Source organism: Pipra filicauda, unplaced genomic scaffold (assembly GCF_003945595.2).
Source record: "Pipra filicauda isolate LSUMZ 115617 unplaced genomic scaffold, ASM394559v2 scaffold212_size3012638_pilon, whole genome shotgun sequence".
Taxonomy (NCBI): Eukaryota; Metazoa; Chordata; class Aves; order Passeriformes; family Pipridae; genus Pipra; species Pipra filicauda.
This window is the reverse complement of record NW_024104324.1, coordinates 1,709,246-1,953,038: the sequence shown is the minus strand read 5'-3', so window position 1 is coordinate 1,953,038 and position 243,793 is coordinate 1,709,246. Positions and strand designations below refer to the sequence as shown.

At 38.5% G+C, this 243,793-nt stretch overlaps 1 protein-coding gene across 5 annotated transcripts; it reads right to left on the bottom strand.

The window, feature by feature from the left end:
* Window positions 1-1,189: 1,189 nt before the first annotated feature.
* Window positions 1,190-162,581, bottom strand: BEGAIN (brain enriched guanylate kinase associated). Of its 5 annotated transcripts, XM_039381100.1 has the most exons (11): window positions 162,438-162,581; window positions 159,332-159,461; window positions 116,100-116,128; window positions 75,743-75,832; window positions 75,356-75,391; window positions 61,787-61,948; window positions 60,153-60,209; window positions 55,712-55,778; window positions 10,145-10,252; window positions 6,485-6,568; window positions 1,190-3,298 (listed from the first exon to the last, which is right to left on the bottom strand). In XM_039381100.1, exons 2-11 carry the CDS (start codon window positions 159,380-159,382, stop codon window positions 1,925-1,927), a joined length of 2,058 nt encoding a protein of 685 aa, XP_039237034.1. In that variant the 5' UTR covers window positions 159,383-159,461; window positions 162,438-162,581; the 3' UTR covers window positions 1,190-1,924. The 5 variants fall into 5 exon arrangements, with proteins under 5 accessions (XP_039237034.1, XP_039237035.1, XP_027586633.1 ...); XM_039381101.1 differs by lacking the exon at window positions 60,153-60,209 and having other exon boundaries at window positions 162,438-162,580; XM_027730832.2 differs by lacking the exon at window positions 75,356-75,391 and having other exon boundaries at window positions 162,438-162,580.
* Between the last annotated feature and the right edge of the window lie 81,212 nt (window positions 162,582-243,793).

The following is a 243,793-nucleotide window of genomic DNA, read 5'->3' as shown; positions in this document are numbered from 1 at the left end:
TATTATTAGCTACCATTGTTCTCCATGGCGCTGCTACAGATCTCAGAGGAACTGTAGGGACTTGATGCGTGATCTTCCAAACAGCACAGCAAGTACTTGCACACATCAATAATGGTCAAATTTTTATATTACACAAGAAGAATACGGAGAGCAATGGGAGTTGCTCGTGCCAGATGCATTGAATCTGTGGCTCCATGATTAAAGATACTTATGTAGGAAATGAGCAGTTCTGTAGTCCTGGTTCATAGTTAATTGCCAGGTAAGTGCTTGCAGAGAATCAGCAGAAAATGTATATTTTCTTAATAGCTATTGAATGATAAATCATTATTTTAGCTTTATAAGGAACTAGTTTAGATTTCCACAGCAATCTTACTGATTACTACCACATACTTCACTGAGCAAGGACTTATCCCATACATAAGCTGTCAAGTCAGTATATTAAGTATACAATATGTGTTTCCTGAACGTGACTTAAAAGAATTACTAAATATTTATTGCCTTATTCTGCCTCTTACCAAACAGCAATACTGAAGCCAGGAAGAAAATCCACAGCATCTCCCTTTCTCTCCTTTTTGTTTTTCTCCTCTTCTCGTTTTGCTCTTTCCCTTCTCCAAGTTGTACACTCCATACTGATGAAACGGTGAGAAACAGAAAAATCGGTGGAGGAAATGCACAAAGTACAGGTAAAACCACAGCTTCTTAGACTTAGGGGTAAAATTCCCATAGGCTACAGAAGGCCAGACTTTCCTTAGGCTTTAGAACAATAGGTTAGAAATACCAAGCTACATATGAGGAAAAGGCAACTGTGAGATGTAACAGTCCTAAAGACCTAAAAGATTGTGTCAAGTATGTGAGTACTGGAGGAGGAGTTCACATCACTGGTTTTCCAGCAGTTTTCAGTTTTCTTTCAGTGCACAGAACCCTGTCTAGTGAATTCAAGCCTGTGGATAAACAATTTTTTTTCATTGCTTACTTTCAAGAGGCTGATGAGAAGTCATCCTTCCACGCCCAGAGGCCGTGGACTGTGAACCAGATTTTTAGAGCTTACAGAGAAAAAGAGACTTCTTTAGAAAGCAATCTAATTCAGGAGCTTTAGTCATTAACTTCTGCTGGACTGGTGCCACTCCAAGAAACTCCATGTTCTATTGTCCAGGGTCTATTTTAATGAAGGGAAAAAATAACCCCAAAATAGATCCACTGGTGTCTTTTATTAAGTTATGCAAAATACAGTATTAATTATGACACTGCATGCATTTTAGACAATATAAATGCAAGCCTACAGAAAATGTGACAAAGAAACCCTCAATTACTTTTGAGGTAGTATACAAGGAAAAATAGGAAAGCAGAAACACAGTGGATTAAAAGAACAAAATATTAGTATCACTTTGTGCATACATTAGTCACTCATAAATACATTTTTATGAAATAACTTAAGATACAATTCCGTTCTTGTTAAAAAATATACTTCTTCAAATTCACCATTCCTGTTTGTTTTGATTTCACATGACATTTTATGGTATTTTATCAGGTGGATTTATTTTTTTATCGCCGCCATCATGATTTTACCCTTTTTCTCCAAGAATTTAGGCACAGATGGCCTCATGCACAAAAATAAATAAGAAACCTGCTTGAAGGGAAAAGAATTCTGCTCAAATAGCTTAAGATAGTCTAATAAATACCATTTTGATTATAAAAATATTTCAGGTTTATAAAAGAGGGGAGGGGACGATCTCCCATGTGGAAAGGATGTTAAGTGAAAAGTGCTGTATAACGTTTTTGAAGAGATTTTGTTTTAAACATATAGTACCATTATGAATATATACTTTATAATAATCCTGTTTCTTAGAACCTTATTGTTCACTAGAAGTATCAAATGCTCTTTGCTTCCTTTTGTTTGTTGTCTTATTGCCGTTTTGGAAGATGCCTAGTTCAGAAGGGTTCCATATAATTGTGCTTTTGTAAGGCTGTCCTTCCGACTCAAACCAGTGCTCCCAGTCCGTTGAAACTGCTGCTGTTTGCTGTGAATACCCGAATGGCTTCCTTGATCCATGGAAGACTGGTGGATTTCTGAAGCCTCCACTGAACTCTGATTGAGCGACTCTGCCGAGCTGTTGGGGCTCACATCCACGTATTCTCTTTTCAATACTGGGCTGTTTTCGATGTTTTTGCTACTGCATAACTGGACAGTGATCCTTTCATTTTTTTGGTCTCTTGATTCTTTAGTTTTGTAAGTGGGCAATTTGTCCTGTTTACAGCTAGTGCTGATGTCAATATTCAGACCACCGTCTGTTCTCAGGAAGCAGGAATCCACAAGTCTGCTTTGGCAGATATCATCTCCCTCGGAGCAGCTATCTGCTTTGTAACTAGCATAGATGGGGCTTGTTCGGCTGTCCCCCTTCTTAATAGGGCTGCTATAGTACTGCTCTGAAAAACTGCAGGGCGACAGCCTGCCAGCGTTCCTGTAAGAGTATGCACCAATGTCCTCCACGCTCAACTGCCTCCATCGCCCAGGCAAGTCTTCTTCTGAAAGGTGGGTACTCCTGCACTCGTTCCTCATTTTCTGATTTGCTAACGCCTGCTGTGGTGTTATGGCTGAGAAATGAAAAGGCTCATTTGCATATGGAGGCAGAGTTCTGGTAAAAGTGGGTGAGTTCTCGTTGTCGTCCGCGAGCTCCATGTGCTGCGCAGGTTTGGGCTTGGCAAACCTGGGGCTTCCCTGGTGCTCATAACCTGCAGGGGACTTTCTTTCAAACAGTTCGTCTCGATTGCTCATGTAGATTGCTTGCTGAGAGGCTGTCAGAGTGTTGGCTTGGGCGTTCTCCTTCTCCTCGGAGGTGACGCTGAAGCTGGAATAGGAGCTGGAGGTTGGCAGAGAGGTAATGTACTCTGGGAAGGCTTCATGAGAGAAGCTGGAATGGAATCCATCTTCCTCGACAGTGCTGTCCGTGGAGTTCTGGGACCGCAGGAACCCCACGTCTTTCACTTGCGTGTCCACACTTGGCCTCCTCTCCCTCCTCCTCTCCTCGGGGCAGTAAAGGGCTGTGTCGCTGCAGTAGATATCGGACTTGTACTGTGGCCTTTGTCCGACTTTTCCGGCAGAGTCCTGAAAATTGAGATCCCTTGTAGAAGGGCTTGACAAGTGTGAAGACAAGCTGTTTGGGTCTGGTTTTTCCAGTACTTTGGCAATGACGCAAGTGGGTATGGTGTCTGCGTAAGAAGTGTGGCACAAGGGGACAGAAAGGCTGCACCCGTGTTTTTCCAGATGGATGCTGACTCTTTCCTGAAAGTCAGATGGCAACTATAACATAAAGAGATGGCAAAAGAGAAAGGAGAAAAGGGTACATATCAATACTGGTGTGAGTTGAGTGCTGTTTATGACATGGCATAACTCACTATACATGGTTCTTCTGCTAATGTGAGGGCCACAATCTTTGTACATTTTTGGAATCATATGTAATTGAATGACTTTCATTTATCTACCTGATATTTGGAAATATTCATTTGCTTTCCCTCATGGACAACACTGTGAAACTGAAAAGCTTCCTTCCAAGTTAATTCGGGTTGGATAGGAATGATCACAGAATCATAGAAAAGGCCTCTAAGCTCATTGAGTCCAACCATTAGCCCAGCACTGCCAGGTTTACTTTACTGATGTAAAGTACGTAGTAAACAACAATCTTAAAAAGGCAGGTAGGGAATTAAAACATAGAGCAATACTTCCAGACTGTCTGCCTGGGTGAGATTTGCGGTTGGAGTGTGGGTGTGCGAAGGTTTCTAGGGGGGTGAAGAAAGAGGAGGATGAGATCAGAATTTTCTGTTCTTCTTTTGCCTTTCCTCAAGCTCATCTTGCCTCCAATCCAGTGCCAAATTGGCTCCTGCTCTCTGGCTTCACATTTGATAAACAATGCTGTTTGAAGAGGTGGAAAAGCTGACTTCACTGACACTTAAAGTGGTACTGGCTGCTGTGACAGGAGTGTTCTTGTGCTGGGAAGAAGCAAATCAAACCAGCTTCCTTGCCCCATCAGTTGGACACTGCTTGTCAGATCAACCATCCACATAAGGCTCAACATGTTCTTACATGAATTTATGATTCCCATGACAGAATTAATCAATGTCTGTTATGCATCAGAAATCACATAGTTTTTTTGAGAAAGTCAGGATCAGCTCTGTGGGTGGTTCCACCTGCCATTCTGTCATGTGGACCAGAAGAGATAGAGACCACATTCCTTGATGCAATCCAAAAGTCTGGTAGGTAAGGCCTACTGAAGTATCACTACACATGCTTTCCAGTCAAGTTTTATCTTCCTTGCTCATTTCAGATCTCTATCAATGATCTGACAGCAATATGAGACAGAGAGCTGTGTGATGGTTGTGTCTCAGATTTCTTGCTGGAAATCAGAAAAACTCATGTTTGGAATAAGTTTTGAGTTTGTGATTATGATAGCTCCTTTGATATCTGTGCTGATTTATGCCACTTAGGAATTTATCCCGTGAGTGCTTAGCTGAACTCTGATTTACTCTGCACTTTCTTTTTATAACTAGAAATCAAGTTCCTCTTTACAAAATAAATAGTGGCTAACCTTATGACCTCATTCCCTCCTTAACTTTGTTTCTCTAGAGGAGAAAACCCTACAAATAACTGAAGTTGTCCCCTTTCACTTTACTTTTGGCAAAGGAAATTTACAGTGCCTGCTTCTTGTCCCGATCTCACATTGTATAAGAAATGGAGCTCCTCTTTTAGCTTCACTGGGAAGTTTTCAAAACTGGTTTAATCCTCCAAACTCAGTGTATTCCAAACATGGTATGTAGTGACATAGGGTGTTTTTTCAATGATCAGAACCTTCCAGGATATTTTGGATTAATCATTATGTTGCTAATTAGCTCATATGTCTTCCATTGGAAATAAAGAATATGATATTGCCAGTCTGCTGGCGGACAGCAGTATTAGTCACAGTAAGTACAGATGCAACAGAGATTGAATTAACAGGTTGTAAAATAGGCCTGGTGTAAATTGCCACAGAAATCAAGAAAAGAAATACAGTTAATTTAATGTGAAAATGCTGTATGGGGCAGCTACAGTATCCTGTAGCATGACTGTTTGATCTATTTTATATACATTATTAAGATTATGAAATGTGTTAAGAAGAAGAACATTGTTTTCTGGATATTCCACTGGAAACTAGAATTACTAAAATGATATTGTTGTCACATTACTATATTGTACTACAGTTTAGGTTTCTGGATAACATACAATACTTTATCAGGCAATATTTGCATTTGTAAGGAATTTATTGGCTGTGACAGTGCATTCACACTTGCTAAATTAAAAATAGTTGGACTTATGAGTGGAGATTGCCTATTTAATTGAATGTTTGACAGTCTGGGAAACTGTGGGGAGATCCCACATTTGCGATAGTTCTCTGCAAGTGAACCACTAAGAACTTTTAAGGTCCTAATTACTGCTAACAGATAGGATGCTTTCAGATGTTTGTTAGTAATGTTAATAATGTTAGTGATGATAATTCCTGCTAAGGAAAGTCAGATAATAGGAAAAAATAACCAAGATAATGGTTAATATGGAAGTTCTGTCTCCGTTCCAGAAAATCATTGCCCATTTAACAGAGGAAAGTTGCTCCATCTTTATTTACCAGGGATATTTAGTGCACTGAAGCCATCAACTGACTTAGAAATGGTTTATACATTCCACATTTAATTTTGCCTTATTCTATTGCAGAATTGCAAAAGAGAGACCATTTGGGGGAATGTTGACTTGATGGGACTGATGAAGAAAGGGCTATTCCCTGTGACCTTCACTGAAGCAATATATGTGAGGAAGATGCTTTTGCTTTGTGCAGGGCCTGTATCCCTAAAGACAGTCTTGTTCACTAAGATAATATTTACCTTCCCTTTAAGGAGCCTGTTTCTCAAGCCTAGTTTCCTTGGAAGCAAGGATTATTAATTAAAGTTTACACCTTGGAAATCAATAATTCGGTGCTCTGGTTTCTTTAGAAAAAGGTATTTGTTCTGTCAGTCCATTTTAAAATTCAGGTTTGGAAACTAGCTGGACTGGAAAATAGCTTCAGGAGGAAAATTGATTATATCAGAATCTCTGACGCCTGTAGCTTGTCATTTGCTCTCACCCCACTGCTTCTCCCCAGCATTTTGCATTCTAGAGTTTGCAGCTCTTTGGTTTTTCTAAAACCTTTGTTTTTCAGGCAATCAGTGCAGGCCCATTCTACTGGATAGGAGGGGTTCTGGGGAAGAGAGTGTCTTCAAGTACCATCACTGGCTGTGATTTTGTCAGCACCTCCCTAGGCTGCACAGAACAGTAGCAGGTGCTCAAGCCCTCCTGTGGTTTAAAGGCAGGGTGTGGGGAGATAAAAACTTTAAGGGCAAACAAGTTCTGGGATTGATACATGCAAAATAACCTGTTTCCCATACAATATTTATTTCTTTGAATATTGAAGAAGTTCAGTCACATTACCTCTGAGAGTTTATGTGCCCTGTCGTAATTCTTGCTGCACTGGAGCAACTGAGCAGCTAAATTGCAGTCCTTCCTATAGAGCTCCTAGAAAAAAACCCAAAAAATAGCCTCTTATTTAAAGTTCGCAAAGAGCTTGTGGCTTTCAGCCTTTCTCCCATGAAAAATCTTTTAAAAATTGACTTTGAGCAAATTTGGAGCATACTTTAACTTTTAAATACATTAAGATGTTGTGTTTCTTGCATGATCCAGAGATATTTGCCCCTTTGCTCTGTGAGGGCTGATAAAATTGGTAAGAATAAAATTTTTTGAGAACTGTTACAACAGAACAGCAATCTACATTTCAGAACATGGATACTTACCATTAGGAAGTGGACTTTTTACTGTTAACATGCATGGTACTGTGAAGGCTAAAAGAAACGTGATCTTTTAAACAAAAAAGAAAATTCAAGAACAGACAATTTCTGCTGAGTATTATCAAGATCAGCACTAAAATACTACTGTAGAAAGTGATAAAATAATTTTATGAGACTGTGGGAGAATTCATTACAGAAATATACACTATGTTGTTTTTTTAAGAAGGGAGCCTCTGTCTCCTTATGATATTTTCTTTCTGGTTCCTGACTCCTTTAATATCTTGCAGAATGCAGCTATAGAAATATATTAAATCTCACTGCAAATATTTGATGATCCAGAACAAAATACTTTCACTGGGCAAGAAATTACCATGAGAATTCCACACAGAGAAGGAGAGAATTTAAGAAAGCTGCTTATACAATCTCCTTATTGAATGGCTTCCACAGCATATTTAATGGGAAAATTCAGTACACAGATTTGCCCTTCACCCAATTTAATTTAGCACACATGAATGTGTAACTGTATCCTTCAACCAGTACCTTTGGGTCCCTGAAGGTAAGAGTTGTATGTTGTTTTTCCTTATGCAGTTGCATTAAAAACAGAGTTGGTTTCAGAAGCTGAATTTGTAGGTGGGCAGAGATATACAAAGTATAAAGGTATTATGGGCACTAGGCTGTGTTAATCTGTAAAAATTAGAACATACTTATAGAAAAAAGGTGTTGAATACTGAAATGATTTGGATTTTCTCTGGTCTTAATTTTACAATTTTATTGCCTGCCAATTTTTACTCCTCCATTTATTTTTTAAAAAGCTGATAAAGAAATATTCTATGAAAAGGAAATTCCCTCTGTTTAGAAATACTGTTTTAAGGTATTCTGTAATAACAGATGAAACAAGATGTTCCTGTGAACCCATGAGGGATGAGGATAGTTTTCCTACGATCATTAGTTCATTATATCTTCATATTCAAGGACCTTTAGATGCTCTTGGTTTGTGAATTCTTTCTGTGTCTGTGTGAGCTTTTATACATGCCACTTCTACCTGAAACAAACTGGGGAGACATATTAATTTATGCGGGTCTTAAATTTTATATTAGTACACACTATTTTCATTTCTGTAAGAACCCAATAATTCAATTTGGAAGCAAAGTCTGTTGCGTGTGCGTGTGATTTTGACGTTACATGCACATGAAACCCAAAATATACTGCTGTACAACGTGTAGGTACTGCTAGTCCTATATGGCATTACTAGGCACACAAAAATGGTATCACTCCAAAATCTAGTCCTTTCTTTAAAAGCTGTGTTCCTGTTTCTGTGAAGTGGTTGTCATGGAGAGTACAAAAAGCATTTCTGACACTTTATTTTTAGCAGCTTTAAAAATTACTACAGAAAAATTACATGTGAGTTACATGTGCCACGTGTACTTTGTTCTCAGCGTGCTGGGCCAAGCCATGTGACTGGAGTGACTTTCTCTTCTTTAATGTTTGCCTGAATGGAAACTAGCCATCTCTGTGGCAACTAGAACAATAAGCAGAAATTAATGCCAAAACTGTTTCCAATAATTTAAAACATGTTTTTGCATCAAAAGCATCATTTTACATTTCTGTCAGAAGAATGAGGGGAAATATAATTGAAGGAAGAAAGATTGCCAAGACAAAAACATGTTCTCTCCATGCTGGATTCTTCAGTTTACCACTGTCTCTACTTATTAGGTATAATACTAGTGGTTTGTTTCATAGTTCGTTTCTTTAAAATTTGGACTTTAACCTTTACTTTTATTAGTTTTATTATTACCCTGCGCAGAACTATCCCCAAGAGCCACACTGTGTGCCCGGGAGTGTTGTCCAAATGCTTCTTGAACTCTGTCGGGCTCAGTGCTGTGACCACTGCCCTGGGGAGCCTGTTCCAGTGCCTAACCACCCTCTGGGTGAAAAACCTTTTCCTGATATCCAACCTGACTCAGATTCATGCCATTTCCTTGAGTCCTGCAAGGGCAAAATTTTGTCTGCAAACTCACCTCAAGTCTGAAGAAGTGATACTGTTATTTGAGGCCTCTGGACCATACTGTAATGCTCAGAGTGAAACTATGAAAATTGAAAACACTTCAAATGTGGGTTCAAACCTGACTCCATGAAGAAGTGTAAATTCATGCATACTTACAGGGAGAGTCTGACAATTTTTTCCCACCTCTATTTTAACTTTGAAATATCTCCACTGATTGCAGCTGCGTTAGTCTGGATGTATACCTGTGCTTCTAAAACCTAAATGTAGCCCATTACATTTACCATGCTCCGTTGGTTACAGCTGTTAGAGCTATGTAATATCTGTTCTTTCAACTCAACTTTTGTAAAAGTAAAGGGTCAGATTATGAACTCTGTTTCCATTGGAAAGTTGTTAATTGCATAGGCACAATTCATATCAACAGGCATTTTAATGGGATCAAATGCTCCCTGCTGTGATTTAGAGTTCAGATGAAATATGGGAAGATTGAATATAAGATACTGAAAAAATAAGTGCTAAAAGAAACATGTCTTCTGTAGATGAATTTTTTATTAAGTGTTGAGGGAATGCCACAATAATGAACTAAATGCCTACAATCTTCCTTTCTTTGCTGTCTTTGTAGGTTTGTTCCTGGAAGGATTTAATGAGCTTTGTTGCCAGCTGCAGTACGCATGCCAGTTTTCAACAGTGTTTAATGAGATGCAGAGTGAAAATTGCTAGTTGTTCCCTGTTTTGTTCCACATAGAGATAGATAAATTGTTCCACGTTAATGACTGCTGGGGAAAACCTGCCTCCTCCTCCTCTGTGCAATGATCTGAGTGACCAAGTTGGGTCAATCCTACCTTCTGCTAATAGAGCTCACTTGTGCTGGGCATCCCATTTTGGTGAGCAAAGACCAAAAGATCAGAGGAACTGCAGGAAATGTAGGGCTTCACACTGTGCCTAAAAGCCTTATGAGGAGTCCTCACTCCATACATGTGCCCCTGCAACAGCTCTGAGCATGTACTTGCACCAGTTTGCTGTACTGATGGCAAAATCAATGTGGGAATATTCCCGTTTCTTAGAGTATTTTTTCATCAGTTTCAGGTTACATAAGGAAAAAATGTCAAAAGTCTCACCACAACTTCATAGCATAAGGAGAGTTGAATTACAAGATGATGGGAACAAACAAAGAAATTTTAACTGTTGAGGTGACACGTTACACTACATGAACAATAACAAATTATTCTATAATTTCATGGGAAGTGCAAGACCTAAATTATTTCTAAATATAGTCTCAAGATATATCCATAATTAAATACTTACATTGTCTTCTGACAACTTATCTATTGTCACCTTGGCTTCTATTAAGTGATTATTGAGTGCAATTATTTCATGGCTCAAAGCCCGTTTTTCCTCTTCGTAATGTTGACCCTGTGTAGAAAATGGAATAGTAAGTGTTTTTGATACTGTCAAACTACCGTCAGATAAAGACTCAAAGGTTGATGTCATTCTCCAATCCAGGGGAAAGCACAACGGACTGACATTTCTTTTTTTTTCCCCTTTTTTTTCCCCTTAGGTTTTTTGCTATTTTTACTTAGCAGATGAGGTAAAGTCCTTTGAAAATATGGAGGTCAAATTGGGCTTACATTAGGAGCCTTCACAAAAGGCTGTAGTTAGCCTCTGCAAAAGCATTCAATTGAGCATCAGCTATTCCTTCTTAGTTGCAAAACACAGTTTCTAACCTGGAAGGGACTGCAGGTGCTGGTGACATTTGGTACAAGGATGTTTCACTTATGCTATTATCTCCCATTCTCATAGGAGAGGAAGAACAATATTTGAAAGAAAAACAGTTGCATTTGAGCCAATTTCAATTTAGCTGTTGCCTGTTCTGACTGCTTTAAGAGCCCTGATTAAGGTTGTTCATTTCTCAAGGTGAATGTTTGCCTGATTACAGGGTTAACACTTATTAGCAGAACGCGACCCACAGTGGGATATCAGGAAAACAGTCTGATCCAAACTTCCTTCTGCCCACTAATTTAATCTTGTTACCAGTAGGCTGTAACTCTGTATCATAAATGCAAAGAAATCAGTGGGGAAAAAAAGTGCCGCTGGCCCTTCTCATATTTTGTCCCATTTTCATACTGCAGTGTTTATTGTATGGCCTCATGTATCAAAGATTGTTGTGTAACAATCATTTCTAACCCTGCCTCCAGCTGTATCTTAGTGTTAAAAAGTATGGTAGTTTCTGAATGCTCTGAGACAGAGGCATCTTCCATTTGCTCAGAGCTGTACAAGACCAGGATAACAAGAAGGTTTGAAGATTTTCTGGAGGATCTTCTAGAAAGCTTCACTGTTGTAAGAACAGAAAGTAGGGTAAACCCTAATGTACATCTCTTTTGTTTAATGAACTCAATCCAGTGACAAATTCATGAATCTCAGTGGTGCTGAGCAATCGGACAAGAGGCAAAGGGCAGAAACTGGTACATAGGAAGTTCACCTGAACATGAGGAGGAAATAGTAAAAATCTGCCTGGATACAATCCTGAATAAAGTGCTCCAGGGGACCCTCCTTGAGCGGGGAAGTTGGACTAATTGACCTCCAATGGTCCCTTAGAACCTCAACCATTCTGAGATTCTGTGAATGTCACTCACCATTCTAAAATTGTTAGAGTTAGTTGTGAAGAACTGAAATTTCCCAAATGCCATATTGCCAGGGTCACACAAAAATCTTCTATCAACACATACTCGACATTGTCAGCTAATTGACAGCAATGGGAATTGTGTGTTTTGAAGTCCAAATGAATATCAAGGTTAATTATCCAGCTGCAAAGCATGAGGCTGTATTAAAGAACGGTGATTAAATTGGAAGTGGCAGCTCTCATCCTAAGTTGCTATTTAAAGAAAAACACCTTCTCAAATGGTCTACACAAACCCACGGCTTGCTTTAAACAGTGCAGATACGATTGAAGTGTCTCTGTGAAGGTCTGGACTGGCCTACTTTAATGTCAGTTTTTTTATGGACTGTCTGTTCCCTGCTGTTGCCAGACCTCTGTTCTGACAGTCCAGCTCTGTCTGGAGGCTGGTTCAGGCTTGACACCTCTCCCCTCCTTGTTTCCAGTGATCAGGCACTGCTGCTGGCTGCCTGGGCACTACCTCATGGAAAGCCAAAGAGTAGCTTTGAGAGCTTGCAAGAGGTCCAACCTTACTGATTTTAACAAGACACACGATCTTAGGGGCTGTGTTTCTTAGGCAGGTTAACGTGGTTTTATATGAGACCCTTCACTCGCATCCACTTTACTGTGAACTAAACAACTAGGCACCTTGTAAACCTCCTGGCCATCTGTGCACCTCTAAAAATCTATCTCCTTTGAGAGTATGACTGAAGATTACATTTTGAAAGGTATTTAGCTGTGTAATGAGGTAGACAAGTGACTACATAAGTACCTGTGAAAAATGTGTCCCCTCAATTTTCTCAGTAATTTAATGCTTTTGAAGGATCCATGTCCACAGGGTAAGGATTTAATCTTCCAAATAACCGTTTGTACTGAAGATTTTATCAGCTCTTGTATGACAAGTTGTGAGTGCTAGGACAGCTGATTTGTAGAACCCTGTTGCTCTAAATCTCTCTGATTTCAGTAAATGTTGCTCTTGCTTAGCTAGATTGAACTTGACTTGATCTATTTTACAGTTCAGGAAAGAACATCTGATCAAGAATTTATAGTCTTCAGCAGAGAGAAATTCATAAAAGGGTAGCAGATTCAGGCTTTGGTAGCAGTACTTTCCCCTGCATTGAGTAATGTTGAATCTGGCTAAATTATGCTTTCGTTTTATTTCAGTTATGATAAATTTTGGACTGATGTTTTCCAGACGTTGCATCTGGCCAAGTGTGACTTTAAAAAACATTCTGTATTTGTTGAACTGTAAAATTCGGCTTAGTCCAAATTTATACTATTATAGGTCAGCAGGTGGACACCAAAGTAATAAACATTTTAGCAATGCTGTGGTGGAGGAGGAATGAGAAAGAAAGGCCAGTCCCAGTCTTCTCCACCAGTATATGTTCACATCTTTTTCTTGAAATTAGTGTTTTTGACATGAGCAAAGAGTCTGTTTCACTGTAACAAAAGGAGGTAGCCTAAGGGTGGACAGAACACTAAAAGCCTTTATCATATTGACCACACACTGTGTGTCCATCTTTGAAGGCTCAGGGCTTCAGCCAGATGTTATTGTGGTCCAGTGGTGCCAACAAGAGGACAGACGCTTGATCCTGACACACTTAGGGGAAAATAGTGCTTCTGGAAGAGACAGTATGGCAGTGCTAGATCACTGCATTAAAAGGATTGCTGGTTATGAGGACTGCAACTATGAACCCTCCAGTTGCAGTTGAACAATCATATTTTCAGCATCAGATATAGCTCTCAGAGAGGCATGAAAGGAGCATGAGAATCATAATATCAATGCTATGATTGTGAGTTACAAATAAAAATGCTTATTTTACTTGTAACCACTCTTGGCAGATCCCTCTATTTTTGGTAGCTTATAGATGCTCAGTCCTCCTGCTCTTCCATAAGGCTGATGACCCCTCCTCTCTCATTTTGGCACAGTTTTCTGCTCTGCAGGTGCTAACAACCTATATCTCAAAACTCAGTAGCGAATTAAGTCAATGGTGTTATTGATATGCCAACAGCTTGCAGCTGGGCTGAGGGTTTCTGAAGTCCACTCCAAAATGCCATATCTATAGACTGCATGGGCTGAGCTGCTGGTGGGTCCTTGTTCAGAAATCTTTGTTGAGTCAGCTCAGTGCATCTTGCCCCTGCCTCCTCCCTTGACACAAAGCCAGCAAACAAGAATACAGCTCTGTAGTGTCTGACTAACACAAGAGAACTGCAATCATGTGCCCACGTCTGAGTCAGATCAAATTTGTGCTGCTGGGTGACTACAGCAGTCACAGCACTGATACTGATGTTGGGGGGACCAAGGGCTCAGAGCCCTTTCTCCTAGCCTGGATTTAGTATGGGTGTCAGTACTTCTTTCTCAGATCTAAGGAAGGAATTGAATATCTGCTCTTCACAAAGCAACTGTGTGATAATAATCTCTGTCTAGAACCTTGGTTTTTTTTTTTATAATTTGTATCTATCACAGTGACAACATCCCTCGTATATTTACATGTCCATAAAAATATAAGGTGTCACTTTCAAAAGTGTTTGGTGCCATGTAGTCCCTATATCTGTAATCTGTAATATAAGTGGGGTAAAAAGAATTCTGGGAGGTTGATACAGCACGAAATAATTAATAGATAAGTGTATTTTGAAAAGTAACAAAAGCTGGATGAAAATATCTGCTTTTCTTGCAAGATCTTGTGGATCCACAAAGGTTCCTACTCTAGTCCTTCAGAAGAAATGGAGCAGCCTAGAAGTTGGCTGTCTCTCTGGTAAAGTTGCAGTTCCCTTCATTCCTTTCCAGCACCTGGAGGGTGTCTTTAGTGGGTTAACCCTGGCTGGATGCCAGGTACCCACTAAAGCCACTCTCTCACTCTCCCTCTGCAACTGGACAGAGGAGAGAAAAGAAAACAGCTAAGGATTCATGAGCTGAGATAACACCTGGGAGAGGTCACTTACTGATTACCTTCACAGGCAAAACAGACTCAAAGTGGGGACAGTACTTAAATTTATTACTAACAGGATAAGAGCCAAAGAGTGAGAAATAATCTTAAAAACACCTTCCCCCCACTCCTCCTTCCTTCCATGTTCCCAGTGGTGCAGGGGGACAGGGAATGGGGGTTATGGTCAGTTGTTGTTTCTGCTACTGCTCAGAGAGAGGAGTCCTTCCCCTGCTCCCGTGGGGTCCCTCCCACAGGAGACAGTCCTTGAAGGACCTCTCCAGCGTGAGTCCATCCCTCGGGCAGGAGTTCTTCCCAAACTGCTGTCCCGTGGGTCACTCCTCCATGGGGTGCAGTCCTTCATAAATGAGCTGTACTGATGTGGGTCCCCCACAGGGGCCACAAGTCCTACCCAGGAAAAACCTGCTGCAGTATAGGCTTCCCTCTCCATGGGCTGCAGGTCCCTGGCAGGACCCCGCTCCATCTTGGGCCTCCCACGGAGTCACAGCCTCCTTCATACATCCACCTGCTCCAGCATGGGCTCCTCCATGGGCTGCAGGGGCGTCTCTGCACCCCGATGGTCCTGCATGGGCTGCAGGGGCACAGCTGCTCCCCCATGGTCTGCACCACGGGCCGCAGGGGCCACAGCTCCAGTGCCTGGAGCACCTCCTGCCCCTCCTTCTGCACTGACCTTGGTGTCTGCTTTGTTGTTCCCATGTTCTCACTCTGCTCTTCCCTGGCTGGAATTCTTTCTGCACCACAACCTTCTGTCCTTAAATACGTTATCACAGAGGTGTTACTGTTACTCCTGACTGGCTTGGCCTTGAAGCCTGTCCTGGAGCCGGCTGGCATTGGCTCCACGGGACAGGGGAAGCTTCCAGCAGCTTCTAACAGAAGCCACCCCTGTACCCCCCCACTACCAAAACCCAGCTACAGAAACCCACTACAGTGTTCTACCATAAAGCAGTGTCAACCTATAGTCAAGACTTAGCTGGTTACTGTCATCTCTGCTGTGCTGTGGGAGCTCTGAGATAGACCTTTTGAAATCAGTCTCAAATTTGCAAATGAGAAGGGCGGGTCTGTGGAAATGTCAGCCTTTTCAAACGTGGCAAAGTAAATCTGTTCTTGATATTCCTGTAGGGAACATTTCAATTGGTAGAATTTCAATGCTACAGTGACAATAATGTAATGGTGGTAGTGACTATCAAGGCATTAGTGGCCAGCCCTACTCCTTTGGAAATCTCTCCTATTAATTAATGCCCAAATGACAGACAGAGAGAGAGAGACTTTTTCTGTTACAAATACCACCAAAGAGACACTGCTATCCCATCCTGAATGCCTGGAGAGAGGTTTACAGCAATGTTTTTGGATGAGGAATGGAGGTAGAACTTTTCTCCCTTTTTTCTTTACTACTCTGCTTGTCTAGGAGGAACACAACACTTCCGTAGGAGAAATTCCCCACTTCTTTGGAGCAGTGTAACGCTGTTAACTCAGTACTTTTCTCACAGACCAGCAGTCATGATCGTTTCATTGCACATGCTTTAAGGTAGTATCTGCTAAGCAACTGCAGTGGATTTACTGTTGTTCTGTGGATCGTAGTCAGCAAACAAGTGCTATGGGGATATACTTTCAAAACAAAGTCTGTGTATTTTATAATGGTATTTTATAACCTCATTGAAATCATCTTATGAAGGACAAAACAGAGCAGTTGCAGATGACATAAAATGGGGAGGAGTGGTTAGTACAGCAGAGGGTTGAGCTGTACTCCACAGGGACCTCGAAAGCCGGGAGAAATGGGCTGACAGGAACTTTATGAAGTGCAACAAGAAGTATCAAATCCTGCACTGCAGGAGGAACAACCCCATGCACCCATGTATACTGGGGGCCACCTGTCACACATTGCAGCTTTTCAGAAAAGGATCGGGAGGTGCTGGTGGAAACCAAGTTGAACATGAGCCATCAACGTGTCTCCTTGCTGCAAAGAAGGCCAAAGGTAACCCCGGGCTGCATTAGAAGAAGTGTTGCCAGCAAGTAAATGGAGGTGATCCTTCCTCTCTGCACTGCTGTAGTCATACCTGGAGAACTGTGTCCAGTTCAGAATCCTCAGTACAATATGGACACACTGGAGAGAGAGTCTAAGAAATGGCCAAGAAGATGATTAAGGGTTTGGAGCATCTCTGTTATAAGGAATGACTGAGAGAGCTGGGACTGTTTAGTCTGGAGATGACAAGGCTTGGGTGGGATCTCATGAAATGTGGATGAATATCTGAAGGGAGGTTACAAAGAGGACAGAACCAGGCTCTTTTCAGTGGTGCCCAGTGACAGGAAAAGAAGCAACCGGCACAATATAAGTGGCACAACACATGATACACAAGCAGTGTCATCTGAACATCAGGAAACTCTTTTACTATGACGGTGATTGAGCACTGAAAAAGGTTTCCCAGAGAGGTTGCAGAGCTTCCATCCTTGAAATATTTAAAAACTATCTGGACAGACTCCTGGACAACCTGCTCTAGGTGTTTGAGCAGGAGGTTTGAACTAAATGACATCCAGATGTCCCTTCAAACCTCAATCACTCCATACTTCTGTGAGTTCTGTAAAAATGTATGGCTACCATATCTCACTTGACTGCTGTGATAACTGGGGTTGTTATGATATATGGTAGTTTAAATTTCTGTTATTAGCAAATGCTGGCATTTGCCATATAAGTAAATGCTTCTACTGTTATGCAAAGATGATTTAATATATAATTAATACATCTCTAGGTTATAATAAAATAGAGAACCAGTATGCCTCGAATATGGTATAAGTTCACTTCTCAAGGTGTGTCATGGTCTTATCTGAGCAAGGCACGGTGTTTGAACTGAAGGACCTCTAAGCTTGAGTCTTTAATAGAAATGTATGTGGTGGTAGGTATGTCTAGGCGAGGGGCATATCCAACAATGTCGAGAAAACAAGAATAAGAAATGTTGTGGTGGAAATCAAACTTTTTTTTCTGCTGTAACTCTCAAAGTTAGCAGCTGCTCTATTTACAGTACTTCTCTCTACACCATATGCATAAATTATTTTATCAGTTGGCTCATAAAAAAGCAAAATATGGTTTAGATTTGCAGGTATTACTGGGTATTCTACACAGTACTTCCTGATTTTAAGCATGTTAGTTTTTGCTCTGCAGATCTTCATGGTATTATGGCAGATGACATATTTGTATTTGTGCCTGCTTATGGAGCTTCAGAGCTGTGTGAGTTTATCTGCCAGTTAAGAGCCAAGCTGTGGATATCCCCTACTCACACTCACACCCATGGGCAGAAACTGTCATAAAAACAGTGAACTGGCAAGATGAAAAGAACAAGTAAGAATAATGAAAGACTTTTCACTTAATAATAAAACTGTATCCTTGAATACCAGTTCATGACATAATCCTTGAAGTGTAGGATTTGGTACTGATCATTGCTTGAGAGCACCATCTAATACATATTACATTTTTAGTTTTGCTTCTTTGCATAGCTATTTTATTTTGGTTTAAGTGTAAAATGAGTATCCAAAGGAGCTATTCACTTAAAGACTCACTGAACTCACAAGTTTATTTACGAATGTGCATCTTTACAAGCAAATAGAGGAAAAGAGCCAAATGTTTAGCTAATTTATTAGGTAATTCTTTGTCAAATTACAAACAAAACTGCAGGAATGTGTAGGGGTGTATGCAGAGGCTGTGGCAGCATCCTGATTGCACTTCATAATGTACCACTGTCTCATCTTTGCTTCCCACTGCAGTGATCCCCAGGACACCCATCCTTGTCTCAATACCTCTTCAAAATGCTAATAGAGCCTGGCTTTCAGGAATGCTGCTACATTATGGTAAGGAGCAATGACTAATTCATTATATTTATTCTACAGTATATTAGATATTTATTTAAAGTGATTTTTTGTTACTGAGCTGCCAAGGTTGCAGGCAAGGCTGCATTCTTTAGAGACAAATGTATGGCACTAAGGAATTGAAAATGCTCACTTTTCTGGGCAGGTCAGAGAAAATATGTTATTCATGTGTCTTTTGCCTTAGGCCGAACCTACTGCAAAAATCTATGTCATGTTGGAGTTCTTCCACACAAAGAAGAAAGTGGCAAGAACATTATTCCAATGTGACAAGCCTTTCTTATGATGAACAAATGGGATAAAAGGAAGTGACAGATGTATGACCCTTGAGTTGGTTCAGAAGAGACTATATTGTCTGTCCTTGCCCATAGCTTAATTTTTTTTTATTCTGTAATTCTTCCTAGGAGTTCATAAAAATAATTTAGAAGAATTATGTGGTATAGTGAAAGGGAAGGAACAGAGACTTCAGCTGAGCTACTGGTAAGGAGCAAAATGTTTTGCAAAAAGAAAAAGGTTATCTCAATGGGTAGAAAGGAAGTACCACTGCTGCAGGCCGCACAAAATAGGCTCATCAGCCTTGCAGCTTGAAGCTGTCACTCTAATGACTGATTGCCTGATGCTCAAACTTTTGAGGCACACAGGTTCTTCTGTGGAAATGGAGAGATTACTGGAGACAGGATATTACTTAAATGGACTACTTAGATGGACTAGGAAGAGAAAGTGGCATTAATTTCTCTGAGTGAAAAAGTAAAATGGTCTAGGAAGGAAAATTTGGAATTCTGAACTTTGAAATATTAAATTAATTCATATTAATTGCAGATTAATTTAATATGCAAGTGAATTCTAATTAGAGTCAACTACCTAAGCAAAGATAATTTCCTAACCAAATAAAAAAAGTAAAGGCTAGATTATTTACAGTACTTTACTCTTTAATATTTTGCTCTGCTTTAGGAATTTTGAAATTCACATTTCCTGTCGCCTTTTGACATTTTCTTTTAATAATTAGTTGAGTAGAAGAAAATTTAAATTCCCCTCTCTTTCCCCCTGCAACTAAAATAACTATTCAGCTGAATGCTCTCTTGGGAGCTAAGATACTTCTCTCTCAGAAAAGTTTTCTCTGATGTATCACACTCCTGTGGCAAGGCTGGCTTTTCCTTGCTGGGTTTATCCTTGCACTTGAGAGCATAAAACCTGTTCTTTCAGACCTGCCCCAGCAGGTCTGCTCTTGCCACAGAGCTTGTCACGACGGCAAACCTGCCATTAGGATTATTGTTGCATTATTGTTCCACTGTGGGCTTCTGTCTCCTGACTACCCCAGTTCACATCTTGGGCTCTTCCTCTTGTTGAATTTGATCTTTGTAAAAGTGTCCACGTCCAATGTGTGTATGCCTTTATATTTTTTCTTCTAATCTCTTATATCTGTTTAATATACGTTGAAATGTCAATTGGGATATTGATTGGAAAGATTTGGTAAACTGGCTGAAAAATTGTAAGTATAGTACAGGGGAATAAACATAATGTACTTGTGTCTTTTCTATGTGAATTAGTCTCTCCTTTTTTATTAAAATATATCTCTGCTATTTACTTTGTAAAATCTCATGTTGGGTAAAGGTATTAAAGTTTGATGTTTTCCCCCACCCCAATCAACCCCAGATCCTTGAGAACATTTTGAGAAAATCCATATAAGCTCTTTTCAAGGCAAAGCAGGGGAAATTCATTAAAGTAAAATGCTCTGTTCAAATATCCAGCCCCTCAGACCCTGCTAAATGGTATCTTTTTGGCGGCATCCCAATTCAAACTGCCATAACCAAATATAATGACTACATTAAATAACTAGTGCAGAAAAAGTGTCAAAAAGTGAAGAGTCATTATGCAAATTGCTTGAACAAAGAGAGGATTTTGCTAGTATATTATTTAAGTCTTCTCTATCTCCTAATGCAGTTTGGGGGGGTTGTTGTTTTAGTTCTTTTTTCTATGAATTTAATTGTGGCTCTTTGGAATTGCTGAGAAACCCTGGGGGGAGGGACAGGCAGGAGTGTGCTAGAGAGCTGGAGTGACATTTGCTGCACGGTTGTGGTCACATGAAGCTTTGCTAGAGAGAAAGCCACATTTGATCCTTATAATAGGGCCACTGTTTCTGCTTGTGAGTGTTTGAGGAGTAAACTCTCCTGGTCCAATGGATCACTCAATGTACTGGTTAAGTTTTACTATAAGGGAAGTGCAACACTTCCTTCCCATCTGACTGCTGGGATCAGATCCAAAGAAAATAAAAGACAGACATGTTTTTATGAACAAGCAGATTGGAACCTCACTGCTGTATGTTCCTTGTGTTGTTATTCAGGGTGGTCACTCTAGCTGTTGCCTCCAGAGTTTGTGTAGGTGGGAGAGACTCTACCTTTTGGTGAAGAGAAATGTCACAAACTTTCTTCCATGTCATACAATCAACAGTCTTGAATCAGCACTTCTGTCCTCTATGCCATTTCAGAGCTATGCTGGAAGGTCATTTGCCTCCTTAACTATTCTGTGTTATATTATAACTCCATAATCCTTTTTCAATCCAGTTGTGAATCTGGTTGAAAAGGCCTTTGTTGCCACACAGAAGTTCATGGCCCCATCAGCTGTGCTGGCACAACTTTGTTGTTATCCTGAAAGCCAGGCTGAAGAAAAATAACACTTTAAAATGGGTTCCTTTGTTTGGGGAAGAGATGTTTCAATCTATTTTTGCCATTAAGGATACTGTGCATGGATCCAATACCCTCAGTATTTCTCCATGGCATTCAGAGATCTGGGTCACAGTCTAAATATTTTCCACTGCCACCTCAAGATTCAGTTTTCTTTCACCCTGGAGCCTTGCAAAAATTTGAACACTGTGATTTCTTGATTCCATTTATTATAACTATGTATTTCCTAATAATATTAAATCTCTAAGGTATTATTTTCACAGCAGCTTAAAAATGTTAATATCCTCTTGAGCAGAGGCTAAGGCAAACACTTCCTTATTTATATGTCTAGGGTGTCATAGTCCGAGTCTAAGCCTGTCACCTTCCCACCTTCCTTTAATCAGCATAGAGATTTCTTCAGAGTATGATATTTCTCACTGTCTGGTGATTTTTTTTTTTTTTTTTTTTAGAACCGTTGGAGGAACAACTCTCCAATGGTGCTGGCTTGTCTGCACTGACTGACAGAGATGCTGAGGATAAAAATGCTTCAGACAGATACATGCTAAACAGACATCTAGTCTTCAGATACCTAAAAGCAGGTACAATGAAGCTTACTTTAAGTAACTATCTCTATGACATACAAATCATGTTTGGCAGAGGCAAGGACTGAATCCATATCTCCCAAGACATAAATCTTGTAATTCATGGGAAGCTCACTTTTCTGGGTCTCTAACTGTCCCCAGGGAAGAGCAGCGTGAAGAGATTTTGCAACTAATGTGAATCTAGCTGAGACAGATTTTCAGTAAGTTGATTGGAAATGACCTGTTGACAGTTTTGATGGGAAAACCTCAACAAATGGAGAATACACTATTTCCCTGGGTAACAGGAGCTCTATGCCTCTGCATTTGCAAACATCTTTCCACATTTGAGCAGGTCTGGATCCTGAGCAAGTAGTTCTTGTTTTGCCTGATTAAAAAGACAAAATATTGTCTGATATTTAACATTTTCTCCCTGTGAAGGTGTTTATATGAGTTGGTTGTCTTTCTTCACTGCACTAAACCTGAGTCTCTTGCTGAGGCAACTTCTTTACTTCTCAGTCTTTTCAGTTTTCAGACAGCTTGAATGATTTTCCACACCCTTTCAAAAATTTTAAATATCAGAACTTCCACCACTGTCTTCAAACTGGATTTTCTCTTATCTGAAACTGTGGCAAAATCATCATTCTACTCTATTCACTTTTCCCATGGTTATACAAATACTACTTTTGTCGTCTTTGTCATGGCTTGCTGCTGGGAGCTCATGTGGAGTTGTTCAACCAGTCTGATTTTCAGAGCTAGTGACCTTTCCTGAGTTTCTGCTTTCCAGAGTACAACTCACTCCCTCTACATTCCCTTTCCCATTTTTGCAATATGGTCTGCAGAGCACCTTAATAGATTTTATGCTTTTAGATGTCTGGGGGAAAACATATTTTGACTGAGTAGGAACAGCTTATGAAAGTCACTGGTCATTCTGATTGATCTACTCATCAATATTTAACAACATTGCTAAACATTTTTTAATCTCATTTTATGAGCAATAATTTTATGTTTACTTTTAGGGCACTTTTGAAAACATTGGTTAATGCTCAGACCAGTACCAATCACTGAGCTGTCCTGATCCAGCCTCCTGAACAGACTCTTTTATAATATAAATATCCCAGTGCCTGCTACTTTTTGAGGTGACTTTTAGTAACCTCACAACCCATCTACTAACTGCTCTTGATACTGTATCATATTTGTTTTGTAATAACAATCCTGTGAAGTGGTACTTTTCAAGTCTTACTGTCCAAATATATCTACTCAATTGCTTTTGCAAAAGAAATTTATTTAACATTTTTTCATAAAAATGTGTTGGCTTCCATTATTTATAGCCCTGTGCTTTAGTTTTCCAGTAGCCGAACAACATAAACAATGACTTTGCATTTTGGACAACTTCTGTTTGTCCCATTCTATGCTTGACTTCTTGGATTTTGGTACAGATAAGCATTTTGTTTCAACCTTTCAGAATTATCCCTGCACTCAGAGTCTTATTTAAAATGAACATCAGCTTAACACATTAGGACGTATTTTTAATTAAGCTTGGAGTAGGAAGCTGGAAATCTGTTCAGCTGACTCTTTTAGGAATGTAAGGTGGAAATTTATGTAGGATGCTGTTTTTTATCAAAAGTATTTTTGCTATATCCCTAAGACATATTGCTCAACATTGTCTGTAGTTTCCATTGAATTTGGAAGTTGAATTGCAATCAGTAGTAAAAAAAAATATTCTAGCTTAAAGCAAAGTGTGGCACAAGAGTTCTGCCTCCTGCTAGGGACAGTCAGGCGAAAAGGGAAAGATGCTCATCTGTTTTCTGGCCCATGTGTCAAGACGAGTACTTGAAGTGCCATGAAACAGCCCAGCTGGGTCAGAAGGAGACATTTCCCAGCAAGGGCAGCCTATGATAGTGGCTTTGCAAAGCCGGTGCAAGAAACGCATTACAGTTATTGTATAGTCAGGAGGGAGCTGCTGCACATTTGGACAACACAGAGCCACAGGGTCAAGATAGGGGGACTTTGCCCAGCATGATTGTCTCTGAGATTTGAGGTAACTCAACAGCAGAAGCATTTAGTATATCTCTGCACAGAGATATACTAAAGATATACAGAGATAGTATATGCTGCACAGAGGGATTTTGAAAAATTCTTCTGCAAAGCATCAGAAATGGAAACTGTCTGTAATGAACTTTTTACTCTAACCTTGGCACCCTTGACTTCTTTTCTTAACTGCGCTGTCTGTCGAATGACATTGCACTGAAAGTTGTAAGTAATTTATTTACTTTCAAACACAGCTCTCTGGGAAACAGAAAAAACCAAAACTCAAACCCCCAAACCAAACCCAACCACAAAACTTCCCGCTAAACACACAATATTAAAATGAATTATTTGTAATTCACTCCTTTGCTAATTTGTTGTTGGTTTTTTTTTTCTTTTCTTTTTTTTCTCCTTTACTTTAAGGGATGGTCCTTCAGTCACAGACACTGAAATCATTTGACAGCTAATTCCCTCCTGCCAAGAGAATACAAAAAACCCTCAGTGTGGTAGGTAAACTGCTCTCTGCCATTAAGAAAATGGGATTTAAATGCCATAATCAAGTCCTCTCTCACTGTGAAAACTACAACTTTACAGGTTTATGGAAAACATGGGCAGGATGCTAGGTCCCCAAACCTGTCAGAAAAGGAAGGAAAAAGAATGGATTCATGCTTGAGAACATACTGGTTAATCCTCAGGGCTTTGATCTGAGGAAGGAGCTTCAGGGGGACTCTTTTTAATCATAGTTTGGGATGGAATGGGAACTATTTGACAGAGAATAGACTCCACAAAATTGAAGGTTGGAGGCCAGACCCAAAGGCACCACTCTAGAAAAGTCCATATCCTTCTCATCCTGTAAATTATCTTCTGATTCTTTGCATGTCACTGTTGTTCAAAAGTATTTCTATGAACATAGTTTTAAATTCAGTGAAACTTATAATCTAATTAGTCTGTCTTTATCCTCGGTATTTGGTTTACAACTTTTGTTTATGACTTGGATTATTTGCTTTTGTTTTCCTTGTATTTCCACATTGTTCTGTTTGAATTTATCCTCCACACAATGTAGTACATTGCATATACTAGTTGTCTTCAGAATTGCCATCTAATTTACTTGTCCTCTTCTAATGTTTACTGTCATAACATCATATGCTTGAAGAGCAGCAATATAATTTGTTTTTCAGCTACTGAGGTCTGTTTAGTGAGAGAAATGTGCTTATGTGGATGGACACTGAAGAGTTGTGTTGATTCTCATTAGTGATAAGAAACTTGTGTCAAGGCTTTGGACAAAATCTCTGATTGTTAAAAGGGTTTGCTTATCCTAATTTTTAGCTCTAACTTTGAATCTTGACAAACATCCTTTCTCTTCTACCCCTCCAAAATATGAGAATCAATACTGTCCCCATCCATGAATATATTTGAGACAAGGTAGATGCCAACCTTCAGGCAACCTGACAGCTAGAAAGGAATTGTTGGATGCCTCTGCACTAGTCTCAAGTTTCATCAGAAGTGATAGGAGTTGATTTTAGAGGTAAAGAAGACAGTACATTCTGAATTGAAACTTTTCAAAATCCCCTTCTATAACCTGCTGTGGTAGGGAAAAGTCTTGGTGTGCTCCAGAATCTAGCTCCAGTAAATGCTTGAAGACATCAGCAAAACTAAGGTTTGATTCTGTCTCAATTTGTCTTTTATATCTGTAGGTAAAACAACTTAGTATAGATATTTTAAAATATGTTAAAGCATAATTTAATACACATAGGTATTAAAAATACCCCTTTCATTGCAGGCAATGGAAGATTTAAACCTCATCACAGCCTGTGCTAGCTGCTTTTGGTGATAAAACTAGGCACTAATGGAAGCTACAGAAACACTTCCTACCACTGGCATGATTTCAAATTCCATGTTTTCGAACAGATTAGATACAGAAGGTTGATTCTAAGCAATGTCCTAATTGCTATTTGATAGCTAACAAGCGTGCAACTTAAGAGCTGGCATGAGATGCCATGGCATATTTTAGGTTCTCTGGATTTGTCTTGTGTGAAAATCCAGGCATTCATAAAAAATTTAGCCAACCCAGTCAAAACAACTTGTTTTTTTAATAGGTTTTCTCTGCCAGCAAGAAGACCAGTGTGATCACTCATCTGATCCATCTAGCTCATGCCATAAACATTTCAGTCAGCAATTCCTGTGTTTTGAAGAATACATATTATTTTCTATTTTGAGTAACTGCCTGAAGAACCTGCAGAAAGCTGGCTGACACTTCATGAGGTGATTATTGCCTAGCTGAAGAAGGCTGAGTCTGTACATATCCTCTGTGTGTCCTGGTACAGTAAGAACCATCCTAGAGGCATCTCACTGCTCCAGGGGGCTGTAGGAGATTATAAGAGCAGCTTGTCCTTGGGTTTGGCATCTTGTGAAATCTTTGAGCTGTGGTGGTCTACTCTGAATGGCCATATGAGTCTTTCCAGTCTTCCCTGGGGAATCCTTCTAAGGTTTCACCTCTTGTCAGCCTCAGAGAGAAGAAAGGCTGCCATCGAATGGGACCTACAGTCAGGTTATTGTCATGAGGGTGAATGGGAGCGTGAGAACTATAGAAGAAATGAAAATGAAAAATGAAAGTCAAACAGTGAGATCTTTAAACCGTACAACATGTTAATTGTCACTCTTTGTCACTGTCAAGTGACCATGGGCATGTTAGAAGTATGGAATTGAAAACTTTAATGTATTCTTTATAGGAATAAAAGCTCCTGAATTATGCACAGCCTAAAATGTTCCTACTACAGGTGACTCAGCTTCTATGTGCATTATTTAAAGAGTCCTCTGATATCAGTCTGCTGCTATGTGACTGCAATCTATACCACTCTTTCACTGGCATGTTTTTACAAATTCCTAATTCTAATTGCAATCATTGGAAACAGTCCTACTAAGAGACTTCTGCTGCATGCATTCATCTTCATCCACCTTTGCAGCTGTCTCTAGCAGTATTTTAAATATACAGTAGAACTGATGGTGACTTCTTTCTAATTTTGGAGAATGAAAACTGGAATCTTATTTGTGTTTCTAGTCTAAGAAAAGACCTTTCAAGAACATCTAAACTCTGTGCTAGAGGATTGTCTGGAAGATGTGGAGCAGCATCAGAACAGCAGGTTAAGGTGCTCAAGTGCTCTGTGAATAGGAAGGAAGAGATGGAAACAAAACCTTGCAAGTGTTTAAACTGTATGCCAAGACAGAGCACTATGTTATGTCTCAGATCAGTGTTTTAGTGATTATGTGATGCAGATGCATAAGTTATGGCTTAACTTCAAGCTCCAAGTATTAAATAACTGACCAGAAACTACACATCTCATACTACTTCAACAACTTCTACATTTCTGTAATATCATAGAAATACCTGGATTGGAAGGGACCTTAAAGATCAACTAGTATAGATGTGTATTTACTTTTTAATTATTGTAGTGTTGCTTAAATAAAGTGGCCTGAGCCTTTTGAAATGTTAAGGGATTGTCTCTAAGCTTCATTTTCCATTATTACTGTGTTGCTTCAAATTATCACTATAAAAGCTTTCATCTGTATTTTAAAATGCAATGGACAAATCAGAGTTTTAAAATAGAATTTGCATTCCAGGCTTAAAACTGAAAAGCAGTACTCTATGATTATAACATGAATGAGAGGCACCACATTTCTCTCAAAAGAGGATTAAAAACCAATAATCTCACAGGCCTATATTAAGGTGTCAGAACAGATGTGATGAGAGAACCATTTTATCATCATACTTGTTGTTTTGAGGATGAACAGGAATTTCCAAATTAAAGAGTAAAATGTGTGTGCGTGTGTGTGAGTAAAATCCCTCCAGCCCAAACCTTTTCATAACACTGATGTTAATTTCTCTCCTCTTCCAAATCACATTTTTAAAGGCAATTCTCCTTTAAAAGAGATTCTGTAAAATTCTCCTAAAAGTGGGGAAAAAATATGATTGGCTATTTCTATAATGATTTCAGAGGATGCCACCTCCTGACTTCTGGGAAGAGCTGCTGGATAAGAGTCAGAACTGTAAAGAGAATCAGAATAAAAAATGTGTTCATTTTTCAGCTCCCCAACTACATGCAACAGTGTTTCTTGATGATGTTTACTAACAGGCCCCATTCTCAAAGTTACTCTAAGTAACTCTGGTATTAATTTGTGGCAGGATCCTGAAAGTCATGTTGCTCTGTTATTTTTAACTATGGAAAAACCAAGGGTTAACGAGTACTGAATGTGCTTCTGCTCCCTCAGGTTGAGCTCAAAGCAACATTAGTGATTAAATTTGGAAAATGAATGGCCTGAGAGTGCAGAGGAGCTAATTAATGCTCCTACATTGAGATCAGGACAAAAAAAATGTATTTTGTCCTTTAAGAAAAAATTAAAAATAATGTCAATTATGACAGTAATACTGGAAGAAAAAAAGTAGGTACCATATGGTGTTATGGCATATACAAGCACTGCAAGGATGATCACTCATGAAAATGAATAGAAATTCACTGCTGTGATGTTATTGCATTCTCTAGTATTGCAGTAGTACCTGGGAAATTTATTTATGGATTGGGACCCTGGTAAAGAGCCAAATTTCATGCAGAAAAGAAAAATGAAGATATCCCAGTGTCAGCGGGGATCACTGCAAGCTTCAACCACCTAAGCATACCTGAGCCAGAACCTGTGTTCTAGTAGAAAGAAACCTGGGTTTGTTTGCTAGGAGAATCCTTTAGGATTCATACTGCTACATCTGCATCATTCTTTTGAATTCTTCTTTAAAAGATGACTCTTGCCAAAGACAGAGAATCCTCAGGCCTCTTCAGCTGCTGGAAAATCTGGTAGGTTTCTAATGTGTTAGCTAATGTATACACATTTTGAATGAACAATGCTCAAGACTGATGGGTAGGGACTGCTGCCTTGCACAGGAGGTGTTGTTTCAGAGATGCTGATGCTTACCTAGAAGTGTGGTTACATGGTGGTACTCAGAAGAGGAGAAATTAGTTTTTGTGTTCTATTTCTCCCCCCACTACCTCCTCTTTGCAAACAACCAGCCCCTGTCACTTTTGCCTTAGCCAGACTCTGCCTGCAGCCAGCTAACTCAGTCGACTCCCTGACTTCTGTGAAATATCGAGGAAAAAAAAGGCTGCTTTCCTCTAGCTTAGATTATTTTTTTGTAAGTCTTCAGCAGGCTTTTATTTTCACTTCTGGCACAGAATATGGTCCCCGAAAGAGTATATGATATGAAAGAAAAGTCATCATCTGCTGCCGAGTCAACACACCCAAGTCTGTGTATCCAAAGAGAGAAACCCTGTGTCTGCAGAACCAAAAATCTGGCCTTTGTCTATGTGAGGCACAAAGGTCTTTGAAAGTCTGGCACTACACATGTAAATGCATTGAGTACAAAACAATGCTGAGAAAATGCTCAGTTCACAAACAGAAATGCTTGAGGCCAAAGGTGCATTGGACTAGAGAGGAACCCATGAGTTAATGAGTTCCACTTCTTGCTTTGCAGGCAGCTGGGCTGTAAATCCTGACTGTAAACCGATCACACTTCAACAACTGAGCGGTGGAGCTCCCCCTAATAAAAGTTGTTCTAGTCCTCTGGGAATTTGCAACCTTTGTCTAATACTCAGGCTAAATTTATTAAAGGTTAATGTCTATCCATTTGTTATTGTAGCAGCAGTGTCTTTTAGTTTAAATAGCTTTTAGTCTCTGCTAAGTTTATATGAACTTAGACTGATGAGTTTATAGAAAGCAGTCAGAATCCCAACAACCTTTATTCTCTTAGGCTAAACAAGCCAGCATCTTTTAATCTCATTTCAGAAGATAAATTTTTCATTTCCTTGATTATTGTAGTTCTGTTACAGACTGAATCAATCTTTCTTGCATCTGGATGCCCTGGACTGCATATTGTATTCCAGATGGCCTCATCATGGTCTTGTTCTCTAAAAATGTCTCACAAGGGACATCTGAAACCTAATGACTTTTCCAGCTATGATTGACTAATGAAGCCAGTATTTTATTGCTTTCTGGCACCTCCAGTGGGTGATCCCCCATTTATAACATTTTTTTTCATGAGTTTGAGGGCATAGCTTTGCCCTGCCTATGGATGGGCACATATCTGAGCAAACTGTGGAAGCACAAGCAGAGTGCCTTTGCTGCTCATGTAGTCAGTGGAGTAACACAACCAGTTGCTCCAAAAGATTGATTCTATTCTATCTGATGCAGGTATTGCCAATTTTTTTCCTGTTGATTATAGAAGGAACATGGGAATTTCAAGTTCCTAAAGTTTGGTTACTTGGTTCGGAGGGTTCAGTGTGGCCAAAGATGTGCAGTACGTACCTTGTAGAGTGCACTGCAAAGTTTCATGTTTGTCCTATGAGCCAGGGGCATCCATTCTCTCCTATGCTTCCCATTTCCTGCCACAGCAGCACAATTGTTGGAATTGATGTAGGAGAAGTGATCACTGCTTGTAGGAAGGCCTTATACTTGCTTTCTCTGATCATAAAACTGCGTCTTTGGTTTCTAGAATGACAATGGTTCAACTGCCTTTTCTCTTAGCATGATTATATCCTGCTTCCATGTAGTAATTTTCTGGTTTGTATCTTCATTTGTATCAGTTATTCTTTTTGCTTTGTTCCAAATGAGTGTCTGCTTCACTTCTTTTTGGACTATCCTGAACATCTATTTCTTCACTCTCCTTAAAACAACTTCTTTTATTCTTGTCCTACTGTTTACACAGACAAAGTTCCTTTTGCTATATGTTTTGCTTTCCCTTGTGTAGTCTAGCTTACCTTGAGTTTTGGCAATTTTAAATTTATTTCTATGCTTTATGGCATACAAGAGTCTCCTTCCAAGCCTCTCAGATACCCTGTTTATTCAAAATATTACCTGTGAGGAATATTCACTCATTCAGTGAATCTCAGAACTGCTCTATACAATTTTTCCTTCTGATTTACAGTGCATAATCCTGTATCTTTGATTTCAAGAGCTTGTAGACCTTTTTCACGTTCCAGATTCCTGAATTCTTTAGTCCAGTTAAATAGTCCTCCTAATGTCTCTGAATTCTGTCAGTCCAGATAAATATCTTCTTAATTTCTCTGAATTCCACTGTAAAATCCAAAGTCAGATCTGCCCATAACAGATCTGACATTACTCTGTCTCTAAGGTATCTCTCAAAAGAGAGAGGAGTGTTTTTCCATACATTAATTCCTTAATGACAACCATTTGAGTGTTTCCTCAAGCTAATACTAGTTGAGATTCTCAAACTACCTTTTCTTAGTGTGGACCATATCCCACTTACAACTGCATGGACCTTCTCTGTGCCATTGTAGTGACTTAGCAACCTTCTTTAATTACACTCTGTGCTTTTTGTGGAAAGCATCTTCAATAGATATTCTGATAAAAATTAGTAGCAAATAAGGAAGAAAAATGGACTTGTGTTCTGTTATTCAACTGTGAGACTTTCAACTAGATTAAACTAATTGTATTGAAATTATGAGGTGTGTAACAGCAAAAGAAATTAGAAAATTTAAGGATTCACTTTTTAGGTCAACAGTGCTATCCACAGCAAGTGACTATCTCAGCTCTATTTTTTCTTGCAATTTCTTACCCTATTAGGCCCATTCCTCAGGCATCTGTGTCGGTCCTAATACACCAGAGACTGAGCAGAGGATCTTTAAAACTCAAGACTTGAGCTAAAAATCCTCCTGTACAGGTAAGGCCTGGAGCAGACTCGTGCTTCCTGGTGACATACAGCAGATGTATGTGCTCATTTAAAATAAACCATGGGCTATGGACCTTGGTTGACAGCTTATTTGGTTGACAGTTTAATTGTTCTGGTGTGTTTGCTTGCATGCTCTTTCTCTCTCTCCTTCTCTTCTCTCTCCCTCCCCTCCTCTTCTCCACTGACATTAAAACTGGCACCTTGGAGATTTGTATTTGATCACCCAGTCAAACTCCAGTGAGTTGTGTTTGATTTCTTTTGCAGTTTATGTCTCGGGATGTTTGGCTGAAGGTAATTTTATCTCCTTGAACCGTGTTAAAGCAGGGTTGGGATTTCAGCTATCCTTGTAGGAACTAATTAATAGGTCATAAACATGTCACTGGAAGCAAATGTTTACCCTTAATTTTGAAAATAAGGTAACTTTGGAGATTTTTTCATCCTCGCAGGAGGAAAAAATCTTCTACAACACTAGTTGTGTGTACCTTTTAATTAGGTTATTTAATCAAGATGCTTTTGATCTGGATATTATTGTTCTGTATTGGAGTCCAGAGGGACTGATCAGTCTGAGATTCAGCTTCCCATGGATAACCAGCAGCAGTTCATTGCAAAGCAGGATGGTCTTGTAAACTACCTGGAAAATTCTCTTAAGAGCTGAAACTGAACATGGGGATTAATCTCGATTGTGTATTTCAGCTCAACTTCAATTCTTTAACTGTTTATTCACTGGAAAAGAAAATAAACCTTTATTGCCATTTTGAAGAGCTTTTATGCAGGCATCCGTGCATTTCAAGCACATAGGAACTTATGTAGAATACAAGTTGGTGATTTAAATTGGATTGTGGGAATAGCACTGGGAAAGGCTGAACAAATAAAATGGAACTAGTTCATTCATCATTTTAATAGCATTTAGCTTGCCTCATAAAGAGAGTGGCAGCCTTTATTGCTCATACAAGGACTTACACCACTACTGAAGAATGATGCTTCAGCTACTTCTGCTTTAAACTGCAGTGTGACAAACCCCAGTGGACTGAATTCCATTTGCTACTTAATACCTAGATGCTAACTAATAATGTGGAAAGGCAGTGTTTGGAAACAACAATTGTAATATTTAGGACCTGATGGTAGGGAGAAGAATAATGCCTTAAACAAAAACTTTTGGCTGAGCATGTTGAGTTAGATGTTTCCAGATTAAAAACTGTTGACTTTTATGAATTCATGTTGCATTAAAACAAGATGTAATAGGATTAAAGCTTCATAGAAACATGACTTCTGCTCTAAAAAACTTCGGTGATATGACTCTTAGTCACCGTGGAGAAATCTTACTAGATACACTCCTAACTCTTTCTAAACCTGTCACTGACTTTCACCAACCTCTGCATCCAAGGTTTTAAAGAATAGCCTGCCAGCACTGACAAATCATTTAGGCTTCCAGAGATTCAGGACTTCTGCTGTAAAAATGAAGGATAAATGAGAGAGGTGAACTCCCTGTTTTTAGCCAAAAATGCCATTTCAGAAGTGTTTCCTCCAGAAAACTGCAGTGTAGACAGCTCCTGCATGTTTCTGCTTTGTGAAATGGGATCCCAGGGCTGCTGATGTATTCTGTAGACTATTTTTTGCTCTGAATCCCTGCTGTATCTCATGGGAACTGTTTTTCATTTGGGGCAGATGGTGCAGAGAAGTCAGCCAGACAAGGACCCAAATAGCAAATCCCTGAGACACTTTGGTGCTGTTTCTGACACAGAGTTCAGTTGAGTCTGCAGTTACAAATCAAACACCTTTCGATCACTTTCTACATGAAAAGCTGGTTTGTCCCTAAAAATCTGACACTTTTTAGGAAAAAAATCCAAACCCATAATTTTGGAGATCAGTCATCGAACTGGATAATTTTCCACTGTAAAGAAATTTAACCAAAACCTTTTTACCAGTCATAGAAAAGGCACTCTAGGCTTTTATTCTTTGTCTCCACCAAGTTAAAGTTATCCACTCCTCTAGAGAGCAAGGCGAATGTCTGTCTGTCTAGGATGTTTCTAAATCATATCCAAGCCCTGATGAACCTTTACTGACACCTTTACTTATGCGTTTCCACCTTGTGAATAGCTGTGGGTAGCTCCTGACTTATTGCTGAGCCCCTCAGTATGAATGGAACTGCAATTTGCTAATGGGCTATGTAGAAAAGGTTGGGCTCAGAAAAGCTGCAGGAGATGGATATAAAAATGTCCTGGTAAGCTATCTAGCCAGGAAGGAATGAAATACAAGCTGTTCCTCTCTCAGATTTGTTGTGTTTTCATGGTTTATCCTTCTGGCCTATAGGTTGCATCAGCTTACATTTTCCAAACTATTTTGCTATGGAAGGTCTGAACAATGAAAGAATTGTACTGCTCAAGGCAGGGGTACATCTAGCCTACTGCCTGACTGAGATCAGAGGTGCCCAGAATAGCGTACAAGAATAAACCAAGCACAGGGTCATAATTTCCCAGAATATCCCCCAGCCTCTCAGAATTTGCAATTCAAGGAATTCCTTACTTATGGGTGATATTATAACAAAGTAGTGTTTTCTTATCACTTTCTTAATACAGATTTGATTTTAACATCCATAGTATCCTGTGGCAGGAAGATCTTTGATTAGGTGCTGTGTGGGTAAGTGCCTCCCCTATTTTGTTTTGAATCTGTCAATTGCCCCTGCCATGTGATGATCTTTGGTTCTTTTATTGATTCTGATGAGAAATAATTTCTTTTTTCTTGTTCCTTGCTTTTCTAATCAATTTCGTGTGCATTCCCTGAGATCCTCCTCTCTGCCACTTCTTCAACAAGCTGAAGAGTCCTGTTTGTGTATTTGCACTTTGCATGGAACACGCTCCACAGTGTTCTCATCCTGTTGCTTTTCACTGTATTTTTTCTATTCTATATCTTTTTTGAGATGGAGAAACCTAAGTTGCATACAGTCATCATCTTACGGATACACCACTTGACTTTTACTATGGTGCAGTGATGCTTCTTTTCTGTTCTTCTTTGGAATACTGGTGGATGAAAAACTGGACATGACCTGGCAACGTGTGCTTGCAGCCCAGAAAGCCAACCACATCCTGGGCTGCATCAGAAACAGCTTGGATAGCAGGTTGGGACAAGTGAATCTACCCTTCTACTCTGCACTTGTGAGACCTCACCTGGAGTGCTGCATCCAGCTCTGAGGTCATCAAGAAGGCTGGAACACCTCTCCTGTAAGGAAAGGCTGAGAGTTGGTGTTATGCTGCCTGGATAAGAGAACGCCTGGGGAGACTTACTGCAGCCTTTCAGTACTTAAAAGAGGCTTAATAAGAAATATGCTGGACAGCCATTTTAGCAGGACCTGTTGCAATGGGATGAGGGGTAATGGTTTTAAACTAAAAGAGAGTAGATTCAGATTAGATATAAGGAAGAAATTTTTTATTATGAGGAAGGTGAAACACTGGCACAGGTTGCCCAGAGAGGTGATGGATACCCCATCCCTGGAAACATTCAAGGACAGGTTGAATGGAGCTCTGAGCAACCTGATCTAGCTGAAGGTGTCCCTGCTCATTGCAGGGTGGTTGGACCAGATGACCTTTAAAGGTCCCTTCCAGCCCAAACTATCCTGGGATTCTATGATAATATACAGAATAATTTTAAGCTGCTATTTTAATAGAAGTATCTGTTATAACTCAAAAGCATGAGTGGTAATAACTAGTTATGAATTTCTCAGGACATGTGGGAGGTTAGTGCTGGGTTTCTGACATGCTGTCAGTCATTGCTTGGAAATCCTTCTGTGGATTGTTGCCATCACCTTGTAGCCCCATGGCCCTGAGTATCTCACTGCTGTCAGGGAATGCTCTCATTTGTACTGATCTACTACTTTTTACAGTTCATCTCTAGATGCTCACAGGCCTGAGATCAAATCTCATTTTTCTTTGTTGACAAAATGGACCACTTATACTTACATTTTATTTCTGACCTTTCAACATCTCTTAACAAGAGAAAAATAATGATTTATAACCAGCATTATCAGTTATACAATAATTTAAATTTAACCACTCGTCTTCTCTACCTTTTCTACATGGAACTTTTGTTTAAGGTGCAGCAAGTTTATAACAATGACAACTTCAATGCCTTTGTTCTGGTTACCATAAGCACTACAAAGGAAATCATACGTTTCTGGTGCAGACAATTTAGAAATAATGAGTATGAAGATACGAATCTGGACTTAACCAGTTTGCCAAGATGTATAATTGTGTCATGTCTGTCCATGTGTCATATCGTGTCTCTCCCCTTCTTTTTTTATTTTAGAGAAGTTTTGTCTTTAGCTGTTGAAGACAACCTGAAAAACCAAGGCCATGACTTTGCTCTTGGATCCAGCAGTCGTCTGCCTGATATCCCGTTTTGGTTAAGTACGTGCACTGCCAACTTGAAGGCTTTAATTTTTATGTTTTCTTAGTCTCTGGTTGGAGAAGAAATAGGAATAATTGGGTGTAATAATGGACTGTTCATGCCTGTAAAGTAAAATGAACATATTCACGGGCTCACTTCCTTGTGTAGTTGGTGCAGACTGTTTTACTCCAGCTGACTTGCAGTAGAAGCTAATCTCTAGGTTCTGTCTGCAATGGGAAAAGTAAAGAAGCCTAAGCAATTAAAGTAATGTTCATGCAGGTGCAAAGAGCCTGCATAAAGCCCTATTTACTCTTGCCTTCAAACCCCTTTAATCATCATTGCAGAGCTTAAGTTGTACACGAGGCTTTTATGTGGTGTATTTCCCACACAGAGTATTTGAGTGCTTCTATTTCTCTATAGAAATCCTCAGCCCTTGAGACATATCTGGTACCAAAATAGCTCTGAACATCTTCCCAGTCCTTGATGGAATGAGCCACTTTAGTAATGAGTGGACAAGCTGTAGAGTCTCCAAGGTCATTCAAAAGTTTATTGTACTGCTTAGTAGCATTGTAAAAAATAATTCTGATCTGTGTAATTCTGCAAACAACAGATAATGTGGCAAATGTAAAATGATGGGAATCAAAGGCTTCTGAAAACAGTCCACAATACCTTGGTAATTATCTGCACATCTAATGAAGTGTAAACCCCTGTGGAAATCAGTATACCACTGGGATTTTCTTTTCTGTAATTTAATATTTCTTATAAAATTTTTTCCCTGGTAATGGAATTTCCTTTTGTTTGCTTGCCCTACTGGTACTTTAAAATTGAGCAGTTAAAATGGTGTTGCAAAGATTTCCCAAAAAAGCTTTATTCATGTTACTGAAATTCATAGTAACTACTTATTTCTTTCTCATGTGGTGCATCCTAAAAGTGAACAATTTATCTATTAGGTTTACATTAGTGGTGGCCTGGGGGGATAATTTCAGGAAAAAATTCTATAATATTTTCTGCAGCAAAGCTCTTCCTGTAAGGACAGAAAAATCACAAGGCTGTTGAACTGATGCTTCTATTCTCTGGTAAACTACAACAAAATAAAAGGGCAATTTTAGCCCATTTATTAAGAAAAGCTTTAGGTATAAGCAAATATTTGAACAATGTGAACAATATGTATTTTATTTTTGGATGAAGGATATGTAAAATTGACTGAGTCATAGATTTTAGTGTTTAAAGATCATGTTTAATCAGCTAATGTAATCTCATCTATAAATTAGTTCATTGAATTCCAGTCTTACACTAAGACCAAAAGATGTGTTCGCTGAGGAACATCTATAACTTATGCAAGTTTATGTTCTCATGTGTGCTTCTCTGCTCTTTTTTTTTCCCTGACACATGATGTGTCTCAGACATAGAACTTAAAGGTAGTTTAAAATTTTGGGCATTTATCATCATCCCTGGTCAGTCATCTAACTTTACCATCCTTTGCTACCACACGTCTCATCCATTTTATTCTCCTGTGAAAGTGTATCTGTTTTTCTATTGGTGTCTTCTCCTCCCAGGCTGAGAGGATAACACATTTTTTCTCCCAGCCAGAGTATTTACAGGGAGGATAGAAACAAATACTGTTGAAAAGGGAGCTGGGGAAATAAGAGAGAAGAGCCATCATCAAGCCAGTCTTTTCATTCCCCCTTTCCCTTTGGGAATTTAAGGCCAGCCTCATATCTGAGTGTCAAAACTGGACCAAGCATCTCACTGAGGTCGGTCATATTGGGATTTTGGAATAATTGTAGATGATGAGGTAGAAACAGACAAGGAGGTGCTCAGGGGGGATCTATACAAGAGTCTCAGGCTTCTACCCTCTTTCTCCCATTCCTCTGGAGTATGGGACTTCAATTCTCCTCACTACTGTGTAGCTGAAAATCCCTACCATTTCCCACAAGAACCCCATTGGTCTCCTTCCTGCCTTTCCAAACCCCTGGTACAGCATAAGGAAGATGGAGGAGGTGAAGGCCAGGGCCTCCTGAGAGGGAAAAGAGATGAAGGGCAGTGAGGGGAGGAGAAAGGAACCTGTGGAAGGAGTTGGTGTGTTGGCTTTCTGATCCTGGTACTACAAGTAGTAGTAGGGGCAAAAGGTTTCTTGAGAAATGTATTGACTACTGGCCCATGTCCTTCTAGGCCACGTGCTTGTCCTCCACATCATCTTCTCTTTCCTGTGTTTGTGCCTCGTTCCTGAGCCAGCAAACTTCAAACCTTTTCTAGACAGCAAGACTAATTTTGCTTTCAGTGTTGTTATTTCCCAGGAATGATGACTGAAAGCTATGAAAATGGTAATTTTGATGATTGGTTGTATGTCATGCAATAATTTTTTTTCCCCAATTACTTTTGTATCTACCCTTCCAAGTCTATCCAATTCCAAACATGGACTAATCTATATTGTTCCAAATCTCTCACCTCACTGGTCCATTCTGTCCTTCTTCATGAGAAAATGATATATTGCGTGCCTGAAAGCCATGTCTATCTCAGATACATTTCTGGTGTATAGCTGAATGCAACAGGATCCAGGTATGAGGTATAAGGAACATTGGTAAGAGCACCTCAGTGGTAGCTGGTTCTGCATTCAGGCCATGACTAATGTCTGAATCATTATACACTTGCTTGAAGAGAGGCAGAAGACAGCTGCTACAGGAAATGGAGGATGTTGTAACTACTGGCCTGAGTCATAAGCCTTCTTGGTAGCCTTTGTTGTTCTGTACTCAATGTATTTTCCCACTTACAAGTTCATGTTAACTTGACAAGTGAAATATAAGATTTACCGGGCTTTTATTTTGGTTTTTGTAAAAATATGTTCAAATTATCCTCTTTTTTTTTTTTTTTGATAGTGCAAATGTAAGATGTGTTTTCAATTATGATGAAGAAATTAACCTTGTAGAAGTTAACCTGATTGCTTACTCTTTTAGATTACTTGGCTTCTACACTTGCTCATTAAAAAATAATAAACAAATTTTTTTGAGGGGAGATGTAGTTGAAAAACAAATTTAAGAGTTGGGGGGTTGGCAAATATCCTTTTCTGTCTTGGACATTTTTCATTCTTCTTTATGGCAAAACAGGTGTCTGAGTTTCAGCTCTAAAACTATATCACTGCTGACAGTTACTCATGAGTAATCACTCAGTAAAAGGGAGATGGTTTTGTATGTAACACATTTAACAGAGCCCTAAGTACAGCCCTGTCTAGTTGAAAAGTACTGAGTAAGTTGCAGTTTTTCTCTGTGCACACACAGGAGCTGGAGAGGTCTGCTCTGGAAAGGAAATTTGATGGAGATGGGGGAAGGTGGAAGATGCCTGGGAGAAATAAGTCTGGAGTCCATGGAGGCAATATGACAACCACACTTAGGAACTGGTGAGTGAGGCTGTGGTTCTTCAGATCTAGTTAAGCACTTTGCTGTTCAACACCCACACTTTGAAATATCAGGAAATGCTTTGAAAACTACCATATCCATAAGATAGATCCCTTCTATGGAATCCATTCTTTAGCCCCTATTTATAGGAAAGTTGCTGGTGAAGTCGCACAGGATAGCAGAAGTCTTAGACTGGATTTAGGTGAGGTAGCACTAAAACCCTCATGAAGTGCAAATTAATGGGAAGGAGTTTAATTGGGATCACCAGTTTATTGGGATATCTCCCGGGGAACTGATTTAGTCTAATGAGAATGGATGGCAGTATCTACTGATTAACTGGGAGAGAGTTAGCATATGTTGAGCTTAATGGGGAGGGCTCTGGCAAGTTTCAAAGTGTGTTCAAGGTTTTTCCTAGCTCAGAAGGGTAAGGCCTGCTTTTAGTTACTATTGTCATAAGGGATTTTATTTAGGAATGGATCCCATTCACACTGCTTTGCATACAAATTCTTCCTTCCACCACCAGATTCTCCAACTGTGATATAATAAGGGAAATATATATTTTTGAAAAGTAAGACCATCTGTCTTCCTACAGTAAATATAATTAGAGATAGCTATAACGTACCTTAGCAGGGAGAGGAAAAGCAATTCTGCTGTCAATGGACACAGCAGACAAGACAGGATTGACAGATGTTTGTGATATTTTAACAGCTATGTTCCTAGACTTTCTACTCTGTCTGCATCCACTGGATGCTAGAAAATTATTGCGACTCTGATCACTTCAGGGACTTGTTATATGCTTAGCTTTATAGAATTGTCAAAACCACAACTAGATCATGTATAAAATTTTGCTTTTAAAGTTTCTTTAAGTGCCATGTCCAAGATACATCTTCCATCTTTGCTTGTACTGAGTTTTCATATCTTTTCCCAGAGAAAAAAATCTGCGTTCCTTCAAAATTCTTGGCATCCCAGTTTAATATAATCCAGAATTTCATATGCGGTGCATGATGCAATAAATTATACCTTAGTATCTATTGATATTGCCCATTGGTTATCCTTAATTGCTAGTATAAATGCACTTAGGTTTAGAGATTTTACTTTGCAGGTAAAAATTCTCTTCTGGTATGACAATGTCCTGCTGAGAAGGTTTTGATTTAAGATCTCCCTCTGTTTAACTTGGCTCATGCTTAAATATTTGTACTGCTGAATTTTAATTCTTTGTACTGTACCCAGGGATTCAAGGCAGAAAAGTTTCAGTGCAACAATAATATGAATGATTGATACAGCCTCTATCAAAGTTGCCAACTTCCTAATCTCTACATTTGCAATGTTAATGCTTTCTACAAAATTGTCAGTTTTCTTGTCTATTATGGTATTAAAGAACCCTGGCTGCCAGAGCCAAGCTGTGCAGTACTCAGCTACATAGTTATTAAACACATTAAAGTAGAAGATATCAAAAATGCCTTTTCCGTTCCTGCTGGCACCTTTCATTTGTTCCATGTGTTTGACTGTATTTCAGGGGTTCTAGTAGAAAATCCATGAAAACAGCTTACTCTCCAAGGTCCTGTTTTACTGTAAAGACTGTAGTTTATACCACCATTCTGCTCCTTCTTCATTTCTACTATCAAGTCCTGTTACTTCTCTTCACAACCCATTGCACTCTTCCAGTGTGAGACCAGATCTCCCACTGACAAACTGTGGGTATGGAGAAACCATTCCTCTTCTTTTTCTAGCTGCCATTTTTCATCCACCAGCCTGCTTCCATTAAGGCTGTCAATCATCTGAAGACTCCTTGGATTCAACCCCTCTGTCTGGACTCAAAATGTTCTTCTCTGCCTGTGATATCCTGCTCTCTCCTCAGTCCACTGTAAGCATGATTTCTTTATTTTTGTACCCACATCATCCTCTGCAGGACAAAAACTGGTCCTGTTTGTAACTGGGCACCTGCTTAGGCCATTTTTCTTGTGCACCTCATGCTCAACCTTCATCTTTCTTCCTCACAGGTGACTCTATGCTTTACTAGGACAAATACACAGCATACACTTCTAATCTAGGGGGAATGTGAAAAAAACCAGTGTTTCCTCTCCATAAGAAGTGGTGTAACTTTACAAGGGTCTTCAGGCTTTTCCAGGCTGTACAAACAAAACGTATGCCCAAAAAAAAGGGAAGAAAAGAAAAAGAAAAATCAGCAAGCCCCTGCCACGAACACCTCAACTATTATTTCCTTCAGCAGCTATATGCCAATAAAAGCATTTCATATTCCAGAAGGAGACGTGTGGGGTGGAGCTTTCTGATTTGAATAGAAAGTCGTGGATCTCATTAAAGGAAATATTCTAATCCAATTAATGAGTGATTTTCAACACGAAAAAGTTGCATCTGAAAGTTGATTTATGTTCCTATATCTGCCCCCTCAGAATTTTGCTATCGAATTCTATGGATGCAAGGTTATGTTTAAAAATAACTATTGAATTTATACATTGACACTATTAAACCTGATCTTGTCACTCTTCTTCTTCAGGAGAATAATTGCTTGGAACTCCTTGATAGTGTAATGGCACAGTAGAAAGGCCTAAGAAGTCAATCATTTAGAAGACAGTGTCAGGAATCTTGGTCTCTCTTAGTTGTGTTAGCAAATTTTGACATCATGAGCAAGAGCTTGCCATCCTGCAGTACTGGAAATCTCTGCATAATTACTTAGGGCATCTGTTGTTGATGCAGGAGGAGGGAAGACAGTCTGAGTGGGATGGGAAAAGATGTTTGGACACACTGCAAACTCATCACACAGCATAGGAATACAGCAACTCTCTTCAAAACCCAATATGCTGCTACAAAGCTGAGCTGGCTTTACTGTATTTGGTAGAAGGAGGATTGCAAGCCAAGATGAGAGCAGGTGCAGAGGCTTGGAAAATTTTTAAGGGGATCTTTGTAGAAATGACCTTCCTCTGATATTTTCTCCAACAGTTGAGGAGAGGATGATCTAAGCCCTTAGAACTCATTAGATTTTGATTTAAAAACCACAGGCTTTAAGACATGGAGACACCCTTCAGGTTGTGCAAAGCCTTTGTTTGCTTCAGGTTAAATCTGTAATCAAAGCTTTTATAACCATCGGGTCTTGGTAAAGGAATTGTTTTGTTTTAAAAAGCACTGTTGCAGCAACAGGAACAGCTAGGCCAGGAAAGAGCAAAATACCACACTTTGTACACTGTTAAACAGAGTATGTTTAGGGATGCTACTCATACTGACATCTGCATAAGACAATGTCCTCTCACCCCAGCATGTTACCAAGCACTTATTGACATTAAACTTAGAGAATCATGCCTGGAACATGACTGCAGTGTTTAGACAACGTATGTAGAAATAAAACCCTCTGAGACTCTCATTGTAAGTGCCCTAGCGCTGGGTAGCTATACACTTATTCTGCAGAGTAAATAGAGCACAGTAAACATGAAAGCTGTATTTAGAATAGGAAGTATCTTCACATCCTTGAGAAAAGCTCTGCATACTTAAGTAATGACTCTTGACTCGGTTTTAATAATTGTTTTGCTGTTCTTCCCAGTTTGATACATTTTTTTCAAGAAAATAAAATTTCATGGCACAACTTTTTAATGGATTGGACTTTCTGCTCTACTTAAATTTCTGAAATTTCTGTTCTTTTTTTTTTTTTTTTTTAAGAAGTGTATTTCTCTTGTAGGACAGAAAGAGGAAACATAGATATCCAGGGTGAACATAGAGATCTATACCTTTGAATGGCAGAGTATCATTGCAGTCACAGGAGCCTGGTGTTCATGTCTCATAACTTAAACTCATCTCACCATCTACAAGTAAGACACTGCTTCTCTACCCCCTAGTCAGTGGAAGAGATGTGTCCAAATGATGTTTATGCTCATATACTTAGACACCTGTTTTGAGATGACAGTCACACTGTAGAAGTGTTTCTATTATTGGAATAGAGAGGAGCCTAGGGACTAGCTGATTCCTTATACTTAATTAATAAGCTGGAAGTAGGAGACATGAAGCATAAGTTTTGTCTTAAGTTTTGACTACTGCTTCATTTTATTAACTTTGTTAAAAATCTATTAGATGGCCAAGAAGGAAGCATTTAGGAAAAAATAAAAGAGATAAGACCAGTAGTTCACTGCTCATTGCATTTTCATTTTTTATACAATGACATGGTAGTTTTCTCTCAATCTTCTGAAAATTTGCCATGGTTCTCGAATTTCTTAGTAATACATATTAAAACCTCAAATGCATGTTTGATAGGGTAATTTCCAAACCTGAAACTGTTTTTCTAAGGAGTTTCTAAGTAAAAGCCATCCATTTTTAGTAGTCTTTGTTTCCTACCATCCTTACTTAGTCAAAATATTTTAGAAAATATTTTATTATCTTGTGATATAGAACTATCTTATTTTCCTGAACCTAGCAGATAAAATATCAAAGTCATTGTTAAAATTTTTTCTAGTTATATGAACTACAGCTGCATTATTATACCTAATTCCTCCAAGTTATTTTCCTGTATATTTTTCCTTCCTTTACCTATTCTTTATATTTCAGATCTTATAACTGATATTGACTGCTATAATTTCTTCTTTCCACTTGCTACTTGTACAGCTTGTATTTTATGCAGCAATTTTTACCTCTTCTCCTAAAGTTTTTTAATAATAAGTTTCTAGTCTTTTATTCCTAAATGTGAGATATTTTTTGGCAAAGCAATGTGAACAGTGATTGATAAGGGTTTAAAATCTTTTCTCCCAGATAGTTTGGCTCAAAATAATTATCAGATTTGCAAGATTCCCTTGCAAGGTGGAAATTTATTCTGTGTACCAAATGTAATAAATTCATGATCTCTTTCCCTTAAACTAAAACTCAGTTGAAAGATGAGTCCCTGCATTTATCATAATGAAGGTGAGGAGAGGATTCCTTCATGTTTAATACAGCATTTTCTGATCAGGTAATTGTTACTACAATTTTTTAACCACTTCTAAAGAGCTCTATACTGGCTGTAAGTTACCATCAGCATAGGTTGCTAATGCCAAAGATAACAGAATTTTTCCTCCCATGTGCTACAAATAGTTGTTTATAGAGATATAAACACTGCACAAGTCATTGCAGTGTTACGTGGCCTGTTGCAGGCACAGACTGGCATGTGATCTGTCTCTGCTGTCTATTAATAATTGAGGAATATTCAAGACTACTATTTTAGAGTTGCCAGGCAAAATACAGTGCTGTTCCTAAGCTCTGCAATCCACTCGATCTATCCCAAACAAGCTCAGTCAACCATTCTAGTTGCAAAAGTCTTTTGCATGAGCTGAAGTCATTATCTGGCACCAGTGCACACAGACTGCTTTTAAATCTACTCGTTTATTACTAGATTCTTAGTGCTGGCATATAGGCAGCTAGAGAGTCTCCTTTCATACATCTTGGTGACTGTATTGGTTTCATCCTTGACACCTTGGTTATATGGCAAATAAGAATACTTTATTTTTGCCTTTGAACCCCCTTTTTGTTACCTAGGTTGATGCCTGGCTGGTGTAGCTCAGCAGTTCCACAGACAGGACTTTCCTCTTTGCTTTGCACGACTACAGCTAAACCAAACAGCTTCTCTTCCCCAGAGCAAATGGATGAGGATTCCATAGAGCCCAAATTCACCACCTAAAGCCACATGTCTAGTTATCAACTCTCTTCTCACTTTCTATTCTGTTTTCCTTGTCGAATAGGAAGGTTCTCTGACCAAGAATTGTATGAATGACTCCTATCTTTCAGCAGTCTATGGGGAAGTCTTTTAGAGACAATAAAGCTAGCTGGCATTAGCACCTGTGGGGGAATTACCATTCAAATTCCTCATTCTAATCTCTGAGCCTTTAGAATTGTGTTAAATCAGCTTAAGAAAGAGTATATGTAGTTAAAATGTTGGAAAAAGTAGGCAGACTCATGCTTCTTTAGCACTCTCTTCCAAAAGAGCTTCTGGCCTGTATTTCTTCTTCCTCATGGAATATATTCTCAATCTTTATTGTTCAAAGAAAAATTCCTGGAAGTTGGGCAGTGGAAAGCTGAGCAAGACCATGTAGTGAGGGTTTATGAAAAATCTCATTGCAGCAGATAAAGCCAATTACATGTGTCACCAAGGAGTAAAATAAGCCTTGCTCAAATGAAATTTCTTCCCTTGATGTTATATTTACTGAGCTCTTGCGTCACTGTAACTGGGAACGCTGAGATGAAGATACATTGATATAACGGTATGAAAATTCACAGAGGAGCAGAACTGGGGAAACATCTAATGGAGAGATAATTCTCCAGTTACCCTGGGAAGGGAAGAAGGCACAGCTGCTTTCCCTGGCGCAGATCATCGCACGGGATTGTTGGCATCTCTCCTACCTACAGTCTACTTCCCTCCCCAGTGCACTTTAGGAAGAATATGTAACTGGGGAAAAAAAAAAAGGACTGAGTAAGCAGAGACATTCAGCCTGAGGAGCAAAAGTTGTGCTTTCTCCAACATGCTGACGTGTGTCTCTCCTGGTTGCAGGGTGGGCTTGTCCCAGGATTCCAGACAAGGACAGAGGGGAATCGCTGCCCCTGGGGAATCTCTAGGGGAGAGTTTTGCTTGCTCAGCTTTCTCCTTATGTCAACCCCATAAAGTCAGATTGCTTGAGCTTTACATGTGGCAAATCTTAGCACAGCAGGTTGACATGGCCATATTTTAAATTCTTCACATCTTCTTACTAGGCTGTTTTTGGAGATCTAACAAAACTGAATTCCTCACTGAGACACCCCTCATTAGCATCCTGAGTTGAGTATTGAATGGCTGCACCCTGTGAGAAGAAATTAAATCTATTTTAATAAGATAGATTTAATAATTGGTAACAAACATTTCTGGTAGCCTTTAGTCTACTTTTCTGGCATCTTTTATAGAAATTAAAGTTTTACTTTATTAGGCATCCTTTGTCTGTATATTCACTGAATTCTTTGACATCTCTGTATTCGTACTAGAAATTTGAAATAAAAATAGCTAAAATATTTGAACAGGAAAGTACCAGAAGTTTTGATAGAAACCATAAAGTATCAGGTAATTTGAGACAGAAACATGCCAGTGCTGTATTGTGTCCTCTTCAATTAGTCCCGAAACACAGAAAACTGGACTTTGTGACAAAACAGAATGTTATCACCCAATATTGGAACAAACTTCATTGAAATTACTACAGTTGGTGTATAAAGATCCATTCAGTAAATTATGCTTTAAAAAATGCATTGAGAGACTTGGACTAATTTTATTAGAGGTTTTAATTCTGATTCTCTGTCTAGTAGTTGGGTAACTGTGAAAGAACTATTTATTAATTTAAAGCTCATATAACTGATTGATGCATGCTAATGCATTTTAAATTTAATAATCACATCTTCCTTAATTGAATTGTATTTACTCAGACAGAGCATATAATTAAATCAAGTCTTTTCTAATCCTTCCTATGCCAAATTATTCTATGGTACATTGGGGAAAAATAGTCAAAAGTGAGAATTTAGTTAATTTAAGACCACTGAAAAAATCTGTAGTCATGTGAAATAATTTTCCAAAATAAAGAGATGTATTTTTCCATACATTTGTTCTGCAATAATTAAGAGTTGTATAGAGGCAGCGAGACTTAAAATACGGCTAGGAAGGAAACAATTTTAAGACAATCCAGCAAATTTAGAGAAGATAGTGAAATCTTCATAACACACGACCAGCAAGTCACTTCAGACAATTGCTCTCAAATGCATTCATGGAGAATGAAGATGTCAGAGGGAAGACACAGAAAATAAAGAAGAGAGGAATAAGAAAATATTTTATTGGGTGCTTCAATGTGCTTGTATATACCTTGTCAACATATTTCCAAGATGCAAGTCCAGAAACAAGGAAGGGTATTCCAAGATATAAAGGATAAAAAACCTGGCTTGAATGCGGAAAAAATCAGTTAGAGTTGGGAATGGATTTCAAGAAGACACATCAAGGGAAAGACAAAGCAGTAAAGGTATTTTTTCAGGAAAGAGATTTATCTGTCAGCTGGAATTTTTATAAGCCACTTTGCCCCTTTACTAAAAGAGTTGTAAGAGGAAGAGGATAGAGTTTAGGTGTACAAAGGTTTACTTATTGAATGCATTTCTCTGATTGCTGTGGACCAGTTGATAAAATAAAACTACAGGAATATAATTAATAGTGTGATGTTCAAGCTTGGCATTTTCTTCTTTTTATGATAGATCAGAGGAAATGGATAAATGGGTGTGCTACCAATGCATCTTCTGTGCCTATAACACTTTAAAAGATCTATTCTGCAAAGCAGAGATATGGAAATAAGCAGCATCTTTTTCTCTGATAAATGATGTATTGCCTCAAGTCAGAATAACTGACCTGATCTAATTTGTCCATCAGTGTTAAATTATACAATTTATCCTTTTTAGTAAACAACACTTGTTTCTGATTAAAAAATGGCCTACAGCAGAATCTGACTTCTCTTCTTGATTTACAAAGAGTATAATTTTATTAAAGATAACATTGTGGGGCTATAGTGTTTTGTCTGAGGATTTTGATATTATGCTCTATGGCATTTCACTTGAAGAATGATTTGCTCTTATTATCATTCTCAACCTTGTACTAGCAAAGGTCTTATAAAGATTTGTTTCCTTGACTACCCCATGTCACAGGCTTGAAATGTAATTCCATAGCAGTAAAAGGAAAAAAAAAACTTTGACACTGGTGTATAATTAATAACATATCACAGAAAGAAATCTGTTTAGCAAAGTGCTGTCAAGGTGCTGCTTGTGAAGTAAATGCGTGCTTTACTTTGGAAGTGATTTGTAAAAGATATTCAGGATGATTACTTTTCTTCCTGGTACAAATGAGTACTAGTGTCAGTCTTTAATGTTTCTTCATGAGGGCAAACATACTGAGCAGGGTATGTCAGTTCATACAAATTAGCGCTGACAACTGTAGGGGTTTGCTCCCAATTTGAAATAATGCCAACCTACATGGCATACACCGTGTAAAAGGACATTACAATAAAAACTGCGTACACCTCCACCTCCTGCTGAAGGTCTTGTCATAGTGTCATCTGGAAATATTCCATCTGGAAATATTGAAATTTTCTGTTCAATGCATACTGTGTGTCTAACGTGAACTCAGGGTAAAGGCACCTGTCACCTCTTATTCAGCTTTTTTGGAATGGAAATATAAGCAGCCAATTTAAGTTATAAACAGGGATACTTTATCTAAATTCAGTGAATGCAAACAAAGCTGGCCATAGGCTGGTAAAGGGTCCTGCCATTCCTGGCCTGAGTTCTGCTGAGATGTACTCTTTGATATTTGAATGGAGTATCATTGGACAAGCTGATTGCTCCTGTAAGCAGGAATTAGCTGGCTGCTCATCTTTTTCAAGTGCTCAGGATTTTGCTCCAGGCACTGGATATGTTCTGTAGTACAGACTTTTTTCCCAGTTTACAAGTGTTTTATTTTGCTGACTTAGGACCAGTTCTTTAGGAAACCAGCAGCACTGAGGATCTGCTGTTTATAAATGAACTTAATCAGTTCATTACCTAACCCCATTGACAGCAGGACCAATTTGTTGGAAGACAGAGGGTAGTTTTACTTGCCATCAACTTCCTTGTTTCCTACAGCATTGCAATTATGCTTGAAAAAGGTATCTTCCCTACAAGCTTATTAAGTCTTTCTAAGCTGGCTAGTCACCTTCACAACCTGTGCCCTTTCTACTAGCAGTACAGATGAAGCTGACAAAAGGTGCTTATATTCTTTCCATGTACCTATCATCTCCCACATTTCACATCAGTAGCATGCTTTGCTAGGGTAGGTCCTGCTTGATAATAAAATGCTAAATAAATTATAGCTGGAGGGAATAGAGATGGTGTTGACCGATACTAATTCCCTGAAGTCAATGTAATGGTATCTTCTGAGGCTGTGTTAGTGACAGTAGGTTGAAAGAGGAAATGTTTGTTTCTGGAGGAAAAAAGAGAGAGAAAAAAGTCCATGATTACATACTACATCTATAGTGAGCAAAGAGGATTCTACTCGAGGTACATGCCACTTGTGATAATAAAAAAATCTTATGATGTTGAAGATCCTTCATACCTTTAGTGAGCACAAGGTATGCAATTAGAACATGACAATATACTAATCCATCTTTCTCCAGCCTTCTCTGGATTTTCACTTCAAAAAAGTGATTGTTTTATCTCAATAATTCTTTTTCTCTTTCTTTCTTTCTTTTTCTCTTTCCTTCTTTCTTTCTTTCTCTCTTTCTCTCTTTCTTTCTTTCTTTCTTTCTTTCTTTCTCTCTTTCTTTCTTTCTTTCTCTCTTTCTTTCTTTCTCTCTTTCTTTCTCTCTTTCTTTCTTTCTTTTTCTCTTTCCTTCTTTCTTTCTTTCTCTCTTTCTCTCTTTCTTTCTTTCTTTCTTTCTTTCTTTCTTTCTCTCTTTCTTTCTTTCTTTCTTTCTCTCTTTCTTTCTTTCTCTCTTTCTCTCTTTCTTTCTCTCTTTCTTTCTTTCTTTCTCTCTCTCTCTCTTTCCCTTTCTCTTTCTCTCTTTCTTTCTTTCTCTCTCTTTCTTTCTCCCTTTCTATTCTTTCTCTCTTTCCCTCTCTCCTTCTCTCTCTCTAGGAAGTCCTTTGATATTTGTTGTAGACCATGGATTTGGATAGAGAAGACCTAGGAGTTATTCAGAAATTTTCTCCTAGGCCAAGGCAAGTTGCTATTCTATGCCTTGTTTTCCATATTCACAGATGACACCAGTTTTCATGAAGGAGTTTGAGGTGTGAAATGCCTGCTACAGAAAACCTTTTCAGGCTTGTTCTTGCTTTCCTTTTCATTGTGGTGAGTTGGTAGATAATCACAAAGAACCAAGGCACTTACAAGGAAGGCACAGGTCAAAGATACCCACATCCCACACAGATTTCTGGTTTTTTTCAGCCATTTTGAAAACAGCTTTTTCTATTCCCATCTGGTCAAGATAGTATCCCCCGGGGTTGTCCTGAGAGACAGAGATCAAATCAAGAAGATCAGGATGAAGAAAATGATTGAAAATGTCAGGTATAACAAATGTGTATCAGTGGCCTAAAGGTAAGACACATGTTAAGAAAGAAAGTTCTGTCATCATGCAAGAGAGACAATTTTGGAAGTGAGAAGTGTCCCTTGTCGCTTTACAGCTTCCTTAGGTTGTTCATACTTGTGGAAGATGTCCTACTAAGAGGAAGAGACAGAGCAGAAGAACTGTCCTATGACTTCAGAAAAAAATGGAAACTAGTTTCCAGAAAAGTCTCTCATGATGTCACATTCCTGTAGAGCAATTAGGAAGTGGCTGGTCTGTCTTATGTGTCTCTTGGGAAGAGGATTAGCCTACCAACCATGTAACAATGGGATAACAAAGGGACATGAATCTCTGTTGAGAGAGAGTGAAAGGACTGAGAATGTCTGAAAGCCTGTGTGCTCGTGCTCATGTCCCCAATTATCCAGGAGATTTCATTTATTTGTCTGCAAAACTAATGAAACTACTCAGTCTGAGCCTGTGTAGTTGCTACAAGTAGTAATGTGTGTAGGTCCTATTGCCTATTTGGCAATATTTTTTAACCTGGAAAATGAGTATGAGAAGAGTTAGTGAGAGATGGAGATCTTTAGCACAAAATGCTGGTAAGCATAAAACGTGTAACCTGAAATCCTCCTAGAAATACATTTTTTCAACAGCTATTTTTATAAATTACTTGTTTCTGTGGCATTTACGGTCATTTCCTTCCTTAGAAATGTTGTTTCACAGTTGTTTGGTCCACAAAGCACAGACCTTCTCTGGCTTCTGCCTTAACTAACCAACCAGTATAAATTTCTCTTGAAATTCACAGCTGTCTTCACTGAATGTGAGTAAATGAGCCTGTCAGGTTGAGCTGACTAAACTTTTTTTGTCTTTGGGATGCAAATCCTTTTAAGTATATTTAGGTCATATCTATCTGATTTTCATGGGACATGGGGGAGGGGGAAAAACTTCTTCATGAAGGAAAGAAAATGAAAAAGATATGCTTTAAATCACTGTTCAAAGTCACTGTCAAAGTCATCATGCTCCGTGCAAGAACCTGGAGACGCTGGCCTTCTGTTTCCCTTATGTTTGTGTGAGAAACAGGATTTCTCTCCATTGTTTTAATCTTTTGCTTATGTTTTAAACCATATTGGGGGTGTGACTGGTAGCTGTCATAGGAGTCTCAGGTGCAATTTAGTGACTAGTTCAAATTCCATAGCTATACTGCTGGCAGTTACATGTTTTTAATGCCTGTCTAAAACTGTTCATCAAATTCCTCACCACTTTCCATATTCTTTACCTTTCTGTCCTGGATACCCAGCAATCTACTTCTTTTAAAATAACATTCCCCTGACACAAAGTCTCAGAGCACCGCTCAAAATTGCCCAGCTCATATTTAATTCATGTTTGGATTTCCCCAACTGGAGATGCATAAGTATATATTATGACCAGCAGACTGGAAAACCCCAGATATTCAAGAGCTGGATAAATAACTCTTAATAACATGGAGCATAAAGTACTTGCAGTACCTCTTAGTCCTCCTCCAGCTCATAGGCAGAGGTAGAAACAGGATAAAAATCAGTGCTGTGCTCAGATAGTGCAACATTTCAGACATGATCATCCTTAACACAAATCCCTCTTTACTATTGGTTTATATAATAATTTTTTCCAACTTTATGTCAGAGTCTGCCTTAATGTATATGAAAAATCAGACATAAACATGTAATATTCTAACAATTCTATGATAAAATTTTGCTGTAAATTTTGTAAATTTTTATTGTAAAAATATAGGAGTTTTCATCTTGACAGATGATAAAATGTATAATTCACTGTGTGCAGAGGGCTGGTCTGGCTTTGCAGAGGTGGGAGTCAAAGCTTAATACCATCCAGCAGTCTGTCTGTCAAGCTTTCCAGTTACAAAAGACATATTTTATGGTGTTTCTGGATAATAAGGCCTTCTGAGCTTTTTGCAGCTGGATTCTGAGGTCATGTTTTCAAGAACATTCAAAATGCAGATGGGGGAGGAGACATGGGTGCAATTTTCATTAGCAGTTGAGTTTATTAAGCAGCTATTATTAGGTACCAGTTCTTCCCAAATGTAGATACCATTAAAAGTCTGGCTTATGACATTAAAGGTAAAATTACACAACTGACTGCCTTGAAAGTTCAGAACATTTTTAAAATACATTGCTTAATTCCACTGAAGATCATAAATCGAACTGGATTGAGATCATATAAAGGATTTCTTAACATGTGGTTGGGATGACTTGCATAATCTACTTTTATATGACTTATAATCAAACTGCTGTTTGTGAGCAGTAAGACCACGGCAGAGCATACTCTGAAAAATCAAACATGTGTAAAGAAAAGTGAAGATTGCTGACGACAACTGGAACTAAATATTATAAAAAGTTCTTAATTTGAACAGTCCTGTAATGGAATCACAGTGAGAGGACTCTGCTTAGTCTTTTCCCACATAATAATGGAGAAAAGAGTTGTAAAGATTAATTATTTATGAAGACAGCCTGTATATTCCACTGCTTAACCAGTGCTTATAACACCAAAGAAATCTTCTCCAGCTGAAGACTCTGACTATGGTAAGAACGGGAGTTTTATGAGGACAGAAGAATTTTAATTCTGTGCCACATTTGCCTCTACTGTTTAGCCTTGCCCAGTTTAATGCAACAAGCTCTTTCCCAATTTCAGGATTGTAGTTTTTTAGCTCTTAGCCAAATCAGACACTGTGGTTTATATTTTATATTTATACTTCAAGTTCTGGTGTGACAGAGGTTTCAGTTGGATACCATTTGCTGTGATCAGAAGTGTGCTTTCAAGTAATTTTAAATATTTTATAGATTAGCACCCAAAAGGAAGCAGAGCCTTGAAGAAAAATAACTGCTACGTCAGCTCCTTTTCTGTGACTGCTGATGAATTAATGATTATTCTTTTACATCCCTTAGACTAATAGCAGGCATGAAGGGCTTCAATATTCAGGATACCCACAAATATTAGAAGAGGTGGAGTCCTAGATAAGTTGTGATGAGCTGGGGCCAGTCACTGGGAGAGGGGGAGTTGTGGGTCACTTTCTAATGCAGGGAGTAACTGTCTCCTGGAGCATCCCAGGTTATCTGCAGGCAAGAGGAGCAAGGGATCACTGCCTGGGGGTCTTCTTTACTTGTTCCATTTGAACACATTAAATAGTGAAAACTTGCGTAAGAGTGTGTGTGTGTACATATATATGTGTGTATACAAAGGGAAGGGGAGAGGGGAGAGAGGGAGAAAATAAACACGTGGTTTATATATTTGGATTTGTGTAAAAGTAGAGAAATCAAAGGTGTTTGATTTTAGATTGGCAAATTAGACAAAAGAAAGAAAAAACATATACACACAGCTGTTCCTCTAATGAGGAGAGGGAGAGAGAGGTTTCCAAGAGCCTGGTCCACCATAAGCTGTTGATTAACCAAACCAGCCGTTATTTAATTCAACTTTCTCTGAAGTATTGAGGGTTTTTGGAATGCCCTAAAAATCAAAATGTTTGGCTTATCTAAATCAGATACAGTATTTTTTTCCTCATCTCTTTCTTTTTGATGGAGTTTCCATTTGACGCTTGTTTGGTTTTGTTTTGTGTCTTCAGTTTCAATGTTTCAGAAAGCAAAGCAGTCTGGAGTTAAGTGGTGTACAGAGCCTGGTTGATCTTCTTCAATCCTCTAAAGCTATCTTCAATGACTGTCTTATTAGTGGGATAAAGAAAGGTACAGTGCTCCACGGGACCAGTGTTTGTTCTTTCTGTGCTGTGCTCTGAAATAATTTCTCAAGGATCTAAGTGGATGCTGAAACAGCAGTTTAAAAATTCTTTACTTTGATCTGAAATACCTGAAAAAAACCCATGGATTTTCTGGAGTTCTTCTTTTTATTTTTATTTCATTTACCAGCCTGAATGACTCTACTTTATTAATGTCTTGTAGCACATAGGTAATAAATGTTAGGCTATGATGACGACAAAACCACAAAGTGATTTGTCTAAAAGGAAAAAGTAGCAAGGGAAGAGTGGAGAAAAAAGGCAATAACCCGAGATCAAACGTTATTTATGCTTTTACAGTGTTTATACATATATGTATGGACAAATGTCAGATACAACTGTAACTTTGCCCTGTTGTTACCCACTTGCAAAAGCATCAGTCCCCTATTCATTGTTAGCTATTTAAATGGGCTTCTGAGATAAGAACAATGACATTTTCAAATGTTTGTTTCCCCTTTCTTGTTAAAGGTTGATGTCTGTCCCGTACGTTGCTATAGTCCCTATTTACTCAAAACCCACAATAATCTGTTCCCTCTAATCCAAGCTGCCCATCCATGCAAATGTTACATGAGACTTATCTAAAAGATGGGCTTATCCTAGCATCCTTATCTCTGTGAGTAGATCTGTGAACACACTTCACAATCGTGTATTGTGTGTGCACTGTGCTTGCCTGGGCCGTGTCAGGTCTGGGGCTGCACAGAAGGGGAACTGGGAGTGACTGATTGTACTGAGCCAGGAGAGGAGACAGCAGACCAGGATGCACTCATAGCCTGAATCATAGAATCGTAGAATCAGCCGGGCTGGAAAGGACCCTGAGATCATCAAGTCCAACCCTTGATCCAACACCTCTGTGGTTACCAGACCATGGCACTAAGTGCCACATCCAGTCTCATCTTAAAAACCTCCAGAGACGGAGAATCCACTACTTCCCTGGACAACCCATTCTAATGCCTGATTACCCTCTCTGTAAAGAATTTCTTCCTAATATCCAACCTAAACCTCCCCTGGCACAGCTTAAGACCATGTCCTCTTGTCCTACTGACAGTTGCCTGGGAGAAGAGACCAACCCCCACCTGGCTACAACCTCCTTTCTGAGGATCGTTGGAATTTCAAAACTGTCGTTCTTTCCTCTTTAAACATTATCCTTACATTCCTCTGTAATTTTACTCCTACTAGTGATGTCCCAGCAGCATTAGCAATGAGCCAGGGCACCAAAGGCCTTGCCATTTCTTTTTAACATCTTCAAGCTATTTTGAGTCAGTGGTGCTGTGTCTGGCAAAGTGGAGCCCATAAATGGTGCAGTGTTTTCCTTGCTGGGCTTTAATTGGCCTGTGACAGTGACATTGACATTGCAGTTGCAGACACATGCAGATTGGAAATTAATATACCGAGATTGATAGTTATGACAGCATTTAAAAGTCAGACCATCCAAGCTCTATTAAATCACTTAATAAAAGCTGAGTGAAAGTATCTAAGAAGCATGAGAAAACCTTGGATTACCTTATTTAAATTTGATACTTAATGAAAATATAAATATTTAAAACCCATGAAGTTATTAGCTAAATTAACAAGAATTATTTTAAAGGTACAATTTACTCAGCCAGATCATCAGTCAAGGCAATCTTCATTTAAATTGTTGGAGCTATGTCATCATACACAGCTTGAGCTCTACATCATAATACTGATAAAGTCATATATCTATTTTTAAGTATAATTACATTTAGAGCATGAGGGTTTTTTTTGTGACAGCTACATACATGTTTTTCCTATGACTTAAGAACCATAAAGCCATAATATATTAAAAGAAACCAGTTATGATAACTTACCATTCTGTAAAGTTTATCCTCCAGATCCTGATTAATTCTTTGTAAGGCTAGGTAATTGTTTTGTATCCTAAAACAAAGATGATATCATGTAATTGAATGCATTGTTTTTCATGTTGTTTTTTATCTGTATTTTCACATCAGTACAAAACCTTGGCTTGCATTATTTGAAATCTATTTATTTATCACTCCTGTTGCCAGTCAGTGGTTGCCTTTGAAATGCAATTACCACCTGCTTCCTAAGCAAACTTCTTTCTCATGTTTGCTTACTATATTTAGCAGCAAATTCCATCAGGAAGTGAAAATTTGTTGGCCATTCTGCACTTGCATGCAGCTTAGGAACTTGCACAAGGAAATTGTAGCTTTACATCAGGCTCAGGAATAATATGTTAGAGAGGAAGCTTGAGCTGTAGGCTTAGGCAGCAGAAAAAAAATTGTGGAGGTCTCTTAATAAAAAGAATTGCAGCAGAATCCTCACAACTGTAGCAACATTTGGGCATCAACATCATGACTTAGAAGAGAATATCCCTTCTTTACACCAAAGTTCAAGGGATTGCCTATTCTCCAGACCTAAACACATCTTTCTTTAGGAAATGTATTTAGATACCTTAGATGGGTATTTCTTTTTAGGAATTGAATGGACTGAAAAAATGAGGCTTTCCTGCTTATTCCAGAGCAATACACCAAAGAAAAGTTTCAGCCTGTGCATCTTTAGGCTACTTAGATGTTAATCTTAGTATTGTAATGAATAAGCTGCACAGCCTGTGGGAAAAACATTGCTATTTTGGTAGTAGCTGTGCCTTTCTCCTCACAGAAGGTAAGGAGGGTAGCTCCTTGGTCTTGTTAGTACCCATCATCTCAGCAATATGTATTACAAATGTAAAGCAAATGTTAGAAGCTCAGCTGTGAAAAGTTTGTCTGGATAAATCAGTATGTTTGTACTGATCAATAGGTCAAAGTATTTTCATCAGTGAGCTGATTTTAGGTAATGTGCGAGTGTGTTGGCTGTAAGAGTGAACTCAGACGCAATACACATATACAGCAGAAAGGGACTTCCTCTGAGCGTAGTTTCCGTGGTGATCAGGAAGGGACTGGGATTAAAGAAGTCTCTTGGATTTATCATTTGGTTTGTTAGAATGCCTGTTGAAACTGAAATGAAGATCTGTATTTGAATCATGCCATGGTTGCAAATCAAAGGGTCCAGCCCACCCATTCCTGGTACATGATGCTTCAAGTCTCTCCCAGCTTCTGTTGCCATGGAGATTTTCTTTCCAGTTAAATGATCAGAATTCTCCATTCAGGGCAGGCCAGTGGCTTGCAGTGCCCCTCTTGAGGCGTGAAGAGCTCTGGCTGGGGCTCCCAGCAATACGATAACATCTGCTGCACGGACCTGAGAGGGGATGCCCGTGCCAAGGACATCTGCTCTGTGGATATAAATAATGACATCCCCATGGGTGAAAATCCTCAGGATACCAAGGGTCAGACTTGACTCAGGGCAGCCATTTCCAGCATTCATTGCAAGCCTGGGGGAAGTTTCAATGTTGTCTACGTTTTACAGAGCTGCTGAGCAGAGGCTTCCTCCCTGTGAGGAGGATCTATGGTAAAGAGTGTTTGCTAAGGTGTTGACATAAATGGGCTGAAAATCTGTGAGACTTGCACTGTGAGACTTGGTCATTGCTCACCAGTTCTCATAGTGCCACTGTGTTCGTGTCCAGGTGACTTAAAGGATTGACTGAAGTTTACAATTCTCTGCGTCGTCCATGCTCCTCACAGCATTTACCACTAAAGCTCTCTACAGACATTTATTTTTCAGCTCTAGTTGTATTTGGGATTTTCACAGCTATTTAACTGTCAACGCAACAGAGACAAATCTCAGGGTACTCTGTACCCAGCTTTTCGTGGCACATGAGAAGGCAGAGATGATCTTGATAAACAGTGGAAACAAGGAGGGTTACAATGGCTTTGCCTGCAGCTACTCAGCACAAATATTTTGTTCTGCTGGTAGGGCCGAGTGCTGTGGCGCAGGAAGCAAGAATTTAGAAAAACAAAATAGTGCCTGCTGGCTGAGACGGGAAGTGTCCCAGTATCTTCTCTGTCATGGTCTACATTTTTTGTCTAGTAAAGAAGTTGCACCCAAAAAGCTTCTGGCTCAAGTAGAGGTGGTATAAAAACTGATTTAAACAGTTAACCCCTGCAAGAGATTGCATGGGTTAAAAAGTATCTGCATAAATTCCTGAAAGAAAAGAGGGCAGAAAATTGGTTCAGAGCTTTTCTAGCTTAGGCATCTCTCTAACCCATTCTGCTGTGCAGTGGTGACCTATGTGGACAGCTCAAGGGAGACTCTAAAGGTTCCCTTTCTGTAACTTTGAGACCATGAATAAAAACAATAATTGCTACTTGAATATCGGACTTGTGATGGTGACAATGTGTCACTGGATTTATTCCTCAGCGTCTGTTGTCACTTCTTCTCTTGATATGGATGACTGAAAGGTTGATTACCATTAATATAATTGTTTCTCAATGACAACACTTCCATGCCGAGATGGTGATAGAGGGGTTTTGCAAGAGATTATCACGATCTATTTGTCTGTAACTTCTTTTGCCTTTGCCTATCAAATCTGTTTAGGAGAAAGTAGCCCAGAAACATTATTTCTCTAAGACATTTATTTTGCACTGAAAAAATTGACTGCCTCCCAGTAAAGTCAAATCAAATCTAAAAAAAAATCCACAGTAAGTAGGAAGTTAAGCTTCAAAAAGTGTTTCTATTGAGAACAGTATGCAAAGGTAGTCAAAATAAGCACAAACACGTACACGCATCACAAGCACATACACATGCACATATAAGCAAACCCAAATTGGAAATTCACTGTTCCAAAAGAAGCATCAGCAAATGTAGGTGGCAAGGAGAGAAATGGACCCAGAAATATAGGGAAGGAAGTGTTCAAAGAGGAACAGAGGCAGATCAATCTTTGGGCTAAACTCTAAAATAAAGCAAAGGAGAAATAAAGAGCAGGGGAAATTATTAAAATTTGAAAATGATCAGATGAACAAATGGTAACTTAACCCCGTTTGCAGAAAACAGACACCCAGGTAGCCTGAACGTTGTGAGGTATGAAATACTTCAACATTGTAAATCTGGCTTTGTAAATAAGGTGAAGAGTAGGTCAGCTTCATTACCCTGTGAAACTGCTATAAGGATAAACTCATGTGAGTCAATAACCTATTATCATTTATTGATGGATTTTGTGTTGTTTGTATTATTAGATGTTATGCATGTGACTCGAGGTGCATGTATCTGCACCCGTTAAATGCATGTTTAGACTCTTGATCAAATTAGGGTCTAATGAAAAATATTCTGACTGTGTTAAACATCGTGTCTATGCTTTCTTTACAGAAGCAAATTTCTCCCAGAGTGCAGTTACTTTTGAAGAGTGACTGTTAAAGTAGCAGCTTCTTGTTCAAGAAAACTTTTGTCTCTCTCTCATCACAAGTTACACCAACTTCCATATGAAAACAAGAGAGTTTTCCCCCCAGGGTTTCTGTGACCCCCTTCAGTCTGTGAATTGTCTTGCTTTTGGTGAAACAAAAATGTGTGGGGGCTAATCTCAGTGCTAAATACATGCTGGTATGGGTTTTACCCTATTTCCTGGTAAAAGATAGGGTGGGGACCTCAACAAGTTGTTACCCAGAGTAGGGTCTCAAGAAGGAAACACCATGTGAACTTTGGAGTCCAGAATTAGTTCCAAGATTGGTTTCTGATTTTTTTTTTTTAAATTTCAATTCATAAAAACCATGATAATCATGTCAGATAAGGGACCACTGTGACGTATATGAAAACCCCAATCTCTTTTCAGTCACTTTTCAAAACTGAACTTATGCTTTACAATTAATATTTTCAAACCTACTCAGCACTGTTCTGCTTTTTCTCACACTGGGAAAAAAAGAAAGAGGCTACTTCTAAATGTTTGTAGTGAGGTTGAAAACTTGACAATTGAGCCACGTGAGTCACCTTCTCACTTGGGTGAGAGGGGAGGTCTAGCAGCAAAACAGGTAATTCTGGATAAATTAAGACAAAGAGTTTCAGAAAGGATTAAAAAAGGATGGCCATTCAGCGTCTTTGAAAAAATTTGCACTTTACAGTAATGGAAATTTAATAACAGAAATCTTTTCTAGTATGCAAGTGGGATCTTATTACAGAGGATTTATTTATTTAGGGGGGGTTGAATTTCTCTCCCTGTGCAGTGAATAAAGGAAGAGACACATTATTGAAACTAATTCTACTTCTTTGTTTTTCTCATATTGGTTTTCCTCTGTGACATACTACTGACATGCTGTTGGATGACAGGCTTTTTTTCAGACATTATCGTTCTCCAGGTTGAGAAATCTAGTTGTTCAACTTGCAGTATGCCTTGCCATTCTCAATAGAAACATTTTTAAAGCTCACCTCGTAACATATTTTTGGCTTCCATTATGATATGTCTTCAGGGGAGTAATCACCTGCCTGAAACATAATTTTTAATATAAGTTTTCTTCATAATACGGTACAATGTTCCATTAGAATATTGGAAAGTCAGTTCTGCTAATGTGATGTTTGGGTATGAGTGCTAGACTTTACAGTGAGCACTTGACCTGAGTTTCAAAGGGTGCTTAACTCATTAGAGCCCAGTGAAGTTGATAAGAGACTTCCTACTGACTAGGAAGCCCCTTTGTTTTAACAGAAGTGGGATGGTCAGCCCCTCTGCTGGTTTATGACAGCTTTCTGAATTAATGCTTCAGAAAATAAAAGTACCAGTGTTCCCTGTCCTGGAATGTATCAGAGGAAATTAGATCAAGAATGAAGTTACTTTCAATGGCTCTGCTCTAAGTGAAATGATAGGAAAAATATTGTTAAAAACAAAAAATGTTTCAGAGAATCTCCAGACTGCTCTGGATAGACATGTGTAGATTTCAAAATGCCTGTGTCACCTGCATATTTTAGTCTTGTTTTAAGAAGCATCCCCAGATAGGGAAGCATTTAAGTTATAAGACCACATAGGATGTTTCCTAAATTATGATCTTACAGATTCATTCTGTTTAAAATTTTCATTTGGTGGTTTGGTTGACCCAGTTTATTGCTGTTTTCTGGCTTTGTTTGGTTTGGCTTTTGCCTTCTGCAAGAAATGAAAAATATTTCTTTGTGTATAGCCCTGGAATGATTTGTTCTGAATTTAATTTTGACTCATCCAATGAACTAAATCAAACAGTTCCATTACAACATCAGTTTAGGAAAGTCTCACAAGACATGCAAATACATTCCTGCATAAATGGATAATTCTAGTATCAGAAGTTTTGCAAAAAAATGAAAACATGGATATTAAGAATCACTGATAAATTTAAAGCTAGACTACAGACAATTTTAATCACTGTCAGGAATGTCAGGAGTGCTTGCTTAACATAATTTATCATTAATATTAACTGGATCCCCATTTTGAAACAGCACTGTACCACGGTCACAACAGTTTTAACTAATAGCTTTTCAGTATCATTCCATTCTACTTGAGATTAAAAGAAATTATTTGCTTTAGCATAATGCAAAATGTCTTAATACTATTTGAATTGAACATAATCTCATCTTTGAGTGATGAAGAGCCAAATTCTCTTGTATCAGTGCAATGAAGAGTAACAAAAGAAAATGTGCAAAGTCATTAAAAAAAGATAAATCTGTATATATGCAGTATAAATATATGTATATGTAGTATGTTTATAACCTTTGTATTTGTAACACAATGTGGCACTAATCCACATTCAGGTTTACACATAAACAATGCTATATATGTACCTATATAGGTGCATCACTATTTGCATATTTGCTTTTAGTACAGAGACATCTTACGTATCACTTGTAAATAACTTCATGTGGCATGTAAAATATATTCAGATAAGTGAAATATATATATTAAATATGAAAACATGATATGTAGTCAAAAAATAATAAATTATGCATGTTTGCAACTATGCTTATTTTTACTTACAAATATCTTTAATACAGTCTCTTATAAATTCCTAATAACTGTTTATTTCAAAAAGTTAGTTACTAACCTTCTCAGTTTTTCAGTTACTTTTTCAAGTTCCTCCTGAGCACGTCTCAATTCTATTTCAAGGTACTGACGTGTAGAATCAAACTCCGTTTCAAGCATTTCCAGCTTATGGGTAGTGTACGATAGACGCTTTCGTAATTCCCCCTTCTGTTCTTGCAAAGTACTAGAAAAACAAAGACCACAGCTGTAGAATTTAGCTGCTCCCAAAAAGGCTTTTCATGATCCACCCTTTGACCAGTTCCCTAGAGTATAGGTTGGCATCTAGCCAGAGAAGTGTGCTTCGTAATTTGTTTACTGCACTTTGAAAATCTTCTGGTATAGGCAGTTGACTATCTTCCCATCTGTCCTGTCTAGTGCATTTTTTGCTACTATCTCATTATCCATAATGGAATACTTTGTGAAAGAACCTTCATTAAAATACAAAACATGGTCTAGAGTTTGGTTTCACACAGGAACTTTTCATTTAGAGTTATCTTACTGTACTATGATTGAAGTAGCAGATATCTATAGAGCAGCAACTCTAAATAAACCATGCAAAAATATTTCCTTGCCTAAAGTCCAAATTACAAGTTTGTGGAGGAGGAAAATTTTGTCCTATTTGGTTCCATGTCCACTCCAATCCCTGGCCATATAGATGCTAGAGATATTATTGTTCAGCATTTCATCTGGCAAATGGTAATTAATACAATCACGATTTTAAGGTTATGACTATTTCCCTTTTTTGCCCACTTAGCTGGGAGCCAAGAATTCCCAGACTCAGGTGTAATCCCCAACTTTTCACTGTTCTTTCAGTAAAGAATTTATGCCATGATTTTAAGCTAGCTTTAGTTATACTCTTTGACAAAACAAAGCACTAGGCATAGAATTTGGGGAAAGGAGGTTTTTCACTTTATTGTTTTCTCTATTTTAGAGATGATAGCATAAAGCCAGGCGATCCATGCAAAATTTTTGTCAGGAAGGCCAATATGCCACCTGCATCCAAATCATCATCATGGCTAGGCTTCACAAACGAAGATTTGGGAAAGGCTTTATCCACTTTTGTTACAAGCACGCTGGTGGCTAATAAGGCCAATATGAGATAGACATGCCCAATTGCAAAAGACACAGCAGAAAGACTCCTTAGGTGATATATTCTGCAAGACACGATTCTTTCTGCGTTGTCTTTTCTCCTCGAGAGTGATCCTGCGTGCGTTCTCAGCATCCAAATAGTCCCTCTGGATTTGCAGCAATAAACCTGAGGATCTTTCCCTTGCTTTACTGGAGCTCAGCTGTGCCAGTTCAGGTGAGCCAGTTCTGCACATGCCTCAATTCTTATCTGCACAGTGGACATATTTTTATTCTTGTCTTTAGTTTGTAAGCTCCTCAGTCTTCTAGCACGTGTGTCAGTTGAACAGCAGGATGAGACTCCTGTCAGAGCTGGCACCTCTGGAGGTGACTGTAACTTGGTCCAGGAACTGCAACCTCAATATTGAGTTGATCTCTTGGCTTCAGGTGGAACCTCTGAGGCACAATGGAACTGGAGTCTGCCATCACCTAGAGACAAAGTGCTACCACATGGTGCATTATGAATTGTCTTGCTTTTTTTAATCATATGGTAAAAATAATTCTTCATAAAAAAATGGTGAATGTTGATTTGCTTTGATGTCAAGTGAGTACTGCCATCAGCTTCAATAGAATAATATTTTGGGTCTTTAATTAGACAAGAGGATTGGGAACAACATGTCAGTCTTCAAGAAACACTTATCTGAGCTGTCTGCAGCGTGACTGGCTTCTTCTCTACAAGCTGCAATAGGAGCTCAGTGAGTTAATGCAAAAGCTTTACAATTGTTGCTTGCTTGATCCATGCAGCTCAGAGATGGGAAACAGCCTAATGTTTTGCCAACACAGTGCTCTATTTCAATTGCACATATTGCGTGGTCACAGTTATACTTAGATTACCACTTGTAGTTATATTCCCTTAAAATAATATATTCTGATTCAGACATTTAATGCAGTTACAGTTAATGCAATAATTTAATTTTTATATTTCCCTCGGTGAAATAAACTCCAATATTGTCTAGGGAAATGAGAACCCATGCTGCTCATTTCTACATCTCCTCATTCATGATGTTACCACGTCATACCACTTTTCACTTGCTCTGCTTCTGTCCTGTTGTTCTTGTTACTCATCTGCTCATCTTGGTCAGTTTTTCTTCCTGTAGCCTGGCAACTTGGATTTTCTTCTGTGAAGTGGGAGTTACAGTGCCAAAACTGCTGCTCTAAAAATCTAATCACTAGGATTTGTACAAAAAGTAGACAGCAGGTCCTCCAGCTACGATTCTGGATAACAATGGCCAGGCTGAGGCTGCTGCTCTGTGCTGGGTAAATGCAGTTAATGCAAGTTAGACCAGATTAGGGAAGGTTAGAGCATCCTGCTGCACTGGGAAGTTTTGGACACAGGAAGTTTGATCTTTGGGAGGAAGAGGGGTTGTTGGTATACAAATACAATGGGAATGCCAGGGATGTTTAAGTCAGTAATAGCTAGAGACTGCCTAACAAAAGAGAAAAAAAGGGAGAGTTAATGGCCTCCAATAATTTTGTCTTCTGCTTCCTCCTGCAGGTACTTCTTGCTTTGGGTCTCAGTTTGGTAGGTTTTGGCAGCTTGAAGCTTGTGCTAGAAGGATAAACTTAACTTCAAGCTCAGTCTTCTCTCTTGAAGTTCACTTTGAAGTGTTTGTATTCTTGAATTATTTGCTTTCAGAATAATTCATTCCATTAAAATCAAGCCTATTCTAATGAGCTTTACTGAAACAGTCTACATACATGGGCTCTTCCACATAATGTTTTGGGAGGTAAAGCATAGCTGTAACTTTGTTCAAAATAAGAAAAAAACCCCACTGATTAAGGCATAACTCAGGCAGCTTCAAAGATCAAAGTTATTCTCATCCAGCAAACCATAATTCTTGAAAACCTCTACTCATTTCCACCCAAGCTGGAATGATAGGGTGGCATCCTTAAACCCTCCCAAACCTAGGAGAACCCTTACTCATTGTGTACTTTGAGTCGCATGATCAACAGTAAAATGGCTGATTGCTCTTAAGAGAATGTATAATTTTTAGATAGGAAGAATAACACCTGATTTATGATGAGATTATTTAAGATGCAATAGTAGACACCTAACATTAAGTCATTATTAAAATACAAGTTATTAGACTGAAAGGTAAAAATTTTAGAAGGAAAGAAATCTTGTTCTGATAAGAATATGCTGAATGGCAAAAAACTTATAGTCACTTTTATGGAAGAAAAAAAAAAGAAGAGAGAAAGAAAAGACCCCAACTGGGAAAGCATTAAATCATCTGCTTTAATATCCTTCTTGAGTCAAGCAAGTTCTGAAAAGATAGCTAACTTTAAGCAATATCACAACAAAATTTATGCTCATGAATGGCACAATAGGGAAATTTTCCCAAATCTTAGACTGTAACCATTGAATGGGTATTAATAGCTGTAACACTGAAAGTAGATTTTCCAGGATTCCCAGGATGGTTTTGATTTCTGCATGAATTGAGCCTTATCTAGATACATTACTGGTTTGAGGTAAACCCTATTGTTTTCCCTTGATTTTTGTTCTGTATGAACAAGCACCTAAGAAACAAAGGCAAAGCAAGTGAGAGAAACAGTAGAAAGAACAAGAGCTTGCAATGTATCAGATTCTGTATTTCTAATAGCAGGATCAGAGCTTCAATTTTTGTTTTGTACAAATCTAAGGTATTTCACAAGATATTTGTTTTTTTGCTTTTGTGGGGTTTTTGTTTTTTTGCATTTCTCACTAAACAGATGTTCTTTCTCTGAAAACCTTTCCCTTACCATTAGCTTCCAGTGCTATCACATAATGGCATGCTTGGATTATCATTCCTTATTCTGTCTTGCTTTTTTTTGTTGTTGTTCTAGAAGTCTGAGGTTTTCATGAGGAGGGCTTAATTTTGCTCTGTACCCCTGAAAATTTGGTAGTGGTAATTTAATCAGAATTGAAAAGGGAAAAAAAAAAAGTTGAAATATGGAGTAACAAAGTCAACCATTTAACATTTTCGCTTTTCTCCAAACCAATCAACTCCATAAATTACCTGCATTTTGTTTCTGCTTGTCACATACCAGTTAATTAGAAAAGTTAATTGAGCAATTTTTTAATGCTGCTAAATCACTATATTTTAATTCATAGCTTGTCTTCTATGCATAGTTGGTCCTCACAGCTCTTTATTGATATATATATGTAAAACTAAGAAAAAAGTTGAATGAAAAAAGTACCACCAGGAGAAAGGAGAGGACTTATTAGCAAATAAAAAATACTGTCTGGAAATCTCATAGTGCTATGTCTTAGAAAACACAAATCCTATATTTCATTATCTTTGTGAAACTTGGAGAGCAGGAAAGAGTATGGAATTATGGGACAGGCTCAAAAATGCCGTAGACTATTCCATCTTTAGCATAAGTGGTTCTCTGTTTCTTCAATGTTTTTTAAAGTCCTGCTCCTGTGAAAATCAGTGGTTTGCAAGTCATTAACTACTTTGTTTCATTAAAATATTTCTTTAAAAACAAGAACAGTAAACATAATATTAAATATTTAGACTGGTGAAAGAAAACCTCTCAAGGGAAGCTACTTTAAAGATTATTAAAAACAGGTCTTTAAACTTTCCAATACATTATTTTCACCAATTAGCTCTGTTTATTCTCATATATAAAATAGATATGAAAACATATATTTGCACGGAAATTTGTGACCACAAACATTATCTCAGCCTGCAGATGTCGGTCAGGATTAATCTGTAGTGCTGGCTGGAGAGGATCCAGGCGAACATATTTCCACTGGATTTCAGGCAAAGCTGAGATGCCACATGGTGACAGCCTATTCTGAGGAAGGTGTGCTGGAAAACAAGCAGGTTTTCATTGTACCTGTCTGATCTTCTGCCAGCTCATCTGCCTGGCAGATGGTCTGATGACAAAGGAGTGCTGGCATGCAAAGTTGGGGCCGTTCAGTTGCCTGGAGGCCGGAGGATTTCTGTTACCCTCAGAGGAACAGAATCTGTTACTCTTTGTTAAGCAAAGAGGGTACTCCCTGGATTGTTATTCCATGAGAGTTGATTTCTATGAGTCTGTCCCATCAGTGGAGCATTCCAGAAACCCCACATCTCCACTTCGCTGGTCAAACTGCTTCAGCAACCCTTTCACATCTGCCTGCCACTCCAGGGCTCTGTTTTGAGGGTGGTTCTGCAGTGTTGCTTAAAACCTGAGCAAGTGCATTTTTTTCAACTAGCGAAATTCTCCCTGAATGGACTGATTACATTCCTTCACACAGCTCTTGAAGTGAGTGAAAAAAATATGATTAAAGGCGTTAGGAGGGAAATTAGCAGTGAAAGGAATGCAAAACAAGGGCAAGATAAATGCCTATGTCAAATATACTGAAAAAAAAAAAATCAAATGTTCTCATTTCTGGGTAGTGAAACAGACGTTTTAATGCAGCTGTGAAATCCTAACTAAAACTAATTGTATTTTGTGGGTAAATAGCCTGTCTTGGAAGAAAGAACATGGGAACTGATAGGAACTGGGGGTTGGGGCTCTGAGTCTTGAATCTGGCTTTGCTAAATGTGCCTGCTGTTACACCAGCCAAGAGAGTTAAGGCAACACTGACCTTGCCCACTGCTGGTCATCTCTGACTCCTGTTCTTAGTCAAGTGCAGGCACTATCAGGATGAAATTAATCTGACCTCTTTTAGAAGCCTACTTTTAGATGAGTTGACGCAAATCTGGAAGTACCCATTTCCGATAATTACAAAGGGAATCTAGTCAAGTATCTCAGACGTAGACAACCACATCTCATCAGATAACTCCCCCTCTTCCTGACTCAGTTCTGTGTGTGTGAGATGAGGTAATAGTATTGCCTTTCTTCTTTGCTTAGGTTGCACGGAGGCCCACAAAAACAAACTACAAAATGCTTTTAAAGTGTTTTTCAGATCTGTTTTGTATCTGCGATGTGTCACTTTCTAAAAAAGGACTTCGTAGGATCAGGAATTTGGGTGCACTGAGGAAAATTTAAAAAACGTATTCTGGAACAGAATTTAAAAAATAATTTCTTCTTCTGTTTTTTTATCTAGGGAAAAGTCAAAAACAGTTAGCCCTATACAGGTGCTTTATGTGAAGAAATATAAAGATCAGGAGAGGGTTCTCTGGGAAGGGCCAACTCATATCATGTCAACTTGGACCACTGATGTCACCCATGGTAGGCAGCCAGAGGGGCTGGGGCAGCTTCATGCACTTGCTTTTCTGGAATCATTTTCCCAAAAGTGTAAGTCTGCTGTGGGTCTCTGCAAAGAGATGGGCTGTTTGGCTCAAGGAGTGCAGCCAGCCACATCCCTGGTTTTGTTTCTGATATTTGAATGCAGCTGATCATCACAGAGATGAGGGCCATCAGCCAGGCAGGAGGCAAGGGTCTGGGGGGAGACACTTTTCTGACATGTAGCTCACACCCCAGGGAGCAGCAGGTTGGACACAGAGGTCTCTGGAGACATTCACAGCTGACAGAAATGCCAACAGGTTCTCAGTGCTGCTGCGTTGCTCCTCAATAGAGCTGGACTGCATTTTCAGCTTGATTTTGGGACTACCAAGGAATTTTGGCTTCAGCAGCTTCTGCTGATCCATGTCTGGTAGTCTGGATTACCCAGGACCTTTTATACCAACACAGCTTTGTTGAACGCGCCTCTGGAATAGGTCATGCCAGATCTACACGGTGCCCAAGATGGACATGCTGTGAGAAAGGCACTCAAACCTCAGCTTAAGAGGAATAGCTTTGAGATAACAATTGTGTCATTGAATCTGACCCCTCAACAATGTTTTTTCAAGTTGTAGTTGTTGGGAAATGAAGCCCAAGCATTTTACAAGTGTTTTTTATATTAATGAAAGATTTTTAATGAAGCAGTAATTGGATTTCTATGTTAATCAAGTTTTGATTATGTGTTACATGATCACGGTCACTGTTTCAAAAGGGCAATGCCAAAACTATCTTCCCTGTCTGTAGTTTTTGTGTCTCACCTTACTCTTGTTCCATCTGATTAGGAGGGGGATGGGATCAAATTACAAAGTCGAGATCCAGGGTCTGAGACTCCAACTACAGACTTGAAATTAGTTGTACAGGGAATAGAGATTACATGCTGCAACTCAGACCCAGGGTCCAGTCCACAGTCCCATTGTGCTCTTTATTCAGCAGGTTCCTTTTTCATTAAAGAAATGCTTTGGCAAATGCCTATCCAAGTTCTAGAATATGCATTTTCCTATAAATTCAGGCTCATGCAGACATTTTTCAGCCTACCTATTCTTTTTCAAATTTTCATCAAGCTCTGTTGGGTTAATTTTCATTACAGAACATCCACAGAATTTCTCCATTACTTTCAAAGAAGTTTGTTAAATATTTGAAACTTTGGAACATGAACAGTTTGCCTGTCAAATTGCACGCAGATCTCTCTTTCCTGTAGATATATATACACACATATATAGATAGGTAGCTTTTGGAGGAGGTTTTTTTTGCAAGTATTGAACCATTTGAATTTTCTTTTCAGTACTCATTTTCAAAATAAACAACCTGAAGCTGGGTTTGGGTTGTGAGAAGGAAGGCCTGTACATATGTTTCAGAACAAATGTGTGGGTGATCCAAATCTGGAGCTCAGATAGTTTCCAGATGACTGATGGACACATAAAACAAGTAACAGAGTCCTTTCCTTAGGTTCTAGGCATTCTGGCAGAATTTAAACCAGAGAAGAGGGATCCTTTATGAGAAATATTAAAGACAGTCATTTCGAAGGGAGGTGGGGAAAAAAAAGAGATGTTTAGCAGTTGAAGTCTGAAGTGCTGTGGGATAAATCCTTAGCGTGAAAGTCTATTTGGAGCACCTATAGAGTTGATACAGCTACTTTAAAGCAGGTATATCACTGGATTTTGGAAGGTAGATTTTCTTCACTTTGGACACGAGTACCTCACTCTTTCATAATTCGCACAATTAAAAATTCAGACCCAGCAGGAGACATTATATGGTAAATGAGTCTAAACTGTGCTGGGCTTATGAATTAGAGGTAGAGAAGAGAGATCTCTCTTAAAAAAAACCTTAATTATTTTTTGTGTATATTGAAAGGAGTCAGCATTTCATTGCAGAAGGGGTGACTTCTATAGCAAATATAAGAAGTCCACAGACATATCTGTCCAACAAGGGTATTGAGTATTATCTGTAATATGAGGTGATTAAGATATGAAAATTCAGTTACATGTTGACATGCAAAAATCCCTTAGAGGACCATCTGTCAGCACTGAGTTATCTTAAGTGAATGCCATTATTGTCAGTGGAACGTGACAAGATTTTTAAAATCTACTCATAATAAAGACATACAGGTTTTCCTTTATTTAAACATGCTATCCATAACCTAACACTGAATGGATTAAATAGAAATATCATTAATTAAATTACAACTCTCGTAAATAGATACTAATCTATATTATTTTAAATTTTAGATAATCTATGATTATTTTAAATGAAGTTTGTTCAGCAGGCAGTTGTGATTCCCCCAGTGAACTGAAAAATGCAAAGGGCAAATGATAATGCACTGTGAGAATCCAGACCTGCAATCAGGGAGTGCATTACTGTGCAGAGCACTAAGTAAGCAAGGGCATAGAGTAGCTCTTGGAGGAGGAAGAATGTGGACTTACAAACCAGGATGTGCCCCGTTCACCAGGAGCAGCTGTGCTGGTTACCCCAGCATAGTTCTTGGGGCAGGGCTGCACAGAGACTGAAGAGCTGAGCCAGCTCTCTGAGGACTGATTTAATACCTCTGCTAACTTGATTTGGAATCTTCAAAATACATTTCTGTTTCCTATTAATGAGATAACCGTTTTTGCTTATGAGACACTTCTGAGGTTAAATACCTAAGTATGTGAGAAATTAGTGCAATGTACAGCAAAACAGTCTGTGACCAAATTCAAAGGTGGCTAAAGCAGAGGGAAACAGTGGAAGCAGAAGAAGTAGTTACTACAACCTCTGCCTTCTTCCAGGCTACCTACTACTGCCTCTGTTAGGCTCTCCCTAAAGTCTGTGGAAACTGATTGTTTTCAGCTCTGACTGGTAAAGTGTTGGCATCAGTGGCTTGAATGCAAACTTTTAGGTTCAGTGAGTGATCCTACAGAAGTCTGAATAAGGACTGCTCCTGTTCAATTTGTTTCTCTGTGTTGCTAGAAAATGAAGGGATGGACAGGTGGAAAATATGTATGGAAGAGAAAAAGCAGGCATGCAATTCCAGGAAGAATGAGTTTTCTGACTCATTCTTTAGAGACAGAAAGCGTATATTTATTTTCTTACAATAATAAAGGACTCTGTTCATGTTCATGCCCTACTCCAAATTGTCTGCATTGTCCAAATGCTCCCTAGTGCTCTGGAGCACATCTGAAATAAGTCAGCTGGTGAAGCTGGGAGAGAAGGGAGGTGACTTCTGCCATGGCAAACTTCAGACAGCATTTTCTCCACCCTTCACATAACACTTGAAGAAGGTTCACCTCTGTAAGAGCCATCATTTTCTGGTTTTCCAGAGGCCAATATGTTTGCATAAAATATTTGGCTGGCAGAAATGGCAAGTTACAGTGTGAAGTTGCAGGGTACGAAAGGATAAGAAAAGCAGCAGAAAAGACTGACTGCAACAAATATGTTCTTGCTTTCACAGGCTATCGGGGGGGCTGCCCCAGACAGAAAGTGATTTGAAGTTGTTGAACAGTTGTTGACTGCTTTTTAATGTCTGGCAGAGTCCTACCAGTCTGCATTGCATCTCACTAGGGATTCCAGACTACCAAGAAGTGATAAGAAAGGAGAAAAAAAATAAAGAGTGAGGTATCGAGAAATTGAGGGAACAAAATTAGAGGTAGACTTCAATTTATGATTTAGAAGCCAAAGAGAGCTCTCCAGGTGATCGAGCAAGCTGCCTTTGGTTGCAGTATCGCTCCTTACAGCTTTGAGAGGCCAGCTTCTAGATTGCTTTGGTTTGTAGTCATGGATAAGCACTCCCTCTGGAAATTACTGAAAGCAGCCTACCGCATCAGCTCACAAGCTTATAAAGTTATATTTTAATTGTGTTATTAAACCTTTCTCACTTTTGTTTTTGTCTGTTTACCTCCCTGATTCATCTGGATCAAGCTGTGCTGGAGCAGAAATGTCATTCCTCCCGAATTGTGCTGTTTATTTGTAATGGGAATGTAATGAGTATGGGTGAAGCCCACTGCCCAGGAGCAAGCTGAAATTGATCTTAGTCTTTCTATTAAAGGGCTGAGGTTGGAAGTGCAGTAGGGGAATACTAGAGAAATGTGCTTTGGCAGAAGGAAAAGAGTTTTGTTCCTGTTTCATTTGGTATAAAGCATCCAGACACAGGTTGATGGACAGAGGTTATAATCTCTGCTCTCACCTTAACTATTTCCTTCCTTTCCCAATCCTTTTCTCTTTCCTCTAATTTGAAATTCATCTTTGTCTGGCTTAAGGGACTCATTTTGGTGCATTCGCTTAACACTTCCATCAGAAAAGCTACACTAAGCAGTTGAAAAAATAAAATATACTTTTGGGCTCTAGGACCAGTCAGACAGAGTTGCTACTAGGACTGGGACTGGACTGGGAGAGGAACTGTAGTTGCTACTTTTTTTTTTCCTTTATAAGCAGTGTATATTATGTTATTTGAGTAAATTACTGAATTTTCATTTTAATTACATCTGGTCACAGTTGCCTTCTAATCCTCTTTTGTGACAGAAGTCCTACAAGATAGAAGCTTCTGTTGTATCTCTAACTTGAGTCCACAAGTGCTTGCCTTTAAAAAATGCCCATGCTTGCCAGATATTGTTCCTAAAGAGCATAGGAAATAATAATGTTCTTGCCTAGAGTGAGATGCAGCACCGACCTTTCAGACACCTTTAACAGTTATTGATGCAGTCAGTTTTACCACAGTCTCTGTTCTTTATCATTTGGTTCCCCTCACACAATGTTGTACGACATTATTCAAGGAACGTGGCAGAGAGGTGAACTCTGGGGGCTTTTCTGAAGGCTTTTGGGCACTAGAATAGATCACTGGTTTGTTAGCACAAGCAAACAATTAAAGTAAATAAATTAATAATTTTATTTAATAAATTGACTCTATAATACTCCTAAGCCTGGGCACACCCAGATTCTCATCTGTGCACGTGTGATTCTGAATCTGAGGGAAACTTACTACTATAAGGTGTTGAACAGGAACAGTGAGAGCTACTGCTGGTACCTGAATGAACTTATTTTGCCTGAATATTTCAAGATATTTTTAGTTTTCCTACAATAACAAATGATCCTCAGCTCTTTGATCACCTTGATATTACAGCAACAGAAGAGAAGGAAAAAAAAGAGAAAGGAGTTGCCATCTGTCATCTCTGGCTAATTATTTCAAGCCCTACCTTGTTTTATACACTGCAGCACACTATTTTGGGACTTGTTAACTGAAAAGTCTTCTACTCTGCAAGAGTATAAATGAGTTCACCTCTAGCAAGTTCCCCACCGCTCAGCACGTTGTGCCGTCATTTCGTACAACCTTTCTCCCAAGCAAATGTTGTAATTTATTAGTTCAGGTTTTATCCTGCTCTCCTACCTGCACTGGCTTTCCTGTGTAAGAATCCATTTTGTCACCTTTTTTTTTATGGGTGTATGGGAAAGGACATGGAACAGGACTGCATTCCTCTGAACTCTCGTTAGCAGTCCAACACCTTGACACTGGCTCTTCTGTAGTTTTGGAGTCAGACAGTAAATGAAGGTGCTCTCTGCAAATGTGGAGGGACCATATCAGGCAGCAGGTATTCATCAGAAAAGCTGTTTGCTCTATTCTTGTGAGAAGCAGTACACAACATGCTTCTTCAGAGGGGACCCAGGAGCCCTCTGGTTCCACCTACTCTGTGGGCGTAGCACCCTAAAGAACCACTTACCCAAAGAGTAAGGAAGCAGCTTCATTACTCCAGACTTTCCTAAAAATTACTCTTGTGCCTTGAGATGTGGATTACTTAAACACAGGCCACCTTTTTTTTTCCCTTATATTTGAATTACTTGAGTATTCTGGGTTAATCAAAACTTGGGTTTTTATTTTAACTCTCTTGCTGATACTGTTAACAGCTTTCTCATTAGTTTTTTAAAGGTTAAAGTGCACCAGGCAGCATAAAATAGAACCTATCCTGATTTTGTAAATGCTGACAGTTGTCATACTCACTATCTTTCTATAAACAAATGTTTGGAGGATATTTTAGTTCCTTCAGCAAGGTGGTATTTTTCAATATAATTGGAAAGCAAGTTTCCAGATAAATTTTTAAAGTCTAGATATGTTGAAACAATGTGATTAAGGTCTGACTTAATCAACAGGAAAGAAAGAAGCAAGCTTTCAGGAAATACTAAAATTTCCCTAAAAATTTGGACTCTTTTGTGCTTTTTAGAAAGCAAGGAGGGAAATAAAAATTATCTTTCAATGGCTGTTTATTTTTACTTTTTTTTTATGAAATGGCTAAATAGCCTGAGCTAAAATCCTGGATTTGTGCATTTTGGGCTTTAGTATCCTTGGAGATAAACTGTGGTATTGTCCTCCACAAGAGTAAGGTTTTTTATTTTGGAAGTAAGAACTACAAGCGTAGGAAATGAGGGTATTTTTTTGGTAAGCCCTACAAAAAGATGACTAAACATCATTCCAAGACTGAACTTTGCTGTGGGCATCCATTTAAAAACAGCATGTGAGATCAGACTCAGTGATTACACTGTGGCTGTGTGAATTTGTTCTGATATTAAAAGACTTCCAAATATTCAATCAAGTTGGAATCAGGTCAAACATTTTGTAAAAGAGTTTTATATGCCTGGATTATATTTCACTTCACTGGTCATCTCTTGATTTTAGCCAGGACAAGCAGCAGAGCAAAGCTATTTTTGCATCAGGCTCATCTAAACCCAGGTAAGAGTAGAGAGCATGTGCAGAACCCTGGGGGACTGAAAAGAGGAATTCAAACCATTTTTCCAAGATTGCTATTTTTTTCACTCACAGACTGTGTGAAAAAATACCAAAGAATGTCGTTTATGTCTTTCCTACACTAGCAGCACTCTTAAGATGAAAATTCACACACATTATTCAGAGAAAATCAATAGACTGCAAGAACCAATCTAAAACTTAGTCTGTCTTTATTTTTTTACCTAATTACTTTCTTACTTTGACGTATATTACAATATTTCATATGTCATTGAAAGCCTTAGGATCAGTAAATGACATTTCTTCGACATACCTGCCACTTGAAATAAAGTCAAGCAAAAAAGAACAGAGAGTATATTCAGGAGAAAAGTAGAAGAGAATCTAAGCAAAATATGGAAAAATGAGTCATTACTTAAACTTATATTACATGCTGCATAGGAATGTAAACTAGAATCAGTAATAGCTCCCCCAGCCTTTCAACATTCTGTACCTATAGCATTGAGAAAATCCTTACTTCAGGAGACCTAAGATTAATGAAAACCTGATAAAGGAGAGAGAATATATACATACCAGCAATTAAGAAAGTTCGGTGAGCTGCCCAGATAACTGTGGTATCAACAGTAAAATGCAATGCATCAGTATTGTCAGAACCACTCCATCAGAAAAAAAGATTAACTGGTAGAAGGCAGCTGTGGATTTTGCAGCTTCTTAAACAACTTTCAGTTTTTATGCAAGTTATTACAATTATGCAAGTTATTACAATTATTACAGGCTTGGATGAGGCAAGCATCTAGAGTACTATAGTAAACAGATCTGCTGTTAATCCCCTAGTTCAGAAAACATAGTGGAACTGAACAATGAGAGACTACAGACTGACATGAAGAAATGGAACATTTTTATGGACATCAGAAAGTTAGAAAGAAAGCATAACTTCACAAAACATCACTTATTAGTTACCTGTCCCAGAGAGTAGGTGAAGATTTTGCGAGCCTGCCCTGGAGAATTCTAGGTTGCCATAGGCAGGTTGGCACCCAGGAATTTCGTACCCTGTAGCATGAATAGAGGATAAACCATGGCTAGGTATGGCTCATAAGACATACGAGTGATAACCTAGCTAGATTTGCTGCATATTGGTAGGCTATGGCATAATTTGGTACTAATTATTATTCAGGATATCTTACTTTAAAGCAGTATTAAAACTACAAAACAAAGTGATGCTACAGCACACACATTTAGTAACTTTCTTGTATGACTACTGCAGGTCAGAATAAGCATTTACAATTGACCTTATGATGGCTATAAATGAGTGCTACTCCATCTGTTTTACTGGAGAAGCATTTGGCCTTAAGATTTGTGAATCAAGCTCTTATATTTTTGCATTGTAAAAAATCAGCTTAAACAAATTTATGCTTCCTTGAAAGAGGGTCATCAAAATTCCTTCTGAGCACCATAGTGAGAAAATGTTTAACAGTGTTAATTGAATCTGGGCTGAGGTTCAAGTTCTGCATACCAGGTTCCATGCTCGTCTACCATCAGCAGAACAATAGCTACAAAATATTTGCTGGGAATGAAAAGCACAAAGAGAGGCAATCTGAACTAGCAATAGAAGCTATGAATAACACACAGCAAAAGCAGATCCTGAGCCCAGGAGAAGGCCAGTGAGGCAGGCAAATTAGCAATGAGAACTGTTGTCCAATATTAGCGTCAAGCAATGCTGGTAAGATTCAAAACAGTCTGTTCAATCCTTAGTGAAGCAAATTCTTACTGAAGTGAAAGGTAGTTTTTCCTGAGTAAAATCTGAGTAAGGACTACAATGTTTGGACATACAGAATACCTCATACTGTATTGCTGTATTCCTTTGCAATATCAGAAATGCCACATAACATGCCTGGAAGGACAAACTCAATAAAAAAATCAGTTTTTCCTCACTCAAGTATATACATATTTATGAACCAGAATTTTTGCATAAGCTTTCCCTCTGGTCAGTGATCACTACACATGCAGAAAATCCTATCTTCTAGTATTCACCATCAATTACCAGTGGGTACTGAAAAGTAGGAACCTTCTGGTCCACATACAGAACTTTACATATAGGACACATTTCAGGAGCAATAACTGTGCTACAGAGAGCAGAAGAGCAGTGTTTATTGGAAAGGATAACCCTGCATGTTACTTTAGTTGTGCCACTGAGTTGTTCTTAAGGATCACTTAAGTACCTTTTAACTTTTTTCGTAATGGACTTGTATTAAGTATGTGAAGACACCCAGGGAAGACAGAAAAAATGTGAGGCCTCGAGTTTTAAGTGTTGCCATCACATGAATTTACATCAATATCAGCTTTAAAATCAGAGTGGAATTGAGAATAAATCTCTGGATTCTAACACCTCGATGTTGTTGGTTCTTCAGCGAAAAGTCACTATTACTTTGGATTATGCATCTCTCACAGCTTTTCTGATGTTCCCAAACTGCAAATCTCATAATCAATAGGTGTGTACATATTTAATACACACAGTTCTGCAGTATTGCAGTACTTCACTATGTATTTTCATTCTCAGCTATGGGTGTAAGGAAAACAGTCCATTGTAGAAACAGCGTTTTTGAAATGGTCTTTACTTGGCTCTTCATTTTGTATCTGCATACTTTTCAGTACAAAATTGTAAACTTCTCCTAAAAGTCATCTGTGAAATCTTAATTTTGAAAAAAAATTAAAAAATCTGGGAATTCAGTCACAGATTTTTCCAGAATGAGTGGAGATTTTTCAAATCAGTGCATTTTGCGTGTTTTCCTGCACTTCACTGAGAAAACCTCCATAGGAGTCTTCTGGTGAAACAACTAAACTTGCAAATTCTGAGATGGCTTAAATGAAAACATTAGATTTTTCAAGCCTGCAAAATTAATTAAATTTGGGTTCTTGGTGCAAAGAAGCTGTTTGAACAGGGATAAATATCTACTGACTTCAGATCCATTACCAGTTCTTCTCCATGTAGTGTTAATATAACCTATCTCATACCTTTAACTGATATATAGCAAATAGCTTTGCTATAGATAACCTTGACAAAATATTTTAAGGCTGTGAGGTTGTGAGATGTTCTGACAGAGATGGGAGGAGTGTAAATTCCACTTTAGCTGTTTTTTCAGTGTTCTTTCCGACATCTTTTTGGTAGTAAGTCCCATGTAATTGCTCCATAAATGAGCTAATACAGAGAAAAGCTCTCTGCTCTAAATGTTGTGGATCTTTCAAAAGCTCCCCAAAGGGATTTAATAACATCCTGTCTCAGATAATCAGCGTCAGTTTTAGTCAGTCTAATCCTATTCTCATATGCAAGATCGAAAAATAATTAGTAATGGTAAGATTTATATGCCTGATATTAAAACACAAAAATTAATTTGTCAGCCTCTGCAGTTTACATGGGATATTGTTTTAGCATTGGCAAATCAGAAATCAGCAAAACAGACAAACATGTTTGTCTAAAGCAACTGCAAATTTAAAAGAAAACAAAATGGGAAAAGCTCCCCATTCTGCTACTGTGTTGTTTCCTTTCTTGAAAGGAAAACAGTTCTAAGAAATTTGTAAGTACTGAAAATAAGAAATCAGCCTATTTAAAAAGAATATCATATAGTCACTTCAGAAAATTAGTAGTTTACTACAGCAAAAATATCAGTCTCAAAACCCTGATGATAAAGTATTTCAGATTATCAAATTTTAAAACTTTTTTTTATGCCACAGCATGATAAAGTAACTCATTTTCCTCTTCTTTCTCCAGAGCTTTCCTTACACTTCACTGATGTGATTGAGACCGACTCCGGTGTCAAGTGAGGTTCAAATTTGGACATATTGTTGTGTGTCCTTGTCTTGTCCTAGAACATGCAGTATGTTACTTCAAATATTGTCTGTGGCTCTTCTGAAAATAATCACAGAGGATACCTACAGACCTATAGCCAATTTGGAAAAAAAAAAAAAGTGGAGTTCTCAGTGAAATATTATCAACACATTATTCCACTGTCTAGAGAAGAACAGCTAATAATTCATTAATTTTGGTGACAGGTGGTCATTGATCCACTGTACCTAGAGTAGACTCATGCCGACTGCTATGCCTATTTAAGAAATACTTTGGTAAGAAAAGTAAATGCAATGCCCCCTCATGCTCTCCTCTCCATATTTTATAGGAGAGTTCTCTCTGGAACTGCAGCTGAAGGGTAGACTTGGAATCTGTGAGTGAAACCACTCTACAGACACCCAGGTTGGTGGAGAAGGAAGGGGAGGAGGTGTTCCAGGAGCAGGAGCAGAGAATACCCTACAACCTGTGGTGCAGACCATGGTTAGGCAGCTGTGCTCCTTCAGCCTGTGGAGGACCGCATGCTGGAGCAGGAGGATGCCCTGTGACTCCATGGGGAGCCTGCATGGAGCCGGTTCCTAGCAGGAACTGTGGACCCGTGGAGAGAGTAGCCTACGCTGGAGAAGGTTTGCTGGCAGGACTTGTGAACCCATGGTTGACCCATGCTGGAGAAGCCTGTTCCTAGAAGACTGCCCCCCATAGGAGGGACCCAGATTGGAGCAGTTTGTGGAGAACTGCAGGCAATGGGAAGGACTCATGCCAGAGAAGTTCATGGAGAACTGTCTCCCATGGGAGGGACTCCATGCTGGAGCAGGGGAAGAGTGTGAGGAGTCCTCCCCATGAGTAGGAAGGAGCAGCAGAGACAATGTGTGATGAACTAACCACAGCCCCCATTGCTGTCCGCCTGTGCCACTTGAGGGGAGGAGACAGAGAAAATTGAGAATGAAGTTAAGAAGGGAGGGATAGTGGGAAGTTGTTTTAAGGTTTAGGTTTTATTTTCTCATTACTCTATTCTGATTTGATTGGCGATAAACCAATTTCCCCAAGTGGAGTGTGTTTGGCTCTTGATGGTAATTGTTAAGTGATCTCTCCTTGTTCTTATCTCCACCCATGAGCCTTTCATTATATTTTCTCTCCTGTTCCTGTCCAGCTGAGAAGGGAAGTGTCAGGATGGCTTTGGTGGGCACCTGCTGTCTAGCCAGAGTCAACTCAAAACAATAGAATACACTGGTCTGTTTTATAAATGTCAGTTGCAAATCTGAATGATTTTTCCCAAATAATGTGTTTTTCAGAAGCTGGAGAAGTCTGTGGTTGCTCCATTTGCGAGTGGAAGACTCAGTGAACAGATTTTAGCCTTTAAGCCAAAGTCACCCCAAATCTTACGTCTGTTAAAGGGAGAAGCATTTTCTGTGAATAAGGAAGGAATGTGTCCTGGTCTGATTTTAGCTTAAAATCTGTGCTTTTTAAGACCTGAAGCAGATTTGAAAGTCACCCTTAAACTGGGCTGTGCTATTATGATTTCTGTACTTGCCCAATTTAGCCCTATTTTACCCCAGTATGAATGAGTTAAGAGCTGCTATTTTTGCTTCTATTAACACCATAAAGCTATTTTAAGGACCTGCTTTTATAAATACTAATAACCTGAGATGAAACATTGGCAGAGCAATCTGGAAGAACCACTGGGACACCTTGGAACATACTGTCACGACTTTACCTCTACATCCCGTCCTCATTGAGAAGGCACGTGGTAGTGGTGCTGATTTAGCATTGCAGACTTTCAAGATGCTGTCAGCTGCACTTGCTACCTACTTTCCTACCAGTCATGCCAATGTAGGTAACTGGCTGTCATCTCCACAGAACAAAGGCTGGAGTTAATAAAAAATGTCAAACAATCCATTTTCTGTGAGGGGGTGGCAGTTCTATTCCTGGAGTTACCAGAACTATCCATGACCACAGTATTAAATAATGTAAAAGTGCTTCTGGGATTGGAACAATATACCTTAATGAATATGTTAAATATAATTCCCTAATCAAAAACCAGGCCCCTATGGAACCATGCATCCCTCTAGTTGGGGTAATCTACCGGGACTGGACCAGTAGCTCTCCAGTGCAGACACAGATGATAACAGAGTACACGAGAATATGGTGAAGCTGGGAATGTCCATGAAGCAGAAAAGGAAGGAAGATAAGGACATTTGTAATCAATGAAGTTAATATCTGTTTATGACACTATAGAAATACAGAGATGTTGCTTTACCAGCTTAATTTAACACATTTTAGGAGAGAGTGTTTCCCTGCAAGAGGCCTGCTGGCTTCCATACCTCTCAGTATCTTTCTGACCAGGCACAAAACCCAACTCTTTTTCTCATCCTATTTCTTGTCCTTTTTCCCCCCTTCTTCTAACAAGCTCTTACCATGGCTTCTCTTCATCTCCAGTTTTGCCTATCAGTTCAATCCCCAACTATGTTTCCTGTATGGCCACTGGCTCCTCTTAGTTCACGACCTGCTGCAATGCTGAAGGTGAGAGACCATTTCCATGCCCCCTCTTGGGAAGCCAGACACTACAACAAGATTCACATGCCAGAAAAAGTTAGGGAGGAAGTCTTATTCAGTCTTGAAACTCTAGAGTCAGGAACACTTGACTGAGATTGAACCTATGTGAGATTTAGTTGCCAAACTAATGCTTTTGCAGTGCGCAATTTTGAAAGTTTATAAAAACCACAGAATGATAGAATGGTTTTGGTTGGAAGGGACCTCTTCAGGGTCTGGAAATCTACTAATGACACTGACATAAAACTGGTAGGACTAGGATTGACTGAAGTTTTCTTTCACAACTTTAGTTTAAAACCTTTTTAACCAACTTGGCAAGCCTATGTTAGTTACAGCATAAATTAACACTCTGGAAGGGCCCTTGGAGTATTTTAGGTCCCAGCTCCAAAGCAGACAGGTTGAGGTCTTCTTAATGAAAAATATAATTTCGTATTTTTTTTGCTATGAGTACACCCAAATTTTTTTCCTTTGTTATATTTTCAGAAATATCTAAGGCATTTTAACATAAAAATATGGCAGACAATACTCCAATTGATATAGTTAAAATTTTGCAAAGCATTAAGTAATCTGTCAGCGGAAAATATACCATACCTACCTATTTATCCATCTATATTTATCAAACCATGTGGGTGGCCTTTTGTGAAGTAAATGTATATGAATATGCATACACATATGTATACGTATGTATATACTTTAAATCCACTATTTTCAGAAAATATATGAGGAAAATAGTACATAAATGCTCTACAGTATAACTGCCATGCTTTGACTATAAATACATGAATGAATAATTATCACTGTATTAGGCATGTTGACAGAGCAGTTTTGGTAGAATTGGAGCTACTTGCAATGTTTGATTTTGTTTGTTGATGCCTTTAAATACTTGTATTGCCAAAACACAAATAGTGTTTCATTCTGACTCAAGGCAGTCAGTTCAATACAGGTGTATCAACAAAATGCAAGGATTTATGACTAACAAAGTAATGAACTTTCTGTTCTCAAAATGCTAAGATACCTTACTCTGTATGATGACATTAGCTAATCAGTTTTGCATACATTTCTAATAATTAACAACAAGTTTGAGCTCTCAAAGAAATCTGCAGACACAGATCCCATTTTCCCAAACTTTTGCTTTATTGCATTAATGGGGTACTCTAGTTTGTATATGAATATCCAACATTGGCTTTGATCTAGGGTGTTATTGCAACAAAATCCAAGACTGTGAAGCTTTACAAGCTTGTGATCACTTTTCTTGGTATCACTGTGGCATTTTATTGTGGCTATATGACTTCATATTTTGTCAGTCTTTAAATGCATGAAATATATTAACTGATCTGGAATTTAATAGCTGGCTGAGTACAATTTTACTGATGATTAGATTTGCAGGAAGAGAAGCAGGTGCAGAAACACTCCCTCCTGCAACTGTGGAAAAATATGATAGGAATTAGTCATTCAGCATCTGCATGGAAATAATCATAAATTGTTAATAATATTTCATTTTCAGTCTCCTACTTAGGAAGCTGATCATTTGCATATTGTGAAAAACATCAGTTAACTTTACTGTCTTAAAACTTATAAACTATTGCTATCGAATAAAAACAGTCTTTTAAGGGTTAGAGATCATCTTTGCAATACAATTCAGTGACATCTGATAGTTTGTATACTGTTTAAATGCATTTTGTTATTTCCTGTGGGAAGCAATAGCCATAAATGCATTGTATAGGTGCCAAAATACACCTGTTGTCTGTGGACATTTCCCATGGAAACTATGCTTGCTTCTATGTCTCCTTTAGGTCAGTATTAGCAGTGGCTTTCCGGTGCTGTGAATGATAATACACAACAGCTTCTCTGAGGCACTTATTTTTATGATGAGTTTTTCATAATGGCAAAACCCGAGGAATAGTTTTCCACATGCAGGAAAACAAATATCAGCACCTAAGTGCTGTCTTTTCTCCTATTTACACTGGATTTTTTTCTTCAACTAACTGAGTAAGTGTTGTTTCTAATGTAATTAGGCCATCATGAATCATTTACCCCTAATTTTTCTCTATCATAAATGCTTTGTTCCAGTGTCCCAGCAGCAGATCCATTTTTTCACTCTTTTTTTATGGTTTTACTTCAGGCAATCTTTACACCACTTCAGCTGCCCTCTTTGAGTACAGTTAAAGCTTTGTTTCAACATGGAGAACATTATGGGGTAGCTGGCAGTAAGTGTCTGGCTGAGAAGACTTCTGTGTCTAGAAGTGAATTTTTATCAATCTTAAGGAGACAAATTTGGAACAATGTTTATGTTTCCTAATTTGGAATATTAGAATGCTTAAGGTATCAGCTGCATAAATTAGTAATATGTTAAAAGCTACCTTCCAAGTCCCCTAGTGCCAATGTAATTCTCCCTTTTCCCCGCTTTTCCACAGTCTTCCTTGTAGCCTCTAAGTTTGGGAGCTTTAGATAATCACTGACTCATTTTGTCATCTAGGAATGGACTACGTAAGAGGTCTTTTCTAAATATATGGATGTATTTACTGCATACATCAACTGTGCTTGTATTTATATTTCATACCTTTTCCAAAATCTACTGTGATGATTTTAAGTAGGGGGATGTGAATGTGTGAATAAAATCATACTGAATATAGAGTAGGATTAACTTTACTGAGAATAGCAGCTCTTTTGTGCAAAGACTGGTCTGTGCTTGCACGGTTCCAGCAATCCATGCTTGGTGCCTCCAGAGAATCAAATAATTACAAGACATCCCTTTAAAATGGCACATGTTTTACATGGTAAGTAGAATTATGCTAACACTTAAGACTGAAATATATTCCTTTATCCCTAAAGATATATCCTAAATTATATCTAGTGGCTCAGTAACTTTCATTTATTCACTGAATACATAGTCTAAAGATCTGTTTTCTAAGCAGCTTCAGTAAACTACGGTGTGAGGTGTTTCTGCAAGAAGGGAAAATGCTGGCATGCTGGGGAAAGGGCAGTGCTGTCTCTGGGAATGTTATGAAGAATCTCAGTCACCCCTTTTCAAGAAATGGATTCAGTCTTGAAGAGATGCACAAAACCCATTTTTTTTCTGAGACTTGAGGCACCTGAGAAAACAAACTCAAAAGTACAGTTTGTCCAGATCAGTCCAAAAAAAGAAAAACTGAGTGGGGATATGGCCGATATTTTAAACATGACAGGGAAGGACAAAAATCATTTCCTCTAAAGAAAAGTGATGGTTTAAGAAGAAATTGGACAGAACTGATCATGATTACATTTCTGGAAATTAGAACACATCTAATGACAAAACAACATGATTCTGGAACAGCCTTTCAATCAAAGACAGATTATCTGGTTGCCTGTAAGTGCAGATCACTGTCCCAAAATGTCCAGGTTCCTAAATGTCTTGTTTTCTCAAATTGCTTTTTCACAAAAAGGCTGTTGTCAATAGATTTTTTTCAAAGAATGGATCTCAGTCCTTCAAAGTCTTACTCGCTTTAGTGTTTGTTACTTGTGGGAGAAGAGAACCAGGCACCAGCTCAGTAGTGTCAATGACTGGAGTCAGAAATGGAAGAAATATCACTGAGAAAGCCAGTTCTACCTTGATGAACCTGACGCAGTTAATGAATTTGTCACTTGATCTCTGCTAGAAATGCATTTATCAGTCCAACACTTTCATGTATTTGAAATATAAATGCACTGCTACAGAGCAGTTGAATTTACAATTGAGAATACTATGATTACAGAGATAATATCTAGAGAAATATTCCCAGGAGATGCTTCCAGGCAGCTTAAAATCAATAGACATGATGAGTATTTTACATCTCTTCAGATTTTGCTTCTGGTTTGACTATACAACCCTTATCTTTTATCCCTGAAGAGCATGGATGCTTTCACTGTGGATAGATTTCTACATTCCTTTTGCTGAGAAAATTAAGCAGTGAGTGATCTGCTTCAGAAATCTGCTCACTGGAGAATTGGTGAATATGCATGTAAACAACTGCCCTAGAGTATAATCAGAGCTATTTTCATGTTACAGTTTGGTAGGTTAGAAGAAGGAATTAATTAAAACAAGAGAGACTAGACTTCAGTTCAGAAATTGTTTTTCTTTTTCTGTCTGCTCTGAAACCCTGTTGAGGCCTCCTCTCCTGCCTGCCACCACAGATTTAAATTATTTTTGCTAAATTTTGATTTTAGTGAAGAATTTATTCAGCACTGACTGTACCTCCGATGAAATAATTCAGTGGAATTGCCTGGGCTGGCTGGCATGAAGTTTATCCCTTGTATATCCATGCAGGTTCTCTCAGTCCATCTTGCACTCTGTGGGACTATTTGAATTGATTCTTTCTAGTTTTATGTGCCTTCCATTATAAAGGACAGATTTTCTGTTGTCTTAGGGTATATTACATTCATTTTGCAGGCTCTTCCCTATGCCAGGCACTGTTACATTGGACTCTTGGGTGTGTCAAACAAATAATATGGCTCCCAACGCAGAGAAAATCAGCTCACTTTTCTGTCGCTTGACTTGCTCTCATACCCTTTTCTCTTCTTGCCCATTTAAAGTATAAGTTCATTGAAGGAGAGGAAATCTCTTAGGACTGTGGGAGAACAGTGGGCAGTATAATGAATCCTGGTCTCTGGATGGGACCTCAAGGGTAAAGAGAAATTGAGAGGGAGGTTCTGACGGGGTCACTTGAGTGGAGGGTCTTTTGAAAAATCAAGAAAAATAATAGAAAGAACAATATGTGAGGGATGGAAGCCTAATGATATATTAAAAATATTCCAATACTCTCAGATTTGTTCAGGGTTATATTTCAGAATGGCTAATGGGAAGATTTCAAAATTATTTAATTATCCTGCATACCAATTTAAACAAGACAAATATCAATGAAAAGGCTGAATCCAGAGTAATGCAGGAAGCAGAGCTGGCTCAGAGGTAAAGGAAGTGCAGAATTCCACCACCCTGGGAATGAGTGCTGTTGGAGGAGACGGCAGCACTGTGATGAAGTAGCAGGCATGGTGCTCCTGCTCGTGCCAGAACAAGGAGCCATGACCACTGCTTCTTGCAAGAGGGATGGAAAAGTATTTAGTCTACTCGGAGCATCCTTTCCTTTGGCAGTAGCAGTGGCAGGTCTCTCGCAGAGGCAAAGCAGGCAACTGCCCCAGCATCTGCATACTTTATCTATGTCTAGAGCTATCTCTGCAAATCCCATTCCATTTATTTCAGGCTTCAAACATATACTATACTTGGCTCAAGGCCCATTCTATGCTTTGAAAGGGCTTTGGGGAAAAAAAAAGTGCTGCAAAACAAAATTGCCAGGTGTGAGCAATCAGAGCACAATTAAATCTACTATGAATGGAATGAATTATCCCCTTAAAAAAATATTAGCTGTTGTGGAACAAGTTTCATTTAACAATTAAGAGATGTATATGTTCAGGTGAGTCTTATTACTGTTTGGCTAACTCCTGTCATGTGCATCTTCCTGCTTTCTTTTGCCAGAACTGTCTGTGTGGCAGAAAACAGACTCAGTTGTCATCCGGGTGTACATCAGTGAGTCGTGGGCATGAGACTGCTTTATTCAGTACGGACAACGTCTGTCTATGATAACAGCAAACTAATGGATACTTTTAAAACCAGAGAAACATAGATGCAGAATGTATGATGGTGAGAGTCCAGTGACATGGAATACGCCTCTCAAAGGGAGGGCATTGAGAATTAAAGTTGAGACAGGTTCCGAACCAATACTTTGATGAAGTGCAGTTTCTGTTTCCGAGGCAAGAGTATGGAAAAATTATTCTATCTAACCAGTCTCAGAGACACCTACATTTGGGATTCTGGAGTGCCCTGGGAGGTTGGACAGACACTGATTTGCCTAATGATGAGTTGCCAGGATCGACAGCATTACTGGGATTCCTCTGCAAGGCAGGAAGTGCAGTTCCACGGTGGAGCTGGGCCCATTCACGGTACCTAAAATCCCCCTAACCCACAGGGATGGGCAGTACAGATTTAGCACAGAGCCCAGCAGCTGTGATCTTTTTTTAAAAACCCAGTGGTAGCATATATATAACCCACACTTCTAGTGATTTGAGCAGAGAGCACTGTTTTATTTCAATTTGAGAGACCTCAGACTTTTTCTCAGGATATACTCTTGCTAGGTGGCTATCAGCGTGGATTTCCATGCCTTCCATTGAGACTTGGCACTGGATAACCAGGAATACAAAGTCATGGAGCCAGCAATAAAGAAAGCAAAAAAAAAAAGAAAAAAATTTGTTTCTATATCTCTTATTCCCTTAACTATACAGTATTTCTCTCTTCAGCTGTTTAAGGACATGGGGTTCCTTTTTCAGAAGGTCTGGAAGTCCTCCCTGAATGCAGTGATCAGTTCTTCAAGCAGTGCTGTGCCTGTATTTTGTGCCCAGAATACGATTTGGCTCCGACAGCAGAAAAGCAAGCATGTGTGACTTTAGGTGCCATACACTAATGCTAACTAGGCTGTGCAAATAATTTAAACATTAACACATTCCTTTGGATTTGCCTACCAAGTGCAACTGATGGCTAATTGGGCCTGAGGTTTGTAACAGTGTGAACTTGTTATGGTCCAAACATGGAAACCAGAAGGTCTGATCTAGTAGCTGATCCCCTCAAACAAAACAAGAATATGTACAGGAAGCCAGGGAGGCAGAATTTCCAGTCTGATAGTGGGGCCAAGACACATGGAAATCTGTTTCCTACTTGTGAAAGCCTTACTGGTCAGAAGCAACTAGAATCAAATTACCAGCTCAGTCAAAGGATTACATTCTAATACCTCTCCAATATATACTGAAACTCTGGGCCAGTCCTGAAGGAGTTGGAAGAATATCATGTGACCCATAAAGCCAAATCCTTCAGGGCTGCAGATGTTAAGTGAGCCTGTTAATAGCAGATTGTACTCATTTCACTCTCATGTAATTTTGGATTCTCTAACTTTCCCCTGGTCCCTACTAAAAGGTATCATCCTCTCCTTTGCCAGAAATGTGCTACTGCTTACTAGCTGAGTAATGGGTTTTGTCTATTTGCAAAATAGCAGCTTCAGGATCCTGCCAGCTCCAAACCAGAGCTGCAGCCTCTTGGCTCCTACAAGTGTAGAAGTTATTGGATTAGAGCAGGGTAGATAAAAAGGCTGTCTCTTGCTTGATTTTTGAACTGGGGAAAGCATCAAGCCTGATAAACAGGCACCACAGCTCAGCTAATGCAAATGCCATGAATTGGGTAGTGCTTGATGAGCAGGTGAGCAGTCCTCCCCAAATCCTGTCAGCTGGATGGTATTTGCAGAAAGTGGTGACTAATTAAATATAGTCTACCAGGGACCTTTGGGAACGTGAGATGAGAGAGGAAGTGTTTGTGGGAGAAAGAAGCACTAAATAAGTGAATGACCCTGTGGCCATGTTTAAGGTAGCTCAGGTGAGAAAGCAGTAAATCCTCAATTATCAAGGTAGTTTATTCAGAACAGTTTGTGTTTTCTTTTTACCCTGACATATTCTCCTTGTTTTATAGAAAGAGAGTTTTAAGAGCTGAAGGGCTACCTCCCCTCAGCTTCATTGGTCTTGCTTGTACATTGCTCATTCCTAACATCCCTGAGATGTTCCTTGCATAATGAGAATTGAGAGTATAAAATTAAGAGGCTTAACTTTCTCAGTTCCTTGTATTGCATATGTGCAGCACAGGATCACAGAAAGGACCGGAATTTCTGTACTGCCTGAGCAGTAGCTATTCTGCAGGAAGGCTGACAACCTTGACTATCAGCAGAGCCTGCTCTGACTCACTGCTAACCACTGCACTATTGCAACTAGTCAACATCTGAGCTCTTGGTATTAGAATTCAGACATTTTTTACAATATAATTTTTTCTATTTCCCTGCCTCCGAGCATAGCTAAACAGTGTGTCTTGTTACTTAGTTCAACAGCTGCTAGTCGCTTTCAGTCCATTAATTGTCTTTCGGAAAGAAGCTGCACTCTTTCATTGCTATTGGAAGGCTTAGGCTTGACCCTGGCAGCTGCTTTACACCTTTAGATGACCAACCTTCTTGAATACTTACAGGAGTATCCAGTTACAGCTTATTCTAACAGAATCTTTCTTTCCTCACTTTCTTCCTCCTTTGCAAAGTGTATTTCCAGCATCATCTCTGAACTTCCTACTGGCAACTACCTCTTCGCTGAGAAGTGACATACTTTTACGGTCTAATACCCAGTATCTTGTTCCTGTCTTGTTTACATGTAATCTACTTTTAACAGTTCCAGACATCTTGGCAGGAGGGCCAAAGCATACTCACTAGCTGTATTTCTTGGCCTTTTTCTGATAAGACTCAGACTTGTTCTGCTCCCTACGGGCCCTCGAATGAGCATGGAAGGGGAATTCAAAATCTTATTCTCTCTCTTCCTTGCTGTGTTGAAGTGAAACAGGAATGGCAGTTCCTGCACTCTGGGGAATACAGACAAGCTAAACTGTTCGAATAGCAAGAGGGTGGAAGGGTACAGGCCCAGCAGTGTCCTGTGTGGACACTGGCTAACATCTAAGAGAAATCCATAGGAGTCTAGCAATAAAATTCCACAATTTCTCTTTCATAGGATTTGTTTTAAAGGCACAGTTTGATACTTTAGAATTAATTTTTACCCTGGCAAATTTAATGTTGAAGACCCAATGCGAATTTGGGATTGAGTTTTTGCTTTGGTTTCACATGAATTCTCTCACCAGACCAGTGTGTGGTCAAATTAAACATTTAATACTTGTATCTCATGATATGACAGGATCTTTATGTTCTTAGGTGACCGCTTAGTAATAGATTATGTATTTATAACCTGGAAGAGCCATGAGCTGCTGCTTTCTGAATCCTGAAGAATAATCCAGGAAGATGATCAGCTCTATCACTTAATATTAATCAGACTTGAGCTGGCAAAACTCCCCACATATTAGAAAGTTCTGATACTTGACCCCTTTTTATTGTTTTTCTTTCTCAACTTATTTCAGAAGCACTGCAACCAAACTATTTTTCTTGGACAATTGGACCGAGATAAGGCTACAAAAATGGGAAAATGTGAAAGAAAAAGGAAAAAATTAAGGTTAGCTAGTGATATGTTCAGTTAGCTGCACACATTTCTGATTTATAGCATGAGTTATAAAGAGTTAGTACATTGAGTATCAGCAGTAAGTGTAGGAATAGCTCACTAAAACAAATATGGGGTTTGGGGTTTATGCACCTTGTAGAATGTTGTGTGTCCATTTCAACCTTTGCTAAATGCTTCATTAAATGTTATGGAAAACAAAATAAATAATTTCCTTTTGTAAGGGTTTCACATCCTGGTGTGAAAAGGCCTTTTATTTCAGACAAGTCTTGCTGTCTGATTAAATCCCGTGGATAGGGCAAAAATATTAATAGATTTTTCTATCTTCACCTCACTGATGTTCAACCACAGGTTCTTTCCAACTCTGTGCTTTTTTAGAGGACAGTAATTTGTTGAAAGCATTCTTAGCAAGTTGATGTCAATCTGATTACAATTAACAATACATTCCATTTCCATTTCCCACTTTCAAATGAAGTTGAATGATGGCAGTACAAGTCAGAAAAAGGTTTTAAAATAAGCTGAGGTCTCTCTAGATTTCTATAAATGCAAGATTCATTCTTTTATGGTAAGCAGTAATTTTTTGTATGTATCCCAACACTTTTCTGTTCATTTGAACCTGACAAGGTAAATGAGTAATAAAAGTGAAAAAGGAAAGGTGGTTGCAAAGCAAATGCAGTTGTCTGGATTTATTGAGCCCACTTGATGGCGTTGAAATTATTTTTTCTTATTTTTATAGTAATTCATTATGTTCGGGCCTGCTAGTGCATGTCAAATGCAGCATGAGGGAATAAAGAAACAAACCTTTCTTATTCATAAATGAATAAAGCAATAAACCTTTTGTGTCAATGGAAATTATGTACTCTAAATTAGTGTGTCTACAGTAGCACAGAGTAATAAATAGAGAACAATTTGTTCACTTTTATGTAAATTGAATTTAACTATCAATATGAAATATAGCAGCTTTTAATTAAAAGGGACAGTTCCACTAATTTAGATGGTGGAAACACATGAGTAGCCCCACTAAAGATAAAAAGGAACTAGTAGGTGAAGCACCCCAAGTTCTGGGGAGGTCGAACACAGTCCAAGTGTTCTTCTTGGGGTGTTTTGTTGCTCCCTGAGCAACCAAATCATCAGACCATGGTGGTGACAATGGGCCATAGCAGTGCTTTTCTTGGAAGCTTTAAATTTCAGGTTACCTGGTAGAGATGGGCTATGGGTACCGATACCAAGGAAAGGAGGCTCACTCCCAGCAATGACTCCCTCTAGCATTTACTGAGGACTGTCTGAAAACTTCCTGAGAGGTACCACTAGGATTTGGAAAGGCTGCAGAAAGAGGCACCTGACACAGAGCTCCTGAGCAAGCTATTGGCAACTGACATCTGTGTTGCTCCAGATGAACTGTCATGGGGAAAGGTCTGAGGAATTCCAACTTTGAGAACCTGGTCGGAAGCAGAAAGGTCAAAGGATGGAAGGTAGGATACAGAGACAGAAACAAAGTACACACTCCTTTCTTCAACAATTTGCTAGGTATTTTTGCCTCCTTGGACATTACAGCTGAGGTGTTCCTTGCCTGGGACAGTTGTATCCTCATCTGCCATTTGCAGCCTGGGAAAGGCGCAGTGAGTGAGCTCTGTCAGTCACTCCAGCCCTCGTAAAACAGAGACCTCTACCTTTGATGAGCCTGACACAGTCAGTAAAACCTAAGCCCAAGGTCAGCTGCAGAGAAACTTCAGGATGAACCCTCAACTGACAGGACTGATATTGTTGAACGCTCAGTAACTTGTCCCAGGTGAGATTTTGGCTAATGGTGTTTCATGCTGTCTTTAAGGATTATGTTATGACTTCAGTTTTTTTCCTCATTCCATTTACTTAGTGTGACTGGAAGCACTGAGAAAAATCTGAGATAGATATTTTAAGTATCTGCAGTCTTGGAACAATAACTCTACAGTGAAGCATCATCGATGTGATATGCTCCAGAATGCTAATTTAGATGTAAAGTTGTGTTAGAATTTGGGTGCTTAAGGTTAGGGTGATGTGCAGAACCTTGGTGAAATCTGTGCATTTGATACTGAAGTATTGGTGGCAGACTGAAAATACTTCTCTTGTGGTAAATGTCAGACATGAAGGTTTTAATTAAGTAATGTACTTTGGACCTTTTATTTTTCCAGTTTATGTGCTTTTTTACTCTTCTTGGAAGCTATGTTTGTGTCATGCAGCTGGCGAGGAAACCTCTGTATTTAACAAGATTGATGCAGTGTTGCTGATTCTCTCCTGGGGCCCTGAAGCACTTTGGGTGTATGCAAATGCCAAATGAGCCACATGAAACACTTTCAGAAATGTGCTGTAGAGAACAGGCTGCAAACATGGTCTTTGGGCCAAATTAGCACTGCCGTGTTGGCCAGTGAATGAGTACACTGCTGCTATTAAAGACAAATGCAGTTTAGTGTGTTTACCCATTTTTCAACCATAGGACTATTTTATATTCACTCAGGGGCAGATTATGGCCATTTCTGTATAATAGTATAGCAGAATGCCTCATTCTTGGACTTCACAAATGCGATACACTGTCGCAGGCAGTATGTGCAGAATGCAAGAGGGGTGTTTAATTTTTTCCAATCTCTACCACCTTTGACATTCCAGAACTAGTGTGAGGAAGGCAAAAGTTTGGACCCTAAATTATGAGCACTTTCCAACTTGTCGCTTCATAGAAATGAGAGACAGCAATGAATGTGTAATGGATACTCAGTAGTGAATTGCTTGGGTACTGCTGTCAGTGCTAAAGGCAAATGGCTTATTGCCTTAATCTCCCTCTCCCTTATTGTTCAGGAGTAAAGAATCATCATGCTTGAGGGTATATCAGATCTGTCTTTTATAGTGTAGTGTGAATAGACTGTGGGCTATATGTTTTATCTCCCTCTGGGCTGTATTATCTGCCCTCCAAAGCTTTTTGGTCACTGCACTTTATATCCCTGTTTCTCTTCCTTCAGCTTCTCACCTAATCAAATCTCACAATCTAAACAGCAAAGAAGGCCCAAAGAAACAGTTAAAGAAGGTATCACAACTTTTACAGTAATGCAAGACTGAAGTAAGTACTTTGGGCCACGGGGATGTGCTCCCTATTGTGTTCTATAATCCATTTAATCAACTGATCAGGATTTTTCTTAAAATTAATTTAGTTTTAGACTTTAACTCCATTTTTATGGTTACAAATAGTCTTTCAATTACAAGACTAAATGTGTTTTTATACCTGTGCTCCTCCTGAGCTCAGTTTGTGCTCATTTGTTTTTTTTAGATGTGCAGCCCTGTAGCTTAAACCATTTATCTACCTCGCTGCTCACTCATACCTTTTGTCTACTTATGAAGAACAAGATGGGGGGAGGATGGGGGGTGAGGAGGTAGTCAGAAAAATTACTTGGGAATAAGTGGAGTTTAAGAAGGAATCTCCTGCTAGTTGAGATGTTCGGTGAATTTGGAGGTTGGTGTTTTCTTCTCCTTTGTCCTCCTACTAGTGTTGCCTTAAGTCAGTTACATATACTGATTTGTGAGATTTGGCTCCAAGAAAAAGGAGTTGTAGAAATCCAACTGAGGGAAATGTAAGGAAAACCTGTAACAGCACCCTAACACCTCAGGGGTGAGGTTAGAGGGGACTGAGCTCAGGATAGGGCACTGGTGGAAGGGCCTTACCAATAGCTACTTGAGGTGAAGAGAGAGCACTTTTGCTTTGTTTCTATCTGAAAGACCAATCTCTTCTATTTAAATTCCTGGTGTTTTTTGCTCTTGTCAATAAAGCAATTTCATAATTTCAGTAAAGATTGAACAGTTATTTTGGTAGTTTTTTAAACACGACTTGATGATTGCTGCTGTTGGCACCCTGCTCCCTGCGTTCTCCAAAAGAACGGTGTGTTCATTTGCTGGAGCACCTTTATCACCACAGCAACAATGTGATGAGGTTTTTAAATCCATCGTTTCTCAAAGTAAAGATGTGAGCACTGAGCCAAAGAGAGCCAGGCTCAAAGCCTACTGTCAGAGCTGAGATCTTGTCCCTGAATTCTCTGTGCAGTGATGGGGTGCCCCTTGCCCCAGGTGTCCATGGTTTTGCCATGCTTTGCAGGCAAGGCCTAGGGAGGTGGCTGTGAAATTAAAAGGGTTTCAGGAGAAATCGTGTCTCTGAAACAATAACATGTTTCCTGCATGAAAAGTCTGCATGTTCCCCCAGAAGAGAAAATTCCATCACTTGAATTAAGCTAAGGTGGTTCCGTGGAAGAAGCCTGCTCTGTGGCAGAAACATAGGTGTTGTAAATGCCAAATCACTGCAAGATTTGTATTTTGATGTCATTTGTAGCATTTTTCATTCAAGTAATACATCTTGGCTGGGGAGCTGATAAGGAGTCTCTGAGATTTAGTTATCTTTTTTTTTTTCTACCTTGCAGATAATTTCTGTGTGACTTAATCCCTTCCAGTCCTAAGGAAAAGCTTTGATCTTCTCATGTATTCTCATGAGCTGCACAAAATAATCTCAAATAGATTTTTGGTGTTGTGACCTTCTTTGCTAGTGTTAAGTTCTCTGCCTTTGCTGGTCAAGTGAAGTCCTCCAGAGCAGATTCTAACTTCTGACAGTGGATAGCTGTACTTGTCTGCTCCAAGCAGGCTCAGTCACACTACTCTCCTTCCCAGTGGTGCCAGCGATTTTTTTTTTCCAGGCTGCTCTCTGATCTCCATTAAGGTTTGTTTTTGATAGCCCACTTGTCCTCTGGCAGGTGTTTTTATAGTGCTACAGCCAAGTAACCTTCTTTCCTCTTGTAGGCTGAGCCCAGTACTGAGGTGTTCTCAGACTGATAATGGTCAGCTTTGCGTGTTGGTGAAATAGTATTTTTGTGAGGTCAAAATGAGAAAAAGAATCATCATTAAATGAAATTCAAACTGAAGCCTTGTCTCCTCCAAATCAACCTGAAATATACTGTCTGGGCTTATGGGATCTTGAGCAGGGATTTTTAAGACTTCCTCACAATACTGAATCAATATAGATCTTTCTAGAAAGAGATTTAAGCCTCTGACTTTCCAAGTCTTCTTAAAAACTGAAATTCACGTGAAAAACTTATAGTGAGGAGAGGGTAAGAAGGCACAGGGAGGGACAAGCTGATTACACTGTACTGGAAGACTTGTTGATTAGGCAGTGCATCCAGTTCATCATGTTTAATCATTTTTCACTTTGCACAGGCTACTTTACTGCCCTGTTGTCACGATTCTTACCTGTACAGCAGGGTGTTGGAATACAAGCAATGGGTTCTGAGGTATGCTTGAACTTGAAGAAACACCATGTACTACAAGTAATAATCTGTTCTGTACTGAATGGGTGCGTACAGCTTGGTAGTGGTTTTGTCTGTTTGTTTGTTTTTAATAGTTATTTTATTTTTCAGTGTCAGACAGTTAAAAACTGTGCCTGAAACCACACCTTTCACATCCTTTCATAAAACATGACTGTCATCTGTTTACCAATAGTAATGGCAGTGCCTCAGCAGCGCTGGCAGAGATGATTGGAAAAGGTGTCTGTGTTAATATGATAAATGCCACTGTTCAGTTTCAAGCAAAAAACAATTTTATACAATGGCATATCACACATCAGTTAATTTTCTCCCTTACTCTGTACTGTAGCTAATCTATGTATTTGCAGCACACCTATTACTGCACCATTTAGACATTTTCAGGTTTGGTGTTTAAGAAGTGTTTGATGTTTATTTAACTAATTGGAGAAAATCCAGACTATCCACTCTCATAAATGAAAGAACAAAAATTAATCAAACAGTAACCACCTTATTGGGAAGTACTAGATCACCTAAGTTAAAATGGAGTTCCACATGAACATTAATTATACTCTGTGCTTCCTGTTGAGTAATTGTGTTCAAGAAAAATTGTTCCATACAGGTCAGTACAAGCTATCATTTCAGCGAGTCTGTAGTGCTGTGTAATGGGCTGAGCTGCACACCCTGATGTGTTTTATACAAGTGACTTCCACAACTCTGTCCCATTTAGTCTCTGAGAAAGGTCTTCTGTATGTTCACAGGAAATGTGGGGCCTGGCTTACCTGCCTCTTTGGGAAAAGCAGTTACGCTTTTCTCGCGGCTGGAAAATCGCTTTCCCTTGGGCAGTGGCTCTCAAAGGGAGTGTTTTTTCCTCTCCCATGTAAGTGCATTGTGAGGAGGTTTGCTTAGGGACTGGGAAGTATTATGGGAGTGGACTGGGAGAGATGGTAAGGTTAGTGATGGGAAAGGAGGGTTCTTGTGAGACACTGTGGTAAGCAGGAGCTAGGGGAACTTCTAACTTTCAGAAGCTTCTTGGACATTTACCATTGTGACCATTTCCTATCCTTGGCTGGCATAGAGGGACAGGGAGTAGGTTGCTCTCCAAATTGTCCAACTGGAGCAGCCTTACTTCTGAGGCTCCAAGTTTGTTCCTATCATATGTTCTCTGCTCTGTTCCCTGCTGTTTTCTGTAAAGCTCCTCAGATCTAGTCTGCGGATAAGAAAGCAGCCCTCAAATTGGGTCAGACAACATATCCCATTGTCCTGGACAAATGCTGACCCCCATACTCCATCTTTTTATCTCAAGCACCTTCTTTCCCACAGCTGCAGTTGTGGATGAAGTCTCTTGGCACCTTTCCTCAAGGATCAGGTATTGGATCCCAGAAAATATTCATAAATATTTTTCTAAATATTTCTAAATTTATTACCTTTTAATTATTTAGTATAAGATGGATGAAAGGTGTGTCAAGCACTGGAACAGGCTTCCCAGAGAATTGGTTGAGTCACCATCCCTGGAGATATTTAGAAGAGGTTAGGTGGTGGTACTTACGGGCATGGTTTAGTGGTAGACTTGGCAGTGTTGTGTTTATGATTGGCCTCAACCTTAAGGGTCTTTTCCAACCTAAATAATTTTATGAAAATAACTTGTACATGCATTGACCCACCTCTCTTTGGTTTTCTACAATCCTGGAAAAGATTTTTATATGCTCTCTGAGACCATTCATTTCCTTCATTCAGTTCATCCCAATTATGAACACTTTCCTGGAGCCAGACAAGTTCTTTGTTTGCCAAGACCTTCTGCTATGGGAGAATGCTGCCCCATATTCAGTATTCATCTGACCTTCCTACTACTTTTTGCTTTGACTCTACTCTGAAAAACAACTGGGCAGTGGTTTTGGCCAAAAAACCAGTGGCCAAAAAGTGGTCTGCTCTCCATGCAAATCTCTTCAGTTACTGTGATACTCAGTGTAGAGTGCAATAGAAGTATTGAGCCCTGCCAGAATACATCCAAACAAACTTCATTCAGCTGTGTTACAACTTCATGTAATTGCTTTTGTTAAGCAACACATGTTCTGATGTTTGAGTGATTAAAACTTTTCTTAGCTGTTTTGGTATTTTTTTACCAGGTTTTTACTCTGACTCCCAGCCATATTCTTACATTGCATTAATTTCAATAGGGTTCTAGTTAAATTATCAATGTTAGATTTGGGGCTCTTCATCTCTACACTGATGAGGAGGAACTTCATCAAGTAAAACACCACACCATGTTTCATGCATGACCATAAGGATACACAGAAATCTAATACTGGTATGTGCAGACCACATGGAATCAGTCACCTAACTGACCATGACTACAAGCACAAATATGATGATATATATCTGCACAGCATAAGTGAGACTGTGTGTGTGTGTGTGTATGTTCATGTCTACCTACCTCTGCCCCCAACTTCAAAATTCCTAAAGGAAAATAAGGAACTTGACACAGTCATTTCTGCATAGAAACACTTTGTCTCTTTCTGGTAAATGCTTTTCTTTAAATGAAATAGGGTTGCAAAGCCATATAATTATAACTGCTTGAGCTCAATATTTATCAGAAATTACTCTGCTGGATGGCATCTGTCAGAGGGGTGAAATTTAAGGACTTCTGTGCTTATATTGAACCATGTAAAAGTAAAAAAAAGACTGATATTAAATACATCTGCAGTTGATACAGATGTTGCCCTTTAAACTCCCATTCCCTCCAATAGGAATCCCAGTGTATAAAGGACCTAGATTGGGAGTAGATAGAATCATAGAAGAAATTAGGTAGGAATGTGCTGCTGAAGGTCCTATGGTCAAACCTCTTGTTCAAATCAGGTTCAGTCAGATCAGGACACCTGGGGCCTTGTCCGGTCGAATTCTGAATATTTTTGAGGATGGAAATTTCATAACCTCTCTAACCAGTGTCTATTACCCTTCCTCTCCCCTATCGTCTGGTCTCAGGCCACTGCAAAAAGCAAAATTAAATCTGACCAAAATGCAGACCAAGAAAAAATATTATATTTAAAGAAAACCAAAACCGCTGGTCCCACAAAATTTTCAACTGTTAGAAAAATCATGAGTGAAAACTAGTGAAGGGAAGAGAGGATTTGGTAGCAAAGCACTGAATGTGGTAGAGAACTGCAGACTTTCAGGGCTGCCTTGCAATTTCTAGTGGAAAGCTTTAGTGGACTAATTCTTTCTTAACCTTATGTATAGACCTAGAATCTTAGAAAAGTTTGGATGTGAAGGGACCCTTAAAGGTCATCTAATCCTCTCAGTGTGTAACAGGTGGTTGCTGGGATCTGACTATCCAGTTGTTGACGGTAGCACTACTGGAATGGGAATCAGAAAAAAAATCACTATATGCTTGTCCTTTCAGTGCCTTTAATAGTTGCTGCATAGTGAAAGGTTCGATATGCTTTTTGGTTAAAGTAACATTTCTTCACTGAACTCAAAATAACTACACAGGATTAAGGAGGAGGCATATCTCTAACATACAGTAGACAATCCAGTTTTGTTCTTGTGCTTTAGCATCATTACTGGTGTACTGTGGGAATGGTCAAAGACAGTAATTCTCCCAGCTGTGTGCTTTATAGTTCTTCCCAGTGCAGCTGCAGCATTTATTCATTCTCATTCCAGTCTTGTCTCCTTCGATATCTTTTTAATTTGATGCACGACACTTTCTCTGCTAGAGCAAAATGCCACAAGCAGACAAGGTGCTCGCTTCTGAGGAAAAGCAGCCTGATCTGCAAGTCACTTTTTTCAACCCCACGTAGATTTTTTTTCAATCTTTTTTTATTCTCTCAGTTGGAAAGATAAGGCTTACTGCTAGTATTGCAGAGTGTAAGCAGCTCTCTGCCTTAGCATGATTTTTAGGAAGAACTTTTCAAAGTGCATTTTAGAAAGACTCCATGGCAGTTGGAAATGGATGCGTCTACAAGCACGTGGACATATGTGCAATGTACCCAAGTCTGATATATTTGCCTCTGTGCTTTTTTTCTAGGATGTTCGACCTAACTTTCTGGATGATTGGATGATACGTCCCCAGAACTGGGACTTTTTCCCTCTTGGTAACCGTAAGGAGCTAGGATTGTCCCTCTGGGAGCCATAGATAAGGAAGGAAGGTGAGTGCCTTAGCTGAAAGCTGCAACTACAGAAAACGGACCTGGAGTGCAGGGTTCCTATTGCTGAAAACTGTGGCCAGGTGCTCTCATGTGCTGCTTGTTGGCTGTGGGCTTGGAACTGTCACCCATAGGCTCTTAGATGCTGTGCTAGGGGAGCTGCAGTTGCTGAGCTTGTTCATGGAAGTGCTGAATGTTTTGTTTTAAATTACATGCTTAAAATGTCCATTTGTTCCCATTTGAATACATTCCATTCAAACTTGCCAAGATTTATGTTCTAAAATGGGAACTGATGTCCCATTCTTTACAATCACTGTATTAGCACTCAAATAGTCTTGCTACCCAGCTGGAGAGTGTTTTGAACAATCAGAGCACCTAAATATGGGAGATCCATATCAAGAATGTAGTTTATAATGCAGAACTTAGAGTCCAAAGAGTACTTTTGAGAATGGAAGTAAAAGATACAAGGATTAAAAGGTACTCTGTCTTTCCAAGTCAAATGTGAAGAACTACACAGAAACTACTGCAATACCGTATTTATATAATGAAGACTGAAGTAACTCATGAGCTTTTAATGACGTAGAATCAAATAGCAAATATTAACTCATTATGCTATGACTCATCTGCAGATTTGAATCTTCCTCCAGTGTCATACTAATCAATAAACTTTCTTGTCCTACCTACAACTGCTAAATTTGAATTAGATAACCATTTGATGGAGATGCCTCATAGTTTTCTATATGCTTAATTCATTTTGTCCTTTCAGGCTGGAAAAGAGCTATCTACCATCCCTACTTTACAGATGAAAAATGAGGCCTGAAAACATTAAAGGTCAGATCCATACAGTCTTTGGAATCTTAAATTACCTCCAAGATATTTGCGGTATCTATCTGCATTTTCTTTTGGTTTTGAGAATAAAGTACATTTCCCAAACTTGTCTGTTTCAGGAATTTTCCTGCAAGGATGCTTCCAACTTGGGTGCAAAGTTCCTTCTTACTAAACAACCCTCTTGGTTTCTTTAACTACTGTTTTTTGAACCTGTAAGGAGCTGGTGTGTTGTACCCTATGGTAGCTGAAGGTTTCTGCCAGCATCCACTACTGTGCCCCTCCTGCCTGGGGCACAGGATGCATTGCCCCCAGTGGCTGAGCAGCAAAAATGCCTCAGGTTTTCCCACATGGTAGAAGACTCTCTTTGCTTTGCTACATCCCCCTAGATGCCTACTTTAGCGGTCCCTGAAAGAAGAAAAGGATCTGAAAGTCTCTTTGATTGATACCTCAATCTGTCTTTTCATTTCTCCTGCTGCCTGTTTCACCTAGATTCTCTCACTGATAATTCGCTTTTGAATGTAATGGATAAGCTTCCAAACCATCCATCTCCTCCTTTAACCACAACCTCTTTCATTGCATTAATGACCGAAAAGTTACATTTTCATTTAAAGTGCATTTGCAAAGCAACCTTTAGATAATAGGCAGTTTTAATATTCTGACATCGCTGAAGCTATTAGAAGAATAAATCAAAGGAAAATTCTCCTGCTGCTGCCTGCACAAAATGGGGAGAAGAATCAAGCAGAGGCCCCAGTACTGTGACGCTACACAACGGCAATTACCATAACCTGAAAAGGGCATAGAAATGGTAGCTACAATTGGGCTTTTCTCTCTGAAGTTGAGAGATGTCAGGAAAGGGGGGGGAACCCACTATTGAAACTGAAGTCATGTTAATTGCCTTCATCTTACACTGGTTTTTATTCCTTATTGGTTGACCTTTTTTAATGTACAGGAAAACATCAGAATAAATCAAAGATGTTAGTGGTAGAAACTGCAGTAACCGTTTTGATTTGAATGCAGTTGAGTTCGCTCCCACTGGCAGTGAATTTAGCTCTTAAATATACTGCTGGTAGTACTTTTCTTGCAAGAATGTATGCAGCAATGCTTATCCAGTATCCCTAAGTGATGTTAAGAGCCTTATCTGTGCAATGAGTAGCACTGATTTTGTGGGGATTATTTGTTTGGGGACAAGTCAAGAACAAGTCTTTGTGTCTGGATCCTTCCTCCCGCAGAGTGGAAATGGGGAGAAAAACAGTCGCAAATTAATTTTGAAATAATTTGTGAGACAGGAAAGAAGTAACCAATACCCATGAGCATTTTGACTTGGCTTAGGGATGTTTTGCTACTAATTTCAGAAATGGTTATTCTGTTTCTGGAGCAAGAACCTTGTTCCCTTGCTCTATGTTCTCTGCCCTCTTTGTCTTATTGCAAAAAACTGTGCATGTGCTCTCTTGGCTTTGACAGAAGCCCCTAAAAGAACTTGGAGAAGTCACTTAACCATTCTCAGCCTTGCCTTTAAGAGGGCAGCAATACTTGCAGGAGCCACAGAGGGTTTCTGAGACATGGCTGACATCTAGAAGTGCAAATGTTCCTTCGTTGGTCAAACAAACCTACACAGTGCAAGCAATGATTTCACGTTTCTCTTTCTCTCTCCTGAGTTTCTGCTCTTTGTTCAGAGAAGGGTAGGCAAAAAAGGCATGCTTTTATTTCCTTTACATTACAACTCCAATACGACATTTACAATGTGAGTGCTTTGCACGCTGCTCTAGAGGGGTTTTTTATCTGACTGATATTCAAGTACTCTAATGATCACTCACATCACTCTTATTATGCAGGTAAATAATGTATCTACCTTTGCAGTGCCACTAATGTGGTAAAGCTGGCGAGAACCATTAGTTATTTGACCTTCCTGTCTGATGTGTACTTATGAATCTAATAATAAATAATCACGTGAGGAAGAGTCAATAGAGAAATAATGTAACATGCTTCTTTTAGTACCCTAATTCAGCAGAATAAACCATGAGAACCATTTCAGTAATTTACTATAGTAAGTGCTTTCAGCAGCTTCTGTATTTCAGCTGTTTGGTGCTCCAGCACGAAGATAATTATCTAGGTAATTAGTTATATTGTTATTTAATAGTCCCCAGACAATATTCCATTTTTTTGAAGGCACATGCCTTTCCTTCTGTATCTCCCTCCCGCATTACAAAAAATGTTTATCTATTAATCTTTCCCCTTGCCAAATTGCCTTTTTTTTTCTGTTTACTACATTCTAGAAAAAGGTCCCAGTTATTGAAAGACAGCTTCCGCTTAGCAGCTGCACTGATGGAGCTGCAGGAGACTCCCTTTTATTGCGTCTCTCTGCGAAAGCCACAGGAACCACTCCTGAATCAGTGGGGCTGGAGAGGGAGCACAGGTGAGAGGAGAGCAACAGTTGGCAGCACTGTGGACAGAGATTGCAGAACTGTCCTATGAAACCTGGGTTTCTCCTCATCTGGGCTTCTAAGGGAAATAGGTAAAGTGAAAAGGCTGATGAACTAGACTGGCATTAGAGCATAACAGTGAACCTTATTCTCTGAAATGAGATGAAAATTAATCTTTCTTACATATCCTTAGGCAGAGAGTTTTCAACTGTTCCCAGAGTAACAGTAGGGAAAAATAACAGTCTGAGGGTAGAAAGCAAGATGAGAAGGAACAAACTACTTCCCGGGAGGACTCAAGCTTTGGTGGCTTAAATAAGAGATTAATCTCGTAAAAACTGCTGGGGTGGGAAACACCAGAAGCTGATATTCTGCAGACCCAAGTCACCATCTGGGGAGGGAAGGCAAATGGGTGGCAAACACCTGAGAAAAACACACAAGTCTAGGGAGAGGTGGGGAGAAAGGCTGGAGGCTTTTGCATTTGATTGTAGGTGGTTATGACCTCAATAAAAAAGACACTTCCTCCAGTGTCACCCTCACTCTCAAAGTGATTTTTATTCCTCCTGTTCAAGAGGAACAGACTGTCGTCACTCTTCTGTCTCACATCACTCCCCCTGTGGTACTATTTCTTACAGTCTTAGCAGGAAACATTCTGTTTTCATATACCTCTTATAATAAACAACATAGCTTCTAGTTTATTTAATGTCTTCATATTTTGTGCTTTCTAGTACTGGCCTTGTTGCAGTTGTCCTTTCAAACTACTCCAGTTCCAAGAAGCCAAGCTTTTCTCTCTAACTTTTTAACTGTAGAGATGGTCTTTCTTTTTTTTTTAAATTTACTTAGTGACTCAAACTCTACAAAGTATCATTCCTACTTCTCACCAGCTGGAGGTCCATATGCCGCTGCATCGCTACTCTCGTAAATACACATTTGAAGTCATGCTCATAGATCAGACTTTTGGTGGTTAATATGGCAATATGTTAAAATGTCAAGTGATGCAGAATGAATGAGTCAGGGGAAAAAAAATAGAAACAATATTCTGCACATTTATAAAATTCTCCTTCTGAAGGGCTCCCAGTGGTCTGCAGATATCATGGGATTTCTGCTCATCTGACAGGGTCAGCACAGGGCTGGAATTCGGGATCCACAGCATCTTGACAGAAGCATCTGTGAGAGGCAGTGACTCCCAGCCTCTTAATGTTGTCTACTAACATCTTTAAACTAAATTAGGAACAAAAAGTACAGTCTGACACATTGCCCATGAAAGATTGCCAGCTTCTAACTGAAACTCTTCATTACTCTAGAAAGGGTGGCAAGTGTTCCCTGAGGAGACAGAACTTTGTGACTTAGTGCTCAAAAAAAAAAAAAGGAAATCCTTTGAACTTTTACAGTGCTTCAGAGAGCATCCTAATGACTGTGTCTGCAACATGTGTCTGCAGAGCAAGACCATCAGAGGCTTCAAAGCTTTGGACCACAGTCCATATTTTCAACTCAGTAATGGTAGCACCTTCACCACCTGCATTTCAAGCAGACGTACAATCTCTGACCTTTCGTTCTTCCTCTTTCCATTGCATAATTGCCCTTAGATTTGGCAATGACTCTGCAAGCCAGCGCCCTAATTTCTAGTGTGGAAGAAAACAGTCAGGGTAAGAATAGAAAATGCAAGTAATAGTTTTCTACAAAAGAACTTCCACTAGTAAAGGGATAACAGTTTTTGTTCATTTTACTGATTCTGCTGTTAATGACAATGTCTTATGACGTTGTCAAAGTTGCAGTTAAGTAGTCTCCAGTTGGGTGGCTCGTAACAAAGGTATAAGGAAAAATTTGTGCCATGAATCCATGGTGTATGCCAGCTATTGGTCCAATGGATGCAGATTTGCAGCAGGCAACACTTTAGATATGAGTGACAGGAGTATAATGTGAGTGCTTTGTTCTTTATATGAATGTAAAAAAGTATAAATAACATTGCCTTTTAGATAAAAGAATATGTTGTTTTCTTGAGTCTCCAATTACATTAATCTCTCTGCAAACTGTTTTCAGCTTCTGTGTGGTCTGTGCAAACCAATATGTAATGTAACTAATCTATGCATAATGAGGTAGATAACACTCAAAAAGGAGCTGTAGTTCTGGGAAAAAATTGGAGTCCTCCAAGGATGCAGTAATGGATTCATTCAGTTACTTAGAATTCAGCATGCAACCATATCTCTGCCTATTTATATCTTAAGATGTTTCCCAATATTGTGCGTATAAAGATGATGAATAAGGAGATGGGATGGTCTACAAATCCAGGCTGGCAATTTAATCAGAACTGTCTGCTCTGCCTGCCATGATAATTAGTAGTTTAGTGCTATAGGAACCTTGAGATGAAAATCCTAGTAAACTTTGGTTTTACTGTGCAATAGGATTTGGAGTTCTCTTCGGGGGATGGACATGAGAATGCAAAGTGACTGCAAAGCCACAATTGAGAAGTCCATTCCACATTGTGTTACTGAAAAGCATTCATCAAAATTTTATTATTGAAATTGTAACTCAAACCTTCCACATTTCTTGAGTCCAAATAAAATGTAGCTGCTGAAGCTTATTTGCTACACGTTCTTAGGTTATAATAAAAGTTGTTTTCCACAGTGGACCATGGGAGAGTTATCACCGCATTGAAAAAGAATGCTTTTAGATGAAAATAAATGTTCTTAAAAGCAAAGTATGTTAAGTAGAATTGGCTAGATTAGCATTTTCTAGATTAACTGTATTTCTTAAATGGCTCCAAGTGCACTGTGTGCTGGAATTAACAGGACATTTCTCTTGGAGGTTTTTTCTTTTACATTTAGATGATATTGAGTTCTGGTTTGTAACGAAAACCCTCCAGAAGCTCACAGCAAGTGAAACCCATCAGTTCTAGTAACTGAATCTGCTGAGGCTTTGTCAATTTAGAAAGCATAACACAGTTAAAGGAAAGCAAGTTGAATTCTACAGTTACTGTAAAAATCTGCATCAGCAGCCTTGCCAAGGTGAAGAGAAAAGATGTTTTTCTTGTCAGAAGTTACCCATTATCTAGGACTTTTTGCATCATATGCAATAGACAAGACAGTTTTACTTCTCTAAATTGACATTTGTTAGCAAAGGACATGTTTAGTGCTATAATTTCATGTATTTTTAATTTCTCAGAAAAAAAATCATTACATTTAGGTTGTGATTTCCTTGTAGATTGAGAAGGAGGGAAGTGGGGCGGGGAGGGAGGGAGGTTGCTTTGTTACCAAACAGTATAGGTCAGCTAAATTTGGCCCAAAGAAAGTCATGTCAGTCTCCTCTATCTATGACTCATTTCTTCCCTCTCCTGCCCATATGGTCTGTTGCCAGAGCTACCCCTTTTATTATACAAAGGGCTAACTAACCTTCTTTGTGGAAAGCCAAGACTCTTGAATTTGGTCTTTCTTTCACGTGGAATTGGGGACGACTGTGTAAATTCCTAAAGGCTTCCTGCTCTTAGTCCCTTCAGTAGTGAAAGAGTTTAATAAAGAACATTTGATGTAAAGGCACTGTCATCATCTTGTGAAAAAATAAAGCAGGATGAAAGAAACAAAAAAAAGTGCTTCAAGAGACTCCACAACTGGGAATGTCATTTTAGGAAGGGGTCTCCAGCACTATCACAGCAGTTCCAGCTGCAGAACAAGGGTACTGCTTTGTCTTCCACAAATGAGAAAATAGCAAATTCCATCATTCACATTACTTCCACCAGTCCAATTTACCTGGGCACCTCTGAAAGCTTGTCAGATATCTGGGGGCTCCAGAGCAAAGATAACTGGGATATTCTAGACTACATTTTGAAGTGTGGGTTGAAAATCTACTTGGAAGCCTGCCTCTCATGCCCATCGTGCTTGGTGACATTGGTACAGTAAGGACAGGGACAAGCCCAGAAATTTTTGCTTTGCTAAAGGCTTGTGAAGGCTCAGAAATGAAGTGGAACTGCTGAGGCTCAGACTTGGCAGGGTCATGCTGCTGATGTGGGTTCAGAAATCAGGTGTTTCCTTCCCCACGTGGCTCTGCCCGACACAGTGTTTGCAGGGCTGAGAGAAGATGGCAAAATGGGGGTACCAGGACCACCTGCTGTGCAGACTTGGACAAAAATAAGCCAGGCCAGTCATGCACCACTTTTACCAAAAGCCTGTCTATGAATTCAGCACTGAGAGGAGTAGGACTGAAAGCCCATTTGGGCTTGTGTAAAAACTTCTTTCTGTGTTTTTTGTGACTGGGACAATCAAAACTTTCTGTGTGTTGAACTGTGCTATTGCTTTCCAAGTAAGTGCTTAAATATTATTGCTGTTCTGTCTTTCATCACTCTACTTGCATTGCTTTGGGCTAGTGTGCTGTGTTTCTCATTTTTATCCAGTCTTCAGAGTATTTGACTCAATCTTTCCCTCTTTATTTGTTGGTCTCTTATCAATCTACTTCAGAATGCAAATACAAATAAAAGCATAATTTCTGTTCACAAGCTGAGAGTCAAAAATAAGTGTACCATTTATTTTGAATTCAAACAGAACTCTTTCCGTGCTGTTGATAGTTTGTATGCAGTCTACAAAATCTCTATTTCTGTGTAGAAGGCAGCACTTGCCGCATCATTAAGGATGTGACTCTGTCTGTGAATGTACCTTGTTAATAATTCCCCACTGAATTGTTAAGAATATTGGGCAGAGCTGCAAAATATTTATTTTTCAGCCACTCACAGATCTGCTTTAAATCTTGGAATGTACTGGGTACACCTTGGTCTGGACTGTTTCTGACTAACTCCCTGGAAATACTATTTCCTTGTTACAGGACAGAGATAGGATTCATAATAGAAGGAAATAATATCCCAAAGGGCAAGTTACAAACTTAGCTAAAGTCATGTGCCATGATTTTAAGTAGCATTTAGTGCTACTTAAATGTAATTCCAAGCACCTACATCTGTAGGACTTCTTGGCAGTAAGATCAATTATATAGATATATAGACAATTTCTTTTTTTATCTGTAGACTACTCTGTACAGGTGAAGCATTGAATATCATGTTAATTTGTGCAATACCTTTGTTAAGCCAGCATCCCTGAGTTAAATAACAACAGAAAGATTTAACACTTTTTAAACAGAAAAGCACAGAAAAGAGGAGTGTTGATTGCTTATCTCTTCAAATTGCCTGTTGCAAGAATGAGCTCTTGGGGGATGTCGAGGGAAAAGATTAAGTTGCCATTCATTGCTGGGAAGTCCACTATAGCTCTTGGAGTGCCTTAAAAATAGAGCAGTTCCTTAAACCAACCCTTTTGTCAAAATGGTAGCTATAGCTAACGAAAACATAAAATGAGCTCATTTGCTTGACCTGCTTTGTGTGGAAACTTCAAAGTTAAGGCCCTTTGCACTGACATGGATATGAAACTGGTCTTGTCGAACAGAAGGCAGCAATTTGGAACTGTTGAGTCATGAGAGTTTCTTGTGAAAATGAGGGTCTTTATAGAACAGCAGGGACTCTCTGAAGAGCTCAGTGGTTTCCAGAAAAAGTTTGAAACTCCTCTTCTCTTCTAGGACACTCTCCTCCTCTTTCTCCTCCTTTTTTTTAAAGATGAGAAAAATCAAGGTGAGGTGGTAGAAATTTGCATTTTGCTCTGAGCAGCTGAAATAGCATTTGTGAAGTCATGTGAGTACAGTCAACCACTGCTTTGCCAACAACATTCTTCTCAAACACTGTTTACCCTCCTACATGTAAGTCTGCTGCATGAGGTGTGTGTATGCTCTCTTGCATGCAAGTTCTCAGTTATGGTTTTGCTGACATGGTGATTGTTGGGCAAGTCTAGGATGACAACTAGATTTGTCAGTGCTTTTCAGAGCTTAGCAAATGTATATGTAAAGAAAGTCATGCTTTAAGAGGGAATATAACTGCATGTGATATGCAGGCTCTTTTATCCCAGTACAAACATTACTACAGACCAAGAAATGAGCAGTGACTGTAATGTCTAGTGAGGTAGATATTGTTGCTCCAGGAAGAGCTGAATAACAAGAGTTGTGCAGTTTACACGAGCAGTAGGATGGTCACACATATGAGAGAAATCCATCAAGGAAATACAGAGGCCCCAGGACACAGCACAGTTGGTTAGAGCCCAGCGCTAATAATGCCAAGGTTGTGGGTTCAGTCCCTGGAGGGGCCATTCACTTAAAAGCTGGACTTGCAGATCCTTATGTGTCCCTTCCAACTCAGAATATTTTGTGATACAGGCACTTTTGATCCTGCTATCCTGCCAGAGGGCTCTGTGAATTATACAACCCTCATACTCATGAATTCCAAAAAGCATGATTATAGCTCACTATCTACTGCCTATTTTTCAGCACATTGTACTTCATGCTAAGCTGGCTTTAGGTCATCACTAAAACATTAAGACAATTCAGCCTTTTCAATTTTTTTAATGTTAAAAACTTAATAGTTTTGATATACTTTGGATGCTTTTGATTTTTAAAGAACACTGAATCAAATGTGGTGATAACAGAGTTTTTATTTGAATACATTCTAAAATCACTTGTGTGTAAATCAAGAATTGATTGGTAAATTAAATTGCCTAAGCCATGCCAGCAGCAGCAGAGCTGCAAAAGCCTGTAATAGAGTGTTGCAGCCAAGGTATCTCCTTCCTTCTTCAGTCTGTGAGCTGTAGCAGCAGCAAGGGTTCAAATTCTATTTGATTTCACCACAGAACACACCCAAGTGTAGTTCACAAACTGTACTGCTCTTGAACCATCTGGGGTTTGTAGTGTGGCACTTAGTACTCTTCAGTTTATAAGATTGTTTTGTTACTGCTGCAGTCACTGCCACTGTTTGCTTTGTAAGTTGCTGCTTTCAGTGTTTGGCACATATCCCCCTGTAGCTTTGGTCAAAATGCTTACATAAACTGAAGCCTACTCACTGTTAGCAATAAAGGAGATGCATCCAATTTTCCCACCTTTGAATTTTCTTAGCATCATGGATCACTGTGTCTTTGGGGGTGGGAGGGGGAGAACCCAAGAACAGAAAAAGAAACTAACCTCTACTCCCTATGGTACAAAGTTTTGAACTAATCCAAACACTATAAGAAAAGGACTTTTTGATTTATTTTTTTCTTAATTATTTGTCCAAAATGCCTCTTTTTTCTCTTTCTCTTTTTTTTTCCCCTCATTGTTTTTTTCACGAGGAGCTCATGGTATTGCTCAGTGATGCATTTTGCCTTGCAAGAAAGGGGTAGGCAGAACATTATTTGTAAGCTTGGTATTGCTTAGGTCCAGCCTCTTCCCCATGACTCACTGCAGCTCCTGGTTGATGGCATGGCTCATCTCCTCCTACCTACTTCCTTGGTCTCCTCAGCTGTTTGCTCATCTCCCACTTGTCCCTGCAGGCCACTTTACACAGCTATACCTGGTTTCATTCAACTTGAATCTGTTCTGCCCTCTGCTCGTGTCATGTCTCTTGTTTGCTGGATGCTTTTGCTCCATTCAGCATCTATCTAGAACTAAAAAGTACTGTAACACAACACTTGTTACATCAGGTGACTGGAGATGGTTCCTTCCATACTGACATCACTACCTTTCAGATCATTCTTCCAAGCAGCAGACAGCAGCTCAGGATATAGCATTGTATGTCAATATAGCAGTAACCCTCCTGCCTCAGCTGAAGTAGTGCTGGATTGACTGACCAGCACAGATAATAGTAATAGTGGAAATTAAGTGTGATGGGCTGCAGAAGCATACTGTGCCCCTGAACGGCCTTAACAAAATTCCCAGAGGTGGTAGTATAGGTCAATCACCATGGCTCTGTGCCTCAACTGATCCTAGTTCTAGGGATATAGTTCCCCTGGGGGCTGTGAATATGTCCATATGTATCCATTGCTCCCATTGCTCTGTTTGACAATCACCAAACTTAAAACTGTAGTCTTGGGCAGAGAGAGAAATGTGTGATTTAGCTGCAGTCACACCTTGGATGGCAGCATGAACAAACCAGATGTGCTGAAAACAGCACTGCAGGGCTGTCACTGCTGCTGGGACTGCCTGGCAGAAGAAAACAGCTTGCAAAACAAATTAAAAATGAAAACCTGTTTTACCTGTTTGAATATACGTTTGGCAGCTCTCTTATATTTTTTCTTTTCTTCTCCCTCTTTCAAAATGGACCCCAAATTCACCCAGCTCGGTGGCGTTTTACCGCAACCTCCAGTGACCCCAAGCTCATGGCCCTTTTACACTAGCATTTCCCTATGCTCTATTTCTTCTGAGCTTGCCCTGTTGCATCTCTTTGCTTGTGTCCTCAGCTGGGGTTTCACATCCCAGCATCAACTAGAGCCCGAAGACACTGCTGAGCAGATGGTGGAGCTGCTTCTTGCGCAGCCCTGCTGCTGTCCTGTGGCATTTTGCTTCTGTACAAGGCAGTGGCTTCCAGCGTATCAGCTGTGGATGTGAAGACCAGACCTAGGGTAAAGTAAACCATGTTTGTTGGTTAACTTTCTGGGGAAAAAAAATCCTCCCCTTGTGTTCAAGTACATGGTAAAATTAATGTAGATACAGGCTGAGAGAGGAATAAGGACAAGGTGGGGATGGCAGGAAATTGCAGTGTGTTCATTAGCATATGAAGAGGGCTATATTTATACCAAGTACAAGGAAGGCAGCACGATCAGGTGGGCATTTAGGAAGGTATTCAAATTATCAGTAAACTATGGCTAGAACTGCACGTGCCTCTGATGTTCCTTTTGAAGAAACTGATATTCTTTTCTTACCACAGATGAACTCAAACATGCTTGAGAAAAGTCCAAGTCTGAGAATTCAAGAGACTTGGATCAAGCTGCTGACTTACTACCAGCTGTGTGTGCAAAACAAATCACTTTGCTTTCATATGTTCTGAGACAAGGACTACAGTGAAATGAAGATGTTGCCTTGCAGCTTCCTTAAGACATAGGTCGCTTTTATCGGAGATTCCTGGATGATTAGTAAAGTGCCCCTACTGATGCTACCAAAACAAAGTAATCCTCAGTTGGGAAATACCATGATTACACCGCAAAGTAAAAAACCGGTGTCCTTACAGGCATCATGAGCCTGGCAATTGATGGTGATGATGTGTCCTGTTTTGAGTACAGGTCAGCCTATTGTGGATCTTGAAAGCTTAGAACTAAGAATATTGATTTATAGAGTTTCTGAATTGTCACTGAAATTTTAGGAGTGTCTTTAAAAAAAGAAAAAGCTTCTACTGAACAATATCTGTCTCCTTAAGTGGTATTTCCTGTGGAGTGAGATACTCTCCAGTATTGACTCTGGTCAATATTTTTGTACAAAATATATGTAGAGGTCTCTTCTGCCAAATCTTACATCATCTTCACTTGAAAGGTTGAATATTATAACCTGTATTTCAAGCAGGATGAAATGGAAGCAAAGAAAAAGCTGCCAGTAGTTTTTACTAGAGTTGCAGTGGAACTGGTCTTTCATTTGCACGTCTAGGCATGCTATGGATTCAATCTGACTTAAGGGAGCAGTTTCCAGAGGACTCACAATTTTGTATGCCAGCCACACAGATCTACAAAGCCTCAGACTTGGTAGGCATGTGCTTCTCTTGCATATATGCACCAAAGATAGCACATTACTGAGTCAAAATAAGACAGTATAGGTATATTTGAAATTCACTTTAATTAACCAAGATTTTCAGTCCTTATTTATAGGCATGAAAAAAGAACCAGATCCAAAAAAACTGTGTTTAAAAGGTTGGAGTCAGAAGTAATTAATGTTTAAAGTGACTGTATAACCATATACAGCCAACCTACATAAATGCAGATCCTCAAGAGGTTTGTGATTAGTAGTTAGCCTTACTTCTGCCTAATGTATTGGTACCTTGAGATGTAATAAACACTATCTACTGCTAAGAATCATCCACAGTGAGAAGACTTCATTACAGTAACTGATTCTTCTAGTCAAAGTTTTAGCATAAAATAGCATGTTTCCACTTCTAGAGGAAGTTGTCCCTCTGTCAGGCTAAATACTGATAACCCCCCACCTCTGTTTCCTACTGCTCCTTCCACACATAACACTGTCACAGCAAGCCCCTGCTGAAAAGGGCAGCATGTGACATTGCAGGTCGTAGCAACTCCTTGGTCTGCAAGGGGAATTATTACTGTGTTACGTGAGATGAATTGCATCTTTCTGGCTGGATTCTCAGTGAAGGAATGTCACATTAAGGGATGTATTAGTTTGCTGCACTCTTGCTTGTGCTGCCCTGGCTCAGTGAATTTTATGGCTGAAGAAAGCATGGGTCACCAGTGGATCAATTTTTCAGGCTCCTGCATTTGCCTCTCTCTGAATGGGCCTGGCCACCCAGTCCTTGGGGATGTCTCAGATGCATCCCCATTCTCCAGGGTTGGAGAATGTGCAAAGTGCCCAAAGACTTCCAGAGATGCCTTCTTAATATATTTGGCTCTGTGGCCTCCCAAGGGCAGTCAGCAGCATCTGAAAAGTGTGATTCTATGTACCTATTCTTCATATTTAAAAGACTTTCTTCTCTTGAACTTTGTGCATTGTGGAATGCAAACCTATATTTCTCTAACCCTGAGGTTTTTCAACCTGACTGCATTGTTCTGTGGTTATCCACCTTGCTCCTCTTCTCCTATTTCTGTAACAAGGCTTTGGTTTGTTTCCTTTTTGCTCATTCCAGACCCCCTTCTCCTCCCTCTTTCACACGAACCTTCTACTCTCAGTGCACCCCAGCTCCACAACTGATGTGGGCTCACCCTCTAGTCCTTGGGCAAACACCATCCCAGGTGATATGGGATGGCATATCTTCAGCTGTTAGCAAAAATAGAGCGGGGAAAGAGTTGGGCACAGGAGATAGGACAGAACAAACTCAAGTATTATGTAGGAATGTCTTTTTCAATGATGTTACCCTGGTTTCTACATGTAGCAAAAAAAAAAAAACAAAACCAAACAACCAAACTTCTTTCCTCCCAGCCTGCCATTTTTCTCTTTTTTCTTTCTTTCTTTTCCAAGCTTTAGATTATCTCTCTTCATGACCTATGGTTAAAACACAGGATAGTTTGTTTTTACCTGGGTGCCAGACTTGGATAAATTTAGAAAAAAATCTAATTCTCTCATGGCTGTAAGTTCACCAGCTATTTAAAATAATGACTCCAGATAGTTTCCTTAAACTGCTGAGGATTCTTTTAGTTTGCATCCAAGAGAATGACTGTAGACAGGGAGCCTGGAAAAGTTTGGGATGGAGCAGTGCAGCTTCTGCCCTGGGTCCTGCCAGATCTCTCCCAGCCCAACTCTCTGTTCTACCCAGGAGCACAGAGAACCCTTGCACTGGCTTTGCATCTGCTTGGGTGATGGGGACAAACATCTGTCAGAATTAACTTCTGCACATAAAAACTGTTAACAGAAAATGTCTTTAACAAACTCCTGAGAGAGCCTGATCTTTCTCTTTTTGGAGTTACAAGCTAAGCTCCTATTTCCTTCAGTGGGGCAGTATGGGCTTTTCCATCTATGTAGTACTCAGGGAGTACTGAGGTAAGGACTGCTGTGTGGCTGACAGCTGCAAAATTACAGTGCTAGGAAAATGGAATTTTATGGATATTTATTCTCGTCAAAGCAAATTCTTTCTTTTTCTTTCAACACATTCCACTTGTTCTCCTGGGCTGTGCAGCCCATTATTGCAAATGTAGCAAGAGCCTGTCTATTAAAAGCAGAGGTCAAAGTATGCTCAGGAAAGTATTACAAGTACTGTATTGCATTTGTGTATACCTGCTTATCAAGCAAACATGTAAATATATATTTGTTTGCATCTTCTAAGAGAGTTATTCATGACATGAGTGTGCATATATCATAGGTGGTCTTGTTTGGAGTTTTTACTAAACACAGGTCCATGCACTGAGGCACTTTCTCAGGCATTACTCAGGAAAAACTCACAGCTTTAACATTGTAGTGCTTATATACATGCAAATTCATAATACGTTGCACGGTGTTTTTCTTTCAGTACTTTCATTGTCATGAGACACTACAAAATATGTTCAACTGAAGTGCTTTAAAATATATATTCCATTATAAATTCTCAGACGTCTTCAAGTCCACTGTAAGAGATTTAACCTCCTTTTACTCAAAAGAAAGACAGGATTCTGTTTCTAGCCCAGAATTCATGGAACACTTGATCAAATTTCTGTCCTTTTACATTTGTCACTTCTTCCCCAAGTATTTCTAGAATTCTAGAACTTTTCTACATTTCTAATAGCTCAGGATAGCCATTCCAAACTGAAGGAAACTAAAAAGTTGTTCTTGGACAACAGTTGACACTAACCAGAGTTACCAGGTTCAGAGAAGGAATTAGGGCTTGCTCAATAAAAACAAATAAGATCATAGCCAGTGGTTTTGGTTAAGAAAATAAGTTCCATAAAGTATTGAAAGGGTAGTAGAAAGTTCAGCTCTTACCTATCACTTTGAAAATGTGTTAATAGACAAGATTTTAGTAATTTTGAATTTATTTATTAAAAAGGGGCTAGAATGCTTTCTTCTTTCTTTTTCTTTCTCAACAACATACACAAAAGCAATATCCCCCAAAGCAGACTTACACTAGGACATGAGATGGAAAACTTATGTTATAAAACCCATCTCCTTTTGCTTAAAGCAGGGAGATGTGCTGAGAAACTGGTACAGTATGACAACATTTTAAACACAGAGGAGACAAGATTTATCTGGCTGGTATACAATATAAAACAAAAATCGAACACCAGTGTTACAGTGCTATATTGAAACAAACCACAGTAATTAGATGCTTTGAAGTCAAGCCTATATTTTCTTCAGCTTTTTCATGAATTATTGATCCACTTTCCTCATTAAATAGAATGGCAAGCTCTTGCAGTAAATGGACAAGTGGCTACAACATTTATATAATCAAATATGCTCTGCATCTGGCAATAAAACATGTTTGTGAGTAAAACATCCTTTCTGAATTGACATCCCTGCGAAACAGATTTACTAGAACAATCACATTCCTTTTCTTTTGTCTCTATAGCACAGCTTGCCTTGCATCATCATGCGATCCAGTATTTTACTCTGATCATATTAAGCAAAATATTTTCCAAGAGCCTGTTTCGTGCATTGTGCAACAGAACATTTCTTCTCTATAATGAGATGTAAATAAACTGTCTCACTTACCTTATTTTCTCCATTTCTGCTGCAGAGGCCTACAAGAAATCAAATAATAGGAGCAAGTGAATGAAAGAAAACATTCACTCTGCAGATTTATGCATAGTTAAGGCTTTCCGAATGGTTCTCGACAAGTGGCTACAAAGCGCCGGCAAGCGAACCCCACATCTGCATTAGCCGAAAATAACACTGACAGCTGAAGTGGGGAATAGAGCCGCGCGCGGTGGGAGCCCTGTATACCCACGAGCCATGGGCACCAGAATGACTCAGTTGTAGCGCTGAGGCAGAAAACGGGGAGGGAAAAAAAAAAAAAAAAAAAAAAAAAAAGCAAGCAGCAGCAAGTAACAGGTTACTGTGCCTCCTGGGTTTCCGAGGGAAAGTTGAAATGCGGTGCTACCCTCTGCGCGGTGGGCATGGCAGCGGGCTGGGCTGGCGGGGAACGACAGTGACTTCATCACACGTGAATTTGGAGCTCAATTCATCATCTTTCACAGAGCCCGACAGATGGAAGGACCCAAGCTTGCCTCCTTAGTGGGAGTTTCGAGTAATCAAATTACTTTCCCCAAGTAATACACTATCTGGAAAATTAACATCTCAATGCATGGAAGCGTTTCGTTAACCCTTTCGCTGCTGCTGACCCGCGCTGGAGATCCCAGCCCCGGTACCTCCTCCGGTCCCTGCCCCGCCGCGCCAGGCTCCCGTTAACCCTTTGCCCGCGGCTCGGCTCTCAGAGAGAGAGGCTCTCCTTGCACCTCCACAGACCCGGCACAGCCGTGGGTGGTCATTGCATTAATCTGCCTGGTTTCTTTTTGCCGTATAGATCCTGTAAATCCCTACTTATCTATAGCACGGAGACTCATTAATCTCTCTGACATTACTTATATCAAAAGCATAGTCTTGTTAACCCTTTGGCTTCTTTTTCATCATTATCTTGCACAGATCCTTAATAGCTGCTCCCATTTCATTTTAGCACAGCACTGGCACAAAATCTCATCAATCCTCCAAGTCCCGCTTCATTGTAACTAAGGAATGAGCACTCGAGCAATCCTGCAATCTCCAGAGCCAGATAAATCCCAGCATCACAGAATCTCTTATTTATACTGAGAGCATTGGCCATTAATCATGAACACTTTAAACCTTATTGATTAATGGCTAACAATCATATCTGAGTATGAAATAAATTAAAGATTAAAAATAGAGAAATGTAAATTTAATCAGTTAACCAGCAGGAAATTTGTCAAACTGCCTACTAAAACATCCCAAGTGACAAATTGTTGGTACTTCATTGGGTCACAGGTCTTCCCTCTTTCTCATTTACTTTTGATTTGCTCACTAGATAAGCTATCAGTCAGGCTGGTGTTTGCATGGTAATTTCTGATGACAAACATTAAAGATTTTAGGCATTCACCATAACTCGATATGTAGGAAACCAGCTGCAGGAAAACCCCTCCTCAGTTTCTAGTAACATATGTAATACATGTTTACATGGTCCTTGTATGGTCTGTTGGAATCACAAGGTTGCCTGTGATAAATCTCAGATTTTGAGATTAAAAATCTAACCTAGGCACCCATAACTTCTTTCTCTTATTTATATCTATCCATTGAATCCGTGCATATTCAGTGGTATGCAGGAAATAGTTTCAACATTACTGATCAGAAAATGAACCACTCAGGCTTTCTCCCCAGGCGTGAAAAGCTACTGGCAGACCCCATGAACTTGCCAGTTTGGCTCTCCAGAGATGGACTTTCATAAACTGTCCTAATCATCATGTTGCTGTCATTTTGGGGAGATTGGACATAGTTTTCTTCAGGGCTACTTACTATTGCTTTGCCTTGAACTCTGGGAGTCGCCCAAGAAGGCAGGGTACTTAGAGTATCTGATTTCAGAACTTCTATTGTGGCAATATCTGCAGACATAAGGGGAAGCTACCTGGCCTTGCTTTTATCTAGTGCTTTGAATATTGCTGCACTCATGGGGTCAGTGTGGGGGTTGCTTTCTCTGATTAAAGCAAAAGATGGAGAAGAGAAGCTGTAGATTGATGTTCTGGTGATACTCATCTGTGAATGCAGGTGAGTCATTGGCTGCCAATCCTGACAGGAAATTAGTGGGGGAAAAAAACCACAGCAAATGTCTAACACTAAAACAAACAAGAAACCTAAACCAAGCTCAATTAATTTTTTTTTTCCTGTCAGGGCTGTTTTTTTACCTCCTCACAGTAAAAGCTGCTTGTTTCATGTAACAGGGTAAATTTTCTTTTGGACCAGCAAGGATGTTCTCCTCAGCCTTTCCTTGACAGTCTGTGAAGTAAAGAGATGGCTTCTCTCTGATGTGGGAGCAATGGATTCATATCAATTCTCCTCAAGAAGAATACTCTGACTCAGGTCAGAGGCCTTTCTGGGCTGCAGCACTGCAATGTAACTGCTCTGTTACATCTTTTGATGGGGAGTCGCTTCTAGTAAATAAATAGGAGCACGATAGGACTAGAGTTTGTGTGTTCTTCAGGGGAATGCCCTAGCTCTCAGGCTAGAGTCAAATGAGCATAAGAAACTAGAAACAGTGAAAGAAAAGATAGGAGCATCTGTAGAAATATAGCTATAATTCCAAGCAGTTTATTTTCTCAGAGAGTTGTGTTCCTTAGGAGGGTCCTTTTTTTATCCCTTTTGTTTGTCTTTTCTTTTTCTTCTTTTTCTTCCTTTCCTTCCTCTTCTCCCTTTCTTATTTTTATTTTGTTTCTTTTCTCCCCAAAAAAGCCTTAGCAACTCACAACTATTTTAAAAGCCTGTGGTTTTCTAAAACAGCTCTGTTGCCACAAGGTGACATTTTTACTAAGGCAAAATTGCTTTTCCTAGCCAGATCCCTGCCATTGATTTAGCCTGTGGAAGTTTAGAGGTTACGTCATCCTCCCACTGCTCTCTATGAAGTCTGAAATATGCTACTAAATTGATCTTAAACTATATTCTAAACAGCTCTGAAATGGCCACTTTTAGGACCAATCTTTTCCTGAAAGTCTTGTGGGACATATTTCAAGCAAAAAGAGTGAAGTAAAGGTTGGTGTAAGAATGTCCTTAATGTTATGTCATTCATAAATTGCTGCTTGATAGTGTGTTGATTCATTTCAAGTAACTCCTGGTGCCTAAACTGAGCAGTGATTGAAGCTGTGTGATTTTTTTAATGAAATATTTAAAATTAAAGCAGTAATTACCTTTAATTACAAAAATATCAGATGTGACTTATTTACCTGTTGGTTTTTTTATTTTTTAAATGATATCAATGCAGTGTGACTAAAGAATTTATTTAATCAGCCTAAAAATAACAATTTTTGCTTTCAACAAAAAGCTTGGCCTACATTTTCATATACAGTCTCTTACTTAAAATACTGAGACTGGTTTGAAGATTTTACTTTTTACAGAAATACTTGGTGTGGCAACTTTGCCTGGAAGGATTTTCGGGCAATACTTAAAATTACTGGTAGAGACCTGATTTTTTTTCAAGTTTTTGAAGGAAGCAAGTGTAAAACAACTGAACTGCCAAGACTCTCCTTTTCTGGAAGTGCTGAACATTTAAAAGTCCATTTTGGAGCAGATATTAAAAAAAAAATTAACTATTTTTTTTTTTAATATAATCTCCCCCCCACACACACTTATTCTAGATTTCAAGTTGATATTTCTTGATATTCTTTGAGAACAAAGTCATTTACTGGCTTGGATGAAAGCATGGATGCTGTTAATGGAAACCCTAGGAAATCTAACTGTGGCTTTTTTCCCCTTTAGGATATAGTTATTGTTTTTCAGACAGCATGACAACCTCAGTTGCTTTCAAGTCAACAGCGTGAATGAAGAATACTGTGATCCCCTAATTTTTTCTTTCCATGTTTCATTAATGAGTCAAGCAACTTCCAGACGACGGCAGAATGTTCTTAGTCACTGACATACATAAAATTTTATATAGCATTATATATATTCTTTGATATTTTTGTTATATGATCAATGTCTATAGTATTGATTATTGAACAAAAACCTTTTAAACAAAATAAAAAGTCGTGCTGATGGTCTATCTATCATTCTATTCAGTTTAAATTGTGTTTATGTTTTATTTCCTCTCCTGTATGACCACTTTCTGAGGGACAAGCAATCATGAGATTTCAGATCTTCCAGATGTCTAATGAAATTTCCTTCACCTAAGATCTTGATGTTAATAATTTTCATCCTTTTGCATCTTCCTAATGTATGTGTGAAAAAAGAGGGGTACCCTGGAGGTGAATTTTTAATTTTAATTATTACTTTTTGGAAAGAGCTATTTAGTTTCAGAGGGAGGGAAAGATCCAGAGCCTGACTCAGTGCTCACCAATTCTTCCCATTGTGTTCAGTGGACTTTGGATTGGGATGTTGTCTTGTTGCTACCAAATGAACAAGAAAAGAAAGAGTAGCAGGAAGTTACTCATTCAGTCTGTTTTTACTCAGAGTTATTTATTATTGTGGAAGTTACTTTTATTTCTGTGGTGGAGAAAGCTGTAAATTAGAGTTCACTCACAACTAAAGTCATCTGGACTTCTGGCATATTTATAAACTGCCACATGTTTTCAATCCAACTGTATTACTTCAACATTTCTTTTGTACTTGCAGTTGTACTAAAGTTTTATTGATAGGAACTGCTGTGGTCCTTTTCCTTTCTTTTCCTATACAGTACAAGAGTTAAAGATTTAATTTAATAAAAATTACAGACTATATAATTTGATAGGATCAATCTTTAATTAGACTCTCAATAATTTTCAGAGATTTCTTTTGTAGGTTTTAAGGTATCACAAGCACTGACAGAAGAAAGACTAAAATTTAATCTGTAGAAACTTTAATAAAACTGGAGGAAATGTCCTCCTGCATTTGTTTTGGCTTTATGTATTGAGGGTATCTGATAGATGTTTACAAAAAAAGAAGAGTCTCTCTCTAAAACTCTTGCCTGAAATTGTCATGGAGATACATAGAAAATTGAGTCCAAGTCTCCACAGTTGCCACTCGAATAGATATATACTGTATTAGATATCTTTTTCAGAAAGCACGTCCTCCAAGTGTATCTCCACACCATGAGCCATAAAGCACCTCCACTATTCTCAGACCATCTAAAGACAGTCAATATATTAAAGGTGAAGAAGCTTAACACTGAGGGAAGAAGGCAGAAGATGCCAAGACTAACAGCTTATACCCCTGCAGTACTAAGGAACTCGTTGGGACCATTGGACATTTTCCCTTGGGAAGAGGAACACCACACATATTAGAAAGAATGGGAGGGTTTCATTCAGCTGTGTGGTTTTTGCATGTCTGACATGAGGAAAAGAATTGGTCAACCAGTTTAGGCATAAGTAACAACAAGTAGGTCATCCCAAATCTCTCAACACCACCATTGCACATTCCCAGCATTCCCTCCCTATCTGGGACCAACTTCTGATGCTTCCTAGGGTGAAAGAATAAATCCTCTGCAGCAAAATTAAATGATAAATAAAAACTCAGATGTTTGGGACTAACTGCATACAGCAAATATATGGAATAAATGGACCTAACTCAGTAAAGAAATATATAAATTATCTTTTTAATTCTTAGAGCAGACATCTAAGTTCAACACCCAAAATTTTCACACTGTACCAGAGCATCACTACTTTGTCATGCAATGTCCATAAGGCTGCTGAGATCCATCTTGAAACAGCTGGATTTGTTTTTCCCCTCTGTTTTTCTGAATACTACTAAACTGATTGAAATGAGAGAGTGATTTTAACCATGTTAAATTTTGTATGACCAGTTGTCTGTTTGATGTTGTACCAATTTTATGTTTAAAGCTCATCACTCCCACCTTATTTTTACATGACCATGTGTATTTATGAAGAGGTGTTTTATCTGAGAAGGAAAATAAGATGTGATTCTTTGGCTGCTCTCAGAAGATCATACTCCTTTCCCCTAGTCATTTCAGTATCCCTTCTCTGGATCTGTTCCAAAATTACCTTAAATCTGATTTGAAAGTGGGTGATCAGAGTCTATATCATGTACAAACCACCTTGGCAGTACCTTGTATAATAATGTGAATGCTTCAGCGAGTCTAAAGAAAATAATCTGCAGTACATCTTAGGCTTGTCTCAGATTCCTTGTGGTTCTCTCACACTGGAGGCTCGTAACTGTTTTACAGTCTAACAGTACAACTAGATCTCTCTCTCTCTGCTGCTGCCAAGTGATGAGCTCCATAACATGAAATCTTTATGTGTATGGCTTTGTTTTAAATTAAGAATCAGTTTCCATTACTCTGCTTATAAATACAGCAGTTCTTACATGAGCTTCCAAGTTGTTGGCAATACCTCAGAATTGGTGAGCACTGAGCCTTGGAATACCTTTATTATTTATGCAAACCTCTATATTGGCTCAAAGTTGCTAGCAAGTATTTGCAACAATGTATGTCTAAAACCTTCTTCCTAAGTTCCAATAACCCCTTCCCAACCTGACAGACTTCCTTTTTAACATATTATTTTTTTTTTTTACATACAGTTTTCATTCAGGTTAGTAATCTTGAATTACTCCCCATTTTATAAATTTTAGACAGTAATTCTCAACTGAGCACTTTATGAACTGCTTCATGCAAATCTAGATAGATCATAACTCACTCCTTGAGTATGAAATTGCTTCTCTTAAAAAAAAGTTACTTGTGCTAAAACATTTGTGTTTTATGCCACTTTTCTGCATCCTTGATTGCTCAGCTTGCTTGACCATGAAGCCTTCGCTCCACTTCATGTTACATTTTCTCCTTACCACTTAGAATATATTTGTACCATCTCACACGGTGAAAAGCTTTGCTTCTGAGCTTGCTGTTTCATGTGTCAATTGATCAGGATTTTTGTCTGGGGATTACCACAGGATTCTTGATATCACCAGAGTGAAGAGTCTTAGTTTGAATCTGCCTTAATTATGGTTTCTGTTAACAGAAGATTTCTGTTAAACCCTCCTCATCCTTACTCAGATATCCTCCAATTATTCCCTGTTCACTATCATTCTTACTGAAGGTTGAGGCGGGGAATCCCTTTAATAAGTGGGCAATGTCTAAGTCATCCTGAACTTCTGTTTGACCTTCAACATACATTAAGTCTTCCATCTTTTTTATTTTTCTGTCTGTATGGTTGAAGACCTTTTCAGAACTAGTGTATTAAAAATAATTTGTAAGTTCCAACTTCATTGAAATTTTGGCTGAAAGAGACTATGGAATAATCACAACAGAAATAAGATAAAAAGAAATACTGGAAATTTTTCTCAGAATAGATGTTTAAATCCTCCATGACACATACTGCATGTGTGAATGTGTGTCAAATAACCACAAATTAAATTGAAACTGTAACCTACTTCTCTTTTACATGGTTGGGTAAACATAGCATTCTCAAACTGTTTTATTTCCTAATATTTTAGAATCATTGTTTTGGTTCCTTAGCTTCATTTTCACTCTGTAAAGTGTCAGAGCCAGAATCCCAACAGGAGTAAATTAGCAGAGCTCCAGTGAAATCAAGTCTTGCTGATTTATACCACTAGGTGTTCTGCTTTTAAGGGGCTGTTTCCATGAGTCAAGCTGATTTCTGTCATACCCGGTATCCTCAAGAAGCATGAAGTGTAGTAGTCCCTCTCAAAAAATGGTCCCCAAAGAATCTACACCTCTTCTCCATGCCACTTGGCACACCATCCACTGAAACCTGAACAAAGACTATTGAAAACAGGAGCCTTCCTGCCTTAAAATGACAGTTCAGACTTCACTTGAATTGTTCAGTATACTTCTTCTCAGTCAGATTATTTGAAGCTATGCATTTAACTAATGTGGTTAAAAGCTTGGTTTTTATTAAAATAATCCTTGTAGTCATCAGAAAAGATGAGGATCCACAGTGCTGGGAGCTGTACAAAGTGCTCATATGAAGAGGAAAGCAGTTTCCAGGCAGTCTGACCAACTGAAATAAAGACAGATATGTACAGTATTTTTGTTTCCTTTATGATGCAGAGACACAGCAGCGCTTGTGAGAACAGATCGATGAACTGTTTTCTTTACAGTTGTTCAGCATCATACGATGCCACAACATTACAAAAGGGTAAAATAGTGAGGTGAAGCCACACTGCTTGCCCAACTGACCCTCTGTACACTTCAGTTCCAGCTAGCATGACTCTAGTGTGACCCCACCAGCTACAGTGTAATTGTAAATATTGTGAGTGGAGACTGAGGAGCCAGAGGAAAATGCAATCTAGTTGACTAAACAGAATGTATGTCTCTTAAGCCAATACATAAGACTACTGACTGGACATTGCCAGTATACATATATGGGTGACTATAATACAGACATTCGTAACTGCAATTACAGACATGATATTAAAGCATTTAGCTACAGGACTTGTCATTAAAAAAGCTACCGTTTGCCAATAGAGATTATAAAGTGATATCTGAGACAGTCAGGAGGAACTGCAATATCCTGCTGCACTGACTCCTGACTGGTTAAGAATGACTTCCTACTGAGTGGGACCAAAGGTTGGGTTGTTATGACCCAGGATGGTGTATGAATTCTAACATAGCTGCTCCTATGAATTTCTGTGATTGCATCTTTATACCTCTACATATATCCCTACATAACGAAGATGTTTTGTTCATGAATGTTGATGACGGAAGGTGGGAGATGAGAGGGAGAGCAGATCTGCAAAATTCATACATCCTACACTTGTAGAACTCTGTTTGTTACAAAACATGCATTTTATGTTTTAACTACGTCTATATCTATCTAGGTGATAAATCATATGGGGTCCTGTTAAATAAAACTTCCCTTTTCATTCTTCTTATCATGGTGCCCTGTGTTCAGCACCATCCCCAAAAGAAAGGTTCAGAGGAAGGCAAGGAATGCTAAGACAGCTGAAAAACTTTCTAGCCAAACTAAGAATGCAATCAGTGAAGGTGTTTTTTTTTTCCAAACAGGGCAAGAATTGCTGTAAAAAGAAAGGAAATTAACCATTTTTCATGTTGAGGGTGGATTGAATAGGAAATAATGGATTCAAGGTGAAGACAAAAATGTGGAGAAAATGTTGGGGGAATTACTTTAATTACAGAGATAGTTTTGTACCAAGGGAATTTCCCATAATAACTGTGAGATGTCCCATAAAGATTGGACAAATTTACATACAACTTCCCTTGGGGCAGGAGGACAGCCTAGACATCTTTCATGGTCCCTCCTGAGTCTTCTGAGTCCACAAATAAAGGACAACATAAATCAGTGTAAATATTTCTTCCACAAACAGAATTTTCCTACGCTTTACTGCCTTCAACATGAGTCAGTTCCTAAGGCACCATTGCTTCCCTGGTACCCATACACTGGGGAGTTGAGTAAGTATCCTAAAAGTAGGATATTTGTGTTCATGACTTTTGTCACTTATGAACTTGTCTGTGGACAGGGAAGAGTAAAATAAACAAGGTGCAGCTATAAACCCAGACAATATCACAGATATTTTCTTCAAAAGAAAGATGAATTTCAAAGCTTTCACTTCTCCTGTCACAGCACTGGTGGAAAACAGTATCTGTTTATTGATTTCCCCTATTTTTCATCCTGCTTCCAACCAAAGTGTGAGGGGCTTCAAAGTCATACCAGTGGTGCTACATCTATTTCTGGAACAACAGTTATTCCAGTGAATAAAAAACCATGGCCTATGATAGATCATTTGGATTTTTGCCTGCAATTGTTTAAGAGAACTTTACTTAAGCATAAAAGAATGAGGCCAGAGAATAATATTAAGGAGATCTTTGATCTTCCTCCTTCAAACCAGTCTCTCTCTTTACCAAAGGAATAATATTATGGATGAGACAAAAAAAATCTCCCCAAACCCACGGCAGACTAGAAGAGAATTAGGAAGTTACTTGAATCAAATGAACTTTTTCTAGTTACCACTTTGGCTTATATGCCAGGAAAGTATAAATATGGGAGATCCTATTCCTAGAAGTGCTGTTTGTTGATGCTGGTTTTCTTTTTACATCAGTGAAAAACCTTCTTGGTGCATTTTTGCCCTCAGTTTTCTTAGGATACAAGCAAATTATGCACCTGTAAAACAAGCATGTCTCAGTCTTTCTCTGTTAAATTATTGTGTCTTCTGCTATCCACCTAGAGGTGAAGAGATGATGAGGTATCATTATATATTCATAATATATATCTATATAATATATAGATGTATTTATATAGAGAACTCACTGAGAGCCTTAAGATGGTGAATATTTATTGCCATAAAATTAATCTGCTAGATAAGATAGAAGTATCTATTTTACAGAAAGCTTGAGTTCCTTAAGACAGTCCTAAGGCCAGACAGTGCTGTTAAGAGGTAGAACAGACTGGAACTTTACTCTCCCAAGCCTCCAGCTGATTTGCTAACTACTTAATCTATCTCTTTCTTCGCTACTTTTTAGGCGGGGTATGAAAGTAAGAAAAGCTTTTGCCAGCTCCTCTCTGAACTCCTGCCTAAGAGCCAGCCAGATACTCACTCCAGTATTGTCTAGTAAGTAAGGTAAGGTATTTCCTAATGTGCAGTGATTTTTGTTTCTGCAAAGCCACGATATTACTGGTGTGTGTCAGTATTGCTGAGTCCACTGGTGTAATTGTAATAATTTTAAGTATAAGGTGACTTCTATGCTGTACTTGGATGGTGTCTTAATTGCTACAGGGTCATAAGAGGTCTTTTTATTTTCACTGCACTGTGCATTAGCATTGTTCTCAGAGGTTCTTTTCTGAGAGTTTAAAGAAGTCTGTTCTTACTCCTACACAAAACGTGGAATTGTTAGGCTTTACTGTGGAGACATTAAATCAGACTCTGGAGATTCCTTTGTCGAAAAGGAAGCTGTATTGTTAAAATTACATCTGGCTTTTGCACGTGTCACATTTCACGGGAGCATTGAGCCTGTATTATCTAGTGGCTTTGCTTGCAGTCTTTCTTCACACAGTGCTATTTTTAGATTTTCATACTGTTGGAATTCAATAGTCTAGTTGTCAAGGCAAGCAAGAGAAGATAGTTAAGGCTGAATTTGTCAATGATTCAGCCATGTTCATTGCTACTATTACTATATAATCTTACCATAGTGGGGGACAAATACCACATTCAGGACATTTAATTGCATGGAACTGTCAGATTTTAGATTGAAATTATAAAGTACTTAAATATAATTACAGACTGGGTTTGAATCATTACAGAATAAGTAGAAGGTGGGGGAAGTTGTAGTTTTTCTGAAAGGAATGACAGTCACCTACACTGTGACTTCAGCTAGAATTTTGCCCTTTTTTCCTCTCTCATGACCATTTTGTCTCCACAGGAACTTTTGTTCAAATACCCTTACAGTTACAAGAGGAGAAAAGAGTTTGGTTGTAGTGTTAGATGAGGACAGTGAAGGATCAGATCAGAACACTATTCTGACCAGGTGTATGTTAAGAAGTGAAGGCATTTGCAGTTAAACAGTATCAGGATTGAAATCCATGAAAACCTGGCTCCAGTGGGCTACAAATTGGGGTTTAATATTCTGATGTTACACTGAATAACTGAAAAGCCATGAATGAGAAAATAGACATTATTCTTCATAGGTGAATACCTTTGTAGCGCATACCTATTTAAAGAGTACTAAAGGCAATGATCCAGTAGAGCATAAAACCCATATACAGTTCTCATCACAAGGGTTATTTCATTGAAAATAGTGTGCTCTTTGGCTTAGCAGAGCTCCTGGGTCATAAAGAATACTGAATTTCAAAGATCACCAAATTATAAACCTCAGTGATTTCTGATTTCCAAGATTCTTACTACGCCCTTTCAGTCACTGTAATAAAATCACTCTGATTTAGCAGATATGGGATATTTCTTTTAATTAAGTTAAAATTAGGAGATGCAATCAATGTGGCAAAAACTCCACTGTGGCACTCCTGTCACTGAGTGCATATATCCTGAGATCTTTAGGTGCTGGGGAGACCAATGAACTTGCTGTTGCCAGAACTGTAAGATGGGATGTCCCAAAGCTGCAGGTGGTAGAGGTGCTAGTCTGAGATTGCTCTGGGTGCAGATAGTCTAAGGCAATGGAAATGGCAAGGGTGGGGATGGCAAAACTTTCCCTTGGAACTGTCTTAAATGAGCTCAGCACTTTCTGTGCTGGCAGAAACTTGTCAGCACAATGAAAACAAGTTTCTAGACATCAGACACCCAAGGTATTATTGATTAAAAAAGGATTTAAGGGTGGTGTATTATAGATACAAGATAAAATACCTACTTGGAGAAATCCAACAACCCTTAAATTTTCCTGTTCTACAAACTTAAGCTTGAATCACAATTCTAAAAAAATAAGCCATAAACTTCAGTTGTTTGAGTGCTGTCTGGCAGGAAAACCTGATTATTGCCAGTTTGCTCTTTGCAGTGTGAAAGATTTGCAGGACGAAGTACCAGTTTCCTAGCAACCATAGATCCTCAAGAATCTTCTCTTTGATAGTTCTTAAAATATGTTAATGCCACTAGATAGTGCAAAATAAAACATTGGAATCCACACCTAATGAAAGGAGGAATTTTGATTTATATCTTCAGTCCAGAATAGCAATGCAGTAGTCGACAACTCTAGCACAGTTCTGACAGTGACTCAATCCAGTTTGGGTTGCTAACCATTTTTGTTTTGCTTTTGTTTAATTAGATTATTATTACTAAATCCCAGTAGTGCAAATGCTTATACACATATAACTGGGTATATGAGTAGTCCCAACTTCATGTGACTATTTATGTGTTTAATTATTTGCTGGACTGAAGATTTACTGTCTGAATTTCAGTGGGCAATATTTTAAAGGACTGCTCCTCTCTCTTCCCCTGTTTATCTACAGGCATCTTATTAGGAGATTATTCTCTGACAATCTGTTATACATATGCTGAGAAATAGAGAATTTAAATCTTGAAAGCAAAGTTCAAAGCTCACATTCTCATGGGAGGTTTTGATTCAGCAATTATGTTGTCCTCAGAGCATCTACAGAGTGCGTCACCCCTCCAAAATGTAGTAAATCTTTAAGGGTGAAGCCCAGAGAGCAGGAGGGAAATAAAATAGGAGCAAGCGTGTTAATCAATTCAAATGCCTACTACAAGGGACAGCTGCAGTGGTGTGCCAAGAGACATCAAAAGGGCTACACAGATGTAAGCCAGCCCAGGATGCAAGACTCTGCATTTAATGCAGAATCCCAAAGGATTTATTCATGATGCTGCATTGCTATTTTTAATGAATGAAGCACGAAGGACCATAGTGCCAGGCAGAACTTATTGGAAGGGATTGAAATTCCAGATTTCTGACAAACAGGGAGGAGAGTTCACAAATGTTTTTTGAAAGGGATTGTCCCCCCTCAACTACACTTCTGAAGAGACAGAAGAATTGAAAGAAGAACAAACTGTATTAAATAGGTTGTCAGGAATCATGAAATTAGCAAAAATGGATCTTCCCTTATGGAGTTGTGCTATAATGAACACATTTATGCTAAGCCTTTGAAGGGCAGTTGAGGTAGTTAGAAAAAGAGTAGCATTTCTCATCCGCTTCTACTGATTATTGTCTAAGTGCTACAGAATCTTATTAGTTTGGTCTTTATTACATTCGTTATAGAGGCTTCACTTAGAGAAAAAAGGCTTCCCCATATTCCTTTTATAGGCAAAGGACAACTGGCCATTTGTGGTCAGAATATCTGATTGGCTAATTTGAGAGTGAAAAAAGAGTTGATAGAACAGAAGTGAAGTATATGAGAGGCAGCGTCACGGCTGTCTCCTCCAGAGAAGCCCTGCCTGAGCTCTTGAGTGGCAGAAGAAGGGAACTTTCCTTCTATTTAAAGCATTTCTATTTGTAGCATATTGAAAGAGCTGCCACTAATTTCTATTCATGTAATCAGTAAGCAAAGCTACAGTAAAGTGGAGAGGGATTCTCCAGGTAACAAAGTCCTCTGTAACTGAGGACTATGGCCTTCTTTGGAGTATTTATAAAAAGGTACTTCTGTATCTTCTAGACTTCTGAAACTGCTAAGGAGTATTGCAGAAATCTGATTGTTTTCTTGTATGGAGCTCTGACATTTAGAATCTTTTTAAAAGTTACTGAAAAGGCAAGGAAATTTCTTTCTGTGAGTTCTCTGATGTGTGCTGTCTGGAGATACAGCCACTCAGATGATTATTGCAATGGTCTAAAAGGAAAGCTTTTTACAAACTTTATTTATTTATAAGTGAGATTATAAGTGAACAACCAAGATCATAAACAGGCCTAAAATATTACTCTATTTTTATCCTGCCCCTCAACTAGCAAAAAATGATGGTAGATTTTCATGACTTTTTTCTCTATTCAACAAGACTTTCTTTCTTTCTTAATGCCTGCATCATTATTTAGCACAACAGTACAACTTGCCCCCACATCAGGGAAGTTTGATTTCTTGTTATACGGCAGACATATTATACAGACTGTCCTCTTCTGTGACCCCATATGATTTCTGAGCCACAGACCATATGTGAAGCAGTGCTATTGACCAAGGTCAGTCAGTCTTCTGTTCACATCCCCGGTGGCTGCTGTTGAGACAAGAAAAAGGGACTGAAACATAAGAAGAGCCTATCAAAAGGCTATATAGCTGCTGTTGAGACAAGAAAAAGGGACTGAAACATAAGAAGAGCCTATCAAAAGGCTATAGAGAGAAGAAGAATGGTGAGGTATCAAATAATGACAGCCTACACCTGCAAACACGTCATGTTGTACTAAATAAATTTGTAAGAGCAGTATTATTGCCTTAAAAATGTGTCTTCCAGTGCTTTGCTAGGCTAATGGTTTTCTGATGAATTCCTGACAAAGAGGTGTGGAATAGAGAGTTTCTGGCTTTTCCCAAACTGCAGGGACATTACAGAACTGCTCTCTTTCACAAGAGGTCAGCAGAAAGTCACTGAATTCTGGGTGGTTGTAGAAGACATGCTTTTAATATGGGCCAGGGAAAGTTCTCCCTTGCCAAGCGGCAATGAAAGAGCCTGAGCAGGCCACAGCAGAGTGACTTCAGCCAGAGTGTCCTTATTAATTACTCCAAAAGACCTTCTGGATAGATACAAATGGAAAAAAATGGGAGTCAAGGAATTTGCTCCACTGCCACCAGAAGTAATGTTTTGAGAGTGGGTTTTCTTTAGTTGTTATTATTTCAGAGGGGGTGGGCATTTTCTGAACTGTGTTATGCCCATCACTGCTTTAGGAGAATGGCAGCTTTGGGCATCAGAAAGACAATTGCATGGAAATGAACAAGGACAGTCACTTACAGAGACACAAGGATATTGCACAGGCTTGAAGAAACAAAGAACATCTAAGTGAGACCCTAATAAATTAATGAACAGTGTTTTGTAAATAGTTTCCAGTCAAGGTTACATTAAGACATAGTAACTTTTAAGAAGACAACTAAAAAGGGAACTAGTGTCTCAAACACCAAAGGGGGTGTTAGAAACCTTGGTTAAATTCCTTCAACTACTTCATATTTCCTTTTCAGTAAGCCTCTTGAACCCTACTATTGCAAGGATAATTAACTGCATTCACATGTGGAGGTTAAAGGTCTAAACCCCCATCTGTCTTAAAACATACAGTGTACTTGCACTACAAAAGTCACTGTTTCTTCTTGTATATTTATGTCACAATCATGCAATGACAATTGCAATCATAATTCTATTTCAGTTAGGAAAGCTGTATGATTACTGCACTGTTTTCATGAAAAAGACAAGGAAAATACAGCTATTAAAGATTCAACCTGTTAAGCTCTGTAAAGTGAAATATATTTGGTGTCTGCCATAGGTTTTGTTTTCCATTTAAATTGAATTTTTGTATCAAAGAGGAAAGATGTTGCTGTGGTTCAAGACTTCATTTCATCTAGCTTCACAAATTTTGGTTTTCAACTCATTCTTTGAGTGACAATGACTAGACAGGAAATGGATTTGTGTCTTAGTGTCTCTGTATTGATACCTGTGAAATAAAGATTGTAAACAGAGCTTCACAATATCACAAATATGCAGAGAGAAGAACCAATGACTGTGAAATCTTCAGAGACAAAAGGAGATGGACTCAGTAAAAAAACCACAGGCAGTGTCATATTTGTAAAACACTTATGCCTGACTATAGCAAGGAAATGGGGCATTAAATTAAGTATAAATTAAAGTGAAGGGAAATTTATATTGATAGTGGTCCTTGGAGTGACAATACAGTTGTGAACATCAAGCAGTAAAATAATAGCTCTTGTGTAGAAATAAAAAAAGGGAGGTTATGCATCTGCCAAATGCTTTGTAGCAAAGTAGAAGGGATTTTAGTGCCAAAAATCTTCTTGAGACATTAATCGGACTGATAGACTGGGGACAGGCACACTGACAAACAGTAAAGCACATAAGCAACTACAAGGTATGTAGGGATAAAGAGATTTCTGGATGACCAAACTAAAAAGAATCACAGTGAGAACTTCAAGGTAGAGTATTGTCATCTCATACAGTCTTACATTTCTTCTTTGAACAGTGTAAACATGAGGAACTGAGGGAAGAGAACCAAAGAAAGAAGAATTGTCACCAGTGTGGCAGAGTAGAGAATCAAGGGAAGTAAAAAAATTGCATGAAGCATAAAATTAAAGAGAGAGAGATAACTAAAATGGGAAAGGATTAAAAAAGAATATATCTAGAAAATCTAGGAGTAAATGGAAAATATAAGGCTAAAAAGACAAAATAGAAATTTTGGTATACAATATAAATCTAAAGACATTATTGCAGTCAACATACCAAGAGCCTTTTTTCACAAACACTACAGGAAAATATCAGAGCCAGTCAGAGAAAGCCCATCCTATGATGTTCTTTTACAGCTGGGGAAGGATCTAAATTTATAGACTGAAATTCTGTCTCTATTGATCTCTGTGGGACTTTTGCTATTTGATTCAACTGTTTTCAGAATTTCATCCAACATCCTCTGGGGTAGGGAATTTACTTTAACTTCCAGTTTGGTATTAGTATTTATCAGTGAGAGGATGACATCACTCTTCTCTCTCTTAAACCAAAGGGAATAGCTAGGGTTTGTCTGTAAGCCTGTAAGGCTGTACTGTTCAGACATCACTAGGAAAGGGCTGTTGGGATCACCTCCTCTTTAAGGCTCTAGTGAACAGTCTAGCAGCCTGGCTTTGACTACAGAGCCAAATGAACCCTCAGAAAGAAATATTTCATGCTGCCAGGTCATTCTTTCAAAAAGAAAAACTGCCTTTTTCTCTTTAGAGCAGTAACTGACACATATTAAATGAGCTAGTCAAGTTTTACAGGGAGAATTCATACATTTTATTACACCAGTTGGTACTTCTGAAAAGCAAACAGAAAAGCCATGACATCCTTGAAAATTTATTGGGAAAAAAATAAAGATTTAAACACAAAAAGTCTTTTTTGTTGTTGTTTTCTTTCTCCTACTCTATCATTTGGCCCAATAGAATTTCTGTTTTCCTGCAAATATTTCCTATTTATATCATTATATTTTCAAAGCTAGAATAGCCCTGCAAAAATGTGTGGCATGGATGTTGAGTATCTTTCCCTTTTTGGCTACCACCGTACCCAGTTGTCTTCAGCTTGGTGATGACCTACACACTCTCCTCCTTGCTAATTTTCCACATCAGTGGTCACCAGAGGTGCATTTTGAAATTCAATGCTGATGGTGTTGTAACATTTAAACTAAAAGTATTACCCCTAATGTTTCACAAGAAAATGTATAAAGTGACAAAGTGAGTGATTGTGGAATAACTCATAAGTAGGAACCAGCTTTCTAATTCCTGCCAGGTAGAATTTGGATTATACCTTGCTGCCTGGGGATTTATATACCTTCAGACAAATGTCTAACTTCACTCTGATTCCTACTGATCTTTTAGACCTTCAGATGGTTTTGTGACAATAAGCTCCACATGCAACTTTATTTAAAAATCACTTTTGATCAGTTTTGATCTTATTTCCTTTCTGTGTCATTTAAGTCTTTCATTCTTGCATTATGAAAGTAGAAACTGGAGCACCTGACAATCATTTTTCTAGCCATAGTTTTGTATATGTTTCTCCTAAACATAATGCACTCTTTTTGCTGTCTCTTCCTAAAGAAGTCTTTTAGCTACTTTTAGTTCCTCTGTTTTAAAAGCTCTCTCTTTCTGATTGGTGTTGGCAAAATGATAAGAATTCTTCTCTGTACTCTAGACCAGGGTTATACGATCAGAAAATTACATTCTCTCCTACCTACTTTTTCTTGACTACAGCAGTGTCCAGAAAATCTTCCTACTGGGTTTTCCATGAGGCTTTTTTGTTTTGTTCCTGTCCTCTTCCCCCCAATAAATTTAGACTTCTTGTCACCAAACACACTTGGATTTGTCAGTATTGAACTTTACCTTCCCTTGTGCTATATCTTCATGCAGCTGTGTTAGTTCTTCTTGAAATCTATTATCTACTGATTTTTCTGAATAAGTTTGTGCATCTTTAAGGATTTTTCCCTTCAGTTTTCATCTACTTTTTTTACATTGTTGCTGAAACATGACTCGGTAGTCACCATGTCAACCTAATATTAGCCTTTAACTTTTATTAACCTTTTGGAATATTCAGTCTTACAATTTCTAGTTCTTAGCTTGTTGAATGACAACAACATTTTACTTCTCTCTAACTACTTTCTGACTCCTTGATTCAGCTAATAGAACCACATATTCTACACAAAGCTCCCCAGGACCTACCAAATGTAGCACATGTAATCCTCTGGAACTATTTGGAGAACAATAAGAAGCCTTTGAGAAGGGTGCATTGCAGAATTACACACCAGGCAACCTTGCCTCTGGTCTGGAATGGCCATGGAGCATATGCTCTTTGAATCCATTTCCACATACACGAACTTCTTCTGTCACAAGATAATTCTTGTGTCTCTCTTCAGTGGCAGCTTCAAATTTTTCTCAGTCTTTCTAACACTAGCCTTGCTTTACTCTGTGCAAGGAGGTGAATATACTTCTTTAACATCTCTTTAGTTTTAAATCCAGGTAGGATTAGGTACTTTTCAGCTAAATAGTCAGAACTCCTTGACCCTCAGCTGACTCCGTCTTACAGTCTCCTAGTCTAAATGTACGACCTTACCTACCTACACCTGGATGTATAATTTTATCATTGACTGTTTAAATGTTCTTTCAGTAAATTAGAAAGGAGATCACTCTGTCCTGATCTCATTCTTATTTGTCACACTATGAATGTTTTCATTGCCCATGAATTAATCATGAGAGGTTTTCCTTGCAATCACCAATGAAAAGTCTTAATATTCTTGGACTTGATTTCTGAGACCCTTGTAAGGTGATTTCATTTGAAACTCTTTAGAGAGTTGTTAGCCTGTTCTGTATTCACTGCAAAAATGTCTTATTGCTATTGTATAGCTTCATAAATTTTTCAAAGGAAAGCATCATGTCATATTAAATAAAAAATCCCTAACAGACTGCTACAGTTGCTCTTTTAAATTCATTAGTCCTTTGGGCAACTTTGGCCAGAGTGTGAAGCTGACATTTTCTAGGTTTAGAAATATCACAGTACTTCTTATCAGTGATATTTTATAGAACTTTGAAAAAGACCCCAGTTTAATTATTTCCTTCCAACCTGCTGTGAATATGCAAAACTCAAACTGAGAAATCAGATTTTACGACTATTTAGAATCATAAACTGAGACTCAGGTTCTGTGAGGACTATCCAATCCCTCTTTTTGGGGGTGTCCTTTGATCATGAATCTTAGTTGTTAAGGCTGGAGACCTGACTGAAGCACACTGTGTTTCCTTCTGCAATTGGCAGCTGAATTTTCATTCCAATAAAAATCATGACAGGACAGTGGTAGGAGAGAGAGTGAAATCCAAAGTCTCAAATGACAAAGATTCAGGACTACTGGGGACACGTGAGTATAGAAGCATAAAATGTTGCCTGAAATTAACACCAGACAAAAGAAGACATAAAATTTTCTACTTAAAAATGTGGCTAATTCAGAAGGAAAAGGAGGTTAAGGAAGGAAATGCAAAAATATATTACATTATTATTATTGTTGTACTAGTTGTTGTTTTTATTCTTTTATTTAGAATCTGTTATCAGATAAACACCCTGAAGGCAAAGCATCATTAAAGAACTACTGAAATTTCTACTTAGAAATCTTGATACAGTTATGTCAACTTAAATTAAAAAGGTATTCTAAAAGTGTAAACAAGGTAAAGAAAGGCCTATTCATAAAAGAAAGGGACTTTTCCCCAGAAGAACCAAAAGTAATGGAATCATAAGTTCTTTAAAAGAAAATAAAAAAAAAAGGGAAAAAATATAGTAGAAGCAGCAGCAATTTTTTTTTTTAGAACTTTTTTAAACTGAATGTGGCAAAAGATTACAAGTCTTCTAAATAATAGGTAGAGTTTTAAACGAGCTGTTGCATGGAAGACATTCTTACCTCTATACTAAGCAGCTAAATAAATTATCAAATATAAGGCTGTAAAGTTCTGAACATTTATCAAAATATTTCAAATCAATACTGGATAAACTATTAAGAACCAAAGTCATAGGAGTAAGCTATTTTTAACAAAAGGGAATTCTTAACACTCTTTATCATCAAAAATTAAAGCATCTAATTCTTGGTGAAATCATGCAAACCATGTTGTCTACAAAGTTGTTAGAAATGTTGCCACATTTTCTCCCTTGGCTCCAGAATGGAAAAGCTGCATCATCCTTTTCCATTAGGAAATTAAAGGCTCAGATAAATGTGACCTCCACAGCATGTGCACTGCTCCCTGATTCCTGTATAAACTTTCTCCCAGCAGGAGCTGTAACTAGACAGTTCTCAAGGCATTTCAGGACTGAGCAGCTCAGGTGCAGTGCTCAGGTGCAGTGCTCAGGTTCTGATGAGATGAGGAGGGTGTATGGCAGTGGGGGTTTGAGGTGATCTGAATCTGCCTCCGCCTCCATGGGAGAGACAAGCTTGTGAGAGATGCTGCCAGGCTCACCAGCTCATGTGTGATGAGATCCCAGGGAAACCATCACCATCGATGTCCTGGGAATCAATCCCAAAGATACTTCATCTTACCTCCAAGCAGTGTCTGTCACATGAATCTCATCCAGTTTTGGTGTTCAATCCAAAGAATGAGGATGAGTGGTGACTCCAAGCACATGCAATTATTTTTCTGCCTGTTTTCGTTTCATTGCTTAACACATCAGGAAGCACACTCCCTCACAGTGAGTGCTTGCAAGATTAGGTTCCCAAGCCCTACTGCTTTGCCTTTAACTTCACTTCTCTGTAATGAGTAGTCGACATAATGTATTATACATTGATAATAACAGCACACGTATCATTGGACTTCTTACTTACAGCATTTGTCTTAATTCTTAAATCATATTTTTCCACAAATAAATAGAACTCAGTGATAGATAATTTCAGGCTTTATTATTCAGGTTGACCTGATAATTTCAGGTCAGAAGTTCATAAAAAGCTATAGTTCTTTTACTGCTTCTTTTCTTCTCCCCTAGTTCTCTTTTTTGTTTTCTGCTTTATTATTTTGAAAGGTTAAGGATTGTTATAAAACAGTACCATGGCTGTCAGTTAACTTTTAATGTGTTCTGTTAAGTGGAGAGAGGTAGGGATACATCACTGAATAAAGAGAATTTATTTGAAGTACTGTAGGCCCAAGGTGAACACGCAACACCCCATGGCACCAGTGGTAAATAAAAAATGCAGAAGGAGTAGGAGAGAAGCAGAGCTGTGCAAAGGTCTGCTAGATCAGGTATTTTGGGAAATACAGGTGACAATTGGAAAAGATTTTAATAAATAAAGTGCACCTATAATCTGTGAAAATAATGTATGACAATGGAAAGCAAGATAATAAAAAGGTAGATACATTTCTCACAGTAACAAGTTCTTCTGCACTTTTACTGATGTTAATAGTTTGCAGTTAATCCAGACACGGCAATTTAACTGCAAAACTGCATTACAGGGGTGTGAGTGCTGTACTTGACATAGAAACTTAAGATATTTTTAACTTTGAGCTATAAAAGGAAAGTGCAAATATAGAAAGTCTGTGACTGAACTGAGTCTGAACCGCAACAGCTTTGCAGGCTGCAAGTCCTGGGCTGTGTCTGGCAGAAAAGGCACCGACTGCTGGAAGACTCAGGACAAACCTTAGACAAGACAGTTAAATCTACCACAACATGCAGTTATTCTACATAGATCAGAGTTTTCTGGGGTTGAGAGTGCGCTGATACTATAGACAGACTTAATTTAATTTATTAATAAGAATAGGGTGCCCGAGGAAGTGGTGGAGTCAACATCCCTGGAGGTGTTTAAGAGGAGTCTGAATCTGGTGCTGGGTGATATGACTTAGTGGTTTAGGGGTTACAGTGGTGGTGTTGGGTTGACAGTTGGACTGGATGATCCTAAAGGTCTTTACCAACCTTGATGATTCTATGATTCTGGGGGGTGTGTGTGTGTTTGTTTGGTTTGGGTTTTTTTTGGTTTGGTTTATTTTGGTTTTTGTTGTTGTTGTTGTTGTTGTTGTTGTTTTGTTATATACAACGCAAGTGGAATTATGTAAGTACAGAAGAATAATTTTTTCAGGGAGAGGAATTTAGATGGCATATATGAGGGTTAACGTGTTCATAGATTTAGATGCCCTTAAATAGGCCAATGAAGACAGCATTGCAGATATATTTTGCACATCCAATACCTTTGTTGGAAAATGCTATTATACTCGGTACCCAAGAAATCTCCCTAGAAAACACAACATTCATGCCATTTCTAAGCCTTACGGAGATGATGCTGTGATCTGGAAGAAAAATAATGGGTTAATGTGATAATGGGGTATAAGCAACTTTGGAAAGAACCAGTCTTACTGATCTGGAGCCAAAAACCATTTACTGCCATACAGAAATTTTCTTTTCAACAAATTGAAGCAAGCAAGAAGCTCATAATCCCCCAGTTTTTTCTTCCTTTTATCCTAGAGGGATATATCTATGCTTTTTTAAAATTCTGTTATGACTAGGAGGTTCATAAGCTATATAAAGTGTGAAATAATAAAAGGTATTAGTGACACAATTCAGTGTCAACCTGTCTGCTCTGTCAGAAAAAGAAAGGTGTACAGATGTTTGTGAAAATGGCTGATTCTTTTGGTGAATGTGTGTCTAATTTAGTTGCTTAAAGAAGGACCTGGGAATGACACATGCAAAACTGCCCACTGAAAAAGGACTGCTCATTTTAAATAATTTTAGGAAATGGAGGAATTAAATCAACAGATGTTCATGTCTTGAGGTATTACAACATTAGGCACAAGACTCAGTTGCCCCTTGGTGCCTCAGGAGGGACTCAAGCAGTGCTATACCTTTACTTTGCTGACCAGACTGCACACAGTGTTCACAGAATATGCTAAGTTGGAAGGCACCCACAAGGGTCACTGAGTCCAGCTCCTGGCCCTGCACAGAACAACTCCAAGGATCACACCATGGACCTGGGGGCATTGTCCAAACGCTCTGTTGAGCTCTGACAGAGGCTTCCTGACACTTTCCCGGGGAGCCTCTTTCACTTCTAAAACTTATTTTTTCTCAGATATAAAGATTATATTATATTCTAACACTCACGATAATTTAATTATCTATTTAATTATCTATTTCAGGAAAAGATACCATGTTTTCAGTAGTAGGCTACATCTTAAAAGCTTTTAAAAAAAAACAAAGCAAGACATAAACACTTCACAATAGCAAAGACAGAAATGCTTCTAAGTAGCAGAGATTTGGTAAGCACTGCTGGGGGATAGGAGAAATTTCCAGTATGGATTAGCATGAGGATTCCTTAAACAATATAAATAAAGGAATTAATGGATCATTCTATGGATGAATTCCTTCATCTTTCTAAGGGAGGTTTTTGCAACACATTCATTTTATGAGAGGATCTTGAAACACTAAACAAAATATTTTTTTTAGATCTTACTTTGGAGCTGGAGAAACTGAGGAACTGAGAAGTTCAACCCTTACTTAAAGTTACACAATAAACCAGTGGAGGAAATTGTAAGAAAAGCCAGTATTATTTCCTATAACTCTATATCTAACTTTACCTACAATTTGCAGCAATACATATCTGGAAAATAATTGTCTGTATAAGAAACAACAATCAGCACTGGATCAGCTGTGGTGGTAACAATTGCTGTTTCACAGAAATTAATGATTTAAAAGATATTTGTAAGCCAGTTCTTCCTGAAACATTACATCAGTGAACATACACCTTCATAAAATTCCATTACAGCTTAGAGGACACATGCTAATATTTATTATAGCTATTAGGCTTCATAGTTTTCAGAAATGCAAAAATCAAGCTACTGATCTGTGGTATTAAAATAACTGAGTTACTAGAAGAGTTACTTGTTGTTTTTCTTCTGCTGATAGAAGTCCAATAAGAGAGAAAGATACTTAATCCCTGGTTGTCATGATGTTTAGCTAATTATTGTGTTATTAAATAGTGACTCAGTCAGAAGGGTTCATTTGTTTCTTCCCTCTCAACTGGAACTGGAAAGGTTATGCGATAAGTGAAAGCTGAAACTTTCTTCTCAGCACCCCATTCTTTGTCACTCACACTTCCCAACATGGGGGAGAGATGTCTTTCCTTCAAGGAAGGAAGGAACACCTAAGATGTGAATGAATATAAGAAAAGCAGGAAACCGACCACAGCTGTCAATACACAATTTATAGAGCTGTAACACTGCTGTGGTAATATCAGTCAGAGACACAATAGCCTGTAAAAAAGGATTCCTGCAGACCTGAGCTCAGAAATGAAGCCATTAGCTATGTTAGTGCCCAGCATTTGTTCTGAAGGCCTGGTGGTTGAGGAACAAAGCCTCTTTCCTTCCCAGGTTGCTTCCTGCAATGTTAGTTTCTACACACCAAAATGATTGTGAGCAAGGTACAAAAAAGCTGCCAGTAGCTTGTGAGTGGAACAGTCTTACTTCTTTCTACCCTTGCCTATTTCCAGCATAAATAAACAGATAAATAATAATTTGCCAACAGCTTCCCTCCTGCTGTAGGGAAATGTTTCATGTTTTGTTGGAATAATTAACAGGCTTTTTGTTATTTTCTACCACCATATGCTGCCTTCCTGCTCTGTATTTGCAACTTCTCAGACCAGCTCCCAGTTTTGCAGTGCTGGGAGATGAATGGCAGATTGGTTGTGGAAGGTGGGCAGAGAAAGGGAAAGGTGGGAAAGGGGGGGTTTATGTACTTACGCCCTGACACTGAAAAAAGAATTTAGGGCTGCTCTTGTAGCTATCAATGAAGTAAAAAGCCATTTACTTGTAACTGGAGAGTGACTGGCTCAACAAAAGAGCCAAACTAATTTTGTTTTAATTATTTATTGTGTTCCAATTCTCATTACTGATTCTGTTCTAATTGTATTTTTAATTAACAGCATTGATTGCAGTGGTCTGTACACTTCACTCATGTAACTCCTGACTGGTTTAGCTTCCATTTTGCTTTACTAAAATCCTGAAAAAAGGAAGCAAGAGGAAGCCTCAAAATACTGAAAGAAGACAGGTATATCCAGGGCAAATGAAGGATCTTTCCTGAACTTTAATGGTGAATATGGGCACTTACAAAGACAATTTTAGCAGGTTTTTGTTAGCAATTTATTACTCCATGCAAATTCCTTATGATGAGTAACTCTAGCTTTGCATGGTTTGCAATGTGGTGGTTCTGTTTCCTCCTCATGAAAACTTCTATTTGGGGATCAGCTGAGCTGAAGTGGTGAGAGGTGAGTGCCTGTCACAGCACTGCCTCCATGGCTGCTGTGTTTGCATTCCCCACTGTGGGGCCAGGGACTCCTCTGGGGTCTGTCAGGGCAGTCGGAGGGCTCTGGGGGCAGATTCAGCCCCCTGCCCTGGGCACCTCCCCAGATCATTACAGCCTGCTGGTGCTCTCTGGTCCCTGACTGCTCACAGTTGTTGCTCCATTGAACCCTGCTGGTTTACCAGCGCTCCCAGTTTTCCTGTTGCAAGACTATGATTCAGCTCTGGCTATCCAGAAATAGGACATGTCTGGTACTTTCTGTGAGCTCGCAGCACCGCGTAACATCGCAAGTGGAGCAAAGCTCTGGCTGGCTGCTGGAGAAATAAGTGATTGTGAACCAGTTTTTAAATCCTCAATAACTGCTCATTTTAGCCCTGTTCACACAGCAGGTTTTTGTTACTACGGCTATCCAGGGAATAGCTGTTCTTTGGGGGAAATGTCTCTTCCTTTTTAAGAGAACAGGTGTAGCTATATGAACAGGCCTAGTATTTATTCCTCTTTCTCTTTTGTTTAGAATGCTCTTGACATTCAAGCAGGGAGCAGAAGGAAGAGATTGCCATATCAGTGATAATTCTTGCCCAACTAGCATCAAATATTAATGCTAACGGCTCATAAGCTCGACAGATAGAGATGTCCATTTGAATAATTTTAGTTTGTCTTTGTAGGTATTGAATTTACAGTCAGAAATTGAGAGCTGTTGACCAACAGTGTCACAGCAGAGGGCTTTGCAGACTACAGTCTAGGAGATTGCTGTTCAGCAATAGGTACTCCAAGGCTGTTGTACCCAGTTCCCTTGGATTTTTTCAACATTAAGTTCCAAACAAGTTCTGAAATATCCTTTAGGTAGTGAAAAAGGAAAGGGAGTTAGATGTATATACAATGCTGAGTTGAGGTATGGAGAAAACAGGGGCATCTTTAAACAACTTCTGTCCATTCTAGGTAGTGAGTAAGTAAAACGCAGAATAAAAAGACTTGAAGAGTTTTCAACAGAGACTGATGTTCAATATGAGAAAGGTTCCTTTAAATTTGATAAATGCCTGCTTATTTTTGGGAAATCAACATTAGGGAAATTTCAAAAGCATCCTCTTATACACAGGGGTATAAATGCACTACTGTAGTTTCCAACTCAGATAAAGGAACAGAATTGCATGTTTTATTTACTCTCCATATATAGAAAGCAATGTTGTCTCAAAACAAATACATCTTGCTAATAGCAAATAGTTTTGATCCCCATGAGACCCTGGTCACAACTAAATATTATGAACTATCCTCTCAATAAGATTTCCCATTCAGTTTTGCCTCAACCATTTAATACTTTCCCCCTTATTTTCCTGGCTTGTTTATGAGAATATCATGGGAGAGTGTTTTAAAGCCAAGATTTATGGCATCTGCTGCTGCTTCTTTATCCACAAGATGTCTTTTTCAGTCATCTAAAACTCCTGGCACTGATGAGTTTCATCCGAGAAGGTCAAACTTAAGCCCCTTTGCAAAGAGGAAGTCGTTGAAACAAATGTCTGAGCTAGTCTGTAAAAATACCATTTTTTTTTGCTAAATAAAAAAAATTTATAAGTATAAAATGGCTTCCTAAATGGATTCCTGTTTCTCCTTGTCATACCTGAGGTCAAACCCAACAGTTCCTGACATTCTGAGACAAGTCATGCTGTTGGGGCATGTAGGCTTCCTTTCTGAGGCCCACATTTAGTATAAAATCCTCTAAACCATCCCATAATTCATAAAAGTTTCTGCTCTTTAAATTTGATGATATCAAAGTTTTAACGCTACAGTTTCTGATGTGAGGCTAAAACCCATGGATCACCAAACTTACAGAGAAAACCAAGTAATACAAATGCAGCTTTGACAGAGTAATGTAATACTTATTCCCTCTTATCTGTCCCCAAAATGCTTGCTGTGCTGGATTCATATTAGTAAGTGAACTTTTGTTTTACTCAAATTAGATGCTAAAACACGGTGGGAAGGGGGAGCAAAGTTGCATCTATGTTTCTATTAATTGCACACAGTAGATCACTGAGCAGAATTTTAATAGAGCTGAAAACTTTAGAACAAGTGGGGAAAAAATATCAGTCATTCAAAACTGAAAAATAAATCAGAGCAACCTCTGGCTCTGGGTAGTGCCTTGCATTTGAGTCTTCTCTTGGAAGAATTCAGAAATTTTCATTGTGTTGACCAGGCAAAATAGTTAAGTATTGCATATGCCTGTGAGAGAGAGTCACTGCATACTGAGGTCTTTGCTTTTCTGATATACTACAACCATGCTATGGCAGGGCAAACCCCTCACATTTTGTAAATACGACAAATGCAGGCTGCTGGCTGAGGGAAGAAATGAAAAATCAGTTGAAGCACCTTTAAAATCTTTGTCATAAATAACACTTTTAGACCAAACCTGGACCGTGGAAGAGAGACCTATTAGTCTTTACTATCTCTTGCTCTTTTGCCTTCTCTTGCCTGGCTCTGCAGTTCAGGCATTTCTGCTGATGGTAATTGTTCTATGCCTGTTGTAGCTTCCATTACTCTGAAAGTACCATTTCTTTCTAAAGGCACCCAAAGATAAAGAGTGCAATTGAGAAGTGATTTTCAAACTCAAAGGAAGGGGAAAAGTCATGTTAACAGAAATCACTGGGAAAGGAACACTAAACATTTCTGATTGCCAATTTTGCTTTCCTATGGCAAGTGCCAAGAGATACTGAAATCAGTGTGAACTGCATGTGCTCAAGATTTTTCTCTGGCTGAGTAGCTGCCCCTGTGAAGGTGAATAGTAAATTTGGCTGAAGAATGGTTTTGTGTTCTGATTGGAACCCTGAGTCCTGTGCAGAAATTCACCATTTTAATAATGTTTTATCCTTTATCCAAACATCTCCCTCCTGACTCACTTGCTGTTCCCCTTCTCTAAAAAAAAGGAGGGGTGAAGGGCAGAAAGGGAGGACAACTCAATTGCAAACCCTAACTTTAAAAATGTGGACTTTATGGTGAAATACTTAATTTCATTGAAAACACATTCTTTTTATTGGGAAGAAACTCAGACTGTTTATTTTAGCCTGTCTCAAACAAACAGCTTACTCTTTTGAGTACTGTCTTATAGATGTCTATGCTCTGTGAAGAAGATTTTGATCTAATTTGTGTTTGATGAGCTGGGAAGCTGTAAATGACCATATGCATCATCTTGGGAACACTGTAGCTTTATGCAGTGTTCGACTAGATGAAGAATCCATTAGTGACCCAATGGAGGTGTTTTAGAGCAGGCAAGGAGCACTCTTTAAACACCATCTGCTCGTACTGTTGCTTGTAAAACGATGTCACATCTGCTGCTCTAAAAACATTCTGCTGATCTCTCCTACAGTACACGGCTGCTGCACTCCTTTTAACAGTGGAAAAAGGAGTCAATGCCACAGTACTGGGACAAGAGGTGTTAACTATAGACTAAATTGCACATGGTCTGCATGGCTTCCCATATCTTGTGACTGTACCATAAATGTCACAAAAAAAAAGGAAAGGATTCAGCATTATATGTAACTGGTGAAACTGGGTAAATACTTGGACTGTTAGTCTTTGCTGAGCTACATCTTGCCCCAACTTGGCTGCTACATGCTTCAAACCCACCATGGCTAAGTCCTCTCAGAGATGGGGAAGATTTTTGGGATAGCTTGACTGGTGGAAAATAAGATTTGTCTTTGATTTCAGATGGAATGACCTCAGAAAGTACTATCATTTCATTTGACCGTCAGATTTTATTGCTTAGAGTATTTGATTGCCTAACACCTATGAGGTGTTATAAAGCTAATTTACCAATCCTGTAAGCTCCAAGTGTACACACTGGCATACATTTGCAATACTACTCATTACTACTACACCCGGAGTGATAATTTCATAATAGTAGTGTATAGAAAAACAGTCAGTGTTGGTATCAGAAGGAGAGAGGTAATAATGATTCAATAGAAATCCTTCGAAGTACCAAGGAAATGCTTTCCACACCCAATTTAGTTGTTATGACCTGGGATTCTTATACAGTATTAACACAGAGACGGTTTTTAGGAATCTACAGATGAAGGAAAAATAACAGAGTGAATTTGTTACAGTTTATATTGCTTGCAGTTCAGTGGCTGCGCTCACTTCACATGATAATGAGTTTAAAGCTAGTAAGTCTTAAAATTGCTGTATTTTCCTGATACCTCTGAATGGTAAAAAGAAGTAAACATTATCTCCAGTTAATCAAGTTTATTGGAAAAGAGGTAAATCATCTGTTCATCTGTTTTAATGGTCACCTCCAATTTGCAAAGCAGAGAGGAACAAACTTCTAAGCAGTGTCATGTGGAATAGCATGGCAAGAAAGAGGCCAGGGTGCTAGGAAAGGTGACCGTGTCGCATTTTCCATTGCCATATGAGACTCACATAAGGCCCTAATGATATGATCTGTCATGTGGATGTCAAGTGGTAAAGAACTGAAGCATCTGATGTTCTTTTTTTTATGTTCTTCTGGTCACCTTGAGGTGCCACAACTGTGGATCAGATCTTCATTATTTAGGCTATTAAGGGTAATTCTACATTGCCTTGCCTGTCGGAAAGAGCAGGAACAGACCAGAAAATAGGACACTGGAAGGCTTTTCAGACCTGTATTTGGCTGCTGGCTTGATCACTAACCTGGGCACTTCATTATCCTTCACTTCTGGTGCCACCTCTTACTATTTCTCTTTTAGCATATTGAATGCATGAGTCAGCGAAATAATATATACTTTCCATTATAATGTATTTGAACCCAAATCTTACTTGTAAACATCACTGTACTGTAAATAGAAATTAAAGATTTGGTATTCATCCAAGAACAAAGCAAATACCTATTTTTACATCATGGTGGCAGGCTGGAAGGGCGGAGAGAGGATTGAAAACCTTCTTGTATAAAAGAGCTTTGACCTAGAGCAACAAAAATCTTGTCTGCTCTTTCAGTGAGATTCTGTTAGTATCCAGGTGCCCTAGAAACTGCCCTAGAAACTTCCATTTAGAAATGGAAGACTGGTTGCACTTCCTACTGTGGCATTCTACCACAGCCTTTGCATGACAGTCCTACTGTACTCTTACAGATTTCACAGAATATTCTGCGTTGGAAGAGACCCACAAGGATCATTGAGTTCAACTCTTAAGTGAATGGCTCATACGGGGAGTGAACCCCTTCATGCCTGTGAAGCTCAGGTGTGTGAAGCTGTAATTTCTCAAGATGCTTCTGCACCTTCAGAGAGCCATCCCCATGCTAAGGCATTTGTCTTGCAAGAGAACTTGTAGTGAACAGCAGGAATCCTCATAGATAAGAAGTAGGAGAAAGAGCAGAAATTAGTATCACTTTCCTTGTTTGTGTTGATGTCTGTGACTCTGTACTTCAGTAGGCTACCTATAGGTTTTCCAAAGAATTAAACAGCCTACCCGGACTAGATATATACAGGAATCTTAGAATCTTCTCAATATCAGTATAAATTCTCAATATCAGTATAAATGTCTACTCTGGTCATATTTCTTCTTTACAATAGTTATTGTAATGATAATTTCTTGTGAGAGGAATGAAAAGGGGTGTTATTCTAGCTTGTGCTTCACTCATCTACATTTTATAAGGATTCAAGCCTTTGTAGAGGCATTTGTCTCCTTCTGTTTCAAGGGCTATAGAAACTAAATTAAGAGCATTGATTAAAATCAGAGCGAGAATGGATATTTTGCTTTCTGATAGTTTTGCTAGAGGCTACAGGAGGGAATTGAATTGCTTACAAGGTTTTGGCTCTTGAGACTATATCACACAGGAGGGAGCATGACTACACAGTGACTCTCCAGGTGCCTTGTCCTGATAGGGGGCTGAAGCATCAGCCTAAGCTAGGTGATGAGGCTAGTGCAGTTCTTTGGAGATACTGAGGACAGGTGGAGATGTTAGACAAGCAGGGACATGGTTGGCTTGGTAATTTCAGCAGCTAAATACAGAAGAAACTCTGGAGCCAGTGGCAAACCAAGCTGAGAAGTCCACCTAATGTGTCGTCACACAGACACATCACTGCATTCAGAAAGAGTTTGTATTCATGCAATGATGCTATCCAAGTAATAAGCAATTGCTCTTGGCTCTAACTTCACTGTTGCAGCTTTGCAGGTTTGGCTAAATTATTCTTAGACATGACATTCAACAAAGCAAAATGCAAGGCCCTGCACCTGGGCACAGCAACCCCAGACAGACCTACGGATTGGGTGGAAAAGTGATTGAGAGCAGCTCTGTAGAGAAAGGCTTGGGGTGATGGTTGATGAAAACCTCAAGATGAGCCATCAGTGTGTGCTTGGAGCCCAGAAAACCAATGAAATCCTGGGCTCCATCAAAACGAGAGTGGCCAGCAAGTCAAGGGAGATGATTCTCCTTCTCAGCTTTGGCCTTGTGAGACCCCACCTGGAATACTGCTTACAGTTCTGGTGTCCCCAACATAAGAAGAACATGGAAGTGTTGGAGCAAGCCCAGAGGGGGCCACAAAGATGATAAGAGCACCGGAGCACCTCATCTATTAAAACAGGCTGAGAAAACTGGGGCTGTTCAGCATTGAGAAGAGAAAGTTGTGTGGAGACTTCATAGCAACCTTCTAGTATCTGAAGGGGGCCTACAGAGAAACTGGAGAGAGACTCCTTGTTAGAAATGTAGTTATAGGGCAAGGAATAATGGGTACAAACTGAAAGAGAGGAAATTTAGGCTAGCTATTAGAAAGAAATTCTTCACTGTGAGCATGGTGAGGTACCGGAACAGGTTGCCCAGGGAGGCTGTGGATGCCCCAACCCTGGCAGTATTTGAGGCTGAGCTGGGTAAGACCTTGAGCAACCTGGCCTTGTGGAAGATGTCCCTGCCCATGGCAGGAGGGATTGGGACCAGATGATCTTTACAGTCCTTTCCAACCCTTAACATTCTATGATTCTATGGCTCCATAAGCATGGCTACTTCCTGCGGAGCAAGGCCAAGTTTCTGTCCTCTCGCCACCTGCCTGATTCAGGCTTAGTTTATAGTATGTGAAGTCTTAACTTCCAAAATGTAGAAGTGACATTATACCAACCCAAGCTTGTCTTTTAAGACAGATTCTTCACCGAATTGGAACATTGTATTTCTAGCAACTCACAGGGGATATTGGAGCTTAGTAAGTAATTTGTATTGATCAGGCTTGACAATATTTATTTTGTCTGATAATGTCATGGTCTTAGGTGACAAGTGCACAATTCCTTATGATATGTATGCATATAGTTGCAATGATAAGGTCCATAATTGTTTCTAAGACCTCTTGCACACAGAATGTGTACTACTAATAGCTTCTTTGTAAGATGGAAAGATACAGCTCTTCTAAGAAAGAAATTGATTTCCTGTGATCAAGAAAAGTCAATATCTAATGCTGTGTCATATGGTTCCTTAAGCAGGTAAAAGTAAGTAAGTAAAGATGAGATCTAGTTGGAAAGTTGATCCTCATTCATGTATGACTAAAATCAACTGAAAAGTAATACTGGGATTGACTCAAACCTCAAGGTACTGCAGACTTACTCAGGTCTGAAGTCAGACTCTTGTTATTTATTTAGGAATTAAATTTTTACACATATTTTCTTCCTGGATCAGTAGTAGTGGTATCCAAAACTCTCCTGGAGACATTGGTTACTTGGAACACAAGAACTTAAGATAAAATATGTATTTACATGCACAGACCAATCTTCTTTCATGTTTGGCTTTCTGTGAAACATACCCTGGGTCTGAGAAAAATGTGTATTTTTTGGACCCATCCACATTTCTTCCTGTATTGATCTGTTCTTTGATAGACTGTGACAAGCATATCTTTCCAGTTCTGAGAAACTTTCCATTGTGTATAACCCTTTTCAGACATTTCCTGTACTTTTCAGACTACTGAACTGGTCATGTTATTTTAGGCTGGAAGCATGATGTAGTCTCAAGTTGTACACCCTCCACTACATTGGTCTGAATTTGGAGGTTTGTTTTCACCTAGTTAAATCATTCTGCTTTCCTGCTTGTTTGTCCAGTGACTCCAAATTTAGATCAATACATAGAAATGAAAAATAATTTCATCCTGCTGGTCAGGTTACTAAAATATTTAGACCACAGTAAAGTCATATCCATCCTATTTTGGAATTGCTTTCTACCTATCACAATTCCCTTTAACTTCAGTCATAAGATGAGTATCTTTTTTAATCCTGATAGCTCTCCAGAAATTCCTCTGCATAACTCTATGTGGTTTCTTTGTGGGATTTCATTTCAGTAGCAGCTGTTTGCAAAACAATAAATACTTGCTGTAGAAATGTCCCTGAACATTTTGACCAGTTCTCAGAAATCTAAAACTTGAAAATCACTTTAGTGGGTCTGGACCCAGTATACACAGATCAACTGCAGTACAGAGGCAGTTGTGGACACCTCAGAGGTCTTCAAAAAACATAACAGACAGGAGGCAATGTCACAGCATTCCTCTTCTGAGTCACATTTCTTTTATTAGGCAGCTTTCTTAACCTCAAACTTTCAAGTATGTTCTTTCATGCTCTTCAGGATATGTGTTGTTATACCTCTGCTATCTGGTTTCGATAGTTAAGTCAATGTAACCAGATCTATTTGTTTCTCTTGGAGATTATCTCCTGTACATTAATAATAACTTTGCAACTAAAACATGAAACAGTTTTAGGCAACGTTCTATATGGGTATTCAAATGAATATTATATAACCAAATACTTTTAAAATATCTTTACAATAGTCATCCAAGAATGTACAGTTATCCTTTTGCTTCTTGCTAGCATGCTTCAAGTGAGGACAGGCACTAAATAAATTGCATTGAAGTCAAAGTTTTTGCATGTAGGAAACATGAACCTGTGTTTTGCTGTTGTATTTTGCCCTGCCACTCCTTTCTTTTCTCATGTTGAGCTCTGCAGTCTGAGGCATTGTTTGTTGAGGTAAAATTTTTGGTAACTCCTGTGTTTAATTTAAATGACTAGTTTTAGAACAAGCTGAAGCTTGAACTGGAGCAGACTGATGCCTCCATTAAAAGAGTGGAATTACAGAGCACTCTGCCGTGTTTAGTCAGTTAGTACTCAATCGGTTGGAAGTTTCCTCCTGTACATATAAGCAAGTCCACTGGAAAAGGTGCTCTGACAGATGCCTAATTGAAGTGTGAAAAAAGCATATCCTGCCATGGGCTCAGAGTGGAGCCTCCTGACCCTGCTGCAGGACAGCTCTCATTGTGGAGCTGCGACATGACACAGTGTGCAAATTCTCTCTGTGTTCAATTACCTTTCACTTCTTCTCCCTCCAGACATCTTTGATAGGTGACAATTAAAACATCCAAGGACATCCTATAAAATCCTAAGCTCGGGTTGCAGAAGTTTGAATGAAATCAACATTGGGATGTTCTCCTACGTGCTACAATCCTCTGTGAAATGAGACAACTTTTTCCTTCTTTATTTTTAAATTTGAATAGACTTTTTAAATAATGCAGTTGTTACAGCTTCCATTGTAGCAACATCTGTGTGTATGTGTATAGTCTTAAGCAATAGTTCCTGGACCTTTATTGTTTTAGCGCAATTGCAACTACTGCTCTGGAGACATACTAACATAATGTATCAGTTTAAGGTTTGCCAGTTCAGGGTTTCAGACCACGCCATGCTCCCAAAGAGCAATTTCCCTTTATCCTGCTTCATAGGCATAAATGCCTTTTCCTCAACCAAACAAAGAATCTCATAAGAAAAAATTAAAAACATAAATATTTTTTACCAGACCATAGAAAAAAATTCAGCCTTTTTCTCTTTCTTTTTCAGTTCTTAAGTTGTTTGGTTTGGTTTTTTCGTTTGTTTGTTTGTGGTTTTTTTGGTGTTTTTTTCCCCAGCACATCAGTAAAAAAGTTATCAATTGATGTGTATTAATTCCAGATACACAAACGTTAGCAACATTTTCAGGATGTCAGAGATCTCACTAATACTTAAACACACTAACAGAGCATTCTTCTTTAGTGTAAAGATACCAGAGCAAGTTCTAAACTAGTGAGCTTAAATACCTGAGCAACCTCTCACAGTGCTCTCTTCATCTTTTTCAACCGTGCCTTGACGGTTCATATCAAGCTGACCTGGTTATATATATACTTCATTGCAGTGCAGAAATACTTTTCTTGTTTGATTTTGTAAAGTCATCTTCTAAGACCATTCCTCCCATACCTTCTAGAGCTGGTTTCTTGAGCTACTAAAAGTAAACACTCCATGTTTGTTCCCACCCTGGAGAAAACTTTGTGTACATGGTAAAAGCCCACCCAGGAAGATAGAAACACTTTTCAAATAGTCACACTAATCTAAAAGTATTTGTCACATACCACCCGAAGAAATTATTTGAGAGAGAGCTCACCATGCTTGTACTTCTAGGAAGAGATGCAGATTTTGTGGCTGGCATATCTTTGCTTTTAGAAATCATAATTTCAACAGGCAAGCCAGATCTTGTTCTGCATGAAACACCATTATCAAATGACCTGAGAGAAGGAGTTGTATCCAGGGACAATGATTTCTCTAATCTGTGTGTTCGTGCTCCAGCCACGATGTCGTCACTTCTCAGAGTCTCTAAGTCTACTTCTTCATGGGTTTTCCCATCTAGAATGTTCTCTTTCCAGGTTTCAGGAGACTTTCTCTTAATATGAAAATCGTCTAGACTTCTCACACCAGATGGAAAGGTATTTTTCTGTTTAGCAGCTCGGTATGCCCTCAGGCTCATGGGATCAAGCACTCTGAAAGTAACTTCATTAATAAATTGAGAGAATTTGAGTTTAGCTTCTATTTTTTCTTCCACAACAGACAGTGAACTTGATGATCCTTGGCTCACTAAGCTCAAGTCAGATGCAGAGGAACTGCTTTTCTTGTGAGTCTTCTTCTGCCTCTGGAGCTTTTGGTTTGTGTTTCCCACTTCTGCTGGATACAGAGAAGAGTGTTCCAGTCCGTGAGTTTTTTCAGCCCCTTTCTGACAGTGCTTTGATCGATGGGGTCGATAGCCTTCATCCTTATTTTTGCTTTTAACAAAGCTTTTAGCTTCTGACCTTGCACTACCCTGTAACTCAAAGCTGTCCTCACTGGAGCTGCAGCGTTTTGAGTAACTGTTCATCGTCAAATCTCCAGAGAGTTTCCTCTCTGCATCAGCTCCTACTTCTGGTACACGAGCGGCAGTGGATGCCCTGCATGCCCTTTCTTCATTCACCCTGCCAGCCCTCTCTTGCTTGGCTGGTCTTCCAGGCACAGCACCCTCTGGCTTAACTGGGGAAATGGAGCCCTTTGACAATGACCCCATTTATTTTTGTGTCTGTATGTCAGCTGGTGTCAGTGAAAGGGATTCCATAAATCCTTCTTTATCTTGTAAGACAACAGGTATGTCTTTGGAAGGCGTAACAGTGCAGCTACCACATTTTGTCCCATATGTATCCCAAATTATATATATGTTTCATAATTAGATCAATAGCACACTCTCATAATTTTAATTAGACATACTAATGAACAGAATCTATAGGACATGCAAATTTTCCAGGGCATTGAGTGCTTAGTGGATGAGCATGGGCTTTCATTGATCCAAAGCAACATATGATATATTCCTGTCTGTTGAACTGGAAACCAAACTACCATGATGTGGATCAATTCTCACTAAGTAAAGTCTGGGGTGGTTCTGTTTCAGGGCTTTTTAAAATCCAATAGTAGAGAAGGTCATGCTATATTGTCCTAATACTACTAGTGTTTGCTATTCTATTAGAAAAGTTAGTGACAAATCTGCTAGACACAGAAAAGCAAAGAAAACATGATTCTCACTTTCCACCTGCTTGTTCTTGCCATAATTTTCATTCTAAAGTAATTTTTAAAGGTTAGAGTCCAAAGCAAGCTGCAATATTTCAGCATTGTAAATGCCTTTGGACTAGTAATGACAGGTTATTTCAGTACCTTGTATGTGAAGTTCTTCTCATTATTGACTATCTTCATAGGCAGGCAAGTCTGACCTGTGAAGTGCAGAATTTCTATTTTTGGTTTCTATATGCAGGAATCTAAGGGCTTGTTTAAGTGAGGTTAAAGTCTATAATCTGACTTTATAATCAGTGTGCATATTTGTAGCATCCCAAAGATATGCTGCCACTGGAACTGACAACAGAATGAATTGAAGTGAATTCAAAAGGGGTTTTTTGGCTGTTTTTGTATCTCCTTACTTTAGCATAAGCACGAAAGTAAGTGATGTAACCATTTTTGTCTGGTGGGATTCAGACTCTGCTTACATCACTGCCATTGCCACCACCATGGTTTTCTGATGACAGGCAGCAAGTAGAGAAAAAAAAAGAGAATCACAAGCAGAAAATTGAGTGACCTCCCCTAAACACTGAGACAGGGGGACATGAGGAGGACCCCTGGAAGGGATTGAGGATTACAAAAAGGTGGAAAAGAAGAGGGCAAAATGTCAGTAGAGAGCACATTTAAAAGAATCATCTATAGATCACAGGTCAACAGCAGCTTGAGCTGAAATATAGTTCCATGAACTTTTGAAGCAGACATTTAGGTCCCTCATTACAAGGCACTTTACCCACTGCATAATAGAATTTATTGTCTCCACGTTGGTAATTCCAACACTCATTTAAATCATAGTTCATAAAAGCTGCTGGAGTGTTGCAAATCTCTCAAATTAACATAGTAAGTACATTAATTTTGCAAATAACAGGGGGACATGAAGATTCTTTTAACACATCAGAAATCAATTCCTTTTACTGGAATTACTTCCTGAAATGCTTCCATATTTTCTATGGGACTGTACCATTCCATTGTACGCTACAAACATTATGCTGATCACAGAGATAATGCGGATTAAAAAGCATAAATCCTGTTCCCACTGTCTTGTTTTAGATGAATTTATTCCTCTCTCACTTGAATGTGAATTTTGACAGCTTAAAGGGCTGGAAAATGCCTTCAATTGTCAACATAAAGATTTTCATGACCTTTTCAATGCAATCAGGGAACAATAGAGCACTACTCTGCTCTTGCAAAGCCAGAATGTAGGGATTTTTCACCATGTACAGACTTTTACAAACTTAAGGTTACTCATTGAAACAAACAGGATTCACAAATATATTGGGTCTATGCTGATGTATCTTAGGTCTTCTGCCTTCCAGATCCATTAGAGCTCGGCAAAGCGTGAGTTCTGCAGTTTTAATGGACTTTATTAATAATGCCTGTTTCAGAAACAGAGCAATCCTCATTGTTGAGCCAGAACCTGTAATGACTTGTACATATTTGGAGAATGGTTTTTTTATTCATGAGAGATTGGGTTCATTTGTACAAGAACAAAGCTATGTAAACTGCCAACATAAATTCAGCTATCCATTGCATATGTGCAAATTTTAAGGTGTGAATCAGAAGACTGTGGTACAGTCAACAAAAATGGATCATAAAATCCTCTTCTATTGTCAGGAATGAGCCCATTTGTTCTGAAATATTTCATTTGTATATAAATAGGAAAAATGCCAGGTTGTAGGTTATAGGTAACACAGGTAAGGTACATAGTACTTGTGGCTGTCATATACTGCTTATACTGCAGCTTTTCTTTCTTCAGATGGTTTCTGCCTAGTGACTCCAGACATATGACACAGAAATGTTAAATTAATAAGAAAAAACTTATCAACAGCTGCAAAATTAAAAATAATTCTTCTTACTTAAATGATATAAATCTTTTCCCAATTCCATCTTGGTTGGAATAGATGTTATCAAAGTTTATTGTAATAGTAACTATTCAGTGTTCTCTCTTAAATAAATTCACCGAAATATTCTCGAGACTACCTGAATCACAGAAATTATTTCCACCAGTCATAGGTATAAAGGGAGAAGATGAATATTAAAACAAAATATGTTTAAAAATTTGAATGTTTGATATTTTAAACGTTTTTGTAATGATTTGATGTTCATGATTTATTTTCCATATGTCAAGTGACTTGATTTTTGAAGACTTCAAGTTACTTTACCTTACATATTTAAATATCTTTGAAGACATTGCTGATATAGGGTATTTCTTGTGCCAGTGCAAGCAGGTATGTCTGTGAATGGCAATATTTTGCTGCAGTTGTCTGGGCGGTACTCTTGGAATAAATACCTTCAGAGAGCTCAAATTCTTCTGTTATTTATTGCTACAATATGCCTCTGCTAGGTGGATGCTTGCCAGATTTCTAACTTCTTCTAAACCAGTCATATTAACATTAAAATAAGCTTAAGAGAAAAACTTATACATTAATTTTGCCCTACTTTAGAAATTGTGGGCACAATTGTTGGAATAATACAGTATGTCTGTGCAAATCAACTGAAGACTGTCTGATCCAAGTGACAAACTTTACTGTAAATAAGTCGGCAGCTCTGCCATTACCTAGTTCACTGACCTTTGATCAACACCTGAACTTTTCTCTGTAGCTACCATTAACTGAAGAAATTAGGAAAGGACTGACTTTTTCTATGCATTAGTACACAATCCTGCATAATGCAACCCTGATCAAGGTGACATCTCTAGATACTGTCAAGACTTGCTCATAAGTGAACTATTTCTAGGGACTCAAGTAGATACTGTTTGCAATTTTGTGTGAAGTAATGGCTAAGATGCTCTATTCTATTTTAGTGTTAAAATAAGAATATAAACAGAACAATACTGATTGTTCCTGATAAACTGACTGTTGAATTTGGAACATTTATAACAGAATGATTGATAAAATCACAGCTTAAGTGGGACTTTCATAATGGTTCAGTATTTCATTTGACGAGACTGAAGCATTCCAGGATTTGTCTAGTAAACTTGTTACATAGGAAAACACATGAAGATTTTCCTAAAGGTTAATTTAGGCTTACTTATACTCTGAGTGTCATTTTGCAAAGACATTATTAGAAACCTGCGTATTTTGTATAAAAATGGAGCATAATGGAGTTACCTGCAAATATGACTTGATGCAATGGAATTTTTCTACAGTCTGAAGATTTTAAATTGTAAGTTGAATTTTGTGGGAATTTAAAAAAAAAATATATTAATTCCACCCTCCCTTTGAAATAAAATCCCTGTTTTTTAATCTTCAGGAGATTTTAACTTTTGCTAATTGTATGAAAAGCAAGTACAAGTTGTCTTGTACTTGTGGCAATATGTTGTTATGACAACTGGAAGTTTCTTTGTGTAGAGATCTGGAAGAGATGATCATTTCTGGGACAAAGCAGACAACATTTTTCAACATTTTTAGTACTAAAGACACGTGCAAAGTTTCTGCATATCTAAAATTATGCCTTTTGATACATTAACAATAATATCTTCAGCAGATATCTACATTAGAAAAATCAAACAAGTATAAAGGTTTTCCACATTTTGAGATTCATAAGAAAGCTTTAAGTTATTAATGAAAAAAAGTAAATCTGATTTTTAAACAATATTGAGGTATATTTTAATTACAGTTAAGACTGATTCCAGAGCCTTTTATAGCCAGTGAGTAGAATCCAAGATTTTGGATTCTAGAATTTGTAAGAATAGTGATTCATTTCAAAGTACTCAGTTTGCCCTACAGATGTGTATGTCCCTCAGCTGAAACTCCACTCTTAAAATAGCTATATCCCAACTCTCCCAATGCCCATTCTTGTTCAGATATACTCTTCCCTCCTGCCCTTAATGAAAATTTTATCGCATCTTATCCACTTCTCGTCACACTTAATATAGTTAATTTTGAAGTGTTTTATGGGACCTTTCAGTTTTGCACTTCAATATATCCCTTTAAATAATACAGATGTTCCCCTCTGTGTTTCTTTTAGCGGACGGTTACACTTTTTTTTCTGTAATGGTTGCAAAATACAAATTTGCTTTTCATACAAGGTTGTCTAGTCCAGTGTTATCAGCAAGACAGTGTTAGCTTAAATTCTTCTCAGCATTGTTCTAGTTATTCTCCAGAAACTCTATCACATTTCCAAATTAATAGGAATAATTTCTATTTCTAGGATGCTAAATATTACATCCACCCTTTTTGTTTCCTTTCAGAACAAACAATTTCTAATGGAGCAGAGATTCAGTCAGTGTTGTCTGTATTCATTTTGCCTCACCAGATTCCACTTGAAAGGTTTCAGTCCTAAGGAAAATGCTCTAACTCTGTAGGATCCAGCTGTCTTCAGGACCAGTAGAATGAAAGTTCAGTTCTTTTATTTTAATGTGTGACTGTTAATGGGAATAAGTTAAAAGCTTAAAATGAGTTCTTCCTTTCTCAGTTGTTGGTAGTTCTGTATCATGCAATGACAAATCAAACGTTGAACCTGTCCTGTCACTGTTAAATCAGTCTGGATTCTTAACAAATGGCAGGTTTTATTAGCATGAAAAGAGGTGAAAAGGTACTGTGGTGTCTTACAGACCAAAGACATTTAAGAAACTCGTGCTTCTATGCAGGAATCTGCATAGCGGACAGTGCATCCATTTAAATTCCTCTAAATTCTCATTAATCTACTTTTCCAAAATGATGAGGAAAACATTATCTGTTTTACAACTACAGAGTGACCAAACACAATGCAACAAACTGCTGTGTCATCTTTCTAGTCAACAGTAGTAAGTCTGATTCCTTTAATTTACAACTGTATACTGGACAGAGCTGTGCTAGGCCTGTAAGAAGTGTGGAGCATTAAAAACATTTTTTACTATGAATCCTTCAGCACCCTGAAAACAGAGCTATTGTTCTCTGACAAATGCTACAGCTGCAGTAAAATTAGAGACAGCCACCCAATTAAAACGCAAGCTATATTTATAGCTTTAAAAATAAACTAAAAATTAAGGAAGAGAAAAATGTAAGCACAAAGTGTTTTTATGTACCAATTTTAAATTTCTTTTAAAGCAGTTCAACAGTCCATTTGACACAGGTCCTTACTGCATTCGGTACCATATTGTCAGAGGAACTTCCATTACTGTGTAAGCAGCCAAATTAGTAAGAATTGTAATCTGTTGGCTGTTGTGTTGTCAGCTCCCTACCAGTAGAAAATTGCACTCTGGACACATGTTGCTGTCTATATTTTTAAAGTATTTCAAAGAAATATAAAAGGTACTTGTAACATTAGATAATGAGATTTGGTTACCCTTAATTACCAAGGGACTTTTTCCCTTTCATTCTCCCATGAAGAGAAATTTTACTCTTGTTGAGAAAAGCCAGAGAAATGAAGCTGCAGAGTTAGACCAAGCTTCAAAGCATATATACCATAGTTTTTTCTCCATGTTGGAAGTTCTTAGCACTAAAAGCTTGTGATGTCACCTGCCTGAGAAATTTTTGTCCCCATTCAAGAAAGATAAAGCTTCCTACCTAACAGAAGGTAATAGCATTTGTGAATAACAGTTTCTTTATCAGATTTGTGTTTAGTGACCAACCGCGGCTGCGTACCTGTACTGTGAATGAGTCCTCAAAATGCTTCCTATCCTCTGCCAACATCATCTTTTTCTTGCTCAGTTTCTGCTTTAGCCAGCTGCTCCATGAGCTCTTCTTCACACGCTGTACCGTTTTTGTAGCCGTGCTGTAGGATGGGTAGAGCTGTAGGTCATCTGCATTACACTAACATTTGATTCTCTGTCTCCAGTTCACTTTGTAGTTGTTTGGTGAAAAGACAGTAAAATAATTGATCTTTCTGAGAATACACAGATGAAGAGTCTTAGTTTCTTCCACTGCTCCTTGAAAATCCGTATTTTTAGGGAAGTGTCAAATCCTTTGAGCCTAGTCTTTAAACCTGTCCTTCTTTGAGGTAGAATGTGTTATGTGGCTTTCCAAATTTGTTATGCTATTTTCCCTCTCCCTTTTCTCTTCTTATTTACCACCCCTATTATTATTATTATTATTATTATTATTATTATTATTATTATTATTATTATTATTATTAAAAAGAGGGTGAAAAATATAAGGAAATTTAAGACAGTAGACAGGAAAAGTGAGTGGAAGAATGGAATTAGTTTCTCATGGAATAAAAATACGCTTCCTTTTTCTTCAGGGGGAATGAAAATATTTCCCACCCATTAATTAAACTATATTTTAAAATTAATGATATTTTATATACCAGTTTATTTTACTTTAATCCATTCCTAAATTGATACTGGATGCCACAGTCTGCAAGGCCTTGCTGTCTCTGGAGCCATATACTGTCCCTTTCTGATGTGATACCACCTTACTGGTGAATTAAAGCTACCCAAAGACCTCCCCATTGGTGCTTCCAGGAGTATTGAAGAGATCTTTCAGTACAGCTCTGTTTTTCTTGTTATCTTTTTTTATATCTGCAGGAATATGTAATTCTGCTAATTAAATGTTAAACATAGAAGAAAGTGTAAGACTGTAAGGTAAGTCTTTGTTAAACGTATAAGCCACAAAGGAATAAGATGTTGCTATGATATTCTCTCTTTTTTTTTTTTTTCCTCCGTGTCCAGTGAGTTTATTCAAATTAGTGAATTATGTCTTAGGCTAAGTTGTTCAAGAGCATAATACAAAAATTCACAGTTCTTTGTAGCAGGTCAAATCCCTAGGTACTTTGACTTTCATAAGAACGATTGACCTGTGGTAGGTTTGTGGGATTTCATCAGATAATTCTTTTGCAAGATTAGGAAATCACGAAGTTTAAGGAACGGGTGAGCTTTTTCACCTAGGCAATGCTATCTCCTTAATCATGAAGTCACCATTTCCCCTTGAAGGCCTCCCAAATGCAGTTCTCTTCCTCTTTCTCACCCTAGCAGTCTGCCTCAGAAATAGTTACCAATGATTGCCTACTCTAGTTGATAAATAGAAATAGCTGTGGAAATGATCTAAGCATGTTAGTGTGATTACTACTCACTGATGTCTCCTTTTGTCTTGTAGGGATGGTACCATAAATTTTACTGTTTACGGATCTTGTTATAACTATGCTGTGTTTTCCTGAGATTTTGGGAAAGGCTGTGGGATGTCAGCCTAAATCTCTCCTTTACTGGCTTCTAATTTATTAGGCTCTTCAGAGCTGGCCCTTGGGAAGCTTAATGTTGCTTGCAAAAGGATATGTTATTGTTCACCATAACTGTAACGTGGTAATTTTGTTTTCTCTGTTTCCGTTCTTTATCTCTCCACATGCATAATCTGCCAAAAACTTTCTATTTCTATTACACAGTAAATAAAGAAATGGTTGTTCCAGTTCCATGCTTCAATATGTCCTGGAAAAGTTTGCTTAAAAAAAGCTTGCCTGCATATAAATTAGTTGGGTTGGCAGTATGTTTTAAAATTTATTGTTATGGGTAATTTGAAAATAACTGAAAGGAATACATGGTAATTTTTTGACTGCTGTTGTCATGGGTTTCTGTGGGGTGGATAACTTGAGCAGGAGGGAAGTATTTATGTAGTTTTCTGTGGAAGTTAACTAAACAGTTTGATTTCTTTTTTCAAAATATTTTTCCCCACATAAAAATATGATAAATAATGTTTTTGGAGGTATAGGATATGTTTGTGCTAAATGTTTCCAGGGTATTAGTACTGGAGCTGTAATGTCTCAGACACAGCTACAATACAGTTCTGCTGAGTCCTGCAAACCTGCATGTTTGCAATGAGTTGCATGTCACGGGAATAGATGCTGAGCAGCTACGACTAAACGAGAAAAAAAAAATGTTTGTTTGCATTTGGTTATGTGTGTGTTTGCATACCAAATGTAAAGGTAGCCCTGTGCATTGCCTGTTCCTAACTCCTTTGTATTACAATTGCAATTTCAGCATGAAGAAAAATATTGTTATTTATTTTCCTTCCACACCCATAGTCCCACCTAATTTTAATATATTAAAGAGACATGTCCATCAGAGCTGTTTAAATACTCTTGCAGAAGCATGCTACAGTATGTGGTGTTTGTTTTGGAAAATGTCGTGCATTCATGTTATTTTTCTCACAAACAATTATTTCATCTATGTCGTGTTTAACAATGTTTGACTAATACTTTGTATAATTAGGCAAAGTCATCCACTATATATATTTTACTTCATCATTTAATACAAACATGAGGTAGGCTTAAAGAGTACATATTAGCTTTATTAATATTAATGCCACTATCTGAATTTTTCCTTTCTTGAAGATATAAATTATTTTGCTAATTTCATACTTAATGGCCAGTAGCATATTCAGAATACATATTCCAGTTCTGATGAGATCAAATAGACATGTTCCATGATGTGCATTATGCAAATGAAAGATACATAACTCATTTAAAAAAAACCTATAATGACAGTCAATTATAAATCATTTCATTAGCTTTTCAGCACTGCAGCTTTTGGAAGCTTCATCCATATAATTTGCTGTCTTGTACCTTAATGTATTAACTCCTTTTAAAGACAGTAATGTCTGCCAAATGAAACAACAGAGCATTTTAATTCATGTTTAAAGCAGGCATAGAGCTGTCATATTGCAGCAACACTAATTCAATGCTGAAGACTTCTTTACTACCAGGTATGCATTTTAAATGAAAAAAACAAACATGCTGTTATGAGAAGGCAATACTCACTTGAGGAGGATTCTGCAAGCTCTGTTCTGCTAGTCCACAGACTGAAATGATGGAGCCAGATTTAGAAGTAGCTTATTAGGTGCATGCTGCTTCAACAGTTACAGCTTTTCTTTTTTTTTAACTGAAAGATGGAATCGTTTTCTTTTAATGAAGCCAGCATAAAATGATATGCTGTCCATGTTGCTATGAGAGACTAAACTTGCAGAGCAAAGTCAAGCAATTTCAGAATAACTTATCAAGGGTCATTCCCTATCAACTTGCCACTGCTTTTCCGTGTAGTCACAAACTTTAACAGCATCAAGGAAGATCATAGCATGTCACAAATGCAGGAAATTACTAGTTAGTCATGTTCACTTGAGACTGAAAGTGATTGAGTCAGTATTGTTTGTGAATATAAGCAGAAAACTGGGTAAAGCCAAAATCTTTCAAATTGGAATACCCACTGAATTCTCTTAAGAGGGGACAAGGCTTTGATTACACTCAATCTACAGTACCTGCTACTATCCTATGCTCTGGTGTTTGTATGTTATGTCTAGAGCTCCAACCCTGAGAAAAGAGTGTAGGAACCACACCCAAGGGAACACACAAATGTGAAAAATGTTGTATTTTGTTTTGCCTTTCATATTTTGTGAGAAAAAGTATTTGGCATCACATTTTTTGTGTGTACACAAACCATTACAAATATAAAGACATGCAATTATGGTTATAAAATGATCCACATATATCTATATATTTACTGTATAAAACCACACACAGTATTGGAGTTTTAGTGATGTCAAAACATTGCAATTATAAAGATATGTAATTATGGTTTTAAAATGATCCATATGTATCTGTATATTTATTATATAGAACCATACACAATTTTGGAGTTTTAACGATGCCACCATTTTAAGTATTTAACTCTTTTTGTTAGAAGTCTGCCTGTGGAAAGCCCATCACAAATATGTACATGATGGCCCAATAGTGAATTATATCTGCAGCACTGCATTGCATATATAAATTTAGCCCTGCATTTTGAAACATTCAATTTTGTCTTTTGCCCAAGGATGCTTTCAGATAGAGAGAGACCTCTGATTTGTTTGTCAATTGGAAATTACTCTAAGTAGTCATGTTTTGGCTTATCCTCATTTAGTTTGCCCAAAAGACTGGATCTTTCATCTCTAATGTGGAAACAGGTGAACTGTGCTATCACTCATGCTCTGCATCATTACCTTGCCAGCCTGAGGTGGGAGATGGCCAGTGGTAGCCACACCCCTATGCCTTGACTTGGAAAAAAAAGAGGTGTCAGGGGATAGGGAAGGAGAACTGGTTACAGTAAGTTATTGCACTTCTACTCTTGAGTTCCTATCTGCATCCCAGTCAGAGTGGGCTTGCTCAGGAGCTTCCTCTTACAGCTGTCAGGAGATTTGGGTTTATTCCCACTAAGTTTTGATCATTGAACAATGTGCAAGAACTTGGATGTTCAAGGAGGCAGATCTTCACAGCATCCCAGGGGCAAACTTAACAGCAGCACCTTCCTTCCACTAGAACAAAAAACAGACCTTGCTTCTTGAAAGACCATGATTAATGCCTCTGGACTGACACTGAACTCAAAACTGAGAAGAAAGTTCTGGAACCCATCACTCATTGCTTCTAACAGCTGCAAGGTACAGAAATTGAGCAGAGATTTGTAGCTCATGACTGCTGGTGTCTTCATGAGTAGAATGACTCCTGTAACCATAGCATCTTGTAACTGCATCCCTACTTGTGTTCCCATTTGCTTTAACTATGATATGGAAAATGGCTGCTCTTTATTCTGTTTGGCTTTGTGATTTTTTTGGGGGTTGTGTGCGGGGGGGAAGGTGGTGGTGGGTGGTGGTAGTTTGGTTAGTTGGTTGGTTTGTTTTTTGGTTTAGTTTTTTTTTTTCAAAGCAGCAGGACCGCTGCATGGCTCTGTAACTAGTTTTTCCAAAATAAGATCTTTTGACTAGCAAATTCTTCTCCTCAAGCTCCTTTATATCTGAGAAGCAGACTGGTGAGTTCAAGCCAAATGCAAATAGGTAGTCATTATATGCCAAGACCTCCATGTATGGGAAAGGGAGAAAGACCATTGCATTTCTTTTGAGAAATGGCATTTTTTCCATTGTGACTTGGCATGAGAGGAAAGGAAATTACTTCATTTGCAGACTTTGCTTTAGCCACTGACATGCCTTCAACTGGGAGATCAAAGATCTAAAATGTTGGTCAGCCCTTTGTGCATACCTCTTTTTCCTTTGGATCTTGCAGGTTTAAAAATGTTTTTCCAGGTGTTAGTGGTCAGCTCCAACTTAGTCCAATGGAATCCCTGTTCCAGTTTCCAAATGCAAGTAGGGCAAGGCAGAGGAACTCTTCATTGAACAAAACTTCTGTCATGAACTACAAATAACTTTTTTCCCTACCTCCTTATCAGTTTCTCTATCTTCTTGGTTTGTTTTTCCTTTTGCACACTCTGCTGTGCTGTACCAAACAAGTCTTTCAATTCCTGTCTCTCTTTGAGCAGAGCTTTCTCCTTAATCCATAATCCTATTGTGAAGTCCTGTATAGGACACCTGAAGCTTCTCAGAAGGAATGGCTGGGACAACCACTGAACTTGGAGAACGATACATGATTTATGATCACTAGCCTGGCTGAGAAACATGATCGATTCTAAGTATATCTTACAGAACACTGCTATTTAACCACTCATTCTTTCTCTTTTTAATTTTTTTTTTTTCCACCTTCCTCTTTTCTCAGTAAAATTATTGCTAACAATAACCCCAGCAGCGGTAGGAAAAGAAAAGAAAGCACAGTCAAGGCTCAAATTTGCATTTCAGTAGTAATGTGACTGGAATCTTTGGTCTTGCCCTTTTATGGGATTTGAACTGAATATTTTAAAACTCATCCAATGTGAGGGGCACAGGTCTCAGAATGGTGAGAGAAAAAATGCAGTGAAGCAGATATTTTTAAAAGTGATAGGCAAAAGCAAAAGTCTAGGGCAAGACTGACACCAGTGTTCAGTTGGTCATTGATTGTATAACTTAGCTTGTTGGTAACTTTATATGGACAACATTTTTATTGCATCAAAGAGAAAAAGGATTAAATCTTCCAATACATTCCAGCTCAACTTGAATGAATAGCAGAGATTGCCACAGAAATACTGTTGGGCAACTTCAAGTGTTTTCTAAGTGTTTATGAAGAGTGCATCTATATTGATCTCGGGAAAAACATGTGAAAAAAGTCACAATACTTTAACGATAATAGAAGCTTTGGAAAGTTTAGTGTCTACTGTTGTTATCTTCTTTCAGTGTCACCTTCTTTCAACATCGTGTTTTAAATTCTTGTTATAAATACTCTCATCACCTCAAATCTAGATATAGAATAACCAAAGTTAGAAGCTGGAAAACTGCCCAACACAAAATAAAACATAACTCAAAAAAAGACAGTAGTTTTCACTGGAAAATATTGTTATAGAATGTGATAAATTCTTGAAAATTTGGAATTTTTACTAAATTCCACAGAATCCCAGAATGCATTGGGTTGGAAAGGACCTTAAGGTACACCTTCTACTAGACCAAGTTGCTCAGAGTGCCATCCAAACTGGCCTTGGACACTTGCAGGGATGGGACATCCACAGCCTCTCTGGGCAACCTATTCCAGTTTCTCACCAACCTCATAGTAAAGAATTTCCTCCCAATATCTAATTCAAACCTGCCCTCTGCTATAAGTGTATAAACACACATATATAAATGCAGATACATATACGTGTATCTTGATTTGGAAGGAAATTTATGCTTTAATGGGAAAAATTAAAAACTCCCCTTTTTCATTTGCTTTCTTCCAATCAAGTTATTGCTAAGAGCAAGGCTGCAGTAAGAATATGGATACTGTGTCTGAATGGTATCTCATGGTTTTAAAAGGAGCCTGCATTGTGCTGTCCAGGCATTTTATTTCCTTCCCATATTGAGAGCCTGGAAATGTGTCCTTTAAAAATTTTTCACTGCTATGCCATAGGAAGAATGCCACAAACACAGTAAAGTGGAATGGCCACTTGTCTTTGAATATAGGGTTTTTCATTAAAGTGACCAGCCATTATGGTTAATTCAAGATCTTTAATTTGTCTAGTTTATACTCCCTTCACGGAATGATGTAAGCAGGGAATTTGGAGAAAAAAGCTTACTCAGTCCTTGTCTGTGGGAAGTATTTTCTAATGTTAAGACGCAAAATAACTGAAGGGGCTTGAGAATGGGCATCAGAATCCTTCCTTGACAGTCCAATGACAGTTGTGCAAAATTTCACAGCCCCCAGACCTTAACAGGGAGAGAGAGAGAGAGAGGGCATTGATGTTCCTTTGCTGACTCAAAATCTACAGAGGAATATTGTCAGGGTGCAGTCAGAGCTGGGGGCTCCCAGAGGCAAAGAGCCACAGGGGCTTCCCAGGTGCTGGTGGGGCAGGGTCCTTGACTGCTAGAGCCATGTGTTTGTCCTGTAGTGTCTGTCTATGGTCACCCCTGGGGAAAGTCATACACTGTTGGTGACTGGAGTGGCTTGTTAATAACAGAAGACTTAGGAAGGATTGGTCCTGCAAATGCTTTGTATTGGTGCAGCAGGACTTCTGGACAAACATAAAGTTATCCCTTAAAATTGAAGATCTGGATATTTGCTGAGTTCAACCTCAGTCTACAAATAACCTCAACCGCTCTGAACCTGCATTTCTGAAGAAAAAATAAAAATGCCCAACTAATATCCTGAAGACCTAAGTTGTAACTTGTCTGGGGGGTTATTCAGCCCTCTAAGTCCTCTGAGATTGTTCAGCAAAAACAGTGTGTCTCATCTGGCTGCAGTACTTATCACTGTCACGTGTAATCAAATATGGGGAGAGAAGAGAGAGGATAACCTTGCAAGAGGGGTTTGCTGCAAATTCAGGTAATAGAAAGCAAGTTCCCCTTCGTGTGTGCACTAATCTTTTCTCCCACCACATTTATCATTCTCCACACATAGCCTGCTATCTGCACATCAGTCACGCTCAACTTTCAGCAGCCTGGCTATTGCACACCTACGCACAGATTCCCACAGTCTTCATTCATTTCAGATCTGTGTCATCATCTAAACACCTCTATGGAAACCATGGCATACACAGAAAATTAATGTTGTTAATGAGAGTGTTTGTGAAGAGTCCACTCTTTTGCTGGGAGATTGAAATTCTGGACACTTGTAGGATACCCTTTGTGTTCCAGTAAACTTCTCCTCTTCTATTATTAAAAAAAAAAAAAAAAAAGGGAAAAAAAAAGAAGGCAATGCCAATGTCATATATAACGACTTTTGAGGAATACAAACTTTATTTTTGTCTAAAGTATAAGAATTTGATGGTGTCAAGCTAAGAACATTATTAAAAGTAGGGAATATAATACCACTCTGCTGAAGGTATTGACTTCGATATAGTTTGGAGCAGAAAATACTTAACCTTGGGTCAGCACTGCTAAGGACATGACCTGTTACAGTCTCTACCTTTAAAATTCATGTGTATTTTTTTTAACTCTGGAAATAAAGCTACTAAGTTAGAATGCTTTTGGAATTCATGAGGTATTTTTGTATCTCCTTCTTTTCAGCTGTTGCTCTGAGTCTTTATAGATTTTCAACAGGATAGTATTCTTTATACCATCTGTAATCATCATTTTTCCAGTATGTTGCCAATGTTGCTTCTCTAGTTATTTCTCCTACAATTGCTCCAAGAAGATGTAGGGAAGGTAAAACAGAAAAATCAAACTCCAGATGCCAAAATGATTTGCGAAAACCCATATGTCTGTTAAGCTCTATTTAGACAACTTTTTGCTAAGTATATTTGCTGTACATTGTTAAATTTGACTCGCTTGGAAATTAACCTCTTTTTCAGACCCTTCAAGGTAGCAAAGAGGCAACTATGGCCCTATATCATGCTAGCTAATGTAAGAAAACAGGCTTTTCAAACAATAAACATCTGTCTTGTTTCTAGAGAAGAGAATGAGAGTAACTTCTTAGAACCACCATTGTACAGTTTTTCTAACTGGTCTTTCTTAATCTTTAGCAAAAGTAGGAATAGAAATGAAATAGTAAATAGTATAGAGTATTATAAGGCATTATAGGTAAGAAAGATTTCTCATGATTTAGATATAATATTGTCACTTCTTATTATGAAGGCGTTGATTGACTAGTTCCAAAATAATTTTTCTTGCTCGAATGATGAGGAAATATTGGTTGCTTTAGGGTGCTTGTTTCATCCCATGACATAATAAGGCTGTTGTTTTAGAGCCTCACTTTGAACAGCTTGCTTTGTTTGGGAATATGAAGAGCAAATAGATATTTCTAACTTACCCCCATGTAACCCTAACCTCATCCAGAACCCAAGAATATCCTTCAACTCTGAAAACTGAAAATTGTGTTTCAAGGCAGGTGTCATTAACATACTGCTAATGAGACATAACATCCCATTCTACCATATAGTATGGCAGTTACAGGGTGGTAATAATGTGGGCTGTTTTCTTTGCTGAAATGTAGTGTTTCTCTTCGAGGGACTGATGGATAGTTTCTGCCAACAAAGAACACCATAATCCCTCACTGGCCAAATGGCAACAGCACAGGATCAGCATTCTTAAGGTAATTCTTACTGGAAAAATACATTTTCAACTGTTTATGCCATCTATCAGCCCATATTAATAATTTCTCTGTCTTATAAAATGTACTATGGTTTAAATAATCAACAATTTATTTAGACTACAGATAATGGAGTCATGTGATTCCTAGATTTCATTTACAGCAAGAGGAAGCTGTGCACTACCAAAAATACCTGCAAATGTTTCAACTGCAAAGATACAGAAGTAAGAAACCCCAAAACAAAGACCCAACATTTATTTCAAACTTTAATTAATTTGTATCATTCCTCACTCATAAAATGAGTTTTCAGTAGCTGGAAATGATGGCTTGTTCATATTGCAATTTGCAGTTTAAAGATGTTTCAGGACATGATGTAAGCAGCAAGACCCCTCAAAAATATGATCCAGCTCCAAACAGGCTTAATGTGTTGGAAAGTGCTGATCCAGACTAAACCAAATCACTCTTGAATCTATTTGATTCTGCTGAGGAAAAATAATAGTATCTGCTGGAATAATGATTGAACTCAAAAATGTAAATTCTAGGTGGCCCCCTCTAGGTGCGTAGATATTACAGCTACTTTTAACAAGTTTTTAGCAGGTTTCTGGAAATGAGTAGGCTCAAAATTTCATCATCCAAATGGTAATGTTTGGATTAATTTTCCGTTATTGATCATCCCAAAAATTCCTGGAGCTTCAGACATTTAGCCTGAATTTGTCATTAAACTGACAGATTCCTATTTAGGATTGTTACATAAGAACACTGCTGGATAGCCCTGATGCTGTATCAGAAATCTACCAGATAGTGCTGTGTTTCAACACAACATGGTTTTTGGCTAAGTTGTGCTTTACACAATAGTCTGTATTTCATGTCTTAACTGCTGAAGAATTACTCTGTTACTGCTTCTGTCCTGGATGAATTTCCCTGAAGAAATACATAGTTTAAAGAGGTTTTCTTCTGTTAAAATATCTTTTATTTCTGGCAGCTTACTCTGCCAAATCATCTCTTACGTCTTTGCTGTCAAGGGGATTATAATGATTTAGGCTGCATTAAAAGACACAGAATAGAAACTTACAATCAGTCTGGCAAAAATATTCAGATAGTGATGACGGATTGCAGGAATAAATAGTGGACCAACAGAACAGCAACTGTCATTATTGTATTATCTATATCTTTTGCTGTATGTGATGCTTTCTCTTACCTTCCCTCTTGTGAATCATAAGGATTGTATTTGAGTATTCATTTTTTTTTGCTCAATAGAATTGTGAATCAAAGTGTTTCTCAGAGGAGAAAATTTGTTTATGGGGGAAGTTGGATTTGCACTTTGATACAGTATATTGCTCCAGGATTTTGAGAGCTGGTATGCTCAGTCCACATTCCTACTAGGAAAAGTAAAATGAATCTTCTATTGTTATTGTTACAAGGTTGGATAAAATTATATTTTACAGGGAATTTGTGGGATATGCACATCTGGGGCCTTTTATTCCTGCAGAATATTTTGTGATTCTTGAGTTTTAGAGAGAACAAAGGAGAAAGCTGAGGAATAGGAGCGTGTCTACAAAGTTCAGAGCAGCCATTTTAAGAGCTCCCAGGAATTTTCTAAGCATGTTATATGAGATATATATATGGTAGTTAAGTATACTAGCATTGTATCAAATCCTAGAATGAAAAGAAATGGCTGTCTGTTATAAATGAACTACCTTCAGAATTGTAAAAATTGCCTTAATAATATAGTAGACCACAGCCTAAGAGGGACAATCTGGTAGATAGAAGGAATTGCTTAGAGTAATTATCACATGTGGGATGAAATTTTGTATTAAAGAAGAAGGAAAGCAGGAAGGGTGAATTCATGACGTTAATGAATTAAGAAAATAGATAAATTCTTATCCAGTCTAGCATGCTTACCATATAGAAATACTGATGTTTTCAGGCAACTTGCATGAGTTGTTTTGCTGATCTGAATGCAAATTTAAGTATTTCAGGCAGTTTTATGACATTAGAGGATGATAATTTTCAGAAGTGCTCAATGTCACTGCCACTGAAAATTCAATCAAATCCCTGAGGAATAAATGTGGTAGTACTCAAGCATCCAGCACTATGACTTTTTGAGACCCGCTAATACACAGAACAAGATGAGTTGTGATTGTGTTTGCTGATTTGAAGCATCAATGGTTTTCTCAGGGGACAGTAGCTCTCCTTGTTTTAGCAATGTCTTTGGGCTTGGCCTCCTCAGCCTTCAAGGAGGGGTTGTTTATCAGAGAGCTCCTGGGCCACAAGGACCATACCAGATCCTTTTATCTCACTCCTTTGCTTGCATATCTGATTTGACCAGTAGTTTTCTGCTAAAATCTATTACCATGTTTTCCATACTTCAACAGTACTCTGGTTTGATATGTGTTCAGAGAGGAGAAACAAGCAAAAATTTGCTGAACGCCTGAAGTCTGCAGGTCTGAGTTATGCTCCACAAGCCTCTGAGTGACACAGACTCAGCTCTAGCAGATCCATGAGGAGCTATTCAAAGACATAGCCCCCACTGGAAACTTTTTGGAAAATTATATATCCCACATGAAAGGAATATATATCTCACATAGAATCTTGTACCACATCAAAATAGGCTGCTCTGGAGGAAGGCAAAGTACTTTCCTTCCTGTCTCATATTTTCTCCAATTGAAGATATTCAGATCCTATATCCTGATAACCAATCATGCTAATAACTTTATAATAAAATACAAGGGCTGCATATGAGGTACTTTATCAAGTCAATTGCTGCAAACAAGGAGATGAAATATTTTCCCAAATGCTCCATAATATTTGCTCGGATTGGATTGTGGTAATAATGTATTTACAGTTACCTGTCAAATGGAGGATAAATAAATGCAGAACCAGCAGAATCAGAATTTGACAAGAATACAGGATATCTAGTTAATGAATTTTTATGTAGGTTAAAATACAGACAGAAATACACTAGTTGTAAAAGCTAAAGTACTATTCATCAGAGCAAAGTACTATATTTCATACATGTAATACATGATGTCAGGAAGACTGGTTCCTATTTTTCTCTGACCAAAAACTCTTAAGACTAGACCTACTGATAAACTTCAACTGTGGAAATTTAATTTTCTGTTCATAAGGCTTTCTCTTCATTTCCAGGCTAAGAGATTACTTTTGTCTGCTGCTTAGCTGGAAATTCTTATGCAGTGCTGTGCTGTGTAGCAGTTCCCACAGACTTTCCTGAGGTGCCTACTGTCAGTGGTGGATGAAATTATCTCTATGTAAAAGAAGTTTATAAAACGGCATGGATTCCCATTAATTACTTGAATGTCACCACAGTTCTCAGCGTGGTTTAAATATACACCTTGTTTCAAAGAAAGAAGAGGTGTAATTTTATCTGTGAAAGGCTTACATGAGTTAGCAACTAGCCACACATCATGCCTTTTGCCATTTATGCCTGTCCCACTGCTCTGCCTAAGATGGCTTGCCTAGTAGCTTCTCAGACAAAACATCTGGCTGGAAGCACAGTGCAGTGTAGCCTTCACTTCTGTGCTAATCATGCCTGTTTATGAGGCAGTGTTCTATTCCTCAGGGAGCACTTTTGAGGCCAAGCTTTTTCTCTTCCATATTAAGCATCGTTTAATAACTGCATTTTTGCTATTAATACCTCTATTTTGAAATACCTGGTTCACTGAACTAATCAAGGAGTCCTTTTTCCAGCACATAGTAAAGGTGCATTATACACTAGTTTTATCATAAAATAACTTACATTCCTCTTACATAACCAAAGCAAATTTTTGTTTTGAAATTTTTCTTGGACCACTGCAGCTCAACAGTTTTTGAGTCCAAGTCCACTAAAGTGATGAGCAAAACTACTCCTGGGATCGTGTCTGCAGACTCTGCTTTTGCAAGTTGGACAGACTATGTCTTTATACCAGTAAATTAACATTGCTAGCACTGAGGCTGACTGGCACAAAACAACTTTGTCCATACTGTTCATCTCAGTCTTCGAAATAGAAAAGTTATTTGTAGATTATAACTCAGAATGTTCCCTTGTCCATATTGATTCTTAGACTGTGCCCAGGATTTAGGAAAGGGCTAGTTGAGTCAAAACTGTGTCAGGCTATGATGTCATTATTATGATGTAGACAACTGTGTTTCATTGCCTAGGAATGTTTCTTCATACTGTTCACTAACCTGGATCTGGTCTACCAGGGCAGTTACACTTCTCATAACTGTTTATGAAAAAGCTGCAGGAGCTCAATTCTGTTACGTTTCTATTTCTTTGATTTTCACCTGTTTCAACTCAGCTAAGACAACAGCCCTAGTATTACCACTCTTTTAGTTCGTTGAACTATGCTGTTGCACCTGTTTCCATTATGTCTGCATCTTGAATAATCCAGTGAGCCTTGAATCATCCACTCCAGAGTCACAAAACAATTGTGGCTTGGGGCTGTTTCTCTTTTATTTTTACCTATCTGGTTTCACTTAACTTCAGTGCAACATAATGGTTCAACTAATATTTTTCATGAGTTCAATACAGAAACTCTTCCTGGGTAGCTGCTTCTTTTACCTAACCAGCATTCATCTATTCTATGAGGCTGATTTCCCAGAAATAGAACTAAGTTCATTTTTTTGTGATTTCTATTGCTCTTTTCCCCACCTCCCCACCTGTATTTTTACTCATCTGTTCTGCTCACTGCTTAGAACAAGTACAATCTAAAATCAGTATGCTGTTCTTTTATTCCTTAGTGCATAGATTTGGAATTCTAACTTTAGATATCTAAGCTTGAATATTGTGTCACCACATATAAATGTAATCCATACCTGGGAATAGGCTTGCACTAGGATTCACAAGTTTATCATTACTGATGATAAGTAAATCCCTCAAAACTCAGTCTGAATATTTAATTTTTTTAAAAAAAATTGCCATAATGTTTATCAAGTATTTTAACAGAAATTTCAGGAATGCTTTCTTGACTTACTGAATGAGAAAATGTATTATTTTATATAAAATGTAGTTTAAGAGTTAAGGCACTCTAGAATGTATGCTGTGCGCTACTCTGTACTCTGCGATTGTAACCTTTAGAAATCCTTACATATCAAAGCAAATAGCTCATAAAGAATACCTTTTCTTGCATAGCAACTTATGAAGATTAGGGACCAAATTTGGGGTTCAGTGTGTATTTGTAGTCATTGCATTGGTCATTCAAGAATTTTGGCCATTTCAAAAACATGGCATCAACTATGTTAATTAAAATGGTTTCAGCTGCACATTCTCCTTTTTTACAATCCTTTGGCACCAGTGAACAGTGTATTTTGAGTTCTTCTCAGATTCTCACTTTCACTTCCAAAATGTTGTTTTGGGGGTTGAAATGGAAAGAATGTTTACTGGAGCAGCTTCTGCCTTTGAAAGGAGGAAGTGGTATCATAGAATCAAACAGCCCGGACTGGAAGGGAACTCAAAAGCTCATCTGGTCCAACCTTTCATGTGGAGGGCAGCCTAGATGAGATTATCTAGGACCCTGTCCCATCACACCCTGAAAACCTCCAGTATCACCATGCCTAAAGTAATTTTCATAAGTAACTGAAAATAGTTGATTTTTTTTTAAAAGAATGCAGTGATTATTGCCATAAGTTTTCTCTATTCAGCAATTTATTTTTACAGGCTTTTTAAAGTGGAAAACAAACTTTAATTTGTAACAAAAAAGCAAATTTTTAGGAGTCTTGGATAACATTGTCAGAAAAGACATAATCTGTTTAAAGCCTGCAAAATAATCAATCAATCATTGCACCAAGGGATATGAGAAAAAATACAGTCAAAGCAGTAAATAATACTCTAATTTAGCTGGATGTATTAGACAAGCAGGATGAAATATTGACATCAATGAATTAGTTATTCTAAGGGGAGTCCTCATATTTCTTTAAAAATCCTAAAATGCTTAAAATGGTACAAAGCCTCTGTAGAGCTCAGTCTATGTCCTGACACCTTGTCAGGGACAAGTTTTTCCAGTGCTCAGCCCTCTCATAATAAGATTTTTTTTTTTATATGTTTAAAAGAACTTCTCTTTTTTTTCAATCTGTGCCCACAGCCTCTCATTCTGTCACTGTACCACTGAGAAGAGTCTGGCTCTATCTTCTTTACTACTCTCCATCTGTTTTTTTAGGCACATGAATAAGGTCCCCACCCTGAGCCTGTTCTCCAGGGTAAATAACCCCAGCTGACCCAGACTGTCTTCACTTGGCAGGTACTCCAAGCCTTTGATCATCTAATTGTTGCTTTCAACATCCATCACTGAACTCAGTACCCCAGGTGAGTCTCACCAGAGCTGAGGAGAGGGGACAAATCACTTCTGTTGACCTGCTGGCAATAGTCATCCTTCTCTACCAGGAACCTCAGGTCTTTGAAAATCTGCTTTCCAGCTTACTGGCACTCAGCCTCTACTAGAGCATGGGTTACTTCTCCACAGGTTCAGGAATTTGTTTGCATTTCCTTGCGTTGAACTTCATTCCTCTCTGTTCATTTCTCCAGCCTGTCAAGGTCTCCCTAAATGACAGCACAACCATTTAATGTATCAAATACCCCTTCCAGTTTTATATAATCTACAGACTTCCTGAGGGTGCACTCAGTAAAATCATCCAGGTCATTAATTAATGTGTCAAACATTATTCATGGTATGTATCCTTGAGATATAGAACTAATGACTTATTTTTTTTTAAAGAAAGAGATGACCGAGGTATTGTGCATGATAAAACGAACAGAAAGGATAAAGCAAAGGGAAGGACCAGTGGAATTCTGCCATTCTGCCTCTAAGGCTGCCTTTATTTAGCTCAGATAAATTGGTATTTCCTGTTTTGCCCTACTTCCTAAAAGATCCAAATCTTGTAAGGGTTTCAAGAAGTTGATAGAGAAGGGGAAAATGCAGAGTTTGCATGCATCTGCAACACATGGAAGAGCAGTTTCACCTAGTGTGGAAACTCTGTTTCAATCTCTTTTACTGCTAGTGACCAATAAACCAAGGTGCAGAGGGAAGTTGACAAGATTCATATATAGAATTTTTTCATAATCAGATCCTGACATCAAAATATGGGGTTTGATTTTGGATCACTTTTAGAGAATTGTTCTAATCAATTAATATAGGTAGTTCATGCATTATACTGAAATTGAATGAGAGGAACAGAGGTGCTCGCAACAAGTCAAAGTTGAATGTACTTATTTGTTACTTGATAAATGAATAAATGGTTTTCCAGCACAGCTTCTGAACTTTTAAGAAAGGTCAGTCACTCACTGCAAGGGAAATTGTCTTTCAATCAAATCCTCTGCCAGCTTTGGCTTGATTTATGTCTTATCATTGTAAGTACTGTCTGAAAATAAAAAACAACATAATGCCATAAAAGTATTATTGGAAAATAGAAAGTAACATCACTTCCATTACTGCTGACATGAAGCCAGACTGATCTGTGAATAAAAGTCCTGCAGATGATTGAAAGTTCACATTATGTTGTTGCCACCAAAGACAGGTTTCAAGATAGCATGTCTCTTTGTGGTTACTTACTTTATTTTCAGTGTTCTTGCAGAAAGTATTTTGTGATTCTGGGAAAAATTAAGGTTCATTATTGGCTTAAATACAAGCTAGAGTTGTGGAGATGCTTTTGGCAATGAGATAAGCCTCGAAGAGATTTGAAAGAGGGAAAAGGTGTTTCCCATATGGTTAAATAAGAAGCCCTTCCAAGGTTTAGAAGACAGAACGGAGAAAGAAGAGAGGATAAGACGGAAATAAAGGACACAACTGTGTAAATTAAAGGTGGTTTGGTGGATAAGGTGGCCTTTTGAATTGGTATGCGCTTTGCACTACTTAGTGTGTGAGCCTGGGAAAGCTAATCCATCCTTGGTACCTTGGCTATCTGTTTCCAAGTGTGTAATTACCTTACAAGGACAAAACCATGCCATGGATAGTAGAAAGCCCAGGAACTACAGAGGAATTGTAAGATTCCATGAGGCATGAGTTGGAAGAGTTATGACACACTGAGGGCAGGAAGATGCTGAGAGATGCTGTTCAGTATAAGAATGAAATCCAAACACATGTATGTATTCTGCTGCAGTCTATGGACCTCTACACTGCACAAGTGATTGGTATGATGCATCCAAACAGATTCTATTTAAAAATTAAAAAAAGGAATAGTAGGGATTAAAAATGCTGTACCATCATCTGAAATGGCCAATTTTCAGAGCTTTTTGTTTTTTAATTTCTTTTTTTAAAGAGGTCAGATTGGAAAGAAATATTCCTACCAATTCAAAGAAAATGCACTATTTTGAACAGTTGGCCATTTATTCAGCCTTGTACCTGGGCAGCATGGTACCTGACAATAATATGTTCTATAGAAGAGTGCAAATGCATTTTCAGAGCAAACTGCATCAGACAAAACTTCACTATATAATTACTAAAATGTGCTAAGGCTTCATACCCCAAAGCACCTCTGTCAGTCAACTGGTGTCATTGAGTGACTCTCAAGCATGTTGACTGAATATAATGAATAGTATAGTCACTGAAGATGTACACTCAGTCACTAATTCTTCATTATAGACACATATATTTTATTGAATGCTCTTATTCATAATCTAAAACATAGGTTTTGACTGAAGTTTACTACTTGGAACTCAAAGATTTTTTCCTTCTAAGATGTGGAATATTTTGATTGTTCCTTCCTATTAAGCTAAGACAAAAGGCCTTACCTGTCAGCTTTCTGTTCATATGATCATTACTAATTCTGTTTTACAGATGACACAAGATCCCTGGCTCATGTTTATACAGTGCTTTATAATTTGTTGCTCCAAAATACTATTCAGCAATAAACAGGATTATCAATGTCAGATCTGCCAGCAAGCTGCTGTAAGATTGTTTGAGTGTCCCAAGAATTGCACAATCCTGTCTTTTTATTCTGAAACACAAGGAGAATAAAGGTGCAGAATAAAAGGCCTACACATGGCTTCTTGTACGACAACCAAGTACTGGCAGTATAGTAAAACTCCTTTGTTTTGTGACTTTGGAAGAAAAAAAAGGAGCCTGCCATGTTTAAAATCACTTTCAAATACACAACTTGTCTTTCTTCCACTATTTATTCAGAAGAAATTTCCAGTGTGTTTGGGAATATGATTGAAACTGATGAGCAAGAGTGGCTGTATACTGAAAAACAGGTTACTGACACTTAGCTTCAGACATGGATAATTCTTATACCCACTGAGCTGCTTGTACAAATTCTGATAGGGAATCTGACATGGGACTGATGTCTATGCAGCGACAGGAGGAGATAAGAAACCGTGGTATAGTAAATTTGACTTCTGAACTGGAATTCATTGGAATTAATACAACATTTAAAAATCTTACTTTACTGAATTGGAGTTTTACCAATCAAAAACCAGAAAATAGTTCTGCATACATGGTATATATGTGCATGTCAAGACTGCTGGTATTTTTACTATGTGTCTTCCTTCTTAATACGCCTAGCAATAGTATAGGAAGCAACTATGGAGATGGAAGGAAAAGAAAATTTTCTGCATCTTCTGTGCCTACAGTTCATGGGATTTTCTTGCTTGCTAGCATGGAAAGAATTTGAGAGTAGAGTCTTTTTTGCTAAGGTATTAATTTTAAACATCAGAGTAACCCAAACTGAAATGTTATGTTTGGATTGTATATATTAAATGATAACATGGGAAGAACTGGTGATAGATTATTTAGCCAGGGACTGGTTTTACCAGTTCATTGCAAGATTTTACCAAAAGCAGATCTTCATGCTCTTCATTTGCATCTCAAAATTGTCATGTTTTACTTTTGCAAATTAAATGAGTGCATGGGAATATGAGTTTTGACATAACCCCTCAAATCAGAGGGTACAAGTAGTACTTTTTACACAGAATAAAAGTGGATCTAGCTGTTCAGATACCAAATTCAATGTTGAAACTAAGATACTTGCAGTGCTATCTTGTGGGTAACATGTTGTTGACCAAGAGATAAAATGGAAGCTGTGTTTTGCTCTGAGCATAAAAACTGAGTTTGTACACACTAAGGTAGAACTATTTCTAGTTTGCATGGATTGACACGGAAAGGCATTTTTGGTCTCTCTTTGCTATGGTGACTGCTAGAAGCTGAGAGGCTTAGGAAGGAATTTTTCTGTTAGAATCTATTCTGACAATGGAAAAACATCCTTATATAAACAACAACAATGTGCTGAAGAGACAGACTTTTTCTGTGTTGGGCTTTGTGTCACTACTGTGACACTCCTTAAAGACATTTCTTTAGCTTAACTGGGCCTTAGTGGTACTGGACAAAGGCAGCATTGATTTGTGTTATTCTTCTAGAGTTCTTCAATGTGCAGTCATCGAAGATACTGAAATCACACTGTACGGGTACGTTTTCATCCCCCATTCTTACTAATAAAATTCAAAAAATACCATCTGGAAATATTTTATCCAGTGATATAGCTGTATAAACTTCAAGCTTTAACTTTCATGGGAAAGGCCTTCCATGGATAAAGCCAGTGGCTATAGCCTACAGCAAAACCAGACTCTTTCTTTCCCTTACCCCCTCCAAACCTCTTCCTTCTAAAATGACAGAGGGGGAAGGGTATATAAATGAAAAGGATCATTGTATAGGCCTGAATTCCAGTCTTGGGGCTTTTTTTTTGGAAAGGTTTGGGAGACCCACATTTTTAAAGGGAAAAGAAAGCATTAAAAGTGGCCAAAACTTGTAATTCTAATGAAGTTGACATTCTAGAGTAACTAATTAGTGCCTTATTGTGCCTGGGCTGAATGGTCAACTACAAGTTAAGCAAAAGATCAGAAGCTATTGAAATGCAAACGTTTAGTCCTGCAATAGGGAACAAGAAGGGCAGGAGACATTTACACACCACAAGAGCCTTGCAAAGAGACATCTATTCAGAGCTCTGTGCTGGGGGACTGCATTAGTGATATGTTTGCTCTGCGTGGCTCAGAGCTGAAGCAGTGACTGTTACTTTCTGAAGTGAGGAGGATCATCTCCCGGGAGCAGGTAGTGCAGGAAACAGAAGCACTCAAGAAGGGACCTGGCAGCCAGCAGCATGAAGGCAGATCACCACGAGGTCCGTGGCAGCCTCAGTTAAACTTTGTTGACAGGCAAGACCTGACAGCCCTCAGCCATGAAGTAGGCTTTACCTAAGACTAAAAACAAGCAGCTGGCCTTCACAGAGGTAAGAGACTGTAATTAGCATTGGTTACACGATAGAACGGTTCCCCTGCTAATCTACCGTGTGGGGCTGTCTTATCTTCTTTTAATAAGATATTGTGAAGGCAATTGATTAAGGTTTGCAAATGATGAAAATCAACTCATCAAACATCAGATTTAACTTCCTTTCACTGACTGAGAGGCTCGGGACAAAGTTTTATTGCAGACCTTTAAATCTGAACTTGGCCTTTGTTGATGCTACTTAAGACTTCTCCCGTGTTTGCCCTAACAAGGCGCTAGTGGTTATGCAGCTTGCTGGTAGGTTGGTGTAGGTACCAATTCAAAACACTAAGGCCTCTTAGGCTGATTGAAAAAACTTACAAAATTAAGAGTAAAATAGTGGTTTTTATTTAATGCAAGTGTTTTGTTGAAATGATTTGTTTACAGGCACATAGAAGTAGAAATGGAGGAATAGATTTATGGGAACGCTAAAAGAGGAAGTGCTCTATCAAACCTTTTCCCTATTAGCTGCCCTAGGTTTTAAGACTTGAGGGAGCTAGAGGCAAGTCTTTCTTCTTACCTGAGCTGTCCAGGCTTCTCTCAGAGAGGTTCCCTAACAACCGTACCAGCATTTTTCAGAATATGGTTGCCCTTGATCTTTCCCATTCTTCTCACGTCCTCTAGGTTGAGGTTCAGTCCCACCTTTTGAGGTAAGTAGGCTGATGGTTAACTGTATCACAGTTCTGAGGTGGATTGACAGCTCTACAGTTGCAAAGAGTAGTGAGGGAGGTTTTCTTAAGAGAGTGAAAATGAGTCTCCAGCCTAGTGATTTGAGCTTTCACTAGGGGAACAAAAGATTTTGGTTTCTGTTTCTGATTACAAAAGCAAGTAAATGTTTTTTAGAAGTGGAAAAAGACCAGAAATAGGGATTGCAGACATACCCCCAAATAACTGCTGATTTTCATTTTACTTAGAGAAATATGGTAGTCAGGAGATTAGTCAGGAGATGTGGGTTCATCTGCCTATATCACCAAAGGGTACTGTGTGTCTCACACTCTACCAGAGCTGCAAAGGAAGGGCACAGTTGTTCTTCCTTTCTCTAGGGATGCTGGCTTTCTTAGTAGAACTGATGTTTTTAATTTAAACTGAATTGGAATATTTCCAGGGTAACTGCACTGTTAGTTGAGCATTCTGTTTTCCCTAAACAAACACATTAAGTGCCTCAGACTGGAAACAGTGCTATCCCTAGTGCTATCAACTTGTCCTCAAGAGCACATGTTTGACAGGAAGAGTCCTAATCTGTTCAGGTAGGCAATGGGAGAGCTATACCATGAATTGGACGCTAGAAGAAGAAGAATGCCTGCTCTTTATCCCATCCTCAGTAAAAAGGTAAGAGGTATGACAGAACGGAAGATGGAGATGCAACATGTGGATCAGGCTGTAAGAAGAAGCTGTCCTGCAGGCATTCATGATGAGCTAACTGTTCCAGCCAGGTATTCTTGGATGTGCAACCATTTTAGCTGGGTAAGAGCTGTCAGCCCTTCTTACAGACTGGATGAAGAGTCTGGATTTTACTGTTTGCAGCTGGTGTGCTCCATGATGTCTAATCCACTGCTGCTTCCCTTGGCTCAGAAGTGAGGGGAGGTAGCTGCTGCTGTAACCTGACTGTATCTGTGGAATTTTCTGCAAATATGAATTTATACACAATTGTTTATAAACCCTGTATATGCAACATATTCTTTTCTGCCTAGCAAAGTAAAAAAACCATTGCTCTGAATTCTTAAATTTCCAACAGAGTATCTCTTCAACTACTAAATTAAAACAATATCACTGGTATATGAGTGTTATTCTAATCAGCTGTTTAAAGGTTTCAGTTATCCACTGCTTCCCACTAGAGGGGTCATTAAAACCTTGACACTCTAGTGTTTAATTAACTTAGGCTTCCATTTAAGGCCATGTATTTCAACACTAGCAGCAAGTGATAGGTTTGCCTTAACACAGTATCATTACAGAATAAATTGCACTATGTACTTTCCTCAGTCCTAATAGTCTGGAATCTTTGAACTGAATTAACTCGACTGTAATTGCAGTGCTGTGGCAGAAACATTATGAAAACCAGAAGTTTTATATGGGCATTTATTTTGAAGAAAAATTCTGGTTATTTATATACCATTTTAAGGTAGAAAAATGGTGGTGGAACAATATAGCTCTTAATCTAATGTACTGTAGCCTAAACAATATCTGTTTAAAAACTAGAATTCTTTGGCTGGAAATCTTTATGGGCAGAACTGGTTCACTGGCTCTTCTGAAAGTTAATCAAGCTTTCAACTGTTTGTAATTAGAAGATAAGATTAGACTTTGGCTGAATGTTAAATTCTAGTTATTAAAGTCAATCTCAGGAAACAGAACACTCCTAAGAACAAACTTAAATTAAAAAAGAATTCTGAAACTTGTAAAATATTGATAGTGTTTCTAAGTTCTTGAACAGTGGTTTTAAATTTGATAGCAGTGCCTTTTTGGTCATAATGTGTGTTTTTCAATGCCTGAAACACAACAGAAATTTAGCCAAGGCACAGTCTAAAAGTAATTGAAGTTGGTACATGCTCAAGAGAGGCTTCAGTTTTACTGGTTACATCGAAATATTCCATCATAATTGAACACAGTCAGGCTCATGCTACAGAAATAATGTGAACTTGATCTGTAATACCTGTTCTGAACCAGGATAAATATGGACATTAAAGCAAGGAAGCCATCTATCTTTTTTCTCATCTTCTGTAACATCTGTGCCCACATCTGGTGAAAGGGAAGGAGGAAGAATACCTGATGCAAAAGCTGGGAAAGATGGGGACAAAGATTCTATTGAGAGTTGGATGTTGAAGGAAGTGAAACGGGAATTAATTGAAGTTGAAAAGATTAACTGAAAAAAAAGAAGCAGATATGGAGTGGTTGACCGGAGATAAAGAATTAAGAACACAGACAAGCTAAGGATAGCTAAGAAAGTGTAGTTTGCACATGGAGCTAGTGGGGCATGTTATAACTATTGGTAAAAGAGGGCTGATGTAGGGAAGAGAATCACGAAGAAAGGATTTTGAATATTTTTGCAAACTGAAATAGAAAATAGTAGTATAGTAAAGGAAAATGTGCCTACTTATTCTATCATGTCTCTTTTGAGATATCAGAACTTTAAGCATGGTTATAATTGTATAGCTCTCTAGGTTTAGCTTTCACTGATTTCAACCACATCTGCAACATTCAAATACACCTGTAAATCCAACCCTATAATGTCCATCTGGATATATGGAAAATGAGGCATGTAGAGGTCCTATGTTTCATAGGACTGTGTTATGACAGAGGTTTTAATGACATGATCACATATATTTATTTATACCAGGAAACAGTTCTGCCAATACTGTCTTATGGACTTTGTGATTTTGGTGTTCATGTGGGCATGTACAAATATGTTTATTCCTTGCATCAAAACCTTTTAACAACCAGTGTGGGTAGCTTAATTTGCCCTATAGTATTGCTGTATTGTGAATATAAACTATTGTCATAACGACTGCTCCTGAGCTGTGCTGGAATTAACCTCCCCTGTTAGCGTGGTCACTTTATGATCTCCACTACAGCATAAGTACCACTATGCTTCCTGCTAAATTTGTGGAAAAGAACTATATCCACAATACATAGCCAAAGAAGTATTTCTTGGTCTCATGTCATAAGTTGCCTCTTGGAGAACCCTGCCTCTCCACTACAGTAATAGAAGAGCCCAGGCTCTTCCTTGAAACACAGAATTTCTTCCTGGCGTGAGCAGGAGGCACAGGATGACAGAGCTCAGCTCCCCAAAAAGAAGGGACTCGTTTTTGCTCTGTCTGAGGAAAAGTGAGGCATAGCTGGCAACCTCTTATGACATAGAGGAGAAGATAAGAGACTTTTTCTAATCAAGCCTTGATGCTAGTTTTTCTGTTTTTGAAACAGGCTTATTCCAGTTCTTGAGTTCAAAACAAAGCTGGGATTCTGTGAAGCTAAATGGATTATATTGTCACAACCTCCTGTTCTAGCAGCATAACTCCTGGAACAGATTTTCATTATTTGATCTGAGATAATGACATCAGCTTATTACTCCTGTGTAGCAGTTCTCCATGTCTCTGACTTCAATCTTTAACATTTCCAAAGAACACTTAAACCACTTGGTTTACAATAATTTTTTTTTTAATCTAGACTCTTACAGATAAGATTTTTATTTTTCCCTGAGAACAGTACAGACAGAATCATAGTTCCAAAAGCTAATAATCGCTGAAGGCTTTAACCACATTTATCCTTTGGAACATTAGTTGTTTCTTTCTCAGTGTCTCAGATTTCTCATTGACACTTCTAGGTCATGCTAAACTGATTTTTTTAGCCTGTACCTTTTTCCCAAGCTTTCTCTTATCATTTTGAAACTCCTATAATTAAAGGAAATCCTGATTCTCTGACCAGTATTTTCTCCAGCATAATCATTTGAATTTGTAAAATCCCAGTGAGCAAGTTAAACATTACAATTAGGGCAGCAGAGAAAATGGCTTGTTATATGTCTGTTCTTCTTCCTACACTTCCCCCCCCAAAAAATGATATGACTTTCACAAGACTATACTATGGGCTGAACCATCTGCAGTCTTTTTCTGCTAGTTCCTAGGCCATTTCAATTGACTAAATTAACTTGGTTTTATCTGAATTTTGTTTCTGTATTCTGGAATCTGTTGATCAACACACCTTATGCTGAACAAGTTCAAAATGGTTCAGACTTGCTCAATGTGTTTTTGGCAAAATGTTAGATTATATTATTTTCAAAAAGAGAAAGAGAAGTTTTTATTTCAATCTCTTCCTTTGTGTTTTGAGCTCTATAATTAATTCTAGCCTGTGATTTGGATTTTGTTATATCAGAGTTTATTTTTGTTGTGGTATTTGATCGCAGTTGCTGGAAAATCAACCATGTTCCCTGTTTTCTCCTTTTCTGCGTAGTTCCCGAAGTAGAATGATTTAGAAATCTTTCCATGTCCAGAATGAAATTTTTCCCCTACATAATTTTTTCTCGGAAATTATTATCCATGATAAGAAGGAAATAAGAAGGAAATAAGTGTTTCTTGTTTTAATTTGGGTGGGTTTTTTTGCTGACTATCTCAATAAACTAGTACTTGTGAGTTTTATTTTACTTTCTCTACGTTAACAACAGGAACAGTGATTCCCACTAGCAAGATACAGAATGCATTTTTGTATTAAACCTGACTGACACAGGAAGAAACCGATATTCTGGTGTTAGTAGGGAAGCATCCATAACTTTGTTTTCAACTCTTCTCAGATCATGTTTGACATTTTGAAAGGCATTAAGTGTATAAACCATGCCTTAAGCATCAATCTGTTTTTGTCATGTGCAACTGTGATGCTCTTGCATCCTGACTAGGGCCTTTTCTACCTCTGTTTGACTATTTCCCTGCAAGCTTTCCCTGCAGTTTTCTGTTGAGTGATAGGAATAATTCCTGATCTCCAAATTACCTTTGCATGTTTTGTCCTGTTATATAGATCTCTTCAACAACTATTATTAAAGATAGCTGTAAACACAGAGAAACACTCTCTGCCCATCCTTAAAAAAGATTTTATCTCTTTCTATAACTTTGTGAAGCTGCAAAATATATCATTATACTGTCTGTTGATGTCAGAAAACTGCAACACAAATGATACATTCTCTAGTGATATAAGACACTGGGGTTTTACATTATCCTTGAGCTCTGCTGTAGGTAGCTGATGGAGTATGTCATAAGCTGAAAGGCTCTGTCTTTATTCAAACAGTATCCATTACATACATGTGACTCAGACTCTTACCTACTGTTAAAAAAAGAGACTTTAAATACAAATTGAGATTTTCCTTCTACTCTTCCTTCCTCCTTCCCTCAAAAGAATTTTCTAAACCTTTAAAGTTCCTCGAAGCATTCATTGGCAGTGTGCTGCTGTGAGCTCCAAAACTGTACACCTTTCTCACGTAAGAGGGGTGAGTACAAACTGACTCAAATAACTACCAGTTGGGCTTTATTTTTAAAACTGAGTGTGATATCTACCAGACTTATGGTACAAATGTTCACACACAAATCTGTCTGAGATTAGTAGTGATTTTAGCTTTTCAAAATATATATGCTGTTTTTACAAAATCTTTTGAAGGAATAAACCTCATTAATTCCCAAAATGGACAAATTGCATTTGTCTTGTATTAATATTCATTATGCTTTCCAGAAAAAACATGAAAGTTGTTTTCTTTATGGTATTTAAAGGGAACATGATTATCTCAGGAATGATTCACAAACATATGAAGTTTTTTCTTTCGCCAAGCAAAGCTAATACGCCTCTGTCAAAATTTTAATCTTCTCACACTCTCTGTTTTTTATAATAGGTGATGTTGCATATTGTACACATTTTACAAAATGACAGAACCACTGAATAGGAAAATTAGCCCTACTGCTTGGCACTAAGTGACATTCAAATATTATATCTGTGGGATAGTTAAGGACTTTCAAGCTAGTACTCCAAGGGAAGATGTGAGGAACTCTGACTTGTTTTTGGTACTGATGCCTTAAGCCCCTAATGTTATTTTATTTTTCTAATATTTGTAAGCCTTGTAAGTTTTATAGGTAGATTTTAAAAGCAGCAACCCTCACTCCCTTACATCCTTTTCCCTCTAGCACCCTTGTTTACACATTCCTTAACCCTCTTACCCCGTCCTATGCTCCCTACTCCCAAATCCAGTAGAAATGTTTAGTCTTTTGTCAAGGCAAGGCCTAGATTGTTGGAAGAACAGCATATCAGGGCCTAAAACACAGAACACGGTCAAAACCTGGGTTACTATGTACCCTTTGTGCTCTGATGATGATGATGATGGGATGAACAGGGGGTCCTGAAATGCACCCCAGACCCATTTTCAGGGGGTGGACCCGGGGCGGACCAGAGTAAAGGTCAGAGGGTGGACACATTTGGGATTGGATGGAGGGTATTATAAAAATGTAACCTCTCAGGTACAGGCGCGAGCGTCTTGTAACATCTTTAGCCTTGGCAAAATAAACCCTTTCTTATCTCACCCCTAATTAACTGCTCCGGGAGATTTTTCAGCACCTAAATCCCACGGCAACAGTTCCGAAGAAATAAAAGATGTCTCCACTGCTCTCTTCCCTGGAGATGCATGTTGTGGTGGTGCATCCCTCCCCCCATCCCACTCCTTGGGCTGCATATCATTGCAGCTATATACCTTGTACATTCTTCTTTAGGCCTGTGTGTGTGCAAGTGTGAATAAGCTATAACAAATATGCTATGAATGTTGTTCTCTTAGATTCTTAAGTTAGATTCTCAAGTAAGTTAGGGCTCTAAGTGAGTTACTGTTGTGTTTATTGTGAGTTCTGTAGAATCCTTTGTTAAATTATTTATTGATTAAGGTCTGTGAAAACCTTTAGGCCTGTGAAAACCTTTAGTCAAGTCTGGGGCTAAGTTTGGCGCTCTAAACCTCGTAACTCAACAGTAGTCTCCTTGATTCCTTTTTATCATTACCCCTTCCTATCCTTATGCTTTTTCCATACTTAACCTCCACATAGATCATTTTAGGCTGATTTTAGTTTTAGATTCATCAATTTTAGATTTTAATCTGATTTTGCTCTGTGTGTCTTAACTATTTCGTAAGTAGTAGTGAACCTTGCCAACAAACTTTGTCACGGTTTTACTTTAATATTAAAGCTGCTTTTGTGAATATCTTTGCCGTTTGCAACACACGTTAACACTTTTTGTTAGACTTGTAGGCCCTAAGCATGGAAATCAAATCATCCGGGCACGGGGTTGCCAGAACAAGTGCTTTGCTAGTGGGACAGGATGGTTTGTGTCTCTCAGAGAGACAAAGCAGGCCTGTTCCTGCCATCAGGATGGACCTGTTACCCAGTGCCACAGACATGCAGGGAGCACTGCTTCAGAAGGAGAACATGGTGCCTTTATGTGATGGTGCCTTTTCCTCAATTACTGCTTGATAAGGCCAATCTGTCCTCACTTTGCATCTTTTGTTGCTGATTTGCACTACTCTGGTGGTAGAGTAGTACTTCTACTTGCTTAGAAGACCAGCTGCTCTCAGAGGACCTCTTGTAGCTGCCAGGCTTTGTCTGTGGACATGCTGTGTGCCAGAGCAGCTTCACCAAGGTGAGCAGTGTGGGGTACTGGGACCAAAGACTGTGGGTCTGGGAGGCCAGTTCTGCCACTTGGTGCCATTGTAGAGGTGCTGGCCTTGGGCAATATGGAGCTGGGCAAATGAGTGTCTCATTTGCTGGCCATGGCTGTCATTTCCATCTTGTTATATGAAGAAGGACATTGATTAGGGGCGGGAGAGTCTAACACCTCACGTCAGATTGAATTCTTATTGCAGTCATACCTGGAAAGTCTCTGGTTTGAAGAATGCCAAGAAGCAAATCTGGGTTACTTTGGACTGAGGAAATGCAGAACATTGCGAAAAAAGACATGTTATGAGAACATTCTTGCAGCATCCTTTTCTTCTTATAGCAATCAGGGTAAATTTTCACTTGATTGGAGCTGTAGCAGAATGACACAAGTGAGGGACCAGCACAAACATCTTGGATTTAGGTTTCATTATCCTGAATTCCACACGTAAGAGAGATACTAAGGATTTATTTGAGGGGGACCTTTAAAATCTCAGTGGAATTTTGTCTGAATGAAAGCTAGGGAAATCTTCAATAGTGAGCCAGGATACAGGAATGTAAATAAGGAATGTAAATAAGTCCCCAGACTGAGAAGGAAGCCTGTGCCTGTCAGACACTAAAATAGCAGTTGCTTAGAGCCAACTGAACCTCTCTTTATGATATAAAGATTAATAATCTGAGTGGCAACCAAAGGTGAAGTGATTCAGATATCTAGCTTTCAATTTTTAGAAATATGGAACAGGTTGGTTTTCATAGCAGCAGATGTAAGAGGGGAGGAGGAAGGGGCAGGGCTGTGAAGGAACTGCAAGATGCTTTTTAGATTATATGAAAAGCATTTGGCTGTGAACGAAAGAATGGCATTTAAATTATTTTTTCCCCTTGAAGATAATCAAGGGTCTGTAGAATTAAAATTCATGAAAGAACAGTTCATATGGCATGAGGCCAAAAGCAGTTACGTGAATGTGTTAGATAAGCATCCTTTGTAGCCCCCCTGTAAGGACACACGGACAGTCACTCTGCAGTTTCCCAGCAGTGCTGGCAAGTGCTGGTGCAATGTGAAAGGAGGGAGTGAGGTGGCATGATGATGAAGTGACAGTGGTCAGCTGTAGGCCTTGTTATTTTAGTCCTAATTTAGTACAATTACAGCCAGTATGATGGAGTCAAATCACCGACAAAGATATACATTATTCTGAGGGACAAAGAGTCTCTTGTGGTGCTTGGAGATCCTGCTGGATGTTGCAGTTGCTTAAGGTATCACTAACCTAAATGTGGTCATGACCAGTCAGGGTCTCTTTTCTATCATGAGCTTTCCTTTAACCTCTTTCTTTCTCACCTGTAGAAAGGTGATTCCTTATCACACAGGACAGCTTATTAGGGGAATTACTTTGGGTTTGATCCTAATGAGGTGGAAATGGCCATTCTGGATGCCTGAGCCCTGCCAAAACCACTTGATCACATTGTGTTTGGAAACACATTCTCTAGCATCATCATGACAGATGTGTGCCTTGGTAGACTAAACAAAGAGAAACCTTTATAAATGTGTTTTAAAGAATTTTCAAATTTTCAGTCATAATATTTAGGTTTTTGTACTCATGTTCACACAGACACACCTGTTTTCTGAGTTAAAGAGTCCTTTTAACAGACATTCAAAACTTCTTAGTTTGAAGCTTATTCTGAAAGAAATTGATAAAGTGGTCAAATAGTGCTGGCTGAGTCTGGGTAATGACTTTTTGGCACTGGCATTGGAAAACTGTGTGATTTCTAACTCCAGTGGAAGGCGCATGTGCGGAATTCATCCTTACACGAAATTTGAGAGCAAGCCAAAATCAGAACTAAACTAAGTCTGCAAGGCTGAAGCTGCAGCTGATACATACTTTTCCTAAGACGGTCTTCATGATGGCTCTTACTAAATTTAAAGAAACTTTATTTTTAATCCCTGAATTGTTGTTTTCTAAGTAAATACTTTGTATGAGAACTATTCTAGAAGGGAATTCAAGAAATTCAGGGTTTTGACACCAGGGATTTGATAAAACATTCAGTTATCTTTTGCACAGTGCTCAGTGCTGAAAACTTGAGGTGAGGGGCACCATGTTCAGAAAGTTTGTTTCAGTGGTCAGAACAAATTATGGATTGCACCTAGGTTTTTTGAAGAGGTGACAGAAAGCCAAAGAAATTGCAGGGTGAACAGCATGTAAAAGGTTCTTCAATAGTTTTAGGTTCCCTTTACAGGATAAAATCTATAGACAGCTGTCAAAGCTGACTGATCACAAATTCCCTACCTACTCGTCCAAACAGATTTCCTATCTTTCCTCTTTCTGCCAGATGCTTCAGATGTGGATAAGAGAGGGGGAAGATGAACTATGAAGGTCATTCAATCTTGACTATTCCCAAGCAAGGTTCTAGGCTCCAATCCAGTAAAGCTAGAGCTCCAAAATGGCACAGGTTCAGGTTTCCAGTGCTCAGCACTCAAAGTTGGGGCCAGATGTAACAAAATTAAGCACCCCCTGGCTTCCAGCTGCAGCATTTGTGGCTGTATCCCTTAAAGGTTTTTCTCAGAGATTTTTTTTGCTCATTTCTTTATTTTATTAAAATAATAACTATATCTTTAAAATCCAGGGTTTTTAAAAAAAGATATCTAAAAAAATTATATTTACCAGCCAGATGATCTGAAAATGACCCAAGCAGACAATTCTGGTTAGCTAAATGGCAAAAAAAAAAAAAACATGGCAAGAAGCTTCTATGCAGGGGAGGTGAGGAGGTTGATTCTGTCTTTTCCAGTTGATTGATTGTTTGTGATTGATTGATTAATTTTCATTTTAAACATCATACCACTGTGATTTCTTGGGGACTCTTTTCCACTCTGGTCATTTTATTGCTTATTCAAACAAACAAATATATAATATTTTTTTCTAATATGTTAAGTCTGAGCATGCCATTCTTGCCACCCTTGATCACCGTATTGCTATGCTGCTGTGAAGCAGTCAATTAAAATCATTACAAAGAAACAGACTTGGAAGAACTTCTGAGCTTTTTTTTTCCTAATAAATGAGACATTTAAGCGAATTGTGCTATACATAGTCTCTGGTCCTAAGGGACATTCAAAGGGAGAATGAGTGCATAAATTCTATTTAGAAGAAGGTTGTTCAGAATCAGATAACATGCAGATTAGACATTTTAAATGGAAAACTTTACCAAGGGTGCTGCTCTGTAGTTCTGCCAATAAAAGCCCTAACTGGTCCTGGGGAAATTCTACCTTATTTGTGAAGAGAAGTATCATGGAGAATAGGTGCATGGAAGGCAGAACACAAGTTCATTTCCTCAGTCTTTATTTTATGTATTCCCTCAAAATAAATGTTTCAGACATAGGCAAAAATTTGGGGGATGGGATAGATTGTTCCCTTAGTTTTTTCTTTGTCTTAATTTTGCTGAAAGGGTTTGGGGGTTGGATTTTTTTCTTGTTTGTATGTTTGAAGCTTGTTTGTTTTGATTGGGGGTTTTTGGGGATGGGGTATTTGTTTGGTTTGGGGATTTTGTTTGGTTTTGTTTGGGTATTTTATGTAAATAAGAAATGAGTTACTGTTTTATTGTTATTCAGAAAGCTTCCTACTTTAGTTATGTAGACACTGGAGAGGAATGTTCTTCGAGGGAGTAATTCAAAGCAGGAGCTTTATCTACAAGCCTATCTGTCTCTCTTGATCAGAGGGCAAAGATTGGCCTCAGTACAGTAAAGTATATCTGAGTATTTACAGACATGGAGACAGTGCTGTAAGCTGGTTGCATTGTACCTGTCACCATTCAGAGGTATTGACCTGTAGTTGCACTATTAGAGAAACCATTTTACAAAATTTCAGATAAATTACACGAGTACGAGAGGAAGAACAGAAAGACTGACCAGTGGCAATCCATGGCTACATTTGCAATGCAGAGGTTGATGTCATGGGAATCTCAGTGACAGCCAGCCCACGTCCACCCATCCTACTTCATTAACATAGATCTTTCTAGAGTATGTTCCCTCAATGGAGAATTTAAGGCTTTCATGTTTTAAATAGTGCTCACCTTAGGAAGTGGCTTTCAGCTCAAAGGACCCAGTGGCCAGTTGAAAAAGCAGATCAGGTTTTTCTTTCCCTGTTCTCCATGGATGGCAAGACACACTCTTGGTTCTGTTCACTTCAAGTTTTGCTTCAAGATTTTCTCCTTGAAATCATAAGAACCAAATCTGCAATTTTTTTTTGTTTTTAATGGAAGTTGATATATCCAGGTTTTCAAAAAGAAGATACCAAGGCTCTAGGACAAAACTGGGACACAGATCAATGAAGAAAGCTTGGCAGATCCAATATTTATTTAATTACATCCTAATCATAAAAAAAAAAAGGTGAGATTGCAGTTAAGAAATAGATTTAGAGACCTGGTCCTTTAAGGTTTTGCAGAAATATTTATTAATACCTACCATATTGAATTGGCATTTGCCCCTTCCATGTGTCTTTCTCCAGACATTTCTTAGTTCACTGGTATAAAAGTATTGGAGAGAAAAAAGACAGAAAGGCTACTTAACAGTAATGGAGGAGCAAGATGTTGGCCTACTTTTTGACCATGAAAAGAGTACATACTTGCTTGGGACACAGAGAGATCATATAAGTTTTCAAAAATCATTTACCCAGCAGCATAAACCACATCCATACTGATTCCACAACCAGCAAAATTAGCCAGAGAGAGATAACACTTTCCCTGTTTTTTACTCCAAATTTAAAAATTATCAAGTGATTATGAAGTTTAAATTTTTTAATGAAGAGATACGGGTCATTTCAAACCAAAAATATGAATTTTTGATTTTTGCAAAGGCTGTATTTTTATTATTTTTTTTTTGTCCTGAGGGAGATGTAATCTGTCAGTGTGGCTAGATTTGGCACATCATCTTAATGATGCATCAAGGGACCTGTAAGGTGCATTGGGCCCAAAATTTACATTCTCTCTGCCTGCTGTGAATTCTCTGTGCCTGCCATGAATTCTCTGCTGTCTGCCCTTCAGGCATGAGATAAACAGCATTGGCTTCAGAAAGTTCTCTCTATCAGGATGCTCATGAGTTTCCCATAAAGCAACTGGAAAGTTTCTCAATCTTCCTCTCTCTCTCTTTTGTTTTAATTGAAAATTGAAATTCATATTTTAAGCCTTCTGCCTTATAAAGCCCTTAAAATCTTCATGGAGAGAAGGAGAGAAAAAATTACTAGCCCAGAGTATGCACAGAGCACTTAACTATCAATTTCATTGTAGAATTGTCTGAAAATCTGTATTCTGGCACAAAAGCTGAAGGAATGACTTTTCAGCTAAAATGCCTTCTAATTAAATTACTTATTGGGTGGCATTTCAAATATGGCAAAGGTTTGCCATATGGTTAATTTAAATTTCTTTAAATTTGGGGTGTCTGGGTCCCGTGGATTCTAGTATAAAATTACAATGCTGACCTGCTCTATCCCTAATAGCTATATGACAGCAAAACAATTGTCTTGAATTATTTGTACTAGACTCATAGAAATGAGAGATGCACAAGTGCATAATGTGTCCAGGTTTTACTATGACCTGCCAGTACTACAGTCAATATAGTGCAGAGCCAAGAAAGAGCACAGCTGCATTAAGACAGGTCATACATGCAACACAGAGATACCAGGCAGGCAACTTGCTGGAAATGCTGCAAAACAGCAGTGTAAATACTGTAGGAAGCAAATGGGGAAAAAGAAATAAGGAAAAATATAAGAAAAAAAGGGGCAGGTTATTTTGTTTTATTTTGGGGGTTTTAGTGAGTTCTTGAAACCTTCTGAATTCAGACAGGTGTATGGGATTTTGCATGATCAAGGGGTTTTACTGACATGTGAGTAAAGTGATTAACTAATTCAGTTTTGTATAATTTTTAAGTTAGGAAGTTTAAAGGCATATATGGCCTAGATAGCACTGCACTCTTTCCTCTAGTACAAGATCTCCTTCTGTTGCTCTATTAGAACTAAAAGGACGTTTAGGTTCGATGGATTTGCTCAAGCAGCAGATCTGACAGGTATTGACTTTCAAGCCCCCCCTTTTATTGTGACTTTCTGCAATGTTATGCAATTTTTTCCTCTCTTTTAGCAGAGAAAATTGTGGGGAAGAGTTTGACGGGACCCGAGAGCTTGTACTTTTTGTTTGTGTCCAAAGGTCAGTCTGTAGCCTCCTGTGAAGGAAGCCCTGAGAGTAGAACTGGGAGCAATGCCAAGGGCAGGAGGCTCAGCTGAGCTGCTGTGGGGATCAGCTCACCCTCAGGCCAGAGGCATATAATGTCTGTTGACATATGTGGGAGTTTTTAACTACTCACATAGGCTAACCAATGAACTCTACTTTAACCTGACACCTTTTCTAGGGCATGTTATCCCTCTGCACAAGTACAACAGCATTGTCAACAACACTTGACAAATGAGCACATCTGCTCATGTGCACACAAAGTGCGGGATCCGGTCAAGGAATGGAGACCATCTATTTTTGACTCTTTCCTTATATGATGTTTAGACTGTGATTCTGCTCCTGAAGCCACAAGCTGCCCCTCCTAAAAGGTTTCTTGTCCTATTTTGTCTCTAATTCAAAAGAATAGTAGATCTTCAGAAATAATAGCTAATATATTTGGATGACTACGGTAAAATTTGGGGAAAAGAACCTGAAGACCGTCAAACAAAATGCTTTAAACAAAAACTTATGTTCTCTTTCCTAAACTGCCTGAAATTACTAACATCGTTGAAGACTTCTAGCCATGATGACCACCTTGAGATTGATGGCTCTAACATAACTGACTTTTCGTAAGCAGATCTTCAGCATTTCTGTGAAACCATCCTGACATTCAGATTCAAAGACTCAAAATCGAACTACCCACACTCACATGGGTGATGTGTGTTTAATTGAAGCTGCCTTCTCTTTGGGATTGTTGCAGCTGGTAGCATACCAGCTGATATATTAGCAAATTGGGTATGTTTGCTGTGGCCTTCTCTTTGCAAGGACAGATTCAGGCTTCTGCATTGGTGGCTTGTGTTGGTGCTGATTTGTTATAATGACTCAGGAGTCCTTTAGCTATGCAGTCATATGAACTCAGACACCTGACTGACACAGCAGAACTCTGTCCTTCACTTACATGTGCAATCTTTCCTTTGTGTTTTGCCATGACAGAATATCTGTATTAGACATAACACAGACAAATACAAGTTTTTAACTATTAGGAATCTATAGCTCCTAATGGGCTGGAATTAGAGCTGGAAAAGAAGGTAACCTGTAAGATTTCTGCTGAGACCAATTAATAAAAAATTTAGGTTTGACCAAGAGTTCTGGCCTCCTGCCACTTCTAATCTGACTCAGAAAAGACAGATATTCCCTTGTGCTTTATTTTCACTCACAGGTAATTGTAAAAAAAAATTACTTTTTTTTCCACTTTTGCTTCTGTTTATTTTGGTTTTTTTTAACAACTCCCAGTCTGTTAGTCTCCTGATCAGATCCAAAGAAAACCTCTATGATAATATAAATCAGACAATGAGCTCACTGCAGATAAATTGAAAATTTAATTTTTTTCGTATAAGGCACAAAATGTGTGGTCAGCTCCAATATTATGGGTTGGCGCTAACAGGGGGTTTTAGTCTATAATCAAGGATAGCAGATCAGTAGTTGGTGGGCACTGGTATTGCTCTAAGGAAACTACAGTGAGGAGAACAGTGAGTGTTAGAAGAAAGCGAACATTTCCACTGATCATATAAAGGCTAAGTAACATTAAGGAAGATCACCTTAATAACTTCAATCTTCCAATAGACTCAAAATAAGTTTCTGATACCATCTGCAAAATACATCCTTTGATTTTCTACTATCTTTTGATTTTTCTGCTCCACTCTGGGGAGACCTCCTGGAGTATTGAATCCATCTCTGGAGTCCTCAGTATAGGAAAGCCATGGACCTGTTGGAGCAGGTTCAGAGGAGGGCCACAAAAATCGTCAGAGGGCTGGAGCACCTCTCCTATGAGAAAATGCTGAGAGAGTTTGTTTTCTTCAGCCTAGAAAGTCTCTAGAGAGACCTTATTGTGGCCTTTTGATACTTAAAGAGGCTTTATAAGAAAGGTAAGAACAAACTTAAATAAGGCTTGCAGTGATAGAACAAGGGGTGATAGTTTTAAACTAAAAGATGGTAGATTTAGAGTAGATATGAGAAATAATTTTTTTTATAACGAGTACAGTGAGACACTGGAACAGATTGCCCAGAGAGGTGGTGACTGCCCCACCCTTGGAAACATTGAAGGTCAGGTTGGATGGGACTCTGAGCAACCTGATCCAGTTGAAGACAGAATCATAGAGTTGTTAAGGTTGGAAAAGACATTTGAGATCATCAAGTCCAACTGTCAACCCAACACCATCACCACATTCACCATTAAACCATGCCCTCAAGTGCCATTTCCACACATTTTTTGAGTACTTCCAGTGATGGTGACTCCATCACTTCCCTGAGCAGTCTGTTCCAATGCCTAACCACTCCTTCCATGAAGAATTTTTTCTTAATATCCAACTGGAACCTCCCCTGCTTCCACTTGGGGTCATTTCCTTTTGTCCTATTGCTTCCCACCCGGAAGAAGCCTCTCTTGAAGTGAGGGGCCCAAAACTGGACACAGAAATCAAGGTATGGCCTCACCAGTGCCGAGTACAGGGGGACAATCACTCCCCTGGTCCTACTGACCACACTATTGCTGATGAAAGCCAGGATGCCATTGGCCGCCTGGGCACACTGCTGACTCATGTTCAGCTGCTGTCCACCAGCACCCCCAGGTCCTTTTCTGCCGGGCAGCTTTCCAGCCTCTCTTCCCCAAGTCTGTAGCACTGCATGGGGTTGTTGTGACCCAAACACAGAATTTGGCACTTGGCTTTGTTGAACCTCATACAACTGTCCTCAGTCCATTGATCCAGCCTTTCCAGACCCCTCTGCAGATCCTTCCCACCTTCCAGCAGATCAACACTCCCACCCACGTTAATGTGTCTGTAACCTCCCCCTCAGGAGGGGTGTCAGACTAGATGATCTTTGGAGGTCCCTACCAACTCAAACTATTCTATGGTTCTGGTAGATGTGCTGAAATACATTAGCAAGGCATCTGATGAGAGTTTAAAAAATAATCATTTCATCAGTCACACATAATATTAACTTCCAAGTCTCTCAGAACAATTTTGTAATTGCCTTTTCTGGATTCATGTGTTTCAGCCTACTTATATAGGAAAACACTGATGGTCTTCAAGGAGCAGTGCACAGAGGGTAAGGTTACCTGGTGTTTTCCCCATGTCTGTACTCACTGTGGTGTGAAACAAACAGCTTGTCATGCCAGCCTGTGCGTTGTATTTGCTTGAGCCTCAGGAATCCTAGGCTAGGATTCTTATGCTATTGCTCTGTTATACTCAGATGCTAACATGAATTTAAATGAGGTGAGTCTAATTTAGTCATAGTGTAAGGAGAGGGAAAAAATTATTTCAACAAAGTTATGCCTACTTCATAGTTACCCTGCAAAGTACACAAAGTGCAAAGTACATCTTGCTTAAATTGAATAAATTACGGTAAGTGTAAACCTTTTCTGAAAGCCCAAACTTGCTAATTGTATTATTCATAAGTCAACTCCCATAAGTATAGAACAGCACATATTACATCAAGTAAAGTGAATCCCAAATAGAGAAGAGAATTTTAAAAATAAGTTACACCTAACTGTGCATGAACTGTGAAATGTATTTGTAAATTAATTTTTTATTTCCCCTTGTCATTTCTGATCTTGAGTGCATTTGTAATCATCTTGTACCCATTGCTTCTGGCACACACATCAGGCCAGAGATGCAGACATCAACCTTGCAGAATTTACTTCCACTCTTTCCCTTCTTCTGCTTCCCATCCGTATTAGTAAAAACCTTTTACTGGGACAATAGCATTTCATTGGGAGAAAGCTGTCCAGAGTTTTCATAATCATTTTTTTCTGGTAATGGCACTTTTGACTGCTTCTGAGATCCCCTACCCTTCCATTTTTGCACCCTGTGGGAAGTCATTGCCTCATTTCACCTTCTTTTGTGCATGACCTTACAACACAACTAAAGCCATCTTACAGCTAGTTGCTCATGTGATCTTGCCATTGCCCACCTCTTTTTGATGGGATTATCAATACTGTACTTTCTGCTGGCATAGGCATCTGATCCCTGAAGAAGTATGTTAGGTAAGCTGAATCAGAAGAAAGGTAATAAATTTTTTTTTTTTTTTCTTTTCTTTAGGGTTGGTTCAGGCCTGGAGCTTCAGGAAACTGTCCCTGTGCACAGCAGCCAGGGACTAGGTTGGCTTTGCTAAGTCACAAGCAGCACATTCAAGTGTCTGAATTATCTTGGTCTACTCTCAACGCTAAAGTGGAATTAAAAAAAAGTGCTCTCAGCTCCCATTAAACACCTTTAAATATTCAAATGTTTAAATATTTAGGTGACCTGAACTACTTTTAAGAGGTTCCAATTGAAGGACAGTAGTCTGCTGATTCACATACCAATTCCTAATGGCCTGAGCATCCTCCCTGAGTAGACAGAAATATAATAGTTTTTTAAAATTTCAGAGTCCATAGCAGCATTTTACTTTGGAGCACTTATGTGATTTTAAAGCCCATTTCCGAACAGTTGCCACTTCCAATTGTTGGTTCAGTTCAGGATACCTTTACATCCTAGGTTGATAATTTTTCCTTTAAATAATTCAGGTTTGCTGTCTGAGACAGATCTGTCATAAGAGTTCATTAATCGCTTGAATGCTATATCAGAAACAATTTTGGCCCAGAGATATGAAATACATTAGGAGACGTTAAAATGGAGAAATACTGCTCATATTGGAATAAATTCAACTAAGAGACTATGACCTCAGAGAATAACAGGTAGAGGGAAGAATAGCACAAGTCTTTCTACATACTTTGAATTCATCTTCAAATGACATTATTCCACCTTTAAATTTAAGTTATTATTGTGATAATGGCATTCAGATTGTCAGTATAGTATGACAATTACATTAAAGAAAATAACTCTAAATCTTCAGAAAGAAATTATTCAGTCTAACATGTACAATAGCTCCTGTAAGCATAAGGAGAGACAATTGCTTTATTCAAGTGACCTGCTAAGTGCCATCTACCACATCAACGAATAAAACATTGTCTCAGCAAATTATCTCTTTATAACCCTGTCACAGACTTGCTTGTTATCACTAGACCAGCTACTTCGATTTTAAATAATTTTTGGTGGAAGAGCCAAGATCTTAATGAATGCAAGGAAGTTTACTAGACTTACAGTGAAACCCATTCAGAGACAGATTTACTGGGGAAGAATGGAAAAGAATATAAACTCTATCACTAGTTTAGGACTTCTGCTCCTCTGCCATGGACCTAGGAGCTCATAAGCTTCCACTGCCTGCTGCAATTTTATTTTGAGCTCCCCATATTTGATGCGCAGAGTGGGGAAGACGGAGACAGCCTGTAGCACTTTACAGAATCCTAAGCTTCTCCCTTGTTTCTGCCCCACACTGCTGCCCAGCCCCATTGGGTGATATGCCCCTGTTTTGTAATAAGGCTTAATTTAAGTGAAGTCCACACTTTGCCTCCTATAGTATAGATACAATTTCAGGCAATTGATGCTCTGCTTGAGGTATTCCTAATTATAGCAATAGATTATGTGTTCTTTTTCCCCCTGTAGCTTGTGATGTTATTCATCATATCCCTACTTTGCCTCCACAAAAACTGAGTAATGAATGGAAATGTTGAATATTGGTGATTTTTTTTAATCTCTGACTGGTTATAGGAACTTTACAGGAAAATCTGTTTCTATTGTTAAAGTATTCATCATAGGGCTTCCTCGGGCTTCCATTCTCATCCTTACCATTGTATACCCAAATTAACGTCCTAGCTGACATTGGATAGACTATGTAGGAAAAAGACTGAAACTAGGGCAGAATGAAGCATTCAATATAGATCTCTGCATATCCTTCATGTCAAAAACTAGCTTCCTAAACAATTTCCTGTGTTTCTGAGGGCTTTGCCAAACTGACAACTGTCAAAAAGACTGAAGTCATTTTAGTATAAATAAAAAAAGTATTTAGAAAAGTGGTCACCTTTAGAATGTCCCTTTGCTTAGACTGTTAATTTTAATATACTCTGGAACTTGATGTGGCGAGGTAGTCTGTTGCTGTGATGAAAATTCATGTTGGCTATAGTATTTAGTGATTCCTAGTGTTTCAGTGACATTTATTCCAATGCAGCACAGAATCAAAAGCTTGTCCCAGCCTCATGGTCTATGCTTCTGTCATTCCTGATAGACTTGTCCCTCTTATTCTTGATGGCTCATGGTTGAGGAGATTTCAGAATTTCTCCTGACAGAATATTACATGTCTGCACTATACTTCCTGCTAAAAAGTTCTCCTAATAGCATACTTGAATATTCCTTGCATCAATACATGCACATTTCTTCTTGTTCTTCCCATCATAGACATCTGAAATGGCTCGAGATATCTCTGTGTGGGTGTTTGAATAGAAGTCAGTGTTTCAGCCAGGGTTTGGATGGGAGGATTGCATCACGTGTCTGGCGAGCTATTCCTGTTAATAGAGCCTAATGCAGCATGCTCTTTTCATTGAAACAGCATGGTGTTGTTGACTCATGTTTGGTCGATGGCCCACAGCATCCCTGTGATACATTTTTCTCCAGAACTTCTTTGCAACCAATTGTTTTCTGGACTTTATTTGTGCTGTTGATTATTTCAGCCTAAATGTCACTTACAGCAAAAAAAAATGACCCGGCCTGATTAAGATTCCCAAGCACACACTGCAACAGTACGTCAGATTAGCAATGTGCATTTCTCCTTGATTCTGCACTCCAGTCCTTGGCTTCACATTTATTGCATGGGCAAGTGATGTCTACGTCCTGACATTCAAATCTTTGGGAAGGTGTAATATACTGAAGGTATATATGCAAGCTGCAAATCAAGTCAGTTGTATCCATGGAAACATCACTTAAACATATGGGTATGCAGTTTCTCCTTTAGCCCTCTCATTAGAATCTGGCTGTTCTGCAGACCAAGTCTTTCTAGTCCAAAAAGATAAATTAACAGGAACATTCACTGTACCCAGAACAGTCTGTGAACATAAAGGACACTTGTAGACTTTCTTAATAGATTCAATCACATAGTAAGACACATCCATACTAAACAACATGTTGTTAATTCACTATTTAATGCCTGGTTTAGTATTCCCAAAGGGACTGATTTTTCATATTCTTTATTGAGCTCAACTGTCACAAGAATTGGGATAGGAAGCAGAAGTGTTTGGACAATTTCAGAGAGTATTTAGCCAATCAGTATGGCACCTTCTTTGTGACAGTGCTTGAAGTGCAATACTGGAATCAGTGTTCAGCTTATGAATTGGTATAGATGCTGCTCTTAGTTTCTATTCTACTAATTAGCAAGCCATTGTGATATTATGAGCAGACGTATGAGAGAACACCTGACCATTTGGTCTGATTTATTCCCAGTCCAGATACTAATTTGTGACCTTATTCAAGATATTTTGTCGCTGCTACCCAGTTTTGTAGTTAGACAATGGTTATTGGCTTCTTGTTCAGAAATTTAACACTGGGATGGAAATGAGATTGGAAAATTATTGTAAGTCTTCATTGCTGTTTTCAGTGAACAAGTTAATTTTTTTTCATCTCCAAAAAGAGGACAATTACTTTCAAATTTAACTTTCCAATGCAACATTTCAAAGAAGCTTTCTATCCATAAAATATTCCACAATATTCACTGTTTTACCAAATATTCCCATCAATGAAAATATTTAGAAAAGTAAATTCAGAAGGAATTTGAATGCTGCCAAAGATAATTCACTTTAAAATGTGAATGAAAATGTATATATATATTATGTTTTGTATACTCAACCATGAAACTGGCCACATAATTTCGAATGTTTTGTACTGTCCAGTAAAAATTTCTGGGAACGAATTTGTCTGCAAACTATCTGCATGATGCCCTTATGCCTTTTCCTCCTTAAGAAGTAATGATTTTTAACTTTATAAGTCTGCCAAATCTGAATAGAATTCAGGGGACAAAGAAAAGGCACTTCTCAGTGTTAATCCTTCTGCTAAAAGCCAGAGTATGGCAGAGAGTAGCAGTATGAGAAATAGAAAAAGTATGACTCATAGAAGAGTTCAGAAAAATCCTTAATATGAGAAAATATTTGTGCTCAAGATGAGCTCCACCTATACTGAAGACCCTTGATTTTTCTTTCTGTCATCATGAAGCAATGTGAAAGGGTCAGCAACTTATTTTCAGATTTCAGATTTGCATTTTCATTGCTAAATTTTCTCTTGGCAGGAGCATTTCTAACATTTTTTTTCTAAGTGCAATGTTTAAACAGTCTTGCTTACTATAAAAAGAAGAACAAATTTAAATTTTAATAAGAAAAACCCACAGTGTGTATCAGCATAAAATTAAAGCTCCCTTGTGCTCCCTTTTGTCCTCTGGGTTTTTTCAAGGGACTGGTATCACTCTAATATTAATTGCCTCCTATATTTCCTATGAATGTTGTGATTAGTTACAATCCTTTTAAAAGACAACAGTTTGATAGAGTTCAATAATTTGATTATATGTAAAGCTTATGTGAGGAAATGCATTCTGAAAAAATTACAGGCAGGTATTTCTGTTATTCAACCACAAAACCCAACACACCGCAGATTATTTTATTACAACACTTGTCTCAATTTGATACAATTATGCTTAGCTGAATAAAGATGTTGGTGTTGGCAGAGCATTGTTGCCTTGTCTTTTATTATTGGGTGAAATCCGAAAACGACAATTACATTAAAATATGCTGCCATAATAAAAGTATGATTTTATTTTTATAATCAGGAAAAAATTGAGCAATTATGATTCCCATTAGCAGGAGGTGCAACTTTTTGGGGCCTATTTATGAAATGCAATGAACAGGAAAAAAGACTGCTCAAGTTTATTATTACTGTTGCTGTTGTTGTCACTGGTTTTTTTCTCATTGTTGTTCTTTGTAGATATGTGTGCACAGCTGTGTTACCTTGTGAAACCCAAAGAAGAAAAGATTGCTTAGAAAAGAAATTACTTGATGTGGCAGAAAAGGTAAGATGCAAAGATATTTCTGGTTTTACATAACTCTTTACAAAAGTTAAACAAAAATTAAATATGCAGCACTGGTTAAAAGGGAATATGTAACGCTTGATTTCTAATTGATGCAGAAGTAATTCCAGAGATAGTTTTGCCAGGGTATTCAGGCTTTGTTTTCTCTTTTTTTTTTTTCTCTGTCACAGAAAAGAAACTTACCCTTCTCAGAACACACAAACCAGACTTCAATAACCTCAACCAGTGTGTTACTTCTTAATGGTTTCTAGCCAAATTTTCAGTACCACTTCTCATTGAATTCACATGACTTTTGAAAATCCTACTAAAGATATATCTGTGTGTTTAGGTGCCCAACTACCTCCTGACTAGCAGGAATACAAAGTTGTACTATTTTATGCATTTTTTTTTCCTTTTTTTTTTGGTGTATGCTGGGATCCTAAATTAAGCTTAGTTGTCCATGGGGGACTGGTATTCAGCTTGAATAATCATAGAACCATAGAGATGTTTAGACTGGAAAAGACCCTTGAGATCATCGAGTCCAAGCATAATGAATACCAATGGAAATTCTGATTGAAAAATGCTGAAAACATGGATTTGGTTCATAATTTCATTCTGTACGTGTCCTTGCGGACATTTTGACTCCCTCAAAAAAAGGTCACATTCCCCTTTTGTTATGACCTGCCCCTGAAGAAAAGGGTAACTGAAGTTCTTGTTAATAGATCTCTTGGGGCACATTAGAGTGAAGTGATACTGAATGACCAGTGGTTTTATATATATATATATACTTGTGTGTATGTATATGTGTATATGTATATATATGTATGTATGGTTTGTTTTAGAACAATTTGGTTGCAATGGAAAGGAGGGATGTAGCCATCTTGGTTATTATCTATAGTAATATAACAATATAAAAGTATAAAAATATCACAATATATAAGGGGAAAGGATGAAGGAAAGAAAGAAGGAAGGAAGGAAGAGAGGAAGGGGGGAAGGGCAGAAGGAAGGAAGGGAGGGAGGGAGGAAGGGGAGGGCGAGGGAGGTGGAATTTTGGACTGTCTTATGCAACACTGGGAATCTGTTGCAACACTGTGGATCATTCGAAGTCCTCTAATGGAAGGCCCCAGAAATGAGTCTGAGGGCACTTCGCGGGCTTTGATGGCTTATGGCACCTTCTAAGACATGACAGCTGCCTCCATCAGGATAGCTGAGCCAGTTATGTCCCATCAGAAGGGATGCACACCTTCAGGACTACGTGGGAATGTCCCAGTATCTCCCCTGGAGGGATGGGAGTTTTTCCGCCAGTTGTATAAGGGAGGAAATTGGCATGATAAAAAAGCACTATCCCACCTCCAAAGGGTCTGCTTCTTATCGGCCTTCTCCCTTATCTGACTCATAACCAAGTTTGTTGCTAAACAAAGATTGGTTTGTCGTGGTCAACCTCTAGTGGTGGGTGTGCACCCCCTCTGTATTGTGTGAATCAGAGGTTTCACCACCACACACAAAACGCTCTCCTCCTCCCCTTCAGCTGTGAGGTGCAAACCTGGCCTCAGGAAAGCACCTGCTGCTTTTGCAAATTATTTGAGTCATTAACCCTTAATATTTCAGTCTCTCACTCCTTTAGACTCCATTAATGCTGCCTAAAATAAAGGAGGTAGGGAAATAAATAAGGAAAGAAAACTCATATTTATATCTGTGGTCATTCACACAGTTCTCTTCACTCAGGATGAATCTAGTTGGAGATCTGTTGGAGTTAAGTTATCATAAAAACTGTAGTCTGCCTAGGTGTCGGTACTGAGTTGTGACTATGCATTTGTTAGGCTAAATGTAGTAGTTGTAAATCAGTTAGCCTGATGTCTAAGTGAAAATACAATTTCTATGCTTACTATGGTATTGCAGCTTAGCAAAGGTTTGTTTCATCTTTGTTGCTGTCTGCCAGCGACAGGAATATACTGTTTAAATGCTCTAAAAGTTGGATTTTATGCAATAATATTTTGGTTCAAGACTCAGCTTGTCACAATAGTCTTGCAGTTTTCTGTAGGAGAAAGTGTTTTGTATTCATTTATTTTTTTAATTCATCATTATATTTGTTCTTGGTGGCTTGTCATTCAAACTGAAAACTTCAGATTTTGATAGTATGTGACTAAGGAGGAAACTCTGACATCAGAATCAGTTGGCAATATTAGTAGACCTTTATTAAAAATGTACACTAGAAATGTCTATTTCTCAGCTTTTTCAGTTACCCTAATTAATTCATAAAGCTTATCATAAAGAGAGAGACAGAGAGCTCTGAGCTAAAACTAATCTTACTTCTTGACTGACCTGTTAGCAAAATATGTTATGCCAGACTGTCTGTGAAGCCAGTGGGCATTAATCACTTGTTTAATTCCACCTCTCCTCTTGTTAAAAGGCTATCCAGCACTCTGATACAACAGATCAAGTTTCATCTGCATGAAAGGTTGACATTGTTCTCTTTCTAAAACTCTTTCATGTCAGCTGAGCAGGTAAGAAGACAATAAGCTATAAATTCTCATTAAAAGACTTTGATTGCCTCTTTGTTAGGACTTTATGATTTTTTGAGACCTCAAGGGAAGTAGGTGTCCAGCTGTCATCAGAATTTGCAGTGAGTAGGACAGCTAGCTCCCTTAGGAAGCCTTTGCCTTAATATTTGAAATGACTACGGTATCCATCTGATCTACAAAGCATGTACTCACTTCAAATATCTTCTGCAAGCGTCTAAAGAAGTCATAACGCCTTTAAATATATTCCTGAGGCTTGTCTGAATTTAAGGGAAGTAAATCAATATAACCTCAAGTTGTCTTTATTTACACAAGGATCTAAGAAATTTCTTGTGATGGAGAGACAGCAATAACTTGTATTTCAAGAGACAATGAGCACATTTATCAGCACTTGGCATTTGCATACTTTTACCATGTCTGCAGTATGTTGGCAGCTTTTCCTGTGCCAGAAAGGTCATTGGACTTGAACAAGTAGGTGATAAGGACAGAAGAGCTGACTGTAAGCATCCCACATGTTTGACAGCGGTGGATTTGGGTGCTCTTGAAAAGGCCAATATTGACTTGATGCTTCCAGGATGTGACTTTTACATGAAATTGCATAGTGGTGCCTTGAAAGCTGTCTCTATCCATCATGAAAGAATAAGCATAAGAGTTATTTTTTAAAAGTGTGGAAAAGGTTGTGAAGTCAAACAGAAAAGACTGATATATTGTAATATAAAGTGAGAAAGGGAGGGCCTGATGTAACTATCCTTATTAGAGCTATGAAAAAAATGAACTTAATGAGTAGTTCATTTTATAGTTTATCCAATAACTCTACAGAAAGCTTACCTGTGCCTTGCAATTGCTTACCACAGATGCCTGACAGTGATCTGCCATGTTTCAATCACATTTCAGTTTGCTGCAGGAACTACAGTATTTGCCTGTGGAATTTCCAGCACCTGCATGATCAGGTCTCTGTTATGAAATAGTCTCCCCAGCAAGGCAGTACTGTTGGTACAGGGCTGTTCCTGTTTGTAATCAGCAAGATAACCATTAAGACTTGCCAGCTCAGCTGGTATTTTTTAGGCATCTAGTATTTAGCCTCAGGAGAGTATAGCTTGGGTTCATATTGGTGGAGCTCTTTTGGACATTCTGCATATAGATAAGATGCTTGATCTCATACTCCTTATTTCTCTTCTTGTTAATTCCGCTAATTATATGTGTTCTCCTGAGCTCTTAATTGACATTTACATGTGTAGTAAATGTGCATGGGTTCTGTGTTTTTTCTTCAACGTGACAGCATGTTCTTATTTATCTAAGAATTAATGTTAAAGGGAACAAGGAAGACAGCTTTACTTGGCAAATATGTGGGATCCTTTCAGATGAAATATTCACAGCAAAGCATATAGAGATTTGTTTCCATTTGTTTAGACAGCAAAAGTCTCACTGGATTTGAGATGCTTGTAAATTATCTGAACTTAGCTTAGGAACTTGCCAGGGCTGTCTGATTTGGGGCAAGTTTCTAAATACTGTTTACTCCCAGACAAGAGCTGCAGATACTTAAATATTCTTGCTTAGGAGGAATAATGCATTGAATTCTTTTATAATTAGTATAAAAGCTTTTGTTCAGTCTGATCTGTGGTTCAAGTGAGAACATGCATCTCCACTCTGGTTTTATCCAAGTATATTTTCTCGTCTCTAATAAAAAGGACAATTCATGTGCTCCTGATAACACTTGCAAAGAAAGTTTGTGATTGCAGCACTCTGTGGAATGCTCAGACCTATCAAGCCTCTCTTATTTCAAGCGGATGACTCGTGGTAGTTTGATACTGTGCATAATGGGGTGCTTTCCCTAGTTATAAGGGTAAACAATCATGTAAAGAGGAGTTAGATTGCACTGTACCTCCACCTAGGAGTGAGAGAGATAAGGTATGAATAAAGGAGGATTTGTTTGGCAGAAATATTTATGTAGCAACAGCACAGGGCAAATAATAGCATTGATATTATGTACTGACGTCTTAGTGTCAAAATAGTAGTGCATAATTGAATTCGAGCTTCAGAAATTAGTGTGCCTCTCAGATGTTTTCATGTATTACTGGTGGTATATTCAGCACCTCTTAGGCACTTGCTCATACCTGCCCCTCATGTTAATTTGCAATGGGAGGATTGGTGGATGAGGGGAAGGCTGTGGATGTGGTCTATCTAGACTTCAGCAAGGCCTTTGACACTGTCTCCCATAATATACTCCTGGAAAAGCTGGTAGCCCATGGCTTGGACAAGTGTACCCTCTCCTGGATTAGGAGCTGGCTGGAGGGTCGGGCCCAGAGAGTGCTGGTGAATGGAGCTGCATCCAGCTGGCAGCCGGTCACCAGTGGTGTTCCCCAGGGGTCTGTGTTGGGTCCAGTCCTGTTTAATATCTTTATTGATGATTTAGATGAGGGGATTGAGTCCATCATCAGCAAATTTGCTGATGACACCAAACTGGGAGGGAGTGTCGACCTGCTGGAAGGCAGGAGGGCTCTGCAGAGGGATCTGGATAGACTTGAGAGATGGGCTGATTCCAATGGGATGAAGTTCAATAAAGCCAAGTGCCGGGTCCTGCACTTTGGCCACAACAACCCCCTGCAGCGCTACAGGCTGGGCACAGAGTGGCTGGAAAGCAGCCAGGCAGAAAGGGACCTGGGGGTACTAATTGACAGGAAGCTCAACATGAGCCAACAGTGTGCCCAGGTGGCCAAGAAGGCCAATGGGATCTTGTCCTGTATCAAAAATAGCGTGGCCAGCAGGAGCAGGGAAGTGATCCTTCCCCTGTACTCTGCGTTGGTGAGGCCACACCTTGAGTATTGTGTTCAGTTCTGGGCCCCTCAGTTCAGGAAGGATATTGAGGTGCTGGAGCGGGTCCAGAGAAGAGCAACAAGGCTGGTGAAGGGACTGGAGCATAAGTCCTATGGGGAGAGGCTGAGGGAGCTGGGGTTGTTTAGCCTGGAGAAGAGGAGGCTCAGAGGTGACCTCATCGCCGTCTATAACTACCTGAAGGGAAGTTCTAGCCAGGTGGGGGTTGGTCTCTTCTCTCAGGCACTCAGCAATAGGACAAGGGGGCACGGGCTTAAGCTCCGCCAGGGGAAATTTAAGTTGGATATCAGGAGAAAATTCTTTACAGAGAGAGTAATCAGGCATTGGAATGGGCTGCCCAGAGAGGTGGTGGATTCACCATCCCTGGAGATTTTTAAACGCAGATTGGACGTGGCACTGAGTGCCATGATCTAGTAAATGGACTGGATTTGGACCAAGGGTTGGACTCGATGATCTCGGAGGTCTTTTCCAACCCAATCGATTCTATGATTCTATGATTCTATGATTTATATTTATAAACTGCCATTTCTGAAAATGGCCCTGGACAACGTGCGACACGCATTTCAGATACACAGTCTAGTTGTTTCAGACTCTAATTTGCAAAAAATAACAGAAAAAAATGTGAAAGAAAGAAGTAATGCTTAGCATTGCGTGTCATAGATCACCAGTTCAGGCCTTGTCCTGGATCCAATAAAAGCAAAAATTCAACTGTATAGCATTTTGGTGAGGGGGCCTTTATTCTGTTTCCACCCCTTGCCCCCAACCAATCCTTCTGTTGGTAACTTCAGCTTTATCCATTTCGATGGCTATTTTCTAGTTTGTAAGGTGCCTGTTGCTCATCAGTGTACTGATGAGAAGGCAAAACAGCTTAATCGCTTTACTCACTACTACTTTTGATCTTGAAGTGGTATTCACAGTGTAAACCATTTTTTGCTGAAAACAAAGGGCATATTCCTTGGAAAAATCTTCAAGATTTTGCAAAAAAAAGCACTGAGAAGAGCAACTGTGAGAGGAAGCCGTACCTTGCAAGGAGGGGTTGTAATTGGTAAGAACAGAAAACAGACTGATATTCCTCAAGTTTAGGGAAAAGACATCATTAGAACATATTGCATTGGTTTGTCTTATAACACAAGTAAATACATTTCACTCTGCCTTTCCCTTCTTTGGAAAAGAACTTTTCATTTGGAGGAAACATTTGTTTTGTTTTGTTTTAATGGGTAGAATTTAGATGTAGGTAGAGTCACCCATAGTGCTCTCTACTTGCTATTATTTATGTTTTGAAAACATTTCTTTTATCTAGGTTTGCTAAGCTCAAAAACGAATGGGAGAAGATGTATAGTGATGGACCTCACTAAAGGTATTTCCATTTCATTCTTCTTTGACGGCTACTTTTTGCAGTTTGCCACTTCCATGGCCTTTGTTCACTTTAGCAATATGGTGGAGAGCTTTTTTTTCTGTCAAGAATGAAGTAATGTAGAAAAGCAACATCTTCTTAAGAGGTCAGGCATATTTTGTAGTATACGTATTTGTCGTATTACATACATCAAAAATTTCTCCTAAAAAATTAGCAAATACTATTTTCTATTGAAAGATTTTGGTTGGCATTAATTGTATTACTGTCCATTATTAGCTACATGAATTTTCCATTATTTTGGCCCTGAGTGACATTAGACTCATTAGCCTATGATTGCCTAGGTCATCTTGCTTATTCTTGTGAAGTACTCATCAGTATTAAGATTCTTCTTGTCTGTTCTATTTCCTACTTATTCCACAATTTTTTTTCTAAGATGGGAATGTTAGTGCCCAGGATTTACCATGGAGAATTTGCAGTGTTCTTGGGTGCAAATTCTCCAGATCTACTTACTTTCAAAAAAAAAAAAAAAAAAAAAAAAAAAAAAAGTTAAGCACTGATGCAGGGTATTTAACAGACCCTTTATCTGCTAGTGAACCAAAAATTGTTCTCTCTGGGTGTGCTTATCATTTGCTTTTTCCCAAGCGTAGACTATAAATATTTTCAAATAGTGTTGCCTTTTTAGTATCACTTAAAATTTTATCGTGTCTATCAAGTAATGTGTGTGTTCTATTGCTACCAATATATATCTTATGTATATATATAAAAATTTGGAAGCTATATTTCCATAAATATTCATAACATTATTTTTCTTGTCAGACATTGATTTTTCCCTTGTACCTTTAGATTTTCTCATCAGTTCTCTATATTTTAGAAATTGTAGTTTACACTGATATCTCTTTCTCCTGATTCCCTTTCTGTCATTTTCCATCAATGGCAATTGCTGCCTTCATTCGTCCACTGAGCTGTAGCTATTCAACCATCCCTAATAAAATTTGTTCATTAAGAAATCCAAATTTCTTTTAATATTCTTCCAACTAATTTTCATTAACTTTCTTGTGCCTTGATGAACTGTGTGTGTGCAACAAACTATTGTGAGATTATCCTACCTACCTCAATCAACATCAGTGCATTATTAATATTGCTTCCAATATATCCTTCAACATTGATCCAGTGATTAAGTTATCAGGAGTTATCTTGTGAACTGAAATTATGCCTGAGTTAAGAAGTTATAGACTTTCCTACAGAGCTGAATAATATTTTACTGTTTGGTGGCAGTGCCTCCTGTGACTGCTTCCATAATTAAAGACCTTGTTAATACAATTTCATTTCTTTCCTGATATACAAACATGAATTTAAGGAGTGGTTTACCCTCTCATGAGATTTGATTCAGTAATGATTTACATATACTCAAGTTTCTATAGAACAGGTTTATGAGTAACTCAAAACAATTCAGGGGACTTTTAATACAGAATACAGGTATCATCCTCTCCTTTTCCTCCTTTTCCATGTTCATTTTGTATTTGTTCTCTTCTTATTAGCTTAACTATAAATGCACAGAATTGAAAAGTGATTAGATGTATATGATAGTTTCCTGCTGCTGTTGCCAGCTCATATTAAGATTTTATCCCTGGCGTGCTGACACAGAAGTTTTTTTACACTCTAATTCTCAAGAAACTAAAGCCAAAAGGTAGAAACAGGAAGCTGAGTTCACCCACAAATTGCTCAAGGGGATAAACTCAAAATCTATGTTTTGGCACTCCCCATTCAAAACAAAAAAACCACAGGAAACTACAGGCCTGTCAGTCTCACTTCAGTGCCTGGTAAAGTTATGGAGAAGAATATTCTAGAAAGTATTGAAAAACACCTGAAAGACAACACTGTCATCAGTCACAGCCAGCACAGCTTCATGAGAAGTAAGTCCTGCTTATCAAACCTGATTTCCTTTTATAACAAGGTAACCTACTAAGTTGATCAAGAGAAGCCAGTTGATGTAACCTTTTAGGATTTCAGTAAAACTTTCAATACTGTCTCTCACAGGATCCTTCTGGACAAAATATCCAGCCCACAGCTAGGTAAACACATCATGTGGTGGGTGAGCAATTGGCTCATGGACATTGGACAGAGGGCAATAGTGAATCAGGTAACATCAGACTGATGACCTGTCACTAGTAGAGTCCCACAGGGCTCCACTAGGCCTTGTGCTCTTCAACATCTTCATAAATGACTTGAATGCAGGACTGGAAGGGATACTGAGCAAGTTTGCAGATGACACAAAACTGGGAGGAGCTGCTGACTCCCTCAAAGGCAGCAAGGCCCTGTAGAGAAAACTTAACAAATCAGAGAACTGGGCAATCACCAACCATATGAAGTTTAACAAAGGGAAATGCCAGATTCTGCACCTGGGATGGGTCAACCCTGAATGTTCATACAGACTGGGGAGTGAGACACTGAAAAAGCAGTAGCATGTCATATATATCATCGTCTGCGTGAATTAAAGGACCTTTGCAGTGAGTTTTATTTTTGTTAAATCAGAAAACTTTTATGGCAAAACCAGCTTTCACAGTACCTTTTTATAAGGACAAAGACTATATTTCTACCAGTACTCAAGACTGAATTTTCCTTTGGCAGTTTTCATGACACTTTCTGTATTCATTTTTCTATCACAGTTTGAGCCCCTTGGTTTTACTGTTGGTGAGCCACACAAAAATCCCAGCAAGTGTGAACTAAAAATTAATTTTGGAATTAAAAACCCGCTAGCATTATTCAGTGGTAAATAGACTGAGTCCGAATCCTGGTGCTGAGAATGGAAAGAAGCACCTATCAGACTGGGCAAAGCAATTAATGATGGACTCAGAACATAGAAACACTGAAAATCTTATTAGTGAAACTAATTTTTTGGGTTTGATCACAACAGCATCAAATTTGCCCTGGAATCGTAATGCACATGCATATACAAGCGCTGCTATCTTTCATCTTCTTACTTCAGGAGTATCAGTCCAACACACTTCACCTTAGTTCAGTTACAGTGAGAATTTAATTTTGGTGTAACTTGAACTAGAACAATGTCTTTTTACTGTATCCTATAGTGAATGTTCAACTATATATCCTATAGAAAGTTCAACTGAAAAGAGACCAATGTCTTATACAGTCTCTTGGCTGTGGTACCTACTTTCAGCTACACAAGAAGGAATCAAATAATCTATCATTGCTTTACAGGACCAACTTCCTTTTAATCAAGTTGGTGTCTTCCGCAAGGCTCCGTGTCAGACTCTCACCGGCTTTAGAGCTGCAAGAGAAAAGGAAGAAACCAAAGCAGCTGTGGAGTTCCCATACTGCAGCATCTGGCAGCCCTGCAAGGGCCATTGTGACAACTGTGTGTGGTTCTGGATGCAGGGATGTAGTTTAATCCGATAAACTTTGTTTAGCAGGACATCTAGGAACTACCTGAGGTGTAACTCCCCTGGTAACGGTCCGTCTGCCTGATGTAACAACTTCTGGGACAATGGCTTCTGTCTTCAAGCTTCAGAAATGTATCTCTAGCAGAGTTACTGAGGAAAAAGCCTTCTCTGGCTTCAGGGAGGGAAGGAGGTCATAACTTTCAACAGGAGATCTAGTTTTCATTTGCAACACCTTTATTGAGGATCAGCATACTTTATTGTTAATTTACTTTCACAGACACCTACTGATTTCTACCTAAAATATAACCTACCAATGAGGTTTTCAGGCTGTTAAGAAGATGGTGAAAACAGCATTGCTGAGAATAGTCTACCTGTGAAGCCTGACTAAGCTTCCTGGCCTTTAAACTAGCTTAGCACTCATATAGAAGTCCAAAAATCTACCCCATTCTTTGTAAAGCCCTTGGGGTTTGAGGAAGAGGTTAAAAAATCTTCTGTCGGACTTCACTGGCATCATTATGCTAGTGCGCTCAGGGTTTCTCTTCTGAAGGACGCATGAGAGTGTATAGACTCTCCTTAACAGAACTGAGGGTTATTTCTCATGTTTTAAATCCAGATCACTTTATTTCTGGAATAACACAAGGAGAGCAGATGCAGAAAAGTGGTACCCATGGACCCATACACACCTGCTTGCCTTTTCTATGAAAATCAGTATGACTGCCAAAGAAGAGATCTGAGTATGTTTGAATGTGCATTTGAACACCAGAGGAATCTCAAAACAAGGAAGCAGTATAAAAATAGAGCAAGGATTTTATTTCTCTTTGCTGTAAAGAGGCACCATAAGCCACAAGGCAGGATCATGACAGTGGATTGCCTTCAAACTGATGCATACCAGTGACAGCGCAAAAACCAACAGTCATCTTAAAATTAAAACCCGCTGCTAGAGGAATAATAGATTTTAAGAAACCATTGTCTTTTCCATGTTCATTTTGGCAGGTAGGCAGAGAAAAGGGAAATGACAATGCAATCTTAACTGGTATCCAAATAATGTTTGCAAAATTGCCAAAATACAGAGTTAGGATTCCTTAGGAATAAAAATGAAGGAGTTCATATATGAAGCAATATATTATTTGTGTTCAGACCTGCTCTGTGGCTGTTTTGAGGGGACCTTCTGCCTTGCCTGTTGAAAGCTGAGCCACTCAGAGCCATGAAAGCAGGCCAATCGATTGACACTGAAACAATGGCTTTTCTCAACTGTTCCTCAGAGGCCCATCTACAGCAAGGAAGTGTGGAACTGCTTTACAGAGCAGGCACTCAGCAACAATTTCTCCAAATACCCCCTACAAGCTAATTATTTCTCTTAGCCTGGTTTCAATGTGAAGAGTATGGTTACAGGTCTGGTCTTGGATACAGCAGTGGCAGTTCATCATATCATCTTTCAGGAGTGTAATTTACTCCTTTGGGGGTCTTTTAGGCCTTTTCAGGCTTCAGCTAGAACATTGGCCTCCAAATGCAAAGTACAGTGTTTTATGATTTGTTTGTCTGAGCTTGAATAACAGTTTTGTTTGAAAAAATGAGAGGGGAGAGAGGAAAATAGTGGATATAATGAGGGAAAATATCTGACAAAGTAGTAGAAATGTAAAGAGAGAGAATGTGCTACCACTTAGCTAGCTGTTCTGGAAATCAGGCTAAGGAATAGTTCAAGGCCTAAAAAATTTTCAAGCAAGCAGAAAAAAAATGAGATGTTATATGCCTTCAGAAGACTGTCTCTTGACCTGAGACTACAAACCTGTAATTATGATGACCTTTTTAATTTAATAGCTAATCTACGATCCTAATGCTCCACTATGGATATAAAACTGAAAGAATAGATAAAAGTTCTCCTGGAAAGGTATCAGCAGTGAGCTTTAAGGAAGAAAATACCTGTATTTCTTATATTTTAAAAATTTTCTTTCATGAAGTGAAAAGTTGCAGCTCTCCATTGCTGATGAATATTTTCCTCCTTTCATCTGTCACTTGCAAAGAGATATGAAACATTTATTTCCCCAATCTTCCCAGAACTGATAATAAATTGTCAGAGCCAACCATTCATATCTGGTGGCTTTTTAAATAAAGGATTAGCCCTTCAATATTTCATTTTTCTCCAGAATTGCTCTATAAGCTTGTTGAGAATGAGGTAATACATAAAATACTGTGAGGGAAAAAGCTATTTGTCCACTGTCAAAGAGATGTGGGCAAAAAATTCTAGGAGATATTTTATTCTCTCTTCCTCCTGCTCTGTGTGTCTATATAGATGTATACAGGTGTGTGGGAGAACTGAGGGAGACAGACTGGCTGTCAGAACTGCCAGCTTTTGTTGAAGCTGTTATCATGGACTTCTGCAAGCCAGCTGATTTCTGACAGAATCAAACTGTTGATAGGAAACTGTACAGAGGAATATATCTTGCTATTACTAATATAGGCGTGCTTTTAGAAAAGAATAAGCACTCAATAATGCACATAGACCTTCCTTGCAGGCTGGTTTGGAGGGAATTTGAAAGAGTACTCTCTGTTCTTCTGCATCTTTCCTCAGCTTTTACACCACGGTGAGTTCAATCTGGAAGTACTGAATGATGATATAAAAACGGGGGAGGTGGAAGTGTTTAGCTACCTGCTGGGTCAAACCACAACAAAGAACATTTCTGAAAAACAGCATGTTACTTTTGAAAGGTCACTGGAAAATCTGTGTTTGGGGAAGATTCACAGTTTCTACTTTCCAGTCTGGTGTTTGTCCCCAGGCATGAACACAAGAAGTGCGTGTCACTTCTCCATGTCCTTGTGTTGAAACAGCTCTTTGGGAGCTGTTCTCTTGTTCTCATTTGAATTTCAACCTTTATGGTCAAAACAGAAAGGAAGAAAGTTTACCTGTGTGTTATGTACTCTATTCTCCCATGCTGCTCTCCAGTGATAAATGAGATGCCATCAATACATTGTACATGGCAGAAGAAATACAATGTGTCTGAAGAACATTTGTATCCCTGCTAAAGTGTATATCCCAGTTCTATGATTTTGGATTGATGACAAACCTCTCAGGATGCAGAAAATGCTATTTGCAGAGATTCTCTGCTCTGTGTGCAGGTCTGATCAAAGAGAGCTTCTGCTTTTTAGCATCAAGGCTGAAATTCCTTCTGTCATCATGAAATGCATTACTGCAGTGAAGCCATAATTTGGAGGTAGGGGCTAAGTATAGAGATGAAGTTAGAAAGAGTAGGGATTACATAAATTACTAGTGCATGAGTTGCTCAGATCTTACTGACAGAAAATGCCAGATGATACTTTCATCTTCCACGTGCTGAATAGGACTCATTTGTATACCTGCTTAATTCCCTAGTAACAAGCATTGCACTTGTGTGTATTCAGCAGCGAGTCTTATGATGGATGTAATGACTTCTTGTGGCTTAACTGTGGAGGCAACTGAAGTGTGAACTTGCAGTAAAAAAATGTATAGTTATGCTCTGATAAAGACTACCTTCCAGTTCTGTTTGGAAACCACAGCTTCCAGCCTGCTTCACCAAGTCTTTTCATTTTCCTAGCAATTTAATTGAATTTTAGATACCTGGAGACATCTAAAGAAAATCCAGTCAGTGAGGGAGAGAGAAAGTTATCATTGTAGGAACTCAAAGAAGACAGGGGTCTAATATGGTTTCTATGGGGATATTAAGCTAAGTTGGGCAAAAAGAGATGCATTTCATTTACAACCTATGTAGCAATGAGGTTATGTTGCAGCAGGCACTGCAAAAGTTGCCACTCTGGTCTAGTCAAATGAGATCAGAAAGTGATCAAGCAGAAAGGGACAAGAAAAGTGGTAGTGAAATATTTACCATGACATGATGAAACCATCAGCAAATCCAGCCTGTTTGTCTGGAATGAGTAACAAGGTGCTGAAAGCTTCTCAGCTGTGCAGTAGGACTTTGGCTCCAGGCAATGAAGTTGCAGAATCTCCCTGAAGTGCAGAGTAAGAACAAGGAAAAAGAGTTTTTTCAACCTGGGGGTGGGGGGGAAGCTGCACTGACTGCAATTACTGAGGTTCTGCTCACATTCACTACTCAGAAGACATAATCATGACTAAAGGCTTGGCCATAGCATGAAGTGTATACTAATGCAAAGTATCAATAGCAAAGAAATCTTCTCCTTCAGTCTTCCACCATACTTGCATCTGCAGCAGGATCTACGCATCTCCTTTTACTTCCTGGAGAAGCAAACAAAGCATTGATGGATTTCAGACCTGTAATAGCAGCAAGTTAGCTCTTATATCCATTCCCCTTTCCTCTTTCCAAGTCAGTAGTATAATGCACCTAGCAGCCAAACAGTTCTAACTTACTGCTAACGCTTGAGGTGCAAGAAAGGAAAATGGGAATTGGGCAGTAAGAAATACCTCTGAGTCACAGTACCTCCTGATGTACAATCACAATTGAAATTGTAGCAATTGAAATTGTAGCAATTGAGACAGCCTCCGCAGGAAAAAATAGGGTTACTCATACCGTCAACTATTCTATAGAAGATGATCTTTCAACACAGCTGCTACAGTAGCAGTGTTTCTAATGTGTACAAATTATTTCAATACGATGTTCAACAGTGCGTATTAGAGACCTTCCAATATCTAATGGAAAAGCCTATAAAGCCTTTCTACTAAAAACTGTACTGTAAAAACAGTTGCTTCCTTATTCTGCATCATTAGGGACACTTGAAACATACCAGGAGTTTTATTGCTCAGAAGTGGTTTGTTCACATTGCTTATTCTTCATTTAAACTAAGACATCTTTCTGTAGTGTTAGGTCACTGTAAAGGTGATTGCAAGGCTGCAGAGGGTGTGCTATGCCACCAGGAGACAAGTAAGCACCAATAGCGGGTCACATCTCCCTCAAATTCCACCCCCACCCCCCCTCCGAGCTCTAGCATTTCTGGCAGCTGGAGCACAGGCTCTGCTCTCCAGAAAAGACCCTTGCCTATTCTTGTAAACACATCTACCTGTTACAACACAGACCACATGGAATTGTCTCATATCAAAGGGGAAGACAGGTATTTCAGTCAAACACATTCTTCCTCTAGATCAACAAGAGAAAACAAGGAGGTTTTGTGCAAGATAACAAGGAATGTGTGCCTGTTGTTTGGCTGATATGATCTGCTTAGTGATGAACACCAGTGGGTTGGTTCACTCTGCACCTTTAGAGAAGTGGCAAACAGTTTAGAAAATTAAAAAAAACCCAAACCTGTAACAGGTTTCATAACAATTTAGAGAACGTGTAAATGGGAATGCAATAGTTAAATCTGTGGATATTTTTTTAAAAGTTCAAATATAGCAAAACTTTCAGAATTCTCTATTCAATGTAATAAATAATTTTTTTCTTAAATAAGTATTTTTAGAAGCTACCACTCAATAAAACTTGTAATGCGGAGTTGCCATGTGATGTAGAACTTTGAAAATCAAGTAACAAGTCTGTGATGTGTTTCCTGCCAAATAAAAAAAGTCTGATTTATCTGAAGTTAAAATGTCATCACACAAGCCTATTTAAAGGAGTTGGAAATGAAGTATACTGACAATAATGTTTGCTCATCCTTGATGTAGATGCATCATGCCTGTGGCTGATAGTTGTTTTTTCTGAATAGTCTCAGTAAAAAAAAAAGATATTTTATAGAAATCTGATTATTTTAAGACTTAGAAAAAAAACCCCAAGCCACCTAAGAAACATATATGACTGTACTATGAAATATCCTGAGGAATACGGACATGTATATGAAAAGAGGACGTCTTTTGAGTTATCTCAATGAGAAACAAAGAGCTCTGCAACTGACTCAAAATAATTCCTCTTAACTATTTTTTCCCCATTTAAAAAGCAGCTCATATGCCATTTGTTTGGTACGACATTTTGTTTGGGATTTATGTAGTTCTTTATTTTAGACTGAAACACCAAGATGTGCAAGGATTATTTTATTGACTTCACTGGGAGCTCCCTTTTCCAGCTGTTTTCTCATAAACATGAGTTATCACTGTTCTGTGGAAGGTGTATTGAATTTTAAACTTACCTTATTAGGTGAAACACAGTTACTTCCAGTGATTAGCAGTTATTAATTCTATAATAAATTACTGACACTAACCTCCCCTCTACTGTGGGATGACTTTCTCATGCATGCATTGGGCCTGTATCAGATAATTTCCTGTAATTTGAGGACTGAAGGAAATATTAATAAGACTTGGGTGGGGGGTGGGAATCCTTTGAACTGAGTTAATGGGCATGATATTTTTGTAAAAGCTTAATATTTGGCTCAGTAGATTTTTAAAAATATTCCTACAAAGGAAGTATAAGAGTGATGACAAAACCTCACAGGTCTATTTCCCACCCATTACAAATATTTCTCATAAGTTTGAGCATTGCAGCACTTGTTTTCTTTCCTGTGCATTCATAGTCAGCATTTTGCTGGCAGCCCTGGTAGCAGATGTTTTACTGTAACATGTAAGGCCCACAATGCCTCTGTCAGCCTGATTCCAGTTTCCTGGTACACTTTCCTTTTGTGGATTTGCTGAAGAAACATGAAGGAATAAAGAGCTCCCATTGACCATCTGGTCCTCTTCAGAGCCACGTCTCTGACATTTATCAATAGTTGATGTTCATAAAAGGTCAGGATGTATAACTCTTAAATACTGGATTTCTTTCAAAATTAATATCAAAAGTCATTCTGATAAAGTTGAGGATGGGGATATTCATTAGTGGATCATGTTCTTCAGGAGCCCAAGCGATTGTAGGGTTCATAGAGCTGAGGAGATCTCAAGGGTCAGCACACACAGTTTGCAGCAAGCACCTATTGCACTCATTCATCTCATTCCTCCCATTCCCCAGGGATCCAGATGGGCTCAGCGCTCTGGAGAAGCTAACCTAGCTAACAGACTGCAGCAACTCCCATGGAGGTTCAAGCAAAGCCATTTTCTCTTTCAGCAGAGGCAATGAGTAGTTTTTTATCCCTCATTCACAGCATAGGTAGGTTTTCTTACCCAAGTGGGCATGCTGTGCCCCATCCTCATCTGCTCTGCTGAATTTGGCCCCTTGGTTGCAAGTATAAAAAAAGCAAGCCAGTACCACAGCAAAAAAAAAAGACATGAAAACTCCCCCTCTCCCTGCCTTGAGTTTCTCTGGAATGACACTACTGAGAACTGAATCAAATTTGTGGCAATTGATATGCAGATGTTACAGTCTTTCACTGCATCAGGACAAAGATGACTGCATTTCCATGTTGGTTTTGCACATAAATATGTATATTATCCCAGTGCCCCCGCTTCCACCCAAATGATAGCAACTGATGTTCAAATAGGACGGGTTATGTGAGACAAAGCCCACAAATAAATGTCGTTCATGAAATAGGCTCTTTCCTTTCCTTGTTTCTGATTTTAATTTCCCTCTGCTATACACAAAAGCTCAGGCCAAACAGGATCCCTCTGGCTGTATGTGTGGGCGGCCAATCTGGTTTTCTCCCAAGGTGACAGCTGCTTGATTTTCATTAAGGAATATGACTGCCCTCACCTGGTGAGAACAGCACTTGGAAACTCCCCACCCCCGTGAGCTTCTTGCATGGGAGTGTCTCTGTCACTTTTGAGAGCCGACTGATGCCTGCAAAAGGAAGGGTCACCCACTACATGGTAGCACAGCTGCTAAAAGAAGTTCTTTAAAATAGCTCCTGCTGCCTGACTTAAAATAAAAAAGAGATAGATTTGATATTATTAGATAAAATGACAGACTGTTCTGGCATTTATTCTATTGTTACAGATTTGAAAGCATTTGAAATCCTTATTTTTAATCCTGTCATAAGTTTCTTTGGTTATTCACAGAATAAATAGTATACCCAAATCTACTTGATACTATTTTGGGAAAAAAATGTAGTTCAGGTAAGATAAAGAAAGGTATTTGAAGACTGTAAGAAAAAAGTGTTTATTTTTCATTTTACCTTGCTCATTATTGTTGCTTTGTAAGTTGTAATTTTACAATGATAATAGTAAATTAAAAAAAAAAGTAACTTCATTGAAACATTTTTGATCCACTCGAAAGAAAAAGCCTTCAATCACATCTTTTTTAGGAGAATTTTGGAATAGTGAACTTTCATTTTTATTTGAAAACAGATTTCAAAAATCTTCAGGCCCTCATTGAAACAAAAATTTTGCTTTCTCTGTAGGGCTAAGTCATGAATCTGGAACAGGAGCAGAGATTGAAAAGGCTAAGTGGGACGGCAGTTCAATTTTTCACATCCAGTTCATTAACTTTACCACAGAAAGAGTAAGTGTTGAAGTGCAAAATGCAAAATTTGAATTGCTCCTTTGGAATTTGTTTACAGCTGAAGGGCTTTCAGAGAAAGCTGAAATACATAGCCCCTGGGATCAAGTTGAGTCACAGTCACAAAAGAGGAGCCAGCCAACTCAGCTGATTCAGGAAATTACCAGGGACCATGTTAGTGTATCCACAATTAGTAAAATGCTTAAGGAACATGTTTAGAAATTGATCTTAAATACTTATTCAGATGAGATCATTTGCTGAGTTTGAGTCTTTTGAGGTGTACACTCTGGATACTGAGAGACAGAGCCTGTCAGTGAAGGACACTCTTGAGACCAGCGAGGTTATGAAAACAACTTGAGTCCTCTCTCCCTGTGCATTTCTTGAGACCTCACCCATTAATCTACTGGGTAACGTTGAATTGTCCACACTAAGACTGTAATGGTTTTGATTGTTTATACAAAGGGACTATGTAATGCAACTCAATATCACATGAATCTATGCTTTATGTCATTGGGAACCAGGATTATTTATCCATCATAGAGAAACTAAATTTCATGCAGTTACAGTGAATCCATGTGCAGTTTACCAGTCATCTTCAATTCAATTCAGTTTATGTGTACCTTTTTTCTAAATGGTGGAGATTTCAAACAGGAAAACATCCCTTAGCTGCCCCACCACTATCATCTCAAGGCTTTTCTAAAGACCATGTTTCTTGATGTTCCCTTGACAACTTGCTTTCATTCCTCTTCAAGTGTTTCTTATTTAATTCCTAGCACATACCCCTTAAGAAAATTCAATGTAGTCCTTCATCTTGCTTCTGAATGTGTATTTTCTGTGTTATTTGTGACAGCTTGTGATGTGAGTGTTCAGGGCAAGAGTGTCATCATAACAGCATTCAGATTCTATAGATAATTCCTCTTAATTAACTGTTTCATATCTTTGCCAACCTCAGGAGCAGCAGTACCTATGCAGGTATTGGGTACTTAGCAGGAATTACTCAACTCACTGTATCACTTTATGGTTCAATATCCTGATAGATGTTAAAATAATGTTACTCCGAACAACACATCCCAAATAAAATACTGTAGCAAATACAACTGGTGAATTTCATCTAAGCAGCTATACAGATAGCATCAGTGTTAAAGATTTTAACCCATTACCATCTCAAATAACACTACTCTATTCAAGTAACATCAATCTACAGAAAGTTAATACTGCCCATTTTGTAGTCTATCAATGTAGCAATTCTTTCTGGGCAGAGATTTTTTTTTTTTTTCCCTGAAGAACTAAGTTATTGCTGTCCAAAGCTATCACCACCCTCAGGCTTTCCATTCCCTCCAAACCACAAAGCATTATCCCTGGTTCTAATGAGATGAAATTCAGATGCAGGACTTCAGGCTTCTTTTCACACCTTAAAGTATTCAGTTACTGTGTACTCCAGAGAGGCTGTGAGAGCTTTTGCCCTTCTTACCCCAACAAGTGACAGAGATTTCACACCTCTTTAGCAGTTGTTCCATAAGAGAGTCAAGATCTCACCACTGGATTAGTGTAGCCAGTTCTTATGGCTCAGCTTCATCTGGGGAAAGGGAGATCACATAGGGGTCAATAGTGGTTCTCCCCATCCCAGGTCATGTCCTCAAGGTAAAATTGTCTTTCTTCAGAAAAAAAAAAAATCACATTTCTTTGGGCAAGGATTATGAACTTCTCATGAGGACTGCTTATAAAAATGAATTCTTGTTGAAAGGTTTCACGGTGTATTTGGGTCTCCCCTGGAGACATCCAGCCCTCTGACCGACACGCAAGACCCAGCCAGCCTTTGCAGAAACTCAGAAGTGCCTTGTATCAACTGGAAAGCAATGCTTCAACTTGTCAGATGCCTTCTCATGCTGTAAGAGCAGCTTTTTCCTTGTCCTCTGGGTCATTCTGTTCTGTCAGATCTCATCGGGAAGATCCAGCATGGGAAAAGAGACTCCATGTCCCTTCACAGCAGAAGTGCTACTTGTGCGTGGAAGTAGGGCTGTGACTCATTTTAGTGGTTCAGTTAAAGCTTGTTCTTAAAAGTTCTGATGTGGTCAGGATTTCCATAATGTTTTCTGTTTCTGGAGAGCTTGTGTTTATTCTGTCAATCCTTTCTGCCATTCCTAATTCTTTTTCTGACTGGAGTAGTGCCACTCAGGAATGTTATACCCTTCCCCAAGACCTCCATCTGTGTGTAATTCAGGACTGGTATGCAATTGCAAGTCTCAATTTCTTCAGCCTCTTCCACAGACATTTGAATGTCTTTGACTTCCACCAGTGCATCCATATTTACAATCTCAGGTCAAGCAAAGAACATATAAATGGTCTCATTGGTCACTTTCTTTCTTTCTAAAGCTCTCGATTCTTCAGAGGTCCCCTGCCAGCTTATGCAGCCTCCCTCTAGCCTTTAGCTAGCCAAAATACTATGATGACAGGCTCCAAACCACGTTATTTTGGTTCTTATCAAAGATCAGTCAGTTCTGTATCATTTATAATTCAATTACAAAATTAGATTCTGCAGTATTGTTGCCTTGACCACCTAAGGCAGGAGTGATGTACTCACCTTTGAGGTTGTCTTCCCTGACAATCAGTAAAATTATGCTACTGAATTGAATCATGTAAACCACACTAATTTTTTTTTTTTTTTCAGAGAAAATACATTATATAAGACAAACCATTCTTTCTTCCCTGGACCTCTTCACATTGGAAATGGGATAGAAAATAGAAAAAACTCTTACCAACTTATCCACAATGATGTTTGCACTGTGATGAGGTACCAGAAGTTAACATTATGAGGAACCCACTCCTTTGAAGCTATCTCCCCTGTTGGCAGGAATGGGGAGGGAAGGGCCAAAGAGAAAAACTATCTGAGTCATATATGAGATTGGAGATGACCTAAGTGTGAGGTAAGAAAAATAGCAGCACCAGATTTGGTGTAAATTACAGAAAATGAGAGGAGTTAATAAGGTCAAGGTAGCTGTAAATATACCTGGTTTCCAGGGGGGAACTTAAAGGGCACATTGTCAGAAGTAAGTGGAGCCAAAGAGTAAAGAGACTTTTGTGTCAGTTAGAAACAATCCTGGAGCAATCTAAAATGATGGATTTCAATTTGCACAATGTGACTGTCATGTTTAAAAGGTTAATGGAAAGGGTACTTTCTGCAAGTCTGTGTTGGAATGCTGATTACACCTAGCTGATACATGTGAAAGCCCTTGAACAGATATGTTCACAAATGCCCTGTGAGAGCTTTGGTATTGCTGCAAAGAGAGGAAAAAAAAGAAGCCTTGTTTCAGAAAAACTAGGTTTTTCGCCAGTGAGAAGAAGTAATTCCAAATACAGGAAGCTGGGTAAAAATCAGAGATCTTCACACCTATGGAAGTCTCAACTGCTTTTTCTGTTGTTGCTACATGGGCTGGGATTGATGTGGAAAGTAAGACCCCCTCATGCATTTCAGCAGCAAGTAAGATGGCTGAGAAAAGCTATTGCCTGCATAAAGTCAGAGAGCAGCTGAACTGAGGAGTGAAAGGGGTTTTGTGGTGATAGCAAGGAACTTTTTGTGTGCTCCAAAGGAAAAACAAAAACTATTTTGAGTCACGTGTGAAAAGGGGATTGTGCAAGAGACTCTGATTCTTCTTAGATTTATTCAAAGAAACTGAGCTTTGCAAATAATTGCAAATAAAGACTACTGGGGTTTTTAAAATAAAAAACCAAAACAGCACCCCACCAGTTTCTGCTCATGAGAGCCACCAGAGAGCTCTGCCTCACTGCTCTTATGCAGGTAGAGAACAGAGCAGGAGAGAACTGCTTCATTTATACCAAGTTTAATAGAGAGTGCCTCATGTTTGGGAATGATAAGCACTTCCCATATTTTCCTGTGGCTTCTCTCCCAGTACAGCATACTGGGGGAAGGTAGTACTGGTTCTGCCAGCCCACTTTGAGATGTCTGACATGCAATTGCTTTAGCATTTCTGCTGCTTGAGGAAAGAGCACTTTCAGCTTTGGCTGAGTGTTCTCTGGTTTCCCAGAGGACTTTGAAAGACTCAATCCATTTCAGAAGGCAAAGGAAATACTCTCCTTGACTTCAGTGAGAGTTGGGTCTAAGCCCAAACAAGGCCTGATGAATGAGCTGAATCAGCTGCAAGTGTTCTCTGCTGATGTGATTGACACCTTTTATGTAGGGCTGAAAAGGAAAAAAGATTGTGTTTTTGTCCTCCTTTCACTACCTTCTGTATTCTTGCTTGAAAAAGCTTAAGAAGAGAACACGTTTCACCCTAAATCTTAGTTCTTTTTTTCTTTGCCAATCACTCCACAGAGCACCAGTCAACTCTGCCTCCTTTTCTTCTGCATTGCAGGCCTCTGTGCTGCAGATCATTAATTACGTGTTCATAGTGCATTTGTCGTGCATGTGCAGTGTATCCTGCATGTATATGTTGTGGCTGTTAGAGTATTAGACAGATTTCCAGTCACATAGCCCATTCCTGTTTTTTTCAGTAAACCCAACATTCATTTAACCAGCTTTTTTTATACTAGCCAACAGAATTCTTTATTCTCTTGTTCTGAGGGCAAAGGGATTTGTTGTGTAGTCACTTTTCATTCTCATATATCTGATATGAAAAAAACCCAAAAGGAATAACCAAGGTATTTAAAAATACAACAAAATTTTTTTGCTAAATATAAGAAACATGCTTAATAGGGTATACACATTGGGGAGAAAAAAAAAAGCACACAGAAGGCTTTTTAAATAAAATTCTCAATATTCTCAAAAATGGTTTTTAAAATAAATTACTATAGCACCACAATGCTTTGTCTTTTAGAGTAAAAAAACTGATATTTTTTCTGCACAGCTCTAAGTGCCCACGTACAATGGGTGCTTTCCAGTGTGGGATCTGGGGGGAAGTAGTTCCGTCTCCATGTCCAGAACATAATCTATTTTTGCTTCCTAAACTGCATTTTGTACCAACATCTGAACTGAAATGGGGAGCCTGAACTCTCTGTTCCATGGCTGTAAATCCTGATCAAGGTCCCTCAGCAGTTCAAGTGGTCATTTGGAGAACGCATCCTCTGAAATTATCCTGCTTAAGAAAAGTGGCTTGTGAGATCAAGTTTGTCTGTAGCTGAAAGACAACCATTGTTAGTACAAAACCTGTCACCAACCTAAAGCTGGCTAGACTGGAGTAATTGCTTTGTCTACATGGGTCATTCTGTACATAGAGAATTATAACTTTTGACAACTGGGATAGTATTTCTGTAAATGTATGTCCTTTAGGCAATGAAATCAAACAACAGGGGTTCGTTTAACAAACTCTGGGTTGTCTAACAGTCAGCAAAGAGTGAGATTTTAATTTGTCACCAGTCTGTTAGATGTATGGATGTGTGTATTCTGATATTTGATTGCCTTTCCACAATCTGCTGAGTCGCATTTGTTGGTCTTCCAAGGTGCCCATTTTAGAAATTACTGGCAATGTTACTTCTGAAAATGTAGTTGATCTTGTCTTATTTGTTTTTCTTTTGTATGAGATAATTATGCACTATTCTTTCTTCTAGATGCATTCCAGACACTTGGTAGTCTTATGAGTTTCTAGATTGGAGCTGTGTCATTCTCCAACACTCTGAGAGTCAATGGAGTCTTTTCCCTGATATCCCTTTTCTTTAGGTGAGGACACATTTAGAGTTTATTCTCCCTGTGACTTAATCTTCTCTTTGTCTTCCAGATCTCACCAAATATTTCGGGACTGTGTTATGCCAGTGTAACAACAAATTATCACAGGGACTCAGTTGGCACCTCCATGAGCAGAGTGATTTGATTCTCCTCCCAGCTTAAGAAAACTACAAGCCAACACAAGGCAGGCAATAGGAGTAACAGGTACTGCCCTTTTTTGTGTCAGACCACTGTTAAATCACTGTTAGCTTGCTATAAAATCAATGTAATGAGATGTGTTGGAAGCAAGCTCTATGACCAGGAATCAAGTACTCTGGGATACATTTCAATATTTTTTTTTCATTTTGAATTCCTAAATCATCAAACTTGGCAGTTTTCCTTTAATTTTCCTTATTCTTTCTTTCCTCCAGAATTTTCTGAAATACCTGATAGTAAGGATTGGGGTTTGGGGAGGTGTACTTTTTCTTCTGTACTCTCATTTCCCAAATCATCTGTTCACTATTTCTTGTTCAAACTCACATGGTCATTTGCACTGTATTGGTGGCACAACAGAGTAATTTCTGTGAGAATAACCACCATTACAAGAAAGTGTAAAGCACATTCGGAAACCTGTTAACTGTAGTAAAAACTGAAAGTCCAAAATGATGAGATGCTCTTGTTCCACACTATGTGGGCACTGATGGATCACAGCCCAAAAAGCCATCCAACAGATTAAGCTCCTCTTGAAAAATCCCTCCATACTCTGACTCACTGCTTCTTGCCAAAAAGACCTGTGACAGACAAAACGCTTATTTTCAAGTAAACAATTATGAAAAATAAAATAAAATAAAATTACCAATGACCAATTTCTAACAAAAAGCATCCTTTTTAATGCCAATTGCTTCATAGAATCATAAACTATCAGACTGGAAGGGACTCAAGGATCATCTGGTCCATCCGTTCTTGGAAAAAGCATGGTCTGGACAAGAGGATTCAGCAGCCTGTCCAGCTGAATCTTAAAACTGTACGGCATCGCAGAATCCACCAATTCCACCAGGATTAATCCAATGGTTGATTTTTCTCATCGTGAAAAATTTTCATCTTGTGTTTCATTGGAATCTCCCCAGGAGTAGCTTTTACCCATTACAGTTTACCCATGTGACTCCTGGTAAAAAGACAGTCTCAACTGTCTTTATAGTCACCCTTTAAATACTGGAACATGGTTATAAGGTCTCCCCCAAGCCTTCTTTTCTCAAGGTTGACAAAACCCAGTTCTCTCAGCCTTTCCTCATATGGCAGCTTCCCAGTCCTTTGATCATCTTCATGGACCTTCTCCAGACCCTCTCAAGCCTGTCCACATCTTAGGTCTGATATTTTCTCTTAGAAAATAAATTGCTTTTAAAATAAGCTATAGAAATTTTTGAAACTTGCAAAAATATTGATCCATCAGGCATATTTGAGGAAGAGTATTTATGACCAGGAAAAAGGCCACAGTAAAGAATGCTGTGAGGATGATGGACATATCTGGCAGCCTGGTCAGGGATGTCTTGGAGTAGGAGAGAAAGAGGTGCCATCATGGGCATAGAAGTACCAAAGTCAGCAGAGGCTCAAACAAGACAGGAGAGAGCAAGTGTTTATATCTGTCTGTATGACAAAGTGACAATATTTATGTGGACAGTCTAAGCTATTGCTGTTCAGCTTTTGTTCTAAACCAACCTATGTCTTCCCATCCAGCATGCCAGCTTCTCTCACCAAAATGTGTGAACATGGCCTGGAAAGAGATGTAAGTCACTTTAAGATATACCATGTGTAATTTGGGAAGACTAGAACAGTCACACTGCTATTTGTCACGTGTTTGCAGATCCCTTGGAAAGGCTTAAGCTTACACTTAAATATTTAGATGTTGATGACCTGGATGATTAAACTTAGAAAAACATTAGAATTAATTAGATACTGTATATATCCCCTCATATTGGCTGCTACACTGTCTCCTGCTGGGATTTTGTAGCTTGGCAGTTAATCTATTTCTGCAGCAGAGTGTATTCAGAGAGACGTTTGTTCTGAACAGACCTCAGAATCAGAGCAATTTACACAAATGTAGTATATTGCATAATGATAATGGGAAGTCCTCACTGCTCATTTTTTCACAGGAGTCATGCAATTCGTGATGGATTTCATGGCACAGCTCACGTGAGTAATAGCTCAGCACTGTGAGTAAGGGATTGGCAATCTGTCTTTCTATTATTATTTATCTAATTATAACCTTTGTTAACCTAGTGTGCAGATTCACAGCAGAACATGAACACACACATCTGAATGTTGCACAGGTATGACACAAAGTAATGAGATATACTTTCTGTCCAGGAAAGTGTACAATGTAGAAAGAAGTTGTGTGATAACAAAGGAGGAAAAAAAAGAAGAGGAAACAAAATGTGTGAGAGAGAAATAAATTTAATCCAAATCAAACAAAGACATAGGTAGGGTTAAGAGCATTTTTCTGAATCTTGTAACTGATGACTATTTAACATAGAGAGGTAACTTAGAAGATCCTTATATAACTTATTGTGTGTATCACATCTTATATCATTACTAATTTATGATTACTCATTTTCGATAAAAATGGCACAATGGACATTGGCCTGACCAACATAATTTTAATTTTTTCCACAAGTGGTCCAAAACCCCTTATATATTCAGGACTTGGGCCTTCATGGATGAATGGAAATTGGTCCCAGCAAAATTTACAAAAATTTACTAAGACAGCTCCAGAACTTTCTGCATGGGTAAATACATTCACATAAGTAATTTTGTCTTGTTGGTTTTTTGCATTTGCTGTTAACATAGAAATCAGTTGCAAATTTCAAGAAATCATGCTAATTATTCTCTGTAGTAAGAACATTTCTTCATTTGCCTCAAGCTTTGCTGGCATTCAGTTGTTAGGACTGGTAGTTCTAAATCATGTTTAAATGATTCTAGATAGTTTAAATGGCTTTAAAAAATTTAGGCAGAAAATAATTGTAAGGTTAAGAAAAATAGCAAGTTTGTCCTTTGCAGAGTGAAAAAAAAAAATTACTTCTCTTCTGCAAGCCACCTGAAATTCAGTATAGTGTTTGTTTTATGCTTGTTCTTCTGAAGTTTTATCCAAACTGAGTTTACTTATAAAACTATTAAAAAGTGCAGTTCAGATGTAATCTGTAGCTGATTTGAACTGGGGTTTACTGAGCAAACATCAGGACTGAGAGGTGAGGAGTGTGAAATGAGGACCACGAGATAGCTAAGGCACAAGGCTGCAAAAAAAGATAATTTCAGAAGAGAGGAGAGAAAGGAAAATCAGCAGGGAAAATTGAGTCTTCTAAGCGAGCACGCTTCAATCAAGTGCGTGGAAATGAACTGGGAATCATCATTTCTCTGCTGTCACAAATGTCTGTGAAAAAACCTAGTAAAGTGTCCGCTCCTCTAGCACTGATTCAGGCTGAGAATGACAACCTAATATTGCTATCCATTATTCCATTAGCTGAAATTACTGCAATCTCCTTAGTGGAGCCAAAGGTTCAAAACCTTCTGTTGAATCACGCCTGTGTCAGTACAGCCCTAGATGATGGCATCTGGGGCTCTGGCTTTTAAAAGCCAGGGAGTAAACAGAAAAGATGAACTTGAAATGACTTCACTGAAGATTGAAAATGTGCATATGCTCCTGTTAGGAACTTCAGCATGAAAGTTTTTTAAGTATCTTTGTTTTGGTACCTTCTCTTCCTACGCGAAACTCCAGAGGCAACCGTGTACGTTGCAATCCGTAAGCAGAATGGACAGTGCTCAGTTCAGAGCAACTGCTCAATATTTTATTTATTTCTCTGCTGCTCAGTGCAGGAACAGGCTTTTCCTAAGAGCCAGGTGCTTCTGCCCACTGACCCCCTTATCCCTTCCCCAGGACAGGTGGATCATATGGGTGGAGGGGCCATGCTTGCCCCGTTCAGAGAGCAGCCTGTACTCATTTACTGTATGGTGTTCAAACACTTGGCACCACAATTGTTTTTTCATGGATTTATTTTTTTCCCCTTTTTCAAGTCATGCCTATTGTTGTAGTATCTGAGCACACCATAAGCCATAACTATGTATTTTTACTGACTGTGAAATCAAGAACTACTCTTTATTTGTGTATGACCACAACATGGATTTCCAGAAAATGAAGCCATTGGTATGCTGAATGAACAGTTCTCATCGACTCCAGAAGCAGTGTGGACTATGCAGCTTTCCTATAGATACATATTCTAAATATCCATAAACAGAGACACACAGCTAATGCACACTTTTGAGACTCTCAGGTAAAGGACATATATGCCACCACATGATTTCATAAGGGCAGATACTCCAAGGCAGTATTCTAATCCCAATCTCTGACTGGAATCCCCTCTCTCACACATCTCATAAGTTCCCACATCTGGCTGTATAGGAAGGAGGGTCCTAGAGACACAGCATTTTTATATTAGATCAGTAGAAATACATTATAGTCATATTGTTATAAGTCTTGTTCCGGAAAAAATAGCATAAGCATAAAATTTAAGCCTGCATCATAATTTTTCAGCGTTGCATTGGCGTTCTTGAATTTGTGTATTTGATTATGCAACGGTGGTTGTATAAATTTATTTTTATTGAACAGAGATTAAAACTTTGCAGACACTTGGATACCACTGGTGACATTTTGACAGGTAGGTTCAAAAATAAGTGCCCCATTAATTCAAATAGGCCAGGATGTCTTTCCTTATATTCTGTCAGTTGCCTCTTTTTTCAGAAAAATTATGAATTATTAAGTTATAAATTAGTGTTTTATATATTTATTTAGATATTGTCCTACTTAATGTGCCTGAAACCTGGAATACCTATCAGTCACTCAAATACTTGTTTAAGCAAGTGCAAGATATGGTCCAAAGCACATTACTGAAGGTCCGAAACACACTGTTGAAGTCCTGGCCCTGGAAAAACTCAATCATACATTTAATTGAAAAGGTCTGTGCATGTAAATCCAGAATGTGAGATTAATAATATACACACATATTTCCAAGATCTGAAAATCTTAAAATCGCAAATTACAAGTTTTGAACAATTTTTAAATATGATGATAAAATCTGGTATATCTTTTCTTAGTGAGATACTGGAAAAGCATTATAGCAGCCTCTACCACATGACTAATATCCTTTTGAATATCACAGAATCACTGAACCAATTAGTTTGGAAAAGACTTCTGAGATCGAGTCCAACCTGTGACCTAATGCCACCACATCAGCTAGACCTTGGCACTAAGTGCCACGTCGGATCTTCCCTCAACCACCTCTAGGGATGGTGGCTCTACCTGGGTAGCCCATTCAAATATCTAATCACCCTTTCTGTGAAGAACTTCTTCCTAATGTCTAACCTAAACCTCCCTCTCCAGATATCAAAATCAAAACCTAAAAACTCTTCACTGAAAGGGAAAATCCCAGTGAGTTATATCTGTCAATTTTAGATTGTACTTCTCTAATATACATAATAAATAAGGTAGTTTAGAAATTGCCTTAACTAAGCATATTATTGTGCTTTAATACTAATTACTTGTGTGCCTGGTTCAAGTAGTGGAGCACTTCAGTTGTTTTTAAGTTTAATGTCAAAGGGAAAAGAACATATTACATACAATTGCTGATCACATGTTTTCTAATGTTTGATTCTCCTAAAAATGTGAAACTAATGTGAAGATGCTGGAAAATGCACCATAAATTAAAATTGCAAAATGCCACAGCTTATTTAATCTTCCATGTTGAAAGGCAGAGCGAGTATTTAATTAGTTCCACTGAATCTACATTTGTTTAGAGAAAATCTTTAACCTTGATAAATTATTGAATAAATTTTATTAGCCCTTTGACACAAAGGGAGCAGCTGTCATGCTTAAAGTTACATTGTAAAGACTTCCATGTGTTGGAATTATTTTTAGACACTTTCTGCAAGTTACACTTAAATAGATTTTCTATATTTAGGAAACCTCTGGATTTCTTTGACACACTGCCCCAGAACTATAAAAGATTTACTGCTCAAAATGGTTCACTGGACTGTTCACTGTGTGCTGTTTTGTGCAGGCACTTTAGATGATGCCAGAGTTGAAGTATAGCTGTTCAGACAGCTGAGAAACATGATTCCTGTTTACAGTACACACATTTTCAAACTTAAATAGGTTAGCAGTTATGTTTTGAATAATTTATCAGAAGAGAGATTTTCTCTGCACAAACAAGGTATTGGAAAACACATATCACTGCTTCATTATTCAGCTATGTTATTCAGTTCTCCAAAAGAGTTAAAACTTATTCCTGTGCTAGGCAGTATGGCTGCTCTTATCAGCTTTTGCAGTCAGACAGCCCAGATACTGATATGGGACCCCCAGCACAGGAAGGACATGAACCTGTTGGAGCGAGCCCAGAGGAGGCCACCAAGACAATGAGAGGGATGGAGCACCTCTCCTACGAGGAAAGGATGAGAGAATTGAGTTTGTTCAACCTGGAGAAGAGAAGGGTTTGGGGTGACCTAATTGCAGCCTTCCAGCACCTGAAGGGAGCCTACAAGAAAGATATAGAGAGTCTTTTTACAAAAAGAGCATTTAGTGACAGGACAAAAATAGTGTGACCAGCAGGACCAGGGAAGTGATCCTTCCCCTGTACTCTGCGTTGGTGAGACCACACCTTGAGTATTGTGTTCAGTTCTGGGCCCCTCAGTTCAGAAAGGATATTGAGGTGCTGGAGCGGGTCCAGAGAAGAGCAACGAGGCTGGTGAAGGGACTGGAGCATAAGTCCTATGGGGAGAGGCTGAGGGAACTGGGGTTGTTTAGCCTGGAGAAGAGGAGGCTCAGAGGTGACCTCATCACCGTCTATAACTACCTGAAGGGAAGTTCTGGCCAGGTGGGGGTTGGTCTCTTCTCTCAGGCACTCAGCAATAGGACAAGGGGGCACGGGCTTAAGCTCCGCCAGGGGAAATTTAAGTTGGATATCAGGAGAAAATTCTTTACAGAGAGAGTAATCAGGCATTGGAATGGGCTGCCCAGGGAGGTGGTGGATTCACCATCCCTGGAGATTTTTAAACGCAGACTGGACGTGGCACTGAGTGCCATGATCTAGTAAATGGACTGGATTTGGACCAAGGGTTGGACTCGATGATCTCGGAGGTCTTTTCCAACCCAATCGATTCTATGATTCTATTCTATGATTCTATGACAAGGGGGAATGGCTTCAAACTGAAAGAGTGTAGGTTTCATTTAGGTATCAGGATGAAATTCTTTGCTGTGATTGAACAAACCAGCCTATCATACTGTGATTTCTTTGAATTCCCATATGAGACTTTTTAGTGCCACACATTTTGGACAGACATTGGTTAATTTTTGTCTGTCTCCTGTCCTTCATTGAATTTTCCAGTAAGTGACCTGTGGTTTTTTCCAGATGAAAGATGGCATCTGAAGAATTTGTGAAATGTATTGACTTCATATCACAATACAATTGCATTTGTTCTCTCACCCAGGAAAAATAAATTACAGAACTGATATTCCAGGAAGTCTACTTTTTTTGTGTAAACGAAAGTCCTGAAGTCTTAGGATCTGAGCGAAATTGAGAGCTGGATATTCATCTGGGGTAAAAACTGCACTGCATTTATTTTCAGTATGTGGAGATTCAGGCACACAGGGTTTTTTTAGACTTAATTAATCATCTGCTGTGGAGTTTTAATCTATATTTCAAGATGATACAAACCAAAAAGGCTCATGGTAAAAATGTAAATGTAGCAGCAGACCCTGAAGCACTGCATAGTCGTGAATCAGGCTAACTTGCACAGAATCTATAATTCATATTGTAGGTGATCATCATTCATTATGTATTTTCTTTTTTTTTAAGAGACTTACTGTATAATTCAGGGTTTGTCAGCACTTATATATTATAAACATCATTTATGAGGGCTTGCTAATTATTTCCAGAGGCATCAAATAAATAAAAAAACAACTAGTAGCAGAACTCCTTAAAGACAACTCACGTGGTGGTTGTTTACCTGGTCCCCAACTGCTAGTGGAAGCATCGCACATTTAAAGTTGAGATGCATTTTTCTATCATTCTCTGTGTGCCATTTTCACAGCTGACAAAATCACCTTCTCATTTACAATTGTGTAAGCTGAGAGTAATTTCAGTCAAGGGCCCTGTACCAGCATTTTTGTGAAATTATTTTTTGTACAGTCAAGTAAATTTATCTTTTTAATGATACCTTTACTATTTAAGCAAAATATTTTCTCTTTAAAAAAAATCATGCACGAACTTTGTGCTAGAGAAGCAAAAGAAGGATCCAGCACAAGGAGGTTACCTTTGTACTTTAAGTGCACAGACATAGTCCCGCTGAAAGAGTTGCAATTTTTCACTAGTGCAAGCACTTACCGCAGCCCCATTGAAATCAATCTAAGAATTTGCAGTGAAGCCCATTCTATTAAGAGAATATACATTGAGACAACATCTGTGATTGATTTACGTTTGAATCTGGGGGAAAAAAGGTGCTTTAAAAATAGCAAAAACGTTCCCACGATGTGGAAATTATAATGCTAATAGACCTAACTGTAAGAAAGGCTATTATCTCAAAAGCAATTTGGAAATAGGTGCTCTATCCAGCCACGATAATTAAGGTAATAATAACACATCTGTTCAAAATAGATTCAAAATGCTTTACTCACACCAAGTCGAACTGATCACTGCTCAGGATTTTTGCAGATGTGCAAGGCCAGAAATAATTATAGGAGCCTGATCTAAAGCTCATGTTTCTGTATGGACCTGATCCATAATTATTTTCTGTATTTTTGTTTTTTTCCTACTTATCACCTAAATACATTTGTATTTTAAGCTTCACTAAATATTGGGGCATAATGACAGCTGATGGTCTTGAGACTGATAAGAGTTCTGAAAGCAAGGAAGAAAAGGAAAGGATGAAGGTATTAGGATCCTTTGTTAACTGGTGGCACTCAGGGAACAGGTTTGAGAGAGGGGGGAAAGGGTCAGCTTACAAGGATTCCTTTGAAGGGAGATCTCTGGGCACTAAAGGAGGCCAGATGGATAGATAATCAGAGAGGTGCAGGGTGGCTTCTTCCCATCTGTCCATACTTGTCTATAGTTCTCCTTATAAGGAAAGTGTTCAAATCTGTTGTACAAATATTAAGCACATTTTTTTGTGTAGTTTCAATTAGAGTAATATGAAATAAAATTCATCCTCCCAGGCAAAATCTATACCTAACACCTAAGCATAATTTCAGCCAAATTTTAGTACTACTTCATGTCACCATTTTCTTGTATTCTTGCTTATCCTAGACTTCTCAAATGGAGCAAAATAAGTAATGTAAAACACATGTGTATATATATATATGTATATATATATGCATATATATACATACATAAGATAGCAAATTTTTGGAAATAAATTTCATTTTAAGTGAAAAAGTGATGATATTGCCTAAGGACTGGAGAATTACAATAAAAAAAAATTGACAGTTTGAGAGAGAAGCTCTTCTCTTGGATTACTTTCCTATGGATTGCAATGAAATCTCTCCTTCTGAGAGAAATTTGAGGGGTGCAGGCTAGGGTGTGGAGGTGGGGGATTGTTGTCTGGATTCAGTAAGCACATGTAATGCTGCTCTGGAAATTCACCTGACAGAAGTTATCTTAAGCAGTCTCAGAAACCTCCTCCTTTCCTGATATACTTCCTTGCTTGCAGGGAGAGGAATAGTTTCGTGCAGTGTCTCTCCCAATTATGGGACACATCTAATGGTAAGATGCAGTTTTCAGTGTCTTATGGCTTTGTTAGATGTTACCCATTGGGATTAAAACTTTTGCACATAAGAGGTATACAGAGAAATGGAGATTGTGGCTAATGGGAAGAGCTTACCATGGCAGAAGAGCATAGCTGTCTCCTAATGTACTCCAGAGGTTGAGGTTTAAAGGCAGAAGGAGGCATTGAGTAACACTAGAGCTGCTGAGGCAGAAAGCTGAGCCCAAAAATGGAGTCAGAGAAAAGACATCTCAACCCACAAGTTCTCTAGCTTTTATCTTTCTGATTCTCTCCCTGATCCTGCTGGTGAGAGTTGAGTGAGCAGCTGCGTGGAGCTTAATTTCCAACTTGGCTTAAACCAAGCCACAACAACTGATCATTTCTATGCTATCGCCTTCTTGTCGTGTTTTCTCTGCCTGGTAGATCATGAAGCTCCTGTCCTTTTCTCTCTATCAAAAGATGTCATTGGAGAGAGTGGGATCCCTTGTTGGGCTGAATATTTTTTGGAGCATCAGGAGTGCTTTTCCTTTCAGATAAGAATTGGTATCTTTAGCCTTTTTGGGACCTCCTTGAGTCACTGTTTGGTGACGGCACAACTCATCAGTATGAGCACACCCCAGCTGTAAGCATACTTCACAAAGACTGGATGGCCTTTCTGAAATGGAGTTTTCTTGTGTAGCCTGCCCGTACAGAGAGGAGCAGGTAGGCTTCCACCCCACTCTCCAGCTTTGCTCAAAGCTGTAGTGTGCCAGCAGATTTTTCTGGGTGCTTTCACTCCATCCTTTAAGTAGAGTGTACATGTAAAAGGAAGTGGCTGTGATGCAGGGTCATGGACATGCATGTGGTGAGGAGATGCTGCTTTGTACAAAAAGTGTTGGCTGACATCACGGTTTTAAGATGCAGGACGTGCCCCTGCTGCAGTTGCATTGTAGTGATTTTCTGTATTGTAAAGGCTTCCTGTGGCACCTGGGGTGGGGAAAGCTCACAAGTCAGAGTACTTTATGGAGTACCCACAAAACTCATGTGTGTGGTCATGAAAGTTGGTTTTAAGCATGCCAGAAGAGTTGCAGTAATGTGGCTGTGGAAACTTCCCTAAAATGGGAGAGCTCCTAACAGTGAGCAGTGCTTAAACACCTGCTAGAAAAGAAATTTATTCTGTCAGGAAAAGTTTGAAGTGTGTGGCCTTGGGGTTTATTTATGGCACATTTTGTACAACAGAAGTTGTACAAACTCAAAGCTTGTTAATTAAATAATGCCCCTCCTATTCGCTGAATGAGATGGGTGATTGCAAAGGAATTTTTCTGTAAGATGCCTGAGTAAGCCTATGTCATAAAGCGTGTACTTAAACAACCAAAATGGATTTTTCAGGTCTCTGTCAGCTTTTAGATTTTGAGTGTCTGCTGAACATTTACATAGTACTGATTTTAGCACAATGTATTTATGCATTTAGCCTTTTGAATTAAACTGAGAATTTGGTCATCCTCACTGCAAAACACAGTCATCTTGGGAATAATTATCAAAAATAGGCATTCTCAATAATCACTTTTAAGAGTTTTATAAGGAATTTTCTCAGTGCCTTGCTGCAGAGTGACTTAGACTTGCAAGATCTGACCAGAATATTAATTTGGTCTTGAATATGAAAGCACAGAAAGGACAATACATTCAGATTACTTAGTGTTCTTTTTTTATTTCCATAGCTGTAGAAATGTTGGGGTTTTTTTGTGTGCCAGTTATAAGAACAGACTCTTGGCTCCTCCATCTGGTTACTAACCACATATAGTGAAGTGGCTTACTAAGGGCTGCTCAAAAGGCAAAATATACTGTTGGACAGTTGGTTGTGTATTTTCTCTAATTTTTTTCCACCCTGTTTGTCTATATTTGAGACAGTGTTATGCTAGTCTAATACATTTTATACATTTTTCATAAGAAATATACTGTGAGACAATGTAATTATCTGATACTATATATCCTCTTGCCAATGTGACCTATCATTTAGGAAATACTCAGGTTTTATTCAAAATCGTGTCAAGAGGAGATGCACTAATTTTTGAAGATTTAATAATGAAAGCAGTGAGAGAAGCTGACACTGTTTATTATCTGGTGAAAGATATTCAAAACCATCTTATATAATCACAAAACAGCTCTCCCAAGAGCACTTTTGAGAGATTAATATGGATGTTATGGTGCCTCGGGATAATAATATGCATTTTCAGTAACTGGCTTTGAAAGACTTCCTGTTAACAAGAAAGACAAAAATATTTTTTTTTCAACTTCATGTTTAAATAATATGAGAGGCATGAATGCAGACTGGCATAAATAAAGAATGCTCATATTTAGGCCATTACTATGCAACTGAATGCCCATGTGGTTCTGGACCCCCTTAAGAAGACAAGCCTGCAGGCTGTTCTCCAATCCACTGTCCTCTTTGTCTTTCTGAGTGATTTTTGTAGGTTTATCAAGTCTTTTGGGTCTTATTACTCAACATGCAGGTGCAAACACGCAACAAACATTCCAGCTGCGTATACTTAATCATAACTTTCTGTGCTAGACAACTGCTTTGCAAAACAAATAAAATTGAAAACACTCTCCCCTGCCCCCTCAAAAAGCAATGACTCATAAATTTTCCAAAATTTGTGAAAACAATGAAATAAGGCCTTATTGACAGATTATTGACAGGTTATCAATATTCTGTGCTTAGTCATTTTTTTGCATCAGGTGTTGATTTAATAAGCTTCAATACATAATTTAAATTTGCAAGTTCAGAAGTAGTGGTAAAATCTGTTGTCTGCAAAACTACAGCAAAAATGATAAATAAATTTAAGAAGTTTGAAATTACAGCTTTGCTGTCCTAGAAATAAAATCAGTGAAAAGCATTTCTATGCCAAGAGTCCTGCTGTAATGGAGTCCTAATGGTCTGCCACTGCTCCACAAGTGCTCAAGTAGGACACAGTGATCTTGTGTAGAAGCTTTATTATAAAGCCATTGTCATCTGAGATATTATGGGAGCTAGCTGACTCCATGGGCCCCAGAGTTTGTTGTCGCTGTGCAGTTGGCTCCATCCTCTCATCCCGGAAAGGATGAGAGAAAGCGCTCCTCCTGATCCAAATGGAAATGCCACTGCTATATAGGTTGAAAAGCCAATGTCAGTTAGCTTTCATCAGGGTGAGAGCTCTGACGGCATGGCACAGTGAAAGCCAGTTGGTGGGGGGGGAGTGATACATACACCTGACACCAGCAGAGAGTTTTGTTCCTTTTTATGGAACCTGGGGCTGGGCACTGAACTCGTTTCCCACAAAACTGGAGATTAATGTGTAAAGTGTGGTGGCAGAACACATACTGTAACTCACTGACCTGACCTGTCACCTTCTGACATTTAAGATGTCATAATAAAAGCTGTTATTTAATTTTATCTGTAAGAATTCCAGTTTTTGGGGTTTTTTTAATAATTAATTCCATGGCATGTGGTACCTTTCATATTTTAAGATCACATATCTTATTAATACTTTGTTAACTATATAGCTGAGAGTTTGTTGTTTCATAGAGTAAGTCCTACTGGATTTCCTTATATTCTTTGAATTGTTTTGTTCTTAAAATTGACTTTCTGGATGCATATAGCTTTAACCCAGACAGTTCAATATTCACAGTATTTTTTTAAGATGTGGGATGAAGAACAAACCAGGCCATTAAACCAAGGAAGCTCATGAGGAATGTAGTTCATAAAAGAGTCATTGGACTGGAAATAAATACTTTTTCAATGTTTAAGAAAACAAAGCCTTTCCACATATGTTTTCCATTTTTGACTTTTTATTTTTATTTTTCCTAAGGAGAGAACACGACAGAAAGAACCTGAGCCCAAATACTGCATCTACTATCTCCAGGGAAGGATTTTCTCAGACGTTGCAGCTGGTTGCTCTCTTTTCAGTGGGCCAGGTTGATGTTTGAGGGTGGGATACTCAGTAATGTTGCACATCCTGAGAACCTGACAAGGACCAGGGTGCCTGGTGGGTTTTCAGACCCAGCAGCTGTACGTTGGACTCACTTCATGTTCTTTTCTAACAAGCACAACTGCTGTGCTTCTTCAAGCAATTGGGCAAGGAAGCCTTTCAGCGTATGCAAGTAACACCCTTATCTTTATTCATTCTAAAAGCAAGCTTCTGCTAACAGTAATTCCTTGTAACAGTAACTGCTCCAGTCCTTCAGGGTTGTGGCAGCCTGTGGCCTTAGTTTCTAGTCCCTTGGGCATAGTTTTTGAATAGATGGTCATTTACCACATCAAAGTATCTTTGGATAACTTTCATACACCCCCTGTCATCCTCATCTTGTAACTGGTCTTTTCCCTCACTGGGTCACTCTACCTCACTCTGTGCTTTCAGTCAATGTTTTCTATTTCTGGGCTCTGTTTTCACATAGAGTAGTTGATTGCAGTCAGTTCTTTGTATTTTTTTTAAATGTATATTCATGTTAATGTACAAAAATCACGTAAGAGAATCTGACCCACGGCAAAGGCCCCACAGTGTTTAAAGAGAATTTTTTTTTGAGAAAGAGAAGAGCAATTTATCTCAAAAGTTTTATGTAGGTGTCTGATCAGAGACACTGTTTTTGGGAGTGCTTGGTTTTGGGATCTGCCTGACATTTCATTCAGGTTGTGCCTTTTTTCTCTTTTCTTCTCCCCTTTACTATTTCTGTAATACACCCACAGCTCCACCTCCCAATGACTGGCCCCAGCATTTGAGTTCACTGGCCTGATCTGTGTTATGTGCTGTTCCTCTTGTTTCACTTAACCATATACATAAAGAAGTACACAGGGTTGAGGTTTTTTTAGCACCAAATGTAACATCAAAAATCCAAATTTTTGAAGGAATTTTCACCCTTAGAAAAATTACATATATGAAGAAACAATGTCAAAACACCATAAAAGGATTTGTAGCACCATTATGTTTTACACCTAAATAACACAATAATGATGTGACATGTGAAAGAAATACAAAATACCTACCTCCTCTCCAGATTCAAATCTCCTTCCTCTCCAGTCCTAAAGTTCTTTTAGATTTCTTTAATACCCAGCCTGGGAAAATAACATCATCTTTAGCACTTCTTCCTTTTTTTCTGCTCATCTTGCCTCTTTGCTTCTTTTGAGAGTGGAATCCAGATAAATCCTTATCTTTTTTTAACTTGTCCCTACTGTAGGTGATGTTTTTCCAATTCATTTTAAAGCCCAGGTGGGAGACTTGATTCTTAATAATCATCCTACCCAAGTTAGTATTTGTTAGCACTTTACTGGAACAGATGATGAACAAGCAGAAAAAAATTAATTTAGTTTTAATGCATCTTTTCATCTTAATCTTATAAGATGAAATAAGATATGGGCATAAAACATTTTATAGTCAAAATAGAAAACAAAGAGAACTATGTAGAGTGATCCATATATATACAGATGGTATCTGACCCATCATACTGTATACTGTTATATTTGATCACTGAATTAGGAAAATTACATTTGATGTAACTTTGACTTTGGTTTCTAGTATTTTCCTGTGCTTTTATTTTCTGTGATTGAAATATTAAACTATTCAATTTATATTTAATGTTTTACAGCTACAATTTGAAATTCAAAGTCTTTACATATGTTCTCTCTGTAATATTAATAAGTGAACTGAGTTTGGAGATTTTTTGCATTGTAATCTGAAAATAATTCTGTGAGTTCTTTGTAGAAAAATCATTATTTAGAAATTATATATCCCTGATGTTTCTATGGAAACAATTTCACCTTATGCTAATGAAATACAAATTACGGGAAAATAAAGTCTTTGCATTTAGCCCAGAAGAGTATTAAAGGAATATTTTTTTCTCAGATTAGAAAAGTTTAATGCAGTCAAACTTTCAGTTCCAGACTTTCAGCACAGCTGTCAGTTCAGATTCAGAAATGGGTCAGGTTAAGCCTGTTCAACATTGAACTCCAGAAACTGGATGTGTTACCATGAGGGTAAACCAAATATACTGTTTATTGTAATGAAGTGTCAAAAGTCCTTTATTTTACTCTGTATCTAGGCATCTGGGCTCAGCAAGTTCTCTGCCTGTGCATGTTTTCTACTTCAAATAACATGGTTTGGGTCTTTTGCCCTATCTGACACAACGTAGGTAGCATTTATCCACTGTGATAATTTTATTCTTCCCAGCACTGCAGAGTAGGAGGTAGAAGCTGGTAGCACTACTATTGTAATGAAGAAATGTTGGGTTTATTCCCGGTTCTACCGCAGCAGTAAAGCTCTGATCCATTTTCTTGAAATAGATGACAAAATTCTTTCTGACTTCCATGCCAATTG

What these genes read in the sequence shown, in the direction of transcription:
- BEGAIN (XM_039381100.1), bottom strand. Translation starts at nt 159,382, where the DNA reads ATGATGTTGGCAGAGGATAGGAAGCATTTTGAGGACTCATTCACAGTA. An exon ending in CCGAACTTTCTTAATTGCTG is followed by an intron (nt 61,949 to 75,355) that starts GTATGTATATAT and finishes TTGTTTTTCTAG; the next exon opens with TACTTTGCAAGAACAGAAGG. An exon ending in GTAACTGAAAAACTGAGAAG is followed by an intron (nt 60,210 to 61,786) that starts GTTAGTAACTAA and finishes ATTATGTTTCAG; the next exon opens with GCAGGTGATTACTCCCCTGA.